A 243518-nucleotide genomic window follows, 5' to 3' on the forward strand; every position below is an offset into this window, starting at 1 on the left:
TGCTATTAAATGTGGATGAAGAGGTATTGCTGTGCTTTTAGCTTGTTCAATGACACTGGCTCAAACAGATGCCTCTGCACAAGTGCTAATGTACCAGCCTTTAATTATTCATGCAGCACCTGTCGGTGTTGGTGCAACTGATTTATGATAATGGATGACGTATCCAGCAAGGGAACCTGTTTGGTCCAGAGAGCCCGGAGCTGTAGTGTCAGCAATTAAAACATGAACTACCACTGGGTTAATGTCAGTCTGCGTAACTGTATGTGAGTATGTGACATTAAATACTGTACTTTTTATTTTATACAATTTAATGATTTTAAGACTAATGCACAGGGTCAGACTAGGAATAAAAGTCAGCCTTGGCAATTTTGTCTGGACTGGTCCCAATGGACCCAAACTTAAGCACTTCTAGTTGAAGCAATTTAATACATATAAGGAAAGTGATGCTAATATTATGCTGGAAAATACTGTTGTTCAGAAACATGGACAGTGCTATTGATTATGAGGGACTACATGCACCGATTGATTTCCATCGGTATTATAGATTAATATGAATTAAAAGTTGTGTATGGATATCATTAAAGAGCATGAATAAATTGTCATTTTTTGCAAAGTTAAAGGGACAGATATATTAGCAGAGAGCTGGGAGATGTCTTCATAAAGTATAACCTGCAAAATTGTCATGTTACTTTTCCTTAACAGCCAGCTGGGCTTTCCACGAGAAACAGCCTCTTCTCAGTCTCTTTCCTTTTTCTTTTAAATTAAATTTTCTATTTCTTCTTGACCTGTTCCCTTGCTCTTTTATAGGGGACTGATATCCATTTTGTTATCCACTTTGAAAACCTGCTGACCTCTAACATTGTAGTTGGCAAAGCCAATTTACAGGGGTCAGGATAAGTGATAACAGTGCTTTCTGTATTACATTAAAGATTTACTTATATAAAATGTAGCCTGTATGGAACTGTATGGTACCAATTAGACTGAAACCTGGGTGTATCGTATTTCAGCCTTCGTCAAAGGAAAGACTGGAACTTTGTTTAATTTCCTACGTAATTAAACATTTGATGGACCTTTCTCTTACAGATCAGGAAAAGCCCTCCCAAAGAGAAGTAATGGTCTGACTTGTGAACCTAGTATTCAACTATTTCCTTTGAGAGTCATGCATGATGATACAATCATACAGTCTTCATCAGTTTTACTGATCTTCAATGCTTCATATCAGGAGTTATTGTAATTGTCCTTATTATTTTCTGCTTCCTGTCATTCTACTTCAGGTCTGTCCAAAGAATGCTTTTCCAGAAAGGTTATATTTTTTAAATGTTTTGTTGTTTTATAGTTTAATCTGCCCTTTCTATTCTCAAAGCTTATGAATGGTTTGCTCCATGCAATGAACCTGCTGTATTTGCTCTCAGCAAAGCTTGTCTTTACTGTAGACTTGGAGAATTCATAGACCTACCTCCTGGGGAGTGTTCTTCCCCCAGTTGGATGTTGTGAAGGCTCTTCTCTTTGCTGTGGAGAGGATCCTGTGATCATCTACTGTTCTCTTGCAGACACCCAAGCCTTTTATCCTGCTGAGCTCACCAGTGTTTTCTCTCTTTTCCCTTTAGAATTCACCGAACTGTTGATGTAACCATCATTTTGTCTTGTTCTCGCAGCCTTACATTAAGAGTTCTTTTACTTGTAGTTGTCTCAAGACTTTTTACCTATTTAATTGACGAATAATTAATAAAGAAATAGACCACAAATGATAATGAAACCAAGTTCTACATTTTAAAGCTTTAATTCACATGCTTGTTTGGTTTTTTATGTGAAATATGTGTATGGATGTCAAACTAAAGCTGAGAGTTTAAATGTTATATAATCCTATAACATTAATGCATTTTGGTTAACAGTTTAAATGTAATTTGCATCATTCTTCTCATATTTTTTATCACTCTGAATATAGACCTGAACAGATTGCTCATCATTCCTTCCACCTCACTTTTGTCTGTGTTTTCTACACTTATCTATAAGCAGATGTAATAATCCTCCTGTTTTATTGGGTTAGTGCATGAATCTATTAGGAACACAGAACCTAATCAGCTAAAGAGCTGATCTTGTACTGAAAGATTTTTTTTTTTAATTTACATTTCAAAAGAGCTTGGATGACTTAAAACTGCAGTAACATGTGGTAAGTAAATTTCTCTCCAGTCTGACTGTAAAGCCCAAACCATATACACAATGAGGGTAACTGCCTTTATGCTACCTCAGTAAAAAACACTTACACATTCAATTTCTTTCTTAATCCATTCCCGGATGTCCTTTAGCCTTCTAAAATTTACAAAATCCAGAATTAAAAATCCTCTGAAGGGATTCGCTCTGTGATTCAGAGCTGTGCTGTGACTTCTCAGGCAGATCACACTATAACACTCATTCTGAAATTGTCATAAAAATTGTTGCTAATTCTTCTCTTTTGATGTATATTTGACTTCCATAGTGTTAGCATGTGTTTAAGGGCTGAAGTTTGATATAAATCTTGGGCAGAAAGGACACATTTCCCAGATAAAATCATCAGCCTCTGAGTCTTTACTGTGTGAGGCATTCAGTATGGCTCAGTATCTAAACGTAACAATAATGGATTAGATTTATATTGAGCTTTATTGCTGACGGCACTCAAAGCGCTTACATTGGATCCATTATTCATCCACTCCACATTCATACTTGTTAATGGTAAGCTACGTGTGTAGCTACAGTTGCCCTGTGTCAGAATGACAGAAACGTGGCAGCCAATCTGCGCCAACGGCCTCTCAGACCACCACCGAAATATTCATACACATTCAAACACCAGAAAAACTGACAAATGACTGGAGGAGTGGAATTCAAACTGCCAGCCTTCCAGCCATTGGACGACCTGCTCTACCACCTGAGCCTCAGTGTAAAAGTGTTACCGTTTGGAATTCTGCGAGCTAATTCGTGTTTGCTGGTAGAGTTTTCTATGATGTTTGGATTTGCGGCCTGAACCCGCCATCCCACCAGCAGTTGCAGTCATGGCAGAGAATGAGATTTGGTGTGCTTCATTCTGTTAAAGGCTGTGAACAAAGGGATTAAAGGAGCAGCTTTGCAGAAAGTCAGCATCCAGCATTTTATTACACCAGACCTGTAATCGCTGAAGTTATAATTGAAGTTGTCTTTTGACCCCTAAAACCAGCTTTACTGCAGGAAACCGGTAGTGCACAAGTTCAGCTTTTGCTATTTGCCTGACATTAAATAAAAGTATAATTACTGCACCATAATGAACTCTTTCTTTCTTCCCCATTAGCTGCCAGATTATATTATTTTATTGGTCAGTCCATCCCACACTTTGGTCAGTGAATGTGAGATTACTATAGGTGGAAATACAGCTTTGGTACTCGAACCACTAATATAAAAATCTAATGAGCTGTTCTTTGATCAGAGCTGTAAGGTGAATGCACTGAAGCCTCCCAGAGGACATCCTTATCTTGAGGTGTGGTATGTTACTGTGATAGAAACTATTTTGCTAGATGAATATGTTAGAGATATTGCCAACATGGCCTACGACTTTTTTTGTTTGTTTGTTTTGTTTGTTTTGTTTTGTTTTGTTTTAGGGGTTGCATGTTTTAACATGGATTTCATTTTATGTGACACTTTTCTCTTTGATCACTACAAACAGGAATCCCTAGAAGATGACATTTCAGTTTTCAATGAGGCCTTAGAAAAGGGAAAATAAATAAGTTCACATAAGGCAAATTTCTTGGCTTCATGATGCTGCCACAAGAAAAAAAAACTTTAATTTAATGACCTAATGCTCTTTCCTCTAGCACCACACTCATATCAAGCTTACTAAATTAGATCTGCTACACAAAGGTGCTACTTTGGTGTTGACTTTGATAGTTCTATTGTTTTTGTTTTGCAATACACATGCAAATACACATGTAACTATTTAACTGCCTGCTCTACCATTTAGTAGAGAATATATTGTAGTAACTATAATTATTCTTATTGAATAATTTGTGAAAGTAAACTTGTGTGAACTCACTCCACCACTTGGTTTGGATGTAAGGAAATTGTACTTATACAGCACCTTTCACAGAACAAAAACAAAGTGCTTTAAATAAGAATAAAAAATAAAATTATTAAAAAGATGCAATGCCAAAAGTAACCCATATATCCTTTTTTTTCTTAGTGTAAATGTTAAAAGGATAATGAAAAGAAGCAAGTATTTAATTATACCACGATGCAATTCCATAACATACGGACATTAGCATGCAAGGATTAGTTTATTATAAATAAAATGAAAGTGTAATTTTAAATGAGTAAAGTTAAAGTAGAAATTCTGAATTTGTGGAACCTATTCCTTTTTTCTCTAAAAGAAATAATCTTGTCTGTGGCAGATGGAGTACTAGATGAGTAAGTTTTTTATGCTGTCAAATTTGATATTCTGTGAATTCTCATTCTAGAAAATTGGAGTAAAAGTACCCTGTTGGGAGGTCTCGTTGGAAACTGCTCAGCTGAATTTACTCAAGGCTTGATATTTGTAAAAAATATATATATATATTATAATAATAATAAAATACATAAATAGCCCACTAACAAACCAAAACTGGGTAAAGGATGTATTAATTTGTAAAAACTTCCTTGTACTGATATAACAGGATAGCAAAGAGTTTGCCCATGCTGGAACACAATGATGTCTACCCCGGAATAGTTTCCAGATGATGTAATATGTCATGCTGCTCAAAAGAACATTTAATTCCTGTCAGGAAGTGAAAGTCACATATGGTGATTTGTTTATCCAGATCTTGGATTTCAGCCAAATCCCTGCAGATTGGAGAAGGTAGTGATTCAATTTGGAGATCCAAGCTACTTTTCTCCAGACCCATTGTTTGAGGAAATATAATGAGATGGATGTGTAAATCTGGGGATAAGGAAAGGAGGGAGCTGCAAAGGGAGCTTTAAAGTTCAAACAAGGGAGCAGTCAGCTCACTGCAGACCTTTTCCAAGACCTTATAATCTCCCCAGTTAGCTGTTGTTGTCATATTGTTCCTTCTAGATGACCGAATATATCCAACTGATTCACATTTGATCCCGATGGTGCCACACAGACCCATGGCAGTTAGGGAAACTACCACAAAATATTATAATTTTATTCATTCATTCAGGGATATGACTATCTTGTCTTTTTCTATGTAAGTGAACACAAAAATAAGAAAGAAAGAAAAAGAAAAAGTAACACAGGAGTTAATTTCAAAAGAATGCTGAGACACTGTGTCAAAAGAGGGCATTTATAACAGGTTAAAGGGCTGCAGGGTGTTTAGCAGGAGTTCCACATCACACACAGAGGGTTGGGTTTGTCTCTTTTCTGCCCCAAACAACTATTTCAGTTTGTTTTTGTTCTAAATTTCTAAACTCTCACTATTTGTGTTAACATGCCTAAATCACATAGTTTGGCTTCTGCACACAAAAACTGTGCAGGTAGATTATCATTTATTTATTTTTTAAACTATATCAGGATTTGGAATAACTTCTTGGTTTGTCTTGAAATAGAACCTTTCACAATTTCTGCCACATATTGGTGTGTTAGATGGCAACTCTGCAACATCTACAAAAATAGAAATGAAAGAAAATTCCTACTGAAATACACTACTTTGAGAGTAGTTCTGTGTGTAAGAAAAAATAACATAAACTCAACCCATTTCCATCTGCAGAAATATGATAATTTATAATAGATCTTAAAGAAAGCATATTTATTTCACTTGCTCATTCATCTATGTATTAATTTCATGGTCTTTCACAGTAGCACATCACCAATATTAAAAAGACTTTGTTTGTAATTATTAATTACAAAGAAAGGTTGTATAGCTTATTTAAATAATGCATGATATAAATTGTTGTTTTCTGTTCTGTCTTTAACTATATAGACTGGATGGTTAAACAGTCTGATCTAGTCAGCATCCTTCATAACTGGTGTCTCGCTCCAAACCTTTACCAGAAACTGACATCAAACAGAAGCAACAATCTCATTAAATATTCTGGTCTTCCTCCCTCTCTTTCTTTTGTTTTGCCAGATTTGACTCTTTAACTAAAACAGGACTTAGGAACTGGAATAATGGCTTAAAATGATGCAAAATGGCTCCTGTATCTTATGATTTTATTAATTTTATCAAAATATTATAAAAATATCAACTTAGCAGTTTCCATTGTGGACTAATGCATCCTTTAAACACAGCATATTCTTAACCAAACGTATATCAGGGTGAAAATGTAAATGTTTCTATTGTTATGCTCAACATCATCATTACACTTTCTTTAAAGTCTTTGTAAGTTCATCACTGAACAAAGGTGAGAAATAATGATCCAACCGCCTATCCTGCTGGTGAATGCATGTATATCTTATACTTGTCTCTGTTTTTTTCTGTTACACTTAGGCATGTGGCTAATGTTTGCAAACACCACGGGAGTGTTGGACATAAAAACTTGTAATCATTTTTCACTTCAGAACCAGACTCCTCATCCTTGACAGAGTAACTTTTTGCCTCAACCCCGTGACAACAATTCTTTCTCAATAGCTGCTGAACTCCTACACAACTTAATAAGATATGTGGCTCACAGGTTGTATCACCCCTGCAACTTTCCAGATCTTATGTGGCTCAAAAGGTGGTACTTGCACCTTTTTGTCCTGTTTAAGATTGTCCATGTCCTTGGCAATTTGATTGTAGTGTTTTCCTGTCTTTTCTGTCTATACGTAGAGCATGAATGGGCCATAAGGTTTCAACAGCGTGTCTGTGGTGGGAAGAAGTAATCATGTTCTCCTACTTAGGAGTCTCTCTGCAGGACTTGAACTTAGACATGGCTCAGTGTGTGAATAGTAATCAGCCTTTATCAGTCTTTGTTATTGTCTTGGTTGAGTCTTTGTTGTTGTATATACACACTGGGTACTTACTATACCATGGTCTGAAGCCCACATTATGGGGGTGTAGTGTCTCCCTGTGTTTTTTGGGTCTACTGGCCTGTATGTATCACATTTGGAGATTAAAGTTGTAACGTGAGGGTTCAATAGGTGGTGGGTAGTTCACGCTTTAGAGGGATTACTTACTGAGCAGCCTTTACTTTTCTCCAAATGTCAACCATTCTCCAATCACTGAACACTTCCCTCGTCCCTCCTACGCCCCCCATTTGACAGTCCTAGCCAATCAGAAGCTAGGAGGGGCTAACCTAAGGTTAATAGAGGAGAAACCATAGACTGTATATAAAAGATGGACGGAGCCTCCAAGACGTCACCGGCAGGTTTCTGAGGAGCAAAAGTGAAGCTTGTTGGGCTCGTTGGGCGGTTCCTACCATCGCCATCTTGGCAGCATCACGCCTGCCCGGAAAATACAAAAATGGGCAAAGTGGTGGAGCTGAGAGGGGGGCTGTGAGCATAGGGGTGGATGATTGATGTCTATCAAGCTCTGAGCTGCCTGTAGCTAAGAACTAACTGAACCAACTAAGATCTAACGTGAGCTTATCGGCTAATGAAGGTAGGTCGGCTAAAGCGAAGGCACTAAAAACCGTGTTTTTATTGGATACATGTCAGTCAAAAGGACACGCCCCTAATTATGCCAAATTTCAAGATTAAATAACATCCAAACGGATGAGTTAGAAAGAAAACCACTCCCCTCACAGTGGTCATGAAGGTAAACTTGACCTATTAATCCTAAAAGGGATTTTTGTACCAGACTTTAAAATGTTTATTTCTGCTGTGAAGTTGGCCTTTTTAACATGGGAGTCTGTGGGGATTTGCTCTGTTTTGGAGCCAGCCCCTAGTGGATGAGGGGTGAACTGCAATTTTTCGCACTTCTGCATAGGCTTCACATTTCACCGCCGGAGGTTGCCGCTTAGGAGAAACACAGAGGCAGACTCAACAAGCCGTCACTCTTGTTTTAAAATGCAGCTAGGGGGGACTAAACCAGTGAAGATTCATTTTCAATACAAATATGTAACTAGTCAATAACCATTATTTCACTTCTGAATATGATGCTATCCTTAAAGTTAAGTTAATCCTGACGAGAGTGGTGGTTCTCTATGTCTGTGGGAATGTCCTTTTATTTTTCAGGCGTATGTTAGGAACATGCTTGCCACCCTCTGTCATTTTATGCCATCCTTTGTTGCAGCTCTGATAACATTCAGTCTCTCAACAGACATGCTTTTAGTCTCTACCTCTGTTTCCATGTTCCCTTTTAAGCTCTCTGCCACATGCACTACTCAGTGTGTAAGTGTGGTATTTCTTGGCCAGGTACATATATGACCTTTATGTCATATTTTTGCAACCAGAGCACCATCCTTTGTGCCCTCTTTGGTGCATTGTGGAGTGGCTTCCTGTGGGTGTTTTCCAGCAGTTTATGATGTCTCTGAACTGTCAGTCATCTTTAGATATACTGAAAGAACTTTTCCATCCCTAGCACCACAGCTAAGCACTCCTTCACACTGTATTTTAATTTCACTTCAGGAGGGAAGGAAAGATAAAAACATGCTAATCTTTGTATTAAAATGTTATTTAGCTATCTTGAAAAATAACCACTTCAAGGTGTTGTTATACTTTACACAGCATGCTCACCAATACTATCACCTGTCAAGCTAATTTAAGAAACCGCAGGGAAGCCATAATGAACATTGTTTTTTGAAACGTGAATATCATGTTCATCCAAATCATCAATAAATCGTGGTCTCCATATGAAAGACAAAAGTTCGTATGACATTGTACATGAATATGTGGAATATCTTTTAGAGGCCTCACGTTTGTCACCTGATTGTCATCAACTTGTGTTTTTTTATTTGCAGTGTCATAAAATAAATGGTTCTAAGAAGCTGAAAACAGAATGCATGGTAGCAGCCATAGTACCCATCTGTTTCTAATGTTTAACTGTAAGGTTGTATTTATACTAGGATAGTCCAGGGGACTCAGTTCGATCGAGTGGGGAATTCTGAATATTTCTATATTGCCATATTTCTGGAAAGGAGCACTGAACAAGAAGAAAGAAGAAGAAAATCTGGCTCATCAATTGGCTAGGACTGAAAACAGTTAATTCATCACAAGTAAACCATGAAGCAACAATAAATTTAGCAATCTTGTTCTGGTTTTACCTTGGTTTTCCAACCTAAAGCACTTTTCACTAGAAGCTATCAAGTATGAGCAGTAAAAATCGGCAGCAAGCTATCAAGCACTATGACACACATTAAAACGCTTCTTTTCTTTAGACCACTGGATGATCTGTATGCTTTCAGACTGTAAGCAAACTGCAAGTGAATCAAGACTCCAGATTTACAAGCAAACTTCAGTTTGCTTCTTTTGTCCGCAACTGAGAGCAAAGAGCGTTCACACAACTTCAAACAATCCATGCTATCTGTATTAGCTGACCTAAGTTTGTTTAAAGTGGAATAGACTTAATAAGACTTAATATAATGTTTATTTTATTAAAAGGGTTAGAAGCTGATTATTTCTTCTGTAAAGTTTGATGTTTTAAAATGGAGGCATAATAAAAAATAGTTTTTGGGGTGAATTTTAACAGAGCATTTAGGTAAATCCTTTTTCTTGCACCCTTACAATAATTTTAAGCAGCAAACTTAACCTCTGATAAAGATTTCCAGGACTACATATTACATGGATGAACTTTGTAAAAATATTGTATAGGCACTTTGGAGGGGGTTTAAAGTAAAGGTAAAACACTTTAATCTTCTTTTTTTGTACTGTCTGTGTTCTATTGCTGCTGAGATCACCTTAGTAGAAACTTATTTTTATTTTTACCCTCAGACAAAGGGCCTCAACTATTCAGGTTTTCTTATGTACTACATCTCCTTCCTATTTTTGTGATCATGATACTGTATTTCCAGAATACCGTAAGGGAATTTCTTCAAGTGTGACATTAACGTTCACTCTGACTCCAGGATGTACAGATTACATTTTATTAAAGGTCAATAGAAAGGTCACTGTGACCTCATATTCGATCCATTCTCAAGAACAAGACACATCAGGAACATCCAGGAGGAATTTCACTTGGACTCATGAGTGAACTGATTAGAATTTGATAGTAAAAGGTCAAAGTCAATGTGACCTCACAAGACATGTTATTGGCCATAATTCAGGAATTCACAACCTAATTCAGTCAAGATTTTTTAAAAATGTTTCATGAGACAAAATTATGAGTCAACAGGTATATTGACCATGTGAAGCATCCACATGTTGAATTTATTGTTTCTTTGCAATGACATCCACAAGTAAAGTATTGCCTACTCTTCTGGTTACATAACGGTCAGAATTGTCTTTATTGGGCAAATTTAAATGCATATCAGGCCTGTCTTGTACTTTGTTGATAAGTCTTCCCTATATATGTTGTATAAGTGTGGAGTGAATTTGGTGCTTCTGATTTTAATATGTGAAGTCAGTCTCTCAAATGATATGAAGTTTCTGTTTTGTATTATATGTTCAAAATGCTTATTATAGTTTTTTGTTTTTTGTTTTTTTTAATTATGCAGGAAGTCAGGGGTGTACCAGAAGAGAGTAAGCTTACATGAAATGAGTGACTTGGTTATTTTAAGAAGCTCCCACTTAGCTGTCAGAGAGGAACTGATGATGATGATGCTTTTAAAAAAAATTTCTGGTGTTTGATAGCTGAGCTAATAAATGACAGGTCAGAGAAAACCAGATCATCACATTGTACTTTCTCTAGATTGAGCCATGGTTCATCTAGATGACTAGATTTAAGCCATTTTTAAACTATTTATATTCATATATTCTAATCTGTTTAGAAAAGCCTAAACCACCACTGTTTTTAGGCTTCTGTAGAGTTTTTAAAGTAATACACAGTGGCTTGTTTTTTCAGAGAAAGTTAGTGATGTGCGAGCCCAATGACTTGAATATGGTGAAGGGACATTTAAAGATTTTATTTTCGCAGAAAAGTGGGTGAAAAATTTAGCAACTATTGGATAAAAATGCAAGTAAATTAAAAGTATATAAATGAGAGCTTTTGACATGTGTTTTCATCGGTATGGATGTCAGGAAAAGATGTTTGTAGATTGTCTTATCAGACTATGTCCAGATTGCCAGAGTTGATACAAAGGTAGAAAAATATATATGCTCTCTGCCAGCTGTGGATACGTAGTGACAGGGCAACAAGAATATTTAAAGCTTATTTTTATTTTGTCGATAATCTGTACTCAATTATTTCAACATCACTACCCATTTGTTTGGGGTCTACTTGTTTTTTTTTTTTTTTAAGATCTCAGTAGCAAGTGGATCTGATGATAATACCCAATGTTTTATTCATTGCATTTAGATGCAGATGAATTAAGGTCTTATCCATGCTTTTAATGCACTGGCTTCTTTCCAGATTGAAATGTCCTGACCTGTCACTAAGACTTTGCTGCAGTCTCCGTTTTCCATTTTCCTTGGTGGAAAGAGGGAAAGGTAAATGCTGGATTTATCCTTGGTCTGGGGCCCGGCTGTGCAAGGGAGCATCCAGTTCATTTCTTGGCCTTTTAAAGCATCATTGCCTACTTTATAGGACAGCCAGGTGCAGCAAACCCTGGGTTGAACTGACATATTGCCTGATTTAAAGATTCTCTGGGTGGCAGGCCTCAGTAAAACCTGGAACAGTTGAGGCAATCTGAGGGTTCCTTCAAAGTGAAACTAAGTAATAAAACAGGACAGATGCCACACTCACTTAATAAGTCTGCTTTTTCTTTTTGGTATTCCTTTTATAAGTATAAATTGACTAAATTGTTGGGGAGCTACAAATTTGCTTGTCAGACTCTGTACTTGAAGAGGAGAATGTGAGGATTTCTGATATAATCAAGCTGAAGACTTTTCTGGCAGTTTTTTCTGATTTAATTTAAAAAACTCGAAACAGACCTGATTTTCAAATACACTTCATAACAATACAGCAGATATAATTCATTATTCACTAAAATGGAACTGACTGTTATTCTTACACTCAACATGTTTTTAGAAAGAATTTCAAATAATTAACTTGGTTCACGATTACGGAAAGTATTAGGGCCACTGATGGAAAAAAATAGAATTCTGACTTTTTTCTCAGAATTCTAAGATTAAAGTCATTTATAATCTCACATGAATGTGTCAGTTTATCTGGATGAAACACACTAATCTGGGTTGTCTTGAACTTAATGGAAATTAACAGTTTCCTTAGTTTTCTTCATATGAGTGACATTATCCAGAACACCGTTTTTCTGAATAGATTATATTTGATTGGTAGCATAAGATAAAGGACAAAAATCCCATAACAGCACAGGTAAAGTAGTAAGAAATTTGTTCTAAATGACAGTCTACATAGCAAATTACAAATTTTATACTCTGAGCAGAGGAATGCATAACAAGAAAAAGTTGAGGTGTACAACTCAACTTCCCTGCAGGCAACCAGGATGTAAAGGGTGGATACAGCAATGATACCTGTAGAATCAATGGCTGCATCAATACTGTACAGACTGCCAAAATGCTCACGGCTCATATCATTCACTTTTGATATGTTGCTCAATGAGCTATCAAACAGCATGTCTTTCCTGTTTGACAGCTGCATGTCATTAGAACCTAAGAGCAACCAAGGTCCCATTCAAGGTCCAACATCAGACTCAAAACAACAGACCTAAACATGTGCCAGAGAATCAATATACTAGGAGACTGCAGCTGTACGCAAGACTGTGATGAATGAAACAGATTTGGAAGCGACTAAGCATGTCTGCTTTAATGGTAGTACGTTTAAAAAAAAAACACAACCTGGTCTCTAGTACATCTAGAGATGGGTAAAATGCAGAACCAAATTTCCCAATAGAGAATAATAATGTAAAATATATTATTATTATTATTATTATTATTAATAATAATAATAATAATAATATCATTATGAGTGAGGTGTTCCGGGCACGTCCCTCTCCGGAAAGAGGCCCCAGGGAAGACCAAGGACACGCTGGACGGACTACATCTTTCGGCTGGCCTGGGAACGCCTCGGGATCCCCCTGGATGAGCTGGTGAATGTGGCCGGGGTAAGGGTAGTCTGGGTTTCCCTGCTTAGGCAGCTGCCCCCGCAACCCAGCAGAAAATGGATGGATGGATTATTATTATTATTATTGTTATTGTTGTTGTTGTTGTTGTTGTTGTTGTTGTTGTTAAACTGGACTGTGCATGTACATTTCCTTTAATTGGGAGCCAGAAGAGATTTATTGTCCAAGGTGAATGCAGATCTGCAAAACAGGCAACAGAAAGGAACATTCAATTCAGTTTTAATGAGCTGTAGGCTGGAAATCTAGCTTTACTCATATAAACTGAGCAGAAACACTTTTCCTTTTCTACCAAGAATTGGAGATTTTCTCATTATTTAAACTCTGGTGATTAATGCCCCATGCTTGACCTTATTGACTCAGAGCTCAAATGAAGAAATTGCTCTCAAGAGCAGTGCACTTTACCCTTCATTCAGACCATTATGTAACATGTGTGGATTGGGTTTCCTTAGACTGGGTTAAATTTATCAGGCTGATTTTCCTTCTCCTGAAAAAAATAAATAAATAAATAAACATCAAGTTTGAAAACAGCTGGGGTGGGCCACAGATGGCAGCAATGTCTGTTCAAGTGGACTAGACTTCAAGGTCTTTAGTGTTGAGAAGGCTGCTAGATTAACATGTTCTCACAAACATATCAGTGCATTGGACAGCTCTTTTATGGTTGTGACAAAGCATATGCAAAACTAGTTGACAGGAAAGAGCCACAGGGAGCTGGAAAATAAAGATCTGAAAACAAAGCAGATGCCCACAGTTAGAGAATTACACAAATCGTCAAATAATGGTGAAAGCTGTCGGCGCCATCATCTTCAAACATCACAGCATGCAAACTATTCATTTATGGGCATACTTAATGCTGCACACAGGAAGATAAACATATTGATCAGAAACCAATAACAAGAGAAAGTTCTTTATTGTAGCAGCTTAAATAAAAATGATTAATGGATATTCTTCTTATGTTATTAAAATCTAAATAATTAGATACCGTTGAAGAATTTAAATTATTTTTAAGCTACTGCATAAGAGCACCAATGACAAACTCGTCAACTGATAAATGACCGTAATAAAGTTCAGCTATTTTTTGGCATGTTTCAACTAATGTTGAGGATTCTGAAGGTGTTAGATAAAATAGAGATTTTCAGATTAATGTCCTTGAAATCAAGAAGGCCATTCATCTGACAAAAACATAAAGATTGAAATCAATAGAGCCACTAATATGTTTACAGTGTTGTATGCTAGCACAAAATCAATATAAGCTTCATAATATCCTGCTGGATTCTTAACTGGTGCAGTTGGGGGGATAAACTTCAAAGAATTCCTTTGGGTTTCTTTTAAAGGAGCCGGAGTTTGTTTTAAGCAGTTCAGCTGGGGTTTTCCATGCCATTGGAGCAACTGGGTGATTACTGCGCTCTCTTCTTAGGCTCCATGCAGTCTGCATGGCTGCTGAAGTTAATCTCAGTTTAGCATTTCCAACACAAAAGCTGTCTCAAACAATGACAGACCACTAGAACCCTCAGATCAGGCTGCTTGTAAAAACAATGACATGTACAACTCAGTTTGAATCTTTATGAAACTAAAGTTTGTTCATGTAAGCTGCAGCTCAAGTGGTTTTCCTCTGGACCATCCTTTGGCTTAAACACTTCCATTTTTATGAATGACCTTGCACAGTGAAGTGGTAACAGCTACTAATGTTTTTATTTACTGAATACATCTCTTAGATTTAAATTAAATTAAATTCAATTAAATTAAATTAAATTTTATTTAATTTAATTTAAAAATGAACTGCTAACTGAATGACCTGCTATGCTAAATGAAATTTCCTCTTGCATCTTTTTATAAGTTGTATCAAAATCACAAAATCTGTAAACAGTGTTGAAAAAGAGCAATGACACACAGTGTTTATGAAATCTAAAAAAAAAGAAAAAAATCTTATTAAATAATTATTTCATTGTTTAATATATTAACTACAGTGATGGAAGAAGCATCCAAACCCTTCCATTAAAGAAGGTACTAAACTGCAAAATGTACATAAAATACTGTGGCAATTGTGGGAACTATGACTGTAATATATACAAAATATTTTATATTAATCAACATAAGAACACCTGCTAAACCTTGTGTAATGATTATTAGGAAAAGGAAAAAAAAACAATCTCAAATTTAAAACATACATGTGTTGTTTTTTGGATCTTTGTTCTAATCTTTGATTTCAGTGGGTGTTTGTCATCCAAACGTCCACTGAAATGAAATAATGTGAAGATTTCAGGGGAAATATTCACTACTTGCTGAATTTTTAACTTGTGCTGAATACATACTGCTTTTTGTAAGGTGCCAAGCGTGACATGGAAATTTTCAACTAAAGTAGAAGTATTGAAAAATTGTGCTGAAGTATCCTACTTGGGTAAATTTTCATACTTATTTTTAACCACTGGGGGCAAAAAACTTTAATTTAGTGGAAAATAATATGCAAATTAGTGTGTCAAACTGGCCATGGACCATCACTCATAATCTTCTCCATTTATATCTTCATGTCTCCACTAATTGACAGTCCAATGAAAGCACAGCGGGGTCAGAACAGCCTCCTATGCTTCTGTTTTAACAGAAAATATTGTCTGAATTAAAAAGAAACACATAAATAAATAAAGAAAGAATATGTATTTCATGTGGACTTGTCTCATTATTGGTTCACCATAAAATAAGTATTTAAGTTTAGAAATATTTATTTATATCTACTGTGTGTATAATCTGCTATACAACTAAACTGTTAGATTTTATAAAAACAAAAAATGGGCTTTAAAAGTCATATAATTTAAAGTCTTGCTGAGTATTATATTTACATTACACTGCAGCTGACATTAAAATTGAGCAGGAATGAAATTACATTTGCAGTTTTAAGAATATAACTTTTATACTTTCATACCCGTGTCTAACCAGCATATTGCACACAAAGAATATGTTAACTGTGTTTCTTGATGTCCAGAGGGTGTAAATACTGATTTCAAATCGGCATCGATAGCTTTGTGTCACTCACATGTCGTCTAAACAGTCTGTTTATAATCTATTGCCATTTTTGAGAACTTCACAGAGGATTTGTCACACCTGAATGTTCAAATATCAGCTGCCTTTTCCCCTCTTACCTCACGTTTATCAGGGAGATGTTTGGTAGGGCAGCCCATCACAAGACATGACACATGAAAGCTGAGGGTTTAATCTGCTTTCAAGAAAAAGATAAGTCCCGAGATCCGTGAGCAGAAAGTGAGGAAATATTAGTGTGGATGATGCCTTGACTGAACACAATAAATATAAACAGAAGTCCAAATGATAAAACATTCCTTTCTGAGGAGAACTAAACTAAATCAGGGTAAACACAAAATGGTTTAATTATAGTGGACATATTTTGGCCTAACACACTCATAATGTCTGACATCACAACAGGTAAGTGTTTACATTAGCATAAATTTTTAAAGGGGACGCTGTCACTCATATGGTTTGACTGGCATTACTGGTGATGTGAGGCAATCAAAAAGTGGTTAGCTAAGCCTTTTGTCTTTGTCTGTTAGTTCCTTGACCTTGGATTATTGAGCTCCTGTCAACTGAAGTCTCCACTCCCTCTTGCTTACTTACCAGCATTGTGCTTGTGTAAGGACATTGTAGTGAGTAGACAGATGACAGTTTTGAGGCAGGGCAGTCATGAGTCCTGCCCTCACCTGGCACTTGGATGTAGGCTGGAAGGTGTATATTGCAATGTTAAGCTTGATGTTTGTGTGAGTAAAACTTCTGACTTGACATTTTAAAAACTGCACTTACTGCACAAAAAGGACTAAGGAATACATGAAGGCAGTCATTTTGCTTCATTTTGAAAAAGTGTTTTAAACACATTAAGGAATGTTATACCGGTATGACTGACTCATTTTGCTGCAAAGTCACAAAACTACAAGAAGCACCAGTTATAAGTCATAGTTTATAGTGAACATTATGGAATCTAATACGACCAGCCTGTAATGCCACAATGTGATGAATCATTTTACTGCCATCATAAACTCTGACTCATATATGGTAACATTTTTTTCTTATTTACAGTATGCATTAAAAACTATAAAAACTCTAAAAAACCCTAAAGGGTTACTTTCCATTTTTGTGGATTCCATCACAAAGTGTCCAAAAATTGATTGAAGGCACAGCTGTGATATAGTCTGGCACATTTATTATGGTCTGCGAGACATCAGTCTTATTAAGCGCTTCCAGAGTTATGTAACTGCTTGTGCGGCTGGTGTTATATGAACATGTTGTCTCCCATCACTACCAAAGCTCAAGATTTAACTTTTGTTTCTGCTCTATAACTGCTGTTAACTTGTCAGATTATTTTATTTGCTCCATGCTGATGAACTGTGAAAATCTTCTTTTGTTTTTTAATGGAACTCATTATAAGTATAGAAGATCAGAATTTAATCACATCAGTTCCGAGCAGAAAAATAGCAATACAAAAAGTCATGCTTTTAGCTATATATTGCTTCTAGTTGTGTGCTCTTTTTTTTAAGTATGACCCACACAAAGACTTCTTTTTCCTTTTCAATTACCTGGCACAAAGCTATAGAGATCCCAGTGAGAGCAAACAAAGCTTCTATCAGTCAATCACCAGCAGTGGAGGAGTGTACTTGTGTGCCTTTAAAATTGAAAGCTTCATAGTTATTAAGCCTTTCCTTCAAAGCATATTCCTCATGGAAAAAAGGGATATCTTCAAACTGAGCTTTTTTTTTTTTTAACTCTCTGATAAGTTTCAGCCTCGGCTCCAGTGTCCCTTTCATTTCATCACCAGTAGTTAAAGATGCCTTCGGTTACTGAATGTGACATCTAACTACAATATGTCAGTCATATTTATACAAAAAGATCTCAAAATAAAACATTGCAGTAAATATTTGTCTAATGGGGAAAACAACTTTTTGCCACTCTGTTGCAGTACAAGTACTTACTGTATTTGTTACCTGAGAAAAATAATAACCGATGTTTACCTTTGGGAACTTGCTGTATCATAGTGGTGCCATTTTGAATTTTGTGAGGCTTGTTTGCCTGATTTCTTCTTCAGAATAAATTGTGGAAGTTAATCTCTTAGGACCTTGCGCTCTGCCAAAAGAAGAAAATTTTTTGAATGGAGAAACTTCAGGTGACATAAAACTAATGGGCTTTAAATTCAACCATGAGAAGGAGAGATGATTGGAAAACTTTTTGAAGGATGTAAAATTACATCCACTCTCCCTGAGGAGTAGTCTGAAGCACTGGAGGACCTGTGTAATACTCTATCTGATGAAAACCCTTAATACTGATTTATCTGATCAAGAGCTTCTCAACAGCTTTCTTGGGTCTGCTTAAGGAATACTAATAAACCATTCAATGAAAGCTCATTCAGCAAAGAAATTAGCAAGATTAAAGATGAATAATTAATATAATTTGAGCATCCAGTGTATGATAATCCATATTTTCAAACCATGACCTCTACCACGCATCTGGCTATGTATGTAAAAAAAAAAAAAAAAAAAATCTCACTTCACTGTATATTCACTTCAAGCTTAAAGTTTTACTTGAATCCAGTTTCTCAAGAAATAACCTTGAAACCTCATCTGAAGATAGTTACTTTAGTCCTGAAAATACATAATACTCCACATGTATTTTAGAAGGAAAACGTGTGTCCATGAAATTGACCAAATTCTAAATGTATCGCATTATTCAATATAAACTACTCATGCTCTGTATTGGGGAAGCTGGGGGTGGGGGCATGGCATCATTACTAAATGAAATGGCATTTAAAAAGAGTGTCTGCTGAAAAGTACAAACACCAGATGGAATAAGTTGCAAAGGCGAAGGATCCAGTGTTTAGTCCAATCAGCCACTCTCTCTTGGGGACAAAATATAGACTGGATCCTATCTTATTAACTCCCACATGATTAAAATGAATAGATTAGCAATTTAAAACTTTACCATTAACGTTCCAAATTATTGGAAAAAAGAAACAAATGAAATGGCATTTGTTGGGTTGGACAGCAACAAAAACTGTTATGATTTAATCCCAGGAAAGGAAAAAAATGAAATTAAAAAAAGGTTTAGGCTCTACAAAACACTTACCTTTTAATGACACAGGTTTTTAAAACTTTATTTGACTTAACAGAATTATAGTTTCCCTGGTCAAAGGACAAAATTAAAAGAATTTGAAGAGAAGTGAATCATTCTTGTTTCAGTGAGATGTCAAATGTTAAATATTCTTCTTTTGGGCTGAAATGGAACAAGTGTGTTCTTTGTTTTAAAAGAAATTAAAAATAGCTGACAGTTTTTGAAGAGGTGATCTGGATCATTAAATAAAAGAAGTGTTCCTTTTTTAGTGTAATCACACAGTTTATCCAGATATTTTCACATCCAGTCCAATGACTGGTGATGTGCCACAGCTTTGTCACAGTGTGGGGCCAACAGATGAAAGTGTCAGTCTATGGATGTGGTTAAAAGGCTTATTTTTAAATTTCTGCTGCTCCCAATTAAAGACCAAGTTCCAGCAAAAAACACAACTAGCTTGGGCACAAAGCTGGTGAAGCAGCTTTATGACTTAACTTTGTGCCTGAGCTCCACCTGGACAGGTATCACGTAATAGGGCAATGAGGCAAAAAAATAAAGGGGCTTCAATCCTGAAAACAAATTTTCTCATATGTGCTGAGAGGATTTGTAAGTCAAAAGCTGCAGATGCTGAAACACAGATGAGCCTTTCATGTTTACTGGATTGCATTTACTCTCTAGCTCTAAAAATTTGCAGAGGATGTGTCCTTTACCTGACACCAGATTTAACACACGTGTGGTCGTGACATTTCAAGCTAAAAAAAAAGCATACCATCCCAATTTTCACTGTGCAGTGAAAAGCAATAAATGGAGTCCCTGTGGACACTGCTTTAGAGCTGTCTTGTTTTGTAAAGAGTAGGTAATCATGCAATAGCGGCTCAAAAATCAGCTGGACATCGAAGTCATAAATGAGAGTCCAACATTTACCACTTTACCAGATTGTACTGTCAGGAAGTAAACAACAGTAAAAAAAAAGAGGAAGAATTTGTCTAATAAGAAATGTCAGAGTATGATTGGATTAAAAAAATGTAAATTAGGGTCATTAATCATGAGCAAAAAATAACTGTGACAGATCTGGCTCTCAAAAGCTTTCCTCTGGAACTCCAGTATGCTGAGTGCCACCCGGAAATTGTGCAATTAACTTCATACCTGATTTAAATGAAAAGTATGCATAGTTGTGTCACTTGTTAATTTGGGAAAACAACTAATACCTTTTAGAGGTAATTGTCCTCACAAGAAGTTTAGTTATCTGATCGTGTACCCCACCCCACATCCTCAACCCCCATGCATTTTTATCACTAAAATACCAAACATGCTCTTTTTTATGATGCTTCCCTTAAAATAAACAGTAGCAGTACTGAATGCCATAAGAAAAGTCCTCCTCTGGTATATCTATAGCTATCAGCTCCATTCCAAACAGTTCTATACATGACAAGGTAAATCTGTGCTTTCAGAAAGAAAAGTGAAAGTCATACATTGAGCACAAACTTATTTTTCATAGTTCGTCTAAGCAATCATCTTTCACACAATTACCTAGTTCAGTACTGCAGAGTGCATGCAGCAATTAACTCAAAGCAACAGGGTTTCCACTAATGTATCACATTTCTCTGCTCACTGTGTCAGTGTAACAAACTGCACCCCTGAGGGCTGCAGCTACAAAATGATGGCATGCGAGCTGGAATTGATGGGGGCATGTTAGGGACCAACAACCCTCCTCCCCCTCTCTACTCCTCCACCACTCTTACCATAAAGAGAACAGACATCTTCACACAACAATAGCTGTCCTACCGTGTGATGCAGTGATTTCAGAGGAAATCTAATCAGAAGCTGCCTGACTTGTGCATAACTCAGTGCAGAGCTAATCGATGCTTACTCTGCATGGATTATTGATATCTTTTGTGAATCCAGTTCTTTTGTGTGTTTGTGTGTGTGTGTATGAGCTGCTGATTCTCCACCAAGCAGGACCAGACAGGCCCTGCTTAATGCAGTAAGAACAGAAGTGAAGACGTGGGCAGATGTGTCACACATCTAATTTCTTCCCACACTTGTACGTTATGTGAACGATGTCTCACTCACTTAGTGTGTGCGAAAAGCCCATGTGGTTGAACCGTGCATGTATTTTATCCCACTGTGACGTGCTCCAAGACAATTTCGTTATGGCTCTTGGTTGGTCTGCACAGGTTTAGTCACAGAGAAAGACAAGTGCATGGCTTCTCAGAAGTCTGTTTGCATGACTAATATAAATGTGTGAATGTCTTTATGTGAGAGGAATACAGAGACAATGTCTTTTAGTATCATCTTAATTACACTAAATTTCCTTTAAAGACTCCACAGGCAGCTATTTTATAATTGCAATTAGCTGTACTTCATACAGCTAACCATTCGTTGACAAATTTCTAATGGTGGGCTATTAAGGTACTATTTTAGACTACTTTTCTGCATAATTCATCCAAAAAAAGCATATGGCTTTGAATGTGTGACATATTAAGCTTTATTTTTTAAAGCATTACCTGTTCATTGAACAATTTATTTTCCCACAGTCATATCTTTTTGAGTGCATTATACATGCAAGAGCATTATTACAGCTGCAGTAATCACACATCCCCAGGCAAGGCTGGCCTGCTTTGTCACATGCAAATTTAATATGATTTTATTGGTGGACACAATGAGCGTTATTCCTCTGAATGAATCACTCACTCTGGGTTTCTATTCTGTTTCATTATCCAACCTGAGATTTCATCACTGTAAATGCAAAACGTATAAGCAGGCAGATGCTGTCACAGTAGCTAATTCCTCAGGTGGAGCCAGAAGGCAGTCTTTGTTCCATTTCCACATCTTTACAGCTGTTGCACTGGAGCTTTTTCCTGCCACATCTGATGTTTCTGAATATGTGTGCTGAAGATTCAAAAATATGGAAAAACTTTGAATTTTATATGAACTTAAATCTGAGGTGAAACAATAACCATCAAGGTGCCAGAGAAGATGGAAGAGGTTATTTAATAAAATAATGCAAACAATCTGAGTATGCCTAAAAGTCGGTATTACATTTATTTAAGTGTATCATAAAGTGCTCTTTACATATTGTGCTCTCAATTTGTGCCATTGTCTGTGGTTGAAGGTTATCTCTCTATAATGGGTTATCTCACTGATACATAAAGTCAAACAGGTATGATGTGAGGACACTGTGCAACTTTTGAAAGAAAAAGTCCCCTTGATATTCTTCCAAATGAAACTGAGCAAAAGCCTGTGCCTTCTTACAAAGCCCCCAGTCTGCTCTTTATTGTGAGGCATTAAGCTATAATGCATTTTCATTTGCATGTTCTAGCCAAAGCTTCAGCATCCGCCTCTCCATGGATATTGTTTTGCACTCCCTGTTCACTGATAAAACCTCTTCTTAGCCCCCTTGATGTTGTAAAGCACCATAAGTAAAAAGAGTCATTCAAAAGACTTAGTGCCACTGGTGACAGAACCTCAGCTTTATGCCTAACAAAATACTAATTTGGAGTGTGACATTACTTTCTCGATCCTTCCCTGTTGCAAGAGGAGAATGTGACAAATTCCTGACTCCAATTAGACTCAAGTTTAATTACTTCCATTTACCAAGGTATTAATTCAGATCCCTCACCTCAAGGCCTCACTAATTCCAGTATGATGGATTCTTGGCAATGACTTCTACACAGTTTATAACTTTAGGAAGTAAGCCCACTGGCATCATTTACTGTAAAGATAAGACTTTGTGAACAACCTTCAGCCAAGAAAAACCTTTTTACTATTATCATTCTTAAAATCTATGTAAAATTATTCATAAAATGTGAAAACAATCCTGCCATAGCTCAAAGCTGGCCAAAAATAGCAAGTGTTATTTGCCTGTGCAGTATTTTATTTGTCTATTTATGTATTTGTTCGTTTCTTTGTTTATAGGATTTCTTTTTTCTTCTTGCTTTAAGAGTTATGTAGGGTAAAGGTTTTTTTTTTAGTTTAGAGACCAAGCAGTCATTGTTTTTAGGAGCTGGACATACACAGGTTTGTTTATTTATTTATTATTAAATATAGAATTAAAAAAAAAAGGCTTTTCCAGGTTTTATCGTTTAACTCTGCTTTTATTCAAAATAACCTAACTGGCCCCTGTATGGTATGAAAGCATATGTGAAAAGCCATTGAAATCCTGGAGGAATAATGAGGAGTGTTAGAGATGGGCAGTGTAGATGTGTAGATGTTGTAAAATATCCAGAAGTAACCAGCAGGAGTCATACGACCACTATTTGTGGAGAACTAAAAAAAAAAAAAAAAGTGGATAAATTCAAAGCGGAAGTAAAGACGAAGCACAGCAGGAAAAGCTTTTTTGGGGAACTTAGAGAAGTTTGTGTTTCATCGGAGCTACGTGATGAAAAGAAAAAACTTTTACACACCGAGTTAGAAAGTTTGAAAGTCAGCCTTGCAGTTAAGGGACAATGGGACTCCCCACTCTGGAGTTCAGTGACTCATTCCTGGACAGCCCGGACTTTAGAGAGCGTCTCAAATGTCATGAAATAGAGCTGGAGCGAACAAATAAATTCATCAAAGAACTCATCAAGGATGGAAATATGCTGATCACTGCGCTCAACAGTAAGTATTTCCACACGGCTTACTCCACTCCTACGAGTCGAGAAGTAAAACTGTTAGTACCTGGTACCTATAGTACAGGCGGCTTGCAATCAGAGATGCATTCATTACAGTAAACCGGAGCCTCTGCATGGTCCTCTGAGCTGAAGCTGCCGCAAGTTGAACAAGCCTGTGGTCTCCTATTGGGAAACGGTGATATTGCTCCTAAAGAGCTTTAATGTGTACCGAAATAACAAATAATTCACTATGCTGAGGTCGGTGTAGCTTCAAGACGTTTATTTACATTTGTTTCTGCCTTTTGTGGCTACGTTGCGTAGATAATAGTAAGTGATTGTTTCACAGACCCTAAAGATTTCTTTAAACCTAGGCATTTGTGAGATGAAAACAGTTTTAACATCCAGTCATGTGGCCAGAGTCAGACATATGGATGGCATTAGTCTACAGCCAGATTGTTCAATACATTAAAGACAGATGCTTTCATTGTCTGGGGTCACCAATCAGAGGCAAAGAAAATAAAGACTTCAGCAGCTTTAATGGCTGCATGAACCAGGGCTTTCTCTTTGTCATGGGTCATTGTCCTCTCTAATTCCAAGTCTCAAATTCCAACATTCTGATTAAACTAGACTTCCTGCTCCGCTGTATGCCTGTGGGAAGGGAGTTTGGTCCCAATACGTCGGAAGTGTGTCTGTGAAATGGAGAAAGATTAGAAATATAGTCCTAATAAATATGGAAAACAGCTGCATTGGGATATAATATGAAGGGCACAGCAGTGCCTTGAAGTGCACTCACTAACCCATCATTCAGCTCAGAATTAATTTTTCTCACAGTTCAATTTGACATGGTCTTACACAGAAGGTTTACTGTGAAAAAAACATTGTTCTTTTCACACTTGTACTTAAAAAAAGTCACCCTTATCTTACACAGTAAGTACGTGAGTTATACACATTTTTGCTTTTTGCTTCTCTTCTTGTTGAGACAGCGGGAGATAATTCATTTAAAGCTGCAATATCCAACCATGTCATCTCACCAAATAGGCTATTAAACACAAAGGGAATTTTTCTTTTGTTTTTCAGACATTTAACTGTACATAAAGTTCTGAAATATGCATAACAAAGTAGATATATGTTACTTTTTGGCTCAGTCAGATTAAATTTGGGACACGGAGTGTGTTAACATCCCAAGGCCTTGCAGACTGTAAGATCAGTGTAATAATAGTAAGTAATAATAAAAGTTTATTAGAAGCAGGAGTTGTGCTAAACTTTTTCCCCATTTGTCAAAATGTTTTACTGGGTCTTAGAAATTTGGTCCATATTTTTTTTACATGCAGAGAAAACGTGTTAATTGTCTTGTTTTCATTACTATGATGAGGCTAACCACCTCAGTGTCACTTTTTTGTGATCTGTCATTGCTTATGTTGGCATCATTGCCCATTTTTGGACAGATCATCCATTGCTCTTGTTAATCTTTCTGTCAATGATGTAGAACATTTAGCCACGTTCTTCACTCAGCCACTTGAGCTCTTGCTCCAAACGTTGTCCATTGTTTCCTGTTTACAGAATATCATTAGATTCTTCTTGTGGGATGTTTTTTTTCTCACCTGGAAATATTTCAAAGATGTGCTTAGCAAACTGCTAACTATGAAATTAGAGTATTCTGTTCATAATAAGCTGGGGATGGCTCAGGGGTTAATATAAAGGAGTACTGTAGTAAATATGTCACTGCCTTATTTCTTATTTCTTATTATTTCTTACTTCTTTTTTCTTGTCTCGTACTGTTCAGTGATCTCTGTATTGCCAACAGCGATGAGAAGGACACTCAGGTTCAGCTTCCTATTCTCTACTTGTCTTTTGTTTGGACACATCTCTTTTCCCTCTGAGCTTTATTCATTATTCTTCATCTTTGTTCTACATTACATTTAGGCAGACACAAATGTATATTGTTCTTTTTGCATGTTTTATTTTCTATTTTCTTTTGATTACATTAAATTAATTATTTATTTATTTAGCTGTTTGATTCAACATGATCAGATTGTACCCTGGTGTAAACAGTGCGAGTGTGTAGTTGCTCGGTTGCTTAGCAACACCATTTCTTTGATTTAAAGAGGTAATAACTTGGAAAAACAAAGCAGAAGTCAGGAAATGGCACTGTTGGAAAAATTCCCCAGCAACAATCCAATTAAGTGTGCCCAGAAATAAGTAATGAGAATTTGGGATAAAAAAAGTAGAGAAAGAAATTTAAGACTGTACAAGCTCAGTTTGTTCAAATTAATGAATAAATATTCTTCATAGTTTTTTTTAAATAAAAAGCATAAGACACCAGTCAGTAAAAGTACTGTAAAAAGAGACTGGTCTCAAAGAAAGACTAGAAAGAAGTCTGTAAACACCCCTCAGAAACATTAACAATGTCAAAGACTTGGACTTTTAGACTTACTAGCAATTCATGGTGGATGATGGAAAGAAGTTCTATTCACTGATAAACGCAGGGTTAAGATTTGTGGCAGTACAGAGGAGTGTGTCTAAAGAGAAGAACATAAAGGAGAGTGACAGTGTAGGCACTGTAGGGTATCAAACCTTCAGTTAAACACTCTGGAGGATTCAAGCCTGGCGGACTGCATCAGGATAATGACCCACACACCTTAACCCTAACCCTTTGAAGAACTGTCTGAAAACCACAGTCAAGGAGTAAACTAAACATTAGTATATAAGCACTTGAAGGGAGAGAGAGCTAACCTTCCCTCACATTTGAAGTTATTTTGAGTTTTGTAAAAATTCTGAGGTGACATAATCTGTCAGGGTTTACTCAAAATCATAGTCTATAATGGAAATTTTTGCTGCCAGGTAATTGAAAATAAGAAATATGGGTGCACATCTTATACGTTTCGATATGCAAACTGATAAGTGTCCAGGTTTGAGGGCTGTAAAGCAACTGTACTGCCATTTTTGTATTACTTTGTGTAATATGTAGGAATCATAATACTGTAGTTCTCCAAAATAAATGACATGACACTTATTACTCTTCTGGACCTTTTTGTTATTTTAAAAATGACGCAGTCATGTGAATATGGTGATCTAACTGGCTTTTTTGCCCCCCACCCCTGATTATCTGGTGTGCCATATTGAATATAATACATGACATTAACACACACACACAAAAAAATGTGTTTACTTAAAAAATCAATTAAACAAGAAAATAGGGCTGAAATGGTGAGAGATTGGATTTTTTTTCTCTTGTTTTCAGCTGTTTTTGTTCTTTTTTTTCTGAACAACAACTCTGAGTAACTTTTAACATTTGGAACACCTTTGCTTTACCACTGTATTACTGATTCTGCTGTCTCTTTAAGGGCAGCCAGGAGCCAAATCTATTTCATATCTTTTTTGCAGAGAAACTGTTCTGTCAGTGGACATGGCACCACCGCTAGATAGGGATACCCTGCTGAATGTATTATTAATGGTTGGGAGGATACTTTGTAACAGGATGTCAAAGGCCTGTGCACAGGGTTTAATACCAAATAAGACCTTAACACTCCAGGTTGTACTAAACTTTTAAGACAGTGGCAAGGGATTTGAGACTTTGATTGCCTTTGATTGGATTATTGATGGTGGAAAACCAGATAGCTCAGGCTGTGCTGGATCCCACTCTGCAGTTCTTGCCTCTAGGTCTCCGGTCTCTTTTTAAAATTCAAGTTAAATACATAAATGACAGGAAACTAACAAAGAATGTCCATGTACAATAAATAATCTTGATGCACGGTCATACTGGATATGTTTTATTCAACATTTGTTTTGCACATTTTGAAGTTGAACCATAGAAAAGGTTGATGAAAACCATTTAATTACATTTAAAAAAAAAAAAAAATCCTCTACAATATTGCAAAAGCCTTTTTTTTCCCCTTTGAGGTGGTGATTGACTTTAGAAAAAAATGTGTAATATAAGGCAAGGTAGATATGCCAAACACAAATCACTTCTGGTGAATTTAAGAATGGGAACTCAGAACTCAGACATATGAAAACTAAACACAGCATGCTAAGTTAAAAGAACAATTACTGAGAAATTCTATATTTTTTCTCTGTCATGTAGCCAAGCTGTCTTGTTATGAGTCTTTTTCCTCCAAATGTAGTCTCTGTTTGCTTCATTGTTTATTACTGCCAAGCCAACTGTAGCCTATACTGCCAGCTGTTGACAACATGACACAGCCTCAGTTGTTTAGTCCAAATTAGGTAATGGACACAAGCTTGTTGTGTATTTCTGTGATATGGTATTTCAAAAATACTTAATGGAAATCCAGCTACTGTAATCAGCTCAAGAATTTTGGGATGTAGTTGCATTTCATCTGTTGAGATAAAGATTTTGGTCTTTAACTGGAAAGTCCAGACCCAAATCAAAGTTTAAAGACTACAGGAAGTTAGTAGAGGGAAGTAAATTATTAATGTTTTTTTTTTTTTATTTTAACTCAGGATGCCACAGAGGTTTATGACCCCTCCATGGCCTGCTATGAGTTCGGACATTACTGGAAGGCATTTAAAAGGCTCTTTGTTTCCATGGTGCTAGTAATGTCATGCTTCAGAAATGAGCCAGCTTGTTAATACATTACCTGTAAATTGGATAACATGTTGTGCCTTTACTCGGTGTATTTTTCAGATTGTGTCACAGTCTTTATACTTTTGCGACGTATGTGCATTGGTCATAGACAGTTATGTGGTTATAAATGCTGTTTTTTCTTTTTTTACTTTGTAACTTAATAGTAGTATTTCTCAATATGAATGAATATTTTGGAAATTATAGTTTTTACTGCAACCTTAGGGTTGCAGAGGCAGGCTCAAACCTCACCTTTTTTATTTGGCTTTTACGCAATATTTATTGTTTTAGTCTGGATATTTATTTTATTTTTATTATAATTATTATTTTTTGCCTGGTTCCTTTATTGGACATTTTATTTAATTTTTCTACATTTTATATTTTAGTAATAACAATACTTTTTATTATGCCTCTTTTTAATTCTTTTTAGTCTTTACCGTTTTTACTATTTTTATATATTTTATTATTTTTGCGTATTTTCCGGTGTTCCTCAGAGGGAACCCTCTGCGCCGGGGGTCGTGTCGGCCATGCCTGCGGGGGTGGTTTCTATGTTATTGGCTCCTTGGCTGGTGCCCATGTCACATGTTAATCTGAGTGTATATGTGCGTATATGTGTGTGTGGTGATAAAGATGTGGTGTTGGAGATGGGGTGGCGGGTGTACGGTAGGAGAAGGGGATTATCAGCTATTCTTTTTAATGCTTTTTAAAATCTGTAAAACACTTTGTGCTACATTTTATTGTATGAGAAGTGCTTCATATGTAAAGTTTGATTGACTGACACTGATCTCAGATTGTTGCTGATTAAAAGATATAGAAAAATAGCATCAGACCTTTATTTGCTGAGGACTGATGATTCAAATCTTTTTCTGTGTTTCTAAAATTGACTGCTGAGCAGTTAGCAGAAGCTACTTGTACCTGGAGGGTTTGTCCTTATTAAAGTCAGCATCTGATCTGGCCATTGACAAACATCTCAGATAAACTGAGAAGCTGGTGGCAAACGAGAAGACGGCTACTCATGCGACCTGGACGGTAACTCATGCATCTAATCCAGTGACCCAGTGCTATTTACACCAAGTGGGTCACTGCATTAGATGCATGATTTACCTCCCAGGTCGAATCAGTAGTTGCCTTCTCATTTACCACATCCGTTGCTCAGTTACTGTACCAGAGCTGGCTTATCATAAGCCAGATACAGCTTCCAACAAAACATATAAAATATCTGCCAAGTCTGAAGTGCATCCCTTTTACTGTGCTATACTTTCCTTTTTATTTATATAGTACTCGTGAAAGGTTTTGGGTCATTTTACGTGTTTAAAATCCATTATCCATCTCATTAAAAAATAAACACTGTTTCCCCCCCAGGGGGATTAATAAAGCACATCTGAAAATTATTTTGCTGCATGACAGTAACGCCAATCATGTAGTCACAGCCATCCAGAGGCAGAACAAGAGACAGTGCAGCAGATGGTACGCTCTCACAGAGTCCTGACTTCAACAATTAGATAAAAAGATGGAGGACTCCAAAACAGAAAAAACTGGGGCAAGTTCTGTAGCGTATCAAACAACCCACCTGCTTTCCTCTAAAAGCTGAACACAGTTGTGGGAGAACTGGTGCCACTTTTAAATGAACAAATAGTCATTAAGTAATTTGTTTATGCTTTTCCTCGTTTTCTTCATTGCAGTTAAATAAACTGTTAAATATTATTCAAAGCATCCTTACTTTAATTATACTATCTTAAATTTTATGTAAAATGAGAATAACTTAAGTTTCTGAGCATTGACTTTTAAATGGTTATTTATTGGTAATTATTTGGTCGGGTGCAAAAAAAATGTCATAGCAGATGCAGTAAGTTGCTGTGCATTATCTGTGTTTGTCACTTTTCCACCTGTGGTAGATAACAGCTGCTGACTTTTATTAATCCCTCTGCTTGACTGCAGTAATTGAATATACCAAAGGCACTAATTATCCCATTTTCAGTTGGGTGTGAGAAAACACATATGGGAGGAAAATAATAAGATAGGTAACTGTTTTTTTCTATTTTTATTTACTTATTTATTTTACTATTCACAGCTTCATGCACTATAGAAATGAAGCCATAAGGCGTATTAATGAAATCCACATTGCAGCATATGGTGAGACACTAAGGGGAATGAGTGTTAGTAATTAGTACATTTATGTGATGTCAAAAATGTCAATCAAAGAAAAACAGTAAGAAAGGAGTGGCTGTTGTTGTAATTCTTCTCAGAGAAAAAAGGCAGGATAGCCTAAGAACATATATTCAATATCACCACAACGTGAATGATCAGCAGATGCTAAGACAGGCCTTAAGGTTAAAAAGCTTTCTATTTGGATTTGTCTTTTTTAAGAATAACAAAGCATTGCAAATAGGTTTTTTTTCTGTTTTGTTTTTGAAAAGCAGAAAAAAAATATTCATGTAACATCAAAATCTTCAGACTGGTTTGTTATTTTCTTGTCACACAGAGGGATGAACAACTGACCTCATACATTTTGCATGCAATTTTGCACACTACTACTGCAAGAGGCTCACTATATAAAAAGAGGTTATTTAAATTCCCCTAACCATATTTTTGTTTCTAAAAAGAGGTCAGACTGGGTAAATTAATAAGCATGTCTTTTAGGCTAAGATTACAAGCTGCTTATTTTCATTTTTACATAACAAAGACAAAATTAATCTTTTCACAAAGTCTCTGTAACAAAGCAAATAAACACACTTCCTATGATGATGAACTGTTGCTTTAAGATTAATTGCTTGTACCATATGAATTACATTTGTGTAACAGAACATCTCATCATGTATTTTTACTGAGCTCAGTCAAACACAGACCACTGGAAATGACTGTGACTACATGATCCTTCTTTTTGCAGTTTTTTTTCTAACCATTGTGCATGGTACTCTATGTACTGGCCTCTGAAGCATGTATTCACAAGCCTGCTTTTAAAGGAAAATATTTTATTGCTACTTGACTGTTTAAGTGTCTGACCTTTTTCACCAAGCATGTGTTTACTTGGCTTTTGTGATTTCACACTGTGACTAAAGTATATTAGCTGGCCCATCTTTGATTTCTTAAGCTGAAAGGAAACCTGCAATACAGTGTGTTGTTTGATTTGGGAGACGAGCTCAGTAACATACTTTTGGAAGGCTGTAACTTATAACTGACATTCCAGTTGCCTCATCCATTTATTTTTAAATTGGTTGCTTATAAAAAATAATTTTCGACGTCTGTAAAGCTCGTGTTAAAAGCAATAAGCAGGGAACTGTAGCCATTTGCAGAGTGGTAAAAGAATCCCAAGAGACCTACTTAAACTCAAGCACTCAGCCTTTTGGGGATACTTGTGTCCTTCATGCATAATTTGTACATATTTGTAAAACAATAAAGCAACTCCTTGTTCTGCACACATACAGTAAGCCGGTCGGAAGTGCACTCTATGTAATTGTGCCACCCTTACTTCTATCAGCTATTTATTATTCAGACCAGAACCACACATTTTCTGTAATTTTTATAATCAATAAAAAGACAAAAAGAACAGCAATGTTTTTTTTTTCTTTTCTTTTTAGGCATATTCATGCATCTGAATAAGCATTTGATCTTTATGAGCTTCATTGTTTTATAATAAATTCAGACAGATTAGCTTAGTTTAAACTAGACGACAGCCCGTTATTATACTACCTGACAGTGTCTCTGCCACCATCACATGCCCACGCCTGTTCATTGAAGTGATGCTTCCTTCCTGGGATACATGCAGTAATGAATGGCTGACACGCAGGGGGTTGTTACCATAAAAAATACAGTACTTAGTAGGTCTGTAAACAGCACTTTTCCTTGTTCCTACTGTGACTACATGATTGCGTGGTACTTGTGGAATTTGATAAAGCTGCTGTTAGTGACTGTTATTTAATATAAAGATGATGTGATTTTTTTTTTCTTTTTTTTTATCAGAAATTTTTTTTACAATAGCCTTCAGCTTTGGGAACTCTTGTGTTTGTTTGTCTGAGGACAGATGATGCTCCCAAGGCTCAGCCACAGGAAATGTCCTGTAAACATGCTTGTATAACCATCCCCCATCCTCCCTCAGATAGCATTTGGCCTGACATCATTCTGCTTTACCATGTGTATGTGTTTTCTCAGTGTCTGTTGAGCTGTGACTAAGGCAGACTGTGTGTTACAGGATTTGTAGCATTTATAATGTATTGCTGCTGCTTTGACTATTTTGATAAATTTTGACTTGTGTAATGGAAATTAAATAGATGGAGACATTGTGTGACTTGTTTACCAATAAAGCCGAGTAAAGCAGTGAGCACTGCTCATGCTGCACTGCAAGGGACTGCAATATTTTTGTCGACAGATTTTGATAAAAGGATTAGATGTTGTATTCCTAAAAGCTTTTTCTTCTCAGACCAGCCAGGGAAATGTGTGAGACTTTGGTTTGAGGTTTTTTTTTGAAGAACTAAAAATCATTGTCACACTGAGCACAATATTCTCAAGGTAGCATTGTACGGTGGCAGTTTTGTTGCTTCTGAAGACAGAGGTGGAAGGATTGTTCATTTTTGTTTCTCCACAACAATAAAAGTAAATTCTTTTTAATGGACTCATTTTAAAATTATTTTATTAATGTTAATGTTAATCTTAGGATAATTTGGATTAATTTGGATAAAATTTGTGATGTTCCAACACATTATCAATCCCATCCCATCTTATGGCCCATTCATGCTCCCTTTATGTATGTAAATTGGTACGTCTGTTTCAGTAATCCCTGTGCTTATACTTCCATGCGTCCTTGATGTTGGCATGGTTGTTAGCCAATACATCCACCAGAGGACAGAGCAGAGTTAACCTCTGAGTTCCGACATCAGTTTCAGATTAAAAAAGGGTAAACATGAAGACGGTGGAGGCAATCATGATAATGCACTCTCAGAAAGAGACATAAAAGGAGGCAGTGCAGCAGACTGTGATGGTTTGTGCAGCCATTAAATACATCATAGCTTCTTTTTCATCTTCTTGTTCCACATCAGCTATACTGCTCAACACTGCCCCCTGTGGTTTCCAGTGGTACTAGTGGTACTACGCCATCTGTCAGGGTACGCTTAGAAAGTGGACCAAATTACACATGTAAATGATGCAGAAGTGGGCTGTCTTAGTGTAGAGTGCAAATGGGCCATTATTCTGAATCAGGAGTCATTGAGGTCACACGATGATCTGGTGAGAATTTATTGGTAGAGGACTGAAGCATGTTATTTTCAGCCCAGGTACTAGAGATTGTTTCTCTTACTGGATTGAAATGAATCCATTTTTGTTTTACATTTGTCCCCTTCTGTTGCTGTTTACTTAGTTTTCATGCTAACCAAAAACACCATTTGTTTATAGCGTTATAAAAAATAATCAACTGGTAAAACTTTTGGAAATGTCACCAGTTTGGATCAAACTTAATTGATCACATTTTCCAAAAATTCAAAGTCACTTCTTTTGTGTGGAACACATCTTCTATATATTTCCTCATTTTCTAGGCTGCCATGGTCACAAGTCCCATGTCCATGAGATTATCAGTAAAATGTTTTTAGTATTTTCGGCGTGGCTCAGCAAGGTAGAGCGGTCGTCTTGTAACCCAAGGGTTGCCGGTTCGATCCTCGGCCAAGTCGAATTCATGTCGAGGTGTCCTTGGGCAAGAGACCGAACCCCTAATTGCTCCTGATGGGTCGTGGTTGAGCGCCTTGCATGGCAGCTTCCACCATCAGTGTGTGAATGTGTGTGTGAGTGGGTGAATGTGATGTATAATGTAAAGCGCTTTGGGTATCATCCCAGGTACAGTAAAGCGCTATATAAATACGGACCATTTACCATTTCATTGCATCTCTTTCAAATGCCGAATGGCTTCTATTAGACTCTATGAAACGACCTTTTATATAGTTTTACTAAAAGGCATCCTGCCAGCCTGGTTTCACTATAAAATCTGTTATAGGCATGAGGGAAAATAATGTTCATTTCAGTGCCCAACATGACTTTCAAACTAATCTACACTGGTCATCCAAACGAATTCATCACCTGGATTAAACTAAGCAAATGGTTAAGAGTCTTCCATTGAATAATTATTGCATGGATGATTATGTTTCAGCTGGCAACAACTTATTTAGCCCTAGCTGGTGCAGTGAGTAGTTTCTTATTTCTTTAACAACCATGTTGAAAGACACATCCTGTGGTCATGAAAAAGATGTTAATCTGTTTCAGAAGGCTTGTATGCATTAAGCAAAAAAAACGTCTAAGGAGATTGTTGAAACTACTATATTTGGGTTAAGAACTGTCTGATGTATTATTAAAATCTGGAAGGATAGTTAGGAACTGTCATCTTAGAGGAAGAAATAGGTTCAGAAAAAAATCTTGAATGATTGTGATCAATGATCACTTAAACATTTGGTAAAATCACAACAGTTGAACTCAAGGCTGTTTAATAGTGAAAATAAGAGCATTTCCACATGCAGAATTTGAAGGGAGCTGAATAGTTTGGGACTAAAATAAGCAGGCTTAAGAAAACCACTTATCAGTGAGGCTAACTGGAAAAAAATATTCAATTTGCTAGGGAGCATAAAGATTGCACTCTGGAGCAATGGAGGAAGGTCGTGTGGTCTGATGAGTCCAGATTTGCTCTGTTCCAGAGTGATGGGAGCATCAGGGTAAGAAGAGAGACAGATGAAGTGATGCAGCCATCATACCTAGTGCCCTCTGTACAAGCCTGTGGGGGCAGTGCTATGATCTGGGGTTGCTGCATTTGGTCATAGTCTACTAAAGATAAATGCATTGACAAGTTTTTCTAAATCTTGTCATTGAAGATCTTAACTAGAGCAGTCTCAGTGCTGTGTTGCTGAAAACCTGACTGGTAAACAGTTATTCAGTGTTAGGAAGTTATGTAGCTGTTGAAAGACAGCTTTTTCTATAATCTTTCTAAGAAAGGGGAGGTTTGATGTCGGCCTATAGCTGCTCATGAGTGGTGAGTCAAAGTTGTTCTTTTTTTAGTATTGGCTTGATGATGGCTGTTTTTGGGGTCTGAGTGAAGACACTTAAAAGCAGAGGAGTGAGGAAGAGAAAGCTTATATTAACATTTACTTGCTGGATAATTGGTGTGGGAGGATGAGATGGGATGTTTTGGGGTGAAAAGGTGAGACTGGGGCAGAGGGTCAGTTTGGTCGCAATAGCAACCAGCTCCTTTATCTGGGTAAGGCCAGGAGGGGTGGGGAGGATGGGAAGAGGGAGGCTGGAGAGGAGGGTGACCTGGATGGGATGTGATGAGACGGTGTTGTTTCACGAAATTGTTTGACCCACATATGTAGTATTATTTTTTTTTTTCCACAATTTTGTAATTCAGCATGGTAATCTTCTGTATAAGTATGTAATAGTCATTTGTAGAGAGGGGAAGCATCTTGCAGCTAGTTAGTTTGAGCTTGTGAGTAGCTGTAGATTAGGCTTCCGCTATTTGTAGGCCAGGCTGACGTGATACTGACAAGATCATAAAAATCTTCAAATATAGTAGTAGCCAACCAAATCTACCACAAAATACACAAAATGTCTTCAGGAAAAAATAAAAATATTTGCAGAAAAATGCAAGCAGAGGGGGAAGTGAAGCAGCAAAGCATCAGCAGGGAACAGAAGCAATAGCTTTGTCCAACACAATATTATTTTTAACTGATCTTCTTCAAGACTGCTTCCAGGTGCAGCTCAAACACTCAGGGTGAGTTTGATGGAAGCTGCTCTTGTTTTCTGGCGACGTTTGTCATCCAGTATGTTCTCAGCCTGATGCTTAACCAGAAACAGATGCAGCTTTTTCACTTTTTTAGTAGCAATGAATATTTTAAATTGAATGTATAATTCAAGTGTTTCTGTTGGCCACTTACCCACTGCTGAACTTCTGCGGGAGACTTGATCTCTGTCAGCTTAGGTGACGTCACACAGATGGGAGACTGCAGAGGTTGAAATACATTAAGCTTTCATCCAGCGTTTCTTGTTTATTTGGCTGAAACTGTGAAAAACTCTTAAGTTAGTGGAGATAATAGATAAACATATATGAAGACATTTCTCAATATCATGTTTTCTAATTAATTCCAGTTTCCATGATCCTTATCTGTGTCATTCTTCTTTCTACTGGATCCCTAATGTGTAGTGGTTACAATTTTAAACTATCACACAACAGTAATGGTTGTCAATTGTGGATCAGAGCCAGTCAGAAGTGAAGATCCACCCTTCTCTGGCATTTTATCACAGTATCATTTTTCCTGTGCTCTGGAATGAGCACTGAATACACAGACAGACATGCAGGAAGATAAAAGTCCTGCACCTAATTCCAGAGAAATGTTAAGCACATCGCTGCAACCTAGAAAAAAAGGTTAGTTGCACTTGATAAACGTTTGGTCAGCCCTGCCCTGATACATTACCTTATAGAGTTTTTATTCTTTTTAAGTACATCTGCAGTGTGAAAATTACTCACTCACAGGCATTTTAAAAATTCTGTATAGATTGTATATCTGCACTCTATAGATAATAATAATAAAATGTGGTTTCTTCCATTTATGTTTTATTCAGCTACATTATTTTTGTAAGAATTTGTTTGCAAGTTGACCAACTGCCAGTTAAAGTTGCAGCTTAAGCAGCAAGTGTGGAAAATATAAGGCTTTGTTTCTGACAGTTGGAAACTTTCTGTATGCTATGTGAGTGCAAGGGTCTGTCTGCTGGCTCTTCTCACACAGCAACACTCCCTCCCCTGCTGGGCAATTGACAGGCAGTCGCAAAAGTAAGTAGGTGGAAAAGGCCTTACCTGAAGGGCCGCTCCCCAGTTACAATCCTTCCAAATGGAATCAAAGTGGCACAATGCACCCTACTGTTGCATCAAAGAGATCCCCCCATCACTCATTAAGCTGGGGGCATAGAAGCTTGCCTCTTTGAAGACCCTCTCATCTGGAATCAGCAGTACCTCACTGACAAGATAAAGTAGCTGTGGTGTTTCTCATTGCAGTGTTGATGTACGGGCAGACTGTGAGCCATCTCAAACAAAAAAGTGAACTTCATTTTTGTCTGCCTCATTAAATAACACAAAATACATAATAAAGTTAAGGAATATGGAAATGTTAAATGGAACATCTTGAATTCTGTGTAAGTCATTTAAATATAGTATACATGTGTGGCAGTCAAAAGCTGAAGATGAACTCTATTAAACACAATGCAGATTTTTAATGGAACAAATTTATGTCGGTGAATAAGGGTTTTAAAATATTTTATTAACCAATTTCTGGTTATTTCTGAGTCTTCATTAAATCCACTAAGAACAACATTAACAGGAGGGAGAGTACAATAAGGATGTTGCCCAATAATTAGTGTTGTAATGAGTATGTCAGTCACATACTACAGTGCTTCAAATGCAGCACACATGAGCGATGCAATAGGATATCTTTTAATCATTGTTTTGCTGTGTTTTTTTCATAATGATTTAGTGCTGTACAGTAGTGGCGAAAGTGTGTGACCAAGCTCCTATTTATCCATAGATTTAACAAAAAATATCAGTTTCTCACGCCCAAATGTGGAGCAAATTTACACAAAAAAGCCCAAAATATTATACTTGATATGTTGTTTTCATCAAATGTAAATAAATAAGACAAACTCTAATAGCATATAAACCTTTAGTTTTAGCCATTCATTTAAAGATTCAAGTAAAAACAGGTGCTAACATTTAATGTAGTGTAGGTTCTGGTTAACAGAGTCTGTGTATTATAGATTGAAAAAAGGAATTTTTTTTTTCCCTTATTTTAAGATGTAAAAAAAAAAGAGAGTTTTTCATGCTCATTAGGCTGGTAAAGGTTATCAAAACACCCCTAGAGACTTTAGACTCCTCATTCAATAGATTGTGTACAAAAAGAGCATCATTACCCTCTCCAGGAGTGGTCAACCAACAAGTATCATTAAAAATATCATGGTGTGTAATAGACTGTGAGGTTACAAAGAAAGTAAGGGCATCTTCAAAGGAACTAAAGGCCTGACCTACACTGCATTAATGTTTATGAGTATGTCATCCATATGATGAAAGTGTCAGTATCATGAAGCATGAAATCCCCATTCACTGACAAAAATTGCAGCATGCTCTGGATGAACACAAACACGTCCATATATCTGAAATAGACAGTTTCTGATCTTCATAATGTTACTGCCAGAGATGATGCCCTACTGCGATTGAAAGGGTTTGCATTCTTCATATCAGACAGGGATTTGAAGTTTTCAGTCATTTACATCTGAGCACATGCCGGCCATTATCCAGAGCATGGTTCGACTCTGATGGTAAACAGGGTTTCACTCATCTGAGCGCACATTTTCATCCAGTTATCTGGAAAACGCTGAACAGTGTACAGCATTTCATAGCAGGGTGGAAAGGAAAACGCATCTGCTCTCTAATAAGGCTGCCTGTCTCCAGCTTGCTAAAGAGCATGTGGTGCTGCAGATTTTGTTTGTTTGTTGTTTTTAGTTTTAATGCAGAACCTTCTAGCTTTTGAGAAGAAGTTAGAGTTAAGTTGAACATGTATGCCTTCATACAGAGCTCCACCCCAGAAAGAGGCTGATACATTCCTGCAGGCTAGTTACCATGGCAACTGTAAAGGTGCCACTGATTGACGGCAGTGAAAGGTTACTCCTGACTCTTGGTTGTTGTTCTCACTCAGACTGCGTGGATTCTTGAAAATTACATTGTTGAACTCTGTCTTTTGCATTATGGTCAGGGCATGGTCACAGTTTCAGCTAAAATGACTAAAAAATTACGTTTATTCACGTAACCAAGTTGTAACCTAATTTTAATATAAAGCATTGTTTGTTTGTTTGAAGACAGAGAAACACTGCATTCCAATACATTAACCTTATCCCATCTGTGATATATTTTGGACCTAGTTAGTGGCTGAGTGATTTATTGGTTTGGCCAGGCTCCAATAGAACATTTTACAAAGTATTGTCTTTCAGAATTATACTAGCCAATGAAGTGAAAATGTCAGGTTATCTGACAACTGATTCTTAAAGTGGGCCAGGCAGAAAGGCAATAAGTATGCAAGGCATTCTGCCAAAGAATGGTTTCAGGAAAGTAAAGGTACGTGAATAGAAATTTTGTGGGAAGACCAAAAGGGAGCTGTTCATGAATAGAAACCCTCCCACTGTAACTGGAAATGTGTAGTTGCAGCCACATTTGTAGAAGTGGACATTGAAATCAGAGTTTTTTTCCACTCTCATGATGTTTTAAATGCTATTTTGGCCTGTAGTTTAATTTTTTTTTCATTGTATATTGTTTGTAAAAATATATATCATATAATATTACTTATGTTACTGAATATTATTACCTACGTCCTTACAATTTGGGTCCAAAACACTTTGCCCCCCCTTGGAGGCATGCTCTCGCATTATAATGAAGCATGACGCAATTAAGAACTTCTAAATATAATTTATCTTACTATAAGGTACATCTTGATTTGTAGAGTATTTCTGATATAGTGAAGTAATAATATTTGATGGAAAGATTGTTTCTTTTTTTCTCAAATTTTAAAACTGACAATGTTATTTCACATTGATAAATATTACTACATACAAATTTATACATGGTGCAACAATTATGTTGGTCTTTTTATAATTCTATTTCCAGTGGCATATAAAGGTTTGGGTACTCTTGTGCTTCTTGGGCCAGATTTGATCTTTTAAGATCATATCTTTCTCTAGCCTCGACACTAGACACTGTTAACATAACTGTATAACATTATGGATAATTTTTTATCAAAAACCAATGGAGAAAACTTAAAACTATGAGGACAAGTTGCACACTTCAACATGGATGCTGGTATGATGGGTGTTGGTTTGGTTTCAGCAGCAAGCTGTTCATGGTCATGTGACTACCGGATTACTGGTGATTAATGGTTTGCGCCTGCCCTGGGGGGATAGGGATAATTTTGCCATTAGAGCTTCAAACTCCAAAACTAATGTCCACAATCATTAGCAAAAATATAAAAAACATATATAATGGCTTGGCACTTGAGTGCTTCTAGTTTATTGTTAAATAACTCTTGTATTTGCTGTATTTTTCCTATTCACTGTCTTGCGATATCAGTACTGAAGCGCCTGAAGTTTCTGGTTGAGACAGAAGAGAGAACAAACTACAGCAGACCCAACATACTGAGCTGATGACTGCAAAGAGCTATGCCAGAACTTCCAGGAGATCTGGCAGCATCATGGGGATCCGTCCACCCCAACTTTGATTCATTTGGATTCAGGAGCAGTCCAACTGAACCCGGCTTGAGTGTTACCTCAGTCAAAAGATACACTATAAAAAATGTGCTATGCACATGATTAAGGTCAAAAGATTGGTGATAGTGAAGTAGTCTTCCTATATTAGTCATTAATCTAGGTCTACGTACGTTTAAACTGCCTATCAAATTTAGTAGATTCAGAAATCCTTTCCTCATTCTCTTGGACATTAATTAACTACCACAGTTTGTTTAATTCATGCTTCATTTTCCTAGATTTTTACACTTCTTCATAATACAAACTTTCGTTGAACATCATAATTACATAATTTTTTGTTTTTACGCTTTAAATTTACATATTTTATTCTATGCAGTTTGTAGACTAGTAAAAAAATATATTAACTGGTCATTGTCTGTGGTTACTTTGTGTGGTCCTATGGTCAATTCAAACAAGAACTGTACGAGTAGCCTGTGAGACTTATTTATTTAATGATAATCTATATAATTTTTTTAATTCTGTATTAAATGTGCTAATGCTGCAAGTTCATATCCTTATTACTGTTCCATCATATCTACACGGACTAAAAATGTATCCTTATTGTACGGGTTTGAGCTTGTTAAGGTAAGCCTATTAGGAAAATAAACTACCAAATGCATTAGAATGTTAAATGCATCTCTGTTAAACATCACCAAGTAGAAGTACAAAATAAAAACTGTGCTGCCAAAATATAGCCGCTGATAGAGGTTACAAGCTATTGCAATACTTTTATTTATTTATTTATTTTACAATGAAAACAACAAACAAAGGGCTAGATTTGCTGCCCAGGAGGATGCTACTGCACATCTCTGTCAGAGAAAGTTCACCTGTAACACTCTTGTTAAGTTATTTATATCCTTTCTTAAATTCAGTAGTTCTAGAGGCCCCCAACACTGTCTAAATTATAACTTGTGCTCTGTCAACAATTCATTGCCTAATGGAAACTGAAATGAGCATGCACCATATCTTACTACAAGACACATGTGGACTTTCCTGCAGTCTTGTCTGTGTTTTGTCTGGGGCTGTCAGCAGATGGAATTTGGTAGTATGCAGTTGCCTTGGAGATGAGATAAAGGTTGTTCCCATGGGTGGTTTGTTTTATGGTGACTGACAGCCATAGTCCTCTCATATCGCTCTAGCTGGCCATTAACTAGGGTAGCTCTTCCAACCTGTCATGTCTTTCCTGGGTGGTCACAAAAATTGCATGAAAGTTAAGATGCATTTTAGGTCTTGGTCTAATAAGGCAGAATCTCCTGATTTTTTTTTTTATTTTTTTTTTACTTCAGTTGCTTTTGCCTTTTCTTGTGTTACTAGTTATATGATACGTAACATCTGCAGACTCAGGTATGCTTAGACTTTTATTTTCCTCTAATTACTCCCCTGAAGAGCACAGCTGTTTTCATCTCATATTTCACATACCAAAGGTGGTACACACCAAAGTCCTGCTTCTACCAAAGGACAAGCAGTGTGAGATAACTCAGAGGAACCATGGAGACAGATTCCTACCTTAGATGTTTCCTTCTTCTGTGTCCTAATTCCTGTTTTCCTCCTTTCATCAGATATTTAATATAATCTGAAATGTTGCTATATGGCCTTACATTATATCACCCTATCTAATCTATCTAATCATGAAACGAAGTGACAGGACAAACACGCGCACCATAATTAAGCTTTAATGAATATACAGATCTTCCCTGTACTTGTAATTTACTTGGATTTGATTTGTATTTAACTTTGTTAAGGTACATAATATTTCTAAATCCGTTTCATTCGTAAATCTGCATATATTTTAACAGTAATCACTGACATTTAGGCTAAACAAAAAGGACATTCTGAAAATGGTAAATTTTGTTTCCATTGCTCCCACTAAAAGTTTAAAATGCACAACCAGGAATGTGGTACACCTTATCTGTATGTACAGCCTTTCCCCAAGGTTAAAAAATTAAGCTGTTCATTTATCTTTTTTATTTCTGGTTCTTTTTTTCATTAATCTTTGCTGCTCTGCCTCATGATTGCTTTAAGTGAGGCGGTACCTTTGTAAATGCTTGAGCAATATTTTCTACAGTACCAATTAATGAGCCAACATGAGGGCCAACATCATTTGTGTTGATTCTCAAACTTTGTAAATAATGCATATAAATAGAAATTAAATACAAACTGGTTGTACCAGGACTTTCATAAGCAGTGTTCCCATTAGAGTACGGTTCATGTATATGGATATGCACAATGAGTTTACATGAAGTATAGCATTAAAAGAACCTCATAAGCAAGGCTTGTTATGTAGTGAATGTTTTATACTATAAGCTGTGGCAAAAATCATACATTGTACTTTGCATCTGAGATGCAAAGCATCCTTTTTTTTATTTTTATGCTTTTTTATTTTTAAAGCAAATACAAGTTAATAAAGTAGCATAGAGCTAAAAATGTTTTCCAGTTTTTTGCATCTATTCAGAAATTAATTGAAACAGTTAATTATGTATCATTTTATGCAATGAAGAAAATGAAGACTGTAAAATAAAAATATTTACTACCTTCTTCTTTGACAGATTTGATGTCAAAGCTTTATAGGGCTGTATCTCTGAAATGCTAATAGGAAATGCCAAAATTATCTTGTTAAATCACAAAATGTTCAGAAGTAACCACCAAACATAGTAAGAGACACCATTTAGCAAATCATCATCTTCTTAAACTTTGCTTGCTGTGGGAAATAAGTTGATCTGAATAAACCTAAGACAAAATAAGCCTCAATACACTCCATTTTAACAGACCTAGAGGCCTGTGGAATTCAAAACTTAGAATGTTCTGTCAATGGCCAAATATGAGTAATAGTACAGGAATTATATTTTTGCTTCAAAAGTGCTGTTTCATTAAAACAAAAATAAATAAAATAATAATAATAAAAAAGAGGAGGCAGTCAATGTCCACTTTCCTTAGCTCAAGCAGTACAACAGTGTCTGATTCAAGAGTACACAAATAACATTAAATGTACCGCTTCATATAATCTTTAATTATAGTGAGTTTTAAAAACCTTTAGATTCTGTTACAAAATAATTATACAAACAATTATATTCTTTTGTTTTTGTGGCTGTAAGGAAACAGAAAATTTATATCACTGCAGCTTAGTTTTGTTCTGTAAAGTTGCAGCCTGTCAGAGCATCAGAGCTAAAAAGATCATCCATTATTGATGGTCCTGTGAGGACAGGCAGACAACCACATCACTGTATTGATCTCAGATCTGCAGCGTATCATAGGAGCACATCAATGACAAAATACATCTTGTGGAAAAGTTCCTCTCAGGGGCACTCAGGATAGCCTCTTGCAACAATTTCAAGTGATCACAAATATACAAGATGATACGTCTGACTAATGCAGCTATCATCAAAACTCTTTCATTCTCTACTCTCATCAAGTTTTGATCTCAAAAGTTTTATTTATTTATTTTTTCTTTTTAAGAAGTTGCAGTTTTTCTAAGAAATGTATTTTCCTTTAGAGATAAGGAGGTAAGATTTTCATTGGCTTTTAAAGACAGCTATTAATTTTGGATACCGTTTTTTATTAACTATTGTTGTCATTGTGGACTTAATAGGTATCAAACATTCACATACCAAGACATTAAACCAAACTGTGGAAATCCATTTTTATTTGTTATTGTAGTTCAAAATAACTGATTACTGTTACTTTTCTATAACCAGCAAGTTATTTTGATATTACTATTCCGCTGCATGGTGGAGTGGTGGTTAGCACCATCACCTCACAGCAAGTAGGTTCGAACCTCGGCTGGTCTTTTTCTATGTGGATTTTTTATTTTCTCCCTATGCATGTGTGGGTTCTCGCCAAGTATCCCACCTTCCTCCAACAAGACACACTTAGGTTAATACGTGTCACTAAATTCTCCAAAGGAGAGTGTGTGAGCGTGAGTGGTTGTTTGTCAGTCTGTGTTGGCCCTGTGATGAACTTATGGCCTGTAGAGGGCGAACCTTGCCTCTCGCCTAGTAACTGTAGAGATAGGCTACGGCCCCTGTGACCCTGCATTGGAATAAGCGGCAATAGACAACCTCTGTAGAAAGCTAAAGCATAGGTTCTTCTTAAGAACAAGCATACAGGATGAAAAGCATTTAACAATATCTGTCCACACAGCAACATCAGTGAAAGAACTTCTGCAGGTTTGATTCAGCTATGCAAAGTGCATTTTACAGCAAATTCCACTTCCATTTTTACAGTAACTAATGAGTCTTCTATCACACAAGCACAGTGTCTGCAATAAACCCTTTATTACTGTGTGCATTTTCTACTTTGAGGGCAAATGACTTTTATGTTCCATGTTGTTTGAAGTGAAGATGCAGTGGCTGATGAGAGGAGAGAGGAGGCGAGAAGCAATTAGTGAGTCATTGTGGTTATGAAGAAAATGCAAATATAAATTGTGGTAGCTGACAACTAAAATGTCAGTGTTTTTTAGAAGTCCCATCTTGTTTTGCCTTTAATTATACATTACCAGTTTTTCATTGGATTTAATGGGAAAGTGTGTTCAAACTTTTGACTGGTACTGTAAATCCAACTGAATAGTAAAAGCCTCATGTACATGTAAAAGCTTACCCCCAATGTCAGAACTAAGTATAGACATGGACTACTTTCACCCCAACACCCACTGACCTTCTGGTAATTAAGGCATGAAACAGGTTTAAGTGAGCTGCAAGATAAAAAATAAAGCTGTAGGAGGTATAGGTGATATATTATGTTCAGTTGAGCCCTCACTTTAAAAAAGGAGCTTAATTGCTTCTCTTCCCCACGTGTGATTTTCTTGTGTTTTTCCTTTTAACTCGATTATGTTGTCTTCACTTTTTTTCCCCACTTCTATCATACAGATCCGTGGAAATCTGATACATCTTTATACTGCATGAGTTATTTATAATTTTTGTTGAAGACTAAATATATTTTTCATTTTACTGTCCAGTTAGTGTTGTTCATAACTCATGCTATTAGAAAAATATGTGAGAGCAAAACATAGAGTTGCATTAGCTCCTAGCAGTCTTGAGTTGACCATATTTCTATCAGAATTTTAATGAGTTCTTTTATGTCTGCCTGCGAGACGTTTCTCACAGCCACCTATCTTCAGACATGCCTGTACATTCACACCTGTCCACACCTGTACCAGACTTTGCATGTAAGTAAAGCTACCCACAGGAGCCAAAGTACTTCCACATGCTAGCTTTTAATGCAGAGGGTACTGGTCAGCTTTTCACGCTCAGCCATCATGTCTGTTATGTGCACGGCACAGACAGATTTTTTGTCCATTGATTCAGAATTGTTCATGAGTTCATGTTTGTACAGAATGGTGTATGAGCGGGTGGGGGGAGTATAAATGTACTTTGTTTGTATGTGTGTGAGTTTTTGCGCGATTGTGCCTCTTTATTTTTTGTCCTATTCTTTGATGTGTGAAGGCTTTTAAGGCTTTTTTTTAATGTAGTCTCTTTTGATGTGTGCAAAGGCTTGTTTTGTATTTAACATGCATAACTTGTTTTTATTATGTACAGCACTTTGTGTTGCTTTGTGCATTAAAAGTGCTCTATAAATAAAATTTGATTTCATTCATTCATTCATTGACATGATCACATGATCAACTTTAGGTTCATATGCAAAAGTATCTTGACCTACCAACAAAAAAGCAAGTATTAGCTGTTACGGAAAGCGACACTAAAACAAGTTCACCCAGGTGAACTCAAGTCTAGACCCCTGCTGAGAGCTATTTCTTGTCTATTGTCACTGTTCTCTTTAGTGGTAAATGTTTTTTCTTTATTTTTATTCAGCTTGTCACATACTGACAGTTGGTCACAAGCTTTTTGCCTCACTTTTTAACCCAGGGGTTACCATTAAGGATTTAGGACTTGCAGGATTTCTCAAACTCATACTATAACAGTTGTGGAATATGTTTTATTTTGTATTTTTCTGTCTAAGTAGAAAGGTTTCCTAACCCTCAAGAAGTAATGCTAAATTATTTGTGAACTATGAAGGAGCAACAAAAGAAGTGATCAGAAGATAGAAAAAAAGAAGTGAAAGATAGCCTTTTCAATAATAGGTTTTAAAATTTTAAAGTTTTAGAATTAGTCAGATCCTTTCTCCCCCCCCTCTCCCCTTTACCGCCTTTTGTGATATCTGTTAATTGTTGACTATTTAGTACTGTATGACATTTTCCAGTCACCATTTAGTATTGATCCAGCTGTTGCATCATTTACTGGTGTAGAAACATACCTCGCAATATGAAATGTTTAGTTAAATTTTTACATAAAAATGTATACCTCCACATCATTACATATGTGGCTTACCAGTGTTTCTGAGCTGGAGAAAAGGTAAATACTGTTTATGACAGCCCTCACAGAAGTATCTCATATTTAAGTTTATTTTGGTTTTATTTTTAATTTTTTTCTTCATTCCAGATCTAAAGAAGAAATAAAGTGGGAGGTTGTATCAAGCAGTGTACAGGAAATGAAAACCTGGTCTGTTTTTGGTCCTAAGCTATTATCAGAGTTAAAGCTTCTCTAATTCTGAAATGGTCATGTTATGCTGATCATGACATTTACAAGCAGTTGCTCTCAGCCAATCATGTTTAGCTGCTGATAACAGTGGCTTTTGTGAGTCTTTTACATAAAATAGAGACAGAGCTTGTAAGTCTGCTGCCTTTGGCTCTAAGAGTAGGATATGGCAAAGATAAAGCTTAGTTGTATAGCCTGTTAAATACTGCTTGAATCAGTTCTTTGTGAATTCAGATCATATTTACTGAGTTATCCTGCAGTGATTTGTTTGTGAATTACTATACTGTAGCTTTGTAAATATGGTTTGAAAGCCATGAATAGATTCATCTAATCCATCCACCCATTTTCTGCCACTCATCCTGGGTCGGGTCGCACGGGCAGGTGCCTAAGCAGGGAAACCCAGACTTCCCACATTCACCAGCTCGTCCAGAGGGATCCCAAGGCGTTCCCAGAGATGTAATCCTTCCAGCATGTACTGGGTCTTCCCCGGGGCCTCCTCCCAGTGGGATGTACCTGGAACACTTCACCAGGGAGGCGTCCAGGAGGCATCCTGACCAGATGCCTGAGCCGCCTCTTCTTCCTCCTCTTGATGCGAAAGAGCAGCAGCTCTACTCTGAGCCCCTTCCGGATCAATGAGGTTCTCACCCTATCTCTAAGGTAGAACCTGGCCACCCTGCGGAGAAAACTGCTTTTGGACACTTGTATTCATGATCCTGTTCTTTCGGTCACTACCCACAGCTCATGACCATAGATGAGGGTAGGAACTTAGACTGATAAATCGAGAGCTTTGCCTTTTGGCTCAGCTCCTTCTTCACATGACAGACCAACGCAGAGTCTATAATCACTGCAGATGCAGCACTGATCTGCCTGTTAATCTCCCTCTCCACCCTTCCCTCACTCGTAAACAAGACCGCAAGACTTGGGACAGGACCTCATTCCTGACCCTGAGAAAGCACTCCAACCTTTTCCAGCTGAGGACCATGGTCTTGGATTTGGAGGTGCTGAAGGGCAGCCTTGGTGGAGTCCAACTCTCACTGGAAACAATTCTGATTTACTGCCAGCAATGCGGACCAAGCTCTGGCCCCTCTTGCATCGGTCGTGTGGACCGGACAGCTCACACAAGAGGGTCTGGCACTTAATACTCCCAGAGTATCGCCCAAAGGGGCCCCCAGGGGACACAGTTGAACGCCTTCTCCAAGTCCACAATGCACATGTAGACTGGCTGAGCAGACTCCCATGCCCCCACCAAAACCCTAAAGCCACATTCTGTTTAGCCTGCAGATACCCATCAGCTGCTTTTGGAGTCCCACAAGCCAAAAAGACCCGATAGGACCCACGGGAGGGGGTGAACAAATTCTCCAATGATATTACACAAAAATATATTACAGCACAATCTGAGAGAGAAAAAAACTGAAATAACTTTATTAGATCTATTGTGACTAAATTAATAAGAATGATTTGAGTGATTCCGTATGTGAGTGTTGCTGCATAGAAGAAAATGTTTTTTACTTCAAAGACATTTTTCTTGCTTTGGATTGCACTCCAAACAAACATTATTTTTGTAACCTAAATGAACCCTGTGTAACTTAACTTGGTGTTTGAAATAAAAAGGTAGGTGATGGCTTTAACTGCAGATTTTTTGTGTTTATTTTTCATCTAAAACAAATAAATTCCAAGGGATTACTGATCTTGACATATTGTATTCATCTCAAAATTCCCGGTCACTTTCCTCTGATTTTTCTCCTGCCCTTTAACATGCACATACAGAACTTGTTTTTAATTCACAAGTGTATTTGTACGAACAATAAATTGATAAATAATTTAAATGAGATCTTAAACCAAACTGAATTTATTTCAAAACAGACAGACTTCTTTATGAATTAGTCATGGAAGAGACTTGTTCTTCTGTTTCAAACTGCATGTAAGACAGGTTCATTTACCTCACTTTACATTGCACATACAGATATACAGATATGTGATTTTTGTGGTTGTGCACTATATGCAAAATAATTTATAACTGCTTTTTTGTGTATGTAGTTATGCATTCATTTTCATGCATACACAACTTACCATGCATGCATCTCCATGTAGTAAAGGAAATATTCATTCCATAACTAAGAACATACTTTCTGTATTATTAAGTTATTCTGTCATATGTCATTTGGTCGCCAAAACAAATGTGCAGTTGAAAAATTATTCTGAAAATGTTTCTAATTTCATCAATGTTTGAATTAAAGGTAGGAGTAAAGCTTTCCATCTTTTTTCATGTGCCTTTAAAATGGCAAGCAGAAAAAAAAGATATTTTCATCTAATCTGAACTCTTGGAATGCAGTAAACATAAAAAATGTATACCTTCCAGTGAGAACATCCAAAGGTGGAATTTTTACACTAGGATTTCCACCCTTTCTGTGTCTTGTATATTTTTTTACACTGAGCTTAGCATGCTTGTCCTGTCTTAATTTTTTTGTACAGGTCTCACTACTGTGATCAATGGACTCATGATGAAATAAACGTGGCCAATATTTTTGTCACTTACATAACTGCTGTTGTATGAAAGTCAGTGGGGATGGGGTTTGACAGTCAGTACATCATAAAGCTGTATTCTTTTGCTCCTTCTCAGAAGCTGTCATGCTCTTTTTTTAAAATGCTAGTAATTTGTTTGCGCTTATAACCAGCTTCAATGTACTCTTCCTGATTTTAGACAAGGTCTGGTAACAAGGTTTTGACTGGCTTTTCTTTGATGTACAGAACCGGCTTTTGGCACTTGTGAGGGTACTGCTGGATATGCAAAATCTGACACCTTGTTGCATGTTGCATGTCAGAAAAATACTTTTTCAGTTATTTAACTTTAATAAATAGATCAGACTTTTACTTATTGTGAAATAGAAATATCCTGTTGTGATGCTACTCAGGACTGAATATGAGTTAGCTGAAAAAGTGGCTCCGTGTGTGCTTAGTGAAAATATTTAACTAATCCTTTGAGTTATTCTGTCACCATGTTGAGAATTACTAAGTCATGAATAATTGATAAATAATTGATTAATTGATTAATTTGGAGTTGTAATACAATAATACAATATATTCATCATGGTCATAACTTTCAAAGTGACTGGTTCATTTTTATACAGTCCTATTAATTTGGATTCTTGTAAAAAAATATGAAGAGAGGAGGCTGAACAACCATTGCCAGCAATATATTTCACTTGTTTAACTTTCATTTTTATTGGTTTTGAACCTTTTACATTCAATTGTCTGTGTATAGATTGGTTAAAACAACAGTGAAAATTAATGGGATGAAGTATTTCACATATTGTTGTAGTATCAAATCAAATCAAACTTTATTTATAAAGCACTTTTCATGCTGGGGCAAAACAAAGTGTTGTACATAAAAACAATTTATGCATATTAAAAACAAAATGAGCCTTTGCACACATCAAAAGAGACTACATTTTTTAAAAAAAACAAAGTCTTTCATACAGTTGCTCACACAAACATGCATATATATACATATATATATATATATATATATATATATATATATGTATATATATATATATATATATAACCAACTGACTTAATCATGAAAACGAGCATAAGTAGTTAGCAGTTGCTACATAATAAACTAAACTGAGATGCTAACATTAGCAGGCTAATGTGTAGTTTCATTTAGCATAAAACAAGAAAACAAAATGTTACCACCAAACATTACCCTTATTCAAACTTGCCGATGCCAAGCAGACTGTGCTTAGCATCAGTAAACAAATCTGCGGAATGGTAAATAAAAGAATCTGGCAGAGAAGGGAATTACAAACTACTTCCTGAAACCTATTACATGACAGATCACAGCCCAGCATAGCTAAACAAGCACATATCAGCCTGATCTTCCTTCAGTAAACACTACAATGCTTGAGGAAATCACAATTTTCCTGAAGTGCCATCTTAAAATGTGTTTTTATGCTTCAGCATAAGTTGCCTTTATATGGAAATTTTTCTGTAACATACCAACCTTGATAATTTGCAGTGCTTTTTTCCAGCTACTGAAACTACAAAATAGCATATTAAAATGTCAGTAAGTGCATATCTCATAATAAATGCATTACATATTATTATTATTATTCTTCTTAATAAAGCACTCTCAATAAAGGTTTGCAAATGTAACAGCAAATAAATGTTTAATGCTGTTATCAACATGTAAATATGTATATTGATGAGACACCTTTAAGGACACCACTCACATCTTTTTTAATATAAAGCTTTACCAGACCGATTTTTTTACAAACTGCTGGAAGCCAAAAATGTAAAATATTTTGTGAATATGGAGAGCTGTGTGTGTGCTTTACCAGAGGCCCACAAATATTGCATTTTGTATTTCTCATGGCCATTATAAAGCACCGATCATGATGGAATATAGGAGATAGTGTATCCACACAGCAACACTTTTAAAGATACACCCTTTGTTTCATAGAGAAAAAGATCTGAGATTTTTCCTATTTGGCTCAAGATTAGTCTGGGCAGCATGAGTGCATGAGACAGGACTGAGAGCAGGTGTTGGCAAGCCCCTGCATGATTATTTTCTCCATGTGACTTTAATTTGGCTTTTTATTTTTATCCTCAAGCCTTATGAGCCATTTGTGTTGTCGGATTTCTGGGCTTGGGGTTTGGTAAAGCGTTGCATAAACAGTAGTGGTCAGTTCTCATGTGGAAGTCACAACAACTTAGCAATGCCCTCTGTTTCCTAGCTGCATGTGTGTCAGAATTATTTTGTTTTAAATTAAGAACAATGTAGAGTACAGTTTGTCTAAACCCTTGTAAGCTTTAAAGATGCCCATTGATCTTTTTCTTTGCAGGAAATGCAAATCCGAACTACCACCTTATAAAAAAACTCCATAGTTTTTGTTTAAGGAAAGCTATATATTAAAAATGACTGTTCCTGTAATGGAAAGTGTTACTAAGGAGTTAATATTAAATTGTTCTGTTTGAAGAGTCTTAGGAGGTTGCATTCGACTTTCTGTCAACTACACTTGTGCCATCAATGTCTGTTATTTACTAAACTGTTTCTAATGCTCAGATGATCTGATTATGCAGGTCTTTCTGCTGCTGTCCAGAAGTTCTCCCAGTCATTGCAGGAGTTCCAGTTTGAGTGCCTTGGTGATGCAGAGACAGATGATGAGGTGAACATTGGTAAGTTCAGTTTAGTAAGATAAAATGACTAATTTCCTATTTGCTTCTTATCTATTGTTCACAAATAAAAACATTTAGGAAATGTCTGTAAGGAATTCTAAGGGAAAAGAGTTGGTTGTTGTTTCCATAATGATTTCCATTTAAAATGTCCAAAGGTTTTAAAAATTACCATTAAGAATGCATCCCAGACATGTTTTGTTTGTTTTTTGTTGTTGTTGTTGTTGTTGTTGTTGTTGTTGTTGTTTTGTTTGTTTGTTCTTTTTTGGTTTGTTTTTTTTGTTTTTTCTTCACTGCTTTATTTGGTTGTAAAACATCTGTCAACAGTCACAGTTTTTCAATGTTTCTAGTGGCTGTATAGAAAGTTCGTACTTCTGTCTTCTTGAAGTTTCTGCCACTCCACCATTATCAGGTGTTTAAGATCATAAGTTTGTGAGAGTCCTTTATACGGCAGCAGACTTCAGCTCACTTCTAAGGATTTTAGTGATACTGAGGATTTTTTTAATCCATCTTTTACTCAAACATTCTTTAGATCTGCTGGACTGATGTTAAAGGTTACTGTTCTGCTGAGAGACCTAAGACCCTCAGCTCAAACCTAGGTTTCTGACACTGTGCTTTGGTATTCCTCTTATTTCTGTATTTCTTTGATGCATTAAATCCCTTCTAAAATCCCTGTATCAATGGTCTGCAATATTATCAGAGTTGTGCTAGTTACTGAAAAAGAATAACTAGATACAGTTACTAGTTACTTTGTTCAAAACGTAAGTTACTTTGTTGATTACTTACTTTACTTAAAAATAACTTTTTTTGTTACTTTTGTAAAGTTACTTTTGGAAGCCACTTACTTTGGATTTAAGTACTTACTTTTGTAAAAGAATATTCTTAAAAATTTTCCCATTGATATCCTTATAACTTAATCACAGTGTTGTACGAAATATTAAACAAACTCAAGCACAGAGTCATTTTTCAACACTAATTATTTAAGACAGGCTAACCGGTTATATATATATACATATATATATATATATATATATATATATATATATATGGTGCTCAAAAGTTAAATCTATGCTGCATGTTGAGCCCTTCAAGGTACTATCTTTCTCCTACTCTTTATTATATATTTTTATTTATATATTTCCTTAGTTATTTGCAGGCATTGTCACTGGATTGTCTCTCTCTCTCAAGTGAAGTTATGCGTGTTTGTGTTAGCAGGGTTGTGCCGGTTCAGTCGGCTGCGGTAACCAAGGAAATGAACCAGTGGACACTAGTTCCTGGGGGAAAAAAAGGACTGTTGTGTTCACGATTCCTGTTCCGCACCGTTATTACTTTATTGTGGACAGCTGTAAGAGAATCAGTAGTGCTTCAACTGACGGTATTTACAAGATAAAAATAAGCCCAACAAGCAGACTTTGCAACAGTGCCCATGCCATGCTGCATCACCGATGTAAATAGGAATAAAGCTCACAACTGCTGGCCAAAATGTATAAATTTAGTTAATAATGGACAAAAACACAGCAGGGTAATAGTAACTGAGTTACTTTATATAGTAATGCATTAGAGTATTAGGTGCTGACAAAAGTAACGGTGTTACAGTAAGACGTTACTACCCAAGACTGTTTATTATTAAGATGTCTGATTGTAGCAGCAATGAAGTTCCATAGAAAGACAGAATACCAGCCACTGTTGTCCATTTATGGCTGGAGTTTATTCCAGAGCCTACTAAGATAGAGGAAAGGTACATCACTGGCAGATCACTAGGCCTTTGTAGTATTTTGTTGCCATTGCTTTCAAATAACTTTGGAAATTTTCTTCAGTTGTACAAAATCCTATTAACCCTTGTCTTCTTCAAAGCAGTCTATAAAGTCTTTTTCATTCATCTACACATTTACACACCAGTGGTAGCAGAGCTACTATGCAGAGCTGCTTGTTTGCATTGACCACATTTACATCAGTTTTAATTCCCCTTTAAATCCTCTTCAGAAAGATTTAAAATGACCTTATAAACACTTAATTCCGAATGGAAATGATCATTCCGAATTAAACTTAAATCCAAAGTAAGTGGCTAGTTTATTTATTTATTTTTTTATGTATATTTTTAATTGCAAACTGAATAATATCTCAATCGTGGATACGTTCATTCCACTTTAAATTAATTCTGGTCATTCTGTGCATGCTCGTTCCCTTGTCGATATGATGGTACAGTGCTCTATCTCCCTTCTCCTCCTCCGCTGACCAAAGTGAAGTAGTATGCTAGTGCTGTGCATTCACACAATACATAAAGTCTGCATGGTAACAACAAATTCAAGTGTAAATGGTCATCTGCACACCCTATTAATCATTGAATTTATGTCATATACAAACAACTAGAGCTTAGCTTACTTTCAAAGGTGTTGAGTGTAACAGCCCTGTAAGTGGACAGCCATTCCTACATCTGAGCCATGATGTTTAACCAGTGTTGAGTGTTTGTGATCTGTGAAGGTACAGAGTGAGGGAATATACATAGGACTATATATATATATATATATATAGTAAATGTTTTCAGACTAAATTCAACATACTCTGCAAATTCAGTTTTGAGCAGGCTTGTAGATCTTACAGTGGTCTGCTGGTTGTAATCATGTATAATTAATGCTATTGATTTGTTTATGATGCCTCCTGTGCATCTTCTCAAGTCTGCAAGAGATCAAAGAGACTAATTGTGATCAGTGTCAGAGATTAATGGAGGTTCAAACCTTGTAGCCTCCAAAGGGGATATGAAAGCAGCAGTGCAGGGGGCCATATTGTCTCTAATGGGCAGGGCTGCCACGCTGGCCTCTTCTTTCTCATCTTGTTTTGCACTGAATTTATTATTCTCAGCTTAAGTCCTTCACTTTGTGCTGAGCTGTAGACAGCAGAATTACTATCCATCTGTGAGTCTAGACTGCGTATCGACCTCCTCTTCATGAGGCTGTAATGTTCATCAGAAAGTTGCAAGAATAGTTGCTCTTTTTCTGTTTGTTTGTTTGTTTTTTTGTTTGATTAAGCTTCAGAAAAAGGTGGCCATGGGCAAAGATACTAATTATACTTAATGGAAAAATCCACACTCAAAGCCAAGCCTCATTAGAATGAGGCATACTTTAAGGCAGGGGTCTCCAACTCCTTGTGAGCTACTGTCCTGCAGGTTTTAGATGTCTCCTACCACAACACACCTCTGCACAAGCCTGTAAATGACTCAATGATTTGAGTCAGGTGTGTTGTATCAGGGTAGAATCCAAAACCTGCAGAACAGTAGCTCACGAGGGCTGGAGTTGGACATCGCTGCTTTAAGGCAATCCTCGTGATCCCGTAGAATAGATCATTGAATTAGTCGTCAAACAGCTGGCAGAGTAGCCCCAGTTATTACAATGGTAAATGAACAGTTCATGAAATTTAAAAAGTCGAGTACTTGAATAGTTCACAAAATAAATTAATTTGATCCACCACAGTGAATTTATGTTTACATAATTGTGCAAGAGTTTCAGTTTTCAGTATCCCTCCCTATATCTTACTACTGTTTTCACTGACCACCTTGGGGTGAAAGGCCATGATGACTTTTTGAAAGGAAAAATGAAACAGCCTGTTGAAATCAATCTAGTCATCAACAAAACCAAGCTTTCTGACTGACATAGCTAGACCCTTGAGAGAATGCCACCCATGATCTTGATGTAGTATTGGTACATTTCACTTTGATGCTCCCAACCTCTCCACATATCATTGGGATAGTGTGTGTGCTGCCAGAAGGGTTCACCTGACCTTTTATTGATTTCTCTCTATGACTTCCTGCAGTGACATTCACATTCCATGTCAGTTATCTTGGAATCAATGGGCCCAAAAGATTGATGTGGCTATAGAAATTTAAATTTTCAGAGAAGTTGAAGGCCCTTCTCTCAGAAGGTCAATCCTTTAGCCTCCAAGAGCTATTCAGAGCCTTTTGGAGCAGAACAAATCTGAGTACAAATTTAGAACAAAAGAGTTAAATATCAAGCAGAAAGGGAACATTTCAGCCCAAAAGTGTGTTTGAAACTACACAACTCTTAAAACAGTGTGCAAAAAAATTAACTCAAACAAGAAACATCTTTCCTTTTGTACAAGCTTATCTTCCTTATCATCTATTCTTCACGAACTACATTTATTTAAATGATAAATCAGATCCATTGCTGTTCCTCCATTTACTGGTGAATTATATGCAAGCTGTAACCCCACTTTGACTCCCATTTCCTCTCTAATCTTGTCCCATCAGTGGATCCCGCTGTGCCCTTTACCCCCTAAGAGGTTTGCAGTGTTGATAAAAGAGCTGGTAGCGTTAATAGGAGGCCAGCCTGCCTGCAGGATCACTGGCACAAAATCATTGCTCTCTGGTCTTTAAAAGCTTTGGTGTGTAAATGGAGCAAAGTGTCTAAGATGATGCATGGGTCCCCATGCCAGGCTGTCAGGGCTGATAATGATGTTACTGTGTTGGCTGGCAGAGCAGCGCGACCACTGCTAAATGGCTGGACACGTGGTGACATAGGGACAGACCAATGGAGGCCAAATTGTATCTGGCCTTGTATTTAATGAAGACGTGAAGCTATTGAAGTACAATTCTGGAGCAGATAAAGTAAAATGTGTGTATGCTAGATTCATCTGCCCATGGAGAATGCAATATAGGCTACTCAAGTACAGCCCAGATGGTGTAAACATATCTCTTTCACATCAGTCTCTCCTATATCGTGACAGTTTATTGTAAAGCCTAGCAGGGGAAGAAGGTAAAGGGAAGCAATCAGTGGAATCCATTCAGTTGAACTATTGTTTCTTACCGCTAGTTGGTTTTAAATTGGGCAGCTGCTTGCTTTTATTACATTTTAAAATGTGCTGCACTGAAAGGTCTGAAGATCCAAAGCAAACAAATGGTTTAGCATCAGACCTTTGTGCTGGGGTGTCTGGAACATCTGATTATGATGACTGTTGGGTAGTGGGGGGTTTTTTGCTGTTGTTGTTGTTTTTTTTTATCCGATTTTCCAAGGTTTTTTATCATCTTTTTGCAGCAACATTGGGGTTTATGCTGAGTATATGCTCATTGATTAATATACTGTAAATGTTGTGCACCGTACATGCTGAGGTATTTACTAAACAAACATTCTCAATTTCTGTGTCTCTCTAATGATCTTTCTTTTTGTTCCAGCCCAGTCGTTTAAAGAGTTCGCCCAGCTTTTGAACACTGTTGAAGAGGAAAGAAGACGTTTGGTAAGAATATAATAAAAAAATAAATAAACAATATCTTGCAATATGTTGACAGCACTTTTTATTATTTTTTGCTTTTTTACTTTTTTTTTCAGTCTCTTCACATGTATGCAGTAAATAGAGTCACTCTGAATGTGTTAGCATTGTTTGCCGTTCCACTGCCCAAACATTATGATTGTAAACATGATTTCATCTTTGGCAATTATACTAACCAATCAAGAAAATAACCAGAAATACAATGTGAGTGAGGCTGCAGCAAATGCTAATAATATTTGCCTGAATGCTGATTATCAAATAGTCACAATTCACAAGAAAAAATAAATTAAAAAAATGTAAAACATTACAAGCCTGGCTTGTGTGAACATATGGATGAGCTTGGACACTAACATTCTTTTTAGTTTATAGAGCTATTTCCTTCAGTATAATTTCTTTCTGTGTGTTTTGGATAATTAACAGTAAACAGAGCATAACATAATAAACATTTCCCAATAATATGAAAATACTCAAAGCATTCACAATAAAATTGCAATGCAGCAGAAAAACTTTGGCAAAACCAATTAAGCTCTCATGTTTTCTGGGATGGAATTTTTAGCTCAGCTGATTTTAAAGCATAGGATGTTGTTTTTTTGTATCCTACAAAAAGTGGCAGTCATAGCTCTGGTTGGCTGGTCTAAAGGTCGAAAAATAAGCTTCCAACAAGACTGAATGTCTGGAGACAAACCAGGCATGACGTATGGGGGAACGGCGATGGAGGTAGGGTATAAGTCCCAGAGGGTGTAAGAGTGTTGCAGAATGCCCCCTCCCCCGCCAGCCCCTACCTCCTCACACACTCCATCCTGTACAATAATATGCAAAACAAATATGATTTTGGAGCACCCACTGCCCTGGTTTTCTACTGTGAGGTTGGTTGTGTTAAGAACAATTAATTTTTTCTGTCAAATTTGTAAGTTTGACAAAAAGATTCTGCAGGTTTTTATTGTTCTATTGTTCTCTGTGAGGTAAACAAACATTTTGATGGGATGTGTAGATTCTTCCACTTGGTCTACAGACCAGTTGCATTCACTTTACTCACCAATGAAAAAAATACTCAAAAACAGTTTTTCTAGATCGCCTCCCCAAATCCACAAAGTAAAGCAAAGTCACAATTGAATATATGCTTGGATCAGCCAGTTGCCTTTTCTTCTCTTTTTTTTAACTTTTGCTTTTTTTTTTAAGACAACTGTCTCGGTTTAAAATTTTCTCTGTTTAAGCTGAACGAGTTCTGGTTGTTATTTTAATGCAGGACTTGACTTAGTCCTCAAGTTTTAGTTAAGCATCTGATGTTCCAACTCTGACATGTCAATGAGATCTGCTGCAGGTCAACGGTCATAGATTCTGAATTACCAGTGATATTTTTATTTATACAGCACCATGCTGTATCAAGTAGCAGACTTCTTACAATTATATATTTTTTAAGATACATGTTAGACATGCAAAGGATTCTTTTGTTTGTTTGTTTTTGTATAAACACTAAAGTTCCTCTACTTGCAATCAATTGTATAGATTAGCTCTACTAAACTACAATAGCAGTAGGCATGTCATGTAGTTGACACCTCACTGTGAACATTTATCTCCTGACATTCAAAGTGCAGCAAACTTTCATGATGGAAAGAATTGCCCTTTGAAGGTGAGGGTCACCTCTGTGGAAAACCGTGTGGCTCTGAGGATATTGTGTCATGCTAATCTTTTACAAACAGAAAGACAGCACTGATAAATTCATGTCACCCACAGAGCCCTTTGTTCCCCTAAAAGCTCTAAACCTTTCAAATTATTCAGTCTCTGTTGCGAATCACGGTGTGTGACACCTGTATCAGTCTAACATCAGGGTAATTTGAAAATTATGTAACAATTCAAAATGCTGTTTTGACACAATAGTTCAGTTTTTGTCTAACAGCACATCAGTCTATCAACTGAGGTGTAAACTGTTAAATTTTTTACTGCATCTATATATTCAATCTTAGATGGAATATATTTTTGCATACACTTAAATTTCTACATATAACACTGAACAGACAAAATGCTTCAAAATGTGTAATTTATCATATAAATATGAAGTGTAAGGGTAAGCCAAGAGCTGGTACTAGTCCTAAGGGCGTTATTATTATAGTGTGATGTGCTGTTTACCAAGGTAACTTAAGTTTTAATCTTGTTTTTTACTGGGATACATTGCTGTGCTAATTAATGCATAAAACCAGGTTTTCTTTGAAACAAATATTAAAAACACAGAAAAGCAATGCCTACTGATTAATTAATTCTCCTAGAAAAAAGTCATTGTGGTGGATAGTGAGAGGGTCTCTCCTCTTTGGTCTTTCAGAAGAGTTATAAATCATCTTAAGCCTTTGGCTTCCCCTGATGAACATCTAAATGAAATCTCAGTGAAGTGAACTTATATACAGCAAAGACTTACTTGTTAAGCTTCTATGCAAGTAATACTAAAGGTTTTATTTTATTTTATTTTTTTCATATTTTCCATACTTTTTTCGACAGTTCTTTCACCATACTGATTCATCTCATAAAACATGTTCCTTAATTACATATTTATAATCATTACGCATTCAGTTGCAGCTACAAAATGTAAGGCTAAAAATATCTTACATACCTGCAACTCAACGATTTCATGACACACAGTTGTGATTTATAGATTTGCTAGATTTTCTTCCTGAGATTTTTAACAACTCTTTTGCATTTAGCCAGAGGTTTAATTTCATATTCATTATTATCTGCTGATAAGTATGTGGCTTCAAATCCATGTTCACTACCAATCATCAGGTGCAGCTTTCAGGCCACTTTCACAAAGCGAGAGTCAGCGCTTGACTTTCTTAATTGATAAGCAGTTCTGTGACAACACTTGGTGTTATCTCACTTCTGGTCTGTGATCAAGCCAAAGGTAAGAAATAAAGCTGCAAGTTATAGACAAACAAACCAAAGCATTTTTAAATGAACTATACTGCTGTGAACAAAAATGTTTTGGATGCACTGAGAGTGTGGATAGTGTGCTAATATTGCTATTGTTTTGTTCTTGAATTCAGTTTGTACATATTATGGAAGCAGTTCTGAACTATTTCTTTAAATGTTTGTTGTTGTTGCCACAAACAGCATTTGGTTGTGATTCATCTGAAAGCTGTCACGGATAATCAGGGCAGATTCAGGCACACCTAGTTTGTGTTGGTTTTTTGTTGCTGTCACAAAGGAGAATCTCAAAGCCGAGCTAGAATGTGGATGGCACAAAGAGGCAATAGCGGTTTACAGCTTAATGTGTTTACTGCATTTGCATGCAAAAGTAAGAGGAACAAAGAAAGAAGGCAGATACACATTAATATGTCTGTTTGCTGGTTTATTTATTTTTATTTTAAGTCATCTTATTTCAAATAGTGCAAGAAATACAAACAAGTCAAGGCAACAATGTGGAAGATGCTAAACTGTATAAGAGACATTAAATGAGAATGAAGACGATTGTATAGCAACTCAGAAAAAATGCATAGTTTTGAAGCAATGGGGGAAAAGTAATGAAGATAATAAATGAAAACTAAACATACTTCAAAGCAGTACGTCATTCATCTGTAAAGATTTTTCAAGTAAAATTATATCCATAACATTCACACTCCCCATATCCCTACTTCCTTTAATAACATCTCCTTTGCGTCAACTTTTTTTTCTTCACCTTGCAAGTCTGCATCTCATCAGATCTCTGGAATATGCAAGATATACTGCTCTGATCTGTGCACTCTGATCGTAATGGTAGTTATGCAGGAAGAATATCTTATTCTACGCTTGCATGCATTTTAAATCTCTAGGGATACAAGTGCCAGCAATTTGTCATACGTAAACCTAGTATTTTTTTTTAAACCCCATGACATGAAAAATGGCTTTTTGATATAGCTTCCGAAGGAGATTAAAAAAGGATGCAGCTTACTTTGAACAGAAAGTATCTTTTTTTTTTCTTTGCCGCTCCCACAGATGAACTGTAAACAGCTATAGTCTCACATGACTTAGAGTTGTAAAACTGTTATTGACATTGCTTGAACCATACAGCAAGTATTGCCCTCCTTTTGAAGCTCATTTATACAGAAAAGGCTGGCTCCCACGAAGTTCATTGATTATTTGGCACACTGCCTGGACCACAACTAGCATCAAGCATCTTTCTAGGTCTCATTTTCCAAAACTGGGTCTCTCCTTCCCAGTTTTCACAGCATTGCCACCTTGGTGTAAATTGAGATCTGTTATGAATTATTAAAAATGCTCATTCATCTAGTCAGGGCAAAATAAACACAGTTTCAGCATTGAAAGCTGTCTTTAATCCTATTACCACTATAGCAGTTTAAGCTTCCATTAAAAGGGTAACTCCATCCTAAGGGTCAGGTAGGCCTGTCCTACTGTTGTAAGTGAAGATGCTCATGTCATAACCCGGCTCACGGCTATAACAAAATTACGCCAAACAGCAGATAAGGCCAATTTTGATCATTTATTAACGAAAGATGAACCAAAACTAAGGCAAAATAAGATAACCATGAAGTGTGGCTGTCTGCAAAATCAGAAGTGTAGGTGCGTGCATGGTTGTGTGTAGAATGTAATGAGTGCAGTGTTGTATGGTGTAAAGCTAAACTAAAAGTAAAGCAAAAGACAAGGTGCAGCGGCACAGGTGCGGCCGGGGAGAGGAGAGCGCGTCCCCAGGCTGGCCGTAGGCAGGTCTTTTATACGCGCAGCGCGTTGGGCCCTTGACGCACGCACGCATGCACAGCCAGGTACACTCCAGCTTCACCTGCACACACACATAATTGCAGAACACAGCTACAAAGAAGGGGCCGTGACACTCATCAGGTATATAAATGGGAACTAAGAAGTAGTTCTGTTGGAGAACTGAGAATTGTCTCTTTATTGGTAAATCACCACATTCGCTCTCAGTTTATGAAAAAATGTTTTTATTCTTTTAGTTTTGTTGTCTATTAATTATACAGCTTTTATTTTTGTTGTAGAAATCTACATCCTGTATTTAATTTTTAAAAAAAATCCATTTACCACTGTAACTTGGCCAGCATTTTCACTTTTGAATATAGTACATGTTTCTTAAAAGAAATCCATCAGTCAAAACATACAGACAACAACCCTGAAACATTTTTCTGTGCAAGCTGGTTTGAACCCCAGGAATGTGGTGCCATTACTTTTCAGCAAAATAGCACAACCGTGTTGCCAAGGCAATGACCTAAAAGTGAAATGGTCAAAGGCTAAGTAGTTTGCTTCAACTAAGAAAACCTATATGTATATGAATGATGTATAAATCTTCTTTTGTCTCTTCCGTTTGAGATGACTTCAGACAGATGACAGCAGGAGTCACATTTGAATTACTCCAGTTTATGTTTGAAAACAGATTTAGCAGCTATGGTTGTTTCCCTTTTTGTTTCCCTTGTAAGACAAACATTGTGAATTATGTATAGCTTTTGTTAAAGATTCATCACTAAAAACATGCAAAAACTTATTTGTGGTCAGCTACAGTACACAACTCATTATTTTTCTCATCAAGTCTACTTTTATGTCTCTGCTGTAATTTTTTTAGTCTCACATGGTATGTTTGCATTAATTGCAATAAGAGTTAAATATTTTAAACATGTTATAGTTTTGCTGTATTAAGGTTCTTTTAACATTAATCTATGCAGAAATTCACATATAACATTATGGAAATCCAAGATTCACATGTTTGATTGTAAATATGTGACCCACTAAGTGACACAAGTAATTACGTTTAATAAACTGCGACATTGTCAGGTTACAGAAGTTATGTTTATAAAGGGGAAAGTAGATGCTGTCAGTTGATGTATAATAGTTTCTTTGGTTCTGTGATAATTAGGCTTTGTAATTGTGCATCAAACTAAATTGTCAAGTGAAATGTGTTCCAGAGTTTAGATGCTTTAAAGAAATGAATGTCCCAGTGGTCTTTTGGTGATGCCCCTTTTGTATTAAAACCTTCTGGTTTCAGAGAATGGATTTGGAAACTGTCATCTGCTGTCAGACTCGTAAAAACCCTTTTTTCTGCAGAGTAAAAGTCAAACGACCAAAAAAATTAACAATGACCGAAGCACATAGATGGGAAATTTAAATCACTGATGTACCTACAAGGAATTCTATAAAGCGCACAGGCGTGGATAATGGGTCATTTGATGTTGCCAATGATACCTTTTCTTTCAGCTGATGAATGATTTATTGCTTTTCAACAACATATGTTTGCAGCAACAGGCTAATCCTTTAAGTTGCATGGCATTTTCCCCATTTATTGCTTGGACTGTGTTTCACTAATGGTAAAATAAATAAATAAAGGCCCACTGCCTCCTGCATCATTATTAAATCCAAGCATTTGTTGGATTCTATAAAAATGCATTGAAGAAAGTTTTAACTTTGAAAGGAAACTATCTGTGTTGGGAAATACATTATTTGCAGTCACACAATGATATATTTTAAAAGTAAGCAGTGATGTTTAAACAGTTTTTATGTAGTTATCTGACAGTTGCATAGCTGTAATATACAGCATTATGGCCTATTCAAATATTAGAAAAAAAAATACCTCATATTAACCTACAAATATACAAAATCAGGAATGACAGCTTACAAACTATACTACTGAGATGAGACACTTTATTTAGTAAACCTTTAGCTAGGACATGAGAGAGGATAACAAGGGGTTCTTTAAATGTTAAGCAGACTCACAATGTGACTGTTCGTACAAAGGGTTTGATTAAAAAAAAGGGAGAAAAGTGCAGAATACTAGAACATTTCAAACTGGCATTTCTGTAGTTTGACAGCACTTGGACTGCAGAACTTAATTAGTGCAAGTTGAACAAAGGCATGTTCAACAAATCTTTCCTAGCAGGATGCACTGCTATCCTCAAAATATGAAGTAGTGAAAGATATACCAGTTGAGACTTGACTCTACTCTATAATTTAAAAAATTAGCTGCCAGATGGTGTTTCTATTTTTAAAATGTGTTGCTCCTTATAGATTGATGCAGACAGATGTGCTGGTCGCAGCCACATACATGTAAAAGAAATTGCTCAAATTGAGCACAGTAGGTGTCAACTTTCAGTCCTAGTTCTCTAAATGAAACCTAGTTTCCTGCATCCTACATACTCCTGTACAGACAAGCTGTATGTTGCAAATAAAGCTTGCTGTTCTTTTTAGACTGATATACAGTATAAGGTACCTTGGCTCCATGGAAGACACTCTTTCTAGTGGTCCAATTTCTGCAAACTTGTCAAGCATGAAGTATTTTGTTGTCTATTTGCTTGGCAGGTAGCCAGGCCTAAAATCTTTTTGCTTTCAGCTTAGTGCTTTTTGATTGGTTTGCCAACTATTCAAGTGTGTTATTCCACCTGAAAACTTCCCAAATTCTATCTTTTACAAAGATTCCTGCTATAATTCCCTTGTTGACAACCCTTTCAGTGGCATAAAAAGAGTGAAAGTGTTTCAAGTTCTGCATGGTTTGAGAAGGTTCAGCACCAGTGAGCGTGGATGGCATTTAAGAGTGGAAGGGCAGTGCCCAGATGTTGTGGCTTTTGCAGTGATGATCATATCCCTCTGGGAGGGACTCTTTTATGGCTGCAGTGGAAACCAGATTGAGTTTTCCTGTTGTTATTTCTGAAAGCGAGCAGAAACAAATCCTATGTCGCTTTTTATATTCCAGTTAAATTAAGAAAAAAATACAGTAAATGGGAGCATACGATACACCGAATAGCATTTGTATTATATAAACCATGGAAGTACTTATATTAAAAACATAAACAAGTGAACGCATGAAAATCAACTTAGTGTTTTCTTTTTCTGCAACAAAGCTCCTCATGTTTCTTTACTTACTAAATCTACACACAACCTGCTCACAGTAATTATACTGCATCCATTTGTTGGAAATCTTTTAGACATCCTTTTGCTGTGTTTGATCCCCATTTTGACCTCTAAGTCCTCGACATTGTTGACAAAGTACAGAATCTCCACTGATTGTTTTCTCTCTGACTGTAAATCACCTGTTTTTATGGGAAATAGAGCATCCCGAGAAAGTAACTTAACTTTAGCAAAGAGTGCATAAAATGAATGAAACAGCCCAAAACTGCCCAAAGTCTTTCTAAAAGAAGAATAAAACAAATCAAGAATACACAAGCCCTAAGTTGCTTATGATATGCGGATGTGCAAAGCTGCCAACTACTCCTCTATGTTCTCCTTATTTGCCATCCAGTGATCTTCCACATGTGTGTAATGGTGGTAAAATTGATGAATAGAAAGACCCACAGCACTAATAAAAAAGTAATAAAGCAAAGGATAATAAAAATTAAAATCATTAAGAAACGTAATTAGTTACTAATAGAAACATAGTGTTTAAAAATGCACTGTTTTTCCTCATAGATCTTTATTACTGTTCCATACCTGCTTGCTTGCTGCTGTGTTACATTATTTTCCAATGTTTCCTCACAATGACACATAATTTGTTTCTTGAACCCAAGCTGAAACCAGGGGGTGTAAAGCGTATCACTGTGTCAGTGGACCTGCTGCTGTTTTCTCAGGATTTAACAGTACAGTAACTCCGCTCTGTGGGTATCTTGTGTGCTGGCCTGTGAACTGAGGAATGTCCTGTTGACCGTGAAACAACACTGTGAAATAAAGGCAGTCATTGTTCCTAGCCACATGCATGGTGACTTGTTTAATGAAAGTCTAGAAGAGAAAAGTATTTGGAATGAACATTACCAAACATTACCAAACATCACCCCACAGCTAAAGTAAACCTGTTGGCATGAGCCAAGATTCCACTGGGTATATCATTATTGAACTTAGTCACTGATACATATACACTGAAAGACAACATTTTAAACACAACCGGACTGCACTTGCTAACACATAAACATGTCAGTGTACTTAATGTAATCTGGGTTTTTTGTTTGTTTGCTTTTTTATTTGTTTTGTTTTGTAATGTTTTTGTAATTTTTTTTTTAAAAATCGACTTCTTTCAGGGATAAATAAAGCATTTTTCCATTTCATTTCATTACTGTACTTTTAGTCTTTCACTAATGTCACATGCAGGGCCTGAACTGAAAATCAATGTCATTCAAACAAAGCTAATGTTTAGGTTTTATGTGCAAATAAAACCTTTTAAGAATTAAATTTATCCAGTTGTGTAGATTTAAGCCTTTGATTTCCTTCAAATTAGTTCTCTTTTTTTTAAAGGGAGCAACTTAGTTCTTTTCTATCTTAAGATACATGTGATTCATATGAAGCTTTTAATGCTCACCAGTTACACAGTGTAAAGCTTTCCCACAATCAACTGAGAAACAAAAACAGTCGAATGGGAAACATCCTCTTGTTTAATACACATTGCTTTCGGATCCATAATCCTCGTAAACTGATTTGGAATCAGTTCCTACCATCTTTAACCCCAAGCTACTTCTCTATTCAGATAAAGAGGAAGTGTACCGTAGTACAACCACCTTGTTAAATTAATAAAAAATGTCTAGTGCAAGAGACAATATAGGATATCCCCTTAAATATGTATAAATCTGCTGCTGGTGGATGTCATTACCATTGCCAGCCATTCATGCTGCCTCTTTATTGAAAATTTTTCTATAGGAAAAACTTATGAGAAAGAGTCAAAATGCTAACGAGTCATATTTCTTTTCCTCTCATCTAAGAGGTGGTACTTTACAAAACGCTTTTAAGGGTCATATTTAAGGGTATGAACAAATGACACACATGGCATTTATGTCATCATAGAGGTGTGTGAACAGCTAGGGGGCAGAAAGCAGTGCTCAACCCAGTTTGGTAGTGCCAAGCTCATAAACAGAGATAACTAGGGAGTTAACTTTACCATTTGCCTATAAAGATGACTGGAAGTTGCATATAATTCTAAAGGAAACACAACCCTTTGCCAAGAGCAGAATAAGACTGAGGTTTTAGACCAGTAAAAGAGTGGCCGAGTTCCCATGAGGCCCCCAAGGCAGTGAACTCGGAACATGTTGCTTGTATCTATCGGCAAATCCGCTATTGTAGACTGCCTAAAATTTTACTAAATTTTGTAATGACACTTAACTATTACTGAATCAAATATTTTTCAGTGTTGTGTATATGAACCGTCTTGCATAACTGTTAAAGTTAAATAACAGTAGTAGCAAAACAGGTCTAACACTATAAAACCAGGTAATAATGGCAGCTGAAAATGTACATTATGTTTATTTAAATCCTGAGACTGCAAGTCATGGTTTACCCCCTTGGATATGAATACAACCAGTATTTTGTTGGATGAATTGTTGGACCTAGACATGACACTCTTTTCCATTTCATAAAAAAGTGACAACTTCAGTCAAAGATCAAACCATCTGTTGTCCTTCACATTTCCTCCAAAATAGACTTTCAGCAACGCAAGCCATCTTGACTCTGAATCATTTGTTTCAGGTCTTTCAAATCAAATAAAAAATAAAACCAAATTTGTTTGTATAGCACATTCAGAAAAAAACAAAGTTGACCAAAGTGCTAAGCAATTATGGTTCGATCTGTTTCAGACAAACCAGAAGAAATGACCTAAGTAGAACTGGTGTTGTTTTAATGTTTGATGTTTCCTTTACTTGTCGCTGTTCTTGTTGTCTTTATGCTTTTACCTTATGTGTCTCTTCCAAAAAAAGGGTTCACTGATTTTTCTAATGGAAAACATTGTGTCACATTCTATTAACAGCTGTTTGTGGGAAATTGTGGAGAGCAAAGGATGCATTAAGACAGCGACCAGAGGAACTGTTTTTCCTGTTGCTAAAGTGACAAAGATGCTGAAAATACCTCACTATGACAACTTTTATCTTTAGATGTATCATGAAGGTACATCTAAATGATGAAGGTTTGTCAGACTTAAATGTGTGTTATTTTACAAAACAAAACTCATACACACGCTATGAGCTTTACTAACTTACTGACAGCAAGAGCTTCATCTTTATCATCCAACTGGACAAGGACAGTATTTGAATAGTTATAAATAGAGTTTCTGTGCATTTAAGCTACAGAGTGAAGTCATAGGTACTTTTGCATTGATGTGCTCACACATCTAATTGACAACCAAGTTGACTGAATCAAAACACAATTATTTTTATGAGTAATTTGTATCATCTTTATTACTATGTTTGAATTGCCTGCTTTGCCATTACAAGATTGATTATTATCTTTTCAGAATACCAATAAATAATAAGACTGGTGGCTTTGTAACATTGGCATTCAGAAACAGATGTTTACAAAACAGTATAGTCAAGATTATACCTATTTCTTTTAAAACTAATATGTCATACTTCAGTTGAAGGCCCTAATGTAAACTAAGGAGTCACCATTTCACCAAACTTTGTGATGCTGAGATGGAAAATCAGGTTTGTATTTTTAGCTAAGTTCTCCAGCAACCATCATTGTTGCTAGACTGAGTCTGAGTTTCTATGTATAATCACTTTTTTTATGCTTTTCTCCACATCCTTTGGGGACACATATAAGGATAAAATTAGATCCACAGAATCCTCAAATTCTGGTAACAATAAACATTACATCATATCACAAGCAGCCAAACTGTACTTACAAACAACAAGCAAGGGAAAATCCTTTTGAGGGCCACAAATTAGCCACCGCCTCAATTTGAGCAGCTTCTTTGCATTGTTACTTAACAACTTAGTCTCTGATAAAATATGAAGGGCAAATGTGTCACATCTACTCTTACTGATGTGTGACTATGCCAGCAGAAGGTTTGTTTTCATTTCAGAGCTCATAAAAGTTAGAGGAGGACAACTCTTCAGCTTGCTGCAGGTGACAGTTCTGCACCAGATAAAGATTTAACACTGCAATGAGTTATCCCTGACTACACACCCACACACATACACACACACTAACCTTTCTGCAACACAAACTGCAAACAAAAATGACAGAAACACACAGCATTTCCACACCTCCTTTTAATAAAGGTCACATCATCACACCAGCATAAAATAGGATGCTTTATTCTGTCATTATGAGGAGGAGAATAAGGTGTATTATGTATTTAACACATTAATTAGACCCTTGGGGCATTGCTTACATCTACTTTAATAAGCTGTGCTAATTTCTTCAGTTGATCCTCCTGTTACTGTGGTTATTGCTGTGAGTGTTATACAGAGATTTTTATTTGATGCTCCTGGCTTTTACTAACTGTTATATAACTCAAGACAACGACATGCAGATGTCTGGCTCTCACAGTCTTGTTCATGTAAAGAAAACACTCTGGTGTTTTCTGATTTCACTCTGAAACTGCTCCAGTGGATCCTATTAACATTCCTCCATTGCACTTGACAACATCTAGTTGCTGGATTTCACACTTAATAAACTGTGCACTCAAATCAGCTGCATTTCATCCTCAAAGGTTTCTCATTGATCATTCAAATATGACTGATAAATAGAGGTGAGGACCTACAGAAAGAATGTAATCACATCCAACAATACAGGTTACTTTTAGTGTGCTTAGTTGAATCAATAAATTAATATCTATCACCTAGAGACCTCATCGCAATCCCACTGTGGAAAGGCAATGCTGATGAGAGTATTCATCACTAAACGGGGAGACAGATTTACATGCCAGACTTACATTGTTTTATTCATAGTTTATCTACTGAATGAGATCAATAGCTTGTTAAATGTGTGATTATACTTTTAGAAATCCTCAATGTCTTTTATTTAGCTTAATGTTTGTCACCTTAAAATTTTTCATCTTTTTATTTTCATCTTTTTTTATTTTTTATTTACAGTACTTTGAAAAACCATCTTACACTACAATAAATCAATACTTGACCAAAAGACTGCTTTGTAATATGGCTGTTTTTTGCACTAAGTTGACTTCAAATTGAATATTATGTAATATATTGAAACCATATGCTGTATATATACATCACAGTAAAGCAATTGTCAGCATTTTTTCTTCATGAGATCATAAATTTCTGACCTGTTTCTGTCACAGACATCAAAATTATTATACTTAGCATATTTGAAATGGCAAGCAAAGGCTCATAAAAAATGTGCTTGTCAAAGCCCAGGTGCCTTTTTCAAGAGTTTTCTGCCTGGAGTCACGTTTGTAAGGAAAGCATATCTAATGGCAACAATACAATAAATATATGTTTATACTCTGAGGTTATATGTTTCTTCCCAGTGTCCAGGCAGGCTCTAGCTGTGCCTCTTCAACTACCAGAAATGGCAGAAATAGCATGGATGCATTTGTGTGTATTCACATACCAATATTTTCAACTGATTTGCCATGAAACGCAGGGCTTTGTGTGTTTGCTGTAGTTTTGTTTTGTTTTTTGTTTTTTGGGTTTTTTTTTTATTATGTTGTCACTTTCAATATTAACCAAGCAAAAAACCCATAGAAATTATTTACTACCTAAGAGAGAGGAATTCACAGTTCAGTGCTGCAGTGAGAAAAACACACTGAATTACATATTCTGCATGTAAGAACAAAAATGTACAAACACATCCCAAGAAATAAATGTGACATAACTCGCAGTTTGATTGCAGACACAACCTAATAGAAATACAGTATATTTCTACAACAAAAAAGCTAGCAATTATAAACTTTAGGATATTTTTATTGCAGACACACTAATGTTGACCACTAATGAATACCAGTCATGTTTCCAAACTATCTGAGATATATATTCACTTTTAATGCAACTCCAAGATTATTTTTGACAGGAGTACCTTTTAGATGGTACACTTTGCATTATTGGATTTGGTCTGGCCTTGGTGGCATTCTGATCTCGCTCTGCAAATTAACCTCAGAGTAACACTTTTGATCAGCTTGATATTTGGACTGGGAAAACCAGGAGCAAGGGAAATGCAACACATTGACATTCCTTCCCCTCTCTGATAATGAAATTGCTTAGCGCTATTGCATCCTTTCAAGCATCACACTGTGCTCGCTCATATGGATTTAATCCTGTTAAGAGAGGCTGTTGCTGAGGGCATTCGGCACAATGCCAGCTCAATAGTAATCCATTGAGTATTAAATAAGTTGCCTGCTTTCATGTATAAATATCTGAATCAACATATTGGAAATTCATAATCTGATATCTCTGGAATTTTAAGTCCTGACATTATAATTGCCCTTTTACCTTTACACTGTATATATTGCTGTCTTTTCTTTAATTTTTTCAAAAGAAGAAATTATATCTTCTGATTCTTAAGTATAAAGTTGAGCTTAATTCTTGTCCTAAAACATACAAGTGTACCCTACTGTCAGGTTATAGATATGAATAACTTTTAGAAACTATTCAAATCAACCATAGACCATTTAGAAACCCTTGCTTATGCTAAATATTAGACAATCATCTCAACAGCCTAAATAGCTGTATATTTATTTGTCCTGTCCATTTTATTGAAATTGAAAAATGCTGACTGTATTAGAAATTTGCATTTTTACATTTAAAGCATAATAATACTAATTAAACTAAAATCATGGGATAACATTACCACAACAGAAAATTATAAGTCATGCTGTTGACACAGCAGATGACATAATGACTTTGATATGACTGGATGATTAAACCATCTTGATTTGATGACCATCAAATGTCCTCTACTCTTCTGCTATTGAAGTGTCACTTGTAACCAAATTGCCTTGATTTATCTTTTAAAAGTACTTATTTTCCTCATGCTTCTAAACCTCACGTAATGACGGCGCATACCGCAGGTTGGGAGTGGTTGGGGAGCAATTTCTGCCTGAATTCAAAGTTCCAACGAGGAGCTGATTATAAATGGAGGTTACAGATTCTGGTTTAAACATAACCTATAATCATTTTCATTTAAAATGTTTTTGTCATTATCCTCTCAAAATTCTTTTTCACATAGACATTATACGGTGCCTTTAGTGAAACTGGATGTGTCAAATCACACTGATGAAACTACTGATCCAATCTTAAATTGTAATTCTTGTATATTTGGAGTTGAGAGCAGAGTGTTGAGAGCTCCATGTAAGAGAGCTCATAGTTTACAGATTGTGGTTCCAATTAGCTCTCTTTTCTAAAGGATTATGTCATTTTATTATTAATTACTGAGTAATCTTTTGATTCGACCACAATAAAAACAATAAGAAGTATTTGATCTGTTTATTTTGTGTTTAATTTTTTTTATCACACATTCATTTCAGTGTCTTAGTAGTTTTTTTTTATTATTATTTAACATTTTGCTTTAATTTAATTATGTTTCTTGTTTTATACATTTTAGATATAAACATATATGAAATGGGGGGAGAAAGTACTGTTGTGTTCATTGGAACATACCCTCCTGCTTTTTTTTTCTACCTCTTACATTTCACATAATTTGTCTGTCATAGTTTCATAAATAAATGCTGTGCAATATTACTCCAGACATCAAAATCTGAAATATTAGTTTAAATACTATGTGCTGCTGGTAAATTTTGCACTCTTTAGATTTTTGGCTCCAAATGAATCCTATAACGTTACACTGATCCCAGACAGACGGAGTACTAAATAACTATGTTTATCAACTAAAAAAGGCCAGCTCCAGCTTGCTAAGTAATTTACTCTTAACATGCTCTGTGGCCTGTCTAGCAAAAAAGGCACAGCAGCAGCGTCTTTATGTCCTGTTCGTCATGAGCTGAAGCTGCTGCATATCAGACTTGTTACAGCACTTCCCCCCAGCTCCCTACTGCCAGTTCACGGTTTGTCCTTGACATTTCTGAGATGCTCCCAGTGCTCTGGCAATAACAATTTGGTCCACCTGACCATTTCTACTACATCACATCACATGTACAGAATGTTCTTTGCATAATTTATCAGAGACTAGTGCCAGGGTGACAGCATAATCAATTATATTCATTCATCTGTGATTGGTTAAAGCTTTTGCTCTTAGGTTCTTCTCGTAGGGAGTTGTGAGCATTTACAAGATTGTAAATATACTGACTTATGATACAGGGCAACCATAAAAAAAATATTGTGGTCTTGTTATTGACAGATCTGTATTTCTTTTTAAGAGTAACATATGGTGTAATTAATGTCTATTATTGTTGCAGAGCTGCTGACATGCACATAAGCTTACAACATCCTACACCATGTGAAAAGAGTAGGAAAACAATGCAGGCTCAGAGATTTTAGCTTCCTTTTGAATTCACTTTGTGTGATGAAGCTGACAGGGTTATTTTTAGGCAATGAAAATTCATTTTGATTAATGGCTCAAAACAAAAACTCTATCAAGTGAAAGGGTGTGTTCAGAGAACTGTGGCTGAGGAGCCAATAACCCATCTGAGCTGACATCACTAAATTAGTACTGATATCATAGATGTGTTATAGCTGGACTCACAGTTTATCACAAACACTCACCACACAGAATCACACCTTAAATCACCATAAGAGCCATGTCATTTGTGACAGAGCCTCCCATAGAGCGACTCCACCAGTCTGATGTCATCTGATCCCGATGGATGAAAGCCCATCCACAGGAAATTCAGAAGCACCTTAATGGCACCTTTTTGAACCGCTCACCTGCAAGGATTGAGCATGGACTGTAATTGGCACAATATATCTCACCCTATCAGTTTCTGTCTGGAATAAAAAGAGAGAGGCTCCCGGAGAGACCTTTTACTCCAGCCGTGACACTTGAGAGGTCAGCAACATGCAGAGACATACACTACCCCAAAAATTAAAATGCATCACAAGCTGTACTTGTAAAGCTGCCTCATCTGCAATGCTGTGTCATATTTCAGTGAGGTTTGACAATGCTGGTGCTTCACAGCACACATAAAAAGGATCCCTTTTCTTCTGACTAGCAAGACTATCATTGAGTGCTCTATCTCTTATCTCTGCTAGTCTCTTTTTGCTCCCCATAGTAACACACTGTTCATTGTCACCGGTTTAAGAGATACTAATGAATGTGCTTTCTAAATCCTCCTCATGGACCCTGTACATATCTCAGCCTATTAGCTGTGCTGGGATATTCTCAGTCATAATTTCCTGTGTGACATGTTTGAAATAAAACTGACTACTATAATAAGATTTTTGTGATATTTTTCTTATGATATTTTTCTTCATAATAATTATTTGGAATCATTCAGAGGGTTACAGTGACACAGATTATATAATTCAGTCAGGCTGACATCTTTATTTTTTTTTTCTGTTTCCATTTCATTTCCAATCCAGATTCAGAATGCAGATGATGTCTTGATTACTCCCCTGGAAAAATTTCGAAAGGAGCAAATTGGTGCAGCAAAGGTAAGAGACTGCCTCATATGCAATTAGCAGCTGAAAAGCGCTGGAGATTTTGTGTGGTGTGACACACTCACCCCATCCCCTCACCCCCTTAGTCTCTCTTGCAGTATGTAAATCATTAATTAAAAGTAAATCCTGACACTGCCAAAAGAAGCTGCATTCTCATAATTAATCAGACTAGCAGGGGGTATAGACAAAGACATCAGTTTGTGATTTTGATGTTAATATATGTAAGATCTCTGTGATCTCTTGTTCAGTGTATATAATAGGTGAGAAAGTGAACTCAACTATTAACTATCTAGGATTAATATTTCTTTTTATATTTGGAACTGTGTTATCTTGAAAAATGATTTAATAATAATAATTTGTATATTAAAAATTAGTTTGAAAACCACATGAATGAAAGTGAGTAACAATTTCACACTTGTATTCCTTTCTTCACATTTTGATATTTGAAAATGTGTTAAAACTAAACTAATAATAATAATAATAATAATAATAATAAAGCTTTACCATGACTGTGTGTTATTTCTTTAAAGTTGCCTCTGCAGCAAGACTTCTAAAGTGAGTGCGTTTGACATTTTTTGTAATCAGATTTCTGTAATCCTGTTACATTCGGTGCAATCTTCTCCAACTTATTGGACAACAAGGATTACTATCAGTTGGGGTTCTGCACAGCATTGCCAGAAGGCATCCTGGCTTCACAGTGGACATGTTGTTGATGCAGGAGTTGTCTGTAAAGAACAGTGTGGGTTTGTAGCTACGAGCCATGCTTTCATTTCTGGCCAATGCAAAGGCATAATATGAAAGTACAGCAGCTTGTTTGTGGTCACTCCCTCTGTGAGATCACACATGAGCAGGCTGGTAGAACTCAGGCATTTTTGCAGCTCTCCCACTGAGTTTCTGACTCCACTGTTAACTTTACAGTATACTATGAATCATTTGCACACCTTAACATAGTCCTTACCCATGTAAGAGACTTCTCAGCCTCAAAGTCAGACAGGTTTTGATTTATTTTACATGGCTTGACAGCCACCGGTTAGCAGAAAAAATCATCTTGCTGTAGTTCATTGGTCTCATCACTAGCCAACCTGTGACATAATGGAACAATTCCTTTTCTCTGAGCTGAGGTGTGAATATCATCATTCTCTTTTTCTGGTCAGACGAAATAACCTTTAGTGCTTCATACCTGAACCATCACATGTATCTACCATAATGAAATAGCACATTTTGCTGCCATTTCTTTCCCTCACTCTCCTACATCAACATGGTCAGTGTTATTGCTCAGCCTGACTATGTTTATAAAATGGTTTCTTAAAAGCCACAGCCCTCATCACTCCCACTACCTCTTATTTCCTCCAACCACTTCCTCCTAATGGCTTTGTCCTCCTACAGCCTATCCTCCGCTAAACATTAGCCCAACTACAGTAAGATAAAAGGCAGACATCACGAGTGGCTGAGCAACTTTCCACAGTTCCCAGAATCTAGAAAATCTGCAGGCTGTCTGACCTTTCCAGTTACTGCACTTCATGTTGTCTGAGAACATCAGATGGACTAACTGGGAGCTCTAGCCTTATATGGGCATGCTAGCAGTTATCCCACTGAGGTTGTGTACTAGTGTATCAACTTCCTAGGCACAAGCACAATACTTGCATGGCCATGACGCACCAGCAGATTGACTGTAACTCTATAGGACATATTAGGTGCAATCTGCTTCACACAAGGCTGGTCCAAATGTTTTACTATAAATCTCTTCAAATTTTGCAAAGTCTACAGCAAACATAAACTGAAAGCTGTGAGAATTCAAACAGTTATGTATATGTGTGTTTTTCTATGATGAGTTATAGCTTCCCAGCCATTCCAAAACTGAAAAAAATGTTTCTCCATTTGTCCATTTCAATTTATTTATACTGTTTTCTGTCACAGTGTTAATGCAGTCAACTGAACCTCATTATCCATGAAATTCCTAACTTATTCATATAAACCTTCTGTGTTTTCTAATTAAAGGCATTGAAATTTAAGTAGGCCCCTGGGACACTTTCTACAGAAAGAACTAGGGGGTCTGTAACTGGAAGCTGGAATTTAGCCTGCTTGAATCTTTGACACAGTTATTCCCTTCAAGGATCTCCTTCAGCATGGGGACACTATAGGGGTCCCACACTAGCTAAGTGTTAAGAATCATTGCAAACAGGCCCAGCTGGGAGTCAGGGTGGCCACCCACAAATTGCTGTTCAGACATCAGATGATTCTTGGCAAGTTATGGTCACCAAAGACTGACCGAAATCCCAAAACAAACCAATAAAGACCTTATGAAGTGAAGCTGTGTGCAACACAGGTAGGTTTTTTTTTGTTTTGTTTTGTTTTGTTTTTACATTTTCTTTCCATCAGCAGACTAAGATATGCATCTTTGTTCATGCAAAAGACTGAAAAACATATGCTTCTATTTGTCTCTTTTAAACTGAGTTGCAAACACATGCTGTCAATTAAACTTGAAAAAGGTACTTGTCAAGCCTCTATCAGAGAAAAGATGTATTGTATAAGATTTCACCACTAGTTCATGTCCATCTGTGGTCCCTTTTGAAGTTAGATATAACTGTAAGAATTTAACATTTTTGTTTTTACTTTTTATTGAACTGGTAGTAGACTGTACAATAATTGCATAGAATAATTTCACAAACATGATGTCCTGTGGTCTTTTGATAATTCCTTGTTGTGTCATCTCTCCTCTTTGAGATGAAAGAAACTGATTTCTGGACAAGGTGCTTTTTTCTATTCAGTCTCCCTTGGTAATGAACTTTGTCTGACTTTCCTCATTGCCTTTGAATTTAATAAAGCTAAATTGCTATGAAAATAATCTTAATAATAATAAAATAAACTCATGGCCTGACAGCAGTTAGAGTTCACTAAATAATGTAATCTTAGAGCTTCAAAATTGGATTGGGTAGCATTTAAAACATTTATGAAATGAAGCACATTTAAAACAAATATCTTAATGCCCCTGATAATAAAACCTGGTTTCCTCAGCTGGATAACCTCAATTTTAATGTTAATTGCAATTTGGTGGTCTGATTGAACTCTTAGTCATGGACTTTCTTGTGACTGGCAGTAATCCATGACACAGTACAAACAATCATCTTTTTTTTTTATATTAACAAGAAGTTCCAAACTCTCAGTTGCTTAAAGTTGTTTTTTTTCTCCCACCTTCTGTTTAAGGTTAGAAAGTGAGAGGAAACTAAAGGCTGAACTTGACAGGGAGAAGCCAACGGTATACCTAAAGGATACAGTATACACATACATTTAAGCAGCTTGTCAAAGGGATTTTCACACCATATTAATAAGGAGGCTTTAAAAGATTGATTGCATAAGGATACCAGATTTTTTTTTCTCCATGCGGCTTTACTCAGACCTTAAAAGTCAGTTGGAGATCAAACACCAAAGGAATATTACCATTATCCTTCAAAGCATGCATAGTATATTTTGTACTTGTTTTCCCACTTTTGAATTTTTTTTAATCATGTCCCACAGAGCACAAAAGCAATGATAAATGTTCATTTTTGCCCTAAAGGTTTGTAGTATGCCTCACACAAACTATGCAGTTTATTTAGAAGCCTGGGTATTTATTTTTTCAACTCCTCAGAAACAAATGTTTGTAATTATTTCTTGTTAATTGGCCAACTTTTTGCTGTCTGTGATGTCTTCTCAGGAAGTGGGATTTTAGGTAAGGAGGGAGACATTTTTGGTTCTGCAGCAAAGCAACAGAATTCAGACTAAAGTTCTGTGCTGTCTCTGTCTGCCTTGTTCATCTAAGACCAGCTCATGTGTGGTGGAGCATCAAAATAGAGCAGCTATTGCTGTTTAATCGCCACTCTGAACCCATACTCCAATTAGTAGTCTCTAATGAGCTCTTTGAGACAGGCTGCAGAGTTCTCTCTTTCATGTCATTTCTCAGATAATCCATATGAAATTAAAATGTGGTGAAATATGCTACATGCGATGCTGGATTAGTCATGAATGTTTGTATTGGGTGTTGAACAGAAATTAGAAAGTGTCGTATAAAAGTGTGTGATATCTTATGTTCTGACCTCTATATACACACACACACAGACATTCAACCTCCCCTGCAGCATACATCTGTTACCATGGTGATTGGAGGCTCAGAAATGATGGCCCTGAGGCTCCTTAGGGCCAGTGTCATAACTGGAAATGTACCTGCAGTGTCCAAATATTCATCCTGCAGTATGTTCTCATTGTCTTGTCTTTAAAAAAACTGACACATGATAACCAGAAGGCCCCCCCCCCCCCCCCCCCAAGTCATTACAGTAGCAATTAGCAAAGTGACCCATACTAAAGCTGCCATCAAAGCACTCTTAACAGCAACACAAAGCTTCACAGTTAGAAACTGAACTACAAAGCAATCCGTAACAGAATATTCTCCTGTTGCATCTGATTTATTCATAAGTTCGAACAAAGCAATCTGATGAGGAAATCTCCCAAGTGATATGTTCATGTGTGTTTTGCGCACTGTAGAGTGTTGGCAAGTGCTTTGACATCATTCATTCTTTTCAGCTTTCCGGTCACTCCCCAGCACTGGCCTCAGTTTGTGTCAAAAACTCCCACCTAATGTGCACTTCAGGGTATATATCCATCCACAGTGAAATTGTCTGTCTCCACATATGTTTCAAAGCCTGTTCTTTGCACTGAGTCAGCTTTATATAGAGTTTGTGTAATTGTGTACACCTAAATTATACTTTGATTGTGGGGGTGGGGGAAACATTAAGGATACGAACAAGCCATCAAACACCTTGTGTTCTGCTAAGGTGTCATCACAGCTCTACCAGTTTAAAGATGTCCTGTAAGGATCAAAACAGACCATTACACAATGGTGACTTAATCAGGCTGGCTCAGCCTTACAGACCCACTGCAGCAATGAGTCACTGCCTGCTCTTTGTAAGTGTGAAAGAGTTCTCCAGATGTACAGACACTTTTTGTGGGGAATTTTCTGGTAGGCTCACACTGGTCAGCAGTATTGGGAGATTCCTGCTGTGACTGTAGGGCTCAGCTAACCCAAAGCTCTTAATTTTTGTGATGGCTGGTGTGTGTGTCTATGTGAGTTAGTATTTTCCAAAGAGCTTTGGTTGTGCACAATCTCACAAAATAATATATCCACAGCAATCACAATGGGAGCACATACCATCATTTCCCTTTTGTTCTTTTGTAATAAAAAATGCTTTGGGGAGGTGTGGGGTGTGTTTTTTCCAGTCAGCATGTTATAATTTTTAATCATATGTTGATTTTTACCTGTTTTTTTTTTTTTTTTGTTTTGTTTTTGGTTTGTTTTCTCTGTTTTAGAAAAGAGGACATATAGGGAATTGATTTTTACCCCCTCTCTCCAGAAAAAAATCACTTATGGGCCAGGCTTCATAAGCAAGATGGAAATAAGATGCTACTACATGAAATTATCTATTGATTTTTGTGCTGTACTTGTAATACTTATGTAGGAGTATTTCTGTGTCTTGTGGTGAATTCCTTCATTTAACTGCTGTGGGAGTTGTTGAGACAAAACACTATTCTAGGTCATATCAGTAGCTGAAAGATTAGACTTGCTAAATTTTAGGGCCATGGGAAGGAAAACAAACAAGCAGGATCTGGTTACAGTGGTTGTTTCCTCACACATTCTCGATCCCCCTTTATTTAGCCTGTCCTCCAGCTCTGCTATACATGTATGCGTAATAAGATGTGCGTTAAGTAGGCAAAGCTTGGTTTAGAGGTCAGACTTGCAGATGAGACATGAATACCCTCACTTAGTCAGGTTCTCTCTGCTTTGATTAAGGCCTGCAAATTGGATCTTTTTTGAGTGGAATGCTTAATCTCTTAGTCCATATGCTGTGTAGATGGGCATATGGCATGAAAAGCCCATTTCCTGTGCGTTTCTCAAAGTCTTCTGGAACACTGTCTGAATCTTGACTGTTCAGCTTGTCTTGTCTCTGCAGGTGGATAGTAGAGCATTTTAAGAGAGGAAAATGCAAACAGAGGCAGTGTCTGTGATTGCACCAGATGCATTAATATATTTGTGTTTTAAAGTGAGATGTATTTTTTACTTTACCACATGTCCTCATTTGGTGTACCATGAAAATAACTACATATTTCTCTGAAGCCCTGTTGATTGTGCACAGTCATGTAAACTGTCATTTCATCATTACACATGTCTTATGCCACTTTTATGACCTACAATGAGATATTGACAGAATTTTAAATGACAAGGTGCAAATGTGATGTCAAATGTAGTTAGACCTCCACCTAGTGGAAATTTAAGTCTCACTCTTCTGGTGAGGGATAAAAAATGCATTCCAACTAATGTATAAGCCTTTTATGTGTTTTAGGAGGGGAAGAAGAAATTTGATAAGGAAACAGAGAAATACTACTCCACACTTGAGAAACACCTCAACTTGTCATCCAAAAAGAAGGAGGCATATCTGCAGGAGGTAAAAACGGAAAGAAGATTCCTCATCCCTCACATGTATTTGAATAATGCTGTTTTATGGTTGGCTGGGTACTGTTTCAAAAATACCTTTTGTGTGTTTGAACTATTCTTTGATCTTCACTTTTTTAAGCACACACCATTTCTGTGTAATAATATAAGCATTAACTTTCTGTCCAGACAGCACTGGCCTGGGTTGCCCTGTGTCTTTGTTATGGCACTGACTAAGTTTTATCTGCTCATTCTCAGGCTGACAAACAGATTGATAAGGAGAGACAACTGTTTTATGATGCGTCCCTTGAGTATGTTTTCAAAATACAAGAAGTACAAGAGAAGAAGAAATTTGAGTTTGTTGAGCCGGTAAGAGTAGTATCATTTTTATATATTAGTGAGAAATTATCAATTTGGGTATTTCTGCTCTGCATTTTGCTTTAGTTTAAGTGCCAAAAATCACTTCCATTCTTTTTATATTTTATTGATTTATTTTATTTATTTATTATTATTTATGTATAGTTATGTATGTTTTTTATTGCACAATTGTAAATAAATTCAGGTGTTAAGAGGTTAATGAAAGCAAGTAGAAAAAGTTGACACATTTTTTCTCTGGTATATTTCACATATTTGTCATTTTTATCACTAATTCCCTTTAATTTGGGGATGCGAATGGTAAATTCAGATAAAATATTTTATGCTAAACAAGGCAAGTGTTCATCAAAAGCCTTTTAAATGCCCTCATCTTACGAATGTGTAGAGTCACTTTTAACATTTTAATAATAAAAGTTGACAGTATCAGAAGTAAAGTATCAAATTTGATGTTAAATGTCTGGGAACGAGAGAAGGGAACAAAGTGACTGTTTTAAAAAGTTTTGCTCCCATTTGTTTACATTCACTGGTAACTTCCCCACAACCCTGGCCAGAAATTCAAATCTCCAGGCAGGGGTGGGAAAAATGACAAGGCTCAACCTTGCTTGTGATGAATCTGGGCACTGATAAGGTGGTTCATCCTTGAACATTTGATATAACAAACCTCAGCCTAGAAATCAAATCAGTGGCTGTGTCTGAGGAGTTGAATGAGTGCAGCTCTGTTTGTGGGATCCTCTATGCTAGAGATGAGATCAGTTTTACCTCCAGCTAAACTACTGATGCCTCTTTTTCTTCAGTGGTCAAAGATGTCTGTGTGTTATTCAGAACATAAGATACATATCTCTAAACTATAAAAAGCTAAAACTTTATCGAACTTTTTTGCTTCTTCCCACCATGTCGCGTGCAGGGAATGCATCAACATGACAATATTTAGTTGTATCAGATTTATTAATAAATGATTAAAAGAAGTTAAAGTGTTGTTTGAACTGACTATGCATTAAGAGTATTATAATTGCAGCTTTAATGAAAACATGAATATTCACAGTGACATTTGCTTTTATATGATAACTGATAACACACAGTTTAAACCAGTCATGTGGCTTTTAACAACTGAAGGCATAGCTGAAAAATAAAAATTATCTGCAAATTTATTTATTTATTTATTTATTTATTTATTCATTCATTCATTCATTCATTCATTCATGCATTCATTCATTCATTCATTCATTCATTCATTCATTCATTCATTCAGTCTGGAAATGGATTTTCTATTTTACATTGTCCCTGTGTGAATGGGTAATCAAGCAGTGTGATGTTTAATAAGTCAGTGGATCACCATGAATGTTGCTCCTCCTCAGCTCCTGGCCTTTCTTCAGGGATTGTTTACATTCTACCATGAAGGATATGAGCTGGCTCACGAATTTGAGCCATACAAACAGCAGCTCCAATTCAACTTACAAAACGTAAGTGGCAACACCTTAAAGGTTGTAGATGAAGGCAAATAGCCAGATAATCAGATTCTCCAGTTTATCATACCTGCATTTAACAAGCAGAGTTTTCACAAATGGATAGCTGTGTGATTACAAAGAGGATCGATGTTTTCAGTGTAGCGTTGCAGGCGGTTACTTTAGGCCATTTAATAGAGCTGTGTCAAAAAACACTTAACTGCTGGGAGTAAAACTGCAGCTGCCGCCATGCCCCATACTTCCATTCCTATGACCTCAATGCATTTAATCTGAGAGTCCAAAATTCTATCTGACCCAAAATGTCAGTGCTATTGCTATATCAGTTTTTACACTTCAGCTTGTGCCTTAAGATGAGAAGAGCACAAATAGGAACTGCGGAAGGTGAGGCTGTCTCAGCACTCTCAGATTATTAGAAAGGTTTGAACATCTGAACCTTGGTCCTAATTTTAACAGTCTTGAGAACATTGTTTTCCATTATGGGCATCCTCATGCAGCTACACATATAGGCATTTGTTAAAATCTAGCACAATAAAGAAAAATTGGTAAATATGAAATTGCACAAAATGGCAGATAATCCTGCATTTCTCTCATAGACACGAAACAACTTTATGAGCACCAAACAGGAAGTGGAGAAGCTGATGAAGAGGATAAGGTCTGCAGATCAGGACTATAAACCCCCAGGCCAGTGGACTATGGAGGGCTTCCTGTATGTCCAGGAGAAACGTGAGTCTTAGCAGAGCTCCCAGCCTTCCAGGCCCTCTCCTTCCCTCTTCAATTATAACTGCATGGTTTTACATCCATCACCATTAACATGTCTTGAGTTCTCCCAGGCCTCCACAGAAGAGATCCTCTCACACAAAGCTCATAGTTCATCCTGTTTACAGATTCACTTTGATGTACTTTCAAACGTGTGTGTGTGTAGGGGGTGTTACCAGAAATGGTAGATTTTTATCAGGAGCAATAAACAAGTTTTGATTTATCACAATTTAATTGTGCATTGATTTTCAGAAGTCTTTCCAAAGGCTGTGATTCAGAGCAAAGCAGTTTTGGCCGTACTACTGTTTTCTTCCTCATTTTTTTGTCTTAGGTCCTCTGGGATGCAATTGGACACGTCACTACTGCACATACGAGAAAGGCAGCAAGACTTTCACCATGAGCAATACTGAAAATAAGTCAGCTGGGAAACAGGTAGTTCACTTCACTCTACTTTAGTTTACTTTAGTTTGGTTGTAGATATACATGATAAAAGCTGAAAGAAAAATAACAGATCAAGTGTAATCTGTGTGGGTGAAACAAAGAGCCTGGTTGTAGAAATGCCTTGCCCTTGAGGGAAAAAATAAAAAAATAAAAACACATCAGAGTCACTGAACTGGCACAGAAAACAAAAGACTTGTTAGCTCAAGGCGGGCAGAAAATTTCAACGATAACAAAATCCTCAAATAACAAGAAAGGGAAGCTCAAGGAATGAAAATAATCTTATTTTTTAAATAAAATAACCTAACAGAGAACTTTCAGGTAATTTGTTTTGCACATGTTGATAATTCACACATCATTATTATTTCTAAATTATTTAACTTTTTGACATTAGAGCAAACTTGCCTTTCCTTCTAGTTTTAACAGCTTCATTTTGACATTTTTTTTCACCCATAGACTTATATTCATTCACAGGCAGAATTAGAAATAAAGACTTAACTCATAAATTCATATTTCTTCTTTTCTTAATTGATAGTTGATGTTGTGGAATTTGTCTTTATTTGTTGTTTTGTTTTGTCTGTGTGTATGTTAGAATGGCCTTGTCCTGAATCAACCAGAGATGTTCAAGCTCAAGTCCTGCATTCGGAGGAAAACGGACTCCATTGACAAGCGTTTCTGCTTTGATATTGAAGTTGTTGAGAGGTCTGTGATCCATATTCCCAAAAATGTCTTATGACATGTATGGACTGATGGCATGGACAAAATGTGATATTTAATACTATTTATATCCACCAACAAGTCTGTTTATTATGTTTGTTTTTCCTCTATTTGATCTTGGAATGCTAAACAATATGTTGTCTTGGACAAAATAGTTGATAGTAGTAGTTCTTGCCAGTTTGCTTACTTATCAAAAGAGGATTAGCAAAGCTTTTTTTTTTTTTTTTTTTTTGCAATTGAAACTAACTTTCCATGAACTGCATGTGAAATGTTTTGTTCCTGTGCATTTTGTGTTTTCGCGATCCCAACCGATAAATATTTGAACGTGCAAAAGCCGTTCAGGTTGGATTAACATCTTCAAAGACTCAATTTACCAGTGTTAGATGTCTTAAACTTTGTTTGTGTCCTGCATGTTCCTCGTGCCCCCTTCCTATCAAGCTGTTGTTTGCCTTTATGTCTCCAACATCAATATTTATTTTATTTTTGAACCCATTCCATCTTTTCTCTGTGTTCATGTCATTGTAGAAATGACATCTATCGTGGAACTCTTTTCAGGCCGCTTCAGTTTTTCTGTAAAGTCCGGTATGTGAACTGATCAGTGCTGCCCTTTCAGAGCAGTTGCATGTGCTGCATGTGTGCTGCTACTTGCATTATTCACTCATTCTCAAACCCAAGCCTAATGATTGTTTTTGCCATCCTTCTTCTTCACAAAATGAGACATAACATGGTCAACATGGGCCACAGGATGCAAACATTCAACGCTGATTCCTTTTGCCTCTCTTTAGATTTGAAATCTGTTAGCTTTATGGGAAAATTGATTATTGAGTCAAAATCATTAGACAATATCTAATCAAATTTATCAAAAAAAAACCTACAGGACAAAGGATGAGGGACTTGCTCTATGATTTAAAACCTTCAAGAGACTGTCAGGTCAGTAACATGAATGTAGCTGACCAAGCTATATGAAAGTTTGATAGGAGCTCATCATTGTCATTTAATTCAAATTTATACTTTAGTTAATTTTTCTGTGTTAACATAACACTCCCGCTACAAGCTCAACACTGCTTACCCTTCTTGAGTGTTGCTGAGCATGGACAATAAATGTAATTTATTTGCAGGGCAACTCATTTATCATAAACTGCATTGCCCCAAGGTGCATGCTCCAACCACAAAGACAAAGTGGGCCAGGCTCCAGTCAGTTTCAAGCTCATCCATTCACCCTCATAATGCAAACATGCTGGATGACCTATAGCCCATCTATAATCAAACCAGCTATCTCATTTTCAAAGGGTTCATTCACCCAAATTGCTAACAAGGTATTCAAACCATGCAGATACTTTTATTTTTCCATTTTGATACTTGATTTCTGGTCCAACATGTCCTTACAGAAAATTATTCAATAAATTATGAAATAAAGGTTCTCACAGGGACCCCTCCCCCCCCAAAAAAAATTATAAAGATTTGAACAGCCATGTCATAGTTTCTGGAAAAAGATGTTATTCTTGAATATTTTAAATATGTCACATACTGTGAGCCTCACAAAAAAATCTCCCTTAACGCTCAGTGACTGAGGATGGAGGCATTAATATTAGAGAGCCCCAAAACCTGGACAAATGAAAATCCAAAACCCTCTGCTATAGGCAACTTTGAAAATAATTGATGTTTTTTTTTTCTTCTTTTTGTAATTTGGCTGAAATGACCTCATAGTTATAACAAATGCAAGATGACTGTCAGTAACTGTCAGTATTGGGTGGGGAGAAGTTCTTCTTGATTTCTGTTAACAGATTATGTTGCATAGTTCTGAGAATAAAAAGGCTACAAATTTGGTTACAGACAATTCTCAGACTTGATTTAAGCTTTGTAACACACAGTAAGGTGAAAGTTTATAAAGGTGCCTGCATGTTGGAAGCAAAACGTGGATCACTCTGAAATTAAGCACAAGTAGCTTTTAATTGGGAATGGAATGTAAATCACAAAGCCAAGCCAAGACACAGTTTTAAGTCAAGCATTTGCACACAAGCTATTTTAGTTACACTCGTCCTTTTATAGCTCTCTCAGCCAGTGTAAACATGGTCTGTCCAGGGGCCCTAGAGCAATGATATCAGACTGAGACCAGCTTTTCTCTTAAATCTTTCCAGGCATGGCGTTATGACACTGCAGGCACTGTCAGAGTCCAACAGAAGACTGTGGCTTGAGGCCATGGATGGCAAGGAGCCGGTGAGGATCTCTGTTTGTCTCTGCAATATTCATTCTTTGCTGGCAATTGTTTGTCAAAGATGTTTTTTAGTTGTTTGTTTGATAAGAAAATTATAGCAGAACTGAATTATATGCCATTGGCACCCTCTTCTGGTGAATTAAGGTTGGGCATGGGGAAAAAAAAACACATTACCTTATCATTTCTAATGTTGTAATTTGGGAATGGATGTGTGACATTTTTATTATGAAGCGAAGCAGTAATGATTTTTCTATACTTTCTCTAGATTTACAACCTCCCGGCCATATTAAGCAAAAAGGAGGAGAGTGAGTGTCTTTTTAAAAAATCTTTCCAAACCACTTTCATCACTGAAAAACATCTAACCTGCACTAATAATAAAATTAGAGTCCCAAACACAAAGATATTAATCAGATATGATCAAATGTGTTTTTTGTTACCTATAGCTATTTCTGCTCATTAAGCCAATTATTTGACATGCAGCTGACATAACGGAGCCTTCCAGCACAGGAGCTGTATCTTATTAGTTTAGGCACAGACATAAGGGAAAGCTGATTATTTCTACATGACGCACAGTTAACCCAACTGGTAATTGACATGTCAACCCTGATCTTGTGTTGCATTACAGCATATCTTAATGAGGCAGGTTTTAACTTCATAAGGAAATGCATTGACCTGGTCGAGAAGAGAGGTGAGGCATTTCAATCTTTTGGCTTTTATGTGTCAGATTACTTGAATGCAGCCTGGCACTGATAATGATTATCCTTGTACTTTATTCATTAGTGAATGAGTGGACATGACTGCATAATACACTAGCATAAGTCCTAAATGAACTGAAAATCTTTGTCCTTGCTTCCACACATCAATGGCTTTTTTTTTTCTCTTTTTTTGCCACATAGGCATAAATACAATGGGTCTGTACAGAATTGGAGGGGTCAACTCCAAAGTGCAGAAGCTGATGACCACAGTCTTTTGTAAGTAGCTGGAATTTAAAGCATCATTACTGACCTTCTCATATATCATATAACAAAACAAACATGTAACAAACAACAGAATGCTATTATTTATAAGTACTTGATATTTTCTCTTTCAATGCATGTTAAAGATCTAATTTATAAACAGCCCAGTTTTTCATCATTGTGGATCTAGTGCTTTAGTAAACATGATGTGGCTTGTCGTCAGGGTGGGGAAAGGGCTCCTCTTGGTGGTTTGACAGTGTAACAGCTATCATGTTACTCTGTCATTACCTTATTAAATTACCCTACTTAATCCTGTTTGCATAAATTTCATACATGTGAACAGGATATGTCAGAGTGAATTACCAGAATCACTCTAAAGCTTGAACTCCATCTCTGAGATACCACACATGCACTAAGGTGCTCTTACATTTATTTGAGATTCTCCTCCTTAGTTTCTCTCTGGAAGACAGTGTTTTTTAGTTCTAAATTGTACAGTCTGTTTTGTAGCATCAGGTTGCATTAGTTTTGTTTAGTTTACTGCTTACTTTAAAAATTATTGTAATATAAAAATAAAATGTGTTTCCTATAGCATCCAAGGCACCTGTGGACTTAGACCTGGATCCAGAGATGTGGGACAACAAAACTATCACCAGTGGTTTGAAGAATTACCTCAGGTCAGCTTGCCCCATCCAAATGCGGATCCTTAACTGTCAGGAGTCATCATTGCCTCCATAATGCCTCTTTGAAACCTCCCCGCTGTTAGTCATGCACTCACTTCTTCTACTGACTCAGGAAGGAAGGTGGCTGCATTTAGAGAACTCATGTCACTAAATACTAGTAAATTACAGCTGCTCTCTTTTTTCAAATCAGGTGTCTCTTTGAGCCTCTCATGACCTTCAAGCTCCACAAAGATTTCATCATGGCTGTCAGTAAGTTATGAGAAAATAAACTTACAGTTTTTACCAATTGCTTTATTCCCTTTTATTATCTATGAAATAGGAGATTTTTAATTAAGTGCATTTGGGTAGAAAATTGTGGTTATATTTATGAATGTCTATGGATAAACTGTATGTATACCCTTTATTTCATATTTGAACTAAACTAAAAAATTCTTTACAACCTATTGTGAATATTTATAACACAGTGAGGTTGCATTCTAGGTCCTCTATCCTGCTTCTTATTGTAGGAAAATTAAATGAGCAAAGATTAGAACAGCAGAATTTTTTCCCTTCTCAGTAAAATGGTTCTGTGTAGTATTCATCATATATTTTTCATATCATATCAAGTAGCAAATGTAATTAGTTTCAAATAAATTACTATGTTATTTCTAATTTTAGTATATGAACTTCCTGATTAATTCTGACTCATTTTCTTTTTTTTAGAATCAGATGACCAGAACTACAGGGTGTGTGCTGTCCATGCCTTGGTCCATAAGCTGCCTGAGAAGAATAGAGAAATGCTGGAGTTACTGATAAAACATCTTGTCATGTACGTGTTTTTGTATAAAAAAATCAGTTATACTGCAGCCTCGGGGGGTGGCCCTCTGATAGAAGATTAAGAGTTCTGAAACTAATTTAAGTCTCTTCACAGTTTTGGGGAACATAAGTGCATTTAAGGGTATCACTAAAGCTCTCAGTATCTGGTGGCTAATAAAAATATGTTGACATTTGCATAATTGGTGTATCTGCAGATATAGTATTTAATTCATGTCTTCTACATGTAGAGTTTCTACACAAAACCAGTCCAACATGATGACAGTGTCAAACCTGGGTGTGATCTTTGGGCCTACTCTGATGCGGTCACAGGAGGAGACTGTAGCCGCCATGATGAACATTAAGTTCCAGAACATTGTGGTAGAAATACTAATTGAGAACTTCAACAAGGTGAGCATGATTGGACTTTATATAATATACTATGTGTTGCTACAATGTACAAAATCCATACCACCATTGTTCTTATAGATACATTAACATTATTTGCAAGAGCAGATTTATCAACAACACAAGTGTTTGAGAAAAGTTGAGTCAAAACCATTTTTATTCCTAGTATGACAGTTTACTACAAAATGTAATCTCAGGACACTTATGATAAAAGGAAAGCTATCAATTTATGTTGAGCAAGAACTTAGCAACAATGACTAGAGAAAACATACCAACAGGAAGAAACTTCTGTAAGAACCTGACTGATGGAGAGCAGCAATCTGGTTACTCTGGTTGAAAGATGCTGAATATGGACCCACATTCAAAATCTTTTATAACACTACACTGAACACTATCTCAGGTGATAGTTTGTTGTGTTCTTGAGAGAGACATTGAACATCATTGCTCTTTATGACACTTCATTAGCACAAACCGTTTCATATTTCCTGGAAAATAATTTAGGGTACAGTTTATGGATCAAATGAGCAGATTGTAGTGTTGATATGACTGGTTTTATTACATCTGCAGACTTTTTATTGACCTACCAAACCAGCAAAGGCTAATTCTTTAATTATTTGCTACACTTGTCATGGTTTGAAAAAATCCTGTTTCCTTTTATGGGTGTGATTTGTTCCATTCACTGCAAACCATAAAGTTTTTATAAACCTGAGAACTCAGCTGAAATTCTAACCCGGCTGGTCATACATAGATTCGCAGATATGTTTGGTGTTCATTGCTCCCTTCTGGACCTACAGATCTTCCACCAGCCTCCAGATCCCAATGTGCCACTGCCCCAACCACAGAGTCGGCCCGACTCTCGCAGGAGTAGAGCCATCTGTCTGTCCAAAGGACCCAGGAAACCCCGCAGCCTTTACACCCCAGCACTGTGCCTGGCAGATGCAGAAAGTGAGTACCAAAGCAGTAATTACAGTCTCAGGTTGTCACACACCACAATCTTCCAAAGCCAGTGGTATTTGATATCTCTCAGCCATCTATACACCATGACTCATTCATTTACAGAAGCCTCATTTGAATTTCTTAGTTTTACATAGAAGGTCAAATTTTTATTTTTACACAATTATGTACTAACTAAGCGGGTTTTAATGAGGGCCTTGCATGCCTCTTTTCTGGTCTCTGTATAGGTGACACTTTCAGCAGCAGTCCAAACAGCACACCTATGGGCAGCATGGAGTCTCTCTCATCCCACTCATCTGAGCAGAATACCTCCTCAAAAGCAGCTTCTTCTGGACAGAGGACAGGTCCAGAAAAGTCACTGTCAGACCTCCACCGGACACCGTCACAGCTCTCAAATGATCCTAAGAGCACAGCGTGTGCCAGCAGCCCTGAATCCAGCTCCAGGGAAGACACAGGGCGAACAGATGGAGAGTCAGAGGATGCTCTCAGCCTATCCTCAGTCAGCACAACACCACGACTGTCTCCTGCACCCAAAAAAGCCCCCCACTGCAACACTTACCTCAAGCCAGAACTGATGAACCTCTCTGCTTCTCCCTCTCTGAAATCACTTCATCTATCTGACGGTAGGATTTTAATTTAGATTTTGCTTCATTTTGTTTCTCTTACTGTATTAGAGTGAACAGAATTCATTAAGAGGATAGTTTTTTTTATTATTGCATATTCCAGGGTTCTCCGTACCAAACAGCTGAGTGGAGAGATTGTTTCCTCAGTTATTTAGCATCAGCTGGATTAGTATCAAACTTTTATGTCTTTGTGGCATTTACATAAAGAAAAAAAAAGTTATTATTTGTGTGTCACACTCAAGGTCGCAGGAGCTGCAGTGGATCTGTTCAAAGTTTAACCACACTGGAGTCCAAAGAGAGTGTAAAACCCACAGTGCACACGGACCTTCCACCAAAACAAGTGATCCGCCGCAGGATGGACGGCTCAGTCAGCAATGGCTACCAAAGGCCTGCCTCAATGTAATGAGTCGTAAAAATTTAAACTGCTAACTTTTTTTCATTACATACTATATTACTGCTCTTAATAAAGATATCAAATGTAGTGTCCCGTATGAGATTCCATCCTACTGATGTTTTTCTCATTACTTTAATCACTTAATGACAAACCCCAAGTTAAAACAATTAGCCACCTGGAACAAAACTCTCAACTTCTCTGTAATTTGATTTATTTATAATTTAGAGTTCATCATATTGAGTCAGAAAGTGATTTATCACTGTTTTCCTTTATTGGGCATTTCTGTGATACTTGCTGACATTTACAGAGAAAATTAATAAGTTATTCAAAAGAAGATATGCAGTTTAAAACATTAATTTTATAAATAACCTATGTTTTGTGCCTATATATGCTGTATACATTAAATATTATGCATCCTGACATGTTCCCACAAAATTACCCCAGCTTAATAAAGCTTTAACACAATTGCTAAGCAACATTTTCCTCTGTCTTCCTTCCTCCCTTTCTCTGCTTCTCCTTTCTGAGTAGTCATCTTCCTCCATCGTCTGTTTATGGGCATTGAAAGGTTTCTAAAATCAGATGAGTATGTGTTTGGAGATTTATGTCTTCTGTGCTAGTGGGAGAGCTGCCTTTAATTACGCTCTCCCTGCTCTCGGGTTGATGTGACCCAGCAGCAGTCTGCACTTTTTCTCCTGGGACAAATAGATTGTTTGACTTGTCGTGTCTGAGAAGCCAGTCACACGGTCTCTCAAGTAGTTTCCCTGTATAGCACCTACACTGCTTGCCCTAGGCTCAGCTGTGCCCTTGACTCTGAGGTTGTGTGCAGTGTCAAGTGCAACTGTGTTACATAGTTTAATTGTAGTTCAGCAATGCCTGAGTTGAATTTGCCAGGAGGAAGGAAACCTCCCCAATTTTGTCATTTTTCCTTTCACTTCATTCTAAACAATACAAAATGCTGGCAAGTCTAAGCAGACAGACTTATTATGTTCGAAAAGGTCACAATGTTAGATTTCTCTCTAAAGCTGATTTTGTAGGCTGTTGACTGTAAAACTATAGTACTGGCATTACATCAGCAGATAGCCTATGTTTTAAACTGAATATGTTAATACTACCCACTCCATGATGTGGTGCATGAACTTTCCTTGTCTTATGGTTTCAGTGTTGCTGCCCGAGCACAACTTTTTGAAAATGCCTCTTTCCAACAGTCTACTCCAGTTGGAAGGTGATGTAAAAACACAACACAACCTACAAAAGCTAGACCGAATTCAACTCCTCTTTCTTCAGATGTGCCTTGACATTCCATGTTTTTGTTTATTTTATAGAGATGCCAAGGCCATGTATTCCTGTGAGGCAGAGCACAGCCACGAGCTCAGCTTCCCCCAGGGGGCACACTTCTCAAATGGTAAGCAAACAGCCCTGTAGTATTGCACAGGCTGATTGTACATTTGACACCATACACAGACATAGTTGTGTGTTTCTGTTACATACGAGTTACAGCAAGGACTTTGTAAATTGCCAGTGTTAGGTAGAGATATAAAATTATTTAGCACAAATTTTAATACCCCATACATAACCTAAGTCACAACAGCCTCTGGATTTTTTTTTTTTTTTTTTTTGCCTCTTCCCTTTCTTTATGAAGAGATGAATTGGCTCATAACCAGTCCAGTCAGGTCACTGTAACCTAGTGATGGAAGGCACCAGTGCCTGTTCCCTGCTAACACAGCCAGCAGAGCCTGCAGCCAAATGCAGAAACGTCAACAAATGTTCCCTACCTACAAGCAGGCAAACCACTTTTATTGCTTTCCACATTACCAGGCCATATTTCTCTAAATCCTTATTCAGCATATCCAGGGTAGATTTGTTTTTCTTTTTTCTTTTCATAGCTGTTGTCTTATCATTATAAAAAATAAAAGTTTGATCTGTTTATACTCTACCTTTAAAAGCTTTACAAAATACACTATAGGAAGTTATTTTAAGGAGCAATCTGTACCCAGATTATCAATCTGCTATTAACCAGGTTTTGTAATTGCTGTAGTAAAACACAGCATGGTTCTAATCAGCTTACACTAGATCAGGGGTCTGCATCACTTTTTTTCTTTGGACTTAAATATGGTTTCTTTCTTTTATCCTTTAGTCTACCCCTCTGTTGAACCAGGCTGGCTCCAAGCAACATATGAGGGAAAAACAGGTTTAATACCAGAGAATTATGTTGTTTTTCTGTAGCAGGTGGTAAACTTGACTTTTTTTTCCATGGTATCCATGAAAAAATAATTCATTTTGTTGTGACATTCCTACTGTGGTTATGACATGCATTTTTATTGCAGATATTAAGCATAGCAGATTTCTCTTGTAACATTAGAAGTTTAAATCCAAAAAAATATACCTCCTTTTCTGAAAGAGTTATGTATTTAGGGAATCTGCAGATATTCAGTAGAAGTAGATGTGTTAAATGTAAATATTTTACCCAACGACTGCACTGATGCCAGTATTAGCCTGCAAAATCACAAAACAATAATTGCTTTTCAACTTTTTATTCTCAGAAATATGTCACCTATTACATTCCAATTATATCAACACAAAACTTTCATCAAGTTAATGGAAATTGTCTCCATCGTATTCATTGTCTCATATACATTTGTATTATTGTAACTGAACAAGCTGTGATTTCAGATAAGAAAAGTAATCTAATCTATTCAAATATATCAGAGAAAGCAAAATGGGTCTGCACCTTAACATTAATGTTTATGGACTCTGATCATTACTGATCTACTGAAACTGCCCATAGCTGCAGTGCACTGGTCAGCTACATGGTACTGTACTGTACAATACTTGCTTATAAGCGTTTCTATAATTGCCCATAAAAATATTTACTTCTTTCTTACAACACTGTAACATTAAACATATGCTTCATGTAAAATGTGTTTTATATTGTTCAAAAGATGAAGCCTTTGTCTTTAATGTATCTTGTGGTATTTACTGTAGTCATTGGTACACTGGTGTACTAGTAATGTCAACAAGGCAAGTATCAGATTATATTGTGTTAAAGATGACATTCAATAATTAATTTACTCTTTCTGTCACAATATGTCCTTACCACTGTCAAAAATTATCTAGAAAGTTAACTTTAGTGATATTGTTTCAGGAAAAAAAATTAAAAAGGAAAAGGATCCACAACAGTTTTACTTTTCACTTATTACAAACTGAAAGAAAACTCCAAAGTTAAACTTTCTCTGAAGGCCAGAATGTATTTGGGAGTGTATTTGACATCTTGCTCCTGCCAAGATCAGGGTGTTCTTTTCCATTTACATCTCTAAGAATGCGGGGTGGCCTTGAACAGTGATGCTGGACTTGTACTCCCTTACAGTTTGAAACTGCAGGGGTGTGACACGGAAATTATATTCATATCATGAATTTGTAAAACTTAGCATTCTTTTCTGTACTGACAATTTGAACATTTGCAATCATTTCCTGTATCCTAACATAAACAGCTTGATAAATAAACAGTGATTCATTAAAACGGCGTCGAAGTTTCTTTGTTATGGTTACTGAGCGATAATATACAGTAGCTCTCTGATAGCATAGCAAGATAAAGGGCCCTTATACCCGTAATTATTTAGAAAAATAAATGTTTATTTAGATATGTTTTTTCTGGACTTTTTATTTTACCAAAATATGCTTTACATTAAATCTGTTTGTTAATTGGATCTTTTTATGAACATACTTAAATGAAAATATTTAAAGAATAAAGTTGGCACTATTGGGAAAAATTATGTGATTTGTTATCTGAGTGTGAATGTATTTAAATAAATGCAACACTTTCTTAATTTTTTTTCATAAGCTAGACTGATTTCATTAAATCTGTCATATGCATCTCATAAATATCTACAATTTGTATTATTTGGAAGATCTGGATGTGTCTTATATTTTAAATATTTTATCATTTATAAATTATGTTGTATTTCGGGGGAGTCTCATAAAAAAAAAAAAAAGAAAAAACATGTAAAACGCTGTTTTGGTGCAGATGTGTGCTGAGTTGTTTTATTTACTTAATATCACAGTTGAGATTTTTTTCTCCACTAAAATACTTTCAGATAGTTATCTTGCCAGTTTTACCTCCCAACTGTAGAAACATGGAATGACTCCACTGATACCCTAACTGAATTTCATTAGTTTAAGGGCAGGGTTCAGGTTTCAACGCATTCTGCATTTCTTCTTCACTATTTTTTTTTTCTTGGTGCAGTACAATAATATCAGTGTCTCTGATGGCTTTAAAACCTACTGTGCTATGTATATGCTAGTAAGCAACATCTGTATACAAGCTGCAGGCTGGGAATGTTTGATACACCAGAATTGTAAAGAATTTTATTGGCTAATGCCTCTGAATTTATAATATTCATTATATGGCTGTTCTAAAATATTTGTAAGACCGCTGTTTTCTGTTTTGCCACAAGAGAACTGACAACATTTGGCAAACCTCAGAAGTCTGATTTCATCAACAAAGGCTATCAAGAATCCAGTATTCTGATGTAAATAAATCCAGTCACAAAGTTGAGATGTCGATGCTGGCATCATCATTTGGAATGGAATAACAGGGGCCTCACCATGCCTGCCAGGACCTTGGGAAGTTGGGAGGCAATGACCTCTGACATCATCTCTGGGAACTCTACTTTCATGGCATCTGCCTGGATGAAGGTACTCAGACAGAAGAGGTTGACCTTCTTCACTATCTGTCAGAAAAAAGACATTCATGTTTGCCTTGGTACTCATTAAGGAAATATAAATGTATGCTGTTGTACTCAGTTCTGTGAAGGAACCTACATCATGCATGGCATCCATCAGTTTGGTAAGGTGGTAGAATCGCTGGGAGCTGGCCACCAAGCCCTTCTCCTTCATATGGATAGCTTTGGACAGTTCTCGGATGTAGTTTTGTCTCATGTCCTCAAATGCTGCCTGGCTTTTGAGTCCTTCAAGAGGCACTGAAAACACACAGGACACTTGTAAAAAAAAGACCTTTCCAGACACTATGAACTTTGAAAAAGTATTATTCTGTTATATGGTAAACAAACGCTGAAGAAAGGCTACAGATGCATGAGTCAATTCACATACTCCTAATAAAAGGGAAAAAAGACTAAAAAGTGTTTTTCAGTCAGTGTAAAACAAGAACCTGATAGCAGTTGCTACAAAATCTTGTCAAGGTCTAATAATCTTAAACAACACTCCCTTTATTCTTCAGCTCTGCAGTAAATGGTCATCAAAGCTTCACATCTCTGTTATCAACACTGTACAGTCACAGTGGTTAATTAAAAAAAATCAACATTGGGGAACAAGTCACTCTTACCTGTGTTGAGCAATATTATGGCTTTCATACAAAGAAATTCCTCACGGGTAACTTGAAGATTTGCAAATTCCTGAGGAATAAACTGTATTGCCAGGCAGAGGTCATAAATTGGAGATCTTCTCATTTGCTCCCTGAGAGACAAGAACATCATAAAACTCATGTGGCTGAACTATCAAGTGTTTTTTGTATATTATAATTTAGTTAAATTTTTGTTCAGATTCCCTGCATGATTATGGTTACTTACTGACTAAGAATCAGATCAGGTGCAAAGTATAAATATTCGCTGGTGACATTTTGAAAGGAGCGCCACCCAAGAGAGAACACCATCAGGTTCATCCACGAATACTGGATTAGGGTCATCTGATCATTGATGTGAAGATTACGAAACCCTTAGACAGAAAATAAAACTCAGTATTGGAGCACATTTAATCATTTCATTCAATTGCTTCTTTCGCCAACCCCCCCCCCCCCCCCCCCCCATTCTGTTGTGGATACAACCTGTGTCATAACATCACACTGGAGGACATTAGTTTCCCAGCTATTTCTTTCCTTGCTTTTAGCTTTGCCCTTTAAGTGTTATTTTATTTTCTCCATCTATTGGGAAACATTTGTATCAAATATTTACTGCTTCATAAAGCCTTCTGTTTCAGTCAGTGTAGCTGAGACCATCAGTAAGGCCTGCCAGTCGATTTCCATGGCGACAAATGTGGTGACCCTGATGCAGAGAGCTGTTACCTGGCAGGGATTTGGACCACTTAACGATCCACAGCAGCTGTTTCTCGCACAGTCTGTTGAGACTGTTGAGCAGAAGATGGGGAACATCAGGGTGGGAGTTGTCATAGCCGGAGTACACAATCTCTGGCTCGATGTTTTCCAGGATGTTAATAATCTGTTGGGAGAGCTGCATCTCATGGATGCCTGGTATGCAAGACATGGAGGTCAAGGCCTGACTGTCACCGGACATGGCCAAGTGAGACTGAAACATCAGGGACGGGGTCAAACCCAAGGCTTTCAAGGCTCCAAAACGCTTTAGTTTCCTGCCTGTGACACACATTTAAAGTTTGGTTAGATCTGATTAGGGAGAACTCATTTTGTCACCCGTGGCTTTAGTACTTTTCCTTCTATGCAAAAATTCACAAATTGAATAGTAACATACCTAAACCATTCATGTAAAGAGTAAAATACATATGACTGCTTTGATTTATTGACTGACTTTTTGATCCAAGCTTTTCTTGATCCAATTTAATAACATCACTTGGTACTATTCATAACAATTAGTTTGATGTCTATCATATGGAAGCTTTACTGTAATTCTGTTTAAAATGAAATGCAAGAAAAAGGTACCTCCAAGCATCATTCCTGCTTGATAGCACTTTCGGAGGCGACATGCAGGGCAATTTTTCCTCCGAATCTTATCCACGATGCAGTCATTTCGTCCAGCACAGAGATAGCTGTGATGGCCTGTCGAGTAAATGGGTACAGACAATGCACACACTGTTAACAGTGCTTGATTTGCAGATATGTAGGGACCAGGTAAGGAAAATTGTGAGAAGAGAACTGTTGAAGGGCTCTTAACTGTTAGCATGGCTACTCCAATCCTCATTGAGGTAGCATTCTAAAAGATCTAAAGAGGTAAATTAGATGTTGGCAAGGCTGTGAGGGCAGAGTGACATGGCCATGGTGAGACATAGTGGCTCTAATATATCTCACATCACAAGATAACAGAAAAAGAAAAAAAAAAGTCCAAGATGAAGAACATGGTGTACACTGGTCAATGTGATACTGTTACTAATAACCTTTAACAACTACCATAAAAGGTCAGAGAGTGTTTTGTGTGTGTATGTGTCTGCTATTATTCTACTTTGAAGTTATTTGCAGGGAACACCATTCACAGATTAACAGAAGGGGAAAAAAAGTCATCACAAGAGGAAAACAGCTATTATATTTTTTGCAGCATGTTTGTTGGAAAACAATGGAGTTACTGCAGATCATAAGCGACAGAATACGATACACTGTACAGCTAGTTGTCAGAGTGAGGGGTTGGGCCAGGGCAGACTTTTTACCCAGAGCCTGCAGAGAGGAGGGACCTTAAAAGCCTGGAATTAAAAGTTTTTTTCATAAAAGAAAGAAAGAAAAAAAAACATTTAGATGTCTTTGTAAGAGTCAGCAACTAGATTTAAATTTTATACCTCAATTCCTTGAGAATCTGACCTTCATAAAGGCTCTTCCAAAAAGGTTCTTCCAAAAGGTGTGAACTAGTTTTGTCTACTAAGATAAATCACTAGTTACTAAAAAAAAATAAAATAAAAAGTATAAAGAGACACAACAAAGAAGGAAAAAGGAGGGAAAATAAATGATAGTTAACTTGTCTCAAACTTACTGTAAATTGTGGTGAAATAGACTTTAAATGTCTATTGAATACTTTAAAGATAACATAAGTTGTTATGATTTATGGTAATCAAGGATAAATTGAAGCCTATATTTTAGATCATATTGTGTAACAAATTAACTTTAATTAGGACATGCTTTGTGACATGCTGATTTTTTTTTCTTTTCGTTTGTAATACAGTTTTCATTTGCTAACCAGCTGAGCTCGCAACAGCCTTCAATGAACAGCAATGATGCTAAATCCATCAGTATCCATTTAATATAGTTAAAACTAGGTCAATGAAAACAAAATACTTAGATTAACTGCAATTTTCAGATCAAGGTAAAGATGAGACAGACTTAAAGTATCACCTAAGGTATCTCTTTCTCTCAGTTTTTTATATAGCTAAATTGTGTTGGAGATCAATCTAGGCTGTAGATTAATGTTTGGCTTACTCAGTTTCATTTTAAAATATATTAGCATACCTTTTTTTTTAAGGTCTTATTTAGTTGTCACACTGGAAGGGGCTGTACTCCTTAAAACTTTACATATTTGAGATTTAAAATCTATAAGCATTTATACTGTTTATGTATCAGGCCACTAATTTTGTGCTATCTCCTGCTATTTACTATCATAAGAAAAGAGGGGAAAAATAAAACAGGAGGGGAATTACAAATGTTTTCTCACTAAAAAAAACACTTGCTGTATCATATGGGCCTAAATTATAAGCATAGCACTTAAACAGTTAGCATTACTTGACCACCCAGGGTTTTACCTTCTGTGATCATCACCACACAAACATGTGGCCTGGTCAACATTTAACTGAGAGAGAATATGAACAATAATAAAAATTAAATCTCCAGATGCTTGAACAAATCTAGAAATGGGTAGTTAGAGATTTCTTTGCTCACCTTCAACTGCCCTTTTGAAAAAGACTTTACAGCTTCCGCAGGTTAAGACTCCATAATGGCAACCAGAAGCCTCATCACCACAGATCACACACAGTCGCTGAGGTTGCATACTGTTCATAAAGAAAAAAAGACAAAATCTCTACTTGGTTGGCTCAGCTATGTAGCAGGTGTAAAGCTTTAAGAAAAGGTATGTTTCCTTGTCTTCCTCATACATTTCACATGCAAATTAATTAGTTTGATTCTTACATGTGAAGGTCTATACAATCTGTCACATGGCAAATTTCCATTAAAAGTTTTGACTAAAAACTAAAATTGATTAAAGCCTAACATTACATCTCACATTAGTTATTAGTGGTTGGTTTGTGATAACTGACAAGACTAGTTACCCGGGAAACGCAGAGAAAGGTGATGGGTTCCTCTGAGTCAGGGTCTGGTTCTGGATCCCATCGTAGCTGTTGGCTGTAAACGGGTCCTCGGTCACACTTGCAGACTGGCACCAGTACTGAGGCTCTGCCGAGGAAGCTTGCATTTGCCAACGAGTAGCTTCAGTCTTGTACATCGTAGGTTGCGCCGTTGACTGCGTGTTGGCATCAAAGTTGAGAGCTTTCCCGGGCAAAGCACATCTGGAGTCAGTCCTTACTAATTGCTCTGACTGGCTGAGGTCGACAAGAAAGTTTGGAGAGCCTTCCAACCCTGGACGAGGAGCAGCGATAGCTGAAGTGAAGCTTGTGGATTCACCTTCGCGAAGCCCGAGGTGCTGCTTGCTGTCGGTGTCACAGCAGGTCTCGAGAGCAGATATCTCAGGTGATGGATCAAAGCTTGGACAGGTGTTGTCCATAATCACAGAGGGTTCCTTTTCATCCTTGATGAATTTACAAACCCCTGAGGTCGAAGACGAGTTTAAACTTGCAGCTGGTAAACGTTCGGATGTAGCCACATTCGTCCTCCGAAGTTTTACAAAATCTTCCCATGGTACATTGTCACTATTTAAATATTCACTGTTGCGGTCATAAAACGCTTTTGCAGCAAGTGAAGCATCTAGAATGTTACAGTCTTTAAAAACTGCGCAGTCGCCGCTTAAATTTTGACCTTGCATCAGTGTGCCAGCGTTTCCAAAATTACGCACGGAGGACATACAACTTAAAGACCGCGACACAACAGATAATTTTGCATTAGATCTACTGTAGCCAGCTTCAATTAAGTCACTTACTCCTGAATCGGTAGAATCAGCTGTCGATGTAGTACTGATAGCGCTCATCTTTTCGTTTATTTTATTTTCCATTTGCGGAGTCTCGAAGTGCTTAGTCGTAACTGGAGAGCACCCGGCTGGAAGGTGTCTGATAAGTTGCAACTCAAAGATCTTCCTTTAATCTCCTCCCTGCTGCGATGGTCTGTGACTTGCCTGTCTTTGACAATAACCAAAGGTTAAAATATATGGAATATTTTTTAAACTTATTATATAAAAAAATAAAGCAAACCTTTAGCGAATACTGAAAGAGATTTATGTTCCCTCTCCAAAAACAGTCCAGACACATTTAGAGAAATGACAGGCTCTTCTTCTGGTTGTGGGTGACATGTTTAAAAGTTGAATGAAGCTTCTTTTTTTCTCAATAGATTTCCAAAATTCCTTATTCTGACTAAATATCCAGTCTTTCAAAATATGCCAGGGGAAGAGTCAAAGCCGTCACCACAATGAGAAGCTAACTTTGGAGTAACACTGATAGACAGTGGACATGCAGTGTAGTCTTCCAATGAGGAGACTTTCAATGTCAAGGGCCATTAGTCTCCACCCTGCAGTTCATGAATAAGTGCAAGGCAAACCATCTTAATGAAATTAGAAAGTATTACATACTAGGCGCCCCCTGGAGCGATAACAGTGGAATGCTTTAACCAAGTTCATGACCCCAAAAGCTATCCTTACAAGTCTTATACACACATTTAAAAAATAATGAATGAATAAAATTAAAACTGACTTGTATCTTATGCAACCAAAAGAGTGCATGCAAACAGATGAAAAACTAAATATCAGTTCCACCATCAATATCACCAATTTGTGCTTTGAAGCTGTTCTGTCAAGTGTGTTGTCTAGGTGGGCTTATAGTGGATTTTGAATTGGTGTAATTATTGTTTTTTCAATTGATAGAAAGTGAAAATATTTTGTTTTCAAAACAATTATAAAATTTGACTTGTTTTACTTTCATAATTCTGTCATTTCTTCACACTTGCATCTTTTTAACACTACTTAATATGAAAACTTTCAATTTAAGTTATTTGCTTTTACTGTGCAAGACAAGGCACAGGAAGAGACTTTTTAAGTGTGAACTCATGCATGGTAGCTATAATTATTAAGGTCATTGTGTTGTATGTCTATTATATCCTTTGACTCATTTAATTGACTTTTCTGTTATCTTAGTTAGATAACAGAACAGGTTTTACTATTCAAGTTAATCAGTCAAGTATGGATGTTACTGATGCGTGTAGTCATGATGTACACACAGTCCTTGGCCCAATCTTCTGCGTCATGCTTTTGACAACATCAGTGAGGATTCTCATGCTGTGGCCTACATAATTCTTAGATAACAGTGACACATTCATATCTACATGATGACTTCTTTGAATGGTGTAATGACCTATTTTTCTCACAAGACTAATCTGTAAATGTAATTCAGTGACCAGCAGCAGCCTTCAAATTGGTAGGCTACTTTTTTCAATCAAATGTTTTACTTAGGCATAACTAAATGAATTTTGTTGGATATTCTTATACAATATTTTGCACTAACTTAATCTTTTTTGCTGTTTTGAAACCACCTATGTATGCAATATTGTATTTTCAGCATCACTTCATTGAGGAGCTTGATAACTTAAGTGTGGCAGCTTTTATTCCCCTCATTTTACTATACAGAGGTGAGTTGTTTATCTACATGAGAGGTCAGAGTGTTCTCAGACATTTATTTTGCTAACAGCAACCGTAAAAGAGCACAGCAGCATCTGCTGCAATAACTTTAAAACGCCTAAACCCTCTGCATTCTAAGACAGGAAGATAACCAGCATTGATTTTAATTACATTCATTAAACATTATTCTCGGGTAATTGACATTTTAATTAGGCAAAGTTAAACAAAAGTTGGTGTCTTGCTTTGAACATCGATCCCAAAGTACTGTTGATTAACTTTGGGGTTATGTTACAAAAAAAAGAAAGAAATTAAATAGTAGTTAATACATGAAAGTCTTTATTTTATGTCTGTACTAACTGAACAACAAACCTACTAACAAACACATATTCAAACATGTTTTCATTCTACTTTAACTACTATTTTCATCATTTCTCAACATGGATAAATCATCTCTAAAAGATATTATGAGCAGGTGGTAGCAAGCTGCTCCATTATATGTTAGCAGACAGTAATGCATATTAGTGTAACAAAACCTGAGCAACAAGGATCAATAAAGGAACAAAAAACATTGCATTTGTGCCACCGTGTGGTTAACTTTACAGATACAAGCACAGTACCAATGAACATTTTATGTGTTTTCAACCAAAATTATTGTATTTACAGTGCACAATAAAAGAAAAGAAAAAAATGATTTTTTTATGTAACAAATGTAGATTATCTTTTATTAGTAAATGTGTTTCCACCTAAAAATTAGTGCCTAAGGATCTTCTGACCCCAGCTAAATACTTTATCAATCACTACATGTAATCACTATGTAATCACTACATCTCTGTTTACATATTTCTAAGCGAGTATATCCGGATCAGGCTTCTTCTCTTCTTTCTGCTCAAAATGCATGACCTCTTCCAGCTGCCTGATGAGCTCTGCTAGTGTCTTCATGTCATGATTCCCTCTTTCTAGCAGCTCATAACGAAGACTGGAAATGTCTTGTTTAATCTCCTTCAGTTCACCTGTGAGATAGTAAGTGAAAAGCAACAAATAAGTTCTTTCCTCATAATTTGGTGATCTGAAAATGAAAAGCAGTGCATTTATTATAAACTGCTTAGCTCACCCTCATTCACTTCGTCATTATCTTTATCTGTTTGTGCTTTTAAGATGTATCTTTTGATGAGGCAGTTCATTACTTCCTGTAATGAAGAAGAGATGATTTTAGTCTAAAACTGATGAGCCCACAGTTTCTAACAAGGATACATTGGTTAAGGAGAAAAAAAAGAGTAGCTTCCAGTTTGATTTGAGAGCATGTTTAATAAAACAGCTGAGTGTGTGGTTTTGACTGATTCATTGGGTGTTTACATGTACTGTGTATATAACAGTTATCTTAATGAATACAGCAGCTAAAAAGTACTAAAATAACTTACTAAAATTAATTATATTTATTTTCAAATATCTGTGTGCAGTACTCTACATAGGAAAGAGTTTTTTCAATTAGCACCTTAGTTACATAGTGGCTTATAAGCATTACGAAATGTAAACTGCTTTACTTGATGATGAGACTGAGGAAGAGACTTCCAGTCCAATCCTTCATATTGCCTTAACTAAAGTTAGAAACAACAAACAAGAGGTAAGAGTTGTTAATGCAGCACTTAGAAAAGTCACATACAAATATAATACAAAGAGGCCCTGCAGATCACTAACCCCCCCCCCCCCCCCCCCCCCCCCCAAAAAAAGAGAAAAAAAAATATTCAATTTCAAATTTCATAAATTTGCCATATGCTAAATATGCTATTTGTTTGAGTGGCTAATGCCTTACATTGTTTAGCTCCAGCTCATCGTTTGAATTTTCTTTGTTTTTGCCTGAAGATAGATTACAGAGAAATTCCTTTATTCCCAGTAAGAGGGAAACTATAGACTTGGGGCTGGGTACGAGGTTGAAGGGCACCGGCAGTGTGCTACCATGCTCAAAGTAGGCGAACCACAGTTTGGCTCGAGCAAATTTCCATTCAACATCAGCATCATCCTACACCAGTAGATGACAAGGGGTGATGAGGGGTCAGAAACAGACAACAGAGTGGTAAATGATTTTTGTTCCTGGATAGTACACAAGAAACAAAATTGACTTTTAATTAAGAAATGTACATATTTGAGCTGTACCTCAATTTCTTGGAAGGAGCTGTTAAACATTGCTATGAGCATATTCAGCAAGACAATCACCATGATGATGTTGTATATTCCATACAGAACATAACCTATATTCTCAATGAATTTATGGTTGATGTTGATAACCACAGATTTTACTTCTGATAGTCCAAAGATGGCCCAAAAGAGCGTTTTAAAACTTTCTTCAACCCTAGAAACGAGAAGAAACTGGGAATTTAGCATGTCTAAACAGATGTCTCAGGGTTAAATCATGTCAGTTCTACACATATTGTGTTCTTATGCAATCTGTGGTTGATACTTACGTTGTAAAAGCACTGTTGTGTTTAGCTCCAAGGTAGTATGAATACAGATTGAACATCCCCACCATGAATGCCACAAAAACTGTGATAAAAATCACCATAAATTTAAAGATATCCTTCATTGTTCTTCCCAGAGAAATCTGCAGAGGTCCAAACCTCTCATTGGCAGGCAGTATGTATGCAATTCGAGAAAAACTCAGCACTACAGCAATTGCATAGAGGCCTTCAGAAATAAGCTGTGGGTCTGATGGAATCCAGTGGATTCTTGCTGAGAATAGAGAAATGTGAGAACAGCTTTAATACAGAAAACATTTATATATGAATACCATATACCTAGGATTTTTACTGAAAAAAACCAAACAGCCTTGATGTTTTTAATGAATAAACCAGAAAATGAAAGAGCCAAAGGAGCTGTGATTATACTTTAAATTATCAAAAAGAAAGAAAGTTTTTGTTGTTGTTTTTCTTTTCTTTTTTTTTTTTTTTTGCTTGGTTTACAACATGCTGGTTGGTTGTACATTAATGTGAACGCTACTAGTTATAGTTGTACTTCTCATGTTTTATTTCAATCTAACCTAAGTGATGCATGGTACAAAATGCTGCTGCTAGACTGGTACACAGAAACTACAGCACATCATCCCAGTCTTAGCTTCCCTTCACTGGTTTCCAGTTGGTTTTAGAATTCATTTAAAAATTGTTTTATTTGTTTTTAAGTCTATAAATGGCCTAGCTCCACTTTATTTATCCAAGTTGGTTCACCCCTAACTGCCCCCTGCTCCCTTAGGTAGACTGACCAGATGCTTCTTACGGTCCCAAAGTCAAAGTACAAATAGAGAGGTGATTGATCATTCTCTGTGCAATGATCTGCCTTTACATGTCGTTTTTTTCCTTGGCTTTAAGAGGTTTCAACTTTTTTCTCTCTCTCTCTTTTTTGTGTTTTATTCACTGAATGTACTGTGCTTTTTATTGATGTATTTTATTGGTATGGTATGCAACCTAAAAATTGAGTCCCTTTAATAAGTTGGGTTGAGTTTAAAATAAACCAATAATTGAATTACTACATAACTGAATTAGTTGCTCCACACTTACCCAGCTGGAAATATTGTATCTCGATGGGCAAGGTCATGTTGGACAGGTCACCATAGTGCTTGTCAATATAACACTGGGCAGAATGTGCATGCCAGAAAGCCATTAACCTGGCAATGAAAGAAGTCATAAAAATGGCCAAAATACTGAAGTCAAGCAGGTTCCAGGGTTCTGAGATGTATTCTCTGATGTCTTGAGACCAAATGTCTTTACATGCTTCCCATATTTTCCCTGTTGAGGAAAACAAAATATTCTTTTTACATTATTTGTAATACTTTTTCGTTTGAAATTAAATAATGGTTGATGTACAAAACAAATTAAAAAATTTATTTGATGGTCAAATCACTTAAGATTCACTATTACTGCATAAGGGCAAAAGATTTATGATATGGCATATAGGTTTAACCTGACTGAAATCATGACAGAAGGATGACAAGAAAAAATTAAGTAGCCTAATGGTCTCTTAAACAAACCTAATGGGAAGATGTTTTATGGACAATTATCATATAAAAGTATCTAGAAATCGGGTTGGATGGGAAATAATATGTTTACAATCATGACCTATGACCCAAGAAATGATGAGAATCTCCATCCAGGTGAAGGGGGTTGTCTTCATCCGAAAGAGTTGTGAGGGGTAATCGTGGGTGGTCATGTTAGGCAGAAGTGATGTTCCTGCAAAGCGGTCTGCTGCGTTCAGCACCAATAGACAAAGAAATATCATAAACGAGGCTGCATGGGCCACAAACTTCAGGAAGGGTCCACGCATGATTTTTCCTAACTGAAGTAAAAATAATGATAAAGGAAAAGGAAAAGAGAAATATTTCATTATTGCATTATTCTAAGTCCCCAAAAGTACTTTCACATGCAGTAGGTTCACCCTCTCTTGCACAAGGATAAACTGTCTCCAACTTAGCAATGATTGAGTCAGTCATAAAATTCAACAGAAAGATGTCTGAGAAAGTTTTGGTCCTCTTGTATAACAAAGTTATTTGTTGACCATGTGTTCTGTGTATTGAGTTACTTAAAGAGCAAACAAGGGTTTACACTGAATCATTGTTAAATGTAACATTAAGTTTCACTCATTTTGGTTCATTTGACTGAGTATAAATGATTTCCCATAAGAAAGTTTTTCTAGGTAAAGTAATGAACAGCATTTTTGTAACCAACCTTACTTGAAGGTGCTATCCAGTAAATAAAAGCCAGGACAGGCAAACCGACAGCTACTCCAAGGACAAGAAGAATTTTAACTGCTATTGTCTGCTGGCGTAGTCCAGACAAATTTTCATACCAGATGGAGCGCAGTTGCTGTTGGCAGTTTGGATGTGCTACAAACTGGTCCATGGGAAATACAAGTGTTTAGTTTGCATGTTTGTTAGAGAAAGAGAGACAGACAGACAGACAGACAGAAAAAAATATTTAAAAGACTAACATATTACCGATCAATATTTAGTATTTTTAAAAATGTAACTTGCTTGAGTGCTTACCTTTTTAACTTCATATTTTACTGCAAGTTTTAATCTGATGAGGTTTTGTCTCCCAAAGATTTCAGAGTTAGCACCTGATTCAGTGTCCCCATTTAAGACGGCCTCCACTTCCTCTGTATTTCGGCACAAATCCAGGAGCCCCACTACAAAGTCTTTACACTGCATGGACAGTTTCTTGTAATCATTCTGCAGCAAAGAAGTAACATGCAATATACAGAACATTAATGTTTGCTGACTAACTAAAAAAATATACAAAACCTGGTCTAAGTGAAGGCTTTTTATTTTTATACAAATCAATTGTGTTCTTGCAAAAACAAAAGATGAAAATATGTACATTTTATTATAAACACTATATACCTTGAACTCCTTCTCAGTGTTGGCTAAAACTGCAAGTTCATTGCTTAGTTCCAGAGCTGCCATCACAGGGTCTTCATTGGAAAGGCAAAGATATGCTGGACTGGCTAGACCTTTATATGCATTAATGCGGGATTGTGAATGGCTAAAAGAGTCATGCCACTGATGCTCAATACAGGCCATGCACTGACAGAAGTAGTCATGGGGTCGCTCTATACGGGCCCCTCTCAAAAGAAGTATATGAACTATTTCATACTCATGGCACTGGGCAGCCAGGATGATGGGAGTGATGTCATGAGGGAAACGTGCACCATCCTCATCATAAGAAAAAAAGTTGTCATGTGTCTCTGCCTGGCTGGGGCTGTTCGTCAGTCTCTGGCCGTCTGCAAAGGCTTCATGGCTCAATATGGCCTCTACTATGCGAATGTAACCTTTACTGATAGCTAACAGCAAAGCATCCCCTATTCTAGCAAGATCTTTCTCCTTAAGCAGAAGCTTAGTAACTTCTAAATGTTCATTGGCAACAGCCAGCTGTAGTGCATTCTGACCCATGTAGTTTACACAATTTATGTTCAGGTGTGGAAGCTCCTCGAGCATCCTCCTCACTTCAGGAATATTGCCATACTCTGCAGATTCTAGAAAAACCTCCTCAGTCACAGAAAGGCAGGGGGAAGACTGAGCTCGAAACAGGTATCCAGCTCCCCGTAAAGCTTGTCTCCTGGGCTTGGCCCCAACCTGCCCCCGCATCATGGCTCTCCTTTCACTGCTCCATCTAAACACAGATAAAATGTTGTATTGATATGATGTCATTATTATAAGTTTCCAAGAAAGATGTCCTGTTATGTCTGTATGTCTGCAGCTACAGGATATTAATACAAATCCCATTTGCAGAAGAGTTGGGTGTCTTTTTTTCTTTCTTTTTTTTTTTTTGCTAAATATGAAACTTTTATCTAACAGACACCAATTAAAATAAATAAAAGCAAGAACTGGTTGCGAGTCACCACATCAGTGAGACATTGATCAGTTAAAAGAAAATAAATATTCTGTGTAAAATTTTTAAATAATTCTGATCTTTCAACATATGCAATGCACAAAACTTTTAAATGATTCGGGACATCTGGAGAATTGTAGTGCATAAATGCCAAGGCTGGAAGTGAATGTCGGATTAGTGTGATCTTTAAGGCAAGGCAAGTTTATTTGTGTAGCACAATTCAACGATAGGGTCATTCAAAGGGCTTTGAAGAATATAAGAAGCATAATTTAACATTAAAAACAAAATAAAAGGGAAAAAGAAATGACATTGGATAAAAACAATATTAAAACATGACCAAGTTTGAAATGCAGCAGAGAACAGGTGAGTCTTTAATTTGGATTTAAATAAACTGAGTGTTTCAGCTGATCTGAGGCTTTCTGGGAGTTTGTTCTAGACATGTGGAGCATAGAAGCTGAATGCAGCTTCTCCATGTCTAGTTCTGACTCTAGGAACTGATAAGAAACTGGATCCAGAAGACCTGAGGGTTCTAGTAAGTTCATACTGGGTCAAGAGGTCACTGATATATTTTGGTCCTAAACCATTCAGAGCTTTATAGACCAGCAGCAGAACTTTAAAGTCTATTCTCTAAAGGACAGGCAGCCAGTTTAAAGACCTCAGAGCTGGACTGATGTGATCAACTCTCTTGGTGTTAGTCAGGACTCGAGCAGCAGAGTTTTGAATAAGTTGCAAATGTCTCTTTTTTTTTTTTTTTTTTGGTAGACCTGTAAAAACACTGTTACAATTACAATAATCAAGCCGACTAAAGATGAACGCATGGACTAGTTTTTCCAGGTCTTGATGAGACATCAGATCTTTTACCCTTGATATATTCTTAAGGTGATAGTAGGCTGACTTTGTGATTCTCTTAATGTGTTTTTCAAAGTTTAGGTCTGAGTCTGTCAATACACACAGTTTTCTAGCCTGGTTGGTGGTTTTTAGGTGTATAGACTGAAGCTCTATGGTGACATTTAATTGTCTTTCTTTTGCTCCCAAGACAATTGCCTAAATTTTTGTGAATAAAAATAGAGAAAGGTCATCAAGGCTGTTATGTATGAAATTGCATCAGCATCCAGGACATGAAAAACTGATTAAAGACATGAAAGGTGCAATTGATACATAGATGTATATGGCAGCTTTGGGGTAAATATGCTATCAGGGGGGTTTCTTCTCTTTAAGTGCAATTTAAAGAAAGGATCAAATAACTTGATCAGTATAAACATACCCCCCCAGCCCCCCCCCCCCCCCCCCCCCCCCTTTTTTTTTGTTTTTGTTTTTGTTTTTTTTGGTTTACTGTGTTGTTGATATTAAATTCCAGATGGTCAGTGGTGACACTGAAAATCATGGCCTTTGCATTTTTGATTGTCAACTAAAGGTTCAAATGCACTTTTAAGTTTTGTTGTTGTTTGTTTGTTTTTGTTTTTTTATTAAAAAAAAACTTCCCAGGTTTTGTGGAAATTGGGATTTATAGTTATTTGATTCTTATGATGAGCTCCATATATTTCCAGTTAAGACCTTGGATATTGAACAGGAGTCACCCAAACACAGAAAGGACAACAATTTCTAATGTAAACTTGGTACAGTTTGTCTCAGCTGAGTTATAACTCGCACAAGGCTATGTGTGAAACCACCCACGGATTCATCATCTGCTCTCTTGCATCTAATTCTACAGCACTGTCCATCCATTCAGCCTCTGTCTGCTTAAGGCCAAACATATTTTATTTTCCTGGAATATTACATAGCTGTTCTGTCTGAGATATTACACACTGTTGTCTTGTAATACAGAACATTTAAAGTGCAACATTAAACACAAGCAATGGACATGTAATCATACTAATGACTGACTATTTTTAATACTAATTATATATTGTGTTACTGTCAAACAAGTAAATCTATTTTCTGTGCATAATTACATTTGAATAACATGATTTTCTTGGCAGCTAATTGCTTCAGCACAGATGATGTATGATGATGAGAAATTATGACAACACCAGTTTATTCAGCCATAAATAGATTTAACCAGATCTGGTAGATCATACATAAAATATAGATTTATCTAATACAGAATCAAATTATTAATCTGGAATCCAGTCAACATTTGCTGAATGAATCTAAATTAAAAGTGGTGCCCTGCTGTTAAGCCAGGAGAGGTGAGAAAATCCTGAGTCGAAATTAAAATGGAATTAGCGTGATGTGCTCATAAACAATGCTGCAGTTTGTCTTTTACAAAGACACTTGCCTGGATTTCTGAGAATGCTTGGATGTTTTAGATTTGTTGAACCTCTGCATCATGACAGGCAAAGAAAGGGATGAATTAACTGAAAAAAATGAAGAAAATCTTGTTGGCTAAACTAATTTTCACATAAATACTTTAATAATGCGCTATACAATGAAATTCCTTTTGGACATAAGAGCATATACAACAGTATCCTCAATAGTCTGAGATATCCAAGAAAATGTTCCACTCACCTCGGAGAAGACTGATAGTTTTACAGCCTTTGAAGTAACCTGCTAAACTGGAACGAAAGCAATGTCCGTTCAAGGTCTGAGCACCTGATGCAGTTTAGTATGCTTAACTCATGCTTGCCTCAGGACCACCTGTCAGACTGACTCACAATACGTCCCACCTTCCTTGCGGTCCACACAGTGGGCGGGTTTCAATCAGATTTTAGGGTGTGTCCTTGAATGGGGGATTAGTCTGTGTTTAATTTCCTTGATTTTATGTTTTCAATAACCGTAAGCTTCTAAAGCAAAATATTAAATTACTTTGTAGGATTCATTCCCGATAAAATTGCACCCAACCTAAGTGTCTGGCCTAAATATTGAGACAGAGGGTAGAGGGATCTTTTTTAAGAAGTATTTGAAATTTATCAAGTGTGCCAGTTGAAAGAATTAGTTACACCTGATACCATAGAGTGTATGGTCGACGCTGTAAAGACAGATTATGTAGTTCACCCGACCTAACTGATAAATAATAACAAACGGATTTTCTCACATCTTTTAGGTAACATCAATTGCCAACTAGAGATAACCAACATTACTACATATTCTGCGAGTCAATCCTTCCCGAAATCCCCGAAAAAGTATCACCATCACGAAATGGGCTTGAAAAATATTAATATTAGGCTATTAACATATGTTATCTAAACATTAACACATATCAAGGTAGGTAGGCCTATATAGGTGGTGGTCTAAAGGAAAATTAATTAAACTACCGCACTGTATTCAGTGTTAGAAAAACTAGAATATATAGCCTTTTTTTTTTTTTTTTTTACTTTTGATTACTGTCATGAAGGAGACACCTAAGGTAAAATTAAGCATGCAGTCTTTCTCTAACCTTCACCGTAGGCGTATATTATATTAAAGCAAATCTTAAATCATATACGAACAACATTACTCGGTGTGGCCAATAAATCTTATTGTTTCTTAATAACCGATCTCTTATTAGAACATTCTCCCTACATTTTGTCATGAAATTAATTACGACACTATGAGATGTCCTCGAAGGCAGCATGGTTTGCGGTAAACCCTCTGCTGGACGTGACGGAATATGGCTGCGACTATCACTACCTGTCCTGGTTGTCAAGGAAGTGTGTCATCGGTTGCTATCACAGATGGACTGTATACACACTCTTATCCAGCCCTAAGATGTACGATCCTAAGTGAGTTTTTCTTATACTTTAGACGAAGTTTAAAGAAACAGCGTTTGTACTGGAAAAGTTGCTGCACTGTTGATTAAAAATGTCATTACAAGTTTCTCTGCGTCATGAGAATGGATGAATGTCTTAACCTTTGCGTGCTGTCGAAGTTAACCAAACGGGACGAAGTAGCAGGTAGCAGCTTTGCATAGAACTGGACCTGCCTGTTCAATGTTATTAAGAATCAACAGCCTGAGATGCAAGTTCTTCAGGACAACTTCTTCTACCACTCATATCCTACCCGCATCTAGTTGTTCATTTGGTTAAAAAAATATCAATGGATCAAACCCGTGGTGTTTTGTGACCGTTCTGCATAATTTATTAAATTATTTATCATTTATTCGTAAACATAGATGCATTTCCCTAACGTTTCCATCCTTAGCACCTCACTTCCAGAAAGTCGAGGTCGGGGAGTGATGGAGATCTACAAAATGAGAAACATCTTTTTGTTGAAGAGCAGAAGGTTTGCAGAGCACGAGCTCGAAGGTTTTCTCTGGAAACTAACCGACGCAGAAGGTCAGTCTATCTATCTATCTATCTATCTATCTATCTATCTATCTATCTATCTATCTATCTATCTATCTATCTATCTATCTATCTCTATCTATCTATCTATCTATCTATCTATCTATCTATCTATCTGTCTGTCTGTCTGTCTGTCTGTCTGTCTGTCTGTCTGACTGACTGACTGACTGTCTGTCTGTCTGTCTGTCTGTGACTACAAACTCTATTTTCCATTGAGTTTATTTACAATGAATGTGCAGCCTCATTTCCTCTGGAAACATGCTGCTGCTTTGCTGATGTAATGTTCATTGTGGGGAGTGAGCTTAGGTTCTGTCCTCAGCTTTGCACGTTTGTTGAAAGGATTTGGCTAAAGCAGTCACTTCACTGATGACTAAATCTGGAAAGGTCGTCCCAGTCTGAGGCTCAGTCCTTTGCAGATACTAATACCATTCTAAATGTGTCTTTGAGAGAGACCAAAGACTGAACACCTCTGCTTTAAAACCAAGTGCTTGAAAGAGTGGATTGATATCAGCATAGCTGTAGATGGATGTAAGATTTATTTTGTCTAAGCAGACAAAGATTTTTTTCCTTAAACTGATCTGCTGATCAAATGAAGGAAGATTAAAAGTGTTTTTGTTAACATGTCTGACTAAGTCTGAGTTTATTAATAAAAAATAAAATGAAAATGTTGCATATAGTTAAACCTTTTTATATAATTTGTGACATTTTAAGCAGAAATTCCAACTTAAATCTTTGTACTTAAAATAAGTTTCATTAGGCGAAATTTTGCGCATTATTCAGGTTTTAGATATCCTTAGATAAATGTGCACAACTCTTCTTGACAATGATTCTTATTCTGTGTATCCTGACCTTGATTGGCCCTGTTGATATTATAATTTTCTTAGTTCACTACAGGGTCTGTTAGTTGACAATCACTATAATTTATTAATGACTTTGATGAAAACATATGTTAGGGAACAGACTCAGGTTACTGTATCTAAAACATGACCAGACTAGATTTAATCAGTTAAAATGTGCCTGTGGTTCATGCACTGCTGCTTTTCATGGCTCAGGGCTTTGGATGAAAGACGAAAGCTGTGGGACATGCAGGAGCAACGCCTTCGAGAGAACATCCTACAACAACGTAGACAGCAAATACAGGATGCAACTGAGCGCTTCCAAAGAGCCCATCTACCTCCTTCTCAGAGATACAGATGTCAGTGCTGTTTTTTATGTTATAGTTGTTTTGTTTTTGGTTTTTTTTTTATTTGGTTTTTTTTAACCTAAACTAGCTAGAACTAATAAATAATGTAGAAAAAGTCACACACATTGCAGTTTATTTGTTTGTTGTCATTTATGGTGTCCTAGCTTTCCAAAGAAATGATCCAAATATTGAAGATGCACTCAGTCAACTTCAAGGTACCTTGAGTTCATACACTGGGCAGCCCCCTTTTTTGTCCAGCAACTCTAACATTAGCAGGTAAAAATAAATAAATAAATATATACATCTTGGATTATAGAGATATTTACTCTTGGATATTTTGATTTGTGACTTTTTGTTAATCTTCCTACTGGATGGATGAGTCATACAATCTATTGATACCATACTTATTTTTCTTGCAGAATCTGCACTCCATCTCCCAAGTCTCCCACAGTTTCTAAATCCTCTCACCGCCAAGCACTCTCTGCTGTGGAGGCCTACACGAAGCTACTTCAGGAGCAAAGCAGAACAGAGAGGTATCAAGATCATAGTCCACAGGTATTCTGGTTATTAAATTCAAATGTTTAAAAACCATAATAATAAAATTGTGGGTGTTCTTTTACCTCTTGAGGTTAGAATTGTTACTTAAAATGTTTTCTAGTTTTGTAATCGCTCTCTGATTTTATAAAGGGGCCTTAAGTTGTCAGATGCTTTTTGGTGTCTGTTTTCTAAACATGGAACTGGAGCTAAAGTAAATGGAAATAACCTGATGTCATAATAAATCAAGTGTAATACCGGTCGAAGTGTTTAGCTAGTTATGTTTTTTGGTCAGTTTATGTTCAGTTTGTGGACATAACTTCATCTAAATTACTCTGATGTTTATGATAACGTTTGCAGTTAGGTTAAATGACTATACATTTACTCTAGTTTTTTTAATCTACCCATGATCCCTAGATTCATTTTTATCTCTCAGATGGGGCGAGTGCATCAATTATCTTTGCTACTGAACTTTTTAGTATGACTGAATTTTGATTAATTCTGTATAGTTCTACATATCAGGCCCCTAGAGGGCAGCGCTGTGACATGAATTCAGTCTTGCATCACCAACACCCACTTGTGTGTCAAAAGGTTTATATTTTTTGTTACAGATATTCATGATTAGTTTTTGTGGAAAATAACTGCCTCCATCAGGAAAAAAGAGGGCACTGGGCCAATACTTTATAGCATGAGACGTGAATTAGTTTAACGTTGTATTAAAAAAAGTAATGATACCCACATGAAATATCACATTATTTCTTGAATTATCAACATAATGCCTGTCTTTTACATTACTTGTGTGTGTTGCCAGCACACTGATCCACTGCCATTATAAAGGACCAAAATACTTTTAGTCACATAGTACATGGCATATATGTATGAGTTATTTTATTATTACAGGAGGATTTCATACTCTAAGTGGAATGTCACTTCAGATATTTTATTATTTAATTTATATTGTAATAAAATATACACATTTGTGCATGAAATATATTTATCAATCAAGGGTCTTCTGATAATTCTGGTAATTAGTATCTAATAGTCTAATATTTTCATATAAAGTAACACTTTGTAAAAATACAAAAACACTTTATATAATCATTTTTAGTTTGCTTCCATTCCATGTGCTAAAATCTTCATTATAAGTTGAATTCTGAACAGTTTTACCATAAAAGGCAAAGTAAAGAGAAAGAGTGGTGGCTGACCCCACCATCTCTTATTAGAATAACTATGATTTAGCATATTGCTCTCAATACTATGCATAGAATTCTAAACTGTTTGTTTTGGATTTTTTTGTGTGTATGTGTGTGTTTTTTTTACTCATCAGCTGCTTGTTGCTTTCATATTTTAGGGCAGCCACTTGTCTGATTGCTGTAATTCTGAAAGCCTTTCAAGCAAGGACAGTCTAGAGAATGAGGACCTAAACCAAAGCACAATAAATCCACAGTCTTCCAACTCATCATTTTTTCTGGACTGTGAGAAGACCTATCCGGATCTGAGAAAGCAAAATTATTTGTGTCCAACATCAGACCTAACTTCTGTCTCAGCAACAATACTTCCCAATGAAAATGATGCCAAATCAAGAAAACTGTATGAACCTGAGCAGGAAAAACAAGACTACTCTGAATGGCCCAGAAATTTCATGCATTCTTCTAAAGCTTCTTGGGGGTTTATATCTGTTGAGAAAACACCTGAAACAGAGAGCTGCCCTACTGTGCACCACTCCAACTCTTTAACTCTTTGTGAAATTACTACTGGAGATCCAGAGTACTTAAAGTGTTTACAAGACAATCCCAGTGAGAACATTAATGTTACAGATCAAGTTTTTCTTGGCAATACAACAGCTGAATCGTCATATCCCAAACAAGAAGCTCTATTGGATCTCAAACAACAGAGGCCACTTGATGACAGACAATTAAAATATCCACCCTCAACAGATATTCCTTTCCCTCCTAAAAAGGACCACAGCAAAAACATTTGGTTTGGGGCTTCCGCTAATCCAGATCATTTTTTGGAGGATAGCACAGCAAATAATTTGTCAAATGACACCTTTCAGCAAATAGGAAAGGAAAATCACAGTCTGTCATCCAAGAAAGAACCCAGTGCTTCCATAAATAATCTTAACAAGGTTTCTGATTCAGAGTGCAAAACTTCAAAGCCAGTAAATGCGGTATCACTGCCACACTCAAGCTCATCCAATGTTCAGGTGGAGAAGTGTCCCAAATTTTCTGAGAAAGAACAAAAATTCCCTGTTTCAGTGGCAACTTCTCCTTCAGTGTGTGAAGTTAGACTAATGAAAGGAATTCTTAAAAAGCAGTCCAAATATATGTCCAGAGATATCACGTGTATGTATGGCTCAGAGCATTTGATTTTTTCTAAACAAGTAGCATTAGCAATAAGAGATAGTGTTGAATTATCAAGAGCAAAAACAAAGGATATGGAGGTCAGCAACACCATTAAAAAGAAACTGCGTTGGTTTGATGAGGTCCACAAAGATGCTGAAGAACACAAAATATTACAACACATTAAAGGCAAGTCTTACAGTCAGTATCATCCAAAAATCAACTTAGAGGACCACCAACTAAGTCTCACTACAGACTTGGGATCTTCCAAGCCTGGACCCAACATGACCCCTGCAGCCTCCACTGGTTATCACCTTACAAAAGAAGCATGGACAGATGTTGGGGTTCAAGTCAACTTGCCCCAGGAACAAACAGATGAGGTCAAGGTGCCCCAGAGCAGCACCAGGGGCACTGGCCCCAAAGTCCCTCGGAGAGAGCGCCTTTCCAGAATTGGAGCAGGTCCTGTTTCTACAAGAACAAGAAAGGGCACTGTCATACGACCTCAATCTGCCACTGAAGTGAGTCAGATTGTCAAAACCCAAGGGAAGATTATGGTGCCCCGCCCACCTCCTCGAATAGAAGTGGCAGAAGAAATGACACCATACATCACAGAGACTCCATATGGCATGGACCATTCCAGCATCAACTATAAACAGGCCCTGGTTATAGAGCAGGCCTTGTGCAAGAAGAAAGATAAGGGATTTTTCTCACCAAAAACATATCCTGTAATTGCAACAGATAGTACTGGTATGTACACAACTCAGCCACACTCATATGCCTGCCCCTTACCAGAGGCCAGCATGAAAAACATGCCCATTTCAGGTCATCTGGAGACTCAGAACAACCGAAGAGGGACAGTGTACAATGAAAAAGCCTTTGGTTTAGATTGCACTCCCACAGATGAAGAGATTTCACAGCTCTGGCATGGTGTTCGCAGTGCCTTAATCACCAAGGATGGTAATGTATATTTTGGATTACAGCTTAGTTTTTGGCTAAATGTTATTGATATGTTTATGTAGATTCCCTCCTATTTGTTTCTAGGGTCAAATCTTCACAAGTTCTTGATTCATCGGATGTACTTTATCACACTGTTCTGCATTTGGGCTTAATTTTTGTTACATAATAACATGATGTTTTGTTTCTTAAGCCCTGATGCCCTGATATGTGAATTTAAAAGAGGGTGTACTTTCTTTGTCATGCAACTTTATATGAAGTAGCAAATTTTTTTTGTTTATAACATTTCCTTTCTCAAGTGTAGTTGTTGATGTGATTCATGACTCCAAGAAATATCTTCTTTCAGCAAAAACCATGGGTAAAAGACAAGACACAGACAGTAGGCGAGTTTTAAGGAAATCCTGCACCGAGCAGAGCAGACAGCCTCCTGGCTCAGGAAGCAGAAGACTTCTTCAGACATCTCAGGTTCACACACACACACACACATACACAGTCATTTATTACTGCAGAAAAATCATTGGGTTTATTGAACTTGTTTACAGTTACTGTCATGTCAGTGATTGTCTTAGTAAATTGAATGGCTGCAACAATTTATGCTCCTTAAAATATAACATTCTGGTTAAATTTGAGTTTTACTAAGACTCAATCACTTAACAACTTGCTCTGTTTGTTATTGTTCATTATTCCAAGCATCTAGAATTCTGTATAATATAGGCTGTTTAAATATAATGTAAAGCTAGGACAAATTATAGGTGTGTCAACATGAAGTGTTTATTTTGTTTTGTGTAGACTACAAAGCAAACTACTGAGCTGACCAGGACAGGTTCAGGTTCAAGCAACACAGCCTTTACCAAAGAAGGTAATGTTTTCCCTCTGTGTCCGTGTTAAGATGAATGAATGAATGAATGAATGAATGAATGAAGGAATGAAGGAATGAATGAATAGTCCAACATAATTTCAAACATTTTATAAGCACTCTGTACTGTGTGTATATTATTAACATTGGTGTTTTTAAAGTTAGAGACAGTAAGCCTCCCTCCAAATATTTGAAAAGTTTTAATCATTTACTTTTTTGGCCAACTTATGCTAAATTCCTGCATACATATAGCTTGGCGGTTATGTTGTTTAATCCCATAAAAGTAAACAAAGATGACTACAGAATAACTGACATATGTAGTCTACACTTCATACATTATTGGTCTGCATAAAGGTTTTATTCACTTTGGAAAAAACAGTCAAATTTCCCCCAGAATAAATGCAATATTAGCCCTAAAACACATCACAAACATCTTTGTCACTTTTTAATAACTAATAATCTAACAATCTAATAATGATCTAATTTTATTAGATGTGCTGTCTGTTCAACATCTACATGTTGCCACTCGCTCAAATTATGAAAAACAACAAAATATGTTACCACAGTTGTGCTGATGACACACAAATCTACATAACCATCTCACTAGGAGACTACAGTCCAATCCAAACTCTGATCAACTGCATCAATCAAATTAAAGATTGGATGTGCCAGAACTTCTTTCAGTTAAATGAAGTCAAAACTGAAATAAAAGTTTTTGGAGCGAATGAAGAAAGATTAAAAGTCAGTACTCAGCTTCAAACTGCTAAGTTCAAAACTAACAACCAAGCTGGAAATCTGGGAGTTGTCATGGACTCAGACCTGAATTTTAACAGTTATATTAAGACAGTTGTGAGGTCAGCTTATTATCACTTTAAGAACATATTGAGGATTGAAGGAACGATGACTCAGCAGGATTTAGAAAGACTTGTCCATCCATTTATCTTTAGTAGACTGGACTACTGTAATGTTGTCCTCAAAGGTTTCCTTAAAAAGTCCATCAGACAGCTGCAGTTCAAGTCCTCACTAAGACCAAGAAAGTAGATTATATAACTCCAGTCCTCAGGTCTTTACACTGGCTTCCTGTCTGTCAAAGAATTGACTTCAAAATCCTGCTGTTAGTTTACAAAGCACGGAACGATTTAGGACCAAAATGCATTCAGGATCTTCTGGTTTGTTATGAACCAACCAGATCCCACAGGTCATCAGGGTCAAGTCAACTTTCAGTTCCCAGAGTCTGAACTAAACAAGAGGCAGCGTTCAGCTTTTAAGCTCCTCATATGTGGAACAAACTCCCAGAAAACTGCAGGTCTGCTGAAACTCAGTAGTTTTAAATCAGGGTTAAAAACTTTTCTATTTGCTGCTTATTATAAAAAAATTGTTATCCCTCACACTGGAACTTTATTTCTTGTATTTTATCTACTTTATTTTAGCTCTTGTCTTTTTGTTTTTTTATTTAATGACTTTTATGTCTTTTGAAGTTTGTTTTTAATGCACTTATTATTACTTCCTGCACCCCGTTGTAATGCTTTTAATGTTTCATGTAAAGCACTTTGAATTGTCTTGTACATGAAATGTGCTATACAAATAAACTTGCCCTGCCTTGTTCTCACCTCCAAAAACAACATTTAAGTAGAAACTAGTCAGAATGTCTGCCTTTGATATAACTTTGCATGGTCTTTCAGGTTTTGAGAGAACAGCTCTATTACACATGACTGAAATGTATGTTGTAGGCTTACTAGAAGAGAAACGTGTTGTGGCTGCCATGGAGACCTCCCAAACACACAGATCTGGAACAGTGCAACAACACAGCCAACAGCAGGGGCTCACCACCACATCTTCTGAGGAGAAGAAAATCCTTCTCTCCCTGGACAGGCTCAACCACCAGCTGCACTGTGAGCATTTTGTTGATGCTGTTTAACTCATCTGATTGGCTTAACTGTGATCTATGTTTAATAACAATATGATTTTATGTCCATACAGGATAACCACTCCTATCTGTTTATACTATAGGTTTGCAGGAACATATGGGGGGTAATACTGGCACATGTGGTCTTGCAATTATTGATGCACACTTTGTAAGTTCATATGTGAGATTTTTTGCTTTCTTCAATACAGAATATCACTTTTTTTCAAGTGGTTTACTGCTTACCTTTTTCCTGTATTTTCAGACTAGAGAAGTCAGTGTTGCAAAGAACTACATGCACCATACATCTGCAGCCAACCGCCTCCAATACCCGAAGAAATTCTGACTTAAAGCTTGTTTTGGTGGTGCATACTATGCAGTACCTTAATCTTTTTCGAAATTCTTCATAATCAAAAATTAATTTTATTAGATGTGCCTGCTATAGTGGCTTTAACATGAGAAAGATAATAAATAGGAGGTTGCAGATACAAGTAATCAAAATTAGAGCAAAGTGAATGTTGAAATTAGTGTTTTGAAATTAGTTTCTCATTTTACCCACTGCTTAAGCAATATTTCATTGTCACCAAAAACTTTTCTGGTTTTGTTCCTATTAAGTGCCTGTGGAAATTATACTGGCTTCAGTTTGTTTTTATTTCTCAAAGGCAAATACTGTGAGCCTTATATCACATGACTAGTATTACTTTTTGAATATCCATATGCTATAGATTAGTAATTATCTGTATTTTTCAAGGCATTTTAGTCTGTATTTCTGTTTCTTATTCTGTATTTATTTGTTTATATTGTAAAGTAAAACTACAATTTGATGGAAACTGTTTTGCAAGCTTACTGGAATCGGACTGAATAAAGCTTGTTAGCATTTACAATTCAGTAAATGTTTTGATTATATTTACTGTAAACCTGATCTCCTGTTCAGAGTTATATACCCTTAAATTATGGTGACATCACAAAACAATACACAACGTTAATTTATTGAAGACGTTGGCTGGTGCATATTTTGTGATTTCGATAAAAGCTTTTTTATCCCCCTTAACAAATACTGGCTGCATGGGGAGTAGGGGGTGAGTTCAGTTGCCCCTCCTTCAACAACATGTCTGATTTTGCCTCTCAGTGATCCTGCTGGGACTTGCTTCAAGAGGTAGAAGAAGCCCAAGCTCTTTTTTTCTATGATGTAACTTTCGAGTTTACCGGCAGATTTATTGAGTGCTTTCAAGAAGGAGCTATAAATAATAATATTATGTTGATGTCCCACTGCCATGTAGAGTCATGCAAACTCTCCTTTGTATCTCAAACTAAAACTAGGGATATTAGGAAAAGCCGCAAGGAGTTTTTTTTTTTCAACTTTGTGGTTTGACACTGCCTGTAACAGCAGTAGAAATAAATGTATCCACTGTGGTTATCTGAAAGAAGACATTGATGCTACTTCTACTGTAAGCATGTTTTATGTCATTAGATAGGTTAAAAAAAGAAAACTTTTAACTAAATAATAATTGTACATTAATGTCAGAATTAAGTATTACTGAGTCAAAACTTATCCAATAGAAGTACCTAGCCCAACCAAGTGACCAAGCCTGATAACTACTTTTATTTTCATCAGCTCAGTTTGTCAAGAAATACATAGAATTTATAAGAAAAATATTAACAAAGCAGAAAAATTCCTTTGTTTAATGACGGAATAAATCCTTAATAGTCAATGAATGCATAGGAACTGCTCGTCTGTCCGAATATTATATATGGAAAGCAATGAATAGTTTTCATCACAGTGCTTTACTGCACGTTTGCTCAGAAATTGATTCCTAATTTGCTACCATGAATGTTCTGCTTTCATACAGAGGTGCTTAAAATGACATATAAGCTTTAACCAGCACAACACCCAAAAACTCAACAGGAAAGAGCAAGAGTTCTGAAAATAAGGGTAGAGATTTTCAGTTACATGTTCAAGCTTGTGCTGTGGTCTGTTGTAAACCTTAATCTCATAAGTCTTGTGTAGCATTTAACATGCAAGGACTAGTGAGTGTGGTGGCAACATTTAACCTGAAGGCAACTGAGATGTTTTTTGCTTTTTTCATCCTGATCAGTTTGTTTTAATCTGTCACAAAACAACAGACATTCTGCATGTTTGCAAAAAAAAAACAAAAAAAAAAAAAAAATCAAGATACCACAGACATACAGTAAAATAAATGGATTAAATAAACCCCTTTTATAAATAACCTTGCAACATTCTGTAATAAAGTCCATAAACCTAATATATTTACTTAGGTCATTTCATTATTTCTGACACTGTTGTCATTGACTTATTCATTTTTATAAAGAAGGCACGCTGACAGAAAAAAGAGGGGGGAGGAGGCGCAGACTAAGTTTGTTTATTGGAACGCGTACTCACAGACTGTCTGTACCCATTATACGCAGTAGGGGGCACTCAAACTCACATCTGCTCATTTGCCTGTATAGCAACACCGTGCGTCACCAATCCGATAATAACACCACACCAAAGCTTTTTAAACAAGGCTGATTAAAACAGCCACGTTGCCTCTTTGGGTTATAAAATGATTCTGGTAAATAGAGCGCAGAAAACCAGTCCACGGATTTCCCGCAACATCTTAGTGAGTCTGAGACCCGTCTGGAGGATGAAGAGAGGTTGACCAGAAGTGGCCAAACACTGCAGACTGGGTGGTCTCCTTGGGGCTGCTGAGGCACTGCTGTCCATCTTCTAATGTGTCTAAGTGCAAAACAATTACGTGAAAATGACCACTTTCACCCTTACAATGGGAATTTCTTGACTGGCAGCATGTGTGTATTGAATGTCTCATTCATTCATTAAAATATGAGGGTCTAGTCATTAAGTACTGCATTGCCACTCAAAGTAATTGTGGTATTATAATAGCCGATTAATCCTTTAATGCGCCTTGAATGGATACATAAATAACACAATAAATCTATCAAAACATACAATGTTTTTAACGTGAAATTATGAAGAGGGCAATGTCAGGTTATTAAAAGCTCACAATCTTTTGCAGATGCTATATTAGTCATTATATGTTTCAAAGTTTTCAAAATTCCAGTTCAGATTCAAGTAGAAATAATTATATAGCTATTGATGGATTATATTAAATTAAACTTGAGTTGTACACCAATTTGGAAAGGTGGTCATGTTGCCTAATGGACAAGGGAAGCTTTTTAATCTCTTAAGAGCTTTAACGGGGATGTGGATATTAAATAGGGCTTCATGATCATTTATTCAGTGGATGTATGGGAAAAGATGAAACAGAGTCCCTGTATCCAAAGAGGGAGGATCTTAACAAAATGATTTCTCAATGGAAGAGGGGTCTCATTAGCATGACAATTGTGGGAACTGCATGGGTCTACTTTTCATAGGCACTGTAAAGAAAAAAAAAGGTTGGAGCGAAAGAGAGCGAGAGGTGTTAAATAGTTCCATTACTGAGAGAAATACTTTAGAATGATTATTTAGTCTATATATATATTTATTTATTTTTTCTGTCCCCTCTGGTCAGGTCCAGCAAGATTCCATAAATTCCATTAATTAAATTTAAAAAAGAAGATTAAGAAAAAAAGATTATTAAGATGAGTCTTATACTCATACAGTTCCCCCTGGGAGCTTTATGGCTGCTGTGTCTGGCACAACACAGCAGCCAGACCATCATTCTGCTTGCTACAATGTTGGGCAGGACAAGTTTTTTTTAAGACCTTAATTGAAATGATAGGTTACTTTAATTAATCAGTTATAGGTTACATTATGGAATTTGCAATAGGACTGACTAATCAGCTGTTGTACCAAAGGCTCAGTTAAACTAGACAATAAATAAATATGGAGACAGTGAGATTTTTTTTTTAATGGTTTTTAAGCGGTTACATATATTTGGAATGAGGGAACTAAAAAAGTCGTGTTATGTTTTGTCAAAATTGAGTCTTTTTGGTGCAGATTAATCAGTAAATACAGTTAAATACAACAAGTAAAATCCTTAGCTTGTCAGGCCCTTTTACCACACTGACTGTACCTTTAAAATCTCTTATCCCAACTGGAGCCTGGCTCCGCCTCTGGAGCAGACGTCCCATGAGCCATAAAGTTTGATGTCCTGCCCAAAGTTTGGACCCAACAAGAGGAAACTTTTTTTCTAGACAGTGAACTGCGGAGATTTGTAGAAATATGACTTTTTTTCTAAAAGATTATCGACACAAGTTTTGACTTATCCGACTTCAGAAAAGTAAAACTTTTTCAGCCAAACGCGTTTGGTGTTTTTCGTGTTTTGCGGCTGGCTCTGCTTTTTTTTTTTTCCTTTTTTTTTTTGGAGGGGGTGAGAGTTGCGACCGGACGACAACACTGGAGTAGATATGCGCTTTGTTACATTCATAAGTATGCCATCAGGAAACAACATGAAAACCATGCCTTATACTGCAGATTTTGACAGCTAACACATTTTAAAAGAAAATAAAGTGATCGAGCGGAAAACTTTAGAATGACTCTGGATAACTTTTTCTGAGTGTCGTCGAAATTTCCAGATTTCCTGTTGCGTGTCAAAGGTTTGGGATTGGCTCAGATCTCTGCTTGTAAGTTTTTAAACGCAACTTTTTCGGACACTTAAAGTTCGCAGATTGTTTTGGGACAATGGATCCGAGCCAGCATAACCCTCCTGCTGGACACCAAATTGTTCATGTACGGGGTGACTCAGAGACTGACCTGGAGGCGCTTTTTAACGCCGTGATGAACCCAAAAAACACTATCGTTCCCCCTTCCGTGCCCATGAGGATGAGGAAGCTGCCAGACTCCTTCTTCAAGCCCCCAGAGCCCAAGTCCCATTCCAGACAAGTAAGCCCGCCCTGTTTCTACTCTGCCCCTTCTGAGAAATCACGTTTAAAGCTGGGCCCATCCTGTGGGGCTCTGGCCTACATTATGTGACTGGCACTAAGTTTATTGTTACTTTAGTAAGCTAGTCATTTTTAGATTTCAACACGTAGGCTGCAGCTAATCATTCCTGTTTAAACAGTTTTCTGTTTCAGAATAGGATGTCACCCTTTCTCAGACAAACAAACACAACTACAACAAAGTCTTCATAAGTGCTTATGAAGTTACAGTGTTATAAAACATTTTGTTCAGCATTTGGCATTTTTTTATTTGATACATTGATCCAAGGACAACTGGAAAATGTGATATTTATATAAACTCGGCTTACTTGAACCTACTCGGGATTTCTAAACGTTGACATGTTGTTGATGATTCCCAAGTGTCTTTAAAGGAAGGTAACTGACATGAGCAAATTATTTAACTGAATATCAAATATTAAGAATTTTGTTATTACTTTCAAGATTATATGCAACGAAAAAATCATATGATGGTTGAATTCATCCAATCTTTCCCAACTCTTTCCTCGCCCCCAACCTTTCTTTTCAACTGTGGGACGCTGAGGTTCTGTAATTACTGCGCATGCGTTGTTGTGCAGCGAATCTGCGCTCTTTTCTGTCCCACACAGGCCGTGGATCCGCTCCCTGGGCCATAACTAATTTCAAACTTGGCTGCACATCCACATGGGCAGAATTCATGACTAAACATGAAAGTCAGGATAATGTTTGACAAGTGACTGGAAAAGAGAACCAGTCCAAAGTATAGACTATCACAAATGTTAGGGGAAAAAATCCATGTAGTAGTCTATGGTGTGTTTTTTGTACTATTTATGAACTGGCATCATATGTTGATAGTATTTTACATTCATACATAATGTTTTCAATGAATGAAATAACTATACAGGTATAATAATAATACTACAAGAAAACCTAAGTCCTCCAAGAATAGAATTATGAAAAGTGAAAATAACATTTGTGTGTGATTATTTTATAAATGAAAAACATTTATAATAGGAAATATGATAAAACACATGACATAAAAAATGATGGCTCTGAAGTCATATTCCATTTACTTTTACTCCCAATACAGGCCAGCACTGATGCTGGGAGTGGTGGAGTGCTCACCCCCCATCATGTACGTGCCCACTCGTCACCAGCATCCCTGCAGTTGGGAGCTGTTTCTGGTGGCTCCTTGTCTGGCATGGCCTCAGCAGGAGCCTCTCCTCAACATCTCCGTCAGTCTTCTTATGAGATTCCTGATGACGTGCCCCTGCCCACAGGGTGGGAGATGGCTAAGACTGCTTCTGGCCAGAGATACTTTCTCAAGTAAGTGTTTTTGCAGCAAGCATCTAGTGTTCTACAGTTCTTTAAAAACCTGGATGACATCCGGCTTGAAAGAAAGCATGTTTGAAAAATACTCCTTTGTATAATTTTTGTTTGTATTTTAATTAATAGAACAATGTCATAAATTAGAAAAAATAATATCTTGATACAGACAATACTATTTACTTAGTTTAATTAATACTGTTTGTCATCTGAACATTTGTGACTTCATGTTTACATGGCAATGATAACATCTCGTATGTCTTTTCTTTTTTTAACCCAAAAAGAATCACTTAGACAAGTCCTGTTAAGAAAGGATGGTTGAACTGTAAAGGAGTCATTGTCTATTTAAAACAGAAAACACACACGATTGAGATTATTTTCCGCATGTTTATAATGTTAAACAATTATATTTAAGGAAACTTGTTTTACTTTAAGTTTATGAATTTTTATAAGCACAGACTGAAAACATGCTTTACAATTTATTGTAGGAATATAATTGTTTAATTACCAATAATGGCCAAGACAAGTCAATATCATTCTTTTATGCTACAGCTCTTCTTAGTGCCTTATCCTGACATCAATTTCCAAATGTGCTACAGTGCACAAAAGTGGCTGGTGTTCTCAGAAAGAGACAACTGCAATAGTAAGATTGTAGGTTATTAAATTTGGTTGTCTGCAAACAAGAGAAGTCTTGAGGGACCTCTGCTGTATGTAGTGCTCCTTTTCTTGGTCTCAGGTTTCAGTAGAAACAATGGACCACTGTTGCTGCCCCAGACAGCAAAGGACAGACAGTTCTGCTAAACTCATCTGCAAACCAGTAGATCTTCTCTACATTAGTGATCCAAAGTAAATTTCCAATTAAACTGGAAGTACTTCAGCTTGCCAGAGTTAATCATTATGAATTACGGTTGTGAAGTTATTGCTATGTAGTACTTTCTTATTATTTATTAGTCCTTTGTGTGGGTCTATGTAAAGATGGGTTTTATCAAGTCAACCATTTATGTTAATGTAATCTTCTCTTCTATGAAATGCTCCAGAGTTTGGAAATGCTCGGTAACTTGTGTTTAGAAAAGATGTGAGCAAAGAAGTTGTTTCTTTTTCTTCTATTTTTTTTAGGCAAAAGAGTGCAAGCGCCAGCAAATTGTACTCCCTTTACACAGACTGAACAAACATGATAGCTTCAGATTTACTTGGATGAAAAAAACGGCTTGCATTACCAGATGTTTTTAAGGTTACACATCTGGAGCACATCTGGGCATTTTTGAGTAGGTTCTTCTAAAATTGTAAAAGTTTGAAAGGAAAAAGGCCTTTAGGGAAGGAGAATGAAAACACTACTTTTTAAGACATGATTATTTCATGTCTACATTTTTTAAACTACTTATAAGTTGTGTTTGAAAAACCTTCCTATAGTTCAGACATTTGTTTCACATTCCGGTTTTGGTAGTTTGGAGAAATATGTTAATATATCGTGTATAAAAAAAGAAAGAAAAAAAACAAAACAAATCCAACTGAAGACTTTAATTTGTTTATTAACTTGATCCTATTATTTAAAAGACACAAATATAGAAAAGGGTTTCTTTTTTACTGACCATATTCATTGTCTTTAAAAAAGGTGAACAAATGAAAAATTTTATGTAGTCATAAAAAAAAGAAAGAAAATAGGGAAGAGCATGTTTACCATCATTCATCACAGTTCCTTTATTTACATTTTATCTGTTTGTGAACTGATGATACTAATGACTTTCTCATGGAATATGTGTGCATCTGTGTCTGTGTATTCTTGGTAAATACAAGATTTCACATGCTCATTAGCTCGTGGTTATTATCTGATTCCCCTATTCATTATGGTACACTATACATTTTCAATAGCAAACAGATCTGGACTGCAGGCAAGCACACACACATTTTGAGTCTTTGAAGCAACACCATTATAGGTTGGGTAGGATAAAATCTGACAACCTGGGTAAAAAAATAAATTAATTAATTTATAAAAATTAAAAATATGTTACTTTATGTTTTAAAGTCCTATAGACACCTTTACATTGATGGTACCTTCATACATTAAGTCGTCCATGCCATGAACACTAATGCGCCTCTACACCATAAATGGCCTGGCTAGTATTTCTCATCTTTGCCATATAGAACCTAATGCTCTGACCTCAGAACACGTCCTTCATCTTTCTGTCTATCTTAGATGAGATAAACTTGGTGCACATAGTTGACATATGGCTTCCTCGTTTGAGATTACATATATGGATGCAGCAGCAGTCTGTGTGGAATGAGAAGGTACTCTCAAGCCCATGTGGTTATACTGATTGTGGTGGTGTGATGGTTTCTCATGCCATACCATCTGATGGCTTCAGGATTGCATGCACCCAACACTGGTTTCTGGTCTTGGACTTGGTGCATTCACATTCTGAATCGTTTCATAATATTATGTCATTTATAAATTGAAAGACTGAAGTTTAATTTTACATTTAGACTTTCATTTATTTACTGATCCAACCTTTAATTTTTTTTACAAAGTTTGGCCCAAAGTAGCAACCTATCCTTACTTTCAAAGACTAAGCACTTGGTGGATGCTCCTTGTATACCAAATCCTAACAACATAACAAATTATTTAATCTTCTGAGTCAACAGTGTCACTTGTATATTTATGTTTTGTAATGGTGTTTCTGGTATCACAAATGACATTTTATTTAGATTCTTTAAATACAGTTGGTCACAATAAATATTAGTAATTTCCTTTTTTACTTGTTTTTGTTTAAATACGGATTTAAACACAAGAAGAAGAACTAAACAAATTAAAGTATAAGTTTAGAAAATTTCATAATTTTTCAGGAAATGGGTTTGGTACATTGAAACCAGAACAGGACTGCTGATGAGGAGCCACTGTCTTTGATTGAGTGATTTGGTCTGTGGGATGCCAAAAGCTCTGGTAGTTGTCATTTATCTGGTATTTATGCTCTCTTTAACATATAAATAGGTATGTCCTTGTCAAAAGTTGTCACTGCTAACATATTTGCATGCATCCTTTGGTTGCACATAAATTATAATGTGCAAGTTTGCCCCATGGTTTCTGGGGTTACTGCTCCATTTGCTTTATTTGTATCTGCAAACCCTCTAAAACTTACTGAAATACGCACAAAATTAATATATAGGATGGACAGTAGGCTCGGTCTGTATGTGTGCGTGCATTTATACATGCTGAGAATAAATTAAGTCTATATCTGACATTTTCTGTTATGTTCCCAACTTCTCCAAGCCTCATGTAGAATTATCTTTGGACAATACATTGAACCCCAGTTGCTTCTGTGTATACAGTATTTGTCATTTGGAAGCAACATTGGATAAACATGTCTGCTCAAGCCACTGTAATATAATGAATTTACTGAACCGTTCATTGTGTAAATGTAGACATTTATGCAGAAATTTACAACCAGCAGGCAAAAAAGGTGTGATATCTTCCTAAACCATGCACAGTAGTCCTTGAACATTTAGCAAGGCACATTAAAAAAAAACAATTTTTTGCCATATCTCAACAAACCATTTTTCTTTATATAAATAAGAAATTTTTGATCTGAAGGTTCAAAATCTGACTTCAGGAAAACAAATGATGATAGTGAGTAAGTATAGCAGTCACTTTCTAAAAGTCATGGACTTCAAAAAACAGCAGAGCTGGTGTTTGAAACTCCATTTGAACTTTTATGTTATACAAGCAGAGTAATTGTTGTACACAAGGTTTGTGTTCAAGTAATGCAAATGCAAGGAGACATCTTACAAACCCAGCACATTAAAGTGCAGATACTTGATCCAGAATAAAGGTGGCCTCGGCAGAGCTGCTGGAAAAGACACTCCCCTATTTATAAACAGAGGTTGCCTGACTGAGACGCGTTGCAGAGGCAGTGAATCAGAGCCAGAGAGTGTGTGTGGGTGGGAGTATGGACTAGTTGGGGGTGGGGAGTAGGTCACCAGCTAGCAGGGCAAAGCTAAGCAGAGTGGGAGGCTCACATTTCACTCTGGTGACCGCTGTTGTCCTTAGAGATAAATCAACTCAGGGTGAAAGTTTTTAAAGATAGCATTTCTCCTTCCTTCCCTTTAGTTGTTTATTGGTGCACTATAGGATTATTCAATTGGGAATGTTATAAACAGCAGCCGTGCAGATGCTAATGTCCTATTACCCTTAAAAGTCCATCTTAGTATTGGAATGAATAGCGCCGTGGCTCCGGTATGGTGCCTTTTTTGTGTGTCAATGGAGTTAAATGGCAGCCATGTGGAGATGACTAGAAGAGGGGCCAAGAGAAACTCTGGTCCTCCCTTTGTCCCAGCAGTGTAACAGTGATCTTTATTCAGACCACAGGCCTGTTGAGACTCATGTGAGCCTTCCCAAAATAGACAAATGGCTGACATGAAGTTTAAAGATGGCGGTGGAAGAGCATTTTTTTTGTTTAAAGTTTAACAGTGTTCTTATCACCTTAAATGTTCTGTTCTTCCCAGGCTAGTTTGTGTAAATAGCAATCAATGATCATGTGTAACAGGCCGAAACGTAGTATAACAGTGCTTTTATTATTATTTCCTACTCTTCAGTAGTAACTAATGCTGGAATAAGTTGTAGATTGTTTGATCATAGCGTCCCCAGAAAACGATCTGTAACTGCGTAGTTAATTTATGTCAGTGATTTATCACAAAAAAAAATCAAAACAGTCATAATTACAGTTAATCCCAGTAGTCAGTGGTTGATGTTTTAATGAAAAAGGGACTTAAATATGAGCTTTCCCACAAAAACCTTTTTTTTTTTCTAGTCCACTGTTACATAAAAAACAAAGCTGGAAGACTGTCAACATAGTCTGTTGACCTTTCCTCCTCTTTCTTCCAGGAGTTTGCAGTGGCCTTTGATTTATGGCAGCAGGGGCTCAGAGGTTGGGTCACCTTGCTTGGTGCTGGGACGGGGGCAGGGCTGGTCTCCAGGGCTGGGTCATAAACTAATGAAGGTTTCTAATTTAGACACACCGGTGAACTAGGAGGGGTAATCACTGTTTCCGGGAGCTTATTAAATGCAGCTTTGAAAGGGCTTTTAGTTCGTGGGAAGTCAGCCCTAAGCAGAGGAAAGCTTTGAGGGAGAAGCTTTTGTCTACCCTGAGGGGCAGGTAGAACTCTGGGTTGATGGACACTTTTGTCTTTTCACAGTTAGATTTCTAAATGTTTTTATGAGCCTGGTTTCTCACAATCGGTGACATGCTTGTCTTGTCTTTTTCACAGTTTTTTTTCTTTTTAACGGTGATTATGAGGAGATCATTTTAAAAAATGTGGTTTGACAAACTTCTTTCTCCTTTATTTAGTTTCTAAATTTATTTTCTGTATTTTTTTCAACAGTAATACCACCATGGTCCTTAATATTACTTAATAAACTGATAACTGGTTTAGCAATTTAGCATCACTATATCCTATATGGAGTGCCCTAGACATCTATTGCACTAAATACCAAAGTCAGAGACCCTCTGTTTAAGCAGGAAAGATAACAGTATTTACTTGGCCCTCATGCTCTTATTGTATGAAAGTTAAACCTGCTTAATTCAGACTTAGTCTGATATTTTTATGAGATTTCAATCACAGCAGATAACATTGATATTAAGTAAAAGAAAAATGGTCAGCTAGTGTTAAAATACTATTCACTTGAAAAACTGGGGATCAATATCCTAGGTTATTTAGCCATTTTTAATAAATTCTAACTTTTTTCCATGCATGACTACAAGGCAAAAGTTTTATACATGCAAAGGCTTTTAAAAGAAATATTAATATCTAAATGACTTCAATTCTTTTCACAGCTTTACGCTGTGATACATACTAAGCTTGTTTTGGTGCAAGGCCACAGTCAGTCACAAATGACACTGGGAAGACTGGGCTGTAAGTGTGTGTGAAGCCTTCATTTGGAGCAACTTTGTGTTTGACAAACTTTTGGTTTATTGACCACACAGAGACAAGAACCTTCCTGTTTAACTGTGGCCTGTCAGCTCAGTACACAAACGGGACTGTGAGAAAGTCAGGCTAGTGTTTACCAAAGTCTTGATGTAACACCTTAGTTTCAGACATCAATGCCTCCACTGTTACTGCGGGCATCTCCACAGAGATTAAATCCTACCTGAGAGGGTCCAGGTGGGATTTAGTGTTCCCCAAAAAAATCACTTGTAGCTAACATCACTTCAATAAGAAAATAAACATTTTTATATGTTTCAAGGCATACTTTTTCATATTTCTACCATCCAAAATGGTTTATGTGTTCTCTCTTATTAATAACAAACCTGATCTTGTGAAAGAGTTTATGAAATGCTGTTCACCATTCTTAGCCACAGTTTTTACCAAAAGATAAAGAGGGAAAATTCTTGAATGACAGTCTCACACGACAATCCATAAAATGACAATGATTTATTCTTTTGAGATAGTTTTGGATAGAAATTTATAGGAAAACGTAGTCCTTAATACTTTGAAATGAGTTTCTTCATTAGTCTGACGATACCAGCCATCCTTCAAAGAGAAACTTAAAGCCACAAAAGGGTCACAGAGGTCGCCCCAATAATCTCTCTTGATGATGTCCTGCTGATAGAAAGGCAACCAGGCATCCCTAGTCAACCAGAGAGGAGGTGGTCATCCTCATCTTAGAGAACTGATTACATCTGGCCTCCCTCTTTACTCATCTGCCTCAGTCGTCTTTCAAGCATATACTCCCTGGGTGGAGCCCCTGTGGCCTGAGGATCCCATTTTTAACATTTTGACAACTCAGCTGTGGGAGTGTTTCATCATTGCTACACTCCCTATAGCCTCACTCTCTGTTTCACACGAGGGGAAACACAGTTTTTTGACATCTGGTTTTGAAGAAGACTAATTTCAGTGAAATAAACACTCAAGTCTGACCTCAAATCAAGTTTTAATCTGCTGTTTTGCAGGTAGCAAAGCTTATGTGGAGACATTATTTTTGGGTATAGTATTCTCCTTAAAACCAGATGTTAACAGCAAATGTCTGCGTTTTTTTTTTTGTTTTTTTTTTATAATAACATTAATCACATGGCATTTATGAAACAAAATGTGCAGATTTCTTGACTTGGATCTGCGAAAGATATCATAAGTCATAAATGTTCCTCTTTGGTGATTAATGCAGAATTCAGTCTTTCATTTAGGGCTTTAAAGGATAAAAGGATGGAAAAACATTACAAGTTTTAAAGGAGCTATCTTTTTTTTCTTGTGGTGTTGAATAAAAATCTTGCCAAATCATTTAAGCAAAGCAAAGTTTAGCCTTTTATATGAAAGGTCTGCCTCCATTCTCTTTACTAAGACACTATAAGTAATGCAGACACAATAGAGGCCACCTTCAAAACCCAGGCAATTAGTCAAAGAAAGGTCAAGTACTGGAATGGATCAGGAGTTCTACTCTGTGATCTGGAAAGTCAACCATGATGACAGCTCAGCAAAGATTAGTAAGTAATTATCTATACTGCAGTCAACTTAGTTGATAATGAGTCCCATCTGAACCACAGATTTCTCTTTGGTTATAGAATTTACTTATTTACTGAAACCTTGTCATGAAGAAACTTAATGTTGGGTCATAGTTTTATCTGCTATTGAGTATGTAGAGGTAATTTTTATAGTAATGTCCACAATAACACAAGGAGTGGTTCCACTGTATGTCATAACTTTAGCGTTATCACAGCATCATAGTCCATAGTCGGACAAGCAAGGACAGAATTCCACTTAGAAGTTATGCTTTTGTGCATGTTTTACAGCTAACTAGAACGCACAGGTGGCGAGGTGGAATGCAGCCCTTGTAAATACACCTGAGCTTAACACCTTATATTGAAGTATTTGATAATAAGTCATGTTGTCACTGTAAAATTCAACAACATTGCATATTGCATGTTTTCCTAATATTGTGCAGCCTTAGTGCAAGTGTCCCACTATCGTCCACATTGCCTTTACACGGCAAAAACATTTTGTTATCTGAAAATATTTTTGAGAAGTTAAATTAGGATTGTTTGAATTTGATTGTTTGAAAATGATGAAACCACTACATAGTAAAAAGTTCTAGCTGTCCACATATTTAACATTAAGCATTTATATTTTGAAAGGTGTTAAAAAACTAGCAGCATAGCTAAATGTCATAATTTAAATTAGAAATTTAAATAACTGCAATTAAAGATAAGTCCAGAATCAGGAGATGCAGTTTAGGCAAAAGTCCAGTGGCAACCATGCTGAGCTTGTGATGTTGTCAGACATGTAATGACAGCATCAAGCAGTTGTGACTGTGGAGCTTGCAGATCATCAGCAATTCCTAACAGCAACTGGTGGCCTCCAGAAGTCCTAACAGTTGCCATGACTTTGTTTTGTTTCATGTTTCGGTAACAGGAAGCAGTATATGACTGTCCATATAGGGTCCAGGGAAGCTTCAGTGAATGAATTATCTTTTAGTTTTAAAAACTGATGATGAACTACTGACTCTTAGTAACTCATTAATCTGTTTTCTCAGTTCTCACATATAGGCTCTTTGAATACAGTTGTGAGTTGGAAGCTCTCTCATTGTGTAGATTTCATCACTGGCTCCTGATTATCTTGCCTCTGTTTTGACCCGAGGCTTTGTTTACACTTGTTTTGACAGATTTGAGCAACAAAAGTTAGTATCTAAACAAAAGTTAGTATCTAACCAAGTGTTTAACAGAAAATATTTGTACTGTCATCTGTGCCAAGCTTGGAAAATATCTTCTTAAAATTGAGGCTATACATTTCCATTGGTGTTTTTTTTTTATCTTGTAAGATTTCTGTTTGGTGTTGGTGTGCCAGGATGTGCAGGCATTTCATTTACAATAAACCCTCCCTTCCTTATCCCAGTGCTTGTCTCTCAGTCTCCTCCCCTCACCCCCTGTTCTTCCCTCCCCTCTATAATGAATGTCATAGTTTCCAGAGTGGGAAGGGGGCAGGGCTGCTGCTTCAACTGTAACAGAATCACAGCAACTCATGCAGCAATTGAAATTCAGAGGGATTGCTTCTGTATACAGTGTTATTATTATTCTTATTCTTTCGCTCTTTGTCTTTCTTCTGTAGTTTTCTTTCTCAGGTCTGTATGACCTCACTTTCTTCTGACCTCCAGTCAGAGCAGTTCAAGCTATTTTGCTTGGTTTTTGGTGTTTGTGTGTGTGAGGGCTGGGGGAGGGTTTGGTAAGGGATTTGGCAGCTCCTTTGATCAATAAAGCATAAACAAGAGAGGGGCTTCAAAATGGGTTTCATTGTGTCAGGGGGAGGAGTGCTGAGTCAGGTCCTCTCGCTCTCTGGCCTGGGATAGAGAGCAGACAGGCCGGCTGGGATTATCACACAGGCCAAGAGAAACTTTGAATTTCTCACTTCACCCAGCTGTTCCAAAATCTGGTCTAATGGCGCTTTGGGATCAAATTAACAGGGAGCTATATAGAAATGCAGTAGGTAGAACACATTCAGAACATGGCGTAGAATAGATGGCTAAAGGGAATATTTAATTACTTTACAAGTAAACTCTTTTTTTGGTCACGTGTATTGAAATTATTCAGTCACTATATAAAGGCAAGAGTTGTATAAACAAGCTGCTGAAGTTTAGTGCCTGTTTGTTTGTGTGGGGGGGTGGGGGTCTTAAATAGGATAGTTCAAAAAACAAAACAAAAACCAAAAAAAATAAAAAATAAAAGAACAAGTGAATAGTCGGGTTTTAGGTCGTAGCTCAGTCTGTGCCTTTGTGAAGCAGGTGAAAGCTTTGTAAATGTGGCGCCAGATTGTTAAAGCCTCTGACACTCTGCAGTGTCCGAGCCGCTTCCAGGAAAAAGGACCCCCTGCGTTGAGCCCCTGGGCTGACCCTCTCTCAATAGAGAGGGTCCTGCTTGGGAGAGGAGGGCTTCCTGTATTAGCTTTCCATCTTAATCAAGCAACAAGTGCCAACAAAGCACTAATTATCAGTGCCTTCACAGAGTGCACACAATGCCCCCTCCCCCACCCCCCAGTCCTGCCCCAGCAAAGATAGTCAGAAAATAGATGAAGCAACATTGTGTGACAATACAATAGTTGTTTTGAAACCATTTACAGCCTCTAAAAGGTACTCTTTAAAAGTTTTCTGGTTCACCTTTGGTGTTGATATGTACCATTTAAAGTTTTTGGTTTACTTTTCTATATCTTATGTTTATTTGCAATATATAAGAGCAAATATCCAAACCAATCTTAACTACGAATACATTTTATATTGAGTGATGATTCAGACTGAGGTCAACAGATACAACCAAGTGTGTACTCCTGTAATGACACCATGTACAAAAAGTGTATTCATCAAAAATCTCTGAATTACCAGTTTTGTATGCATTTTTCTCATTTTTTATTGCTCCAGGGTTATACTGATTACTTATAAGTGGAAAAAAAATCATTTTGTTCTTTTTCTTTCTCTCTTTCTATCTTTTTTGTGTCTCCTTACAGCCACATTGATCAAACCACCACTTGGCAGGATCCTCGCAAGGCGATGCTCCAGTTGAACCAGGCTGCCCCTGCCAATTCTGTGCCAGTCCAGCAACCGAACCTTATGAACCCAGCCAGTGGTGTGTAATTTATGTTTATGCATACTTTGTAAAAGCTAATTTGCAAAAGTGAGACATTGTTGTGTTGCATTTTTTAGGTTTATTATTCATTTATTTATTTATTTTTGCATTGAAGTAGATATTTGTGGACATTTGCTTTCACACAGCTTTAAAATTCAGGTGTAGTCTAGTTCTTACATGTCACTGCTCGGTGTACCTTCGCTCTGGCCGTGTAGATGGAATTTGCTCTAGGTGAAGTAAGACTGAGGCAGAACGTTACATGTCCTGTCTGACATATTTGGGAGCTATTTGGGAGCTCTGCAACTCACTTACCTCTGCAGCCTGTCAGTTGTCTGTATGTTTTTCTTAGCATGCACAAATCTTATTTAACCACTTCTTGTTTCTCCATCTATAATATTCTATCATTTTTCATTGTCAGCTGACAATTGTTGTGTGTTGTAGTGCAATATTTCACAAAAAAACAGTAGCTTAGATAAATCTAGTACTGAACAATTTTCCTGTATCTTTTCTTCTAAATTATTTTTATCATCATCCCTCAGGTCCCCTTCCTGAAGGCTGGGAACAAGCTATTACATCAGAGGGAGAACTTTACTACATCAACCACAAGAACAAGACCACATCCTGGCTTGACCCAAGACTAGAGCCACGTTATGGTGAGCTTTAAATAGATACTATTTATTTATTTGTATTTTTTGCTTGATAAAAGTAAAATACAGTGTATTTTTGTTATTTCTTGACTGATATTTCCTATAGTGTCTTTTTTTTTATTTTGCTGTGTTTGGGATGTTTTGGGCCTGAAACCCAAAGACACAGGGTGTGTTGACAGCTAATGACAGCATGCCAGTGTGAGGACAAAGAGAAAAAAAAAACAAAGCAAAGGAAAAAGACACACGCCTTGTTCAAACTGCTGTCATCTAATAACATCCATTTTTCATACAATGGCACCACAACATAAAAATTTAACCCAGTCAGCATCCAGTACTTGTAGCTACCGGTTGGTTTTATGTAACAACTATCGACAGAGACTTGACCTGATCATTTACTAGTTCCATAAGTAATGTTTGGTTCCTTTTTTGAATATTTTATCAGGTCTCTTAATAAGAGACTTCACTTTGATTGGATGCATTTTAAATCGTTGCTGCATTTAGTTTTCCCCTTTTAAGTAATGTGCAGACCAGTGTTCCTTTTCTCCTTTCTACACTGAACAAAGCACCCTTTCGTTGCAACTGGTTCTTGTTGCCAGTTAGATGTACCAAGGCCTTGATTCAAGTAATTTATTCTTAGTTTGCCAGAATTATAAATGTAGAAATAAACTTTATTATGATGTAAATGCTTTATATGGATGTTTTTAGACTACCTGCCTTCAAGAGTTTATAAAATATTTGTATTGTCAAAAGGACAATTAACTTCACATCCCTCTGTAGAAGGCTGAAATCTTAATTATTTAGAGTCTGTTGCACCAAACTACAGTGCTTACGACTGATTAGGCATACATTAATAGTTCAAACCAGATTTCTCCAAATCCCCACCCTTCAAATTCTCGCCTAACCTTTTGTCAGCCGTTTTAATGTTGGCGCAACAGCTGAGTTAGCCATTAATCCCTCAGGCCAAGCTAAAGTTTGACAGTTGGCTTTCAGTGTGTGGTGGCTAGGGTTGTTGAATTAGTGACAGGGCCAGGTACGTGTGCTGAGACTCTGTGGCCATTGGAATGAGCTAATCCCCCTGTGTGTTGAGAAGGCTTCCAGAGATCAAGGCTCCTTCTTATGTCACTTTGACTCATTTATGCTTCAGGTGCCATCCTTTCATTGCAGTGGCGTTTCCCAGAGAAGCTCACCACAGTTTACAAAGGCAACATGTGTGAATCTGCATGATCCCTGTTAAATTTTAGCATTAGTTTTTATTGAGCCAGGGCACTTGAATTACATTTTTTTTTTTTTTTTACGTGTTGTGCTCTGAGAGCAGGCTGGAAAGTTCAAAACAGAGTTGTAAGGGGAGTGGGGCAGCTGGGAAGAGATGGCGACTGATCGGCAAAGCTCTTTGAAGATTTATAAGTCTTGAACACACAAGGTGGCTGGGCCCCTGAAAGCGAGTGAGAGGGAGAAAGAGAGGCTGTTAACTCGTTATGTGCCATAAACATAATTTTTCACACTTTTTTAATCCTTACATTTACATGTATTCCTTAGTTCAAATTTAGCTGTTTTTTTTTTATTATTTTTTGTTTATTTTTTTATTTGTACCCATTTCATTTTTTGTAGCACTTCACATCTATGTTCTTTGAATGTATTTATTTCAAATTTGTTTTTGGAAAGAAAACCTTATTTTGTTTGTTGTAGTTATATTTTAAGTTATGTTTTGTATTTTTGGGTAGAAATGGGATCCTTTTGCTATGTAGGTCTCCAATTATAAGCCAGCTGCTTTGATAATAGAGGCTAATTTGAGCTTTGGGAAGAAAAGCGGCAGAGTGCCTTTAACTAAGGGTTGTTGCCGGCTGGCTTTCCCCTGTGTGAGGCCCAGTGCAGGCACAGCCCCATTTCGCTTTAACTCCAGACAGACTTGAATCTTTGCCAGGCCTCTTTATTCTGTGGTCCAACTCTTAATCTGTTCCAGACCTTTTCAGTCAAAGAACTCCAATGAGAGGGGGTGGGGGAGGCAGGGAGAGGCAAGTCGAAAGGGAAAGAGAGAAAAACTGAGGGACAGAAGGAAAATACAGATAGGATAAGTATATCTTCTCTTTTAGGTTCAAAGGCGTAGTGAGCAGCTAACAAGCCATAAATGTATGGCGACAGATCGAGAGGGGGCTATTTCACCATTGTCGTTGGAGGAACATCTTATTAAATTTACTCACTATCATGAACTTTTTTGTTGTTGTTTTATGGACGAACTGACCTTTCAACAGGGTCACCCGGTAAATAATTACAATTGGAAATAAATGAACAAAAATCCCAATACTATATTTAAGTTATAATTTATATTAAAATCTTTACTTTTTACAAATAAATTGCCTTTTTTAATGATATAGATTCAAAATAGTTCTGACTTTTTGTGTTGATATTGCATGCTTTTATACAGGTGTTAATGGAGGACAAGATGATAAAATTGTCATTTACTCTAATATTTATCATTTCTCCATCTGGCTTAAGTTATTGTAAGAAACAAAACATCTTCCCAGAAGACAAGTATTAACCAATCCTTCAAGGTGTTGTGCTCTGGTCACACTGAGAACTCCCCACAGTTGGCACACCCTCAGCTTTACCTGCTCCAGGTGATCCTGTGGTGTAATATGCCTGCCAGTGTGATGGCCTGATAAGGGCTTGTGTTGCTGGCTTGCTGTGTTGCATGAGAGCGTGAAGAAGACAAAAGGCAGACAGCATTAACTTGTCTCTTATCTGCTTGGCCCACTACCAGTCACCACCTGTGTGTGCTGCTGACTTGAACCACCCCTCCAAAGCCTCCCAAATGTGTTTGCATGCACACACACGTGATCCGTCTGTCTTTCGTTTGGCTTGCTTTTAAATTATCACTCTGGCCCTGAAGTGAACCTGTTCTTTCCACTTATCTCACTCACAGATGTAATTCCCTTCTTTGATATACTGTAGTTCGTGTGTTCATGGTTCTTCCAGTAACTCTAGTTGTTTGCTGTTTGGTCTGTGACAGAGTCCTTGACTTGATGGCGCAGAAGGAGCTCGGCTACTCTGAAGGAAATTCCATTTAATTTCAGCTTTGGGTTTAATCAAGTATTTTTGTTGAAAACATTGCACTTCCCGGATTAGCTAGATTATGTGAATCATGTCATGTGTAGAGAAAAGTGGTCATGCAATTTCCATAACAGCAATGAGCATGCAACAAGAGAAAGTTTGGTAGCTTGTCTTTCAATGTAAGACTGTATACAATGACTTTATCTTCATGAGCCCCCCTGTCAGTTTAATGCAGCTCATCTTCAAAGCTCAGGCCTTATTAGATCTACAGCTCTTGGCATGGCCTATGTGCAGAAACTCTGTCTTGAGAACATTTAATGGTGCCCTGATGGCGGAGAGATCCAGTCACAAAAGGCCTTAGTATCTGCAAAAGATAAGAAGCAAAGAGATGTAACACGCTCATCTATGGATTCAGTAGATGTGTCTGTGGTAGAGAGGAGTCGGCTCCGAGACTGTGTGTGTGTTTGTATGCATGTGTTGGGGTGGGGTTATTGGAGGAGGCAGTGTGGAGGGGGAGGGGGTTACGCAGAGCAGGGTGTGCCACCAAAGCTTCCCATGGAGAGCCCTCAGCCACAGCTCATTCAGCTCCTGTAGTAGTGTAAACAGACAGGGATTGAATGGTGATGAGAAAGGTGCCGGGGCGGGCAGGACAGCACACAGAGACACAACCCTGCATGCCACCATCAAGGCTTTGTTTTGGTTGTTACTTCAAGCACATAAGAATACAACACTCCTCATTGGTTCCATTGCTGTAACACCCCTTTTTCTACTACAGTGATAAAACGTGTGACCTACTTCGCATGCACAGATTGCAGCTCTGCTTTTCTGCATTATACTTGTGTTTATTAGTGCTACCCCCACTACAGCAAAGAATAACAAAGATTTCACTGGGGAACAGCTGTGTTTTCAGTACAAACACATTTGTTCTGATATTGTAAACATGTTAGCTTGCTAGTGAACAATGCAGCTACATTTGCTGTGTTAAACAAACATAATGTTAATATAGTGTTTACATAACCTGATGTAGGTCTATATAAAATAATTTCTCGGACTTTGCACGATACATTTACATTGAATTTATTGAAAAAAGCTGACATAGACCTACGATGCCTGAAGAAAAAGATGATCTGCAATTTGTTTAGAAGGAAGCAGAACACACAATGAAAACGATAAGTCATGGCTGATGCAATGCTCAAAAACTAACAAAGCCTGTCTTAGTCATTGAGTGGGAGGGGATCAGGTCTTACAGGAAAAGTCGTTTCATTCACTTGATAAAAAACTTGTGCTGGGACTTCTTGTCCTACTCAACCTGCTGCACTGGATCGTCTTTGTACAAGTTCACCCTGTTGACAGCTGTCTTATGTCACTTTAAATGCAGCTAAGCGTATAGAAATGCTGTTGTATTTATTGTCTGACAATATTCTGTGTGTTTTATATAACGTACATAACGACTCTTACTGTTAAAGCAACAGGTATTGTATATTAAATTTAAGAGACTAATTTGTTGCATTTTTCAGATACCCCCATTTTCTCTGTTTGCCAAATTGAACTTTCATTTCAGTTTTGATGCTTCCATACAAAAAGATAAAAGTAAAAATTCTTTGCATAGTTTGTATGAGTCTGCTTTCAGACAACGGTGAAATTGGGCGTTCTTTTATATTTAACAGTTAAAGATCATTGCTGCTGTTTATTTTTCCCTCATCATCTTAGTTTACATTGAGCATATGTGTGTTAACTACATGCCAAACTGTGCAGACAGCACAGTTTATATGTAACAGTGTCAGATGTGAACTATTATTTCTTTTTCAGCACTAAACCAACAGAGGATCACCCAGAGTGCCCCAGTGAAGCAGGGAGGGCAGCTGCCTCCCAGCACCCACAGTGGAGTCATGGCAGGAAACAACATGAGGCTGCAGCAGATAGAGAAAGAAAGACGACTCAAGCAACAGGAGCTTCTTCGGCAGAGACCACAGGTCAGGAATCAGAGCTAGATATTCCAAGCTTTTTGGGATATTGTGCAGTTACATTTAGTTTCAGTATGTGTCTGTCATTAAAGAACCTTGAAACTTACATGTTAAATGAGGATGACATTAATCATTAAATGAAAAAAAAAATAATTCAATAGGCCTTTCGACATTAGTCATAAGTATAGTGGTGGATCTTAAGCCTCTTTGATCTGTCTTTATTGTTCAACCACTCTTCCATGAAGTCTTATGAGTCATCTGTGGTAATTTTATCACTTCCTACTGCTGACGTGTCAGAGCCACCCACACAGGGTGGTACAGCAGCATTAACTAGTTTACTCAAGGCTGTGTCATAACTCCAGAGACAGAGCTTTATGATTATGAATGAGATTGCTGGACACTTTATTTACCACACTGTCCACACATGGGTTGTTTAAAGTTCATGTTGTAGGAAGTGATCCGAGTGTGTGCACGCACCAAGCTGTAAAGAGAAAATGATAATGTGACCTCACTGAAAGTCCACCGAGATTATGTGCTGCAGTCTTAAGCAACCAGGTGGTTGTCATTGTTTTGAAACTGTGTGATAGAGATGGTTGGTTTCTGCTACGGAATTCCAATGTCTTCACTGTTTCAAAACCCTTCCACATGTTTATGACAAAAGTGAGGGAAGGGGTTATTACAGTGCATGGATTCTTTTCTTCCTGCCTGATTTAATTTAAAGTAAAATATGAAGATACAAACATCTTGATTATCTAAACCTCAGTCACACCTATCAGTTGTGAAACTGATACTGTGACTGTGAGACTGTGCAGGCTCTATCCTTGAGTTAGGAGTTCAAATTTAGGGACATTTAGGGACACTGACATTCTTCAGATATTGTTGACTAATGATCCAAACAATGTAGCATCCCTGACTTGGATGTACAATGTGAGCAAATTAAATAATTATATAAATAAATAAAATAAAACATGGCTGCCTACAAGTTAGGCTTTTGTGGCCAGCTGAATTATGGTCAGATATTGTTCTGTGACAATAACTATCTAGGTGTCTAGGTTAATGTAGGTTGCTATTTTGGGGAATGACTAAAATGCAAAAACTGGGGTTGAGAAATCTTATCTAAGTCAGCAAAGAAGAAATTAAATTTGCTGGCAATCAGGAAGCAGGAAAAAAACTCTTCCATGTAATTAAGGAGTCATATTGACCATTTCTCAGCATGACTCCCAACAGAAGAGAATAACAATAACTCAGAAAGTGAGCAACCAGCAGCAGATGTCACTGAGCCATCAGATAAACCTACTCAGTATGCTCAGTTGTTTGGCTAATCATATGCTTGTTTCTACGCTGAAACCAACTCTAGTTTTATCATATGTGAAGTATGAACCTCTGTAACTTCCTCGGTAGCAGGACCTGTTGTTTAGAGCTGCTAAAATAGTGAACAGGTAACAAAAATAAGTTCACTCCCCATTGGCTGATTTCCTTTGGTCTGTTTCCATGTAAGGTTAAATGAAATCTTAAATTAGTGACTGGTTAGGCAATTTCTTCTTCCCATTAAAGGACTTTTGGGGAAGGAGGTGAAAAGAAACAACATGATATCATATCCTCAACCTTATCTGAAACAGCATGTGTAGAAAACAATTGTCTCCAACTGTGTCCGGCCCCTCATGTAATATGAGACTCTGTGGGGGGAAAATGGAGAGCAGCATGTTGGCAGTGTGGGTCTTCCTTAACATTTACATTGTGACAGCTTTTACCAGGACGTCTGTAAAGCTGCAGTGGTCTATAATCAGTTTATAAAATTATAGGTGAGACTGATGTTGCTCAACTCTTTTTTTCTTTCTTTCTCCTTTTTATCATCCACAGGAGCTTGCTTTAAGGAACCAGCTGCCCACCAGTATGGATCAAGATGGCAGCACAAACCCCGTGTCCTCCCCTATGGCCCAAGATCCCCGGACCATGACTGCCAACAGCTCTGACCCATTCCTTAACAGGTTAGTCCCGTACAGAAGCCGGAGTGTACTCTGAAGGAAATGGAGGAAATATTAAGTACAATCTGACTCATGTCAGCTGACCTGCCAAGAACTCCGTTCTGGTTCAACTCTCTAGACATATTGTGTCCTGTTTGAGGAAATCTGTGTGCTCTGCCATTTGAGTTTACGCTCTGGTGGGAGCTCCCTGAATTACACAAGTTATAAAAACAGAAGGCCAGTCTCTGAGCTTAACCCGCCTCACACAGTAATGACTCACACAGATCTGTGATGGAGCTCACTGCACAATGACGACCTCTGGTGTACAAATGCTGCAATAAAGATAATCCAAGCTAAAATGGTGGTGCAAATTATCAAAAACTAAAAAAAAAAAAAACTCCATTAACTTGAGAAGTTTTATTTAAAAAAATACAAAAAAAATGCCAAAAGAAAACAAACAAAACAAAGCACAGCTGCAGCTATGAACACCCCGAAGGTTTTTTAATCTGAGCGCTGCTCTGTGTCATTCTGGGATATAATTCTCAGCAGTCCAAGCTTTAGTTCTTCTCTGAGCAGACAAAGTGAGGAAAGAGCTGAATAGCAAGCAGGCCATGAGAACATGTGGTCCGGTCAGTAGACAGGCCAACCTAATCTCCCCTCCTCCCCTTGTTGCCTCAACTCCCCTGCTCTCACAAAGGCCTCATTCATCCTGCTTCTGCCATACTCTGCCTACATATTTTTCTGCTAATTAGTATAGGCTTGTCAAATGTCTCCTTTTCTCCTTTTGTCTCTGTCGTCCCTTTCATTGTTGCTCTTTTTCCTGTACTCTGCTACACAGGGTGAAAAAGTGAAGCTCTGAGTGGTTCAGATTGGTGCGTTTATGTAGAAGGTCCCATAGGGAATTTGGGGCAAAAGTTTTACTTTCAGCTTGTGCTCTAAATAACTTGAGTTTGTTATATTGTTTAATTAATCCCAGTTCTGTTTCAAACTAGAGCTGTGACAAAAAGCTTCCTACAGGCTTTAGTTTGATTTTAGTGGTTGTGGAGAGTTTGTAATCCAGATTACGTTATTGTTGTATTCCCAGCGGGACCTACCACTCCAGGGATGAGAGCACAGACAGCGGCTTGAGTATGAGCAGCTACAGCGTCCCTCGCACTCCAGATGACTTCCTCAATTGTGTGGATGAGATGGACACAGGTGAGTTAATAGCTGCAGATAAAGAAGGGAAACTGACTCTCTTTTAAATTGTTTATGCAACTAAAAGATTTTAAATAAGTGGATTAACTGAAGTAGGATTGTTGGTGTTTTTATTTACACTGAACTTCTGATTGACTTTTGGGTTATACTGTAGCAGATATTTATCACATCTCCATTTAGGACTCTGATGAGCCCTCTCCCATATGTCTGCTTTCTTATCATTTCTACTATCTACTAAGTTACATTCTGTAAAGTCAAACGTCACCCTTTTTTGACTGTTTACCAGGGGACCCACTTCCACCCTCCATAGCAACACAGCCCAGCCGTTTCCCTGACTATCTGGATGCCATCCCAGGAACAGATGTGGATCTGGGCACCCTGGAGGGCGAAAGTATGGCAGTGGAGGGCGAAGAGCTGATGCCCAGTCTGCAGGAGGCCCTGAGCTCTGACATCCTTAATGACATGGAGTCTGTGCTGGCAGCTACCAAGATCGACAAGGAGAGCTTCCTCACATGGTTATAGAGAACCTGAGCAGGACGCATCTCACTCTTCTCCCCACACTCTGAACTTCTGTCTGTTCTGACCTGTGAAGGATTCATAGATGCTTTTACCAGACATTTCAGCAAGCTTCTCTGGACTTCTTTGCCTCTCAGCATGTAAGGCCATCCTCTTTTCTGGCAGTATTGTTCTGTTCTTTTCACTGGTGTTTTATCTCTTAATTTTGTCTGTGTCTTCAAGGCTGGCCTATGAACAGACAATTATGCAAGGATGCCTAATTTTTCACAGGCCTGTCAGTGAATCTAAGGCTTATTTACCCAGAACATAGCTGAACTGTGCAGGTGCATGTATACTTCTGCAAAGACTGTCATTATTGCTTATCTCCTGGGTCTCTGGAGCCTGCCTTTCTTGCAGTATAGCATGAAGCAGCACTACATCACTGTGTCTGGGACGATTGCATTTAGTTTGCTGTATATTTGGCCTCGAGTTTTTTTTCATATAACAAGCCTGAGAAACCAAAAATGATGTATTTGAAGCATAAAGAATAATACTGATTTGGAGTAAAGGTAATGTGAGGCCCAATTTGGATATGTTGGCTTTGCTTTGAGGGGTGGGTGGGGGGGGTTTGAAACCAGGGGACCGACTACATCGCTGCTTGGCTGTGCCAGCAAGTCTAACTTAAACCTTTGATCGATCAAGTGCCTTCAGTTGTATTTTTTTATTAAACGCGAGCAAAACAAATAATTAGCCCATTTCTGTATTACAGCAACAAGCATAAGGCTGTATTCATGAATATCAGCCACGTATTTCTTTAAAGTTCAATAATCAATATTGTATTTTATAAACAGAAGGTGATTTGGGGATCTTTTTAACCCTAGCTTCTTTGTATCTCAGTCTTATCCAAGCCTAGCTCACATTTTATTTGTTTTATCTTTTCAGATTTTATTTTTAACTTTTTACATGTGTATGATAGCTTAGATCAAATAGCATTTCGCTTGTACTTTTCTTTCATAGATGAATTTAAATCTTTTTAACAGGGTTAACTGTTAATGCAGCACATCACTACAAGACGTAGTCTGTCTGAACATAGATTCAGCTTTTTTTGTTCCCTTTACTATATATACATATTAGTGTTATTCTATTTTTGTTGATCACAAGCAGCTTTTACTATCTCTGCTAATCATTAACCAAAAAAGGCAGATCTCTAGGCTCAGCAGAAACTATAGCTCTTTGATCAATTCAAGCTTGTGACAGCATACAGTATACATGAGTTATAATGTTTGAAACTCTTATTCAGAGGGAGTTGAAACCTCTGTACAATGCTGTGTTGAGGGTTTAAATGAGAAGTGTTTAGACTGTGACTTGGACAAGGATAAGCAGGTTTGAGAGTCATGTGGTGTAGAGGGTCAGGGTTTGAGTGTGACACAGATTTTTTATTTTTATGGGTTTTTTTTCCAATGGAATAATCCAGAAACAATCAGATATCTCAGTTAAGAATTGTGGCAAATTCCAAAGATTCTTTTTTCTTTGTAAAGACACTTAACACTTCATTTTGCTTCTATCTTCCAGTCCAGAAATGGTGTGATTTGTAAATCAGCCTCTATATGAACAAAAAACTGTATAAGCTAATGAGATGATTTATGTATGTTTTAAGTGTTCATGGACACATCTGAATAGGTCTAGCTGAGATATTTTCTTTCTGTTTTTTAGTTGGCTGTTTTGAGTGACTAACCCTGAGATTTTTAAGGTGAGGTTTCAGAAAAGAGAAGCAAGTGATTCTGCAATAAGCACTCGCATGTTTACATACTTTAACTGCTACAGCCACAGTGGAGACAACACACTGACAACTCTCTCATAATCATGTTATGTTGATGTTTACACGATGACTACATCCTTGCATTACTGCAGTAACTTTTAATAATCAGCCAGCTGTGCATGCTCTTGGTTTAGGCCTTGCAAGATGTCACAATGATTCTGTCGCCAGCCATTAGTAAGTTGGTAGCATTAACTTGATGGAACACTATACATATATGTATTTTAGATTAGAGAACATGAACAATTTTGTATTGTGTGAGAAACTTCTTTTTAGTTTGGATTTTTACTGACCATTAAATCATGTTGATGGATTTAAGAAATGGATGAACAGTGTTGGTGAGAACAATGCAACTAAAAAAAGTGGTACACCACAGTGCTTGTATTGCACAGTTAGAGTTTTCTTATTAATGCAATGATGCATTTTGTCACTCAAACCTGATTTTTATGCTTACTTTAGTGTGTGAGAGCATTATTAGCTGTTGACTCATTGTAGCAGTAGAACTAATCGCAAGTTAAAGGATTTTGTATTTAGAGTTTTCTAAATGCACATAAAATGAATTTATATTCAGTAATGACTTCATTTTTTGATAGATATGTGCATGTGTTTTGGATCAATAAATTCTGTTACATTATATCTTTCTTCATATGATACTTTAAAATTGGCCTCAAATAAAGTATATACTTTGTGGTAATTTTTATTTGTGTGGTGATCTGTTTGATATTAATTGTGACAATTAACAAAATTACACTGGATCATATTATCTCAACCCTTTACCCTTGCATTGTTTTCTTTTTCTTGTGTTGAAACTATCAGGACTTTAAATATTTAGTGTTTTATTGTGAAAGCATTTCCGGAAATACTGCTTATTTATATTGACGAAAATTGACTAGTTTTGTTGTTGCAGTACCGGACAATGACCACAAGAGGGCAGCTATACCAGCGAATCTCAATGTAAATCAATCAGCAGCTAGCCGATTCGGCTAAGCTAGTGTCTTTTTTAAAAATTTTTAACTACAGTATTTTCTCCCAGGTTTCAGGGAGCTGCTGGTGGTCACAATGAATTACTACAGTTTCACAGCACAATCATCTAAACAGCACAATGTCATATTACTATTTTCGGTAAGTACGATCAAAGTAAAAATAAATAAATAAAGGAGAGGCGAAGACACTTAGTGACGCACTTACTCATAGCGACCGCTGGAGGGCGCTATGTTCTCGTCAATGCTATAAGAGAAACATATAAACGTAGATCCTATTCGGAGGAAGAGGAAATAACGCTGCTGTTATTCAGTGAATTAATGTAATTCTCCGAAAATGTTGTAGCAAACGTATGAAGTATAACACCATTTGTAGTTAAACACTGCATAGCACTCATATTAATCCTTAATTCATTCAGATTAAACATTCCGTGGATCTCAATTAGCTATTGTACTGATAAATAGAAAGGCCTGCAAAAAAACAAACAAACAAAAAAAAAACAAACAAACAAAAAAAAAAAAAAAAAAACACAAAAAACAAAACAAAGGGCTTTCTGATTAGGAGCTTCAACTGCACCTCATTTCCACCAAAAATGTTTTAAAATGTAATGCATTTTTATATTTCTTGGTATATTTATTATACACTGTCAGTAAAATAGTACATTCCAGGGAGAAACGTTGAAGAAAACAAACAAAAGCATCACTTTATTCAAATAAATGTTAATTACATGTATAGTGATGTCTAAGTACTATCCCAAATATTAAATATCACATAATAAAAATAATGATTACACTATTTAAACTGCATTGAAAACTACCACAGATTAAAGGTTTACACAATAAAGAGCAAACATCTGCTGTGACAAGACGCTCCAAGTGTGGTGGCAGAATTTGAGCAGGTAAATACCATGCCATGCTAAACTGCTGATGAAGACTTAGAAACTTAAAACACGATGATTTTAAAATTAACACAGTAATGTTTTGTTTTCACAGTGTGAATTTAGTCTTATACCTATAAGCACAGCATTAAAGCTGGAAATACAGTCCACACAAACGGAGACTGCAAAGAAAAGCAGTTTCATGGCTAATATACCAGGAAAGAATACACAGATTATTGAGAACAGAACACACATTCTTTTCACAGTAAATACAATTTATATACTTGGATAACAAATAATATGAGTTTATAAAAATCTTTTTAACGTTACTTACAAATGTTATCCCTTTCAACATACAACCATGGTTTCTATAATTTGAGCTGCTGGTCAATTTTAAACAATCTGGGACCCAAATTCATGAGTGACTGCCCAGAATCTCATCCAGATTTATATCTTTCATCCAGTCATCATTCCCAGAGCCAGATTTGAGCAGGGAGTCAATGAAGTCTGAGTCTGCATTGATTCCTGGGACTGTGTTGTCTCCTTCAGGGAGGAAGTCAAAGATCAGACGGTTGGATCTGTTATTATGGTAGCTGCTAGAACTGGGACTGGCCTCTACAAAGTTACCTGCTGGTACCCTCTGTTCAGGAGAGGCCTGGTTCAGGTTTCCTACCGGTGATGGAGACCCTATCATTGCTTGGTTTTGTCTTGAGCTGGTGTCTCTCATGGGGGGGTTCAGAGGGAGCATCCCAATGTCTGTGGCTACCTGGTTGGGAGGGCCCATGTGCCTCTGTTGGTAAGGAAGGTTTGGCATGTCCTGCACCCTCTGCAACTGTAGTTGGTTGGGTAGACGCCTAATGCCGAGTCCAGCTGTCACTTGCTTGTTTCCTGAACCCCATCCTATGCTGACATTTGTCATCAAGCCCCCTAGACCCTGTCCTGGCACCCCAGAGGAATGCAAGTCAGCTGTTCCTCTCTGGTGTTGTACACCTGCTACATTGTTCATCCCAAAGGATTTTCCTTGTGTGCTAGGCCCCATGAACCTAGGTTTATTTTGACTCAGTCCAACACGATGGTGATTGTTTTGCTGCTGGAACTGGCCAATACAAGAACTCTGGTTGCAATCTGTCCCAATACCAAATCTGCGGTCCGATGGTGAAGGGCTCAGCTTTGAAGCCGGCCCAGTTGGGTGGTGACAGGATATGGACTGTAGATTATTCTCAGGACCATTGCTGGGAGACTGGGAGGAGTTTTGACCTGCAGAAGATTAAAAAATAATAATAATAAAATAACAAAATAAAAGGTTACTCTAAGCATTAGTTTTTTTTAGCAGCACAGTACCTGTGAAGATATTTCCTTGCTGAACTGCCACCATGTTTCTCGACTGCTTGTAATCTGGTGGCGGTCTTGTAAGATGTCGACTGAACTGATCGTGTGTATTGTCTTTGTCCTGAGAAGGAAAGAAAAGGTAAGGCAAACTGATTATATGATTAACTGACTTAAAAAATTCTCAAACTACTATAAAATGCTGTCTAATAAGGATATAAGCTGTAAATGCAGCTTACTGAATTGTTGATGGTGTGCTGTTGCTGGTTAAACGGTCTCTGCATGGTCTGGGTTTTGGCTGGGCCTTTCTGCTGGTTGGTGGATTCTGAGAGCTGTGGCTGTGACTGAGCTGACATGACTCCTAAGCTTCCATTAGTGGGCAGCCTTGGACCAGTAGGAACTCCCTTTGAAGAAGAAAAACAGGATGTTTTGGCCACTATTCCATCTTTTAATAACTTGTTTTGCTCCCCCTCCACTAAGAGCCTTGAAAGTGCAATGACAACACTTAACCAAATCCATGCAAAAATTTTGGTTGACCACTAGAGGGCAATACTCTACAAGGCATCACACATCTGTCTCCACAAAGTGGTCAAGGCTACTCCCTCTATAGATGAAACAGGCAGAGAGTTTTTTTTTTTTTTTTTGGAAGGGGGAGAGTGAGTCCTCCTCAAGGTCTGCCTTTCCCTTGATAATTGTGTCTAAAGAGAGTGGAAAGAATCCCTGATACAGCAGGAAATGTGTGCCGATGGGAAGTTAAGCACCAGCTCTGTGACTACCCCCATTTAATAAGCTCTCCTTTACTGATCACTGTGTTGTGTTTGGCAAGGAGACATTCCATCTTCTGGAAACCCATTTGGCTCACAACACTATCACTGATTAAAATATTGTAGTCGGTAGCACTCAAAATTAATTGAGACATCCACACTGGCTTCTTGTTTGAAGTCCTGTTCTCATGCTTTTGCAAATAAGCTTTCACCATCATGGGTGTTTAAGATGTTACATGTCCTTGTGCTGCTTTTTTAGGCAGCCATGAAGACACGTCAAGTTATCCAAGTGTGGATAACTAACAATGTTCAAGCTTCATCCAAGTGAGGAAGTTAATATGCACTAAATCAAAGTCAAACTGTGTGTACAGTTTCAGTCATTGTGGTGACTTAAAATAGTTCTCTGGGTAAAATGGACTAGAAAATCTAACAGCACATTTAGCAGACACTATTATAACATAGTTCCATTTTTTGGAGGGGGACCAAAAAGTCACCACCCTGTAGATGTGTGTACATCTGAGTCAATGATAATGACTGAGCTAAAATTGGGAGAAGGCAGATTTAGAAAATAAGGGATGCTGAAAGTCATAGGTTACAGGCCATTTCATGTAAGCTAATATTCACCTTCTTCAGTTCAACCCACACAGTAAACCATGCTTAGCAATGACTTTACACAAGAGAAAAACATCAAAACATTGTTTTTACTGTTACCCTAGAAAGCAAAGGGACTGGCTTAGATCCATGGGACCTAGTTAGGGACAGTATACAGCACTTAGTTTCAGCTGTGACCGGTCTTAATGAGCTTAATTGATGATGGTTAACGTAAGAACAGATGACCATCACAGACCAACTAAAGAAGGTTTGTTCTACATATGCTGTAAGTAAAATCCAATTGAAGGGTGTTTTAGCAAGTACATCTGAGTAATCCTCTCATCCTGACGTGTCATAAAGCTGTTTTCCATGCTCCCCCCCCCCCCCCCATCATTTTTCACAAGCTTGTTGTAAATGAATACCACATGTGGCTCAGACTCAAGAGAGTGAGCGGAGTGATTTAGTCTCCCATCCTGCGGCAGTGCAGGCAGCTGACAGTGATCCAGGCCCAGTCTTGTCGGCTCTCACACTGCACTTCCTCCAGTCTGGTCTCAGGATGCTGTCCCTTGGGAGCGCCTCGGCATCTGGACTTGGCTGCAGCTCCCTTTCCCAGGAAACAAGCACTCCCTTCACAGCCCTGCTGGAATAACCTGGTAAGCTCAGGCCTTGTGACCCTGCTCTTATCTTCGAAGGATGTGGTGCCACATCAACAAAAGTTGAGACTTTTTCTCTCTTACTGCAGGTAACACTCGGCTCTAGTTGCTGCTGTGAGTTTTATTTATTTTTTATGTTTCCCTATTATTTTCAGGCATCTTTTTCTATTATTGGGATGCTGATAATGAAGACGATCAAAAAAGAGGTGGAGCATACAGTGCAACATAGGTCTGCAGCTCAATTCGAAGCATGTATGTTTATTTGTTGTTTGTGTAATTTTGGTGTGCACTGTAAATGTAACTAACTATACAGTTTAGGATAGTATTGTGTTTAGCAGAAAGCAACGCTCTAGTATTGAAGTGGGAATTGGTTTGAGCTGAATTTAACCACCAGATAATGAAATAGGTGTCAAATGTTTTCATTTGATCTAATCCAGACTGCGTATGCAGAGCTAGTCAAATGTTTGAACAGACCTTGAAAGAGCAGGTGTCTAAACTTTTGGCTGGTACTACATTTGTAAAAGATTTTTATTGTAGTTTTGTGAAAGCAAATTACTCCATGTATGTTTAAATAACTGCAATTTGTAAAAACTATGCAAAAATAAATGTTATAAATGTACAAATTCGGCAATAATTATTAATCAACCATGTGGAAATAATGTACTTTGGTTTATCAAATGAAATGATAAGTGAGTCAAGCAGTTTGTGTTAGACATTTCATTTCTGTGATTCTTCCTAAAATTGATTCTGCATGATTGTCTGCTTGGCATTTGGTTAATACTACAATTCCAAACTAAACCTTCTAGGAGTTGTGAGGAAATCAATACATTTTACACTACCAAAACATTAGGACTCAGTTTCAAAGAAAATAATAAAAGCAACATTCTGCAATCAGATTTAATATCCCTCAGTGGTTTGTCCTTTGTTGATGTCATAAAGTAATTTTTCTTCTCTTTAGCTATAACACAACTACAATACAGATATGACTATAGTGCTACATATATTATTCTTCTTATGATTACACTGCCTACCAACCACTCATTCAGGTTCTCTAATGATTGAATGTTCTCTGAATATCCCTAGAATGATTCATAATTCCACTGACTGCACATCATTTTTTGTGTGACCTTGAAATGAAATTCAACACAGTTGATTTAGAAGCTGATTTTAAAATGTTAAAAGTATTAAACAAGAATAAAAGCTAATACATCTAACTGTTATTTTTCAGAAGTTCAAAGCTTCGGTCAGTCAGAAGCCCACTGCTGGTCGTTAGGGTTACGCAGACGATCAGGATGTTCTTTTAGGACCTGTTTTTCTCTGGCATTACTAATTCAGCTCATTGTGGGAAGAGACTTCACTCTTTCTTTTCCCTCCCTGTGAGCCATCCCTTCTTTATTAACTGGAATTTTAACCCTGTCCCTGCTGATCATATTCCCAGCAATGTGTTTAGGCATATAAATTCACTCTGCATTCTGCTTAAAACCGAAAGCAGAGTGAAACACAAAGTCCTTGGGGACGTTGTCTCCACAAACCTTTACCTCTAATAAAGATGAGAGCATCCTGATAACCTTGGCATTTTAATGTCCAAAGTTGACTCAACTTCTTCTTCAGGACTTCTGGACATTTTGGAAAAGTTTTTCCTTTTTTTTTTTTGTATATAATTTATCAAAATCCATTTAAGACATTTTAATTATTTGATATCAAGCGACTCCGTTTGCTCTGAGTCTTTATCACTACTTTGTTTTTTAATTATGTTTCATGCTCTGTTCAGAATCAGAATCAGAATCAGAATCAGAATCAGAAAGGTTTTTTATTGCCATATGAGTGAACAGGTTCACATCATTAGGAAAATGCTGCGGTACTTGGTGCAGACATAAAAACAATATAAGTTATAAGTTTAAGTGTTACTCATAGTTCAGCTTTTAAACCTGCTACATTACTTCAACAAGCGGAACGATAAGATGTACTTGGAGAGTACTTGTATAGTGTCATCTCTATTGTTCACAGCAATGTTAATACTAAAAATGAATACTTAATTCTAAAATAACTAGTACTTTTACTTTTATACCTTTTCAACAATATAGTCTGAGAATATCATTAATGAATAAATTTATTATTTTGTTACCAAATATTTATAATGTATTTTTGCCTTCTTGACACCTACTCATGATATGTTCAAATACAATTTAGCCATCAATAGGAATGGTAAAAATATTACTCTACTTAAAGTAGTTCAAGATGAGACAACATAAATATTGTGATCTGGGGTATCAAATATGTCTTTAACTGGAGTTATCAGCAAGTATTCAAATGGTTTATTTGTAAAACTGTTCCTGTTTTATTTATGATGTGTTTGTCATCCCACCTTGTTTACTTCGATGTCTGTATAACCCCCCCTACCCCCCACCCCTTGTTCCACCCTCCCCCAGTCACTCAAGCACTTCCCTTGATCTGCAGAGTTTATGAGAGCTCTCTTGTGTGGCTCACATTATCATTTTACACAAAGACAGCTACAGATACTGTTGGTGCAAAAATTAAAGAGGGGACAGTCTAAATCTCCCCAATCATAACAAATCAGTGATTCAACCTCCGGCACCAGGCTAAGCAGATTACTGTCATTTTCCACCACTTGTCCCTTGTAGCTAACAACCTCCAATTAGCAAATCCCGCTGTGCATATCTGTATCCTGACAGGGAGCCACCATGACAAGCAGAGAAATTAGAAGTCCTGCATGTTAATTTACCATGCTCTGGCAATCTGTGTCATCGTCAAAACACTTTCAGGGGAAATACAAATGAAGGGACTTGCAACAGCAAAGATACAGACATAAGCAAGAACAATAAAATTCCCCCCAAAAACATGCTGCATACAGACACTTCAGACAGCAGGCTGTTGAGGAAGAATGAAGTGCCTAAGTTTGACTATGCTGTCTGTCATTTTAACACCTTTAGTAGAAAAAAATGTTATCATTAACTTTTTATATACAGTGTAGTCATTTACAAACTAAAACAAAGTATTGAAACAAAGTACTGCACTCTAGTCTTCTCATGCTGTTGGTAATTTTAGGTATGGCATTTTACTAGGAAGTTATAGACTGTGTTAATAGACATCAACAAGCACTTAGTTCATACGTTTATGGTGCTATCTGCATTAATAATTGTTCCTACATATAGGCTTAGGCTTCATTAAAACCTTGAAACTACAAGATTATTTGCAATATGATGACATGACATTTTATAGCTGATTTAGTGTCACATGAAGATCTACCACTTTAACGCTTATGTAAAGGTTAAAAGTAGGATTTTTATGCAACACTGTAGTCACAAAAATAGTTTTTGATCAAAACTGCTCTTTTATACAAGTGCAAATTAGTTCTTCTATCCTGAAAAGTCTGGAAACTTTTTTACTATCAAGAGGAAAGGCCATGTGGACAGAAGTCTTACCTGTTGCTGTGGAGACATTCTGAATGGCAGCCCTGCAGAAACAGACTTGGGTTGTAGACAAAGGGCCCCTGATGTTGAGATCTGTTGGTTCTGGAAATGAAGAGTTGAATGTGGCTGATTCTGGCTGGGTGATGGTGACGGTTGTTGTGACTCTGTTTTGTTCACTGGGCTTGATATGATAGACATGGGCTGGCTGGCAGAATGAGATGCTTTGGGACTGAAGTGCAATGAGGGCTTGGTGCTGAGACCCTTCATGTCCAGTAGATGGGAGCCATTGAGGCCATTTGACTTAAAGAGGCAGTTGCTGATCCCCTTGTTATGGGACCCAATCCTCTGCTGGCTAAGTGGGGCTGTGCTGGAGGCCTTTTCTTGGGGAAAAGTGCTGGTGGTAGACTGGGCGTTCGCAGGAGTCCAACTGGTCATTCCCACAGGTAGGTTTTGGTGGTGGTGAAGGAGAAGAGAATTTGGCTGCTGCTGGTTTGCAGCCATCTGCTTGAGCTGCTGAGCGTGGGATATTTCTGGCCAACAGGGCATTGCTCTGGGATTTCCTGCTTGAGTGTTAGCTTTCTGTGGTGTGTTGGTAGAAAATGTGCTGGTCAGTGTAAAAGAAGGACCAGCTGAGGCTGGTCTAAGCTGTGGCGAGCCCCCATGAACCTGGCCAAAATCTGGTGAGTGCTCTGTCTTTATCTGCTTCTCCATTGGTGAACACAAACTCGGAGCCGCTCCAGCTGAGCTTGGTCGACCTAAATCCAAACCAAACGTATCATCCTGCTTCATCATCTTTTCAAACTCAAGATCATTCAGTGGGGGCACCGACTTTGTCAGCTCATCAAACAGATCTTGGAGCTCTGGGTCAATTTGACCACCACCTTCTTCCTTAAAGTCAAAAATCATTTCTGAGTTTGACTGGCCACAAGACTGGATCTCTGTGGGCTCTTTTTTCATCTCTTTAAGAGTCATGTTGAATATGTCTGATCCCAGTCCATGAGGCATCATGTAATTCTTCCTCTGCATGCCAGTGGTTGAAGATCCTTGCAGAGAATGGGACTGAGTTAAGTTGTGGTTGCAGGTAACAGTTCCCAGACCACCTGTGTCCATACGAACACGCTTGAAGTCAGATGTAGAGAAACCACAGGAGAGGCCATTCTGCTTTGGTGCATTTCCCTCAATTTTCCTTCGCAGAGATCCTTGAAGCTGCAAAAGACAACATAATAGAATTACACCTTGAAAAGAAAACAACATCTTCAGTTAGAGACCATCACCTCGCTTTAATTTTCAAAATTATTTACTGTGAGTGCTTTAAAAAAATCAATAGTTCTGCAGTGTAAAATAAGATAAACCTTGCACACAAAACATTACTGAAAAAAATCCATTTTAATCAAGGCAACAGTTCTGAAAATGGTCATACTTAATTGCAAATAAGGGACAGAGTTACTAAATGAATACAAATCCTACTTCACAAGTGTGTCAAAGCCTGCAGAAACTGTAAACTGTAAAGCATTTAAACAGACAAAAATTTTATTCACTAGATTAAATGTTGCTTTAACAGTAACAGCGACAAGTCTCAAGTGCATCATTCAGTCACACCACTGACCATTCAGATATGTTCAGAAAACACTTGCTAAACTTCAGTTTTATTTAAATGCTTGGAATTCAGTAGTGAAGCAATGGAAATGCATTCTGATATAATGTAGTCTGAGTGCAGTGGATGGGGTGAGAAGATAGTTAGGAATCTGATACAGTCGACAGACCGCAGAGAGAAGAATAGGGTCTTTGTCTGTTTCCCTCATTTGCATACATTATATTTTCCTCCATTGTGCTTCGTTAGATAGCAGAGTTTCTCCTTTGTGGATGAGATTCTGCTTAACATGGTGCAGATATCTGATTTCCTTTTGTCCTGTACTCATGTCTTCATTTAGGTATAAACATGGCCATGACACACAACTATAACCATACAGTAACCCTCCATAGAATTACAAATTTAAAAATCCAAAATGACTAAAGATTTTATTTTACTAAATTTATTTAACTTATTGTTTTGTCAGTGACAAAATAATTGAGTTTATTCTTCTACTTGTGCCTTAAAGAGTAGTTTAAAACAATCAACTAATATAGAAATTGTCCGTCTGGCATAAATCTAATTCACATTGCTGTATAAACAAAAACCAAATGACTGTTTCAATGTGGAGCCTACATGGAAGCAAAATGGCTCTGATCGTACATGAGCCTCAGTATACGAGAGCAGATTCACTGTGTTGTCTATTTCACTGTGGGAACAAATTTCAGTCATTTCCACCTGCTGGCAAACATTACATGAAAATGATTCACAGCCTGAGGGTTAGAGTGAATCCTGCACTTCACTATATTTCTACTCTGTTCATGACTGTGTCTCTGTTAATGCTTTAATAATAAATCAGAGATACATCTGCACATTTTAATAAATGTACATTTGTATTTGTAGCTCACCAAGTCTCCTTATTAAATCTAAGAAAGTGCATGTGTCTCAACATGCTGAATGGATGTTGACAATAATGCTGGTGTAGGTAATAAACTGTGAGGGGGATGGGACGTTAAAATGATTTGTTCTGATTTCTTTTATTTAGAATAGATGTAATTTGTTACTATTTTCACCGGGGTGATTTCATAAGGAAAAAATTCCCATTGCAACCTCTTCATTTTAGTGAATAATAAAAAAAAAAAAAGCATTAAGAAAACATTATAAACTTAGAAATGGAGGAATTCTGTCTTCAATAAAAGACAAGGAGAGATATGAGTGTCCAAGGAAAATAAACGTTGATTAGGTAGATTCCATAAACCTTGGACAATATGTTGTCCCTGGCTGAACTCTATAAAGCCATAAAACTACAAATAATTTGGGAGCAGACCATGACCTAACTAACATGACCTATAAATGCATGTAATAATTACACAAAATCTGTTACAGTTTTCATATACCCAACAGGATGGCTAAAACCACTGGCTTTCCCTTAATTATATAAACCCCTCCTTCTTGGGTTCTTCCTCTTGGCACACCCCTATAAATTCCACTGGCTCCCTTAACCCCCCCCCCCCCCCTTTTATATAATTTTACTGTAGGAGAGGTGGGTGCCATAATTAATTATATATCTCTTCATCCCAATTAATCCTTTTGTTTCTTCAAAACCATACGTGTTTCAACCTGATAATGTGAGATTGTACTGATTCTGATATTTGTGGAATAATATTCAAAACTCACACAATAATTAAATGGACATTAGGTGACAAATTGTCCAGTGCTTTTTGATTATAGGCATTTTTATACTGAAATACTGATGAATTCTAAATAACTATAAACACTGGGCCAATAAAAAAGAAAATACATGGCAGTTTATAACATGCAGTGTCACCTGTTAACATTTCTATCTGCTGATTGAAGATTTTAGACATTATAATCATTATATAATGAAATAATATATGCAAATCCTTCACAAAAAAATCTGTAAATTATCCCATCAAATAATAAATTAGTTCTTAACAGAGAATAAAGAAAAAGAAATTTAAGTAAGCGGATATAAGGACTGACAGTGTGAAGATGAGCTAATGCAGACCCATAAAGACAAATACAATTCAAATGATAAAAACCTCATTATTTTATCCACACTATAAACTTTTCCTGTCTTTATCATCTTTCACAATGTGAATAACTGGACATCTCATCTGCATTTTTTTCAAATGCAGACATAAGTAGGCCCTCTGGTGTGCCCTTTATTTTCTCTCACTCTTTTTCTGGAGAAGACAGACAAGAAAACTCATGGTTCAAGGAACTGTCTGTGAAAACACATCATGAATAATGGAAAGGACGGTGCATGTGTTGCAAAAAGCTGTTGTGAGACAGGGTTGCTTCACTCTTTCCACTGTGCCATTTAAACGGAAGAAATTATAGGCATTTGGTGGTAAAGCATCTTTGTAAGGTCAAGATTTTCTCAAGGTTATTTGTGTACCTGGATCCCAACTTCATAATAAAATACAAAACGGGGGCATCCTAGTGCAAACAATTTTTAAGATATCTATCTGAAAAGGACCATCCTGTTCACTTCTCAGTTCTCAGAAGCAGTGGCCTCCTAGCTGGCCTGAAATCCTCGTGACTGATCTCCAAGTGATCTGAAAATAGATTTTTTGATTAACATTTAATGAGCTCAGAAGCTCTGAATCACTTTGAAAGTGACTCCTGCTACATGAGAGGCTTAAACGTATGCATTATATACTGATCACCTTAGGAATAAATTAATACTGTTTATTTCTATTTTCCCTGATTACTAAATATAATGTCAAGGTTGGCAGTGACAATAAACATATATGGATACTTTTTTCTAGCATCCAATAGGGAACAAGAAAGATTTCAGTTTTGAGCATAACCTCTTCAGTGTTGCTTATTGATGTTCCTTAACTCTGACGGCGAGGACCTGACCTTGACCATGTCAAAAGAGACTGGAAGCTGGAAGGCTAGTGGCTTCTGTGTCAAGCTGAGCAGTGTAGTGATGCTGAGCACTGTGGATGGGGCTCCGGGTGAGCCATCACCGGAACACAACACCAGACCTCTTGGTACCATCTGTCAGTCCAGTGGCACAGCCCTCAGAGTCAAAAATGCTTAAAGGGTATAGGTTTGGGAGTGTTTGTAGATTTGTGTGTGTGTTTGAAATGGAGTGTGTGGCTCAGCAAAAGACTGAGCTCACCAGCCTTTAATCTTTTCACCAGAGCCCTGAAACATGTTGCAATTTTCTCCTGAGAATGTGGGAGACCTCCCTCTCGGCATTTAACATGGAAAAAACATTCTCAAAATAAGGAATAAATACAACTATTGTGTTCCTAGGGAGACATAATATTTATGCTGTTTTGCAGGTTGCACACTGTTGCAAGAGGGAATTTCAGCTCATTTATTACCAGAATAGAAACAAGAACCCCCAGACCAGTGCCAGTGATCAGCTATCATACAAAATTCATCTGCCTGGAGAAGTGTGGAGAGCTCAGTTGAATTATGAAATTTGTACTAGCTGTCTCAAGCTGGAAGCCATGATACTATAGCCAAAAACTATTCTGGATAAGTTGAATTTTCTGAATTATTTAAAGGCTGAGGCTGAGACTCAGTATGTACATTCACGAGGCAATTTATAGTCAAATCAGGGCAGGGGTACTGTTAGATTCTCTTTCTCAATCCTTCTTTGCTACTGATTTAAAGGTCTAATTTTACTCAGCACATAGCAATGTATACAAAAGTGTCCCAGGGTAAACATTATTAGATAACAGCAGACATAAAATATTAAAGTAATAATGACAATTCTGTCTATGTTATGTTTTAGGTAACCATATTTGGCATTATACTACAAAGAAAATAATCTAATTTAATTAAAACACCTGCACAATAGTAATGATAAAGGTAACCCAACCTTAAAAGATCACTGACGCAAGAACAAGTAATCACATGACTCCAGTTTTAACATCTTTACACTGGCTTCCAGTCAGTCACAGAAAAGATTTTAAAACCCTTCTGATTGTTTACAAATCCCAGAACAGTTTAGACCCAGAATACATCTGTGATATGTTCAGAGAATATAAACCTAACAGAGCTCTTAGATCCAAAATCTCAGGTCAGCTAGTCCAGACCAGAGTCTGGATCAGAGTGTGGACTTGCTGAGAAGCAGCATTTAGCTGTTACGCTGCAAACAAGGGGAACAAACTGCCAGAGGAGATTAAACTTTCACCAAATGTAGACACTTTTAAATTCAGGTTAAAAACTTTCCTTCCACCTGCACCTAGGCATGAAATATGCACTGTAATTTTTATTTTATTTTAACTTATCTTGCAATTAATAATTTTAATGTAATTAATTGTCTTTTTATTTTATTGTGATTTTTGCTTCTTTTTTTTTTGCTACCTTTTACTACTTTTTAATGCTTTCTTAGCATCACCTGTAATGTTTTTAATGTTTTATGTAAAGCACTTTGAATTGTCAAATAAACCTCCCTTGCCTTGCCTTATCCGGGCAAACACCAGAAGTAGACCCTCTGCCATGGCTGAGGTGACATTTTTGCGCATGTCAGAGCAGAAAAGATGAAAATAGGAGTATTTCCTTTACAATGCCAAGGAAATCTGGAAGGACTTGTGCAATTTTTGGCTGTTCACATGGCAGTGGAAAAAGTCAATTGTGGTATTTAAAAGAAAAAGTTGATGGGAACACGAAGAACAGATATTTGCTTCATGAAGATTGCCACTGTCTGTGTCTGTCTGTGTGACACTGAGGGGGGCAGTGGTTGACACAGTTTGTCCACTGATGGCAGTATGTTTGCTTCAGGGGGAACACCGGACGTACAAAGAGCAGAGGAGAGACGACATGCTGTCGTGGCAGAAAAACACTGGATTTTATTCCCAACAACAAAAACAGTAAATTTTGGTGAACAGTTGTCACTCTGACACTATTGTGCCTATCCATGTTGTGTCCATCTAAATGTGACACAACAGGTAATGTTTGTTATGCTGTTTAACGCTAACGGACTAAGAGAGAAGAGGCTGCGGTGTTGCTGAGAGTAAATGACTAATCTGGGGAAAATAGTGAAATGTAATGTTATTTTCTTTAATCAGGGTAATGTTGTGACCAGAGAATAAAAATAATTCAGGCATTAACACAAATACATCACTTACACAGTTCCTTCAGTCTAAACTAGTTAAAACAAAACTATTTATCTGACTAAATAGAAAATAAACAGTCTTTGCAAGAGTCTGAAACTATTTCTTTACCAACTTTTTTTAACTTACAACAAAATTTATTAAAACCAGTTTCTGTCAGATGAATCATGGTTTACATTAATACACTAACGTCTAACTATAATGAAAAACAGAATAACTGAGATCTCCAGAAATATACCCTTAACATTAACTGTAGACCCCGTTCTGACGTTGCTAGTCCAGATATCCATGCAGCTGTACGTGTCGGCAGACGCAAGATATAAAGAACTTCACACCTCAGTAATGGCAGCACCGCAAGATGGTGCAACACACAAAGCAGTTGCTGGATTAGTCTTTAGAAACAATCAAACAAAGCTATGTTTAGAAGAAAGATTCAATAGTTACCATGTGACAAATCTTTTCAGCAATATCTATAATAATAATACCAAGACATACATCTTGGTGCATAAATCAGTGGCATCTGTTACTGTGGGCCATATGCCATAGGGTTGTACAGGGAAGTAAGCATGAGCTCATTGCCTTCTTCACTAATAAGGTTGGTGTGTGTTGGGACGAAGCAGCACACTGCAGAGGTGGGCTACTTTTGGCTCATCAGCACTTTGCATCCCCACACTTCCTGACACAGTTGTATTAGATTGAGGCTGCCCTCCAGAGAGCAGGCAGGAGCGAAGGATGAACAGCAGCAGCAAGAAAAAAACGAGTAAGGCAGCTTTGTGGCAGCCTCTGGGAAAAGGGAAGAGATGATAAGAGCTCCTTTGAAAAGAAATCATCCATTATGTTTACTGAAGCCAGATTTTTTAAGTTAGCTCAGTTCCAACTTTACATGGTGAATCTTGCTAGGAAAAAATAGGCAGCTGGCACACTAAAAAGCATGTTACAGAAACTCCATTATCTAAATGTAAAGATTAATAAAACCAGCAATGCAATTTGCTTTGCCATAACTTTGTGCTTAGAATCCAGACATGTTTAATGTGATGATCCTAAAGCTAAGGATGCAGAAGAAGAATCCAGAAGTGAATCCTTTAAAAAAGTAACATGAAATATTTTATGTAAAGTACATCTTTGAGAGTCAATCGACCCCTTCTTAACAATCTAAAAAACACAGATTATTCTACACTTTATGTTTTTACAATTTATGTCTACACTTTACACTACAAGTTTAAATGACCTAATATAGATTACATTAACACAGTATATTCTCCTGTCAGATACAAGGATTACGGATTGTGGGGCTGTAAATTTGTCAGGGCATTAAGGCTGCACCAGCTAGGCCATGCCACTGCTACGTACCACAGGTCACCAACATCGCAGTGACAAGCTGTCACATCATATCACCCATGGCCATGTGGCTCACAGAGCTCCTGACACCGCTGTCGCCTCTCATCTACATGTCATTCTTTACCACAAAGACATTTACTGAGGAGGACTGAGGGAACCCCACGCTCAGGAGCATTTCAATGCAATGCGTACCACTGTAGTTTCTAGTAAAAGGAATCCTTTCAATAAAGTATGTAAAGTTAGAAGCTATCTACAGACACATTTAGCTGCACATAGCAAGCTGAAGAATAATTCAGACATCATATAGGGATTTCAAAATTATGACAGCTTAATAAATAATTATTTGTCATGCAAATTATTGCAATTAACATTAAATTAATTAATTTATTTTGTGTCACTTTGATAACCTAAACCTAATCATCACCAATAATTCATGTTCACTTCAGAAGACCAACAGCATTAGAGGAAGCTGAGCAAAAGTAATTCCTGAGAATTTCATGCTTTGTTTTATTGTTCAAATTGGGGATTGCACCTTAGAAGATGTATGCTTTTCCTGGTAATTTATACAAATTATTAAACATTTGCTAAATTTATTTAAATGCTTGTTTTCAGCTGTGTTCAATGGGTATACTGTATTACTACACTCTGTCAAAGTGTGCCACTGGATACCGTCATGTTTGACAGTATCTTGTCTTAAAGCTTTGGCTTGGACAGGAGTGACCTGTAGCTTCACCTTTTATTCCAAACAGTGAACTGGTTGGGGTGGTGGATGTGAAGATGATTGTCCAGATAAGCGGTACAAGCATTTTCTAACCAGTTCTTTGAGCCATCAAGTCAGCTCTTCCGTGTTAATAGGCTCTCCATTTTCATTTGGCTTAAAACCAAAATGTTCCCACCCAAGTGCAGTGGTGTTTGGTTTCAGAATTAAGTACATAACATTAATGTCAAGAAATGCTTACTGTATTGTAGTTGGCTCTAATGTTTATTTAGAGGTACCTTGAAATAAACATTAGGTGACAACAAGGATGCCATTTATTTAATGACAGAGATGGTGTCTTAGAAAATGAGCCAGTCAGGAAATTATGTTAAATGTTACATTTCTTTTTTGTTTTACTCTACAGTTCCTATATGGGTAAATAAGATAATTATGACGATTATGAGATATGAAAGCAATCATATCAAATTACTTCATTATGAAAATTTAGTAATAATTGTGAAAGCCCTAATTATTTCTATTAAAGATCACTATAATCTTTGTACTCATTCATTAATTGTAAAAGAAATAAAGTCCTCCCATGTAGAGCTCCTACATGTTAAACTGACATTAAAAGCTAATAGTAACAAAAAGAAGCCTCCTGCTGTGTCTCCTTACTTTGTCAGCATATGTGCAATGAAAATAGCACTTGAACACACTGAAAAGATTATTTCCAACTGCTGTCCAGGACAGGGCAGTAATATGCAATACAATAAAGCAAACTAGAAACCTGCACTGGTTAAAAAAAAACTACAAAGAGGATAAATGCTAGATTTACAGGGACAAATATGGTCCAATAGATTATTTTCAATTTTTAATTTAAGAATTGAAATTAATCTGATCAGAGATTACAAGTGACATGTTTACACGGATGTCAGATTAAGTTTTCCGATTATAGATTTTATCAAACACCTGTGTGACCATCTTGTTTCAAGCTTTTCAGCAGTGGATATGCTCAATAATCCTTAACTTTTCAGTTTCCAGCACAAATGATCTACTTCTGTTTTGTTGCCACCATTTTTTAAGTCTTTCCTGTAATTCATCACAGCACCTGAAATCCCCACGTGGTTCAAGCATGCACAGAAAGAACATACACCACAGAAATGATTGTATACATGTGTATACATTGTTATTTTTCCTGTTGATCTGATTCTGAAAAGGTTTAAACCACCCACTTGATAGGATAGAAAATGATATCGAATCAAGGTTGAGCGGTTGAGCTGAGCTTTTACATGATGCATTTTTATTCTGACTGGGTAATTTATCAGATTTAAAAGTGCTCAATGTAAAAGCAGCTATTTTTGCTTTCTGTTTTCAAGTATTGTAATAAAGACCAAGTCTCTCTTTAATCATGATCATCAGTTGGTCTTAGTTTTTTCGCTATGCATGGCCACCTTGTTTTGCTTGTTTTGGAAAAATGAAGATGAGAAATAAATGGAGGTGGAGTATGGCATGTCAAATTAGCCATCTGCTTTACATTCTTAGTGCCAACATCCCTTTTATACAGTTAGTCCCTACTCTGAACATCTATAGTTTAAAGTCTAGCCCTACACCTTGATAAATGACAGTAATAGGATGTCAACAGGGTCCACCAGAGTCAATGGTGCATCACACAGCAAAAAGACAAGAGAGACAGATGTTCATCAATGCTCCAGATGTTTCTGTTGGTTGTGTGATAGCTTGTTGTTTAAAACTCCTTAGAATGCCAGTTGATCTCCAAAAAAAATAATTCATGTTTGAAAAGGAGCAATTGTGGGTCAAACTGTTTATTTTAATGATACTACAAGTTGATATTGTCATTGGTCCAAAACCAAGCTTTAGAGACAGCCTCTTACCACCAAGCTTCATGGAGTTTGCATCATATTGCCATAAATCTTTCACTTGGTTTATTGCATGATGTTGTGCTTCAAGGTCAGGAGGTAAAAAAAACATTACTTACATTACTTACTTGAAGGTGTGTTTGGGGCAAACACAAATCTGAACTTCTAAAGGATTTTTAACAATCAAGGTTTAAATCAGTCAAGATTTTTTTCACACTTGTGTGCAGTCAAGACAAATTGTTGATAAAGCACTGCTATACCATAAGCTTTTAGCTTAATGAAAATGCTATTTGCAAAACCCAGCAGGTACAGAACATTAGTCTTTGTTTTTAGTCCCTTGTGTTTCTGAGCTGTGCTGTAGTGACCTACTCCTGCTAAATGCAGCTTGTCATTAGGCTTTTTATTTCCAAGTGGAACTGCAAATTTAGTTTATAATATTTAAGCTGATCAGCAGTTTGTCCTGCTTTATATATATATATATATATATATATATATATATATATATATATATATATGTGTGTGTGTGTGTGTGTGTGTGTGTGTGTGTATTAGTATAAGTATTCTCTATATATAACTCTATCTGAAAATCTATGTAATACAGTAGAGAAAAGCTACCTCAGATAGGTTAATAAAAACACTAAAAGAAGTGGACACTGATTAAGACATTGTCCTCTATGCAGACATTTGTTTTTAGTTTAAGTGTCATATTACACAAAAATGTCACAGTTGAAGAAGTGAAATACTAATCCTTTTTTCTTGAAGCAATTTCTTTTCCGGACAGATCAACAGCTGTCCTAGAATGTCTGTACCCTTAAAAGGCCATTACTATGCAACCACAAGTACCTTTTTCCCAGCAACTGTCAAACACAAGGCCTGCCTCCGGTCATGCCACAGGAAAAGACACACAAGTAGGGAACAAGTTGCCTTCCTGTTTTCAAAGATGATTCCTATGGCATGCAGAACCATTTCCTGCTCACTAGGCTCAATTCACCATCTCAAACATCTGGCTGCTCTTCAGCACGCAGCTGCATCATGATGAGAGCCAAGAGTGCCACTACTGAGTTGAGCAACACAGTCCTGAGCCATTCCAGTCATTTTTCTGGCCACAACAAAGAAAACCTATCATGTAGCTCCATTAGCAAATGCTAACAGTGTGATTATTTAGATTTAGTGACTTTTTGAAGAGATAATTTGTTCCATATTTAGTACTTCTGGGTCCTGTTTTTATCCTGTCATCCTGTGTTTTTGGATTAACAATTCCTTGATACTCCATTTGAAGTCCAGTGACTGCAGTTCCCAAGCAGGAAACAATATTTGTCAATATCTGATGTGAACACAGCAAAGTGCTCTTCAGTAACATTACTGTGGCAATTTTCTAGTGAAGCAAGGATCCATTTTATATCCCGTGGGAAACCTGGGCTGAGTGGTTAATGCTGGGCTAATGCTGCTTCACTCAGCCAGGTCTTGATAAGCCTCATGCTTTTAGAGACAGGAAAACACATTTAGTGTTTTAAACCGCTTCAATGGAGAAAGCTTTGAAAAATCCACTAGTTGAAAAGGGTATACTTGTTGAGTTTTGCCATCAGCTTTCATTTAAATCACACACACATGCATGAGGATAGTCAAACTAATCTGCACTCATGCTCTGAAACAATGCCCTGCCAGTTTGGTTAGAAAAGGGACTACTGCAGCTTGAAAGTAAGAGGAAAAAATAAATGAGTGGGAAGCTTTGTTTGACTCCTACTCCTAGCAGCCCTGACATTCCAAATAAGGTCTGCATAGCCTGGTGCGGGTAGAAATGGACACAGAAAGCATTGCAGAGCTCAGTGACTCTAACTGAGGAAAAACTGTGTAGATTCTAAGGGAGGGGAGGCTGGGGGGATCATGGCGCAGAAAATATGTGACCTCTATATAAATTTATCATCAGCCTGGCATTTCCCAGAAAGAATATACATAATATATATATATATATATATATATATATATATATATATATATATATATATATATCACTTCATACTGTTATATACTAGCTCAGGACATTGTTAAATCAATTACTATTTTCCAGCCATTGTGTTGTTGTGTAAGTTTTCAGCACACATTCTTTCCATAGATGGATCAGTATGTACCTACCCTGCCCATTAGAACACTGTTGTCCCTCATTCATACTGATAAAACAAATGTCAGTATGAAGCATTTACTTATACAAACAACTAAGCTTCCCTCCATTGTTCTCCAACTGTTCTGTATTATTGCTTTGCATATGCACATGTATGTGTTATAGTGTGTTGCTGCCACTTGGGAGCAGCCTCAGAAAATATGTGGAAACATCCGAAGTGTATGCTTCTCTTCTTGTCTTATATGCAGCTGACATGGTGCTTTGAAATTTGGGAAATTGTGTTTGTATATGTGCTGTATTGTTAGGATCCTGCTAGCACCAAGGATGCCTTGGTTGAATACACAAAGTCCTTAACTCTACTTGAGGTTTGTGCTGTCAAAAAAATCGATTCTCAGATAGTAATCGATACAATTTTTTTTTTATCTAGTTAGATATTATTTTGCACTGATATCGCTACCATAAAAGCCCTTTCGGCATCTACTGGTTCACAGTAGGAATGGGTGTATCTGTACTAGGGCTGCCAAGATTAGTCCATTAGTCATGATTATGTCAACTATCAAAATAGTTGGCAACTAATTTAATAATCGACAACATCATTTATTTTTCATCCTTTATTGTTTTTCTTCTCAAAACTCCTGCTGTACCTTTTACTGCCTTGTCTGCCTTTCTGTCCTTGACGCACATGCACAGTAGCGGCAATTAGGGTCAGCTGTGACATCCCTGGAAAAGTTATGCCCAAACAACAGTATCATGACAAGCCGACGACTGAGCTCAAGAGTTTTGGTGCATTTTTTAAAAGAAATCAGGAGAACCATGTGCCATGCAAACTCTGCAAGGTAGAAATTGCTTCCATGACAGTACAACTGTGATGCTCGAGCGTCTTAAAAGAAAGCACGTTTCAGAAGGCCAATTCAATTTCTGACAAAGAGAAACAGTTGTCTCAGTAAGCTAACTGGCTAGTTAGCTGCTAACATTAACATCAACAGTTGATAGCTGTAACATTAACAGTAGTTAATGTACAGTAGTTAGTTACAGTAGTAGATTCCTCTTCAGTGGACGACTTTGTTATCAAGCCAACAACATCTACACCTTGGCAAGCAAATATCTTAAATTGAGCAATCTTGAACATATTGGTGACAGACCTGAGACCTCTGTCCATGGTTGGCAATCAAAGACATGACCAAGCAGTTCAACCCAGAATATCATGATAACTACCTATCAGAACAACTTTTAAAATGAAAAGTGAGCTATCATCTTAATTGTCTTTACTAATAGAGAGGAGATAACACTTCAAGCTGGAAGTTAATGTTGGTTATATAATAGCAGCTGCATGCTAGTTCTTTAAGCAACAATTTACATATGATCTGATAAGTCGACTAACTGCCAAAATTACTGGTGACAAGTCGATTATCAAAATAATCGTTTGTCGTGATTGCTGCTCAGCTGAGCCTGCACTTCCTTAATCAAGCTCATGTGCTCCACCTGGAGCTTCTCTAATTATCACACCATCCTCGCCTGTTCCCCGTCTTACTTAAACCCTCTCCTGTTCATGCTTCCTTGCCAAATGGTCAGCAATACTCACAGTGTTGATATCCAGCATTTCTCCTTGTCTCTAGATTGCTGAAGTCAACCTTGTTACGTTCCTTGGACTCCCTGTTGCCTGATTCCCTGTCGGATTTTCCTGCCTGCTGCTTATCTGGATTACGACCATTACATCTTTTGGATTTTGGACATTCATTGTTTTCTCTCTGGAACCTTCCTGGATTCTTTGTTCTCCAGCGTTTTCAGGACTTTGCCACCCCTCCCTAAAGAGCTGCTTCAAGACTGCATCTGCATCTCTAGTGCTCAATGAATATCACCTTGGTTTACCTCAATCACTGTGTGTGGCTGATTTCCCGGGTCCTCAGGAGTTAACCATTACAATTTTTTGTGGCAGCCCTGATCAGTACTCTGGAGTCAATACAAAATATGCCATTTGTTTTTGCTTCTAAGAGTTTTAGGCAATAAAATTGCCAGCCACAGAGTATTCCTTCTGTGTCACATGATTATGGGAGCTAGAAACCTGCAGGTCTGTCAGCAGTTTTATATCAGGGTTAAAAACTTTTCTATTTGCTGCCTTTTTATTAAAACAACTGTTAATTACCCACACTGGAACTTTGTTTCTTGCATTTTTTTTCTATTTTATTTGAACTTTTTTTCTTTTATTTCTTGTAAAGTTTTTTATACACTTGTTATTGCTTCCTGCACCCCGTTGCAATGCTTTTAATGTTTTATGTAAAGCACTTTGAATTGTCTTGTACATGAAATGTGCTATACAAATAAACTTGCCTTGCCCATCAGATGTCGTGATGACGCTGCTACTGTTGATGGTGATGAGGTTTTGTTTTGATATTTTACTGGTTTGATGCAGTTAATTGCCAATTATGTTTTATTATATTTATCATATTATTACATATTAGATTTATTTTATTTCTCATTTAATAAGTGTGAATAATCTTATATTATTCTGTAGTTTAAATTATTTTATCATTTTATAATTAACTTTATATCTTTTGTTGAACTTACAAGTATAATTGTTTTAAAAGCATTCCTTTCAAGTATTGATGTTCCTGAGGTTTTTTTTTTATATTTCATAATGTCCTTGCGATAAAGATATTGTACAATTGTGATTTTCCATTTAAGGGGCCAAAATTATCGATGTAGGTATTGGTATACCATACCATAAACTAATGGTATTGTATTAACTGGAAAAATGTTGGTATCACTAACCCCTAGAACACGGAAAGAGGCACTGGGTACCTGAAAATGGGTACCTGATGAACCCACTGTTTATTATGTTGCCAACTTAGGAACCTTGTTGCTAGATTTAGCATGTTTTCAGACCTCTCTAGTGACTTTCTTTTCTAAGTGACTACAAATCTAGCAACTTTTTCTGGTGTTATTAGATACTTTTAGAGATTGAAGTGAAAGCACGCTTTGTTTACTCTTCTCAATGAGCAGCGGGTGCTGCCCCACTGCTCATTGAGAAGAATGTTTTTGAAATTTGTTTGGAACACTGGGAAAAAAACATCTAGCTGGCTTTTGATTTCCAGCCTTTTCTTTTTTTTTTTTACCAGTCTAGCTGCTGTCTGAAACATAAACAGTACTGCAACAGTGAACGTAAGTTAAATAAGACCACATACCTGAAATTAAAAATGTTTATACAGGTCATTGCACGCCTACAACAAATAAAAGGAATGACCACATTGAATTCACCACCACCCAAGTATAAAACAATCACAAAATTGCAAATGACACTATAACATTCATTGTTACGTTAGGTAAATATTAATTTAAGTTAATCTAGTTGTTGTGAATTGACATTTACTTTGGAATACACAGCTGGTTGTTATTCTGCAGGTGGTGAAGCATATTTGATGTATTTCTCCTTTCATTGCAACTTCTTAATGACATGCTTTACAGGCTTCACAGGTATTCCACAATACACTTTGGTAAGTTTTTTCTATAACCACAGGAATCTGACAAGGATGACTTAATCATTTTGAGAATAACGGTGCATTCTATTTGTACTCTGACATCAAATTTTCAAAGTTTCTAGTTGGAAATGCAACACGACTGCCCCTTGAAGTCGGACATCTGACTCAGAAAGTTGGGGAATACTCACTAGCTCCGACATCACCCATTAAGAAAGACTGCTAGTTCCCAGATCCGACTTCCGAGTACAAATTGAACACACCATAACTCTTCCTTCGCAGTACTTTCCTACCCTGTCACGCCTCTTCTGCAACTCATGCCTGCCTTACCAATGTTTGCCCAACAAACTCATAATTAAAAAAGAAATAAGGCAAAAGCAAAGAGTTAAGATAAAGGGGAAAAACATTCAAGTGGATATGATAAAACCAATTAATTATTAACAAACACTTCAGTTAAAAAAATAAAAAAATAAAAAATGAAGTGCACTTCTAATTGAAGTTAAAAAACTGTAAAATTTTCTCTATGAATTTATCTATGAAGTTAAGGTGCAAGAAGTCTGCAGTGTGAATACTGCGATCAAACTTGTTACACAACCAGGACAAGACATCAAATGAATGCCTACAGTCCTTTTCACACAGGTATTGCATTCTAATGATGTAAAAGAAAAAAAAACATTTTCATTTTTAATGATCTCCTCCCTTTCTGATCTCCTGTCTGCTGTCATTTTCCCAGGCATAACACTGACGTAACGTCATACAAACACAGATGCGTCTGCATGTGCAATCAAAAAGACAGTGGCAGCATTGGTGAGCACATCTGTTGCTGAAGCACTGTTGTAACTTTTGGGTATAAAAAAAAAAATTGGGACTCTGGATCCACCACTTCCACTTTCACCCACCTTAAAACAGAGATATTAGTCACTGTAATATGATAGCTTAATGTTAGCATCTATGTTAGCAATGAGCTTACAGCCACAGTGGTATAAACATTAGCTTGTTACTTAGTTTGTACTAAAAAAAATTACTCTATCAGATTGGCTCCACTGAATGTGTTCAGAAGAAAAATTAGACATATAATGAACACAGTTTCCATAAACTGCTGACTTGCCATGATGGCATTAAACTTGGACCAAACTGGGATCGGACCCACTGTAAACAACATGGTTTTACTGGGTGTGTTTATTAGAAAAGTACAGCTGTTACTGATTTAGGAATGTAAGAAATACTTACTACACTTGCAAGTATTGGATCTAAATTGAAAAAAAGTGAAATATTGAGTTTTTAAAATCCCATTTAAAATGTCACACAGTTATTTCTGCCCCCACCGTTTTATTATTATTTATATATTTATTTATTTTAAGATTTTTCTGATGCATTAGTGCAGGAATCGCCAACTGTGAATCTGTTAAGCGACTGTCCTGCAGATTTTACATGTTTACCTTCTGCAATACAACAAAATCTAATTATTAAAGGGTAATTACGAGGCTTGTGCAGAAGTTGACAACATGCTGTCATGTGAATCAGGTGTGTTGCAGCAAGGAAACATCTAAAACCTGCAGGACAGTTAACAATCCCTGCATTAAAGTGTAACATATTGGCCCTCCTCTCTATGGTCTTGAGGTCAAAGACTTGAGACTTGACTTGGACTTGGAAAAATTATTTATTAACATCTCTGAGCTACCCCACAGTGGCAGGGAGAGTTCCAGTTTGATGCAAAGCCATATCTTTAAGCAAGTTTCTGCATGCAAGCTGTTCTTGTGTGTGTCTGTTGGGTTTTATAAACCAATGCTTTAGTCTTGTTACATGTTGCAGCTGGTGAGAAACAAAGAGAAAGAGAGAGAGAGAGAGAGAGAGAGGGGGGGGGGGGGGGGGGGCGGTGCTCTCAGGTAGTTTTTTCAGGAGGAAAAAAAAACAAAACAAAACTAAACAAAACAAAACAAAAAACTTTCCCATGAAGTGGTTGCTGACTCTCATGCAAAGTGAAATAAAGTGAAGCAGCCGGTTAGATTTTGGATTTTGGCAGATTTGTAGATGAAGCTGATAAAGTAAAAAAAAAAAATAAAATAAAATAAAATAATAATTATAATAATAATAATAATAATAATAATAAGAAGAAGAAGAAAAAAATTTCAAGGTCTTATAGCTCATCAGATCCCAAAACAATTCCTAGAAGTAAAAAACGTAGAAACAAAGTGGTCTTAATATTTAATATTATTCTAACATTGTTTAGAAACACACTCCTGCCAAACTACAAAACAGAGATAACTGACAAATTACAAGAAAAACCTAACTCTGAAAAAGTGATCCATTATACTGGGAAGTGACCCTTTTTCTTCGAAGGAGGTTGCTTGTATAGTTTCAAAGTTATTCTAAGTGATCACCTTCATCCTATAATAAGTCATTTTTATCCTAATGGTGAGAGCACTATAAGGAATATAAAGTTCCCATCCACAGGACACTAGTTAATACACTGACACATTTATTTTTCTGAGGAGTAAACCCAACAGGCAATACTGAAGTAAAATATTATTTAAGTCATACTCATTTATTGTATGGTAAGCTGATAATGTAAGAGGTTGATTTTGATTGCACTTAGCCTGGCTGTGACACTTTGGAAACAAAGTACTCAGAACTGCTTCAGTGATATTTTTGACACAGCACGTGCCACCAGGAACCCATTTTACCATGACACACACATTCATGAAAACATCACAGACTCACAATATGAAAACAGTTTGTGATATTCACTGGCTGTAATAGTGATAACAGATAAAAACACATCAAAATGTTGCTTTTCAGCTTTTTATGCTGTATGTAAAAATGTCAATCAAACAAAAAGCAACAATGGAAATGTGATGAGACTCATGATGTCATATTTGTTCATATGCTGCAGTCACATGAAATTACATCCTGTTAGGTCAAGGCTGCACACATGAAAGTAGTAGTTCCATCACAGGATATAATATTTGGTCTGGGGTGGAAGAGATTATCCTGCTTACTTGTGTGGATTTCACAGCTCAACTGGCAAGGCGTCCCTTCACTGACTAGACAGCTGTTTTTCTCCCTCGCTTTGACTACTTCAGGCAAAACAGATGAGCCTAGTGATTCAAATGCTGCCAAGGCAGTACAACGGAGGGGTAAATTCCCTCTTACCCAGGGAAATAATTCACTGGCAATGGGGATGAACACTGAACTATTGTTAGTAATTTAATCAGTGCTTTTTAAAGTTGTCTCAGTATAATGTAATGCACTACCACATATGATGTATAGTATAATGTACCTACAGGATTTCTATCTATCTATCTATCTATCTATCTATCTATCTATCTATCTATCTATCTATCTATCTATCTATCTATCTATCTATCTATCTATCTGTCTGTCTCTCTCTCTGTCTCTCTCTCTCTCTCTCTCTCTCTCTATATATATATATATATATATATATACACTGGGCAACAATTAAAATTTTTAATCGCGATTAATCGCAGCATGTCATGCGATTAATTGCGATTAAGCGCAAAATGTCTCTTTCCTTTAAAAAAAGGCCTACAGCTATAAAAAGAAAATGCAGTAAGTTTTGGTTTAAAAACACTACATCAGGGGTCTCCAACCTGCAACTCTGGAGTGTCTCTCTGGACCTTCCACAATGCCTCTAAATACATGGCTAAAATATTTTTTTTTAAATCTATCTTTCTTGTCATTAGGTTGGAAACCATGGACTTTTTTTCCCTTTCTTTTACATCATTTTCCACAAATATCTACATTCCTTAGCAGAAAGTCTGTCTATCCTCTTTTTTTTTATAAAGGTTTTATGTTTTTCTTTATTTTAAAACATTAAAAATGGAAATAAAAATGTGGTGGCTCTTCATTAAAAATATATATTAACTTGCCTTTTTGAAAAGTCTCGTAACATTTGCGTCTCTAAAGTAGTTTTATATATATATATATATATATATATATATAGATATAAAATTAAAAAAATAAAATTTGTTAATCTCAATTAATCACATTTTAATCACATAACAATATTTGCCCCAAAAAGGCAACTTTTTTTTTATTTAAATGGATTTTAGTGGACGACTGAATCAAATAATAGACAGAGGCATTACTATTGTAAAACTGTAGTAATGTCTGGAAAAATGCATTTAATCGCATTTCAATTCAAAACTGTAGAAAAAGAAATAGATAATATCCATGGCCGAAAATGAAATATCCTAAAGTTAAAGTGCCATTTTAAGTACTTTATGAACTCCAGCTGTTCTCTAATTAAAAGTCTACGACATGTTATAGTACTTTAAACTTTTTAAATGTTTTTGTCTATACTCATGGACTGCGCAAGGACCAAGGTTGAGTGCTTTTGGACAGTGTGTCCCAATTCAGGGTCTGCACACTTCGGAGTGTGCAGACTATAACGGAGACTGCAACGGAGTGTCCTGCGTAGTCTGCACATTCTGAAGTCTATTTACGTTTGTGAAATGGGACAGCTTACCTATCCAACAAGAATTTCCCATACGTAGGATGTTGAGTCACTTAAACCTCTGAAACTACTAAGTTTTCATATTATAAGACCCTTTATACTGTCCGAGTAATAATGTAAAAAAAAAAAAAAGTAAAAGAAAAAAATTAAATAAAAAAAAAAAAATGGGGCCCAGTCGGGCTCAGCTCAAAAGGGTGACCACCAGCAGGAGGGGCCATAGGGGTCAGGTGCAGTGTGAGCTGGGTAGTGGCCAAAGGTGGGGACCCTGGCGGTCTGATCCTCGGCTGCAGAAGTTAGCTCTAGGGATGTGGAATGTCACCTCTCTGGTGGGGAAGGAGCCTGGGCTGGTGTGTGAGCTTGAGCGGTTCCGGCTTGGATTGTTGGAGTCACATCGACGCACGTCTTGGGCTCTGGAACCACTACCCTCGAGAGGGGCTGGACCCTCTTTCATTCTAGAGTTGCTCCTAGTGAGAGGCGCCGAGCAGGTGTGGGCATGCTCATTGCCCTCCAACTAGGTGCCTGTACGTTAGGGTTTACACCGGTGGACAAGAGGGTAGCCTCCCTTTGCCTTCAGGTGGGGTGACAGACCCTGACTGTTGTTTGTGCTTAGGCACCGAACAACAGTTCAGAGTACCCAACCTTTTTGGAGTCCTTGGAAGGGGTGTTGGAGAGCACGCCTTCTGGGGACTTCCTCGTTGCGCTGGGGGACTTCAATGCTCATGTGGGCAATGACAGTGAGACCTGGAGGGGTATGATTGGGAGGAATGGCCCCCCTGATCTAAATCCGTGTGGTGTTTTGTTATTGGACTGCTCGTCATGGATTATCCATAACAAACACCTTGTTCAGGCATAAGAGCGTCCACATGTGCACTTGACACCAGGACACTATATAGGCCGTAAGGTCAACCATGTTATGGTTTTGTCTCGCTCCACAGTCTGGGGACCACACAATTCTTCTTCGAAAAAAAAGACCGGTTTACCTTTAGCTTAACTCCAAATGTTCTGAGCTGATTATCTTGTAGAAGTCCCGTGATCACCGCCGTAAATCGGCACTAGCTACTGTTCACCGTAACAGTATTTTACTTCGAAAGAGGTGGTATGGCCGTCACGTGATCGTTCTATACCAATCAGAGGTCAGCTTCTGGTAAACAGAAAAGAAGAATTGCTGCCTTTTGGATTCACTGAGCAGCACCAATAGAGAAGACCAAAAATCATCAAAATTGGATAGACAGGAGCTGAGACCAGATTATATACATAAACATGGTCATGAAGAAAGACGATGAAAAATAAACTGGAAAGCGAGGACAAAGAGACCTAAAGTGTTGTTTGTCCCTACATGATGTTCATCTACTTAACAGTAATGGCCACTACGGTGACAGAGTTGTTCTCTCTGTTTTTAGCTGTGATTTCATTTAACTTATTTTAAGCTCTTTTATTGTTTTGGATTGTGTGAATCTCTTTTTGACATATGCCATTGGTTCTGATTTTGTTTTTTGATGTTTTTGATGTGATGTCTGTCCTATTTTGTGTGTTCTGGCTGCAAAATCAATTTCTCTCTGGGGACAATAAAGGATTTGAATTTGCATTTGAATTTAATATTTTTCTAATTCCCGTTCACACTGACCCAGGACTCCTTGTCATATATAAAGTCTTTCTACAATATGCAGCTTTTTCTTTTCTTTACAGTCAGAAAGTTATAGGTGACAATGTTTGTTGTCTTATCCAAAGATGATTGAATGGAATTGAACTGGCAACCTTCCACTACACAAGACCCGCTTAACCAGCACAACTGTGTACACCTAGTAGTTATTGAGTTTACTGTAGTTTGATGCAGAAAATGTCACATTTGTCATTTGCTGTATTTATTGTATTCATGAGAATTTATTATTGGAATGGAAAAAAAAAATCCTAGAGAAAAACTGAGAAACACCTTCATATTCCTAATAAACATATACATTATGGACACTTGTTGGACTGTGCTGTCTAAAGTTTTTGGTGGATCAATGACTTTGTATCACTGGTTCACTCGGTGGAGGAACCAGACTGGAAGTCAACTGTAAGACATTTCATTCTTTATAAATTCATATCACATTTTTTTATTTTCTACCCAGAAAATTAGTCATTTATAAATGTTGTTTTATATGATTTGTGTAATTTCTTGATTGAGTCAGATTATATATTTGGAAACATGAAATCAATCTTAAGTAAAATTCCTGTCTGATATTTTGTCTCACTGATAATGAAATTTGTAATATTTGGTTATTCTAAGCTTTCAAAGAAGTTTTATATCTGAATCAAATATTTACTTGTCTTCAGTGTTAAGGATAGTTTGATATCTAAACAGTACGGTGGTTGACTTTTATTGATTTGATCGGTTTTGATGTGGAGTTCAGTGTCAAAAAAACCCCCAAAAATTCTAAATTTCTACTGCAAATTATTCAAATTATGAAAACGGATGAGGATCAAAAATATTTCTGACATGGCACATGAACTGTAATCTGTAAACGTAGCAAGCTAAAGGTTTTGTTTAATCAACTTAGCTTGTCTGTCCAAACGTATAATCTCTGTGAATGGAAACCAAAAATACTGACCCACGTTGTCAGTCTCACTGTGAGGACTGTCAGTATTTTTTGATGTAAACTCAGGCTGAAATTTTGATGACATTGATTAATAAACAGGGCTGCAGTTTATCTGAATGACACATATCAGTTACAAAACTACACATTACTTCATGTGGGAGCATGATTTGATGTCTTTTTTTGGCCAAACACCTTTGATGAAAAAGAAAATAGGACAATATTAGACTGTAATAACAAATATCATTTGTTCGACTTAATCTTGCAGTGATTAGTGTAGGGAGCTTCAGAGAAAGGATTTAAAGATATATAATTATAGAAATGACATAAAATATAAAGTTATTTGTTTAAAAAAAAACAGTAAGAAATGTATTTAATGATGCAAAGATTTAATAGGATAATGTGGAGATTGAAGTTCTGGTTTTAAATTCTAATTTGGATTTTTAGTTTGAAGTAATGTGACTCAGAAGAAACTGAAAACATTTAACAAATTGTCTTGAACATTTTTATCGTTAGTACTGAAACCGGTCTGTTGCTCTGGTTCAGCAGTGATGCCTGTTCGTTACTATGGTTACTGAACTAAAAGTGAGAAATTTCATCTAATATCAGCAATGTTTCCTCTCTTTCTGCAGTGGGTCAAGTCCATCCCACCCTGACAGTGCTGCCCCCCTCCAGTGAAGCACTCAACCAGGGGAAAGCCACACTCACATGTCTGGCCAACAAGGGCTTCCCCTCAGACCCGAAGTCTGTCCTGGAAGGTGGAAGGCAGTAACAGCTATGATGTAAATCAATGTAAGACTAATGCCTCTGGTTGCTATGGCAACATTATACAACATCAAGGCTGCCTGGCCGCATGGAATGTTTAAAACTTTGCTTTATTAAATCATCTGTGATGTCATCTTTAATGATGTCACAGTTGCTTTATTATGCGTACTTCTAAAGACAGGTCATTTTACATATAGCCTTTGTCCTAGATAGTTGTCACTGTTTAGTTTACAAATTAAGTCAATCATGCCTTTCTGCAATGTATGTAAGCTTGTGGGAGCCACTGTTGAAAAGATGGTCAAAAACATTTTTAGATCATCTGCCATAGATACTACTGAAGATGACTACGAACCAATAATTTTTCTCGGTTATCTGAATGGTAGAATGATCACACTAGGCGCAACTCTTGTAAATGGTAACTCTGTGGAACAAGAGCGTCTCAATAATGAATATAGAGACATAATGTTTTCAATTCTTAACGGTGCGGCAGAGTAAGGACCCAAAATCAGGAATGAACTTATAAAATACAATACAACAGGAAACCAAACAAGACAAGGAACCAATAGGACAGCAAAACCAGCCTTCCACACAAGAAAAAGAACAACAAAACAGAAAGAGGATAAACACAACTAACCATGGCAAGATCACAAAAACCTAAACCCATGGCCAAAAGCTGACTGTGGTAAAGGAAATGCACATTTATTCAGCACCATAAGAATTTTATAGTGATATAAGTTGGTGGTTTCAAATTTGGATAGTTTTTAAAAATATTTTTTGTTGATATTTCAAACAGTTGATGGAGCTGCAGCTCTTCATATTTTCACGTCATATTTGCATATTTGACAAAGAAAAGGCTCTACTGAAAGCTCACATCTCACAGATTCCACAGCTGGAAGTTTCATCTCGCTATGACCAAGATTCACCGAACCAAAGGTAGAAGAAGACCCGATTTATGCTTCCCGCTTTGAATAAATGTGTCTGCTAAATAGATAGATGGATTGATGGACTTCAGTTTGCTTCTGATCAGCTAAGCTACTGATTCTCCAAACTGTGTCTGACCACTGTCTACCATAAGTAAGAAATCGCTAAAAACAAAAACAAACTGTAAATACTCTTTTAAGTTGTCAGCCTAAATAATTCTGATTGATTAAAATTAGCTTACTTTATCTATTCTATGCAAACAACAGTTTGCGTAGAGTGTATAAAACTTAGTTCCTAAAGCCTGTCACGGTGGTTGCCTATAGTCGGAATCTCCCAGCTGTCCCTGAAGGCATCCTTCCTCCAGTGCGCTCCTGATTATTGATGCGCTCCACCTGCGCTGCGTGCTTTATATACCAGTGCACAACACCACTCCTTTGCCAGATCGTCTTGGTTAACTCCCTGCACGTTTCCAGCCCTGATTTCTGCCTGCCTGCCTGTTTTTGATCTCCGACCCGTTTCTGACCTGGATATCCGGATTTTTGCCTGTCCCCTGTCTGGTAACTCTGATCTTTCTGTTATTTGACCCGGCTGATAATCTGACCCTTGGACTGTCTGTTTGGATTTGGATTTGGATTTGGAGTTTGGATTTGGATTTGGATTTTGGATTTGGATGTGGATTTGGATCTTGGATTAACGCAACCTGTTTCTCTCTCCCTTCCGCTGGAGGAACCATCCGGACCCCCTCCCCTTCTTTGGACATATACCCAACTCAAAGTCTCAGTTTAACCATTATCTTCCCTTGCTAACCCATCCTGTTTCAGCAGCCCCGACAGACGCAGCGGATCTCCTCACTGTTATTGCAGTACAGGAATTCTGCCGGCTCGCTCCAATTTCTCCCGCCGGTACGTAATCATCTGTATTCATAAATCCCCATTTTGTCACCTGTTCTCACCTTGGCTCTCCTATTCTCGCAGGCTAGCGGGCTACGAGACCGGACCCGGTTTTCCTGGAAGCCACTCACTATTATTCAATAAACCTGTTTTCAATCCAATCCTCTGTCCTGATACTGTTTACGGTCCAGTTTGCTAAATCCATCACAAAGCCAGTGTCAGTTAAAGCTGCTACAACGAAAGATTTAACTGGTTAGAAATAGCCAACCATCGGCAACAGTGCAGTGCAATTCTTTCTAAATTCAAAGAGATGCATTTCAAACAATAACAAAATATATGTATAGTGTAGATCTATGACTAATATAAATCTAAATACTAACTCAAGTTTAACTAAATTTGTGAAAAGAGAAAGTAAATAGAAAACCTAAAAAAAATTAATTTGGTCTCATTCATTGAAATTAGTAAATTTGCACATTGCCATATCTTAGTATGGGCAACTCTTTCATTAGTACAATTTCTGTTTTTAGAAGTAGACACTCCACACCTTAAGTGGGTGAAGGATTTCAAAAAGTTAGGAAATACTGGTTTATTTAGTTTCAGTGGATCAATAACAACTGACCGTGCTTGTGAACAGTTGAACCACACAATTGGCCATGCTTGTGTACAGCTGAACCACAGAACGCCATGCTGTTAGATTATGGCATGAAAAGACTGGCTTTGTTGCCGGATGTGGGAAAAACATCCAATAGACTAAAAAAAGCACAGGAAGGAAACTGGGGGTGGGGTGGCAGTGAGTAGCAATGGGGGTGTGGTGGAGAAGAGTGGGAGTGAGAAAGGAATGTTCTCTTCACTCTCTCTTTCTTGTTATCATGCATACACACACATAACCACAGATTCTCACTAACAGCTATGAGAAGAATGCAGCATCACCATTTTTCTCCTAAAGCAGATGAGCAGAAGAATGATTCCTTACTTGTTTAACTATCAACTGCTGTCTTAGTTTACAAGAACAGTAAGCACATATAAACTGAGAGAGGTCCAACTACAGGAACCGTTGTGTGTATGACTGCACTTTTCTAAGTTTAGCATTTTTTCATTTTCTCATAATTTTGTGCTCTAATATGCTGCATAACAGAATATTGACGTGATCTTGTCGGGGACTGACACAGTGGAAAACTGATGTAGGGCTTAATAATTAATTTATTATTAATCACTGGAAGGCATAACTTCGCACATCACCCAACACATATCTCCTTTCCTATAGTGTCGAGCACCATTTAGTAGGAGGCAAGTTTGCTTTGAAGATCCCCTTAACACATCTTCTCACAATTAATTTTTGTGTAGATCATGCTGGTATTCAAGGCCAACCAATAGACTAGACGTATGAACTGGTATTGACCCTATGTTGTAACATATTAAATATTTTATTAAGATGACATGCCTTATTTGGATTTACTCTGCAATCCAGTTTAAAAGCTGCTTTCATGTTATAGAATTTACTCCTTAACCGGTGGGAGGCTCACACTCATCTTTTAGAGGCAACTTTCACCACCTGGGTTTACCAGAAGGATTAAATACTATATACAGTTTTTTTTTTTATCAAATTATTAATTTTTAAACAAAATTATGTTTTCATATCATGACTGTCTAAAAGTCATGGTATTATTGTAACATTTAAACTAGTATGTATGCATGTATGGATTTTTGCACATGCTTTTTAATGTAATCAAGACAATGGCTATGTTATGTTACAGTACAAACAAACATTTTTTATTCCATTTTTCTACTTATTCATTTGTTAATCTGCTCATATTTACTTGACTATTTCTTAGGTTGCACATTTCCTTTAAAATTTATTTATATATCGACAAAAAATAGCTTTCAGTTGAGTTAATGAAAATACAATTCTTATTTTCACAACTCTACACTAAAAAAAATAGTCATGAATGTCATCTAGGCCCAGTTATTCAAACATAACCTGATCGAATTTCAGTTATCGGATAGGACCAAATCTTGAAAATGGGTTGTTCAAAAGGGAAATCCAGATTTTGAAATCGGATGTTCAAAACATTTGAGTAGGATCCGGATAACTTTGATCCAAAAAACAGGATTATCCCGATCCCAATTAAGGGTAGAATTACAAGGCGGATTTCAGGAAGAACATGCAGTACAACCTAACGGTTGATCAAATAATAGATCTTTTTATTCGGTGCATATGCTTACATTTGTATTTTCCACCTGACTTGTTTAACTGTTACAGTGATAAAGAGGTTAAAATAGGCATAGGGTACTGTTACGACCCCGTCTGCGTTGTGGCTGTGTTTTGTTAATTATGTTTGTGTGCAGGTGCAGCTGGGGTATTCGGCGGTGCGTATAAAAGACCCGCCTACGATCGGCCTCGCTCTCTTCTTTCCTTGCTCCGCTCCCAGGCCGCACCTGTGCCGCTGCACCTCATTGTTGTGTTTGGTTTAATTCTACATCATACAACACTGCATTCATTATATTTATACACACAACCAAGCATGCCCTGACATTACTGATATTGCAGACAATCACACTTCATGGTTATATTATTTTGTCTTAATTTTGGTTTAATAAATAATTATAATTGGTTTTCTTGGTTGTTCGGAGTTGATTTGTTATAACCGTGAGCCGGGTTGTAACAGTACCTATTAGCCTTTCAGCATAGTAAAGCAAGAATAAAACATAACATCATCTTGTCCCTACTGAAATAAACCCCAAACAAATTCTATATCAAACACACATATAATAATCTGGCTTCCTGTCAGTCAGCACTGTTAATATCAGAAAAGAACCTGTCAAAAATCATGTCTAATGATTGCATCCCTCACTACAAGCCCAGTGCGTCCGTCATTCTGACAAAATGCCAGAGGTTGGGCCGGTACCTCAACACGGGGCTCAGGTGCATCATTAACATTGTCACAGAGATGGACATTGCGTTTTTTTTTTTTAAGACATTCCCGAAATATCCACAATGTAGTTGTTAACAGATCAGTTTTATTGTTTTTGTGGCTTTGATGAGAAGTCATAAAATTATACATAGAAGTGGATGTTCATGACTTCCTGTGTGTTGTCATAAAAGGAAAAAGTACTTTAAAATGACCCCATACTGGCTCTTCTACCTGTTATTCTTCACATACCTGGAAGCCCACACTGAATCACATGCTGGAAATTTGGATTTGGTGATCCTGAAAAACAGGATTAGGGTGATCCAAATCTAATATGCTTTGAACAACCGATGTAAAATTAAGCTGGATTACGTGATCCGCCGTCCTGAAAAATAGGATTCCCAAATCCAGATAGCTTTTATCTGGATTAAATTTTTTGAACCGGCCCCTAGTGCTTGTAGTGGCAATAGGATATTCTGATTGACTGAGTTGTAAAAACAATTTTCAATTTCCTCATTAGAAGTATTTGTCTCAAGCATATGAACAAAATAAAACAAGAATTTAAAACTTGGCTTTATCCAGTGTTAGAAATTATGGTGTGGAATTCTCTGTGTTATAGCACATTTTTCTAAACAATACTTCATTTGCATATTCAAGTATAATAATCTTCTAAAACTTGACATGCAAAAAGATTATTATCCTAAGGTGACTATAATCCTTGAAAGTTTTATGCCTATAAGCATTATTGAAATTAAACTCTTTAATGTACTTTTTAACATTACATTTCTGCTATAAAGAACCAAGTAATACATTTAAGATAAGCTCTAGTATGAGCTCTAATTTGAAATCCAAACAAAATCTTCAGACACATACCTAACTCTCAGAAAGAGCTGAAATCAGTATAAAATAATCACATCATGCAGCACTTCTGCCACCATTGCTCTGTTTCCTGCTAAACACAGACTGTCGATGATTCAAGGGGGCAGATAGACTAGAGATCCTCTTCTGGTTTCACCTTCCATGTATGTTGGAGATGCAGAAGTACTTTCTATGCACCTCTAGGCAAGCTGGACAGAGAGCAGGCGCCAAAGCATACCTCAGCACCTTGACACCTCACCTCACCACAGCACTAACACAAACATTCTAGCTGCCACTTCTCAGTTTTATTGGGAGAGCTCAGACAAGAAACAAGGCCATATATGTTACTCCTTAGACCTGTATCTCACGCTTTCAGCAGGCTAAGCATACAGACTGCAACACAGCGTTTGACGATTAGCTTCCTGACTTTTTGCTGATTCCTGAATTAAGGGTGTTGGTACTGACAATAACCTTGATTTAAAAAATGAAATATTGACAATGTATTAATTATACTTGATGAAAATTATTTAAGAAAACAAAAGGTCTGTCAGCACTTAGGGACTTATTTGAATTCTGCTATAGAGGTGAGGGATTAGTAGAGACCCCGTTCTGCAGGGAGTGTGGCTCTGCCATTATCACTAACCTGGTCAACCACCTTCAACAATGCCATCATTATTAAGATATCATTATGATTGACAGAGCTGCAGTTGGTTTGTTTACCTTAAAATAATAAATGTTACATTATTACCTGTGTTGCCTTAAACTAAGGATGAGACCATCACCAAATCACTAACCTACCTCATAGCTGAGGATATAATGTCCGTTAAAACTGTAGAAAAGTTTTTAAAAAACTGATGAGAATTCCAACATATGCTTAATACAGGTGGTTCTGTTTCAGATGACATTGTATCGATACTTTAGCTTTGTGCTTCTTGTTTTATATTTGACTTTTTCTTTTTGGTACACTTAACAGTTCTTTATACCATTCCATATTCATAATGAGTGTGACTTTTCCAACAAAAATGGCAAGGATAGTTAAAGATTAAACAACTGTCACAATGTTTTTTATAGATACTGCAATAATACATTTTTTTTTATGGCAGATTCTCCTAATTTATGACAACTAAGAATTATTACCAATCTATTTCACAAATCAAGCACTACTCCTGGAGCAATGCACAATTTTTCCTAGTCGAAGCTTACTGTATTCAGCTAATACATCAACAATAAGCCTAAAAGTCTTAACTGGGCATCAACACACTGAAGTTTTGACAGAAAAATTGCGCAAACAACAAGTGAGTAGGCTAGATCAAACATGCAATGAATATTTACAAACAGTTTGGGTGTTTTGTTTTCCTTCGTTTCCTTCTCTAAAACAATTTATCCAGCTTTCAAGCTTGCTTAAACTATCTAATGTTCTGGTCCTCATTTTATTTTGCCCAATGTCAATCCTTTTTAGCAATAACGTCACAGTCCTCGATAAATCAATCATCAAAACCATAAGTTATGTTGAAAACTAAAAAAATACAATCCAAGTTGCACTGACCAAGAATTATTCTTTGAAGTCCCCACTCAAACCAAAACTAATTATATTATTTAAACAAGCTAGCAGCACCAAAAGACTGGGTGAAGTGGTAGTGCTACATGAAACTCCATCCATGGAACCAACCATAGATATGGGATCTGAAAGGTGTGTAATATCAAACAAGCAAACTAATACTGGTTCACTGTGTTAGTTTATTACGTATTCAGACATCAGAATAAAAAATGGGACCAGTGATGCCTTTCTTTTCTTTTCTTTGTTTTTTTTTTTGTTTGTTTGTTTGTTTTGTTTCAACTGCTGCAACATTTAAATAAAAAAATCTTTCCAAAACATAATAATAATAAGGAGAAAAAGAGATGTCAGGGGCAACATACAAGAAAATGCACAGCTTTGCTTGCAACTGTTTCTATTACTGTGGCTGCAGATACGGCAACATATTGACAAATATTGTCTATGTAATCCTGTTTTTTGTTGTTCACCTTACAAATATTCAACATCTATAAAATTCCCCCAATGATGTGTGTAGCAAAGAAGAGAACATTACCTCAATGCAAATGGAGTTGAACTATGACTTAGACCCTAGAGCACAGAAGAGTGAGGGAGAGAAGAGAAGAATAAGGGAATGCTTGTGCCTCTTTTCAGCACTCTGCAACTCTGGAGCCTGGGAATTTCAGCAGCTTGGTCAGGCTCTGAGAAATATCCTGAGCTGTAATGTAAACATGCCTGAACTCTGATCTAGGAGGGCCCTCCCCTACCCTCTCCCAGTTTAACCCAGAATTCTGTGTTAGGGGTTTGCTTGCTGGTGACATCAGGAGCCCACTTTCTCATTTCCTGAGGAGGGTAATGACCCTGGGGAGAATGGGTTCTTTGAAATCATGCTGCAAATATAGCTGTTTTTCTCTGAACCCATGCACTCTTTGTTCTTTAGCAAAAGATTCATTTAGATTCATTTGAGCTTCAAATGGTTTTGTTAGATAAATAGGCCTTGTAGAAAGCCTATAAAGCTTTGTAAAGTTGACATGTAGTGATAAACATATTGTGTTAACACAGTAACAAATGGATATCCACGCCCGGTTCACCAGTGGCAGCTGTGATAATCTGATCTGTTTACAACAGCATCTACAACAAGTCCAGGAAACTGCCATATCAGGTGGCTGATTGTCAGATAAGTGTGAGAACAGTTCTAGATAAGCTCCCTGTTTATCCGACCGCACAACTGTCAGCTCTTGAGCACAACAGTAAATTATAACATTGGTGTTGAAAATACATATTTTAATACTAGAATAAACCGGGGTCTGTATTGAGGCCTTTTTTTTTTACAGCAAAGCAAAAAAATTCTGCTTGTGTTTCATTTTGCAATTTCTCTCCTTTCTTCACCTTGCACATGAACACCTGAACATGCTTGTTCCCACAGGGTTCCAGTTTCAGCACTGTGTAGCAAAGCACTCGTGGAAAGACACTCCAAGGCATTCCCCTCCATCTTTTTCCTCATACACAATCCTGCCCTTGCTTCAATTAAGTCATGCAGGAAAAACTTGACAAACCTCAAAGAGCTCTCTCAGTAGAAGAAATCAAATTTCCCATGAACAAATACGTCTACAAGTCTTCTCTAAAAATATGTAATGCAATGGGATCTTTCTTGACAAGTAATTGTTTAAACAATTAATTTTATGTCGATATTCAAGATGATGAAAAGCCATGAAACATTCTTTTTCTTTGTTGGGTTTATTTAACATCACCACATGAGTACTAATTTATTAGTCTTTCTAAAGTCTACATTAACTTCAATGGCACAGATGAGTTTTTTGGATTTTTTTTTGTTTTTGTATCTCAAGGTCCATGTAATGTTTGAAATTTAAACAAGGTGTTGGCAACAACGGAGATTCTGCTGAAAGCACAAATCAACAACAAAGGGATACAGTGGGGACTTTAATCCAAACCCTTTGGGAATGTAAGTATTTCAGCGTAATACCAAGTGAAAGGCTCACTTGCATAGAAACACTGAATTCCAGGGTAATTGATATTCAAACAATGAAACAAGTGTCTGCATATATTCATTTACAAGGTCTATTGGAGAGACTAATTTGAAGTTGGAGTATTAACACAGAAATGTAAATATTTGCACAGTGTTTTTTTGTAAATTCTTTTACAATTTTTAATTTTGGTGATTTAATCAGAGTGTAAGTATTTTCCACCCAGATCTTGCTGACCACCTATCTTGGGTTTTTACTGTGAAATCTATAAAAGTCATCCCTGTTTATAATTCAAAATTAAGCATCAGAGACATGCAACTTCAAATTTCACATACACGAAAATGCCTAAATGCATATAAAAATAAATAAAAATAAAAAACTATGTGATTTAAAATACTTTTAAATGTGTCAACAAGCCTTAGATGTATAAAACACAGAGAATCAAATTACAGGAGGTCCCTAGGAGCAGGGTTCTGTACTACAAAACACACTAAATATATCCAAGGTATAATTAGTTGATCTGGCTTAACTAACATTAGCAATGGAGCTCTTGCCAAGAAGAGCTACAATTGAATTAATCGACTCAGTAATCAGTCCATTTTTTCTGACTGTGGATATATGCATGTTCATGCAAACCATGGGGAGTTTCCATAAGACAGCTTAAAAAAATTAGAATAATAGAATAGAATAATTTTTTCAAGAATGCCTACTTTGGATGCACAAATCAATCTATTTAATGCCACTCCCACATCTTTAGAGCACAAGTAAATCTGATGACTTATGATTTTGTATCCTTGGAAATCTAACCTGCTCCAGATAAGTGTTGTTTTATTTAATGGTGTTGTTTTGACCAACTATCCAAAACCCCAGAAGGTATTGTGTTTACTGTTATTTTAGCAAATTCTCACATTGACATTTTCCTATAACCTAAATTATTATCATTATCACCATGAAACATTTTCTGTTTTAAAATATGACAAAAAATCCTATATACCACATCAGACATGTTTTTTTAATAATGTAAAGGTATACCAAAACATATACATAACTTTTTTTTTTACATAATTTTCTTACATCCTATATTGAATGTCTCCTTAAATAACAACAATACTTATACCAACAGGGAGAGATTATAAAGTAAATGCTGATTCACATTTTTCTTTTTCTTTTTTAACCCTCTTAACAGCTAGGCTTGATGCTGGGGTCTTCAGCCAAAGACAGCTGGGAAATGTCTCTGAAGGAAAGGCTTTAAATACAGGAAGGACACTGGTTCCAATAAAAACCAAAGCATAGATTTACCCTAAAGGTCCAGTTGTTACGTAGCTCAGCAGAAGAGATCTAGCTCACCTGGACAATGAGAAGATCATGTTTGTCTGAGCTTATACCACGTGCATGTTATCATTCCTACAAGACTGAGCATGAGAGGGGTTTGCTACATGATTTCTGCAACACTCTTCAAAGACAGATAGAGTCTTCCCATAGGCTGCTGAATAAAACATAAGGAGTGTACAGTCAGCGGAGTGGGTTCTTTGTGTGTGTGTGTGCCTGTATAGGGGTGTGTGTGTATGAGAGAGAGAGAGGGGTAGGGTGGTTGAGTGGAAGAGTGTGGGACTAGGGAAAAAGGAAAGGAAAGGGAGGGTGATGGGGGTTCTTACGACAATGCTGCTGGAGATACAGTATAACACATTATCTATAAATGCCTTTGATTTGACACATTCTCACTGTCCCTCTGGGTGTCTGGAAACTTCTGTCTTGATTCATATGTTTGTCTTTGTTTTCTTATTTTGTGTTCTTTTTTCTGTTTTTGCAACCATAGGATGGAACTTGTTAACAACGTCTAAATTAGTCCAGAAAGAATAAAATTGTACTCATTTCAGAAGGCGAAAGCAGTGCAATTCTTGCCAGGTACAGAAATGTCCCAGATTCAGAGAGTAACATTTCCAATCACGTAGCAGCAGCTGGTGCTGCTGAATGATTACTGGTTTGATGAACAATGTCTTTTTTAAAACCGATTTTACTTAAAACTATTTTTTATACTAGACAACTTTAAATGTATCATTCAATAAAAACTAAACTATATTAATGTGACTTTAAATTTTTGTTAACATTACACATCACAAGTTCAACAATCAGTAAAACCAACCTGAACTCTGTTGTAGGAGGCTGTGCTGACTGAAATATGTAACTTGAATGCATTCTATGATTTCCCTTGCACTATTCAGTTATTCTGTTACATCTCAATAACTCTTATCCAATTTCCTTAAGGTGCTTTGCCAAAATTGTTGGGAGAAGTATAGTTAGCTACAGCTACCAAAGCTGAACAAACAAGGAAATGAGAGCTAAAAAACATTTTCCACAGTTTTATCTCCTGGAGGCAATAACAAGCAACACTATAAAACCTGTTAAAATGCCCCTAAATATATGAAAAAAATGAAATCTTGGACAACCACTTAAAATTTTTATTTGACATTCAGAAAATATGTCATACTAGAGCTAACCATTCTGAGTACTGTCATCATGCCATAAAAAAAGCATTTTATTTGACTGGGAAACACTTTTATGACAACTTTTGTACAGGGAGTCAAAGTCAAAAGAATTGAAAAATAATGCTCTAGTCAGAAATGTCAGTTATAAAGGAACTTTAAAGATTGTCTGGATTGGCTACCAAAAGGAAAAACTTGTCTAGGCCAGTGAAGCAGTCTCTCTTGAGCATGTTGCAATCACAAACACTAAAAAAAAAAAAAAGTTGTCCAGTGTTATAGTAAAATTGTTTACTGAGAAACATGAAGACATTCACTTCATGCATATTTAAGAACTAAGATAATACAGTAACTATTAAGATGACAAAATTAACAGTGTCACTGTGTCACTTCCTGGGCTGCATAAGACATTAACATACCACATCCCAATGCCTTGTAGACAAGCAGTACTTGCTGACTACTGGTGCTAAAAAGCAGTGCTGTCAATAAACAAGATTCCACACAAAATGAGGACTACTGAAAAAATGACAAGCTACTCAAAAAAACAAAACTTTGGTCTATTCATGACAACATAGAAGCGATTTGTGGAAGCAATATGGATCTTTTCGGCATCTATAGGATTGGGTGGAGCTGTAGGCTTCACTGTGGGTGGCCCCCATGGACCTGGGCTAATTGTTTCACATCACAGTTGAGACAGGCTGAGACCAGACCACCAGCAGCTCTGATTCAGACTGTTCAACAGCCAAACATGGTAACACTTGCAGTTTACACCCCACGCAGGCACATTTTATTCATGCACCATACGTTATCACAAGAGAACACAAGATTCTCATTTTTCCTTGTTATTTAACTGAGCTGTCAAACTAGTGGTCATTTGGAAGTTGTTATTTCAAAGATAATAAAATGTGAGGTCATTCTGTGAGGTGTAAGATTAATATTGGCATCTTTTTGACCTTCTGTTCTCCGTAAACCAGGTTTAAGTCCCCTGCATGCCAACAGAGGTGAACCACCATGGGCCCTTGAGCAAGGCCCTTAACTCCTCCCAACTGCTCCCCAGTCTCCAAAACTTGGCAGCCCACTAGAGATCTAGAGACGGGTAAAATGCAAAGCTGAAATTCTAAACAAGGATTAATACAGTTAAATTATTATTATTATTATTATTATTATTATTATTATTATTATTATTATTAGAAACCCTAAATTCACCTAAATTCAAACACTGAGATTATGTGGTTTATCTTTCACACCACCAGATAACTAGGATCATATGCTCCAAATGGGTAAAGATAACAGGACAAAACATCAGCATTCAAACTGTTTAAGTGCATTCTGCTCTATGTCTATAGTTCCCAGATCTGTCATTGGGTAATAACAAAATCCTCCCAGTGCACACAGGACTGTTAATCACCAGGCATCCCTCGCCTACAGCTTTTTCAAGGCCTGTTTGACTTAAAGTAAACACATGCAGGAAATGTATTCAGTGGCTCTACACATTTATATGGGGGCCTTGTGGTTCAAACAGTTTCATGGTCAGCAGATCGTTCAAGAAGGTGCTTAGAGGGCTATTTGTTAAACACGTGATAATAGGGTATGACAATACATGGCATGCTAGCATGAGGCAGGGCTGTTTCATTAATGCTTTAGTTTCCATACTCACCATCTATCTCGTTGACAGATGATAAAAGATGATGATGGATCCTGATTTTATGAAAATGAATGTCTGAACATTGTAATACGGGGCTGATGTTTTGTGAGCTTCACTGTGTGACCTATTTCTGTGATGAATGCATTTACTGACACAGTTATAAATGAAAAGATTGAAAAAGTGGTAGTACAAAGAAACACCATCTAAAATATGACTATTCAAAAGCTTTCAATTCAAGTATCACTTTTTTCTGAATGGATAAGTAACTCATCTATTTTTTTTTCTTTTTTATCCCATTTTTTTAGGTTTAGTCTAAAAGAATATCCTTTGTTAATCTGTTCTTAGTGAGATGCAATGATCATGGATGGATGGATGTTTCTTGATCTGATGTCAGCTTGCGTCTGTTACTGGCTTGACTTTATGTGTACTAGCAGGTAGCTGTAGCTCAGGAGGAAGAGCAGTTGTTTTCCAATTGGAAGGTTGGTGGATCAATTCCAGGCTTTCCCTGACTACATATCAAAGTGTCCTTGGGCAAGAAACCTAACTGTTGCCTCCACATTTGTGTGAATGGGTGAATGTGACAGGTAGTGTAAAGTGCTTTGAGTGGTCAAGCTGACTGGAAAAGTGCTATATAAGTACAACTCAATTTAACTAGGATGCCCTTTTGACCCACCAGTTGAGGTGGTGCTGGGACAGAGGAGGATGATAGCTAAGCTCTCATCCATGATGAAGGCCAGCCCCTGCTCCCTGCTGCCCCACACCCCTACCGAGCTTTCACCACCCTGCAGAGTTCATTCAGCGACAAACTGCTGCACCCAAAGTGTGAAGGAGCGCTACTGCAGTTCCTTCATTCCTGTAGCTGTTAGACTAGAAATTAGCACTACTCCCAGTACACCACAAACACACTCAATAAAAGCCAAAATGATTTATCATACATATTCATTATTATCCCATTATCGCAAAAAAACGTTAAAAAGACATGCAAGCATTACCGCTCTTGGCTTCTGTAAAATATAAAATGCAAATCTTGTTATAATAACTTATCAAAAGTTAATAAAGAAATAGTGTAAAGCTTTTTTCTTGAGATGTTCTATTTTGTTTTCTTTTTGTTTGTTTGTTTGTTTTTTTTGTTTTTTTGTTTTTTTTTTCTTTTCTTTTAGATGTTCTATTTTGTATCTCCACAGCTCCTTGTCTCTTATTCCATTAGCATTAACTAGCATAACAAATGTTACCCGTCTTGTCACGTTTAGACAGACGGCAACATGGATCTGCACAATTTTGTCAGACTGACAAATGTTCACCAAACTCTACTGTGTTTTTGTTGTTGGGGAATAAAATAAATACAGTGTTTGCCATGACAGCATGTAATTTCATGTTTGGTGTTCTTCCCGATGCGAACACATCGCCATTAGTGGACAAACAGTGTCAACCATTGTCTCCTGTCAGTGTCACGCAGACAGACACAGACTACAATAATCTTCAAGAAGTTCCACATTCTTCACATTCACCTTTTTTTTAACCACAGTTAAAGCTTTCGACTTTTGTTTGAACAGTTAAGAAATGCACAAGTCCTTCCAGATGTATTTGACATTAAGAAAATAGGCCGACTAATCTGTTCTGATCTGACATGCACAGATTTGCTACCTCAGCAATGGCAGAAGGTTTTTTTCTGGTGTTTGCCCCAGATTAGTTTATATTTTAGCTTTTATAATAAAATCAAAACATATTCTAGGCATTAGCTGCAATACCTATAATTTATTTTACACTTTTAGATAAACTTAAGGAAGAATTCGCTGTAGTATCAATGTTGGACAGATGCATTGCAGTTTGAGAGATTTTCTGCAATGGTTTCTATTCTGCTTTACGAGCTATGAAAACAGTAACCTCAGGGTTGATATGAACATGTACACCAGGACTTCATTTCCTCCTCACCATCTTGCTGCACTCATCAGTTTTATATAGAACATACTGCTCCAGAGTCAACATCAGTAAAAATGAAACAGTACATGATAATGATGCTGTTCCCTGACCTCTTTTAGACAATCACTATAATCCATGATGTTGTGTCTTGCCTCCCACCATATCACACTGCCATACAGTACCTAACAGGTGAGAGATAAACCCCATATCATATTAGCACTATGAACTATGCCGAACGCACATTTCTTTCATGTGAATTTCTTGAGCTATACATATGCTGATACAACTCCATGACATGTAGTAGAAAATTTCCCCTTTCTTATTTTCAGTGATGAAGACAAATAAAATGACAGAAAAATCATTGCTTCCCTTCTATGGCTTTACTGGGAAAAAATATTTCATTGTTTATTTTTCCATTCAGCATCTCAAGCACATTCAGAGATGGAACATCTGTGAGTTTTGTAACCCTTTTGACATTATACTGAAATACTGCTTGGGAAATAATTCATAGCCTAGATGCTGAACTCCCTCATGCCCAATGAAAGAAAACAAAATAAATCTTACATCTCACTGACTGCTCTGTTAACAGATACCATACAGGAAGGCAGCCCTATCAGCACTATAGAGCACACTGAAAACAAAGTCAAGATTCCCTATTCTGTCTTATGGTCGTTGTAATTTGCTGTTTGGGAAGAACATGCATAGTGCATACAATATTGTCTATTATTCTTATATCATTTACTCAGAAGATGCACATAATTTAGATAATGAACATTTAAATAGCTTCTTGGAGCACCCCGATAAGGCCTATTAATTAACAGGTAGCAACCTCAAGAGAATTTGGGTCATGTAACACAAAGGAAACCGAATTTTCTGTACAGCAAAAAAAGGTAAACAGTGCACGTTAAATAGTTTAACTAAAGCACCTAATGCAAATGCATCCCTCTGTTTGGATCAGTTGCAAAATAGAGATGCTGACATGTTGAGCAGGATGTGCAAAACCTCCCCATGGCCCAATGACCCCAAAACCATTTCCTCATACTGGATTGTTTAGCAAACTAGCTTTCTGATCCCACAGCGTGTCTTCAGCTTCAAGGCTGTCTTTGTACTTTTCATTTTAATTCTTCCTTTTGAGCTTCTTTACAAGTAAACGGAATTTTAAGATGGCAATAGTCACTGGTAAAGGAATAATCAAATTAGGTTCAATTGAGGAAGTGCTTTTCACAGATGAGCCTATCTATTGTTTGAATTTTCACATTTAGAAATGCAGTCTTACTTTCAAGCCTCCAAAATGGTCCAAATCTCATTATCCTTTACAAGTTGTGACATACAATTTGTATTAGATTCAACTGCCACATAATATATGTTTGCCACTGTTAACATCCACTAAAAACACATGTTAGCAGGTAAGAGGGAGCTGTTGGTTGTCTTTTATGAAACTAATTAATTCTGTTACAAAACTGATTGAACATTAGGTGGTAGTGTTAGTGTTACAGACCCACACCACAGCTTTGTATAAGTGTGATTGGATTCTCCGATCAGTGCAGTCATGTTTTCATTAAGAATTTCTCCAACCATCTTTCCTTAACTTTATGTTGTATAACCAGGTAATGTAAATTAGGTCAGAGGCCATTTTTTAACTATTAGACCTTACCCATTGAGAAGGTGAGTCAGACTGTGTTATATACTGGTTCAAAACACTCAGATCCAGAGGAGAATGTAAAAGAAGGAGAAAGAATAAAGCGAAAGAAGATGTACCTTAAAGTTTGAACCGTGCTGCTGAGGGAAAGATCTGTTATTTTAAGAATATTAACCTTAAATGCAATTTCACCTTCTCATTATCTTTTTGCCATCCAACGAAATGTAATAGCTGTTAGTGTATAGTCTATATGGAAATAAGTTATGAACAAATGACAACTTGGGCGTACAGGAAAAAAAAATCTTGTAAACTCGAAATAATATTTTGGGAGAATTGAGGCAAAACCTGTATGTTAGGATCATCCCAAGAAACAGAATCAGCACACATTACTAGTGGTAATTGTCATAGTTTAAAATTAATTCATAACAAGCTGCTTATAACTCACCGCTATGCGCGTGGAAATCTTCTGTTCGCCCTCTGGTCCTTTTTGCTCACCGTTGACCCTGCTGTACTCAGGGGGTTGCTGGTTCGACCCCCGGCTGCTTTTAGTCTTGCGGTTTCCAGGCCCTTGTTGGACAATGTTGAGCAGATGAAGTGTACTCTCGTGTTCCCGGTCAGCGCTCTCGGCCTGACCTCTCTGATAACGATTCTCGCAGGTGGAGTGGTGCCTTCTGCACAGCTCTATGCGGGCGCGCAAACGCTCCACTATGGCGTTGTGCAGCTGGGGGACTGCTGAGCCTCTTGAGGTGGCCACCATCGCCCCGTTGCCAACCCCACCGGGCATACCTCCTAAACCAACACCCAACATGGGTACGAATGTCCCTGCAGCAGATTGTGCGGGGGTCGCCTCTCCCATGCCCGTAGGTCTCTGACAAGTTTATAAAAACCGAGGCCCACTGAGCTTATGATGGACCAGAGTAAGGGCATGGACGAAAGAAAGACGTAACTACTTAGCTATGATCCCATGTGTGGGGGGGAAAAAAGAAAGAAAATCTGGACTGTAAATATTGAGTCACTTACAGGAAAGAGGCGATGTTTGGCTGAGCGTTAAAATGTTTTACAACAATTCTGTTAAACTAAATGGAAATTAATCAAATGACAGGCTATTAAAATATTACAGGAAGATTAGGCCCATGTAAACTCCCAAGTATTTTTTCACACGGGCTTTAAAAAGTTACAAAGTAATTGAATATTATTTACTGGGGTGTTACCAGGCTACTTCGCCAGTGTATAATTAAAGGCGAAATGATGAAACGCTCGTGGAGCCACAGCTGGAAGGAATCTGCTCTTATCGACCAGACCTCTGCTCACAATAAACAGGCTATATTCAATGTGAATACCCTGGATGATTCAAAACCATGGCACGCACAACTTGAGTTTCGACCATCGGCATGCGACATCCCTAGTACACTTTCACCCTATTTAATATAAAATATGTCACATTTATTAAATTATGAAAGAGTGCGACTATCAAGTCTATAAATTGAAAGTGAGCGATCGTCTCAAACGAGGGAGAATGTGAAAACACACAAAATCCACTAAACTTCAAGACTCACGGCATTTTCGATCGGAAATGAATTCTTTCTGTCTTTGGTTTTCCATCTTGATACGGACAGGAATCTGGTCGCAAATAAGTCAAAAACCTGGCAGATGAAACGCAGATAGCCGTCGCAGTAACTGCTTGAGATCCGTCTCAAATAGTCCATTGACAATCATTTGTCCGTGTGGTACACCGAAGCAATAGCAAGAGCTACTATACACAGACCCTCATTGTATGAACATTCCTCTTTTGACATGATGCACTCGTATAGATGCAACCAAGTCCAAATGCACACTCTAGTGGAGGGAAGTGGTAAACTCTCCTTCAGTGAGTGCACAGTGACAAAGTGGGGAAATTCTCATGAATGTTTTTTTAACAACTTTGATGCTAATAGAGCAATGACAGCCTTATTAGACAATTAGATATTTTGGTGTGCCAAATGCCATTGGTTGTGGAGATTCGCTGTTGTTTATGAAAGGGAACACGTCAAAGATGTCTGATTAATGTTATGATTCCGTTTATTGCTGACAAAGCTGCCGAGCCTTGTTGCCACCTATTTAAGAAAATCAATCACTAAATGTGCTCATCTTATACTTCCAGTCAAGGCACAGAAACCCGCAGCTAGCACATTCCATTGACCTATTAAAAAAGAAAAAACGGAATGATGTGATGAAACATTTGAGCATCAAAATATTTATCTAACAATTTGTGCTGCTTACTAAGGGTTCACATTAACAGTTGAAGGTGGAGTAATGTTGGCCTCTTAGTAGGCCATTTTTCATATAAAAATGTATCTTTTGTCAAGACTATTTACTGTAACAATCATGCTCTCAATCCTTCATCACTTGCTTATCAAGGTGAGGATCACATTAAAAAAAATCTTAGAGGAGCAGATGGATCTGAATGTTTACAGGTACAGAATCGTAATAAAAATCTCAAACTGCATCTTTTGTTAAGCAAAGGGAATGTGTGAAACAATCATTGGAAAATTACCAAATGGTGGGGAGAAAATGCAAAACCTGCACAGTAAGAGTCCAGAAAAGACTGGGTTACTTATTGCTACCCTTTCAAAAAGCATTTAAATATGTTTCTGAGAATGGGTGTATAACATTATCTTTAGCTGCTTTGCAGGGGAAAAACGACCAGAAAATGTGGTCACTACTCTGTTGACTGCAGAGTCATAGTAGCCTACAGTATTTTAACACTTACAGATCAAGCTAACCACTTTACAAAAACACATTACCCAAGGATTCGTCATGAATTTTTGCTGGGTATTAGGAAAACATGCAAAAATATTATTATTTCAATGATTATATGACTTCTGATATATAAAAAGATCATTTATGGCGCTAATCTGAGGTGTGTTAATGAGAGCTACATTCCATTTCTCCACCTGTGCATACTAGTTAATTGAAGAATATGCACAAAAGTAAACCTGCCTCCAGCTGGATTACAGGTCTCATTAATACTAATATCAACAAATGTTGCCATTTTAATGAATATTAATCATAATGTCATATTTTCAAGTCAAAATTGCCAAGAAATAAAAGCCCAGTTGTACTTATTCAAATTCAAATTGCAATGGTCTGAGTGACTGAGAATCTATAAAGGCAAGTCATAATGACTGAAATATTTGTTTGTGTTTGCTATACAAACATTGCATATGATGATATTGCAGTAATGACCATTGTCCAATATATTATGCAGTCCCAATATCTATATTTTCTTAATTGTCCTAAAATTGCTCTTTTAACTTTTCTTGACAAATCTGTTACTGGCTCTTATTTTACTAAGAAAAGTTTAGCTGATTAGTAATTGTTATTCTCTTAGGAGAATAACTAATTTTTCACCTCAAAACAGTTGGTCTTGTGTGGTCAGTGTGACCTCTGGCATCTTGGTACCAGGAATAAAGGAAGATATTTGAAGATTTGTTGAGAAAAGAAGTTGCAGTATGCCACCCAGCAGTACTGGCTCTCCTACAGCCTTTACTTATCAAAACCCCATATTATCAAGCACATTTTCCATCCACTGGCTGGTAGCAAGGTCATTAGCCTGCTTAACACTTTATCAATACCAGCATATGAAGCTGTAGCCGTATATAATATTGGACAGCACACCTTACATTTATGTGCTTTTTGAATAGCTCAGATCTTTTCTCAGGCAACAGGTAAATTAGTGTATAACTCCATACTCCATATTTTACTTACATGAAAATATTTCAGTAATAACTTCAAAATATACCAAAAGCATGGGAAAACAAAGTACTCATTGTGTAAAATAAAGAGTATCACATTCATTTTCCCAATATTTTCACCATGCAATATTCTTTCTGATTAACAAGCGTTTACAAGTAAATTATGTCAGGACCAGCTCGTTTTAAAACCTTATACTCTTGGGTAGTCTAATCCATGGTGATTTTTATCATTTGTATAAAAAATGGCCCATTTAACAAAATTTAAATAAATTCACTGACATAAAACTGTATTTTTGAGTAGAAATGGGCAATACATTTATTTAATTAACCTATTAGTTGTCAAAGTGACTAAAATCTAAGTAAAGAATTTAAGTAGATGTACCACCATCCATCACTAAATAAAAATGCATTGGTGGGAGATGAAAAATTTATGGAAACAAAGAGGGGCCATTTCAGCAATTAGTTATATTGGATACAATTATCTCAAGATCACTTTGTCTTGAGATTACAAAGCCCATTTTCACAAAATGACAAGTTAGATATTCTCATTATTTTGAGAAATATGCCTTTTCTCAAGATAACCATGTACTGGTTCACAAGATAAGAAGCTTTGTATTCTTGAGATTACAGGACTATGTATGCGAAATAAGAAAATAGCTATTTAGCCCCCCTTAAAAAATATATTTTTTTCATCTTGAGATAATGTAAAATAAATAAATAAATAAATAAAAATAAAATCAAGCACAGTCACTTGATTTGCTGCCTGGGAAATTTGTTGTGGTTAATATTTAAAGAGGAACGTTAAGGCAAAATGTTCACTTCTTGGTTTATTCTGTGTCCACAGTTTAAGTCTACCATAATACAGGAATAGCATCATCTTGTATTCTTGTGTATCCCAAATTAACTGTACCACATCACCATCACATTGGCATAGTTTCTCATATTGCTTAAAAAAAGACAATTTTCATACATCAGTGTTAGTAGAGAGACATTTTCATTGTTTGCTTTTTTCTTAAAAAAAAAAAAAACCATTATCAACAGCAAGAACACAATAAATTAATAAATTAACACACAAGCAATCAGCAAATGCTTTACAGTAGTAGCAATAATAGTGGTTAAAAAATGATCTCTACAAGTACAGTACGTCAGCCCAGCGACAGTCTGACAGTTGATCTGAACAGTGTTTTCAGTCTTGTCCCGTCAGGTTGTCATACTACAACTTACAATCTATCACAACACATACACAGCTTTCTCGCTTGCAGTGAGTCTCTCTAGATAATAAATTACACATCCATTTCTTCTCAGAGAATGACAGGTAGACAAGTTCTTCTTCAATTTTTTTTCTTTTCTTCTCTGGATGTTTGTGAATCGCAGTTCATCCAAGAATGATTTATCCAGCGGAACCTGAACTGCCAGCCATCCCGTATTATGAAGAGATCATAAAAATTCTATAAAAATCCTATAATGGAAGTTTAAACTGAATTAAACATCTCTGCAACACACTTAGCTTCATTAAGCCTGATCTGGTCCTTGTGTATAACACTTGCTTACACGCATCAGTAAAGAATAATGGTTAAAAAGAATACAAAAAGCAGTAAAAAATTGTAGAAAACATTGGGAGGCAAATAATAACATCATCCATGGCTATAGTATTCTTATAAAGATCAAATTTGGAACAATTCCTCAGTGGTTCCAGCCCACAATGAAATACTGGACTTAAGTTGAACTAGTAACTGATCATTCAGGTTTTCTTCCTTGAATTATATTCTGAATAAAGTCAGTTGTGGCAAAATGTATAGTCCAAACTAATATTAAAATGTAAGTCAAATTAAAGAAATAGACAAAGTTAGAAATGTACTTTCTCCTTAGCTATTTTAAGAGAACAGAATTACTGGCAAACCTTCAGTCTGGCAAGTTGCCTAGCTTCATTAATCTAGTGCACTATACAGACATGTATGTCAACGTTTTCCATCAGTCAACAAAATGCACTGTAATATAAGGAATTTCTGTCAGTAAATTACATACAATAATGCTTATGAGACCTGGCTGTAGTGTATGGCATATTAAACCGAAAGATAAGTCAGTGGATGGCTGAATTCTGGAAAACACAAATATACTATGCTTCTCTCTACTTACCTTGTGTTCATGGTGTTAAGAGGACAGAGTACTTGGAAGAAACATATTTTTTTTTTATTTTTACTTCCATCAACTCATTTTTCTCTGTCAGTACACATTTACATTGAAATGTATTAGAATATTACCCAATGTGGATTAAGTGAGGTCAAACCTACAAAAATTTCCATAAATCTAGATATATCTGATTTGGTAACCTCACTGAAATAATTGGCCTGCCATTCAGGATGGTAGCTCTCAAATATGGTTTTGGCTCATACTTAATTGAAACCAAAGCAACAATCATGTGCAGTTATCATTAGGGCATCTGAAACAGGCCTTTGCATATTTGTATGGCTATATCCTCCCTCCTTCTTCTTACCGAACATGCACTGCTAAGCTGAAATGATTGCCCACAGTGAAAATAATCTCTTCACTGCTTCTGCAAGAATCAGCACAAATGACAGATTTGAGTGGAATGAGAAACTCTGCCTGCATGCCAAAATTGGAGAGCATCTTGGCATTCCTGAGAAGCGTACTCTTGCAGTATATTAATATGGTCATCGATCAGTTATCCAGTGCTGTTATTTAAATAGGACCAATTGAGTAAATTACCAACTAGATGCAAACAAAACAAACTGCTGCAGAGGAATGGTGGAACATATTTGATCAAAGAATGTATTTATGAAGAACTGAATGAATGTGTGGATGATATATTATTATACAGTATATTGTTCTAACAGTCTGCATTAGAAGCTTTGGCAGGGCACTTTACCTGTTTGGCCTGATATCCTGCATGCTAGCGGTGCATTGCAGTAGTATTCATTACAGATACAACAGGCATAATATAATTTATGGCTTTTTGCCCAAATATTTTAGTCTTCAACAAGCCCAAACAGTATTTATGGTAATGATAGAAACATGTTACTGGAGATGCTTGACTTAAGTTTGGAGTTAAGCGTTTTGGCCATTTTTCTAGAAGTCACTGTCAGGACTTGACTCCCTTGGCAGGTTCTGTAGACTGCCGCACATCAGTCCACTCCTGCATCGTGCTTTGCAGTGCCTGTGTCTTTTCTTTGTCCACTTGCACATAGTCCACCTTCTCATCAGATGTTACAGAAGATGTAGAGGGCTGCGGAGAGACATGCATGACAAAACTGAGATTTTGGTCTAAGGCTAGAGAGGACTGTGATAGAAAAATGACTACTTTCACAAATAAAGTCCATAAAATAATCTGCTTACTTTTCTGTGTGGGCTGGGTGAGCCAGGCTGGAAGTCCAGTGCCAAGTAGTCCAAGTTACCACATTTCCTAGGGGCTGGGCTGCTGGTGCCACTCACGGCTGGGGAGGTAGATGCTGGGTTCTGCTAATGGAACAGGAGGAGAGTTTCATTCACAGAGTCCATTATGTGAAGCATACAAACAAAGAACACAGCGTTCTCTTCTGATCTCTTCCCTCCAGCTACTGGGGCTTACCATAGCCACATAATTCTCTTCGCTGTCTGCAGAGTCAGTGCTGGTAATGCTTTGTGTAGAGATGGGTCGACAGTGCTGGGAAGACATGGAGTTCATAGCAGGCCTAAAGCAAAACAGAAAGGACTATGAACAACCTCAGGCAGAAAGAAAATGTAGAAACAATGCTTAACATCAAACTGTGTGTGAATATATGAGTAGCCTTGGGTAATCTGTCTTGAATGACTGATCTAAGACTTACATGGGCCGTGTCCAGGATGTGGTCACAGGACTCTTAAATGGCAGCTCATCAATGATCCCATTGTTCTTCAAATCAAGCGGTGTTGGCTTTGCTGTGAAAAAAAAAAAAAACAAAACAAACAAACAAAAAAAGAAAACAAGAAAAGACACTGTTAACAAAAAACTATGACCTGTATAAAAGTAGCAATACACATTCCAAACCTAAATTTAAGACCAAAAAAAGACAACTAAAATACATGCATAGAAATCAGTCAAAGTTTTACTGTCAAACACTCACTTTTCCTGTTAGGTTTGAGGTTGCGGTTAATGGGTGGTGGTGTAACATCGCTGAGACGACTGGGCCTGTGACACAAGGAGGCGCTGCTCCCTTTACGGGCAGGTAATGTTGCAGAGAATCCTGGGAAATCAAAGTGATGTGGCCCAGGGCTCATAGGAATATAGATATTCCTAGGACTGTCAGCCTGGGCAGCACTGAGTGGTGAAGAGCCAGGATTCATGGGCACATAGTTGTCATCTGAATTACCACTGTCTGAGCGAGTCAGAGGTGCTGGGGTTCTCTGGCATCAAAAGAGACAAAGGTCACATGACGGTTTCAGTCTATGTGAATTGTAACACTCAGCTGGAGTAAATATAGGAAGAGAGCATTTCTCTTATCTGCAGTATATGATTTCAAAGTATCCATCCAAATACTCACCAAGTAGGAGCTGAACCCATCATTGACAGACTCAACAGACTGCCCTGAGTTGTTGAAATAGAAGAGACGATGATGGCTGTTGGTTTCAAAAGAGGAGCCTGTGGAGAGAGGCGAAGAAGGAAATCAATTTTTACCACTGCTATAAATACTAGGCAGAAAAAATGGTTCTCAAGTGAAAAACTACAATGCCAAACCATATGAGTCAGATATTGTACAACAATCACAAAATAGGTTAATTTAGACAAAAAAGCCTGACATTTCAGAAAGTGAACTTTGTGTTTTTAATGAAAACAGATCAGAAGTGACATTTCATTAAATGCTTCAGTGGGCCATAATTCGCTTTTTGTCACACAGGTGCATGAACAGCCTGTGGTCTCACTAACGAGGGTCACAAGTCAATTAATCTCTCTGGCTATATGAAGCCTGAACATGGACTTGGTAAAGTAACAAACAGCACAGCAAAATAACATTGCATCTGCAATACTTTTTTTATCATTATTTTTTCCTATATTGCCTGAAACAAGGCATTCTAGATCAGGCAGGATGACTTGAATTACATTAGCATCTCAACAGAGCAGTGTCTGGTACACTGGGCTCTTTGTTTCTGCTCAGCTGCTAGAGTTAAATCAGTAAAGGGAGAAACAGAGAAGAAGAGAGGAAGGAGAAGAAAAGGAGGTGCAAAGTCACTGCAGTTCACAAGAGAGTGAGCTGATCAGATCAAACTTGCATTTGAGAAAAGGAAACAGGTGAAAAGTACACTAAAAAGATCTGTGTCAGGCAGTTGGAGCTGTGTTTAAAGAAACAGGCACCGTACAGAGAGGGTGTTTAGGAAAAGCATTTCTGCTGTGGGCATACCTCTGTGCAGCCTGATGTTCTCAACAGCAGGGAGAGTGTTCCTTCGTGGAATGACTGACACTACAGATGTCATCTCCCCATTCTGGCTCCCAGCTGACTGAGGACTCCCCCAATGCCCCTCAGACCCCTGGCTAGGTTTAGGGGGCCTGGGAGGAGGAGCGCAGGAGGATTCAGAATTGGAGGGTGTCAAGGCATTGTGATTCTTGTCAAATGTCCGTGGTATCTGATAGAAGGAGCCAGGTGTTGTAGGAAGGTCATAATTGTCAGGTGACCGCTCATTGCTGTGCATTGTGGCAAGGGCATTACAAGGTGTTTTAAAGGTATAGACCTCCTCATTCTCAAGATCGGGATCGCCTAGACTGCTCCGAGCCGGTGCTTCAGAGCTGTAACCCCGCGGAAGTACGTAGCACGCCTCCTGGCCAGAATCATCATGTGCAGGTATCTGATGTTTTCCAGGTTTAGGAAGACTGTAGAAGCCATGCAGCTGTGCCCCTGTGCCATTTAGACAATGTGAAAAGCCATAGGAAAGTTTCTGCACCGGAGAGTCAATTCCCATTAACGTATTGCTTCGAGTGGCCTGGGAGAAACTGGCACTCCTGTAACATGAGCAAAGATATACACATACACAGATAAAGCATACATATAATATATTATTGAGGCCACTTTCCCAAAGTACTTAAATCCTCACAGACAGACCTCAGTGCCATCAAATTATGGCAAAAAAAAAACATGTCTTTTATTGCCGTATGTAATGTAAGGTCAGTGTAATTACCGAGATAACCACTAGATGGTAACATAGTACTTCCAAGGAAACTTAAGCAGTTATAGGTTTCAGCACACATTTTAAGATCAAAATACATCCCAGTCCAATGCACGTACAACATTCACTTTAAATATTTTAAAACTTTTTCTTGACAGGCTATTTTCTTTTTGTTCTTTTTTTTTTTAAGTTTTCAGCCTGCAGACAAGGAGAAGGTATCCATGTTAAGATGGTCCAATTATATGACTTTCCCAGAGTTCGTCAGCCTCAGTTAGGCACCCTGGGGACATGCTTCATTTACTCTGGTTCTTTTTGCAGGATTTGACCTTGAGTGCCAAGAAGAGCAGTTTAACAACTTCAGACATTTCTGGACAATTGGTTAAGCAATGGTTCGACTAAGTGGCTTATGCAAATACATCATATTATTCTTTCTTTCATTTTAATTATGTTGAGAAGATTGCCAGTGAATTTATTAGCTAAACTATACTTTTCTATTCTTTATGTTAAATCTACATTACATATGTAACAATATAATAATATAGTTTTTTTTTTAAAAAATTGCTGTTTTTATGTCAGACTGCATATGATGTTTCATTGGTTTCTTTGTTCTTTTAGTTTTTTTTTTTCTTCTCGTTTTTGGTGAATTTCAAGGATCAGTCTGCAATATTTTTCATCTTCTATCACTCTGGCTACATTTTTTATATTTATGTATTTTTTTTTACATAGATTAGTTTATAACTCTGGCCATCAGACCTATGGAGTTTTAATCTGACCCTACCAGCACATACCTGTGTTAATTAGCACACTTGAAAAGCATAAGATAATTACAGAAATATGAGCATAAAACTGATGAGATGGACCGAGATGTTTGATTTCTTGGGTTTCACAGAGATACAATGCAGCAAATTTATGTGCAAATTGTGTGGCTAAGAGGGCAGTTCTACTGCTGGTGAGTCTAAACCTATAGGAATGATGAATGGCTGTCTCTGCCTCATTGATCATCCACTGCACTGGTTATCTCCTGAAAGCGTCGTTATTAAAGCTGCCTTTTGATCCAAGGAAACATGCACAATAGGGAAGAGGTGAGATGAATCCAAATGGTAAACTCAGGAGTCATTCCATATAAGCATTTGGTTTCTTTTCTTTTCATGTTCAGCTTATAGGTGAAATATGTATCTGTGTCCATATATAGGGCCCTCAACATATATTCATTTGACAACGTATATCCTCTTGACATGTGCATGCTCAAATGAATCAGCTCAATTTAAAACAATAGCTTGCTAAACAGCTATTCCTGATAAAGTATTTTTGCATTAATACATACATTTTTGTTTAATTCAGCAAACTGAGTTACCCAAAATGTACATATAATATCAATCTGATTGTTATTCTACATTTTAAGAATGTTTACCACTGCAAAATACACTTATGTTACATAATGCAATTAATATTGTTCATCAATATATTTATTATATTGTTAATCTAGCCATATTTTAATGATAAAACCAATTAAATTTGAGTAAAAGCACAGTTTATTAAAAAAAAGTACTTCTATCTTCCCATAATAGGTTTTTCCACATGTACTTGCAATTAGATAATTCATCCCTGCAACAGTAGTTTTAAAGTTTTAACCTCTTGGGGTTTCCAAGCTTAGGAAGTTCTGTAAACCTGTATGTTGACCTGCATTAACAAAAAACAGGAAACTGACACAGGACGTCTGAGGGTCATGGCCTTTACCGTGCACTCTCTGTCTTCCTGCTCATGCACTGGTGGAGGAGGAGGTAGTCCTGAGGTGCGCTGTTGGACAGTTGCGAGTGGCGCACAGGCACATCAAAGGTGAAAAGCGTTGGTTGGCTGGAGTGGATGGGGGCCAAAGATTTGCGGTCTTCACTCAGAGGAGCCATTGGGCCGGTGACATCTGCTCCCACAGACCGAGGCATATGGTGTAACCTACCATCTGCAGACAGGAGAAATTTGAGTAATTGATTATTTGAGGCACAAAAGTTAATTTCTCATTCCAAGTAACCTCAGGTTGTTTTTCTGAAGATCAGGCATGTTATGCAGCACAACTTTACCAACCTATCATCTCTTATGCATTTTCCTCTGTCCGTCACAATTTTTTAAACAAAAGAGCTGCATGTAATGCATTTGAGAGTTTAGTTTTGTTCGTTTTTGTAGTCTGTGGCTTTCAGTCTGCAATCTAATCAATATATAACAGGGATCCGCCTCAAGGGAGGAGAGAAAACGGCATCTCTTTGCCTTTTGGGCAACAGAAAGCTGATGGTTGGAAAAGCACATGATCCAAGTCATCCTTTTAAACCAGGGTCAATGTGCTTTGTTTGATTTTATTGAGCCAACCATTGTTTAGCACAGTGGGACAGCGTGAACAACATGGTCCTACAATCTTATTGTTTCTGTGTGACATCCCTGATTTTTCCAACGACTACAAAGAAAAGACAAATCCGAGATGGGGATGTTGGAAACAGCCTGGGCAGAAAGCCAAAATGAGGAGGTGCACATTGAGCTGTAGGAGTAAAGAGTGGGCGGCCCACTGATCCATCGACCCATGGTGCTGTGTGCAACAGTAGCTGAGGGAGAGGAAAAAGAGCTCAGCCAAAGACAATTTCTCTCTTTCACTGTCCACTAAATACAAGGTTTGCATGAAAATACTTGTAAGAACTGTAAGTTTTACTGTAGTTTAAACATTTTATAATTCAGATTAATCTGATTTTTTTTTCTTTTACCATTGTTGTTCTACCTGTGTCAAGTAAAAATTGTGAAATGCTCAGCATAATACAGCCTGGAAAATATGTATAAGTCTTTTTAATAGCTGGAATCAGTAAATTTACACTGTTTTGTGAATATGTAAAAACCTAATTACCAACAGTTTAATCAATCAAAAAATGTCACCACCTTTCTTCTCCATTCTCTTAATAAGACAAAAATCTACGTAAAACTTCCCTTTAGGAAGGTAACAGTCTATGAGTTGAGCTGAAAAACACACCCAACTGTGCTGTGTGAACAATTGTGTATGTATGTGGGGCATTTGGTACACAGTATTATGGAGTCCAGTTTACTGAATGAGGGCACATCTATGCCTCAGGGGTAAAAATTGCTCTTCTGTGAGGTCTCCAGGCCAGTGGACACCAGTGAGATGCTCAGGCCCACAGTAATACAGGCAGGGACTCCCCCCAATGATCCTCAATCACACCATTGTTCTAAGTGATTCCATTCTCCCTGGGCTTGTTAGGCATCACCTCCTTTCTCACAAAAAGCTTTGTAAAAGCTTTCATCCAGTGCAGTGAGTACTAGACCTGGTAATATGGGTGGATTTATTGATTTGTTGTCAAAAGACAGACGCCTCCCCGCCCTGACGGTGTAGAGAGCTGCTTTGAAAAGCACGAGTTTGTTCTACAGCTGAGTAGAAAAAAAAACCCATCTACTAAAATGAAAATATATTCTTTTTAATCTTTACAGTGCATGTGTGCACAACATGATGTTTTTCCGGCTCTCTGAAATATTTTGATGCACTGCACATATGACTGCCAGAAACAGAGCAAGATGAAAGATGACAATTTCCAATTTGCTAACGGAATAACCAATATAGTTCATCACTGCCACTAATGGATCTGATGATGTATGTCACTGTGGGAACCAATTCAGTGCACTCAGTAGAACCACAACACAGAAACAGAAGGAAAAGAGCCAAACACACTGATATTTTTCCAGAGAAATTCACAGTTATATTCCAACCAGTGGCTAATGTACAAGACCACTAAATGTCGGGATTTAAAATGTATTTTGTGTAAAAAAGGTGAAGCCATGTGTCATATAGCTTTTAAAGATAAGGAATGAAAATAAAGTAGTAGCACAAGTAATATAGATGATTTACCTTTTTGAGAACTATTAACCTAATAAAGTTAAAAGAAATTGTTCTTATTATGTAATGCCCCAACCTTAGCACCAAACAAGGCAGTTCCAAGAGACCCAAAAAAGATCCATTGCATAGTTCTAGCTTAAAACTAGGACTATTAACAGCAATGCATTAAAAAGGCCCTTTTGGTTGGTTAACGACACTTGGCTATTCTGGGTCAAAGAGCCCCTAAGTTCAAGCTCAATTTTCCAATTATGTTCTATAATACATCACCTTCTGCCTCATTGGCTCAGTGTCCATAATCTAATAGAAGCTGGCTGCTGGTCTCAGGGGGCCAAAATTAGAACCATGCTGTATCACTCATGACAAGAACGTCTTTGTAGGATGCTCATTTCCTTCTGGTCTGACCAGAATTTGATGAGAACTTACGATAATTTGATCTCAAATTATAAGTAAAAATAGAAAACACCACTAACCTACTGAAAGGAAGCCAAGTCAGTTCAGTCAGTTCACACTGTCCACTTGCCTTGAATTTGAGTTATACAAAAAAAAAAGAATAAAAAATGCAATTTTCTTAAGGGAGGAGAATTCACTTAAACACAGAACCTCAAGATCTGTGTTTATATATCCGATCTTTGAATCTGATCATTGAGTGTTTGAAATTAACCTACCGTAAGTTCAAGGCTCTAGAGAAATGGTTCTCGAACTTTTTGAGCCACAACCCTCAAGATAGCATACGTTGGTGTTTGCGACCCCCACCCCCACGCGATGGCTCAGTGATAAATTGTGTGATATATCAAATAGGTCATCTTGCAGCCTTCCTCCAAAGGTAGGGAAAACTGTCAGAAATTTCACAAATAAAGAGGATAAAGTGGTTTTAGGTGGTTCACTGCTGTGACAATGCATCTACATGCCAAAAATCAGCTTCTCTCATGACGATAATATCAGATTTAGATTTTTAATATGGCATGTGTGCTAATTTTGCTGTTGTTCTATGAGTTGATGTGTTTAAAAATAAGGTGCTAATTTCAAAGATTTATCTCTTCATTAATGGTTCAATTTTGACAGCCTGGTAAAAAACTTTCAAATTTTTTTGATAAATGTAGACTATACTTTTTTTTTTTTTAATTGTCTGACCTGAAATCATCTCATGACCCCCAGTTTGAGAACTACTACTCTAGACAATGTCCATGTGGTTGGAAATGCCATCTTGCAAAACAAGGGTCATGTAATTGATGCGATAGTGTTCTTGACAAAAGTACTGTATATTTGTATTTTAATCTCAAAATGTGTGCTACCTAAATAACAGGAGGAAAAAAACGTATACTCTAGAAGTTGTCCTGAACAGACAAAAAGAATAACGGTATGTCCCAAAAGGCCACATGGTAAGCTCCATTTACAGGTGAGGTTAGTATACTCTGAAGACTGACATACCTACATATGGAAGACTTTGCAATGCTTCAGAGATGAGTCAGGCCAACAATGACTGAAACTGATACCACTGAGGGAGCATGACACTTGTCAGAAAGAGAGAAAATTGAGTCCTGGCTCTTGATTTGCCTGAACAGAACAAAGTTACAAGGCTGCATAGCTCTCATATAAAACACAAGAGCAGTCACAGAGAAACATTTCCTAATCTCGTTCATATGCATGTTCAAAAACATTATGTGAGCGCCACCATTCGACTATACAGCGACATCGCCTTGTTTTTATTTTTTGGATTTATCAATCATCCAGAAGTCGCAGACTTGTAAGAAACAATTAATTTTACAGTCTGGGTAGATTCTACATAGTTTATTTTCAACAGCCTGAGCTTATTGCTACAAGGCCATGGGATCTGGAAGCTACAGCTGCAAATTAGCTGCTAGGCTAACTCTGGTCATTTACATTCCGTATTTTTACTTACGTCCATTAATGTGCAAGATGTCTTTTTCAAATAAACAAACAAACAAAAAAGAAAAGACAAACAATACTGGCAGAATAAAATTAAAATTATTTGTATAATAGTTATAACTGTCATATGAAATTATCTTAACCGTTGTCTGTACTTATAATGGGATATATAGGAAATTTAACCTGATTTCAAAATTACAAGAGCTTTTTTTGGATTCTCTCTGTTTATCATTCTTTGCAAAATTCCAGTTTTCTCAAGACGGGCTTATATATTTTAACTGGAATTTCTTAGGCCCCGAAGAGGAAACAAACTATGGTCAGAGCTTGACTATCTTGGAAGCATGTTCTTTTTCAATTATTAGTAAATCTAAATTTCATATCAACTACAAATAAATGGATTTGCTTCTTAAGAAAACACAAAATATGAAGTTTAAAGTAGATTATAACATTCCTCCAGCAGTGGCATTTGGATCATGTTAAGTAAAAGGCAACTTTTAGGTCTTGATCATAATACAGCTAATTTATTTCACCAACAAACATTTTTCAGGCACACCACACAACTGGGCTATAATGTGGAAACCCCCAACAATCAATACAACCATAACATGATTAAATATGTAAGAAAGTAAGAAAGACTGCATTTATGATTTATATGTTTATATTCACCTCTCTCAGATCATGTTTCAAATAATGACATTTATTTTCTGTGATAAAATATAAAAAAGGAGACATTATTATCAACATGAAGGTGTAAAGTATGTATATGTATATATATATATATATATATATATATATATATAAAACACCATCAGTCAAAAAGTCTAAAAGCACAAGGTCCATTAAATAAATTCATTAAAAAAAATCTCACTATCCTAGAAGCAACACTTAAACTGGAGAAAAAAAAATAAAAAAACAAACAGGAAGTGAAATGATATAAAGAAGAAAAAAACAACAACAAAAAACAATGAACACAATGGGGAGCTATATCTTGTATAAGACAAACAAAACAAAAAGGCCCACTGACAAGACAAATCCTCATCCTTTAGTTGAGCTGATCCCTGGCTTTGAATTCAAACAACCAGCAGAGACCAGAACAAAGCCCATGATTGACAAAATTGATGCCTCATTCATTAGATTGTGTTTGGGGGGTAGGTCTCTCTCGGTGCAGACACATGCCACACACCCAGTATTCAGTGTCTGATAACAACAGTGCTAACACCCAACGGCAGATTGTGAGACCTGCACGTCTGTTTTGTAAATCAGATGTGCCTTAGTAAATGCTTTTGTAATCTTTCCACATTCGTTTTTTTTTTTTAACTCATGCATATTGCTGTCTACATTTGTTCAAAATAAAATGCGTTACTGCATTGTTACATCTACTTAGTAAAAAGTTTTGATAAAAAAAAAAAAATTAAACACAAACATAATTCATAATCTTCTAACATCCAGAGATATTGTACCAAAGCTGTTATTTTAAAACACAGAGTGTGCACAACATTCTCAAATATCTGCTTTCCAGCAATGATTTGGAGGCTGCTAGTAGTACTGTGGGATGCACAGCAGCTGCAGCTCTATAGCTGCAGAAACCTGACCTTCCAGTGCCATGGAGTCATTATTTTGACAAAAATCAATGCAGATGAAGGGCACTTTGGTAGGAGAAAAGCCAGGCTCTCTTTTAATGAGAGATCTTGAAGCCTGATGAGAGGTAACGTGAGATACACATACATAACATTTAAGCATGTACGTATATCTATGTTATTTACTTCATCTTTGCTATCACCAGTGTCTAAGACTGAAATGACTAGCTTGTCTTTTCTTCACTCCTGTCAGTTTTATCTACAGTCTGGTGGTTGTAGTGGTTTTCTTAGTCATAACTTCAACACCAGACATCAAGTCTATTGTTTTCAGCTTAAAGGAAGTGCCTTAACCATGTTTCATTGAAAGGAGGGACTGTCTTGCATTAAAAATCCTGGCTGACATGAGAATAATGACAGGGACGCAATCTTGTTTTCTTGAAAGTTGTTGCAGTTTGCTTTAATTTTTGATAGACATAAGCATTCACCTTGCTATGTATCTGTGCACCAGACCTAATTCCAGCTATGGACCAAACCATGACCCTTGCCTCCAGTTAATTCTTCACTTTGCATTCAGCTTTTCCCATCTTGTCTGTTGAAATAAAATCTGCTCTCATTCCCTGACCAGTTCAGTTCTCTGTTCACACATGTTTCTCAACCAAGATTCATCTGCCATTTAGATTTGTTTTTTCTGTTGCTTAGGAGCTCATATTGTTAAATGAACATTCAGTGAGAATTTTCTCAAAAGATGAGATACTGTTTCTGGCAAAAAACAAAAACAAAAACAAAACAACTCATGCCGTTCGGCAATGAAATGGCCAACAATTCCCCAACACTACTGAACTGCAGGTTGCTTCTAGACTTCTTTCTGTTCTCGGATGACTTTCAAGCACACTCATTTGTCATGAATTAGTCATGAGAAATTCTTAATGTTCTAAAAAAATACAAATAAACCACCATAAACATCGTTTGCAGTGTCACCACGGGTTCTTGGTTTTCTGTCAAAATTACACAGTACGTTCTTTTAGTTGAAAGGATTATGAGTCTTGTGACAAAGTTTTAGAAAATTATTAAGAAAATTGTCGCCAGATGCTAGAGAAGCATCAATAACACTAAAATATCCCATAATGTTGATCTAAATTCATTTTGAAAGGCCCTGTTTACATTTTGTGTATTGGACTGTAAAACATTTTTAAATTACAAACTACATTTTTTTTTAATTCGGAGAATTTAAATGGTTTTTATATTTGTACTTCTACTCTGTATTGAAAATATGATCACCATTGGTCTGTTTTTTTTCCATCTGGAATTTCAGCATGATGATTTTTTAAATCAAGATATTTAGACACAATTCAGTATGAAATGCATGGGTTACAGAATATTTTCTTGTCCTTGAGTCTCAATTAACCATATGTGATTTGCGCCAATAAAACATAAAAAAGGTGATGAGAAAAACTAACTTCAAAGGGAAAATTGTTTTATACTTTTTGACATTAATAATAGCATGATATATGATTGAATGGATTCAAGATTTATGAGTCAAGTGCTGGAAAAAAAAAAAGTGTGAGGGTGAAACAGAAACAAAATGAGGCACGTTGAAACACAAAATGACGAGTCGATTGTGAAACAATTAACCGCCACATAGTGCACTTGGCCATCCTTCCTCATAAATGTGAGATGCAGTTTACTAACAAAAGATTAGGCAACCTGATGGAGAAAAGGTGAGTTCAGATAAAGATAATAATTTTGGCCAAATTCCATTAAATCCAAAACCCAAAACACTTCAGCAATTCTAAAGACGTGGTCTAGAAACACATAGTTAATCCCATTAACAACAAGTTTAACTTCCTATTGGCACTGCAGCAGTTACAGTTACAGTTAACAAGATCAAAAACACACATAGTGCACTTTGCATGACATTATTGCTGTGACACAGAAATATGTTCCCAGAAATCCAGGCAGGTTGATGTGCTCTGGTCTGGTTAATCCTTTCAGTATAATACTGTGTGAAAATAAACATGAAATCTGCATCTACTTCTGGTTCTGTCAGCTTGGTGTGTAATTTCCAAAAGAGGAAGTAACTTCTCAGGTTAGGCTGTTTACATTTTTTTTCAGAGAGGGAATTCCCAGACTGTAGATGACATAATGAATCAGGTCTGCAGCTGGCCCCTAAGTGGAAAACCTACAAACTATATTTGGTGCTAAACATTTTCAGCACGTTTTATTCTTCATCTATTTCTCATGCACATAAATGCGACAAATCATCTAACTATAATCACAACTACAGCATTATGCAAAAACTCATATAATACTAGTAACCCTGTTCATGTGTTGCCAATGTGAAAGCAGCACACAGCTCCAGAGAACCATGTAACATCATAGACACAGACACACACACACACACACACACACATATATATATATATATATATATATATATATATATATATTTGTAAGGAGAATAGCAGCTAAATCTATAGACTCCTTTACAGACAGGTAGTATCTGCCAGATGGAGGGAGCAGAAGCATTTTTCAAATGTGCTGAGAATTTCCACATAACAAGAATGCGTCATCAACTATGGAATTTATTGCCACATGACCGTTGTAATCTGGAAGCTTTCAGTGCTTAATAAATGCCATTTGGACATGACACTCACGAGTTGTGAAAAGACTAAATGATTATTTGTGTAGTTGACTTTTGGAAAATTATCAACCACAGTTTTGGATATTAAATCAAGATCAAGACCAGTCTTGTCTCAGCCATAATTATTTGCACTTTTGTTGGCACCCATGTCTTTAAATCATCTTTACGTAAATAAAATGTAATAAGTTTACAAAGAATGTAAAAGTCTTTAAGGACAATTATGATTTGGGGCTCTGTTCTGTATTAACAAAATATCAACATTAAGAGATTATAACTGACTCCTTAAAAATAAATATAAGTAATATACACACAAGTGGTTTCAGCCTATTTTGTTTGCCATTCAAATAAAACTACATTTTCAACACAAGTGAACCAAGCAGCCCCGTACAACTACTGACGCAAACACTTGAATGGAGGCGAGCATTTTCTTCCACTGTCACCCTGACAGCAACCTGACACCACACGTGGGAGCAGGCAGGAGTTATTGAAATGAAGAGTAGATTGGATCTGCATAAAAGTCAACAACTTTTTCCATGGGAAACAAAACAAGGACCAGGCCTGAAAAGTATCCTCAGTTAAGCAGGTTTTACAAGGATGAGATGTGTTGTTTGGACTGTTTTTAAGATGTGTGTCCTGTTTGTGTGGCAATTAAAAGCTGAAAATGGAACAGAAACCAGGAAGAAGACACACAGAGCAAATAACCAAATAAACAGACTAAGCTGGTGGCATTAATATCTTAAAGAAGGACCAGACACAACACAATATTAAGAAAGTCACTTCAAACGATTAATTTGAAATAAAGAAGATATTGGGTTTTATGAGTAAAACTAATCAAAATCAGTCATGATTTATCTTAAAATTACTATCCTCAGGCACTAATAATGCTGCAAATCATGGTTTTGCTTGGAGGAAGATGCATGTGGTATTTCAGAGAATGAAACACCACAAACGGGTGCTAATAAATTTGAAACTTCTAAGAACTGGAGATATGCCAAAGCGAGGCATGAACATTCATTTGTATGGACACCGAGCTCACAGTTTGAGTAGATTTCTCAAAAAAGGGAACTTCACATTTTATGACCAAATAAGCTTGATGTGATGTTCAAAGTGAAGAGACTAAAATTACTATTGCAGCTGTAATGACTAAAGCAGTTTCCCCCAAACTTGCCACACCCTGCTAGTTACAGTGAAAACACTGAGATCGATAGCAGAACCTGGCTAATTACAAAATATGGGCCATGGTGATCTTCTCATGATGTGAGAATGATTATACTCTCCACATCAGTTGTTTATTCCACACCTGGACATATTGCATGTTACAGATGATCAACCATGTGCACAAAGATTAACGTCCACCAGCTGCCAGATGGCAGGAAAAGTAACAGCATGAATGCAATCTGGATGGATAGGAATAAGAAAGCAAAAGGGATTTTTCACAAAATGTGGTGAAAACTATGCTACTAATCATAAATGCTCAAGCTCTCATGATTAGCAGAGGGGTAAAATGGATGCTGTCTTTAAGTTACGGCGGGGTAAAACATTTACATTTACCATCATTGTGGATCTGTGATTACATACCAGTACTAAAAATTATAATATCAGTAATAGTATTAACAATGTAGACTGAGTTAAGGAGCACATTCATCATTGCTGAAAGAAAAAGAACTATTACCACCTTTAATTATGAGTCATTATTTTGTATTTGCTGATTTTTTTTTAAAAACATCAAGACACCCTACTGGAGTATGATGTAAAAAAATATGTGGCTCAAAAGTACGTGGTCAGAGAGCTCTCAGAGTCAGTGAGGTAAGCTTGGACAGGCAGAGAGAAAATCTGATGGAGCTGAAAGCTACACAGAGTTTTGGGACTTAACTGTCAGAATTTTGAGTCACAACTAATGAGCATCTGGTTGAGAAAATGCAAATATTAAAGCCAAAAATGAATTATTTATAGCATTCTTTAAAAGCACTATGAGCTTATAGAGGTTTTACTTGTTTTATATGAAGAATGTCCTCTTTTGTGGCTCTGGTCTGACCACTTGTAGATTAGCTACCCTGTTACTTTCCTGCTTTCCAAACTGAAAGTGCTCTAAACACTGTGCATTGCAGGTAACACACTACAATATGCATCCCCCCTAAAAAAAATCCTACATCCCTTTAAGAGGGAAGCAAGCAATTTTCATGTTCAACAGCTTTACAGCAACAAGCGCATGTACATCAGAATATGAAGACTAATAATTCCCAGCCTCTTCTCTATAAAAGGTGAAATCAGAAGCTTCTTTGACATTAAAAATGAAAAGAAAGTCAATAATCATCTTAGGTTCATTTATCTGGCAGGGATGTTGTTATTCCAGTTCCTCAAATAATAAAGATGGAAAAAAATGCAACTACCAGTAATTATTTTTGGCTGATCCTCTGTTTACTTTGCTTGTTGACCTCTTGTAAAACTAAGATGTGTGTCAAATAAAACGAGAAAGCACATCAGGCCATTAAAATAGGGAAGTTATTAAAAATTTTTTTATATATATATTTTATATTGATAGTTTTATTTTATAAAAACAGCAAAGATGCCTTGTTTAGTAAAAAAAAGTATGTATTTCAAAACAGATCATTTAGAGGTCAAATTTTCCAACAGTGTAAGTTGTTGGACCCAAATTTCTTATCTGCAAACACAACCTATTTAGTATACCATGACATACAACAACAGCAGAAAAGCAGAACATGTTCATAATTCACTTTCAAAAATGACAGATTAACCACTAATTTGACAAATTATTTCAGCATGATTAATTTCTTTGTCAACCATAACTACAATTTAATGTGCACCAAAGTTTCTGGGAAAACAACAGACGTAGAGGACCACATGAAGATTTGTTGGCTGCCATGAAAGAAAGATGGAAAGTAATACAAAGTTTCATTTAAGCCCATCTGAGATTACCGTTCACTCATTTAAAGACAAAAAAGAAGTTGAAAAGTGATAAATTGAGGATTGGTCAGAGTTCCCTACCGTGACCATCATCAGACTGGTTAAAACCACAAAGCTGGCAGATGGAGCGGACCCACTTGTTCATCTCTTCCTCAGTCTCAGCAACAAGATAAAAAGTGCGGTCTGAAGTCTTGATGTCAAAGACAAAACTGCCCTGGAACTCCTTCCCCTTAAAGGTCAGACCGGCGTCCACCTGCTCACAGCAGTGCAGGTCGATGACACGGATGGGTTTCTTTGAGTGGTCATTCTTGTAGTACTCCAGAACATCAGGGTCCCCGCTCATACGGCCACTGCGAAGTATAAACCAGCGCTTCTTCCATGCCTGGAAAAGAGATTAAAAATGTTCAACTATGACCTAACTGCATCAAAAGAAAATCATCCTGTAAGTCGGTCACATAATATTCATGTATGCATGTTGTTAGATAAACACATCATATGATACTTGTTTTTTTTTTGTTTTTTTTTAAGCAACTTCAAATCCATATGCATTTAAAAGAAAAAAAAAAAAAGCATGGTTCCCTTGAATTTCTTACTCTGGGGTTAAAAGTTGCTGCGGTAACACACGTAACAGCTGGATTCCAGTTGTTCGGTTAACTGTTGACTATGTAGACTTGAGAGAAAGTGCTTATTTCAGCAAACATGTGGTTGTGCGTGGTTTGTGTCTATGTTAGCAGTCATGGGGGGAAGGGGGACAGCAGGTGTTTACTCCCTCCCAACGCATTTCCTGTGCAGATATCCCTCCTTGAGCAAAGAGAATTAACACTCCTCCATGACAGCTTCATTAAGAAACTGCAGACTCCCCCCACTTCAACAACTGGTAAATCACCCATCTCTGGTCCAATCACAATTAAGTTACATATTCTTATGATAAATGGTATCTAAGAATGCAAGCAATCAAACTTTGTCCTAACCACATAAAAGGCATCAGAGGTATACGCTCCAATAGAGCAAGCAGTAATAGCAAGAAAACTACAGTGTGATGCTGTAGTGTCAACCCAACACCATTGTTGCATTTCTTAACTGGAAAGTCATACCGGAAGAATAGTGGCCTTCATTACAATAGCTCCATATGGCTTTCCAGTGGATGCCTAAAAGGACTCTGTGTTCTCTGTTCTGCAAGACAAGAGGAAGATAGACCAGGAAGGGAAAGGGGGCATAAAGCTAGGTTGAGGGGGGTGGGGGGCTTTTGGACATCTGCCAGTGATGCACTTCCACCAGGCAATGTCTCACATGCAGGCTGCTGACACACAGGATCCTGCAGGTCCCCCTTTCCCTCCATCAACACAGACACCGCCGTAGGCTAACACCTCCCATTGCCACCCAACAAATATGTACACATACATATACACAAAGAAATAAAGAAAAACAAAAATATCAGAGATATCCATAATCTGTCCTGGAAGTATGAATGCTAAATTTGCTATTTTGAGAAGCCATTGGCTCCAAGATGCAGAGGTGAAAGTAAAGAAGGTTAAAGTAACTGTCTTGGGTTCCCTGTCTAGGTAATGTGCATACTGGCTATCTGTCACACTGTAGCGGCTTACTGAGCTACCAGGAAACACTGCAACAAAGAGCAAAATGTCGTTACCATTACAACCTTTTCCTGATAAAAAAAACACGTCTCTGATACTAAGAACCACATTACTCATGGTTAAAGATATCATCTGTTTTCTTGATAGAGGATTTAATGTGCTCAAGACAAAAATGTTAGTCCAACGTTTTGATGACTTTACGAACAGAGAGAAAAAAATAACATGTAGATGTAAAGACTGAGGTAGTGATAGCCTAACACTGAGAATTTACTCCCATGTCTGGGCCAAGAAAATTCCCAGAAGTGGTCCTGCTGAAATTTTTCTATATTTTTACAATTATATTTATTTAATACTTGTAAATATTTTAAAAACTATTTTAAGAAGCAGCTGCTCAAATTTCGTTGTTGTACAATGGTAATAAAGGTGATTCTGGTTTTAATTTTACTCAGATAAACAATGAGTTTTATATACTTTCAGAGAGATGAGAAGTAAAGAATACACACTTACACATGAAATTTTCAAAGAAATTATCTTTAAAGAGTTATCAATAAATGCTGCAAAAAATTATTTAGCCATCCACCATCACACATGAAGCTAATGAGGGGGTGCCTCTTACACTGTAATAACACTAATACTTACTTGCTCAAAAAGAAAAAAAAAAAGAAAAAAGTTTTACCATCTTTCTTACAAGCCATTATAGTGTAATCAGCTTGAGTCACTCTTTGATTAAGTGTGCTGATGGGTCTCCTGGAGGTAATTCCTTCATTTAAGAGGTATTCATCCTCAGAGTTACCATATTGTCTAATAGCTTTTAAGAATGATTCTCAACTCCAACATGTTGTCCAAATATGGTCATTTCCTGCTTCAGAATGACCAAGATGCCAACAGCTGTATTTCAAATCAGAGGGTTAAAAATGGCAAACCGCAAGGCAATCCCAATGCAGCTTTGTCCATCATTTATTTACAGTCTGTGATCTGAACCAGCTAGATATCGTTTCAAAATTTTGTGCGTTTCCAGGTAATTCCACAAACTTTTATGAATCTGTCACTATTCCTTTCAACACCCTCATTTCAGTCAGCCTTCTGTTTTAAATGGCCAATCAATCACATGCTTCACATGTCTGAGACCTGCCATCGCATCCGTCTTTAAAAATGTACAAGAGCTCTTCTAAATTAAATTTATGCAAAGTTATGTAGATATTTTAAAATGCTAACCTAACATCCTTCTGGTTCATAATGTTATGTTGTGTTACGTTTTATTGCTGTGAGCAGAAACATTTGTTATTTGTTTGTAATCTGAATATACATTAAAACATTCAGAAATATTTACTAAAATGTGTGAAAAAAATTTAATTTTGTCATGTGTGTCACATAATGACTTATAATGTTCATTCTAATTATCATTTCGAGAAGAAAAAAAGATGCAGTACCTTGTTCAAAATTTTCTGAAGTGTTTGAAGTATTACTACTTCTGTTGCTGGTACACATCTTTTTTTTCCAGGAAGTGCAGGTTGTGATCTTATCTTTCCTGTGCAGCTAAAGCACTCCTGAGGTGTTGGGCTCTAAGACTTTCATTTCATTTTCACTCGACTGATACACTGATAAAAGCTGAAGCAACTTAACCTTGGCTTCAGAAAGAAGTGTGATGATAATATTTTTAATCAGCCCTGATAAGTTGGGCTGCTGTGGAACACTATGTATTAGGTCATTTGTGAGTGTGGGAGTTGTTGTGAAAGTTCACTATTACAAATCCTAACAGCGAAGGGTGTGGTAAAGCAGATTCCAAAAATGGTCATGATAATGCTCCACAAGTTTCCATCTGTATGCTTCAACTGAAGCATAATCTTATTTCACTGAATTATAGCACAGTCATCACAACAGCCATAATAAGCAAACACAACTCTTTTTTGTTTCCTCTTCCTGATCCACAAGGCTCTTTGATTCAACATTTAGAGAAATGTGAGTACCATTTCAATATTTTGCCTTTTCTGGACAAAGAGCTCTTCACTTAATTAAGACCTGGAGAGATGCCCAGCTTGAAAAGGTCAGTGTGACCCAGCTGGGTTATTCCTGGCATCCATCAGCTGTGGCCAGCACATTAAACCAGGACAGCTCTCAAAGATGAGGAAAAGTTAATTAATTTAGGAGGACCCGCATAGTAAAAATCTAATTGGTTTATTTGGGAAGAGGAAATGATTCACAGCTTAATCTGAATATGAGAAGTGAATGTTTCTTTCAGCTAAGCTCTTCATCAAGTGCAATGGGTTTCAAATAAGCTTTTTCTAACAAAACAGACTGTACAGTTTTTGTTCTCCATGTGTGTCTCATACAAGCTTCATCAAATATGAGCAAACCTCCCTGGTGAAGTAAATCATGGGGGAGGAGGACACAACAAAATGAGCTAACCTACTCACCGCCTGTCCTACAGAGCATGTCTAAGCTCATCGATCACTGTCTAAACACTGGGAAGTGAGGGCTGAAGCTGTAAAACTAGGCTGAACTCTCCCATCTCTTCAACTTTCCCCTCCCCCTCGTGGCTTTGGTTTAGGCTGCATAACTGTTCAGAGAGGAAAGAAGAGGAAAAAAAGGAGGGGGTTCGGTGTAGAAGCACTGGCCTTGATAACAACTGGACTGGATAGTACTCAGGACCACAGAGAGAGCTTTGAACCAGGGCACTAATTACACTATAAACGAACAAGACATCAAACATTTGGGTTATTTTCTGAACGATCTTCACATTCTCTATACTGCAAACCATAAGAGACATGTTGTGACTGCCATGTGATGGTGTTGGTTCATGTTGACCTCATCCGTCTGCATAAGTCAAGTAAAGTTTAAATCAAAGCAGAAAATAGTAACACACCGTGCAAAACCAAATCAAAATAATACCTCTAAGAAAACAGCATGGGCAAAACCTTCAAAATACCACTTAATCTCAACTAATAAATAAAAATGACTTATTACACGACTGCCACACAACACTTGGAGCTCTCCAGCAAATAGAGAAGGCACCCATGGCAACGGATATGCAGCATTTAGTCCCTTCAGTCTTACTCAATTGTCCCATAAAGGCTTGATCTTACCATGTTCCGACATAGGCTCATTTGTCTTGTTCTGTTGGTAGCCAGCTACAGAGACACCAGTGGAGCACAAAGGATAACATGTCTGCATCTATTTTAGATGAGTGGGAAGGAAATCATCCAATACAAAACATTCTTCTGTTTCTAAAAATAAGATCAAAACTTGTCCATTGGGCCAGTTTCTTTTTGTTTCTTTGGATGTTGATGAGTAGACATGTTTTTATTTTTTCTTCTATTCTATTCTATTAGGCAGAATGCAAAGCAACAATTCTGTTAGGAGAAAAAAACAATTCACAGAAATATTTTGTTTTCACAAAAATAAGTAAACAACTGTCTGGTCTGAGTTCTTACCCTTTAAATAAAGTTCTAAATGTTAAATATACACTATTCATAAACCACAGGAAAACATGAGTAATGAGAATGTAAGAGTATCATCTGTTTGTACCGAGTTTATCACTCTTCCACCCCAATAAAGCAGAGTAATGAGCTTAGAGACGGTCATGGGCTAAACAATTATCTAAGGTGTTCCTTTTAGAGCATTTGGCCAATGTGTTTGTTTAGTAGTAGGCTGTGTCAACAGGTGGGATGATAAAAATCAGTCAACATGTTTTTAAATGTGCATGAGCAAACATCCAAGCTAAACATGTATGTTATTCAAGCTAGAGGATAGAAAGGTCATTTCTATCTATGCTCTCTTTAAAGCAATGGAGGAGGAGACAACAGCTTGTTGTCTTTGATTCTGCCTCTCCTAGTGTATTTGCTGCTGCAACACATATAAGCACACACACTACACAGCTGCTCAAACACTTGCACTGAAGAGCTGGGTCAGAGCCTTGTGGCCACCTTGCTTGTGTACATTTAGCCATTTATGGACAACTTTAAAAATGGTCATGCTGTGGCAGAGTGGTCTACAGCCTCTCATCTGTTCTTGGCAACGTTTAAATTTAGTCAGCAACGAAGGTTAGCAAATACGCCTTTTCTTAATTATGGCAAAAGATGAGCTAAGACACTTAATCCCAAGGCTTTGTGGTTTTATTTTGAATGGCAATACACAAAACTTATTTTAAATGTTTCAACTATTCATGTTGACATGACAGTTTTTACTAAATTTGCCTTCAGAGGTTACTTGTTCTTAGCAGAGACAGAAAATGTAACTCTTCCACAAAAAAATCAAAGTCATCTAATGCATTTATTCCACGAGCATGTGTTCTGTAGTTTGTTTTCTAGATTCACAAAGGTAACAAAACAGAAATATGAACACATGGATGGGCTGACTACTCGTCCCTTCTGGTGTCTGGACAAGATCACATTTTGTCTTTCCAGAAACTTTTCAACAAGAAGCCTGCAAATGCAAAGACGACTTTATAATGCAAAAATGAAAAGAACGGGGCTTTAAAAATGGTCACCACTGAATATCCAAACACTTGTGATTCTAGTTAAGTTACTAATGGAGACCAAAGCGGTCTCAGTTGTTAGTGATGAAGACCAACAGCCCGATAATATAGCCCTAAGCAATAGTGGGGACATCACATGCCAGGATCAGATGTGAGTTTCAGCAAGGTAGTGAACACAGCTCAGTTCCATTGGACAAATATCACATTTCTATTAAAACAGCACACAAAAATATATAAATAAAAATTCTAATTTGCATTGTAATATTTCTAATCTTGTGCTCACTGAACTGAAAGATGTCAAAAGGGAGCTGGATAATCCACTTAAAGAATCTGTGTCTTCTATTTTGTGCTTTGCTTATGTCATGTAACTGTATTTAGTTGTCTGGCATTAGTTATTGTTGGCTTAAATACACTACAAATGGTTTCTTGGAAGCTGTACAGTTTACACAGGGTTTTACGTCTTAGTTTTGAGTGAGATGTTAACCAGATGGCTGTCCCCGTCAAAGTTTAAAACAGACCTTTCTGGAGCATTTCCATTAAATTCAGGTCACAAACAACATTGTGCCAACAATAAGCAGCTGCAACAGCTCCAACCCATTACCTGTCCTGACAGATGAGGATGAGATCCAGATTTTCAAGGGTTGACGACAGTTTTGTCCCATCCATATGCCCAGTAAAGTAAACATGAAACTATGTTAAATCCAACAAATGCATTAGAACATCCTTCCAGCCTAAATCACACTGCAAAGCTTTGCAAATAGTCAAAACACTGATGGATGAATGGCAGCTGTAATACATAACACACAATGAGAAGAACAAAACAAGCCCATAAATTCTTGTGTGTTAATAAAGAAGGTGAGAGGGCAGCTTCTGAGAGCTAACAGACATGGTCCTCACCAAAAGGAGGGGTAAAACACTTCATTCTGATGTTTCCATACCATATATAATTTGCAAGTTCACATTCCCTTTTAAAGCAAGACATCGGCTTGGGAACCTATTCACTGCATGTAGAGCAGAGCCTTTTACAAGATTATAGCAAATATGATACCTCATACGATCCCATCATACAACTGTGATAGAAAGCTCCATCCAACAGGTGTGATGACTTAAGACGGATGCTGCATATGGCATCCACAGTTCTTATTCATTCACTTCACTGGGGCAATGATCTGCAAAATCTGCTGCACATCTATGAAAAACAACCTCTAAAAAGCTGTCAGCAGATATAATCAGTCTTAATTTGCAGTTGAACAGCTCCATTATTAGGAAAATGAGTAATCTCTCACTATGTCTCCCTTTCAGCAGAAGGGAGGGCTTATTTAGCTTGAGCTCACTCTGAAAATTTGACTAAAGGGAAGCATTATCTTTAATCAGAACTCTTTGTCATTTCCCCTGCTTCTGCCATCTGCAGCAGCTCATACACGTCTGTGTATGGAGGGCGTGCTGAGAGCATCTCTTGCTCTTTCTGAATCATTGCAAGGTGGCTTTGAAAGCAACACGGAATAAATAACTGAAATAGGACACAGTCCATATAGGAGAAATATTTACATAAAAGGGAAAGATGTAACCTCAGCACTTGTTGGACCATCAATCTAGTGTAAACATTACTTTATGGCCATCCTTCTCACACAGCTGTGTGCATGATTTCAGTTAGACTGTCCAATTTTGTGATATGGATGGATTTTGATTCACAACCACAAACATGCGGTACATACAGTAGCTGTCTTTAGAGACAGTCTTTCAGAAATGAGAAAATGTAATATAAAAACATGACAAAGCCAGAGAAATTTGATTAAATTTTTCAAAAAAACTCATTTTTAGCTTAGTTATAATCTTAAGACAATTTGTTGTAGATTCATTAATATCTAAATAAATCACATGCTATTATTTAAATTAATAGGAAACTGCCAATGGATGCACTGTAATTTGCAAAAATAGCTTTTTATTTTACTATATTGCTGAGCATGATGAGAGATGGTCGTTGTTAGGTTTGCAAGAATTAAACCTGCAACATGAACATGTTTCTTAACAATTTGATGCTGGAAAAATGCTCCTATTCCATATCACTTGCAATGAACTGTGGAAACAGACAACATATTTCAGCAGCATTTAGATAAATTAAGAACTTTACTGAACAACAGGGTTAAAATTGCAACTCAGACAGATAAAAATATTTAGCAGATGCTGTCATGACAGACATGATCTAAATAATGTGTTGACCAAAAGTGTGTATTTTGGAGCAAAAGAAAATGCTAAACATGTTTTTGTAAATAAGCATTGCCCCCCTCCCCCCCCTCCTCAGAGTTTATTTTTATCTGACTTCAGCTGTAGAAAATTTCAGTTCCTTCAACTGAATTACAGTGACTCAACAGTGTCTAGATGTTCAGAGTAAACAAATCCTTAAGCAATGTCAATTTCAAGTAGGGGCGTGTCAATTATTTTTTTTTAAATAAGAATGTTAAAGAACTTTAAAAAAAATCTAATTCCAGCCATGCAATTCAACATCATTTACCTTCATAGGGGATTCACAAGAGTATAGCAATTTAAATATAACACAAAAACTTGTTTTTCCATTGAACTGATGTGATCAATGTTTTTGTCCCTGCGATACAAAGAACATCTGTGTGCCTGTAGTTGTTTTCACTTTGACTACTGCAACCTCGTGTACCATAACCACAGCAAAAAGGTACTTTGCATTTCATTTTCCAACTCTCCAATAAACTATTATGGCAGGGCTATTTCATGTGAAACAGAAACACTAAAACTATAGCTAAATAAATTAAAACAAAATGTCCTATTAGCCTATTTAGGAGCCCTAAATGTTTAGGCAATATTTCCCAAATATAAAACTTTATAGTCTTCTCACTATTGATTCTTCTATGACACCAATGTCTAGTGGAAAAAAAAACATGACAGTGATGGAATTCTAATAAGATTTACAACATTAAGCCAGCTTTTGCTTTTACAAGTGAAACTTTAATTCATTTTTATTTCATTTTTAATTTGATGTTTTCTTATGATGCTAAATGGGAGGCCATGAGGAATTTCAACTGAGATACATCACAACTGCAAAATTTTAAGAAAGGCAATCTAATGACAGTGATATCCAGTTTCACATATTCCTCGCTTCTTTAACACTTTATGCCGTGCGAGTTTACATTTGGATTCAATTATCAAAACAACAACAGATATATACTTCTACAGAAAAAAGAAACCAAAGAGAAAACCAGAAGGTGTTTTGCTACTGCGGACAGTGATAATAATGGCACTTGACAAAGAAGAGGAACCCAGCCACACTTTGGTGGACATGAAACGAACCAAAAGCCAATAAAGTAAGTGTGGTCTGTCTTTCTGATGCAAAATCAACCTAATATCTGTGCTCTCACAATCTTCCAAAACCAAAGTAATTTATCATATTTGTATCAGCAAAGGACTCAAAAATAAATCACATTAATTGCATAAGTTATTTAGGTTAGCTGTTTATGTTGTAGTTGTCTGGCTGATTTTTATTAGTAGCTCCATCATATGAAGCCATCACTCTGGTGTTAGTGTGCTTTCTGAGAGTTCAGCAAATAAGCAGCATATTCTCACTGCTATTCCAAATAACAAGAGGAAAAAAAAGGAAAATCAATGGGATCTAATTTCCTGCAGAACAGCACTATTTTAAGCTCACTTGATAAAGTCTTGATAGATGGAAATGCATTTATATACTCGCAGACCAATTTAATTTCTTTCCCTGTCATGGGACCTCTGTCACAACACTTCCTGTAGGTACCATCCAGAGGAAGTCTGGCATCTGCTGTTGGTGAAATAATTACATTTTGGACCAAAATCTCACAGGCCAAACTCAAGAGTTCATGACAAAGGGCAGGATATTATGACAAAGGTTTAACTTGGGCCACCACTAGGTTTTTACTAAGACAGATGAATGTGTGAAAATGACATCCTGAAGATTAAAAAAACAGAAGTTGAACAAGTATATTTTTATGACCCCCCCCCAAAAAAAAAAAAACCTTTAGTAAAAAATCTAAATGGCTTCTGGTTCTAGAAACTATATTAAAGACTCATAACAGTCTGCTTAAAGGAGATATTTATCTAGAGTGAGGCATATTGTCTGCTAAAGGAAGTTAAACCTAATCAACAGATCAATGATAATGGTGAAAGGTTGCAGCTCAATGTCAACAACAAGGGCCCATTTTAATGGACCTATATAGTAAACTTAATAATGCATTCACACCAAGTCACCCCAGTTTTGTAGTTTATGGGGAAAGGCCCATAGATGAAATGGAACAAGGAAAATGTCTGTGTGAGCACTGGGTGTCTGTCAAAGCAGGAACTGGGAGGCGTTTAGAGTTGACCTCTGAGGGCAAGGACTTCCCAAAGCCCCTCTGCAAAACAACAGCAGACCCAGCAGCTGACACTGGGACATGGGCTGCTGCTGCTCTTCTTTGCTGTGTCTGCCTTTAAAAGTCACCAACTGTCCCATTGTCTTCTTCTCATGTGCCATCCACAAGGACAAAACTGTGAGGTCAAGAAGAAGAAGAAGCAGATATCTCCTTTCCGATATGATCGGTCTGGAATGTAGCGATGATTTACCGTATTTGAACAGACATGTTTGTGATGTCAGGCAAAACAACAGACATCAGGGAGGGCTCAGCGAATTGCAGCTTGATCCTGACTTGAGAACAGGAATTGTTTACAGAAAGACATGCTGCATGTATGATTCATACAGCGCATGTAAAGTAAGATTCATGCATGCATGATGCATTTAATTGACTTATCATGTGTATGTCAACACAAAGCGATGTACTCTTCTTGACTGGCCGACAAAAGAGTTTGCCGCAATTCTTGTCCTTTTTAAAAAGTCAAAGAATAAAAACTGATGTCAATTGTTTATTTTTTTATTATTTGCAAAACATTTATTTGGTGAGAGAGAAGTTATTTGTTATGCCGCAGCAGCAAATAAGACTGTTTAGGGGTCAATGAAACAGACAGATTAGTAAAATGACCTCAAATGAACTAAGCAGGAATCACTGGGTAAGTGCTGGATTTGTCAGTTGTTTTCATGGTCCCTTTGCTTTTTCTGGAAATTGTTCAAAAAAAGCAAGCAGGCCACTCCCACTTAGCCCTAAAACACTCCCTACCTCTGGAACCTTAATCAGCTCTGAAAAGAGATAAACTCTAACCAAATGATTCAGTTAGAGCATGACTGTTTTTCTTATATTGTGTAAATGCAGTGTGTGAAAATTGAGTACACATGTGTGCAGCACTGCTGTCACATGCTCGAGGGGGACACAAGTTTATACTCATCATGTGTTTGTGCAGCAAGGGGCTGTTGTAGAGTGAGTCACTGTTGCGAGTTAATCGCATTTGTAAACAATTAGAAAAAAATTTAACAAGGGTGAGGCGTGTTTGTTGCTGTGCATGGACATGTTGTTTCCTCCTCTTCACCAGCAGTTGCATCCAGGCCTTAACTGACACTGTTTTGCTTTGCATATTATTTGCATGCCAGATCTACAGCAGTGGCACCAAGTTTTACTCTCTGCACTGACCATCCATAGCAGTACACTGCATTTTCCACTATCATCTATGGAAGGTCACACACAACTTAGTTTCAGTATAGTGACCAATCAGCTAAATACTGATTAACACATCTGGCCAGACTTCATTTGGCTGAGGAAAAACACTGCGGTCAAAAGGGGTTGTATATTGACAGGAAAGGTGTTGTTAAGGATTAAAACACATTTTTTATTTAAACAAATAATCACCTACAAGTGGCACATTACAAAATGTTGCAGCATTTAATATTTACAGCTTTGAAACCAAACATTCCTGACACCTCTTCCTACCAGTATAATAACTGATCAAATTTGGCTCCACGTTCCCAAACACAACACACCTTTGGCCTGGAATGTCTTGGAGTATATCAAAGTGACATCTGAAAATATCCCTCTACATTAAGTTAACTACGTCAGATGACAGTAATACTGGTGAGTAAATGGCCCCGATTGTCCATAGTCTGACTTTAAGTGGAAGGAATTTCAGATGGACAGATTATCACATTCACAAGTCTGCCTGCTCTGGACACTATCTCATGACTCTGTTTTCTGGCTGAAACTGTGTGTGTGTGTGTAGTTGTTTTTAGGTTATTTCACAGGGTGAGAGGAAGGGTGAGAAGGGCTGGGAGCTCTGCTCTCTTGCCTACAGGCCATTATCCAGCCTTGTGAGTGTTTTTTTTTTTTTTTTTTTTTTTTTTTGTTTATAAAGATCTGCAACACCCCCCCCCCCCCCCCCCCCCCCCCGTTATACTACTACAGCTGCTGATGCATACTATGCACAGTGGTCTCTGTGTAAACATTGGACAGCTTTAAGTGGGAGACAATGAGGAAATGACAGGATAGGGGGCTGCATTTGAAGACATTCAAAGATTGATTTCAAAATGAAACAGAGAGATGACATCATGGCAAAGCCAGCTAGCAGGAGGATGGAGAGATCTAGTAATGCAACACCATACATAAATAGTGGACAGCTGTATTTATAGTAGATTGTCTCATGGTTCTATCTGCCTCCATAAATCCTATTATCTGATTTGCAGCCATTCTCTTGCCCAGCACCCAACAAGAGACTAGCAGCTTTGGCTTATATAGCCTTGTTAAGGCACTCAAATTATGTGTTTTTATCATCACTGTTGTCAATTAGACTATGAATACTCAAATCACTGCTTGATTATACATTACCTCATCATAGCCAGATAAAGCCAAATGACAGACTGTGAGAGCTCTAGTCAAAATCCCAGACGGCAGTAAGGTATTATAGGAGCTTAACCCCATGTTGTTACAGGAACCCACTATGGGTGGCTTTCATGTAAAATCTGGAAACTGTATTTATGCAAACATAAAATTTAATTTACTGCCTGTAAAAATTAAGAACAAGTGTGCTTCTGCAGGGCATACTGACAAGAGGTCTAGATTTGGAGGAGGGATGCACCTGCTACAGCTGGACTTCTAATGTGACACAACCTGCACTACAAAGATAGCAAACTAGGGTTTAACTCTGTCAGTCAAAACTTAGATACAGAGAGAAACTAAGCGGAAGTGTGTTTAACTTACATATCTCCTGAGTTTTTTCTCCGGGGGTGATTTTCTCAGCCACCCTTGAAAGATGATTTCCCCGCCGCTCATTTTTGCCAGTGTCCACTGCTTCCTTTTGCTCTAAGACCGCAGTCTGTCACTAGTACATGACGGGGCTCCCGAGGACTCGCCTGTTCAAAGTGAAGTCGGCGTTTGGCTCCGTCTGTTGCAGTCTGCTCCCCCCATTTGATGAAAATCAGAGTATTGGCGGTCGGAGATGTAGCCAGCCGTTCCTGGTGATGATTTACAAAACCGATGTTCAAAACGGTGCACGATGACTATGAGAAAGTACGCACGAGCAGCTAAAGGGGGAGCCGCGGGGAAAAACTGAACTGATGCGGGGTGAGGAAGTATGAGACGCTGTCTGCAGTTTGTTTTCCCAACTCATACCACGCCCACAGCGCAAAGAGAGGGATGGGCCGTTGGGATGAACAGGATGGGAGCACAGCTTGCAACAAAACAGCTCCAACACACCCGAACCAATCTTAATACAACCATCAACATCGTGTTTTTACAAAGTTAACACAACTGAAACGCTTACATCACCCAGACCAGCAATATGTTTGATAAAGAAATATTTTATTTCAAAGTATAAATACTTGACTGTTATATGTCACTCAAAATGTCAGAGTAAATATATGGTTACTTAACAAGTTATCTGTTTTTGGAAGAAAAAGAAAGTGGAAGAACAAAAATCAGCTTTGCTGAAAAATGGATAAGCTTTGGAGGAAATGGTGAAAAAGCACCATCTTGTGGAATATAACTTATCAGCTCATGTTAAAGGTGACATGAGGATTATAAAAGAAATGCCTGATACTGTTCAACTAAAGTAATGCACAATAAGTGACAAAGCAATAATTTTGACTGAGAAATTATTCTATTGTTTAAATTCCAAAGATCAATGTGTTAATATTAGAGATGCAGATACCTCTTCAAAGAAAATAACATTTGAACACAGACAGGAAAAAAGATCATGTTGTGCATTTATTTAATGTGCCTTAACAATAAACTGTTTGAGTCCTTCTAAGGTTCATTTTTTTTCCTTTTATAGAAGACATGAATGGGAAAATCTTGGGAAAGGAATCACATCTTTTATGTTGTCAACACCAAGAATGCATTGCAAGTATCTCTCAAATCCCAGTCCAAAGCCGCCATGAGGGACAGAACCAAAACGTCTCAAATCCAGATACCTACAAATTCATAAAACAGTCATTAGAATTCATTGATGAGTAAGATTGTTTCTTCTACAATACTGTTGATGTAAATATATATATATATATATATTTTATACCAGCTGTAGGTGTCTTCTAGTCCAACCCTAAGAAAAAGAAAAACAATTAATGTGAGAGCAACTGTAGTAAATGTTTGGCTGAACATGAGAAAATCTCAAGTTAGGAAGGTGTGATCAGTGTATCTTATTTGCACATAATAAAGTTCAGTTGTTTTGTACATCAAACATTGCTGTGCATAGTACATATAAAACAAAGTTTTTTGAGTTTTCTGTTTTCATTTATTGTTGTATTGATTATCATTATATCACTTTGCTGTCATGATGGGGATGATATGCTTGTGGAAAATACAGGAACTTGCTGTTTATTCTAATCAACAACTGTAAAACTTGTTAAACACAAAGGCATACTCAGAGTGACAATGTTGCCAGCTGTGATTGAAAATGTATTAGCATTTGCCTTCAGATGCCCTTGCAATATGCATTCTTACTCTTCCAGTCGAGCCCTCAGTAGGTTCAGCCTCTCCTCTCTTAGCGAGCCCCCACAGAGCTCTCCAACTCCTGGCACAAGAAGGTCCACTGCAGCTGCCTACACACAAACAACAGTCCAAGTCAGCTCAGATATGCAAATCACTGCAATGAACCAACTGGCATTACAAGGAAGGAAATGAGTTAAATCATTGATTCACTTTGCATTTTTGACAGTGTAACCATGTCTTACTGTATGCTTTGGATGGTCCTGGTTGTCTCTTGCATAAAAAGGCTTCAGGTCATAAGGATAATCAGTGACAAAGACTGGAATGTTGTCACAATGTTTCACCAGGTATTTCTCATGTTCTGTCATAAGGTCACAACCCCACTATAGAAAAAAAAGAGCCAAAGTCAATGTGGACATCTGTGGAAGGAAACAGTTAGAAGCAAACATACAGTAAAGGTAGATATTAGTTTCTCTGTCACAGAAAATGAAAAATAATTCCACTTACATCTGTAGGGAAGGTAAATTTCTCAGAGCTGCGGTTTAAAATGTCTATAGCCTCACTGTAGGTAATCCTTAAAAAAAAACATTATCACACTTTGAAGGCCTTGAATGTGTGACTTTATTCCTAAAATGATGTATTGCTAAATGCAATATTTAGAAACACAAAAGACTCACACAGGGAAGCTCTTGCTCAGCATAGCGTCTAAAGTTTCCTAAGGATGTATGAATGCAAAAGGAAAAAAAAAATGTAAGTGAAGATAATTATGAAGTCAGATGCAGTCATGGTTGCTCAGTCTAAGAAGCCAGGCTTAGTACCCAAGTTAAGCAAGCATCCTTCAGGACTCACCCTATGTCCAGGAGTCACATGCTTGTGAAACAAACCCAGATCCTCCGCACACTGAGCCAATACATGCTCAGTGGCTGATCTGAACATGTCCTCCATGACCTAAGGAGCAGGCCAAGTTCAATCATTAAAGCTTTCCCAGGCAACAGAGAACAAGGACAACTTTTAAAGTCACGCTGGGTATTTAGAATTTCTTTTCCCAACAGAATTAGTTAGTCTATGAAAATTTATTTTAGTTAAAAGTGAAAAAACATTAAATGTTAAAGGATTCACATACACATTTGTAAAGAAACTTTGTGAAGAATCAGATATTCTAAAATAGATGTATGTATTTTTCAAAGCGTTAAAGTTAATCTTGTTATAAAATAAATAGATACTGATGGCTTTCAGAGATAAATCAGTCGCATACAGTACACACAGAAACACACTGAAGGAAAAGCACTTACATTTCCAGTGTGAGATATTTCGGACAATATAAATGCAACATAATACTCATATGATGACTATGATTTTGCTTGTGTGAAATGCATAAATACAAGACTTGTGAAATCTTTTGTTTTCATAATATTATGACAAGTAGTTTACATCCAAAGACACTGCAGATCAACCTCCTAACCAATCCACCATGATGCAGGACCATATTACAACAGTAGCTAAGAAGGAACAAACTAAAATCTTGATCTAGAAGAGGCTTTCATAGTTTTGTGTCACTGCAGTTTGGATATAGTGGAGGGAAATTTAATGGGTTTTAATTTGCAATTTGAGCCTCTATTGGCCACTACATTTAACATGCATCTTTACACACAATAACAACAGAGCAATGTTACATGTGAGAATAATGATAGGGTGTACCTTGGTGAGATCCTCTAAGGATTGAGTGAAGGAGATCTCTGCCTCTACCATGAAAAACTCAGCTAGATGGCGTCTGCTTTGGGAGTTCTCTGCACGAAAAGTTGGCCCGAATGTATAGACTCTGGAAAACGCTCTGCAAGCATATGAGAAGCAATGTTTAATTTCAAATGATCACTACAAGATAAATAAATATGCCATATTTATCTTACCCTGACATTACTTCCAAATGAAGCTGTCCTGATACAGTCAAGAAGGCGGGTACAGAGAAAAACTTTTCATCATCCACATATTCGGAGCCTGTTGGCTGTGGTGAAGGCAGAGATTTTAGTTTTCAAACCAATTCCATTAAAGCTTGTTCTTTTTAGAGCTCCAAGGCCACAACGCACAAACCATCAATACTGCAGGGGTGCCCAAAGTCCACGACATCTGGCCCACCAATTAGATATCAAAACTATTTTGAGTATGTCACACTTGAAAGATTGACTCAAACCTCAATGACATACTCACCTTTTCAGTGAGCCAGGTGCAACCTAACATGACCAAAGATCAGCTTCATGTGTCCCACTAGTATTAGCAATTTGCCTTGTTGAACATGCATTGCTGTTGATGACATTTTGCAATATATTTGGTTACTGTTTAGTGCCTGCAATTATTGTTTGTTTTCCTTCTAACTATGCTTTTATTATTATTTTGCCATATTGATGTTTGTAGTGTATTATTTGCAGTGATGGAAAAGAATGCATTTGCATGCATGAACAATTAATTAAAAGAACTTTGATCTATATTTATTTGTGTTTTACCCTTAAATTGCTGTGGTTGGCCTGTGGCTCAATGGTACGTTTTCATTTTGGTTTGGGCACCCCTGACATACTGGTTTCACATAAAGAGAGCAAACTCCAAAAACACTTTTCATTTTTAGACACTTACCTCAACCTGAAAGAGCTCCCCTGCCCCTTCACAGTCGTTTGAGGTGATGATTGGAGTATGAATCTGCACAAAGCCATTGTTCTAGGAGAAAAAGACAAAAAGCAAAACATCCTTGAGAATCATTGATCTGTAGTTTGCTTTTGAAACTCAGTGAGGCTCTCACCTTAAAATATGAATGGATTGCTGTAGTAGCCTCACTTCGTATCCTCAGCAGAGAACTAAAGGCATTTGTTCGACACCTGAGATGAGGAATCTGGCGAATGTACTCAAGGCTGTGTCTCTCTTTGATTTTAAAGGGAAAATCCTGGATGAAAAAAACAATGATGCAATACTTTTTTCATATTTTGTCCAAAGACAACATAAATATAAAAACATACTTGTGGAATGGTTTGAAGCTTTACTCAATGTCACACTAAAATTTGTAAGGGGTGTTTGCTCTTACCACTGGGTTACATTCTCCAACTATATTGATTTGGGCTGCTTCCAGTTCAACTGGCTGTTTTTGATGTGGACTTTTCTTAAGTGTACCTATGACATCAACTGCACAACCAAATGTGAGCAACCTTCATTTGGAAGGGAAACACAGACATTAGAAGAGGACTGGTCAGAAAAAATAACTGAGTCTATGTTCTTTTTAAAAACTGCATGGCAAAGGATTATTTTATTCAATAAAATTGCAGGGCTTACGGATCATTCAGCTTTGGTTCAGCAATAACTTGCAAAGACTGCAAGGAGCTTCCATCATTCACATGAAGGAAAACATTGGACTTCTGTGGTCTAACAGAACGAACCCATCCCTACAGGATAAACAAACAAACAAACAAACAAACAAACAAACAAACAAACAAACAAACATTACGGAATGCTTTCTGGTTACAGAAAACACTATTTATTCTTTATATTTAGATTATCAAAATGTTAGTAACATAATTATTTTTTGTCAAAAACATGCTATTCTGATTGCGATTATAAATTGCGGTATGCTCAAAATGTCTGAGGAGCAAAGTTATTTTACAAAAAAAAGAAAAGAAAAAAATTTGTGACATCACTTCTCTGTCAAAACACAGCGGAGTTGTTCAAATAAGCTGCATGATACCGCTAAATAGCTTTTAGCACAAATGAGCGCAATCGTAGCGAGGACGTGGGTATAAAACACATAGTATCTTTACCTGAACTCTCACGTTTGCTCCAAGCTTAGCACCCAAAAGTGCGTCGGATACTCGTAGTTTTATTGGTGTTTTCGTGCAATAATGTCGAATACCTAGCGAAATACCCCAAGAAACTGATGCAGTTGATGAAATAGAAAGAATTTTAGTTACAGCCTGATACATCCCTACAAACGTTACTCTACGAAACAAAACCCCGCTACAGCCAAAACATGAAGCAAAAGCACCGAGTCGCCATAAATAACATATTTCATAGTATTTTAAGGTTTTGCTTCCACTTGACTTTCAACTCTCACGTTGTGACAGCTGACAGAAATACTTCCTGTTGAGGTCCTCCAAGATACGTTCAATTCAGTCACGTGGATCCTGATAACCCAATCCGATTTTACTTCTAGGCCCCACCTCTTAGTGCTGTAGGGAGCTGTAGTTTTTTTTATTCTTTTTTTAAAACTCAAAAATTTATAACACCATCACGAATTCCCGTTAAGTTTGAATTTATTTTCGATATTTCATGAATAATATTACTTTATAATATAAGGTATAGGCCCCCTTTTCATTCAGCTAAGGAAAGAAAGATAAAGAGTCCAGAAAATGCCAAGTTACCTTTTGATTGTAGATTAAGATTGCAATGGAAATTTTTTTTTAAAACTCTCTTGTCAGAACTGTAGATATTTATTGTTTTTGTCACGGCTTTGTAAGGTCAAACTTGTGCCAAGACAGTAAAAGTGGTACAATCTTACTTACAGTATGGGTCAGATAACTTCATACAAAAAGCCACTAACCCAGCTTTTATGCAGAGAAGAAATATATGGCACTGTATATTTAGTGCAGTTGAGCACAATAGAAATAAAATGATTCTACTGTGAAATCGAAGCATAGCACTTATCAGCCTTATGGAAATTCTGCTTAACCTTGCATGTAGATTGGGTTCATTTGTGCGCAACTCGTTAATACAATCCCCTCCACAATACTGGGACTATTCCTATCATTTGCTGCTGGAGTAAATCAGATCATGCGCGCAATATAATAGGATGCCAAGACAATTATTCACCTGGTCTCATCTGTCAGCTCAAGAGCCCCGAGCTGTGGTCTGCCAGCATACACAGAGGTGGGTCTTTCCACTTCTTGGTGCTTATGAAATATCATCATTAAACCCAACAAGATGCATTTAAAACATCAGCGAGGTCATAGATATTAATTATCGTCAACATGGATGGAGCCATGATTCACGTGGTCTAACCTGAAGAGGAAGCAGGGCATGTTTCTTCTGTACTTCATTCGCTTGAAAGGGTATAAACCTCCTGGTGGTAGTAGGCCACTAACAATATTTGCCAAGATCAAATGAAATAAAATAAAATATAAAATCATGAAAATATATAAAAAGGAACTAATAGAATTATCCTTCAGCAGGCTATTGCATGCAATTTTGTTTTCTACCACTAGGGTGTGCTGTAGCTCTGTGACATTTCTCCACTGTTTTCAAATCCAGGCCTGCTGCAAATTTATTAATTTACCCTTGAGGTGGCTTCTATATATAATTAATTTACACCTCCAAGGTCTTCTAGAATTAAAATAAAGTAGCATTGTTATGTTCCTTTGCAGTTCCATTAAGCATAATGCAAAAGACCGGCTGGTTTTCTTTGGGAGCTGATAGACCAGGCCAACAGTCAGTTCAGATTTAGTCCAAAACTGTTTTCAATACATCAATAGGAATAGTGAGTTTGGGGAACTCGCAGTGTTTTGCAATGATTTGATTTGTAAATTTCACATCTTTGCAGCCTTGGCATGTGGCAAAATGCATGTGGGAGAAATGCCTGATAGCATGTGTCATATATACATTTCCATATACAACCACCCTCCCATGGAAACCACAAGGCAATGTCTGCGTGAAACATGGTGAAAATAGCTTGCTGTGCTGTCTATAGGAATGTTGCACAACTGATGAAAAACACCCTTAAGTAAATCCTGTAATCCCGCTGATAGTCCCTTAATAACAAATCTAGAAGAAAGGTCAAATGGCCTTAATGTGGGATACAGCAGTATGTGCTTGGGGTTTCTACAGGTAGAGGAGTTGTTTGGCAGTGGTCTGACATCCTTATTTGGGCTTAACAACTTGTTAAAATCAATACAAGATTAGTCAGCAAAACAAAGGATTTTGCTGCAAAAGCTTGGATCTCAGGAGGATCACTGAGCTCAGAGAGCAAGTGCATCCTCTGCTCTCTGCAGGCGTGCTTGTCCAATGACTGCAGCACCCTATTGACAGCACCGCCTGCCACGAGCCTTCATCAGTTCCTCCAAATATTCTGCATTCACAAATGGAAGGCTGCATTGATTTTATGTAACATGGCTCGTTAAGTGCTGATTAGACCATTATAGTGATGTGATTTCAGGGAATGGGTTTGGGTGACAGGCGGCCAAACACAAATCAAAAGGAACTAATAACCCATTCTAAAAGAGATTTGGGCTGCTACACTGCTTCACCCACAACTCTCCAGTTACTACCACAACACTGTGTTTGTGTAGGTTTATATCTAATGGACCAGTTTCAAAAGTCTCAAGCAGAGACAAAATATCTACTACCATCAGTGCACAATGTACTCATTCTTTAGGAATGATAATGTTAGTCATGCCAGAGTGATAAGCGTGATACTTGTAAAATCAAAGTATGTTATTTTTTTTTTAAATCAGCAGAATAATTAAAAAAAAGAAAAACCTCTAACTAAACTTTAATTGTATGCCCT

At 37.1% G+C, this 243518-nt stretch overlaps 8 protein-coding genes and 1 long non-coding RNA gene across 20 annotated transcripts; 4 read left to right on the forward strand and 5 right to left on the reverse strand.

Moving 5' to 3' along the window:
• The first annotated feature begins 23465 nt into the window (after positions 1–23465).
• On the forward strand, positions 23466–94617 carry LOC121645816 (rho GTPase-activating protein 42). Of its 4 annotated transcripts, none has more exons than XM_041994534.1 (25): positions 23466–23745; positions 52230–52325; positions 57505–57566; positions 74768–74839; positions 81217–81318; positions 81564–81674; positions 83036–83140; positions 83737–83866; positions 84231–84331; positions 84930–85039; positions 85580–85636; positions 87193–87271; positions 87535–87574; positions 87895–87957; positions 88166–88240; positions 88815–88899; positions 89096–89154; positions 89608–89713; positions 89949–90108; positions 90900–91050; positions 91275–91682; positions 91925–92081; positions 93236–93298; positions 93399–93478; positions 94211–94617. In XM_041994534.1, the coding sequence occupies exons 1-25, from the start codon at positions 23592–23594 to the stop codon at positions 94297–94299; spliced, it is 2715 nt and encodes a 904-aa protein (XP_041850468.1). In that variant the 5' UTR covers positions 23466–23591; the 3' UTR covers positions 94300–94617. The 4 variants fall into 4 exon arrangements, with proteins under 4 accessions (XP_041850468.1, XP_041850469.1, XP_041850470.1 ...); XM_041994535.1 differs by having other exon boundaries at positions 91287–91682; XM_041994536.1 differs by lacking the exon at positions 85580–85636.
• Positions 94618–95852: 1235 nt separating this feature from the next.
• pgr (progesterone receptor) lies at positions 95853–102444 on the reverse strand. The gene is made up of 8 exons (XM_041994545.1): positions 101080–102444; positions 100694–100803; positions 98759–98875; positions 98150–98455; positions 97659–97803; positions 97415–97545; positions 96895–97052; positions 95853–96803 (listed from the first exon to the last, which is right to left on the reverse strand). The coding sequence occupies exons 1-8, from the start codon at positions 101973–101975 to the stop codon at positions 96648–96650; spliced, it is 2019 nt and encodes a 672-aa protein (XP_041850479.1). The 5' UTR covers positions 101976–102444; the 3' UTR covers positions 95853–96647.
• A 1925-nt stretch (positions 102445–104369) lies between these two features.
• On the reverse strand, positions 104370–112584 carry trpc6b (transient receptor potential cation channel, subfamily C, member 6b). Of its 6 annotated transcripts, XM_041994543.1 has the most exons (14): positions 112466–112584; positions 112236–112314; positions 108970–109738; positions 108613–108798; positions 108296–108460; positions 107690–107906; positions 107132–107359; positions 106046–106310; positions 105738–105933; positions 105540–105603; positions 105397–105440; positions 105128–105181; positions 104698–104773; positions 104370–104596 (listed from the first exon to the last, which is right to left on the reverse strand). In XM_041994543.1, exons 2-14 carry the CDS (start codon positions 112286–112288, stop codon positions 104430–104432), a joined length of 2484 nt encoding a protein of 827 aa, XP_041850477.1. In that variant the 5' UTR covers positions 112289–112314; positions 112466–112584; the 3' UTR covers positions 104370–104429. The 6 variants fall into 6 exon arrangements, with proteins under 6 accessions (XP_041850477.1, XP_041850473.1, XP_041850475.1 ...); XM_041994539.1 differs by having other exon boundaries at positions 105397–105603; positions 112236–112279; XM_041994541.1 differs by having other exon boundaries at positions 105397–105603; positions 107690–107815; positions 108301–108460.
• A 962-nt stretch (positions 112585–113546) lies between these two features.
• cep126 (centrosomal protein 126) lies at positions 113547–123073 on the forward strand. 3 transcript variants are annotated; one of them, XM_041995542.1, is made up of 11 exons: positions 113547–113926; positions 114085–114210; positions 115272–115414; positions 115567–115678; positions 115822–115957; positions 117288–119235; positions 119579–119697; positions 120022–120091; positions 121819–121980; positions 122099–122163; positions 122257–123073. In XM_041995542.1, the coding sequence occupies exons 1-11, from the start codon at positions 113892–113894 to the stop codon at positions 122335–122337; spliced, it is 2997 nt and encodes a 998-aa protein (XP_041851476.1). In that variant the 5' UTR covers positions 113547–113891; the 3' UTR covers positions 122338–123073. The 3 variants fall into 3 exon arrangements, with proteins under 3 accessions (XP_041851476.1, XP_041851477.1, XP_041851478.1); XM_041995543.1 differs by having other exon boundaries at positions 113549–113658; positions 114077–114210; positions 122257–123069; XM_041995544.1 differs by having other exon boundaries at positions 113557–113646; positions 114077–114210; positions 122257–123069.
• Positions 123074–126087: 3014 nt separating this feature from the next.
• On the forward strand, positions 126088–150605 carry yap1 (Yes1 associated transcriptional regulator). Its single transcript, XM_041994315.1, has 8 exons — positions 126088–126834; positions 127957–128192; positions 138666–138784; positions 139324–139437; positions 144289–144452; positions 146304–146431; positions 147492–147604; positions 147891–150605. Exons 1-8 carry the CDS (start codon positions 126634–126636, stop codon positions 148124–148126), a joined length of 1311 nt encoding a protein of 436 aa, XP_041850249.1. The 5' UTR covers positions 126088–126633; the 3' UTR covers positions 148127–150605.
• Positions 150606–151516: 911 nt separating this feature from the next.
• zmp:0000001236 (mastermind-like protein 2) lies at positions 151517–201087 on the reverse strand. Its single transcript, XM_041994314.1, has 5 exons — positions 199756–201087; positions 158551–159744; positions 153339–153503; positions 153115–153223; positions 151517–153030 (listed from the first exon to the last, which is right to left on the reverse strand). Exons 1-5 carry the CDS (start codon positions 200164–200166, stop codon positions 152189–152191), a joined length of 2721 nt encoding a protein of 906 aa, XP_041850248.1. The 5' UTR covers positions 200167–201087; the 3' UTR covers positions 151517–152188.
• On the forward strand, positions 183976–184446 carry LOC121645707. The gene is made up of 3 exons (XR_006011496.1): positions 183976–184010; positions 184275–184355; positions 184428–184446. It is a non-coding gene; the product is annotated as an uncharacterized LOC121645707 (long non-coding RNA).
• A 2777-nt stretch (positions 201088–203864) lies between the features above and the next one.
• Positions 203865–235641, reverse strand: gab2 (GRB2-associated binding protein 2). Of its 2 annotated transcripts, none has more exons than XM_041994933.1 (10): positions 235262–235641; positions 222168–222468; positions 210914–211133; positions 208417–209012; positions 207562–207659; positions 207145–207424; positions 206869–206959; positions 206631–206733; positions 206399–206518; positions 203865–206288 (listed from the first exon to the last, which is right to left on the reverse strand). In XM_041994933.1, exons 1-10 carry the CDS (start codon positions 235331–235333, stop codon positions 206145–206147), a joined length of 2025 nt encoding a protein of 674 aa, XP_041850867.1. In that variant the 5' UTR covers positions 235334–235641; the 3' UTR covers positions 203865–206144. The 2 variants fall into 2 exon arrangements, with proteins under 2 accessions (XP_041850867.1, XP_041850866.1); XM_041994932.1 differs by having other exon boundaries at positions 206399–206521.
• A 496-nt stretch (positions 235642–236137) lies between these two features.
• Positions 236138–241096, reverse strand: nars2 (asparaginyl-tRNA synthetase 2, mitochondrial). The gene is made up of 14 exons (XM_041994934.1): positions 240781–241096; positions 240299–240408; positions 240054–240174; positions 239775–239915; positions 239612–239692; positions 238894–238988; positions 238685–238817; positions 237836–237934; positions 237664–237701; positions 237494–237560; positions 237232–237369; positions 237002–237099; positions 236574–236600; positions 236138–236472 (listed from the first exon to the last, which is right to left on the reverse strand). Exons 1-14 carry the CDS (start codon positions 240940–240942, stop codon positions 236328–236330), a joined length of 1455 nt encoding a protein of 484 aa, XP_041850868.1. The 5' UTR covers positions 240943–241096; the 3' UTR covers positions 236138–236327.
• Positions 241097–243518: the final 2422 nt, after the last annotated feature.

Source organism: Melanotaenia boesemani, chromosome 9 (genome assembly GCF_017639745.1).
Source record: "Melanotaenia boesemani isolate fMelBoe1 chromosome 9, fMelBoe1.pri, whole genome shotgun sequence".
Lineage (NCBI taxonomy): Eukaryota > Metazoa > Chordata > Actinopteri > Atheriniformes > Melanotaeniidae > Melanotaenia > Melanotaenia boesemani.

Bases quoted from the DNA above. Each gene is read 5' to 3' on its own strand.
- pgr (XM_041994545.1), bottom strand. From the start codon at position 101,975: ATGGAAAATAAAATAAACGAAAAGATGAGCGCTATCAGTACTACATCG. The intron at 98,876-100,693 runs GTGAGCAAAGAA...TTTACTCGACAG, and splicing joins TTTCAAAAGGGCAGTTGAAG to GCCATCACAGCTATCTCTGT. The intron at 98,456-98,758 runs GTACCTTTTTCT...TGTGTGTCACAG, and splicing joins AGCAGGAATGATGCTTGGAG to GCAGGAAACTAAAGCGTTTT.
- zmp:0000001236 (XM_041994314.1), bottom strand. From the start codon at position 200,166: ATGGGAGAGGCGACCCCCGCACAATCTGCTGCAGGGACATTCGTACCC. The intron at 153,504-158,550 runs GTAAGACTTCTG...TCTTCTTCAAAG, and splicing joins GAATGTCTCCACAGCAACAG to GGAGTTCCTACTGGTCCAAG. The intron at 153,031-153,114 runs GTACTGTGCTGC...AATCTTCTGCAG, and splicing joins GCAAGGAAATATCTTCACAG to GTCAAAACTCCTCCCAGTCT.
- LOC121645816 (XM_041994534.1), top strand. From the start codon at position 23,592: ATGGGACTCCCCACTCTGGAGTTCAGTGACTCATTCCTGGACAGCCCG. The intron at 87,575-87,894 runs GTGAGTGTCTTT...GTTGCATTACAG, and splicing joins ATTAAGCAAAAAGGAGGAGA to CATATCTTAATGAGGCAGGT. The intron at 90,109-90,899 runs GTGAGCATGATT...CTGGACCTACAG, and splicing joins TAATTGAGAACTTCAACAAG to ATCTTCCACCAGCCTCCAGA.
- gab2 (XM_041994932.1), bottom strand. From the start codon at position 235,333: ATGAGCGGCGGGGAAATCATCTTTCAAGGGTGGCTGAGAAAATCACCC. The intron at 209,013-210,913 runs GTAAAGGCCATG...CTCATGTTACAG, and splicing joins AGGAAGACAGAGAGTGCACG to GAGTGCCAGTTTCTCCCAGG. The intron at 206,960-207,144 runs GTGAGTGTTTGA...TTTTTTTCACAG, and splicing joins CCTCAAACCTAACAGGAAAA to CAAAGCCAACACCGCTTGAT.
- nars2 (XM_041994934.1), bottom strand. From the start codon at position 240,942: ATGTATCAGGCTGTAACTAAAATTCTTTCTATTTCATCAACTGCATCA. The intron at 238,818-238,893 runs GTAAGATAAATA...ATATGCTTGCAG, and splicing joins CATTTGGAAGTAATGTCAGG to AGCGTTTTCCAGAGTCTATA. The intron at 237,370-237,493 runs GTAAGTGGAATT...TTTTTTCTATAG, and splicing joins AATTTACCTTCCCTACAGAT to TGGGGTTGTGACCTTATGAC.
- trpc6b (XM_041994538.1), bottom strand. From the start codon at position 112,288: ATGATGCAGAGGTTCAACAAATCTAAAACATCCAAGCATTCTCAGAAA. The intron at 109,739-112,235 runs GCAAGTGTCTTT...ATCTGTGTTTAG, and splicing joins AAGCATTCTCAGAAATCCAG to ATGGAGCAGTGAAAGGAGAG. The intron at 104,774-105,127 runs GTAAAGCAGTTT...TCTTCATTACAG, and splicing joins TTCCTCAGTCTCATCATCAA to GAAGTAATGAACTGCCTCAT.
- cep126 (XM_041995542.1), top strand. From the start codon at position 113,892: ATGCAAGTTCTTCAGGACAACTTCTTCTACCACTC. The intron at 119,236-119,578 runs GTAATGTATATT...ATCTTCTTTCAG, and splicing joins TGCCTTAATCACCAAGGATG to CAAAAACCATGGGTAAAAGA. The intron at 120,092-121,818 runs GTAATGTTTTCC...TGTATGTTGTAG, and splicing joins CACAGCCTTTACCAAAGAAG to GCTTACTAGAAGAGAAACGT.
- yap1 (XM_041994315.1), top strand. From the start codon at position 126,634: ATGGATCCGAGCCAGCATAACCCTCCTGCTGGACACCAAATTGTTCAT. The intron at 128,193-138,665 runs GTAAGTGTTTTT...GTCTCCTTACAG, and splicing joins GGCCAGAGATACTTTCTCAA to CCACATTGATCAAACCACCA. The intron at 146,432-147,491 runs GTTAGTCCCGTA...TTGTATTCCCAG, and splicing joins TCTGACCCATTCCTTAACAG to CGGGACCTACCACTCCAGGG.